General features: G+C 41.6%; 1 protein-coding gene and 2 non-coding genes across 3 annotated transcripts; 2 read left to right on the top strand and 1 right to left on the bottom strand.

Moving 5' to 3' along the window:
• The first annotated feature begins 57,377 nt into the window (after positions 1–57,377).
• Trnap-ugg lies at positions 57,378–57,449 on the top strand. The gene has a single exon. It is a non-coding gene; the product is annotated as a tRNA-Pro (tRNA).
• A 59,889-nt stretch (positions 57,450–117,338) lies between these two features.
• Positions 117,339–257,350, top strand: LOC124802605 (phosphoenolpyruvate carboxykinase [GTP]-like). Its single transcript, XM_047263486.1, has 12 exons — positions 117,339–117,441; positions 246,840–246,957; positions 248,702–248,847; positions 250,307–250,491; positions 250,975–251,233; positions 251,640–251,772; positions 251,860–252,073; positions 252,212–252,413; positions 254,191–254,389; positions 255,440–255,592; positions 256,157–256,357; positions 256,704–257,350. The coding sequence occupies exons 1-12, from the start codon at positions 117,413–117,415 to the stop codon at positions 256,806–256,808; spliced, it is 1,944 nt and encodes a 647-aa protein (XP_047119442.1). The 5' UTR covers positions 117,339–117,412; the 3' UTR covers positions 256,809–257,350.
• Trnas-cga lies at positions 211,463–211,537 on the bottom strand. Its single transcript has one exon. It is a non-coding gene; the product is annotated as a tRNA-Ser (tRNA).
• Positions 257,351–288,358: the final 31,008 nt, after the last annotated feature.

The raw sequence follows: 288,358 nt of genomic DNA, 5'->3' as shown, positions 1-288,358 counted from the left end.
TGATTTCAAAAATCTTTTCCTGATTTTATGGCAGATTCTCTTAGATGTTAATATGTTTTTCTTCTTGTTAAAAGCAGCCTTTGCTTGAGCTATTCTCCTTCTCACTTCTGCCTTGCTCCTTCCATCCCTGGTAATATTACTGCCCAGATAAGTAATTTATATTAATATAAGTAATAAGTAATAATAATAATTAATATAAGTAATTTATCAACTTGTTCAAGCAGTTCATTGCCTACATGAACTTGGACTTTCACTTGATCTTCTTTGTCGCATGCCATTACTTTTGTTTTTGCTTTATTAATTATCATATTATATTCTTGACCCATAACTTTATCCATTCTATTCAGTAGGACTACAAGATCTTCTTCACTTTCAGCCAGGACAGCTATATCATAGGCATATCTTATCATATCTATTCGTTGGTCATGAATTACTACACCTGTCTGTTAATTTTCCCTTACTTTTTTCAGCGCCTCTTCAATGTATATGTATGTATGTATATATGTATGTATGAACACGTGTAACTGGATGAAATAGGTTTAAATTACTGGAAACCTGTTAAAATTACGGAAATTGATCGAAAATACGTAAAACTGAGGCAAATACGACAAATTGTGGATGAATGAGGGTACTTACATGCCCACCTTGGTGTATGAAAATCATTCCATTCCTCCAACACTGTGACTGACAACCGATGGTCCATGCTATCTGCGCTCCATGGGTTTAAGTCCTACAGAATATCCCCTTGTTTCAAGTGCAGTTATGCATTATAAACCATAAAAGTGAAAGACACAGCGTAAAAAGGATAGGTGGTTATGATGAACACCACCTAGGACACCGAAACAGTGATCACATACCTAGGTGCGATATGCATCGTCAATATGAGGTCTCAATGCTTTTGGTCTCTTTGAAAATAGAATACCGAGACATCTGCTACCCCGTTATTGTGGAACATGAGTTTAAATCTAGATGCCATCGTCTTTGGAGAGCTGTTTGGAAGTTCTCGACGATGCTGCAAACTCTTCCAGTTCCCATATACTGAAATGTTTTCCACATTTTTGTCAATAAGAAACATTGCCTCTGTCTTTTATTTCAATCATCCTGTGTGTTGTGAGAGCAACTTAACTAACACTATGTGATGTCCTGATTTCTGTTAGAGCTGAGGGATCGAATAATGTTGGTGCAGGCTTAGCACGTGACACAGACTTGAAAGTCATTGTGGAAACACGGAATGTATGGCGATGTACGATGCTGTTGTCATACACTGCTTCGATGTGTCACAGCAGAAAAGCAATGTATCAGACTGCTTATCAACGAACAACACAAGAACCCCTCTTGTGATTGATAGTCTTTGGGATATGGTCCTCCTACATTACGGGCGCCAAAACTTTACCCAGGTCGGTGCAAGCGACTTCAATCACTGGTTACCTGCTCCAATGGGCCAATACATGTATATTTAAAAGGATCACTACATATTTTCGATGTCAACAGTCATATGGTATTTGTTTTCGATATATCGGAAGAGGGGGACGTGGTAATATCGAGTTCTCTACCGGGTAATGTTAGCAAATCTTTTATAATTCATAGTTTTACTCTTTGGATATTATAAAAATAACGCCAAGACAAAAAGAGAGATATGTGCGGGGGGATATCTATAGAGAATCATCCAGTTTGAATGAATTGTAGGTGTTAGACTTCTGAATTTCTTTTTGCAGTCTGCATGTATTTTGCATGCTTGTGTATGTCCTCCTGCACATTAATGTGCTATTTTTCTTATTGTGATATTCTCTAGCTAGTCATTGACAGATGGAGGACTAGACATCCATTAACTAATGGAACAGTGCTGTTGAAACGTGATATGATTTCAAGAGAATTAACACCGCTCTGTGACTTGGCGGGGGACATCTCTTAGTCGTGGAAATCAAGTGGATTCAAATCCTATGTATTGAAGATTGGAACATTCGTGAGGGTATGACAGGTATGCAATACTATGACCATTGGGGAGTTGAGAGGTGAGCTCTATATCGCTTCATCTAAGAATTGTGGACAAACAAATTACAACCTCTCACATAAGTCTCGCGAAGTGACTTCAGTGAGAAAATTAGGAGCTAATACGAAGATTTTTACAGAGGGACAATCAGCAGCCGAAGCCCCTTCTTTTGATTTCTCGATAAATAAGCGACAACATCGTTCCATGTGGTTTGTGTGCCTACAAACTGATGGAGTGACATCTTAATAGGCAGATTACATTTACATCTATATGCATAAGCCACCTTATGGTGTGATGTGGGGAGTACCCTGTACCACTACCAGTAATTCCCTTTCCTATTCCATTTGCAAACAGAGCGAAGGAAAGAGTGCTTACATGCCTCCTTATGAGTGCTAATTTCTCGTATCTTATCTTCGTGGTCCTTGTGAGAAATGTATGTTGGCGGTGGTAGAAACCTTCTGTGGTCAGCTTCAAATGGCGTTTCTCAGTAGTGTTCCCCGGAAAGAGCGTCGTCTTCCCATTTGAGCTGCCTGGGGAGGACAGTCCGACGACAGCTGGAAAAAAAATTACTCACTTTGGAAAGTGACTCTAATGATCAGTTAAGTAACTAGCCTATCATTTGATATCAATGACGTGCCGCGGGGCAGGTGAAAGCGAGGGCTAGAGTACCACTGATAGGATTCAGGAGTTGGAGTGGTAATCAGGCTCTTTGCCTTGTGACGAGATTTTTAACGAAATTTCAATCTCCCACCTACACAGGGAGAGATGACCATCGTAATAAATTCAGCTACATTACCGCATTTATAATGTGTGTATAGTATAAACATGATATTTATAACTTAACTGTGCTGCTACCCTAAAAGACTGCATTGTGACAAAGCATTTGGTTACTTTAAAATAGTTCGAGAGTGATGAAGCATCCTATGACAGAGGTAGAGCATGTTCTTAGCACTCTATCAGTCCTGTGGTGCAAGATATAACAGATATTAGGCTGATTAAAGAGATTTTTTTTACCTGGTGAGAGAAATATAGCCCAAGCCATACTGTTGCATAATTTTCACAGCAAGTAACCGTACTTTAACTATCTGAAAACGCGTGTATCCACCAGATTTTTCTACCTTCGATAATAACTCGAGTGAAAGTGAGTAATCTACATGTGCTGTGAGAAATTCGAGGTGTATGGTCAACAACATCCTTGTCTCGATTGAGTAAAGTGGATTGTTTAAGCTGGGCGATCTATGACAGAGTGGAATTGGTTAGAACTACTGTGTAGGGCCGGCCGCTGTGACTGAGCGGTTCTAGGCGCTTCAGTCCAGAACCGCGCGACTGATACGGTCGCAGATTCGAATCCTGCCTTGGGCATGGATGTGTGTGATTCCTTAGGTTAGTTAGGTTTAAGTAGTTCTAACTTCTCCGGGACTGATGACCTCAGATGTTAAGTCCCATAGTGCTCAGGGTCATTTGAACCATTTGTACTGTGTAGGTCCAGGCCGCTGCTGGTGAGCACGAGGTTTCGTTCCACTGGAAATCATGGATTAGCTTAGCCTCACACGACAACCAGATATAAAGAATGCTCCGACCTGCCGGTTCTTGCCTGCGGCCACAGGGACAACTCCCAGCAGCGGTCATCCGGCGCCATCTGGATCAGTGATAGCAAAGTAACCAGTATGCTGGGTGAACGGCGACAGAAGCGGACGTGTGTGTTGTGCGTGAAGATTCCATATGGCGGGTGTTTGCGCTGGACGATTATTCCCCCATGTAAATTGATCGGTTGACTGCTTGGAGACAGTCTCTCTGGTCTCTGAGCATGCTGTAGGAAAGATTCATTGCTGTCGCAATTTCTCATGTGTTCTATGATTCTCATGCTGAAGTTTCGTCCCGTTTGACTGATACAGAAATAAGCGTAATTCTGTATCTGTCAAACTGGAGGAGTTAAAGTTAAACTATACACAAAAATTTGCGACAGCAATCAATCAAGCTTTTATCTACACGTAGAAAACCAAAATCACAAAGCAGAGTCGGCCGGGGTGGCCGAGCGGTTCTAGGCGCTACAGTCTGGAACCGCGCGAGCGCTACGGTCGCAGGTTCGAATCCTGCCTCGGGCGTGGATGTGTGTGATGTCCTTAGGTTAGCTAGGTTTAAGTAGTTGTAAGTTCTAGGGGACTGATGACCTCAGCAATAAAGTCCCATAGTGCTCAGAGCCATATGTACACAAAGCAGAGCATATTGAAAATGCATTACTCATTCAACACAAAATAACAATAAGACATCCTATGAGAAATCTGGAAGAATTTGGAATATATACGCACACATAAATCATCCAAACGATATTCCCAATGAACAAATCGATCTTAAATACAAAAATTATACAGAAAATTTTACTGACGTTATGGAAATCGAGAATGGATAAAACACACAGTTAAAGAAAACATGAAAATGGAGGATTTCATTATACGAGGGCTATTTAGAAAGTAGGGAATGTTTCCGTCTGACGCCGCTAGGCGCGCCGATCGCGTATATTTTGGCACTGCGTGCTCGGCAGCTCAGTCGGCATCCATCCGTGACAGTGGGAACGTCTCTCCACGTCTGGTTTTTTCGATATTCGAATTTGAAATACGCTCTGCAATCGAAAATCCCGCCAGTTGTGAGGTGCGTTCTGTGATACGGTTTTTGTTGGCAAAAATCCTAAAACCCATAGAAATTTACCGTGAACTGTGCGAAGTGTACGGAAACAACGTAATGAGTCAATGTTCTGTCCGGAAATGGTGCATTCGGTTTAAAAATGGCCGAACCAACGTTAATGATGAATAGAAGAGTGGACGCCCGAGCATTGTGACTGACGATCTTGTCGCTAAAGTTGATGAAACGATTCGTGAAAACCGTCGCTTCACAATAATGGAGCTTTCGCTTTCTTTTCCACAAATTTCTCGGACTTTGTTGTGTGAAATTGTTACTCAAAAGCTAGGCGGGCGTGACTCACTGGCTGAAGTGTCAGGCGGCAGAATTTTACGACGAAGGTCTTTCAAAGCTTGTCCACCTCTGTGATAAGTGCCCCAATAATTTTGGTGACTATGTGGAAAAGTAGTATGTCAGTCGCTCTTTCAGATGTATATAATAAAACGTATCTCTTGTACTTCGTATTTTTTAATGCCAAAACGTTCCCTGCTTTCTGAATAGCCCTCGTAAAATATCATATTATGACGTATTCTATGCTGGGCGCCCGGCCCAAGATAGTATTACGTAATTGTTTTTTTGTGTATTGGCAGGTAATGGTAAACACTGAAATCCCCGCACCACATTACCGTTGGATGTAGCTAGGGGAGTCGAAACAAAATGGCGGATATCATTAATCATAAAGTGGAATATCCAGTGGTAATTCCTTTTCGGCTGCAACTAAAAAGTTGCAGCTGTTCCATGATAATCGAAATGGCTAAGGAAGTGATCTGGATGGTATGACACAGCTGCAACATTTCTGCTGCTGTCGAAAACGAATTACCGCACGATACACCACTTCATAATTAATGGTATCTGCCTTTTTATTTTGGCTCCGGCGCTATTGTGCGGGACTTTAATATCTACCAGAAACGCAAATGTGTAGTAGCAAACAAGTAATTTAATTTTTTCGAGTTATATGACAGGAGGTAGAACCAAAATACACTCAGATGACAAAAGATAGGTGATATATCTTAACATTGTGTCGGACCTCCTTTTGCCCAGTGTAGTGTAGCAACTCGATGTGACATGGACGCAATAAATCGTCGGAAGATCCCTGCAGAAATACTGAATCATGCTGCCTCTATAGCCGTCCTTAATTGAGAAGTGTTGCGATGCAGGATTTATGCACGAAATGATTTCTTGATTATGTCCCTTGATGTGTTTGATGAGATTCTTGTTGGGCGAGCTGGGTGGCCAAATAATTCCCTCAAATTTCCGGAATGTCTTCAAACAAATCGTGAATAGCTATATCTCCCGGTGACATGGCGCATTGTCATATACAAAAATTCCATCGTTGTTTGGAAACATGAAGTCTATGAACGGCTGCAAATGGTCTCCAAGTAGCCGAAGATAACCAGTTCCAGTTAATAACCGGTTCAGCTGGACCACAGGACCCAGTACATTCCATGTAAACGCAGCCCACACCATAATACAGCCATCACCAGCTTGCACAGTGCCTTGTTGACACCTTGGCTCCATGGATGCGTGGGATTTGCGCCACACTCTAACCCTACCATTATCACTTAACAACTGAAATTGGGACTCATCTGGCCAGACCTCGGTTTCTCAGTCGTCTTGGATCCAACCGATCTTGCCGCGAGCCCAGGAGACGCGCCGCAGGCGGTGCCGCACTGTTAGCGAAGGCACTCGCGTCGGTCGTCTCCTACCACAGCCCATAACACCAAATTTCGCAGTGCTATTCTATCACATTCGTTTGTCCTATATCTCACATTGGTTTCTGCACTCTTGCTTGTCTGTTAGCACTGACAATTCTATGCAAACGCCGCTGCTCTCGGTCGTTAAGTGAAGGCCATCGGCCACTACACGGCACGTGGTGTGAGGTAAGGCCTGAAATTTGGTATTCGCAGCACACTCTTGACACGGCAGATATCAACATAGTGAATTCCCTGGCGAATTCGGAAATGGAATGTTCCATTCACTAGCTCCTACTACCATTCCACAGTCAGAGTAAGTTAATTCCCGTCATGCGGGCATGATCACGTCGGAAACCTGTTAACGTGAGTCACCTGGGTACAGGTGAAGCTCCGTTAATGCACTGCCCTTTTATATCTTGTGTATACGACCCTACCGCCATCTGTATATGTGCATACCGCTGTTCTGTAACTTTTGTCATCTCAGTGCAATTCATCTAATTACTGTTTTCTCTTTACGATTGATTCAAGTTAGGGAAAAAAAAAACGGAATGGTCGTGTGGCCCTGATAGGCAGGAGGTCCCATTCGAGAAAGTTCGTCCGCCGGGTTGCAAGTCTTATTTCAGGTAAGGCTCTGAGCATTATGTGACTTAACTTCTGAGGTCATCAGTCCCCTAGAACTTAGAACTACTTAAACCTAACTAACCTAAGGACATCACACACATCCATGACCGAGGCAGGATTCGAACCTGCGATCGTAACTGTCGCGCGGTTCCAGACTGTAGCGTCTAAAACCACTCGGCCATCCCGGCCGGCCGTAAAACTAGAAACTAGCAATAGAGATACTAACAAGAGCAGCCATGAAAAAATGGCCTATGCTTTCTGAAGGACACATGTTTATCCAAGAGAAAAGCCATTTCAAGTCCAGCTAAAAGAGACACCACATCACCATGATTAAAACAGAGTGTCCTTTACTCTATTGAATCTTGCGACTACGAGAAGCCGAGAAAGTCGAAAGGAAGATGCTTCGAAAAATAATGGGTCCGTATATTTGGATGGACAGCATACAGGGTGAATCAGCTAAAACTTGCACAGCAAATATTGCGGAAAAGAAAAGTGCTATTGATGTGCGATTTTCACAGAATGAATTGGTAGTTAGGGGCTCGTATTGTTAGCCTATCAACAGATCGTAATAACACTTGGAAAGTGTATTTTTTTGCAAACGTACACTTATTTAAATTGAGCAATGCCTATTGACATTATCAAATTAAAATAGGGTTAATTAGATTGTCAGTGGTGTTCGTTGCAGGATTCTAGTGCGAATCGTTTATGAGATATTGTATTTTGAAAAGTTCCTTCATCAGCACTTGTACAATATGTGTGGTACCACACACTACAGAACACAGTAAGTGCATACGCTAGGTGTGTCGATTCTGACCAGTAACAAGACAACAGACGATCACAGGTTGTGTTCAAAATTACCACCGGCAGCGACAGTACACGCTTCCAGTCTGGTATAGAATGAACGACTGTTGCACACGTGCTAGCATTTCAGCTTAGATGTTCGAGTAGGCTGCAGTAAAAAGTCGTTGCTTATCATCGGGTGTAGTTGGTATGTTCTTGTAGACAGCATCTTCCAGCTTTCCCCACAGAAAAAGAATCTACAGGCATTAAATCTGGGGAACGGACCGCCAAAGTACAGGTCCTCTGCGTCCAATCCAAAGATTTGGAAACAATTCGTGAAGAGACGCTGCAGTACTTCGTGTACTGTGGACTGGACAGCCATCATGTTGGTACTACAGGTTCCTTCTTGGCTGCAGATGAACGTCTTCTAGCATCCGTGGAAGATGGTCTGTTAGGATTCTGCGATAGTTGTGCTCGTTCAGTGTTCCGTCTACGAAACGTGGGCCAGTGAGCTGATGGTTCACTACCTTACACCACACCTTTACACACTATGGACTCTGATGTTCGACGTGAAGAAGCGAACACGGATTGTCAACAGACCAATAGTGCATGTTTCGACGGTTTATCTGACCATAATCACTGAACAAGATACATGATACATCTAAAGTATTCTATCTTAACGCCCATGTAAAGAATTTAACATGTTTCTCATGATCGTTTCCATGCAGCTGTTTATGGAGAGAAATGTAATAGGGATGGAATCTATGTCGCTGGAGAATACCTAGGACGCTTGGCTGCCTAATGGCACTTCCACGCATGATTGTGTGGGAGCTATGCGCGGTTCAACTGCAACAGCAGCAAGAACATTAATCTCCCCTTCTTATGTCGTCACTTGTTTCCTTCGGATACATTGTCTGTATGTTACATTAGCACTTTCACATCAATGGCCGAAGAGGCTGATAAATAATTCTCGAAACCGTTGACGTCTATTGGGATATCTTGCCGTGTACACTGTACGAGAACGAACTTCATTCTTGCTACACTCTCCACGTACCATGAGCACGTCGGCTTTTTCTGCATTGGTAAATCCCATCCTCTAGTCACGAACTACTGCTTGGACTGCCACACATTGACTGACAAGCAAATCGCGGAGCATACGCGCACACTGTAAGTAAACATAACGACATCGTGCCTAGCAACTGTGCAGAATGAATGGCACAAACAAGTGTCGGTGTGAAAACTTTTCAAAATACGATACCTAGTAAACGACTCATACAAGAATGCTGAACACCACTGACATTCTAATTACCATAATTTTAGTTTCTTAATGTCAACAGACCTTTGCACAAAAATACCCTTTTTAAGTACTATTACGATCTGTTTATTGTCTAACAATACGAGCCCCTGACCACCAACCCATTCTGTGAAAACCGCACATCGATAGCACTTTTCATTTCCACAATATCTGCAGTGCAAGTATTACGTGTGTTACGAGGAAGGGAAGAACCGCATCAAGTAAATGAAAGAGTAACTAAGTCAGTCAGAAGAAAAAGCACTCCGTCTTCGGGCCACGAGTGGCCTACCGGGACCATCCGACTGCCGTGTCATCCTCAGTGGAGGATGCGGATAGGAGGGGCGTGGGGTCAGCATACCGCTCTCCCGGTCGTTATGATGGTATTCTTGACCAAAGCCGCTACTATTCGGTCGCGTAGCTCCTCAATTGGCATCCAAGTGCCGACCACGCCCTACAGCGCTTAACTTCGGTGATCTCACGGGAACCGGTGTATCCACTGCGGCAAGGCCGTTGCCTGGTCAGAAGAAAGGAGGTTAAAAATTTGAGGATATCCATTTATGAGGAGAATGGGTGATAAGGGGCTGACAAAACAAATCACCACTATACTTGACAGCAGACCTTAAGCTTCATGCAAACGGAGATGAGAAAAAACCTTGAACGGTCTCAAATAATCGTAGAAGGCATCTCAGACCGTACAAAGTATATATATATGTGATCGAAAGCTTGGATAATAAACAGAAACTGGACAGAAGGTGCACAGACGAAAGAAGGCAGGTTGCGAGAGAGAGAATGGAAAGATTTTGGGATGCAAAGGAGACAACGTGTAATTGATACTTAACACGGTCTTTAATGGATGTTATCAAATATGAAATACATATACATCATTTGGTTGTACTAAAAAAGTCGCCGGTGGAGTAAGTGTTTTCCACCAATAAGTTATTGACGTCCCTCGCAAAATGGACTTCATTAGCAGCTGGACTTTTTGTGGCTGCAGCCAACTTATTGAAAAAAATGTGTTCCTAAATAATGGGTACCTTTATGGACCAAGTAAGTGACCTTAAATCTTGATGTATATTATTCTTATTTCTAGTCTGAATCCCTGAACACAGCTATTGGTTTTGAATAGGGAGATATACTGCTTGTCACAAATTTCGTTAGGGAATAAACATATTGAGATGTAGGAGGTAGATCCGAAGTTATTTGTACAGACTATTGCAGGACGTTCTTGAGCTCATGCAACAAATAATTTGTGTTACACCCTTTTGGACACGGAAAACGCTACCTTGGTTTGGTGAGTTATCTCAAGATATGTTCACATATGTCATTATGGAACGAAAGTAAGCAAAGTATGTCACATTTTTTTATAATTTTTATATCACGTTTGCCGTACAACATCAGCACTGAAATAAAGATTTGCTTAGGAGCTTCAGCAGTATGTGCTATGCTCCTCCAGTTGAATTTAGTATCAAGCTGTAAACCCAAGAATTTAGCACAGTCAGACTCTTCCAATTGTCATCATATTTTAGATATACACTCCTTACAAATTCTGACCTGGGTATAGTGTGCCTTTTCGAAGTTTAGTAACAAAAATTTGGCTAGGAATCATTTATTAAAGACGGCGAAATGTCCATGAACCACTCCTTCTGAAGCAATATTTCTATCAACTGCAAAAGAAATTTGTTATTCCGTAACATCAGCGATGAAATTTCATTAGTATGAACAACAAAAAGTAAAGACCCTAAGATGAAACCTTGCGACACACCACATGTAATTAGTTCCCAGTTCACTAACTACAGAAAGCGGAATACGGTTTTTCTACTGTCAGAAAGGCTGACAGTGTTGTACGCAGTCATAACTCTTTGTTGTTGACAGATAATATACGAATAAAAACGAAAGAATATTGTGTAAACAGATGGATATGATTTTAATTGAATCAACTGTGGGTTCTTAGTGAAACATTGTAAATTAACTAAACAAATACTGTTTTTGCCTTGTTTCGCAAATTTTGTTATTGTTACTGCACGTCCTAGGTTTCAGTTTATAAGCCAATTTTCAAGTACATTGCTGATTCCCAAAGACGTAATGCAAAGATAAACATGATAATAAGGCAAAGATAGTCATCTCAACTTCTTAATGTATCGATCCATGGCTTAATGCAAGATTATTTCAGTGACCATTTTTAACTATTTACATATGGAATTACACAATTCCGCAATTACAGTAACATGAATAAACATACTTGGAAGAAATTTTGCATCAGCCAAGAACTTTTTGTCTCCTGAAGGATTGAGGCCCAAAGCTTTACTTCTATGCTGGAGTCGTGGCATCGTCTAAAAGAGGTGACTAATTGAGTTGGGTTCGGTCGTTTAGTAATAAGTGTGGGGATGTACACATCTGTTTTTTAATTTCTAAAATTTCTGTTTGGTTGAGTTTGGCCCCCTTTTCCTCTTACACACAAAGAAAAAGGGGGATAAACTCAACAAGGCAGGAATTTTAGAAATTAAAGAACAGATGTGTACATCCACTTAACGAGCAAACCCAAATCGATAATTCACCTCTTTTACATGATATCACATCTCCAGGATAGAAGTAAAAGCATAACTTTACTCCAAGGTATGTTTAGTTATTGCTGCATTTTGTAATTCCATATGTGATTTGTTAAAAAATGATCATTGAAATAATTTCACATTAAGCTATGGATCGATACATTAAGAAGTTGATATAACTATCTTCGCCATATCATCATGTTTATCGATGCATTATCATTTTTGTGAATCAGTGATGTAATTGAAAATGGGTTTATAGCCCGAAACCTAGATTGTGTATTAACAATAATAAAATTTGTGAAACAAGGCAGATGGACTTGTTTAAGCGTTTTGTTTCATATTGACATGCTGGAGACTCTATCCAGCAGACGTGCACTCAACACACTGTACACAGATCGGCCTTTCGCACACTGTGCGCGGGCTGCACTTGTCCAGGTCCATTGTCTGCCGCCTCCGCGGATGGAGCTGTGTAATCACGACTAGTGCTGATGCAGCACCGGCAGCGAGCTGCTATCGCAAGGCCGCCGTCCCTTTTGACCCGGTGTGACGCAGTCGATGTTTGTGACGCCAGAGCGGCACCCAGATAGTGGACCCCGCGCCGACACTGCCTTGCCGTTGACCATTCAGTCGACTGCATCACTTGTTGGGCGATCATACGACGCTATATGGACTGCTTTCGAGGGCACTCACTAACAGAAGTCGTTTCAGAAAACTACAGCGGCACGCAAAATACACTACTGGCCATTAAAATTAATACACCAAGAAGAAATACAGATGATAAACGGGTATTCATTGGACAAATATATTATACTAGAACTGACATGTGAATACATTTTCACGAAGTTTGGGTGCATAGATCCTGAGAAATCAGTACCCACAACAACCACCTCTGGTCGTAATAACGGCCTTGATACGCCTGGGCATTGGGTCAAACAGAGCTTGGATGGCGTGTGCAGGTACAGCTGCTCATACAGCTTCAACACGATACCACAGTTCATGAAGAGTAGTGACTGGCGTATTGTGACGAGCCAGTTGCTCGGCCATCATTAACCAGATGTTTTCAGTTGGTGAGAGATCTGGAGAATGTGCTGGCCAGGGCAGTAGTCGAACATTTTCTGTATCCAGAAAGACCCGTACAGCACCTGCAACATGCGGCCGTGCATTATCCTGCTGAAATGTAGGGTTTCGAAGGGATCGAATGAAGGGTAGAGCCACGGGCCGTAACATATCAGAAATGTAACGTCCGCTGTTCAAAGTGCTGTCAATGCGAACAAGAGGTGACCGAGACGTGTAACCAATTGCACCCCATACCGTCACGCCGGGTGATACGCCAGTATGGCGATGACGAATACACGCTTCCAATGTACGTTCACCGCGATGTCGCCAAACACGGATGCGACCGTCATGATGCTGTAAACAGAACCTAGATTCATCTGAAGAAAATGACGTTTTGCCATTCGTGCATCCAGGTTCGTCGTTGAGCACACCATCGCAGGCGCTCCTATCTGTGATGCAGCTTCAAGGGTAACCGCAGCCATGGTCACCGAGCTGATAGTCCATGCTGCTGCAAACGTCGTCGAACTGTTCGTGCAGATGGTTGTTGTCTTGCAAACATCCCCATCTGTTGACTCAGGGATCGAGACGTGACTGCACGATCCGTTACAGCCATGCGGATAACATGCCTGTCATTTAGACTGCTAGTGGTACGAGGCCGTTGGGATCCAGCACGGCGTTTCGTATTGCCCTCCTGAACCCACCGATTCCATATTCTGCTAACATTCAATGGATCTCGACCAACGCGAGCAGCAATGTCGCGATACGATAAACCGCAATCGCGATGGGCTACAATCCGACCTTTATAAAAGTCGTAAACGTGAAGGTACGCATTTCTCCTCCTTACACGAGGCATCACAACAACGCCGGTCAACTGCTGTTTGTGTATGAGAAATCGGTTGGAAACTTTCCTCATATCAGCTCGTTATAGGTGTCGCCACCGGCGCCAACCTTGTGTGAATGCTCTGAAAAGCTAATCATTTACGTAGCACAGCATCTTCTTCCTGTCGGTTAAATTTCGCGTCTGTAGCACGTCATCTTCGTGGTGTAGCAATTTTAATGGCCAGTAGTGTATATGGGATTCTGTAGATTCTACTAGCCAGTTTTGCAACTATAGATTCTAGAATCAAAGTAGCAACGAAGTAAGTCTTTTTTTTTTTTTTTTTATTCTCAGCAGATTTGCGCAAACAAAGGAAGTTTCTCGTAGAAGAATGTTACAATCATTTCCGTGTCGTTTTCAAAGCTTCCGTCGTCTCGTCGGAAGTCTCACTCGTGATAGTGACATTAATCGACGCACTTTGTACAACACATCGTGTTACGAATCCTCCCAAGAACGCCACACGCAAGACGGGCGTGTGGGCAGCCACGGAAGGCTGACGAACAAACCGCTGCTCAACCCATAATTTGCATAATCAAGAATTAAAGCGTCTAAATAATTACAGAAACGAAAGAAACCGTGTAATAACAATTCCCTACACACAGAGGAACCAAAATCTGTAAACAGATTTCGGCTGTTGTCATTTTGCGAGAAATTAATAAATTGTTCAATATGGCGGCGACTGTTGGAATGATTCATGTTCAAACCGAACATTTTCTTGGTCTTGAGATGTACATGAACACAGGGAGGCCCAATGTCCCAACGACGGAGGCTGAACCAGGTCAGGAAACCTCTGGTGCAAAGAGGAAGCAGCCAGGTCTATGGGCCAGCAGGAGACAGCTAACTGCTTGACCACTCAGCAAGTTGGCATCGGAACTACTTTTTTCAGCTGTAGGCACACCAGTGTGAGGTGCGGCCCAGTTAACAAAACCCTTGAGCATCGCTACTCCGGGGCATTCTGGAACATCTCCTTGTAAGGTCTGCCAGCTACCGCCTCGCTCGTGAGGGCCTATTCTTCACAATTACGCTCTGCCACGCGACAGTGAAGCTTCACAGTTCGTGACTTTGGGCATGATGCTCGGATTCGATCGCCCTTTCAGTCGACACATTCTGCCTCGACATTAGCAAGCCTCGTTTCACCAATTTAGGCTCTCAATCAGCCAGTGACAACCTTCATTATAATTTGATTTCCTGCCACTCTTTCTACAGATGAAACCGCTAGCCAAGCCCAAGAGTTCATACAAAATGTTCTTGAAGCTTCTCGAACAATTTAAAGCAATGTATACCCGAAGAGCTTAGCCAGTCACAAGGCTTCCTGGATACAATGGCGGCAAAGTGCTACGCATTCTTCGTGGGAAGAATTCTTAACCGTTGACTCCCGGTCGCCTGTGTAGCAACAGGAGATGCTTTCCAATGGAGCTGAAAAAACGGCACGTGATTCTTGTTAGATGGCTATATTTATTGCCTCCTTTCAGCTTTCGCCTGCAGACCTGAAAACGCGAGGTGACATTCGTTGGGCCACTTCACAGGACCGTTTTGTAGCAGACTGTAAGATTCTGCCCTTTAGCCCCTGAGAAAAAAAGTCCAAGCTCGCCCCCGACTAACCTGAAGTTCGTCGCTTCCTCAGTCCCTCTTGCTATCTTAGCCAGCGCAAAAATTACTTTTGTGAAGCATGCACTTCTAAAGTTGTTAGTATGAAGTTGTGCGGTAACAACCAGAATGATTAATAAACTGATAACCCCACTTAACCTCCGATCTCAAATGATATAAATGTGTTAATCTAATTGACCCAATTAATTAAGTTGATTAATCATGTAAAGAGGCAAAACACTACCACTTTATCATGTGACTGGACCATGTAGAATATATTGATTCAAGCACCTTAAAATCTATTCACACTAAAATTGACGTGGTTTGGAAGACACAAAGCTTCAGACACATATCATCACAAGAACAACATCTCGTAGCATAACAGCTATAAAATGGAATCAGTGGCTGTTACCATCAATGTCTCACAATTTATTCATTCAGACTTCTCACTATTGACATTAAAGTACAGAACATAAAAGAAATCCATAAATAAATTAATAAAATTTCATTAGGAGTTGAACAAATATTTGACTTTCCGTATTCTCTTCGTTGTATACCTCCATGTATATATATTGTACCGTGATTTGTGGCACGTTTGTGTTTCTCGCCATTGCCTGGGCGTATTTAGGTTGATTTGTCCGTGGGACATGCGATAGGTCACCAGAGGCGCGTGCAAGCTACCTCAACTGCCACTACAGGTCAGTGACAGGCAACGATTTAAGGTTACATCGGTTTTTTCAACGCCAGTTTAACGATACTGTTAAAACGTTTTCTATAATAAAAGTGGAAACAGAACAAAGATTGAAAAATTTAAAGTACCCCTCTTTCAAGGTACCTTGAATCAAAAAAAAAAAAAAAAAGGTTCAAATGGCTCTGAGCACTATGGGACTCAACTGCTGAGGTCATTAGTCCCCTAGAACTTAGAACTAGTTAAACCTAACTAACCTAAGGACATCACAAACATCCATGCCCGAGGCAGGATTCGAACCTGCGACCGTAGCGGTCTTGCGGTTCCAGACTGCAGCGCCTTTAACCTTGAATCAAAAGGTTAAACTAAACAGGCAAGTAAAAGAATAGTTAGTCCGTCCATTGTTTGCTGCTTTCCTCTAAAAGTCGTAAGTGGTTCATTAATACAAAAAATCACTAGCATTCTCCTATTGGATCTAATTTTTTGAAACTCTGCTCAAAAATCATGATGTTACCAGGGATAGTGCCACAATTTGGATATTGCGAGTACTCAGTGCTAAAGGGTGGAAACTGAGGTTGACAAACTGTATTTTTCGTGTTAATTTGACCGTTTTCAAGGGCTACAAACAGAGAAGAACATTTTATAGACACAGACAGCATATCTACTTTCTACTTTTATTGTAAACTATGAATTGACTGTTGAGTTTTAAGGTCTATCCATTTACACTGAAGCACGAAAAGAACTGGTATAGGCATGCATATTCAAATAAGACAACAAGTGTCTAGCTTAGTTGTTAGATCGGTTACTGCTGCTACAATGGCAGGTTATCAAAATTTAAGCGAGTCTGAAAGTGGTGTTACAGTCGGCGCACGAGCGATGGGACACAGTATCTCCGAGGTAGCAATGAAATGTGGATTTTTCCATACAACAATTTCACGAGTGTACCGTAAATAACAGAAAACTGATAAAACATCAAATCTCCAACATTGCTGCGGTTGAAAGGAAATACTGCAAGAACGGGACCAACAACGACTGAAGACAATCGTTCAGCATGATAGAGGTGCAACCCTTCCGCAAATTGCTGCAGATTTCAATGCTGGGTCATCAACATGTGTCAGCGTGTTAACCGTTCAACGAAACATCGTCGATAAAGGCTTTCAGAGCCGAAGGCTCACTTGTGTACCCTTGACGACTGCACAAACAAAGCTTTACGCCTCGCCCGGACCCGTCAACACCGACGTTGGACTGTTGAAGACTGGAAACATGTTGCCTGGTCCGACGGGTCTCGTTTCAAATTGTATCGTGCGGATGGAGTCTACAGGTATGGAGACAACCTCATGAATCCATGGACCCTGCATATCAGCAGGGGACTGTTCAAGCTCGTGGGGGCTCTGTAATGGTGTGGGGCGTGTGCAGTTGGAGTGATATGGGATCCCCGATATGTGTAGATACGACTTACAAGTGGCTAGCTCTATCTTCTTCCTAACTCGTGTTTTCTACTGAAAATCTCGTGCTTCTACTCTTGTTAACTTTACTATTACAGAGATCGCCAAAACTTATTTTTTTTATTGGTCCTGTGCGCAACAAATAACTTACTTGGTCTTTCTGCTGCCACTGCTTGATCTGCTGCATTCCATTATTTAACAAAAACATAATAAACCTATTATTCATGCTGAGTGCAATGCATGTTCTGTATGGCGGCTCCTGCTGTTGCTGCGGCTGCGGCTGCTGCTGCTTACTACAACTACATATAATTCAAGAGAAAGAGTTTAGTCAAATCTAAACTCGATAAATGATAACCCAATCAAAAAACTATATTCTGAAAGCGATTTCTCTCATTCTATTAACAAAACGCTAGAAGCTCTTTGAACAATCGCTTCGTATGTAAATCTGCCTCCAGTGGCATTAAAGCAATATTGCAAATTAATCAAGCTCTTGAGACAGACTGAAATACTTCTCAATTAAGTACATAGTGAAACAATTCCCTGACAATTACAAAAGAAATCAATGACAAAATTCAATACTTAATCTAACAATCGTTTCCCTTAAGAATTCAACTCCTATCATTATCAAAATTACCGTCTGCTGCTACGCACATACACAAACCCTTTTCTTTAAATTAATAAGCACGCTGCAAATTATAAAAAATATCAACTAAATACCAAATCCTGTGCCGCTGCTGGCGGACACGGCAGTACGGCAGCTCGGCGACGACCCCTCGCCCAACACACGTGCGCACCACAGCAGGCGGGCTCCCACACTGGCTTCAAAGCTGCCACAAGTTAATCCGTGCGCTGCGAAGCGCGACAACAATATCTTAGATTCCAGAGCTTGTGTATGCGCGCTGTAGCCAACCTTTACATCCTAAGAGAGTATTGCCAACTCTCAGATTCCTACAGGTGACACGTACGTAAGCATCCTGTCTAATCACCTCCATCCATTCACATCCAGTGGGCATTCCGACGGACTTGGGCAATTCCAGCAAGACAATGCGACACCTCACCCGTCTGGAATTGCTACAGAGTGGCACTCCCGAGACATTAAGATTATTGAGCATGTCTGGGATGCCATGCAACGTGCTGTTTACAAGAGATCTCCGCACTCGCGTACTATTAGGTATTTATGGCCAGCCCTACAGGATTCATGGTGTCAGTTCCTTCCAGCACTACTTCGGACATTATTCAAGTCCATGCCACGTCGTGTTGCGACACTTCTGCGTGCTGGCGGGGCCCTGCACGATATTAGGCATTGTATCGGTTTCTTTGGCTCTTCACTTTATTATACAGCAAGGCGGTTGTCGCTTCTCCCGTTTTTAATCTTTTGAAGTAAATGAAGCATTATACTTCGTTGATACAGCAGTTTACAAAATACTTTCAGACTAAAGATGGTGCCATTCTGTAATACAACTGATGTTGGACGACGATAGTGAGAAACTAGCATATAGACCATATGGGGAAAACCTTGTACACTGCATGTACATGCATGCCATCTAATAGACAACGCCCCATTGTAATGGGTGCATTGCATTATAGTCTCAGCAGTGATCTAGTGATTCTTATGCCATCTGTTTGTTACTCGTTTCTGTTTGCCCTGTTATTACAACAGCACTGATCTCTTTTTCCATTTTCTATAATAACGCAATATTTCAAAACTGTGGAAATTTTTCGAACAAAATTACTCGTTCTTTAAAATAGTTTCGTTTAGAAAAGAAAAATTTTAGCATTTTCGCTAAGTCTAATTGATATTTCGGTTTTTTACCCGGTTATTAGTAAAAAATAAAAACATCTCGTATGACTGAGCCCCAACAAATACCGAAAAATATTCGTTATTTAGACCTAAAATACCAGTATTGGTTCTAACCGCTCAGTTTTACCCATCCTTACCAGCAAGTGGGAGCACAGGTACAGCCACCTGGAGCCGAGGCTGATTGTGGCTCACTGGCAACACGGAGTACTGTTCTGGCTGGAGCAATGGATGGTACTCGGCCCCATGCTTCAATGGGCCATGGCGCAGCTGGGAGTGAGTAACTGCTTTCTGGTGAGAATTTTCTGTTGTGACAGAAGAGAGTGTGTTTCTGGTGACTATAAACTGCGGTTGGTGAAGTCAATAACTCGGCCGTGGCGTCCCTCCTGCCGGTTGCTGAGGCGAGAAGAAGTGACCCTCACACGTCTTCGGATTGGGCACTGTCCTCTCACACACAGCTTTCTATTACCGCTGGAGGATTCCCCATTTTGTGATGCTTGTGGTGTGCACTTCTCTGTCCGCCACAGACTGCATTTTATACCGTGATGCAAGGGCGGAAGCACAAGTTGATGGAGATCTGCCCTGTGCGTCAAGGGTTTTAAGGTTTTGTGATGTGTCTGTACTCTGGCCTAAACTTTTAGACTGGAGATTTTAGTGTACTGCAAAGTGGCTGGCTCCTCCCTCTTTTCCTTGCGGTCAGCCAGCCAACTTCCATCTGCTATATTGTTTTAGCTCCCTCTACCACTTTCTTCCTGTGTTGTCCATATTTTACTGCTGATGGCATGCTTCGTCCCACGCTTTGGTGTGGGTAGGCACATATTTTTCCAAGCTTGTTACCCGTGTTTTACGTTCTGTTTTACCTTACTGTTCTGAGTATTTTCTTGACACCCATCTCAGTTTGTTACTGAGTGGGCGCTCAAGACCTTGCCGTCGTGCGCCCATACAACCCTCTCCATCCATCCATCACTAGTGCTATATCGTCACTCACACGGTTCCATCAGTGCTGACCCACTTAAGTCACCAGGAGAGTAAGTTTGCTAAACACAACAAGGCCGTTGTTGGCCCTGGAATTTGTAGAGGAGAGCTCTATTTGATGAAACCATCCTTATGACGAAGTTTGTCTTACTAGCTACAGGGTGTAATAATGGTGACTGATAACTTACTGTGTTGTCCTTGGTTGAGTGGATTTTATAACTGGGTACCGGGCAAAAATCCTTCACTGGGTATCTGTGTACTCCTGTTGCTATATGCATTGTTATTTATCCATGGCCCTTTTGTAAATTTAAATAATTCCAGCGAAGCAAGTATTTCATAGTGTATTATTGTATTTGAGCTCTAGTGTCTTTTTATAACTGACTGTCGTTTCCTTGCTTATTCCTTCTCGTTTATGCACTCTGGGTTATTACAAGAGTTATTCGGAAAGCAAGGAACGATCGGTCGCAAAATGGAAAATACAGTGAAAATCTGATGAAGCTTTGCACAGATGCGTTGGGCATTGTGTTTTGTACACCTGTCGATCGCATCATGTCGCTCTTTTCAGTTCTGAGCTCACAATGAGAATGTAAAGATGGCTAGAAATTAGCGTCTCCCGCCAAGTATATTGGCCTGGCGAAAGATTTCGCCTGAAGCTATGCAATCCACATAACATAATTGTCATGCAGTTCGTTCTACATGACAATTGTCGGCCTCACTCTGCAGGGGCAATGAAGACGTTCCAGCAGCGTTTTCGATGGGAAGTGTTTGATCACCCATAATACAGCCTGTAATTGGCTACCCCTGAGGTTCATCTCTGCTCAAATGAACTGAAGAAAATATTTTGGTACAGACAACAAGCTGCAGTCCAGAGTACAAAATTGTCGAAAGCACTGGCGGCTGTCTTCTATAACGAGGGAATTGAAAAGTTGGTACAACACTACGACAGATGTCTAAGTCTCAGCGGCGACTGTGTAGAGCAGTACCTGGAAGGGGTAGCTAACCGTTGCAAATAAAACAGTTTTGTTTTTCACTGTGGTTTCCATTTCGTGACCTATCGTTCCTTACTTTCCGAATAGCCCTCGAATAATGTTTAATAAATTGGATTTACATTTTGTTTATGCCCACACAACCCCCACCTACGTTCCATGCCCACAGTTTGATGCGACACATCATGCATTTGTGTTGCATAAGTCCTTTTTACATTATTTTCTTCGTAGATGAATGTTGATTTCTCAGGATCCTACCCATGAGCCGAAGTCTTACTTCACTGCTGAACTTACGTCACCGTTTCGTCTCCTATCATCTGGCAATTATTTCCATGTAAGTGTTTTTGGGTGATGATTGAGCCCACTAGTGATGTGTTAATCCTGTTATCAACGAGAACTTGTTTTTCGTGGTGTGCAAAAACAGACGGTTTGGTTTAAATTGTCCACATCAATCCGCACTTTCGCCAAAGGTGTTCTTTTTCTTCTATATGATGATCAGTCACTGCTGTCCTCATCTTTGAAAAGCCACAGATAACAATATTGCTAAACAATCACTTTGTGGTCGAAGCTTTTTCCTTGTCCGAGTTTGCTTCCTAAAACGTAGTAAGGAAATGTGGTTCTACTTTGAGTAAACACAATTTCTCTGGCCTTAGAAAACTCCAATGAAACCCCTGTACAAGCACGAAAATAGATCTGCAAAAAGTAAGTACACACATTTACAAACATAGTCTACTCCCCATCTTCAATTAGTATTTCATGAAGCCTAATCACAGTCAACATATATTTTTTCGAGAAATAGTATTGTACCTAAAAAAACGCCCATCAAAGAGTAGAACAGCGAATTTTTATTTATAAAATAACATAATATAATGACAATAGTGCTATAGAAATAGAAAGGAAAAAGATTCGATAATACCATATAAAGTCTAAAAAATAAAAAGTTATTAATTGCAGATGACATATTGGAAGGCAATAATTATAGCTGTGCTGCAAATATCACACAGACTTGTGAACACCAATATATAATAAGAAGGTATATATTTATTAGTCATGGTAATATTTCAGTTAATACTCATAGTAACATAAATACCATAATCTCAAAAACTGGTAAGTTTCATAATGCACAAATTCTTTGTACATTGATCAATACATAATAAATAAAACACACTGAAGATGGAGAAACTTTTCTGAAGCATGTATGGGTAGTAAAGCAAGAAAACGTGTTTGCTCAAGACAGAACCACATTTACTTGTTATGTATTACTTAACACGTAACAATGTCACACTCTTCTCCATCTTGAGTCACAAAAGGTCGAACTCAAGACTGTTCATTCTAGATATCTACTGTGAAATTATTGTCCTTAATGTATTTCGATTATGTGCTGACAGAATTACTTTTCAGAGTTCAAGAAGCCCTGGATAATGGGGTTACCACTAATCACAGGCAGGACCGAACCATATGAGAGATGATTCATCTTAAATGTGTTCTTCACTGTTGAGACAAATACTATTTACAAAGAGCAGCTGTCTAGTTTCTATTCGGATGCCACTCACTTCACTGTTCAAATCGCTATCAGGGCTCAAGCAGTCACTACATCTCGTCTCTTGCAGGAAAATGCAACACAGAAGCAGCATAGCCACTAGTAATGAAAGAAAATGAACCTGTTCTATAGCGGATCAGGAGTGGTTTTATTTTTCAACGAATCTTATACTCAATTCCAAACGTTTCTGCAGTCTCTTATGGCATCACGATCACAAAATTAATGACGCCAGGCGATGATTTTTGTTGTACTGTCCTCTGATAATGTCGCCAAATGGTTTTCTACCAACCCGAATGAAAGCTGATTTCCAATAGTCCACCTCGAGTATCAGCCTGTAAACTGAAGAGATGTGGTCATAAAGTTTTAACTATCACTTCGAAAAAATAAAGTTACATAATTATTTTATAATGAATTATTCTAGGCAAGCTGCAGATAGTTGAGTTAGTAGTGCTCCTACGTTACTACAAGCTTGGCTTTAGCGCCATTCTCAAGTAAACCTGTAGATGTTATAGTTGGTGAGTCTACTTATATTTACAAAAATCGTACATAAAGATCAGTTTATATACATACCTACACATAGTTGGAACAGACGTTCATATTGCATCAGCGAGTAAACTGTTGGCTGTCTATTTGTTGCTGGACTATTATGAGTCATGTAATTTCTATTTGTGTAGATCTTTTTCGTGAACTGCTTTTGACAGCTAGATTGGCAGTTTATCCTCATTGATCTTTGTGTTTACAGTATAAGTAATAGGGTAGTGAGAACACCACCCCACACAGCATTGTTGCCAAATTTAAGATGGAATGGTGCCACTACCCCAGTTTGCGTTGTTGCCAAATTTATTCAACATGGAATGAGGGAATCACCCCACTCTGCATGGTTGCCAAATTCTAATCTTCACTTAAGTTATTGTTCTGTTCCATGTCACCCTCTCCCCCCTCCCCTTAAGCCATTGTTCAGCTCTCACTACATTCTGCTTTGTTACCAAATTTATAAACCTCCTTAACCTATTATTCTGTTCATTGGTTTTCCATGTCACCCCCTTATCCTGTGGGAAATCACCCAGCCCTCCCCTGCCCTCCCCCCACTTTCGCTCCCCATACCCAACTGGAAACCGGCAAGAAAGAGACTTGGTCTGCACTGGACTGGAATGACCCCTTGACAGGAAATTCAATTACCTAGTAAAGGACATACTGTTTATTTATAAAAATCAATTCGCAGGGGTTGGATCTCTCTTTTATTTGGTGCGAAAAACTCATCATTCTCTGCTGATTTGGAAGATGCAGGTCTCATAAAATATGTGAAAAAGAAGTAATTAAATTGGAAAACGCTCAATCTGTGCTGAGCTGTTGGACTGGAAGGTCCAAATATTATCTTGTCCAGCAACTACATATCCTAATTATGTAATTACACCTCAGCAGACTTAGAGCGTTGTCTTGTTGGAAGACCCACGTGTGTGTATGTGTCTGTGTAAGTGTGTGTGTGTGTGTGTGTGTGTGTGTGTGTGTGTGTGTGTGTGTACTCACCTTGACATGTAGGGATCGACTGAGTTAGTGCACAATGCCACCACCAGAGAACATCCCACATCTCACCCCTTGCTTCCTCCCTCCCCACATCTCCCAGAAAAAAATGGCGAGAAAAGGACTGAATCTGTGCTGGCGAAGAAGTATCTCATGACACAAAATTCAAATCAGTGTGAATAACATATTAATGCATAGTCTTTATTTAATCAGTTTGCGGGAGACACAGCCCCCCACTTGGGCAGAGCTCATGTCTGCACCCTCACTCTCACTTCCAATGACTTAATAAATCCAAACACTGACAAATAGAATGAAACGCAGTACAGTAGCCGCCGTTTGGGGTCTCCCAAAAGTGTGCCTGTCGTCCAGACGCCGCCTTTGGAGGTCAAAAACCGTGTATTATCCTAAGTACAGATTACGATACTAGATACTTCTGACAACAGACCGAATGTCAGCCTCCTATGATCTTACAGTCCCAAACAGAGCATCAAGTGGTAGCTTTCTGTTGATCAGGAAAATCCAGACTTACTTCCTGTCTCCGTCTCTCTCAAGAGGCTACTTCCTGTTTGTGTGTGTGAGACAACATCTGAAAACACGCAGAGAGAGGTTTTCATCCATCCTTAGAATACTGTGTTTCTCTTGGCTCATGCTGGGGATAAAGTGAGAGCTGACGCAATTTCGGTATCGAAAATAGAGGGAAATAGTCCATTTGCTCAAACCTATCCAATTAATTGTTTAACGATTTACAGGAGTCGAATAGATCGCTTAAAACACCCACAGCCACATTACAATGTTACCTCTACATAATAAAAACATTCTCATAGCATTAGATAATCACACACAAACATTTTGCAAATCAAGAATTAAATTTCTGCCACAAATAGCTCATAGTACTAAAAATATATATCTAAGGACTTTATGCACTAACATCTGACAGCAAAAGCACCTTCTCCACAATAACGTTTCCACTAAAAATATCTGGTGAAAAAATGTTACCGATTACACACACTCAAGACTGTGAAGAGTGCACCATCCGCCAACTGCTGCGAGCTGTGGACACGCCACCAGCTGGTACATCATCTCTCACTCAGGCACCAGTCAGTAAAGACCTGCACATGCATCAGCAACTGCACGTCCATCCCCTGGCATCCACACATCAGTCCTACCAAATGCTCAGAGGTTGGAGAGGCTGTCGCCAAGAAGTCAACCGATAATTTTTTATGGGGAGATAATCATCCAGCACAGACACCCCTCATATTGAATCTTCTCACACAGTACACATGTCTACTTCTGTCACACTCACCCAGCATACTGATCATTTTGCTAGTCAGTCATCCAGAGGGCACCACAAGGGCAGCTGCCAGGACTTGTATCTGCAGCTATGGGCAAGAACCAAGAGATCGGAGCATCCTTTGTAACTGCTGGTCGTATGAGGATAAGCTAATCCGTGACTTCTGGTCAACTGAAGCCTCGTTCCACTCATGCCACTGGCTGCAGACATTGCAAGACAAGTAGCAGCAGCTTGGACGTATACAGTAGCTCTAACCAATCCCACCCCAACATAGAAGGAGAAGAAACATATGATTATGCATAATAGAGCTCCAGATAGAAGGAATTTGAAATATTTTATGTACATCACTTGTGCTATCAATTCTGTAGAACTCGTAAGCATACTATAATGTTAAAGCACTGTGGTTTCTGATAGATTAGTCATGTGGAATGCAACGCTGTTAATACTCCAAAGCACAAAATATATTTCCAACAGATGACATACATTCACCCTGCAAGTTTTCTATCCCACCCACTATGATGAGAAACTTTAAGATCCAGAGTTCGAGTCTCGGTCGGGCACACAGTTTTAATCAGCCAGAAAGTTTCAAACTTTAAGATGATAAAACTACTATCTTCTACACTGAAGGAAAAAAAACATAGATTGTTTGTGGTCCATTCACTGTATAGGTTTCCGGAGGTATATAGCCCCTACTGTTTACATCCAATTATTGTTTGTAAATTATGCTATGCTCGCATCAGTCCTATAAAAGATTATCATCAATGGCAAATGCTTGAAACTACGAAATCTTATGAGGAAATAGACAAACACATAGCAGCGGTGACACTGCATGGTTGTGATTGATAGAGAGTACAGTGAAGCACATTGTAAATATTGTTTGTTAGCGTTTAAAACATGTAAACAGTCTTCCTCAGGATCAAACATGTGACCCATTCTGTAGCTGTATATTGCTGCCCTTCCCCCACCACCACCAAGCTGGTAATACAATGCTCTTTAGCTAAGGACACTTTATAAAAGTCTATGTGGTGGTTGCTGATAACTATGGTGTCACACCTGGGCTTGTGATCTGACACATATAAATTTTACTAATCTACACTTGGTGGTCATCAATGTGAAACAGTGTAGTCCAGGTGTCTTATCGCTGTTTCCCTGGTTCACTGTTCTTCCATGTAAACTTTTTCTCACATAACCCTTGATGTCAAATATTCGTTCCCATATAAAGGAATTTGCCAGAAGCAAGCAGACATATAAGTATTCCCTCATTCTTCCTCAATTTCTACACATTTTGGCATATTTTTCGTCAATTTATTAGTATTTTCCAACAATTTTCGTAATTGTATCGACTTTATGTAACATCACTTTTCGCCATGTATTCTAAAACTGCTTGTAAATGTAGTATGCTTGTCAACCACCTAATACAGCGGCGCTATTTTTCTGTTTGTGTGTGTGCCTGTATCAGATTCACGTGGAGTCCCCCATGGCGCAGGGTAGGTTTGGAATAGAATCAGGATAGAGCTCGTAGATGTATTCACCACATGTTACATCAAGGATAGGGGTCGAGTGTGGATACACCTCGCATTGTGGTCGAGATAGGGTCCAAAGGTGTATCCAGCATGCATGATGGCTGGGGATAGGGTCTGGAGATGGATCCACGATGTTTGACATCCGGGAGAGTGTTAGAAGTCGATCCACTACACTTTATGGCTGGCATAGGATTCAGAGATGGATCCACCACGCGTTACAACTACAGGATTCAAAGGTGAATCTGCTCAATATATATGTCTGGGATAGTGTCTGAAGGCGGATTCGCCAGTAATTTCGGAATGTGGTCTGGGGGCCCCTACGTGAAACATCTCAAACACTGCTGCTATGAATTTGTGTGTTTCCTCATTTTATATGATTGATGTGAGCATAGCCTCTGGAAAGCTACACTCCTGGAAATGGAAAAAAGAACCCATTGACACCGGTGTGTCAGACCCACCATACTTGCTCCGGACACTGCGAGAGGGCTGTACAAGCAATGATCACACGCACGGCACAGCGGACACACCAGGAACCGCGGTGTTGGCCGTCGAATGGCGCTAGCTGCGCAGCATTTGTGCACCGCCGCCGTCAGTGTCAGCCAGTTTGACGTGACATACGGAGCTCCATCGCAGTCTTTAACACTGGTAGCATGCCGCGACAGCGTGGACGTGAACCGTATGTGCAGTTGACGGACTATGAGCGAGGGCGTATAGTGGGCATGCGGGAGGCTGGGTGGACGTACCGCCGAATTGCTCAACACGTGGGGCGTGAGGTCTCCACAGTACATCGATGTTGTCGCCAGTGGTCGGCGGAAGGTGCACGTGCCCGTCGACCTGGGACCGGACCGCAGCGACGCACGGATGCACGCCAAGACCGTAGGATCCTACGCAGTGCCGTAGGGGACCGCACCGCCACTTCCCAGCAAATTAGGGACACTGTTGCTCCTGGGGTATCGGCGAGGACCATTCGCAACCGTCTCCATGAAGCTGGGCTACGGTCCCGCACACCGTTAGGCCGTCTTCCGCTCACGCCCCAACATCGTGCAGCCCGCCTCCAGTGGTGTCGCGACAGGCGTGAATGGAGGGACGAATGGAGACGTGTCGTCTTCAGCGATGAGAGTAGCTTCTGCCTTGGTGCCAATTATGGTCGTATGCGTGTTTGGCGCCGTGCAGGTGAGCGCCACAATCAGGACTGCATACGACCGAGGCACACAGGGCCAACACCCGGCATCATGGTGTGGGGAGCGATCTCCTACACTGGCCGTACACCACTGGTGATCGTCGAGGGGACACTGAATAGTGCACGGTACATCCAAACCGTCATCGAACCCATCGTTCTACCATTCCTAGACCGGCAAGGGAACTTGCTGTTCCAACAGGACAATACACGTCCGCATGTATCCCGTGCCACCCAACGTGCTCTAGAAGGTGTAAGTCAACTACCCTGGCCAGCAAGATCTCCGGATCTGTCCCCCATTGAGCATGTTTGGGACTGGATGAAGCGTCGTCTCACGCGGTCTGCACGTCCAGCACGAACGCTGGTCCAACTGAGGCGCCAGGTGGAAATGGCATGGCAAGCCGTTCCACAGGACTACATCCAGCATCTCTACGATCGTCTCCATGGGAGAATAGCAGCCTGCATTGCTGCGAAAGGTGGATATACACTGTACTAGTGCCGACATTGTGCATGCTCTGTTGCCTGTGTCTATGTGGCTGTGGTTCTGTCAGTGTGATCATGTGATGTATCTGACCCCAGGAATGTGTCAATAAAGTTTCCCCTTCCTGGGACAATGAATTCACGGTGTTCTTATTTCAATTTCCAGGAGTGTATATAGTGCATAGATCTATATGAATCTATGTTATACCCCTCTGGTGTAGAAGTTAGTAGCTTTGTCACTTAAAGTCTCTCAACATAGTGAGTTGGATAGAAAACTTGAAGGATGAACGTATGTTATGTGCTGGAAATATATTTCCTGCATTGGAGTATTAATAGCGTTTCATTCTGCATGACTAATATACCAGAAACCACGCTGTTTTTAACATTATAGCACGCATAAGTGCAGAACCATGTAGCCTTAGGAGCGTGTGTTTATGTTCTACAACCGTTTCTCTCTTCCCAGTACGTTCTTGGTATGGAATCCAAACACTACAACAATTCTACAGAATTGATAGCACAAGTGATTTATGTAAAATGTTTCAAGCTCCTTTTATCTGAAGCTCCATTATGCATAAATCGTATGTTCCTTCCTTTTCTTTATCGTCTGTTATACCACCACAATTCTCTTAAATGTATCTGCCTCGTATTAACTACACATCAATAAGGAGTGCCAAATTCCACAGCATGCAAGCATCTAGACAGAGAGCGTGTAATTGGATAGGTGATGTGAGAAAGACTGATACAGAACAGTCTCCACGGAATGGCAGTTACAGTAGTGGAATGAGAATACCAGTCTATATCACTAGTGTCAGTTAGTACAGATTTGTAACATGTGGTATACTCTTTGTGAAAGCAAAATATCGAAGTGTACTGATTACATGGCACTCAGCTCATTCTGTTCCTTCATAAGACGTCAAATGTAGCGGGTCTAGTACCCTTTTACTTCTGGCCAGTTCCAAATTAAATCAGACGCAATGTTGCAGGGAGGGTTGGTTAGAGACAGAGAAAAAATTATAAGATGCCTAGAGAGATGCCACCTAGAGTTTCGTTCAGGGTCGTTAGCTGATAGGTTCAATGAAGGGATAGCTCATTTCAAAATAGAGGACAAAGTGCTAGATCTTTGTATTTCCAACTTTATCCCACGAATGTGACAATGCTTTGTGACTCCCATCCACGCAGGCGCAGATGGCAAATCATAAATAAATCTTACCATATTTATAAAGTGTTTCAGCTAAGGAATGTAGTTTTTGCATCTCCTCTCTGCCTGATGGCTATTTCCTACACTAAGAATCAGGATTTGCGTCATGGGTTGTGTGCAGTGCAACAGGATTTGCGATGCGTCCACAAGTGTACAGCACTCGCAAAGTATGGTGGGGGTGGTTTAGCAATGATACCGAAATTGAGAATCATGCTGTAATGTCATTGGCTGATAGCATCACGAGATCTATGCGATGAGATGTTTTGTTGACGTGACAAGTCGTTGAGAGTGATGGTTTGGAACACGTGTTTCTTCTTCTTCTGTAGTGGTCAATCCAAGGATTGGTTTGCAACAGCTACAATGGCAGCTTGTCTCCATTCTGTGCGTCTTTCAGCTTTTCTCTTCATTTCTTTATAGGTGTTACATCCCACATCTTTCACGATTTGATCCATGTACCTCACTCGTGGTCTTCCTCTTGGTCTTTTTCCCTCGACATATCCCTCTATGATTGTGTTCAGGAGTCCTTTATGTCTTAATAGATGGCCTGTAAATTGCACTCTTCTTTTAACAATGAAACTCCAGAAGCTTCTCTTCTCACCTGCTCTTTCCAGAACCACTTCGTTTGTGACCTTGTCCATCCATTTTATTTTGAGCATGCGTCTATAGCACCACATTTCAAAAGAATTTAGCTTCTGGTCTTCCTCTGTCCCGAGAGTCCATGTTTCACACGCATAGCATGCCACACTCCACACATATGATTTCAAAAATCTTTTCCTGATTTTATGGCAGATTCTCTTAGATGTTAATATGTTTTTCTTCTTGTTAAAAGCAGCCTTTGCTTGAGCTATTCTCCTTCTCACTTCTGCCTTGCTCCTTCCATCCCTGGTAATATTACTGCCCAGATAAGTAATTTATATTAATATAAGTAATAAGTAATAATAATAATTAATATAAGTAATTTATCAACTTGTTCAAGCAGTTCATTGCCTACATGAACTTGGACTTTCACTTGATCTTCTTTGTCGCATGCCATTACTTTTGTTTTTGCTTTATTAATTATCATATTATATTCTTGACCCATAACTTTATCCATTCTATTCAGTAGGACTACAAGATCTTCTTCACTTTCAGCCAGGACAGCTATATCATAGGCATATCTTATCATATCTATTCGTTGGTCATGAATTACTACACCTGTCTGTTAATTTTCCCTTACTTTTTTCAGCGCCTCTTCAATGTATATGTATGTATGTATATATGTATGTATGAACACGTGTAACTGGATGAAATAGGTTTAAATTACTGGAAACCTGTTAAAATTACGGAAATTGATCGAAAATACGTAAAACTGAGGCAAATACGACAAATTGTGGATGAATGAGGGTACTTACATGCCCACCTTGGTGTATGAAAATCATTCCATTCCTCCAACACTGTGACTGACAACCGATGGTCCATGCTATCTGCGCTCCATGGGTTTAAGTCCTACAGAATATCCCCTTGTTTCAAGTGCAGTTATGCATTATAAACCATAAAAGTGAAAGACACAGCGTAAAAAGGATAGGTGGTTATGATGAACACCACCTAGGACACCGAAACAGTGATCACATACCTAGGTGCGATATGCATCGTCAATATGAGGTCTCAATGCTTTTGGTCTCTTTGAAAATAGAATACCGAGACATCTGCTACCCCGTTATTGTGGAACATGAGTTTAAATCTAGATGCCATCGTCTTTGGAGAGCTGTTTGGAAGTTCTCGACGATGCTGCAAACTCTTCCAGTTCCCATATACTGAAATGTTTTCCACATTTTTGTCAATAAGAAACATTGCCTCTGTCTTTTATTTCAATCATCCTGTGTGTTGTGAGAGCAACTTAACTAACACTATGTGATGTCCTGATTTCTGTTAGAGCTGAGGGATCGAATAATGTTGGTGCAGGCTTAGCACGTGACACAGACTTGAAAGTCATTGTGGAAACACGGAATGTATGGCGATGTACGATGCTGTTGTCATACACTGCTTCGATGTGTCACAGCAGAAAAGCAATGTATCAGACTGCTTATCAACGAACGACACAAGAACCCCTCTTGTGATTGATAGTCTTTGGGATATGGTCCTCCTACATTACGGGCGCCAAAACTTTACCCAGGTCGGTGCAAGCGACTTCAATCACTGGTTACCTGCTCCAATGGGCCAATACATGTATATTTAAAAGGATCACTACATATTTTCGATGTCAACAGTCATATGGTATTTGTTTTCGATATATCGGAAGAGGGGGACGTGGTAATATCGAGTTCTCTACCGGGTAATGTTAGCAAATCTTTTATAATTCATAGTTTTACTCTTTGGATATTATAAAAATAACGCCAAGACAAAAAGAGAGATATGTGCGGGGGGATATCTATAGAGAATCATCCAGTTTGAATGAATTGTAGGTGTTAGACTTCTGAATTTCTTTTTGCAGTCTGCATGTATTTTGCATGCTTGTGTATGTCCTCCTGCACATTAATGTGCTATTTTTCTTATTGTGATATTCTCTAGCTAGTCATTGACAGATGGAGGACTAGACATCCATTAACTAATGGAACAGTGCTGTTGAAACGTGATATGATTTCAAGAGAATTAACACCGCTCTGTGACTTGGCGGGGGACATCTCTTAGTCGTGGAAATCAAGTGGATTCAAATCCTATGTATTGAAGATTGGAACATTCGTGAGGGTATGACAGGTATGCAATACTATGACCATTGGGGAGTTGAGAGGTGAGCTCTATATCGCTTCATCTAAGAATTGTGGACAAACAAATTACAACCTCTCACATAAGTCTCGCGAAGTGACTTCAGTGAGAAAATTAGGAGCTAATACGAAGATTTTTACAGAGGGACAATCAGCAGCCGAAGCCCCTTCTTTTGATTTCTCGATAAATAAGCGACAACATCGTTCCATGTGGTTTGTGTGCCTACAAACTGATGGAGTGACATCTTAATAGGCAGATTACATTTACATCTATATGCATAAGCCACCTTATGGTGTGATGTGGGGAGTACCCTGTACCACTACCAGTAATTCCCTTTCCTATTCCATTTGCAAACAGAGCGAAGGAAAGAGTGCTTACATGCCTCCTTATGAGTGCTAATTTCTCGTATCTTATCTTCGTGGTCCTTGTGAGAAATGTATGTTGGCGGTGGTAGAAACCTTCTGTGGTCAGCTTCAAATGGCGTTTCTCAGTAGTGTTCCCCGGAAAGAGCGTCGTCTTCCCATTTGAGCTGCCTGGGGAGGACAGTCCGACGACAGCTGGAAAAAAAATTACTCACTTTGGAAAGTGACTCTAATGATCAGTTAAGTAACTAGCCTATCATTTGATATCAATGACGTGCCGCGGGGCAGGTGAAAGCGAGGGCTAGAGTACCACTGATAGGATTCAGGAGTTGGAGTGGTAATCAGGCTCTTTGCCTTGTGACGAGATTTTTAACGAAATTTCAATCTCCCACCTACACAGGGAGAGATGACCATCGTAATAAATTCAGCTACATTACCGCATTTATAATGTGTGTATAGTATAAACATGATATTTATAACTTAACTGTGCTGCTACCCTAAAAGACTGCATTGTGACAAAGCATTTGGTTACTTTAAAATAGTTCGAGAGTGATGAAGCATCCTATGACAGAGGTAGAGCATGTTCTTAGCACTCTATCAGTCCTGTGGTGCAAGATATAACAGATATTAGGCTGATTAAAGAGATTTTTTTTACCTGGTGAGAGAAATATAGCCCAAGCCATACTGTTGCATAATTTTCACAGCAAGTAACCGTACTTTAACTATCTGAAAACGCGTGTATCCACCAGATTTTTCTACCTTCGATAATAACTCGAGTGAAAGTGAGTAATCTACATGTGCTGTGAGAAATTCGAGGTGTATGGTCAACAACATCCTTGTCTCGATTGAGTAAAGTGGATTGTTTAAGCTGGGCGATCTATGACAGAGTGGAATTGGTTAGAACTACTGTGTAGGGCCGGCCGCTGTGACTGAGCGGTTCTAGGCGCTTCAGTCCAGAACCGCGCGACTGATACGGTCGCAGATTCGAATCCTGCCTTGGGCATGGATCTGTGTGATTCCTTAGGTTAGTTAGGTTTAAGTAGTTCTAACTTCTCCGGGACTGATGACCTCAGATGTTAAGTCCCATAGTGCTCAGGGTCATTTGAACCATTTGTACTGTGTAGGTCCAGGCCGCTGCTGGTGAGCACGAGGTTTCGTTCCACTGGAAATCATGGATTAGCTTAGCCTCACACGACAACCAGATATAAAGAATGCTCCGACCTGCCGGTTCTTGCCTGCGGCCACAGGGGCAACTCCCAGCAGCGGTCATCCGGCGCCATCTGGATCAGTGATAGCAAAGTAACCAGTATGCTGGGTGAACGGCGACAGAAGCGGACGTGTGTGTTGTGCGTGAAGATTCCATATGGCGGGTGTTTGCGCTGGACGATTATTCCCCCATGTAAATTGATCGGTTGACTGCTTGGAGACAGTCTCTCTGGTCTCTGAGCATGCTGTAGGAAAGATTCATTGCTGTCGCAATTTCTCATGTGTTCTATGATTCTCATGCTGAAGTTTCGTCCCGTTTGACTGATACAGAAATAAGCGTAATTCTGTATCTGTCAAACTGGAGGAGTTAAAGTTAAACTATACACAAAAATTTGCGACAGCAATCAATCAAGCTTTTATCTACACGTAGAAAACCAAAATCACAAAGCAGAGTCGGCCGGGGTGGCCGAGCGGTTCTAGGCGCTACAGTCTGGAACCGCGCGAGCGCTACGGTCGCAGGTTCGAATCCTGCCTCGGGCGTGGATGTGTGTGATGTCCTTAGGTTAGCTAGGTTTAAGTAGTTGTAAGTTCTAGGGGACTGATGACCTCAGCAATAAAGTCCCATAGTGCTCAGAGCCATATGTACACAAAGCAGAGCATATTGAAAATGCATTACTCATTCAACACAAAATAACAATAAGACATCCTATGAGAAATCTGGAAGAATTTGGAATATATACGCACACATAAATCATCTAAACGATATTCCCAATGAACAAATCGATCTTAAATACAAAAATTATACAGAAAATTTTACTGACGTTATGGAAATCGAGAATGGATAAAACACACAGTTAAAGAAAACATGAAAATGGAGGATTTCATTATACGAGGGCTATTTAGAAAGTAGGGAATGTTTCCGTCTGACGCCGCTAGGCGCGCCGATCGCGTATATTTTGGCACTGCGTGCTCGGCAGCTCAGTCGGCATCCATCCGTGACGGTGGGAACGTCTCTCCACGTCTGGTTTTTTCGATATTCGAATTTGAAATACGCTCTGCAATCGAAAATCCCGCCAGTTGTGAGGTGCGTTCTGTGATACGGTTTTTGTTGGCAAAAATCCTAAAACCCATAGAAATTTACCGTGAACTGTGCGAAGTGTACGGAAACAACGTAATGAGTCAATGTTCTGTCCGGAAATGGTGCATTCGGTTTAAAAATGGCCGAACCAACGTTAATGATGAATAGAAGAGTGGACGCCCGAGCATTGTGACTGACGATCTTGTCGCTAAAGTTGATGAAACGATTCGTGAAAACCGTCGCTTCACAATAATGGAGCTTTCGCTTTCTTTTCCACAAATTTCTCGGACTTTGTTGTGTGAAATTGTTACTCAAAAGCTAGGCGGGCGTGACTCACTGGCTGAAGTGTCAGGCGGCAGAATTTTACGACGAAGGTCTTTCAAAGCTTGTCCACCTCTGTGATAAGTGCCCCAATATTTTTGGTGACTATGTGGAAAAGTAGTATGTCAGTCGCTCTTTCAGATGTATATAATAAAACGTATCTCTTGTACTTCGTATTTTTTAATGCCAAAACGTTCCCTGCTTTCTGAATAGCCCTCGTAAAATATCATATTATGACGTATTCTATGCTGGGCGCCCGGCCCAAGATAGTATTACGTAATTGTTTTTTTGTGTATTGGCAGGTAATGGTAAACACTGAAATCCCCGCACCACATTACCGTTGGATGTAGCTAGGGGAGTCGAAACAAAATGGCGGATATCATTAATCATAAAGTGGAATATCCAGTGGTAATTCCTTTTCGGCTGCAACTAAAAAGTTGCAGCTGTTCCATGATAATCGAAATGGCTAAGGAAGTGATCTGGATGGTATGACACAGCTGCAACATTTCTGCTGCTGTCGAAAACGAATTACCGCACGATACACCACTTCATAATTAATGGTATCTGCCTTTTTATTTTGGCTCCGGCGCTATTGTGCGGGACTTTAATATCTACCAGAAACGCAAATGTGTAGTAGCAAACAAGTAATTTAATTTTTTCGAGTTATATGACAGGAGGTAGAACCAAAATACACTCAGATGACAAAAGATAGGTGATATATCTTAACATTGTGTCGGACCTCCTTTTGCCCAGTGTAGTGTAGCAACTCGATGTGACATGGACGCAATAAATCGTCGGAAGATCCCTGCAGAAATACTGAATCATGCTGCCTCTATAGCCGTCCTTAATTGAGAAGTGTTGCGATGCAGGATTTATGCACGAAATGATTTCTTGATTATGTCCCTTGATGTGTTTGATGAGATTCTTGTTGGGCGAGCTGGGTGGCCAAATAATTCCCTCAAATTTCCGGAATGTCTTCAAACAAATCGTGAATAGCTATATCTCCCGGTGACATGGCGCATTGTCATATACAAAAATTCCATCGTTGTTTGGAAACATGAAGTCTATGAACGGCTGCAAATGGTCTCCAAGTAGCCGAAGATAACCAGTTCCAGTTAATAACCGGTTCAGCTGGACCACAGGACCCAGTACATTCCATGTAAACGCAGCCCACACCATAATACAGCCATCACCAGCTTGCACAGTGCCTTGTTGACACCTTGGCTCCATGGATGCGTGGGATTTGCGCCACACTCTAACCCTCCCCCTTTCGTCGATGAGTCACATTTTCTTAGAATTCTTCCTATGAATCTCAACCTGGCGCCTGCTTTTCCCACTATTTGTTTTATATGATCATTCCACTTCAGATCGCTCCGGATAGTAACTCCTAAGTATTTTACGGTCGTTACCGCTTCCAATGATTTACCACCTATGGCATAATCGTACTGGAATGGATTTCTGCCCCTATGAATGCGCATTATATTACATTTATCTACGTTTAGGGAAAGCTGCCAGCTGTCGCACCATGCATTAATCCTCTGCAGGTCCTCCTGGAGTACGTACGAGTCTTCTCATGTTGCTACTTTCTTGTAGACAACCGTGTCATCTGCAAATAGCCTCACGGAGCTACCGATGTTGTCAACTAAGTCATTTATGTATATTGTAAACAATAAAGGTCCTATCACGCTTCCCTGCGGTACTCCCGAAATTACCTCTACATCTGCAGATTTTGAACCGTTAAGAATGACATGTTGTGTTAACTTCCATTTTTCCACATTTAGGGCTAGCTGCTATTCATCACACCAACTCAACTTCAACATCTTACCGTACACAGACTGTCGTCCACCCCGTCCGCCAAATCGTTTATGTATAGGAGAACAACAGCGGTCCTATCGTACTTTCCTGGGTCACTGTTGACGGCCCGCATCTCGTGATCGTGCGGTAGCGTTCTCGCTTCCCACGCCCGGGTTCCCGGGTTCGATTCCCGGCGGGGTCAGGGATTTTCTCTGCCTCGTGATGGCTGGGTGTTGTGTGATGTCCTTAGGTTAGTTAGGTTTAAGTAGTTCTAAGTTCTAGGGGACTGATGACCTAAGATGTTAAGTCCCATAGTGCTCAGAGCCATTTGAACCATTTTTGAACCACTGTTGACGATACCCTTATCTCTGATGAACATTCGCCGTAGGGGACAACATGCTGGGCTCTATTATTTAAGGAGTCTTCGAGCCACACACATAGCTGTGAACTTATTGCATATTCTCGTACCTTCGTCAACAGCCTGCAATGGGGCACCGTGTGAAATGCTTTTCGGAGATCTAGAAGTATGGAATCTGCCTCTTGCCCTTCATCCATAGTTCGCAGTATATCATGTGAGAAAAGGGCAAGCTGAGTTTCGCACTAGTGATGCTTTCTAAAGCCATGTCGATTCGTGGACATAAGCTTCTTAGCCTCAAGACTTCATCATATTCGAAATGAGAATGTTTTCAATGATTCTGCAGCAAGCAGGAGTTAGGGATACTGGTCAGTCAATTTTCGTGTCCGTTCTTTTACCTTTCTTATATACTGGAGTCACATGCGGTTTATTTCAGTCGCTTGGGACTTTGTGCTGGGCGAGAGATTCACGATAAATGCAAGCTAGGTAAGGAGCCAATGCTGTAGAGTCATCACCATCATCATGATTTAACAGTTACAGTTTCCCAGGTACTGGTAACGAGCCTCTTCCACTTCGTCCTGTCCAGGTACACCTGTTCACAGAGAACATCATCCACTGTACATCCTCTGGTCATCCTTAATTAAGTCCATCCATCGGGTTCGAGGTCTTCCTTGAGGTCTTTTCCCATCCACTTGTCTTTCCAAATTTATTTTGGCTGTCCTAGTCGGCTCCATTCTCATCAGATGCCCATACCATCGATGCGTCAGTTCGATATAATAGGGATGTCTTTACTCCGGCTTCTTTCCTCGTCTCCTCATTCCTTAACTTGTCAATCTTGGTCTTCTGGATGGTGAATCTAAGAAATTTCATCTCTGGTGCTTGCAGCCTTGATGATTCTCTTTTTGTGAGGGTACATGTTTCAATGTCATAGGTCAATATTGGTATGAAATAGCTATTAAACGTAATCAGTTTGGCCTGTTTTGGAATCAAGTCATTCCGCAAAAGCGATCTTAATTGTTGGTAGAATTCAGATCATTTTTGTACTCTGTTGATGATTTCATTTCTGACCAAAATATCACTGGAGATTACACTTCCAAGGTAAGGAAAACGGTCCACACACTCTATTTGGTGGTCTTCTAGTTTTACACTTGCTGATTATCCATCTCTGTTGACTGCCATCACCACTGTTTTGGTCTTGCTGATGTTGAGGTTATATTTCTGGAACTGAGATTTACATTCATCGTGTCTGATCTGTACTTCCTCTTCAGTTTCATACCATATTATGATGTCATCAGCAAAAGCAAATGAATTCAGTTCACCTGACTTCTCCTTGACGTTCTTCATTATAGTATCCACACCAGTAATGAATAGTACTGGGGACAGTGCACTTCCGTGCTGAACTCCACTCTTGGTTTCAAACCATGATGATCGTCCTTCCCCAATTTGTACACAGCTAATACAGTCGTTGTACAACATATGAATGTTTCTTATTAGTCCTTCAGGCACATTCTTTTTCCTCAGGCATCCCCAAATCTTATTTCTTATAACACTATCAAGGCTTTTTCTATATCCAGAAATGCAATGACCAGGTTCTTGCCTTTCTCCCAATATTTTTCCATCAACATCCTGGTGCTAAAAACTAGATCTGTTGTTGTTCTGTTTCTTCTGAAGCCATACCGTTCCTCCTCCGTCTGCGGTTCTGTGAAAGTTCTCAGTCTCTTTTCTATGATCTTTTAAAGTATTTTTAGCCCATAAGACAATAGGGTTATTCCTCTACACTTGGTGGTTTTTCGCCCGCTACCTCTCTTAAACAGGAGAATTATTACACCCTAGCTCCAATCCGCAGGTATTTTGTTATCTGCCCACATGGCATTCCGTACTCGGTGCAGCCATTGTATGTTTTGGATACCTGCTGCCTTTACCATGTCTGCGTTCACTTCATCTGCACCTGAAGATTTTCCTTTAGGCACAGATTTTAAGGCTGCCTCTGTTTCTGTCCAGGTGATGGGAGTTTCCTCATTGTAAGTGTAGATTTCCAGTTCTGCATTTGGTTCTTCAACCGATCTATTTAATAGGTGGTCAAAATGATTTTTCAGGACTTCTCTCATGTCACTTTCTGTCCTAACCAGATTTCCATTTTCATTTTCAGGTGCTTTTGTGGTATTCATTGGTTTCTTTTTATCTCTGATTACCCAGTACAACAGTTTCTTATTGCTTTCTATTGTATTCCTCCACTTTCTGAGTGAATATCTTCTATGCCTTGGTCTTTTCTTTCGCAACTGTTCTTTTAACTTCTAGTTTCTTGATTCGGTTCATTTGTCCGAGGTTCCTGATCTTTGCCTCATCTATGATAAGTTCCGGTTTATTTTTCTTCCCATCCTTCTCTTTACTGAAGAAATTTCTTTCCCTGATTATTGCTCTCACATTTTCATTCCACCAAGATGTTCCCTTCTCTCTTGTCATCATATTTGTATTTCCACAAACTTCGGTGGCTTCCTTTACCAATGTGTACCTTAGTATTCTTTGTAAAATGAAACTGGCTTCCATCCGGACCTGGTGATTATTTGTTTTCAAATCTTTAAGTTGCTTCTCTACGCCAGGTATGCGTACTTCTATGTCGCCCATACGGGAGGCTGTCCGATGGTCAAATGACGGTATGTTTGTACGGTTCTCCTGCGTGAACAATTCCTTGAACGTGAAATTTAAAAATTCGGCTTCAACTGTCACACCAGACTGGCCAGCAAAGGACTAATCTACTTCGTGATCACCGACTACGACGTTAAGTTCCTATCTGTTCTCATTTCTGCTACTTCTCATTACTTTCGTCTCTCTTCGATTTACTCTCAACACATATTCTGCACTCACTGGACTGTTCGTTCCGTTCAACAGGTCTTGTAATTGTTCTTCCATTTCACTGAGGACAGCAATGTCATCAGCGAATCTTAATGTTGGTATCCTTTCACCTTGAACTTTAATTCCACTCTTGAACCGTTATTTCAATTATTGCTCCCTCGGCTTATAGATTGAACACCAGGGGCGAAAGACTACATCAATGTCTTATACCATTTTTGTGAAACAATTTAAATTGAAATATTATGGTTAGAACACTACGAGATCTTCGCACGTGCAGAGACCTTCTGGTTGCTTTTTGCCTTAAATATACTATTTCATTTATCAGAGCTCACCTGCAAGACTTGCAAATTGCACTGCACTGTACGTCACCGAGCACTCCGTGGAAACGCTTAGATCTTCCTTGCGTACTGATACCAGTGTCTTCGGTCTGAACTTAATTCGGGGACATGTACTCAGTCACAGTCACTTCCAGGTTTTTTATTGAAGAACTTGATTCTGAATTCTGTGACTTGCCTTACTGTACAGCAATGAGGTGGCTCGGCTACGATAAGTCCTGTTTCTTTCTTACGCTGAAACACGACTGGAGGGAGAAAACATTTTTCATTTTCACTCTTTCAAAGAGTTTTGTACTACAACCCCCGAAGATTTCAACATTGGTTTTCTGTATAAAAGTTATTCTGGACGTGACGAAGCATTTTTGGAGGAAGTGACATTCTTCTGTTCTAGAATTCATTTGACTGTAATCTTGATGATGTGCTAGCTGATCTACAATTGGATCTCATTGACCTGTAAGCAAATGAGATGTTAATTTCGCCTTTAATAATTCTATCATATTGTATCCAATTGAGAACATTTATCTTCACTATTACCCTCTTAAAAAAATAGAAGAACAAAGAAGGGAAATTTGTCGATTTTTACTGCAGCTTGCTTGACGTTGAGTTTTCGAAACTGAAAAAAAAAGACTGTTGCCGGCATGGCATTAGTGTTTGGAATAACTTATGACTGTGAGCAAACCATTTCGTAATGAGGTTTGTTAAGTCAGCACATCGAATGAGATTGGCTGATGAGCTTTAGCAAGCACCTATTTCCGACGCTGGCGATCGAGCGCTGTTTGTACTCTCAGTTAGCTACGCATCACTTTTATGGCTTTCCAATCAGATGAGAGAAGCCGAAGGAAAGCTACCGCGCAGACTGGTGGACAGTGATCACAACAGCTGAAGGCCGAAACAGAAGGGACGACAGTCGTTTCCCCTACACATAAAGTGCCAGCGCTGGCGTGTCTTGTTTTTCTATTGTCGGCAACAAAGCTGACTACATCTACGACGAAGCATAATCTATATGCTGCCCGAAAAAGTTGTGTACCGTCCTCGTGGCACTTGTACCGCAGTCATAATAACAAACTGGTCGACAGTCAAGCATGGGAGGGGGACGATATTGTCGGTTCACGTGTTATGAGCACGCATCTGTCTGCAGCAGCAGCACGATGTTTCGGTACTGGATATATTCACAAGCTGCCCGATAATGTACGATATTTTGTTTCCTTAACACTGTGGTAACAGTCCTGTCACTCTTCTGCTCACTTTCGCAACTAATTAGAATATTCTATCGCTTAAGATAATCTCGCCGCACGGAGAAACAATTCAGGCGTAGCGCCTTGTGTCGTGCCAAAGCATGACAGATGCGCTCGGATCCAAATAGCTAGTATCAAGTGGTTACGACTGTGGCCACAAGATGTCAGCATCTTACGGACAATGAAATAATACATCGATAAAACATATTTAAGAAATAAAATCGTGTTTATTGCAATTGTTGTGACTTTCATTAGTTATTACTAACTTTCCTAATTATTAGTGTGAATGGTGGTGTGAATGCAAAGTATTAAACTAATGAATAATTATATAAATTAACTGTGTATCATTAGGGTGAGAACTGGGAACAGAGAGTGAATCATACTCACGGTATAACTTGTAAAGTGCAACTAGCCAGCTTGTGGGAATGGGGAAACAAGAAACTTTTACGATAATTTTGTAATTTAAAGAGGGAGTTATTTTGATATTTGTGGGTTTTGTGAATTTGTTCTTTTGATAAATTGTTCATAAAAGCCATTAAGATGTGATTGGTCAAAAATAACGGACGCGAGATTGCGCGGTTTAGCATTGGATTGTTTACAAAGTATATCAGCCAGACAGAAGACAGTAAGTTCGCGTGTATTTCGTGGACTAAGAGAATTGCTTAGTAAAGCCTAGGTAAGTGCAGTTCGAATCAGAGTCGTGGTCGTGGTCGTACATGGATGACGGAGCTCTGAATAGATGTAAAAAAATTTTACGGAGTAATGGTTAAGACTTGACAGTGGAGTGCTGCAAAGTGGTCGCGAACGTGTGAAAAATACGAACATGTGAAAATTAGATTTTAATTTGTAAACTGTGACTTTTGAATAACCTAAATCTACGTGGCATTTTACACAAGCTATGACAGCGAGCAGAACATTCGTGGTAGTCAAATTGTGTAATATTTGAGCGAGCATTCTGTCACAATCCGCTTGTTAATTCTCCTGGTAATGGGTTTGATTATTTACCATAAGCTGGCAATGAGGAGTGACTATGATTGAGTGTGAGTTTAAACGAATACTTAAGAACAGCACGGGCTTGCCAATGCTTTTTATCTAACAAGTGCCAATACATCGAAGTTTTCATTCACAATCGACCTTTCAATTGATCCCTCAGTTAACCTGATACTGAAAAAAACATTTGCTGCACCCGTTGGATTCGTATAATGCTACTGATTCTATTACATCTTTTCCAGGAGAGGAACGTTATTCATTTTTAAAAAGGAAGGCGTGTGGAACGGACTGCAGAAGAGGAAATCCCTCAAGGTGAGTGGAACTGTTTTCTGTTGGACAAAACACAAATAATCGCTCCGTTGCACAGTGCAAGTAACGGAAATGAATAATGAACTTACCGCTCGGAAGCGTCGTCTGCAACTGAATAGCATGTGGGGCAGCAGAGCAATATGATAACAGTGAACACAAGGGAGGGCGTGGTGACACTCATTCTATGTGTGGTTGTTGCCATTGTAATTGCCGTGTAAACAACTAGCCGTTAGTCAGTTCGTTACTATGTTTGAAGTACAGGGTGTCCATAATTATAGTTCCAGTTTCAAAACGCTGTAGAAAGAGAACCACTGCTCACAATGACGTCAGATTGAACAACATATTACTGAGGCGGGGAGAGTCCTCACTGAACAAAAAAAATTTAACGATATCATTGTTGTTGTTGTTGTTGTTGTTGTGGTCTTCAGTCCTGAGACTGGTTTGATGCAGCTCTCCATGCTACTCTATCCTGTGCAAGCTTCTTCATCTCCCAGTACCTACTGCAACCTACATCCTTCTGAATCTGCTTAGTGTATTGATCTCTTGGTCTCCCTCTACGATTTTTACCCTCCACGCTGCCCTCCAATGCTAAATTTGTGATCCCTTGATGCCTCAAAACATGTCCTACCAACCGATCCCTTCTTCTAGTCAAGTTGTGCCACAAACGTCTCTTCTCCCCAATCCTATTCAATACCTCCTCATTAGTTACGTGATCTACCCACCTTATCTTCAGCATTCTTCTGTAGCACCACATTTCGAAAGCTTCTATTCTCTTCTTGTCCAAACTGGTTATCGTCCATGTTTCACTTCCATACATGGCTACACTCCATACAAATACTTTCAGAAACGACTTCCTGACACTTAAATCTATACTCGATGTTAACAAATTTACCTTCTTCAGAAACGATTTCCTTGCCATTGCCTGTCTACATTTTATATCCTCTCTACTTCGACCATCATCAGTTATTTTACTCCCTAAATAGCAAAACTCCTTTACTACTTTAAGTGTCCCATTTCCTAATCTAATCCCCTCAGCATCACCCGATTTAATTTGACTACATTCCATTATCCTCGTTTTGCTTTTGTTGATGTTCATCTTATATCCTCCTTTCAACTGCTCTTCCAAGTCCTTTGCTGTCTCTGACAGAATTACAATGTCATCGGCGAACCTCAAAGTTTTTATTTCTTCTCCATGAATTTTAATACCTACTCCGAATTTTTCTTTTGTTTCCTTTACTGCTTGCTCAATATACAGATTGAATAACATCGGGGAGAGGCTACAACCCTGTCTCACTCCTTTCCCAACCACTGCTTCCCTTTCATGCCCCTCGACTCTTATAACTGCCATCTGGTTTCTGTACAAATTGTAAATAGCCTTTCGCTCCCTGTATTTTACCCCTGCCACCTTCAGAATTTGAAAGAGAGTATTCCAATTAACGTTGTCAACAGATTTCTCTAAGTCTACAAATGCTAGAAACGTAGGTTTGCCTTTGCTTAATCTTTCTTCTAAGATAAGTCGTAAGGTTAGTATTGCCTCACGTGTTCCAACATTTCTACGGAATCCAAACTGATCTTCCCCGAGGTCCGCTTCTACCAGTTTTTCCATTCGTCTGTAAAGAATTCGCGTTAGTATTTTGCAGCTGTGACTTATTAAACTGATAGTTCGGTAATTTTCACATCTGTCAACACCTGCTTTCTTTGGGGTTGGAATTATTATATTCTTCTTGAAGTCTGTGGGTATTTCGCCTGTCTCATACATCTTGCTCACCAGATGGTAGAGTTTTGTCATGACTGGCTCTCCCAAGGCCATCAGTAGTTCTAATGGAATGTTGTCTACTCCCGGGGCCTTGTTTCGACTCAGGTCTTTCAGTGCTCTGTCAAACTCTTCACGCAGTATCTTATCTCCCATTTCATCTTCATCTACATCCTCTTCCATTTCCATAATATTGTCCTCAAGTACATCGCCCTTGTATAAACCCTCCATATACTCCTTCCACCTTCCTGCCTTCCCTTCTTTGCTTAGAACTGGGTTGCCATCTGAGCTCTTGGTATTCGTACAAGTGGTTCTCTTCTCTCCAAAGGTCTCTTTAATTTTCCTGTAGGCAGTATCTATCTTACCCCTAGTGAGACAAGCCTCTACATCCTTACATTTGTCCTCTAGCCATCCCTGCTTAGCCATTTTGCACTTCCTGTCGATCTCATTTTTGAGACGTTTGTATTCCTTTTTGCCTGCTTCATTTACTGCATTTTTATATTTTCTCCTTTCATCAATTAAATTCAATATTTCTTCTGTTACCCAAGGATTTCTACTAGTACTCGTCTTTATACCTACTTGATCCTCTGCTGCCTTCACTACTTCATACCTCAGAGCTACCCATTCTTCTTCTACTGTATTTCTTTCCCCCATTCCTGTCAGTTGTTCCCTTATGCTCTCCCTGAAACTCTGTACAATCTCTGGTTCTTTCAGTTTATCCAGATCCCATCTCCTTAAATTCCTGCCTTTTTGCAGTTTCTTCAGTTTCAATCTGCAGTTCATAACCAATAGATTGTGGTCAGAATCCACATCTGCCCCTGGAAATGTCTTACAATGTAAAACCTGGTTCGTAAATCTCTGTCTTACCATTATGTAATCTATCTGATACCTTTTAATATCTCCAGGATTCTTTCAGGTATACAACCTTCTTTCATGATTCTTGAACCAAGTGTTAGCTATGATTAAGTTATGCTCTGTGCAAAATTCTACAAGGCGGCTTCCTCTTTCATTTCTTCCCCCCAATCCATATTCACCTACTATGTTTCCTTCTCTCCCTTTTCCTACTGACGAATTCCAGTCACCCATGACTATTAAATTTTCGTCTCCCTTCACTACCTGAATAATTTCTTTTATCTCGTCATACATTTCATCAATTTCTTCATCATCTGCAGAGCTAGTTGGCATATAAACTTGTACTACTGTAGTAGGCATGGGCTTTGTGTCTATCTTGGCCACAATAATGCGTTCACTATGCTGTTTGTAGTAGCTAACCCGCACTCCTATTTTTTATTCATTATTAAACCTACTCCTGCATTACCCCTATTTGATTTTGTATTTATAACCCTGTAATCACCTGACCAAAAGTCTTGTTCCTCCTGCCACCGAACTTCACTAATTCCCACTATATCTAACTTTAACCTATCCATTTCCCTTTTTAAATTTTCTAACCTACCTGCCCGATTAAGGGATCTGACATTCCACGCTCCGATCCGTAGAATGCCAGTTTTCTTTCTCCTGATAACGACGTCCTCTTGAGTAGTCCCCGCCCGGAGATCCGAATGGGGGACTATTTTACCTCCGGAATATTTTACCCAAGAGAACGCCATCATCATTTAATCATACAGTAAAGCTGCATGTCCTCGGGAGAAATTACGGCTGTAGTTTCCCCTTGCTTTCAGCCGTTCGCAGTACCAGCACAGCCAGGCCGTTTTGGTTAGTGTTACAAGGCCAGATCAGTCAATCATCCAGACAGTTGCCCCTGCAACTACTGAAAAGGCTGCTGCCCCTCTTCAGGAACCACATGTTTGTCTGGCCTCTCAACAGATACCCCTCCGTTGTGGTTGCACCTACGGTTCGGCCATCTGTATCGCTGAGGCACGCAAGCCTGCCCACCAACGGCAAGGTCCATGGTTCATGGGGGGGAACGATATCATTATCGAACAAAAAAAATTATCGAAAATTTTACCAATAGATGACGCTGTAATCGTCTACAAGTAAATAGAGCCAGCTACAAATGACAGATAAATCACAATATAGATGTTAAGGTTTGAGTTACAGCTTGTGGCAGTGTTAGCTAGGTAACCTATCCATTAGGCCAAGGTTGTGCCTCGTCGGATGGGATGAACAATAAAGAAGTAGGATGTTAATAACATTCGTTTTATTAAAAAAGCTTGAAGAGTTTTCACATAAAAAAGTTGAAGGCCTTACTTTTCAGCACGCCCACATACTATTGAGTAAGAAACGAAGTGCACAGGTTATAATGTCGAATCTGTGTAAGGAAAACCTGAATAAGCTAGAAAACGCTATGAGATTAATCGTCTGGCCTCTCATTTCTACTTCTCCAACACCTGTAGAGCTGAGAACGTTTTTCATGTCCGGACCTCTGCAAGAGGGATTTTAGGGAAATGCGGAGAAATAATTTATCTGATCAGTTATTTTATCCGGAATTTTGAATAATATGTGTAATAAACATGAGCGTATTGTTAAATACTTTCGAATGTGGATACATCGCGAGCACCAGTATGTGGATAAACCGAATGTTTGTTAATTTTAAGTAGCTCGGCTTTGTGCATGTCTAGACAGATCAGACACACACGTGGTTATTGTTTCGCTTTATCGTGAACAGTGCTTTAGGTGACAAAGACGAATTAGCTGACAAGCATCATTCTTTGAGGAGCGCCGTGTTCTCAGAATGACAAAGCGAAGAGTTAAAGTGATTTCTTTAAGTGATATAGTAAAAATTTTGAGTTTATTAGATGACGAGATGTTGCGAAGTGAGATTTTGGGTGATTCTGGCCTACTTCAGACCCCTTTTTAAAAGTTCATAATACACCAAGATACCATAATCTCTCAGTGCCCTGAGGGACATTGTATGAGAAACAGAGTTGTTAAATGTCCTAGCATTGAAATGTATCTCGTGGAATGGATGAAATAAATCCTTGATAAACATATTCCTGTATATGTGCAATTTTTGAAAGAAAAAGCTCGTGATTTGCCAAAAATTTAGGAATACCGAATTTTTGAGCTAGCAATGGCCAATCAGATGTTTTTTTAAAAAATCTGAATGACTTGGTTTTTAAGAAAGCGACGAGGGAAAACAAATCTGTGGATAGAATTGTGTATAAACAGTGGAGTGAATATTTGCTGGTACTTTACATGTCATCCGGACGACAAGGTGGGAAATGTCGTTGCAGTCAGAACTTGGGAATACTGAAATAACAAAGTTACGTATATGGAACGATGCTTCCCTCACGACGTTATGTACTTTCTGTACTGTATCGTTATGTTTTTAAACATTCTAAAACTGTACATAATACTAATATAATGATACTGTACTTCGAACACAACGTCTCTCCATCGCAGCAACATCTACACCAAGGCCAGCTTACTTAGCAGCGACCGCTAACACGTGCCTGTGTAGTCGTGCTCAACACGAGGATAGCCGGTTGTGAAGAAATATTGGCTACTAAATAGTGAAAAGCTGATGACTTGAAGTGCCTGAGTGACAGACTTGGTACCAATGTCCTGGTTTCAGATTCAAACCCCTCCACAGCGTCTCATGGAATGAGGGTATGTGGTGCTCTTGATAGTGTTTGACGAGGACGTTTTGTCCGATTCACCCAACACATTGGGTGACACTGAATGATTTACTCCAATTTTTTTTAAATATCGCACTCTCCTTGAAAACGGAGTTTCTCCATTTCTTCCCTGTAGGTAGACATTACAAGGAAAGCTTAGTAAAACACTGCCTGAAATGACGAAAAATAATGTCCTTTATTGAAATAAGAAGCTATACTTGCACCATATGAGTTATCAGCATTAAGTATTACAGGTTCTCACTCTATGAGACACTCTGAGTGGTTTGTGACATGACCAAGATACTGGAACAGAAATAATACGTCAGCACCTCTCCTCGCCTTGTCACCGGATACTAGACTTGGCCACTGTTTCTATGTTTCGATACAGTGTATCGATACGTGTAACTGTTTCAGTGTTTCCGAACGGCTACGGTTCACTGTTTCGAAACAGTGGTGTTTCATTCCGCTCCTGTCTCGGATAACTGGACCAGATTAGATTACGAGCCAGACACAGAAACTCTATCGTTGTTTCAAAATAAGGCTGTTTCAGTCCACCTGTGCTTGGAACGTTGTATCGAAACAGTATTGTTTCATTCCCCTCTGTGTCGGACGAGATTCGGGCTCGGAACAGGTACTGAAACACATTTAACATACCACTTCATGAAACACTTTCAAGAGTGTCGAAATCTTTTTGACAAGCAATAGCATGAAGCTTAAGATATCCGAAAATAAAGCTTCGTTTCTAGCTGACTGTCATATTCCGAAACGGCGTAACGTCTGCTTTATAAACACTAACCAAACAATAAAACAACGCATAGTATTCACATTCAAACTAACAAACATGTGAAAATCATTCAGTTAAATTACACTTTTTGATAACATACGCTTCTCTGTTCATGTACAGTAATCAAATTAAGAAACGTAAGTAAGCCTACAACATTTTGAATAAAAAAGGCGTAGAGTGACAGTTATTAGATATATACATAAATCTGACGTAGGTATAATTGCAAGCAATCTGTTTGACATGACTGATAGTGTAATGGTGAACGGGAAGGACTAGGAAGCATGGTGAATTTATAGTAACGGTTCGAAACACCTTGAAAGACAAAATTTTTTTCTGTTATATTTTGTTATTTATTCGAATTATTTGGCGTTATTTGTGAGTCTATAGTCACTGTGCCTATTATCCTTAATGATTCCCTTTGTGTGCATGGAAATTAGCAGGATGGGTATATTACCCATACTCACGGAATGTGGGAATCCCAGTAGCATATCCGTTGTTTCTGCAGTTTGCTCCCACCTCCAGTTCCGTTCGTGGTGGCTCTTCTGTCTTCAGCTATGGCTGTCCTCAGTCATTTAAGAAGTATGAAGATCACACGACACGAAAGCAGCGCATTTGCTGCAGGAAATACGAAACTGCCAAGACGTCTAAGTGATAATTTCATACTTTCTGCGATATGATTAGCGCTCTCGCACCTCATTTGTGTTTATGTGTACATACTTATACAGTAGACAGTCAAGATGATAAAATGTGTAGGTTTATTAGATTACAAAACACAAAGTGTTTCACTGTTTCGAAACAGCGTATCGAAACGTTACATTGTACTGTTTCATTTGTTTCGAAACAGTCACGTGTTTCAGTTTGCTCATCTCTACCGAATACAGGGGTGGAATTTTTCCAACCATTAGGTCGCGAACCGGCTTCCTCCGAATGAGCTGGTGCCGCACAAGAGTGCTTCAGAGACCTCGCTTACAGACGCAAGTTGCAGTCTAGTAAGCATCCGATAAACCTATACTATCGTTTTCGTAATAATCCCCTTACATTTCGTAATCATATCTATACTAAATATTCGACAAACCGTTGCATATCTACAACTACATATACATACATGTTCCACAAGCCACAGAGGATACCCTGTACTATTACAGGCCATTTCCTTTCCTGTTCCATTCGTAAGTACAGCGAGGTGAAAACGACTGTCTATATGTCTCTGTACGAGCCTTAATCTCTCTAATTTTCTCTTCATGGTACCTTCGCGAAATGTAGGTTCGGGGGAGTAGAATCGTTCTGGAGTCAGCGTCAAATGCCGGTTCTCTAAATTTTCTCAATAGTGCTCCTCGGAAAACAACGTCGCCTTCTCGTCAGTGATTCCCACTTGAGCTTCTGAAGCATCTCCGGTAACAAACATAGCAGCCCGCCTTGTCTAATCTGTCTTGGTGCGGATCCCAAACGCTCAACGATGGGCAGCACCCGTGTCCTATATGAGGTCTCTTCTACAGATAAACCACACTTTCCTAAAATCCTCCGAATAAACCGAGCTCGACCATTCGCCTTCCCCACTACAATTCTCACCTGCTCATTCCATTTCATACTGCTTTGCAACCTTACGCTTCGATATTTAATCAACGTAATTGTGTCAAACAACACACTACTAATGCTATACTCGAACACTATGGGTTTCTTTTTCCTAGCCATCTGCATTAACTTACATTTTTCTACATTTAGAGCTAGCTGCCATCCCTAATACTAGCTAGAAATTTTGTCTAAATCAACTTGTATCCTCCTATAGTCACTCAACTTTACCGTACACCACAGCATCATCAGCAAACAACCGCAAATTGACCTCCACCCGGTCCGCCAAATCATTCATGTATATGGAGAGTAATAGCGGTCTTATCACACCTCCCTGGGGTACTCAGGACTGTACTCTCGTCTCTGATGAACACTCGCCCTTGAGGACTACATTATGGGTTCTGTTGAGTCATCCGCGTACCTGGGAACCTATTCCATATGCTTGTACCTACGTTAACAGCCGGCGTAACTGATGCCAATTAATTATTTTCAAACATTTATTACGATTTTAAAAACATTAGTCATAAAAATAACAGATACTAGATACACAGTAAGATAGACTACCATCACGAAAGATAACGTCCTTGATGATGTTTACACTCATCAAAAAACAATCGGTATGTGTTGACAAGTTTCAGATACTACGATATGCTTATATGCAAGGTGTACTACTTTGCTTCCGCCGTTTTTTCCACAACATTTGAGGCTTTAATGAAACAAATTGGTTACACATGTATCAATCAAAGTACTTTCCATCTCTGGCCACTACTTTCTCCCATCTTTCGGGCAGTGTACGAATCCCTCGTCGGAAAATTGTTCATCTTTTGAAGCGATCCACGAATCGATCCATTTTGTGACTTCTCCATGAGATCGGAAGTGTTGGTCAGCCAGGCCATGCGCCATTGATCTTAACAGTTGATAGTTAGAGGGAGCAATGTCTGGAGAATACGGTGGGTGTGGTAGTACTTCCCATTTTAACATTTCCAATACGTTTTGACCTCTTTTGCATCGTGGGGTTGAGCGTTGTCGTGCTGCAAAATCACTTTATCGTCCTGTAATGTCGCCACAGAAAATACCCTCTTCCACGCACCAATTAATCATTTTCAATCAAACCATCCACGTTCATTCACTTTGGAAAAGTTATCTGATCTGATTTTCTCGTAATATATGCGGCGACAGCTCGACGACGCCAAAGTATTTTCTGTGCGTTTATTCTTTGAAATAACCGAGATTCTTGCATTCTCCATGGTTGTTAGAGTGGTAACTAGGACAGCTTCTGGAGTATCTGTTGAGGGATTGACGTGTTTCTGAAAGATACATATTCTGCTTTTCTTCTCGCTAAAGCGAGCCAATTAACATTTGTGCCGCTAGTGGTTTGTTTGAAGAGAAAGAGACTGTAAAAGGAAAATAATTAAGGCGTGGAATCACCGGAGATCTGGACATGTAATGGAGATGGTTTACTACACAATTTCCTTCATTAATAAGGTTTGTGACTCTTTTGTTCTGGAGTGAATGAACGAATGAGTTTTTTCTGGATCATTTGATGATCACGTTGGCCCTGTAATTAGTGGGGAAGATTCAGCTGTGACGAAGGGAGCCTGCAATCACTGAGTCTGTGTTAAATCGTCCAAAAAGGCTTCGTACACATCCGGAATTCGCAATCTTTCGTAAAAGGAACAAATTGTCCAAACGATTGATTCTCCCGACTGACTGCAGTGTTTAACAGTAATAATAAATGTAAAGATCTCTTACAGCAAGCCAGCCGCTGATTACCAAGACGAAGGACTCCACCAAAGATCCTATTTGGCTGATTTCACGTAATGAAATATTATATTAAAAACTGTACATAGATAAAGGAGAGAAAGAGAGGGAGCGAATGAAATAGAGATAATACTAATAATCCTCCATTAGTTAATTTTTCGCCTGTCTTATCACGGATCAGCCAAGAACTGGGAGGGCCTTATTTTACTGTATAGATTTATGTGTAAAGGTGAAGGGATCTTAAAGGCAACAGATACACATCTATACAGACAAGACATTACACAGAGATAGCGGCTAGCTGCATTCATCATCTATTCATAGAGGAAGAGACGGCAACTTATTATCCGAACATTAAAACGTTAAACTGCCTCTCTCTGTATTGTGGCCGTTTGTCTTTTAATGCTCTGCTCAAACGCATTAATTGCATTCGATAACGAGCACCTGTTATTGTTTCACTTGGTTTTAACACCTCATAGTACATGACGCCGAGCCGGTTCCACCAAATGCAGATCATAATCTTGGAGACGTGAATATTCGGTTTGGACGTCGACGTGGAAGCATGCCCGGGATATCCCCATGATTTTTTGCGTTTAGGGTTATCGTAATGAACCCATTTTCCGTCCCCGGTCACAATGCGATGCAGAAATCCCTTCCGTCTTTGCCTCTGAAGTAACTGTTCACAAACGCACAAACGCCGTTCAAACGGTTTCAGCTCACACGGGACCTAAGCTCCTTCTTTCTGAATCATGCCCATAACCTTGAGACGTTTTGAAATGGCTTGCTGTGTCTCTCCCACTAATCGTGCCAATTCTTCTTGAGTTTGACGCGAGTCTTTATTCAGCAATGCCTCCAATTCTGCATCTTCGAAAACATTCTCTCTTCCACCACTATGCCGGTCTACGACGTTAAAATCACCGTTCTTGAAGCACTGAAAGCACTCACGACACGTTCGTTCACCAACAGCGTCCTTACCGCCGCTGTTTTCTTCATACTGAAACAAAGCAGTAACACCTCCGGCAAATGACGAGAATTACGTTCGTAAACTGACATTTTCAATCAAGAACAACTTTATGATGCAGACACAAATCGACAAATGTTTGAATGAGGTACTTACCGTTATTGCCACCTATCGGCAAACTGCGGAAGCAAAGTTTTACATCTTATACCCATGTACTAGGAGGACTTAATTCCTATAAACCGTGATCTATTTCGAGCTTACTTTGAGTCCTTCCAAAACCACCAACACCGACATCCATACTCTGCAAACCACAGTGACTCACGTATGAAGCGCGGGAGGAATGACTGCTTAAATTTTCTGTCCACGCTGCATAGCGCCGACTCGAGAACTTTTCATCTGGCGCCCCCCCCCCCCCCCCCTCCCCTTCTTTTTTCCTTCGTGCACTTTCAGTTGTGTCAGTTTTCGCTGCTAATTCTGATATGCATTGCATAAAATCATGCACCTAGTCGCCCTTCCCAGCTTGGCGCTTTGGGCCTTAAATCGGCCCGGCGCTGTAATTTGTCTAATCTTGTCTTCGCGGTCCCTAAGGAGGCGTTGTAGTATAATCACATATCCCCTCACTTAATAATGATTCTTAAATTTTTGTAGCTAGGCTTTCATGGGATAGTTTGCTTAGATAACGCAACACCAAGTGTCGTCAAGGTTGCACAAATTAACCAAATGAAGCTATATCGTTCCAGAGGCCTCTTCAAGTGCCCAACATCTATGTTGTATATATACGCGGACTGATGCGACGAATGAAATTGCACCCGGGTCTCCTACCCACCAGGCAGATTCGTTAACCACCATACAACTCTTGCACACTGACTTTGCATAACTGCACGTACTACACAATCAAGCCTCCCTTCTCAATCCACATTCCCATTCACGCCTCAGTCCTCTTGGTATTCCCCCTAAACTCGAACAGCATTGCAGAGGCTCTCCAACATCTATGAGGTCTGAAACTTGAAAAGGTCTTTGCAACCACATAGTTTTTCATTTGGTTAAAAGCACCTACGCCTGGGTTTCAGGTACGATAGCCTGCTTCGTTTGATGCTCAGGTGCAATTCCAGCGCAGTTGGAGAGCCGCTGTTGTACTGTTCAAATTTAGGGGGAATACCAAGCAGACTGAGGCGTGAATGGGAGTTTAGATTGAGGGAGGGAAGCGTGCTAGAATAGTCTGTGTTGTTGTGCAAAGCTACTGAGCCAGAGTGGGGCAGTGGTTAGCGCATCTGCCCAGAGAAGAGGAGACCCGGGTTGGATTCCCCCCTTCATAGAAATTCTCATTCGTCGCTTTAGTCTGCATACGTAGTCTACACAAAAATTAAGTCAGCAGTAGCAGATCATGCAATGGGACCAGGGAACTAAATTCGATTTAGTTTTGTCAAGATGCAGTCGTCTCCATCTTGAAGAGGCTAACAGTTCAAATTTTTCAGCAGTTCCATGACACTCTCTCATGGGTCAAACAAATCTGTGACCATTTATTTATTTATTTGGTCCTGTTGATTACATATTACGCAACCAGTGTACAAGTAATATAGGACAAGTCAACTGATACAATTACAGTAGTTCATGAACATTTAAACATCACATTGCACAGACATTTGTTTATTTACCAAGAACAATTACATGCATGCAGAATTAAAGCCTGCATTATGCCAAAAACAGTTTAAGTGACTGTTTAAAATACTAGAATAAGTGATAGTGCATATTTTTATGCTACTGACACATATAAGCAGGTAAATTTGCTTCATGGTCATGGTTTGAATACAAATTTTAACTGCATTCCTTAAGAAGAGGTCTGTGTGAATGCTCAAGAGTGTGGGATACATGGGAGTTCACATTTTCTCGTAATGATATAGATAAATTTACATTTTATCACAACAATTTCAGTTAAATTAAAAGTAACAGCATCAAATTTATCTTTAAGGGATTTCTTTTCTTAGGCGGTTTCCCTCACTCTTATACCTTATAACCCTAAGTATTCATTCATTTCATAGAAAGTTTGTTCGATGAGGAATAATTTTAGTTACCTTTTGAAAACCTGTACATTATTTATTTGACTGGGTGTTGTGTGATCTCCTTAGGTTAGTTAGGTTTAAGTAGTTCTAAGTTCTAGGGGACTGATGACCATAGATGTTAAGTCCCATAGTGCTCAGAGCCATTATTTATTTCCTTTTTTATATTGATAGGGAGCTTATTGAAGACCTTTATACCTGATTCAGTAACTCCCTTTGCACTTCAGTGAGAGCTGCAGAGCCTTGGTGAAAATTTATCACCTGCCTTGTGTCATGGTTGTGGATGTCACAATTTTTCTGAAGCAATTCCCTGTTGTTTGCTACAAATAACATCAGTGAGTATATATACTGAACTGTGATGGTAAGTATCCTGAGAGATTTGAAGAGACCTCTGCAATATACCCCATTAGGGACCCCACATATTAGTCTCACTGCTCGTTTTTGTATTCTGAAGACTTTTTCAACACCTCTAGCATTTCCCCAGAAGATTATGCCATAGGAGAGAACAGAATGGAAATATGCAAAATATGACAACATTATTTCTCTGTCCACTAACTAATTTGTTCTTTTCATCTTAGGTGACTGTCTATCTGGATACCTAGGATTTTTTTGTGTGGTTTCATTAATTTTGTGACTGTTAGCATGTATTTCAGGAACTTTATTTTTTGTCAGATACTGTATCATATTGGTTTTTGAAAGATTTAGGGTTAGGTTATTTGCAGTGAACCATTTGTGTACTTGAGTAGGGACTGTCATGGCTGTATCCTGCATTGTGGAGTTGGGTCCTTTTACGAGAATACTTTTATCGTCAGCAAACATTACTATTTTTGCACTGTTATTAATTGTGATTGGTAGATCATTAATGTAGATTAGGAAAATTAGTGACCACGGAATTGAGCCCTGTGGGACTCCATACTTTATATTTACTCAGTCTGATTTTTTCGTGCTGCCCTTCTTTACGATTCTTCAACATCCCCTGTTAGTCCTATTTATTAGTCATATCTGATACAGAACGCACACACTTGAGCAACATTATAGCAAGCCTACACAAATGCTTTTCAAGCGTTCTCCTTTGTAGACAGATTGCATTTCCCCAATATCCTGCCAAGGAACCGAAGTCTGCTCCCTGCTTTACCCATGACTGTGCCGATCAATCCATTTGATAATCCCACAAATGGTTACAACCAGGTCCTTTTTTATGAATTGACTGATTCCAGTAGTGACTCATCAACATTATACCATTTGTTTGCATTTTGTGAAGTGCACACGTTTATACTGCTGAAGATTTAAAAGTACTGTAACTTGTCAATCTATGCACCAGTGAACCCAGTGGAACGTTTCTGTGGAAGGTCGCTCACAAATCGCCTGTAAACTGCTACAAGTTTATCGAAAGACCTTGTGACGATTAGCTAAAGGAAATATGAATTTGTTTCTTTCCTATGGTGAAGAGGAAAGTGTTCAAATGGGTACGCTAGCGAACTGGATTCCATTAAGAAACTCACGCTGTTTCGTGACTCAGAAATCGTCACGCGAGCGCTGGAATGTATCTGTTGGCTGTGAAGGTTACCGGGCCGTTACTGCACACGCTCCGGCCGGCTCAGTGGTCTAGGGGTATGATTCCTGCTTTGGGTGCAGGAGGTCCCGGGTTCAAATCCCGGCTGAGCCCTTATATTTTACATTAATGACTATTAAACACAGTAGGTACATAATACAGCTGAGTCATGCTTTCATCAGTCTTTTGTTATTGTGCTTAGTGGTTAAGTTCTGCTTTCACAATTCACTAAAAGGTATTTGGGACAAGGCAAAATGCGTGTACAGGTGATTGAGTTAGAAGCTCAATTTTTTCTAGGTATCTGAATTCACCCCTTCTGTTTCCATGACTTCCTTCTGTACCATCCTGGCATTGTTCAGTCGTTTGTATGCTGTCGTCTCTGAAAGACAAGCATTGTTTAATACGTTCTATGAAGAAAGATTCCTGCGTTGTTATGTAAGTGTAGTTATTTCTTAGAAACGTTGAAATTGAGCGAACTCTTTTTAGAAATCTGGCTTTAACATTCTCTACTTTGTTTTCGTTTTTCACCGTCAGATCGGCCCATAATAGCCGAATTGGGCTTGATCAGTATTACCACAGTTGGCAGGGGTGACCTTCTTACCTTGACTATGTCGTAAAGGGCTTTTTTGCGGCTGCCGCACGCTCTTGTATAGTGTCTAGAAAGAAAGTATTTCCAATTGTTTGCAGCGTCAATCCCAAGTATTTGAAATTGCATACGAATTCTAATGTTAATCCAGCACAGCTGAGACGGCCTCTCTTTGATATTCTACTCCCTCTTCTAAATTTTTTTGATTTCGTCTTTGCGCTCATTTTTTCCATCAAGTTTTCTAGTGCCTATTTTCTGATGATCTCCCTGCTTCGTTGTAGGTCTTGTACGCTCCTGGAGAAAGTGATCTATATAAGCAGTTTTACGTTTCTCGTGTCTGTAGCCTGCCCGATATCTGCTGTCATTACATAAAATAGTACCAGTCTGATCGGATCTCCTTGTAGAACACCGCTTGTTTGGATAATGTCCTTCGACATCGATATGCCATTGTCTTCATTAATGAGTATCGCTTCGAATTGTGCCCCGATGACCGTCGAAGACTGATCTGGAAACGCCCTGGACAGCGGTGGGGTACCAACCTCACTTTCGCCCGCCATACGGCCAGACAATCAGGAGTGAAGCTTTACTTTTCATAACAGGACTGTTTGGTTGTCACCAACGGCACCCTTGCACCACAACTGTACGTCGACGACATTCTACGCCCAGTTTTCTTGCCCTTCATAGGAAGTCATCCTGGTCTTATATCGGTATATGTACATCGCAGACACTGATTTCCGTCCCATTCGGAAATTCCTTCATAGTGCGTCGCTTTTTCTGTCTTAGAGCGTACAACAAGCAGAATTAGTTTTTTGCAGATGACGCTAGTACTGTAGTCAATTCTAGCATACATACAGCAACAGAAGAAATGGTAAATAATGTTCTTACGAGGGCAGTTCAATAAGTAATGCAACACATTTTTTTTCTGAAACAGGGGTTGTTTTATTCAGCATTGAAATACACCAGGTTATTCCCCAATCTTTTAGCTACACAACACTATTTTTCAACGTAATCTCCATTCAATGCTACGGCCTTCGCCACCTTGAAATGAGGGCCTGTATGCCTGCACGGTACCATTCCACTGGTCGATGTCGGAGCCAACGTCGTACTGCATCAATAACTTCTTCATCATCAGCGTAGTGCCTCCCACGGATTGCGTCCTTCATTGGGCCAAACATATGGAAATCCGACGGTGCGAGATCGGGGCTGTAGGGTGCATGAGAAAGAACATCCGTTACAGACGCCATTTTAACAGCTCTGTACAGCGCTGCCACCTGTCGGAAGTCAATGAAACTATACGAGACGAAGCGGGAATGTTTGAAAATATTCCACAAGAAATTTCCGGTTTTTTCAACCAAAACTGGCCGAGAAAAAAAATGTGTTGCATTACTTATTGAACTGCCCTCGTAAAAGTATTATTGAGCGGTTTCCTGCAAATGGTCTCACTCTCAAGTCCAAAAGTACACAGCATATTCAGTTCTATACATCTAATGTTTAGCAAAAGGTGAGGAAATAATAACTGGACTGGAAACTTCAAAACTTTTAGGTGTCCATACTGATGAGATTTATACTTAAAAAAACGCATAATGGTACTGCTAAAAAAATAAATAAAAAACTTTAGTTGAGCAAATTTGCACTTCGAATAATTGCAAATCTTGGGGCGGGGCAAATTAGAACGTGAATATATTTCGTGTGTTTTCATTCAATAATGGCATATGGAATAATGTTCTGGGGCACTTCATTTTTAAGAAAGAAAATCTTTCGCTTTTACTTCTGCTTCAAACATAATCCACCACAGTTCAAAAGAAGCAAAGATGTATATGAATGCAATCCCAAAAGAAAAAAATAACATTCATTATTCAGCAATAGGGCTGTCTTTAGCACAGAAAGGAATTCTGAGTGCTGCCACCAACACTTCTAATTTCCTACCCAATGCTGGGTAGGAATTACTAATTCAGATGTGTATTTTCAAAAAAAAAAAAAATGAAAAACACTTGTAAATTGCCAGCACGTACCCATATTTGCAAATGAATGTGTAATGTGAACATAAAATGATTCTTCCACATCATTGCGATTAGTCATACAAATGATCCCTGTAACATGAAAATAATTAACTAACCAAAGCTAACAAAGTATCCATCCATTTTTATCTTCATACACGCAATGCAATAGGTAAGGCCATGGAGACCAAGCGATCATGGTCTCATGGATGTTCTTTTCGGTATTAGAGATCTGGGTCGAAAAACTGGGAAATGGCACCGTCTGTAATATTTCCTCAACATTTTAAACGACCATCACCCAGCTATATTCTTCACAGAATACTCATTGCTCTCGTGAACTAGCTCATTGACGGCGATACTTCAGGTAGCAACATAGGCAATCTTAACGTTAATGAGATCTTTTGAAGGATGACGTGGAGGACACATAATGTGTGTTTCATTAAAGCAAGCCAGACATAATATTCGGGCGAATGTAACAAAAGTATAACCATACCTGCGCTGTCCTGCGTGCTATGATAATAACAGTGTAATGAACAAAAATGGCAGCACCAACAATCAAGCTGTCACGTTTGTACTGTGGAAACTAGGGATGAAGAAATCGTAATAGCAATATCTGTAAAGGTAGCATCAAACCCCTCGTCTCGCCCCCCCCCCCCTACCTTACAGCTAAAGTCCGAGGTAATGTATTATTTCGATCTGCCATGAAGCTGATGATAAGTGGAAACAAGAGAGTATTCCCCGAGTGTCATTGTAATTTTTAATTTCTGTGACACCAAAACCCAATCTTATTGTGACCAATAGAGACTAGTGACATAATCAACATATGTTATAAAAGTAAACGAGTCCCCGAACGATCAAGAGAGTTACATGTGTTGTGGCACTCTATCCCCCATCCATGAGGAAGGTGTCCGTTTTCACCTGAAGGGCGTGCTTTTGAAGATATAGTGGCTGAGAAATTTTGCTCTCTAGAAATTTCGAGAACATTCCAGAACATTCTAGAATATTCGAGAACGTTCCAGAACATTCCAGAATGTTCCGGTATGTTCCACAATGATCTGGGATGTTCTAGAAAGTTCGAAGATAGTCTGGAATGTTCGGGAAGATTGCAGAATGTTCGGGAACATCCTAGATCATTTTGGAACATTCCAGAATATTTTCGAATGTCTTGCAATGTTCTGCAACATTGTGGACCATTCGAAGCCTTACGTTGGTTTCTTATCAGTGACGAAGAAAGGAACCGAAAAAGTAGTGCAGTGAGTGAATAAAAACAAACTGTGAAGTGTGAGCAGCCCGAGTGATACAGTGACTGGATATAAATTGAAAATAAAGTGTGAAAAGTGTGCCATACGTAAAAGAGGAGATCTTGCCAGTTCTGAAGCAAAACGGCGAAAACAAAAAGAACAAAGAAAAAACGAAACAGACGACGAGCGCGAAGCACGCTTAAGTTCCCAGCGAACGACAATGAGCACCGTGAGAAGCAGAGAAACCGCAGAACGATTACATGAACGGAAGACTGTAGGCTCAAGCCAAACATGAAAATGCGAAAAGCTCGCACGCGGACAAGTAAACATTACGATCTAACAAATGAAGCATTCCACAATGACCAGACGAAAGAATGCCTGCTGACAAATGATTTCTTTCGGTGTCACTTCGATCAACACTAACAGAGACGAAATTGATTATGCTTTTTCCATCCAAGGACGAATCTGTCACAACTCGGAATTGTTATTACCACTACCCAACGAAGACCATAAACTTCTGCAAGTACATTTCATAGGAAATGAAGAAACAGAAATTGATCAACGATGCACAAATCTCAGTGGACTGAGACGAGAAGTGGTCCAAGATGTACAAAGGATCTTACAATATCGACTGATTCACATATTCATAACAGCACCAAACCGAACGATTTCTGATGACTATAAAGTTATAATTCGAGCCGACTAAAGACCACCTGGAGAACGCGAACGTCGATTTAATGCACCTCAGATAGACGAAGTCTCCATCATAATTGTGGTCAATGAAAACACAAGGCGTGACGTAATTGTACAACGAAGATGAGAAGGAGTACAACGCATTGCGGAGACAAAGCGTTCATGTGATGCCCTCCAATATCCATCAAGGTTTCCGCACGGAGAGGGAGGATATCATTTTAATGTGAAACAAATCCAACCTTAAACAGATCTAGCTACAAACTAAAACGTCACTTCCAAGGAGTTCTATGCTTACCGCTTAGTGATCAAAGACAATGAAACATACAATCACATTCTCAACACTCGCCCTTTATTCCAACAATTCCTGGTAAATATGTACGCAAAAGTGGAAACGGAACTCATGTTTTACATAAGACTATGCACAGAAGAATACATTCATCATAGAGACGCAGTCATAAATGACGGAAACAGTGATGACATTGGAACAATGGTAATCTTACCCTCATCATGTATGGGGAGTCCGATTCATATGTACATATACACGCAACATGCCATGACCTATATAAGAAAATATGGACGACCTGACCTATTCATAACATTCACATTCAACTCGTCGTGGCTAGAAATCAAAGAACAACGACGATACGGAGAAGCCCCCATGAATAGACACAACAGCCCAAGTTTTCCGGCAAAAACAAATGAGATTTATTGAACTCATCACAGAATACCACATCTTTGGGACCGTTAGATGCTGGATGTACATAATCGAATGCTAAAAACGAGGACTGCCTCACCACGCAACCTCATATGGCTATACGACAGAATTCATCCCACAGATATCGACAAAATCATCCAAGCTGAATTTCCCAGTCAACAAGAAGATCCGGAACTGTACGACATAGTAATGAGAAACATGATTCACGAACCATGCGGACCATTAAATCCCAATTCGCCATGTACGAGTTATGGAAAACCCACAAAAAATACCCATAACCATACTTGGAGTTGATGGCTATCCCATATGTTGAAGACGATCACAGCAAAAATACGAATACGAGGCAGCGATGAACTGGAAATAAATAATCAATGGGTAGCACCGTATAACACACTACTTTTCAAAATGTCCCAAGCGCACATAAACATAGAACACTGCTATTCAGTAAAATCCATCAAGTATGTCTGTAAGTATGTGACCAAAGGCAGTGTCATGACAGTATTTCAAACAGCCAAAGACAGAGAATACCAAAATAGAAACGACGAGATCCTCATGTATCAAATGGGAAAATACATCAACAGTAACGAAGCAGAGTGTTGCATTTTCAGTTTTCTCATACACGAACGCGAACCAACTGTACGTTTTGAGAATGGACAGACAGTTTCCTCCACAAAAGATACCGCGAGAAAAATTGCAAGTGAACCACCCCAGAACACATTAACAGTTTCTTACCAACTGTGCCAAACGGACTGATTCTCGAAAATATTACTATATGTCGACGTCCCTACCTATCACACGCGGACACAACAAGAAAAATCTTTCAACGACTAAAACAAGGAATTCCAGTGGAATATCATCCAGGAATCATTAAGACTGGCGCACTAGACCGAGTATACACCGAACAACGCCGAATGTTTTGTATCTCCGGATGCTGCTACACGAAGCACGGGGACTAACAAGTCTCTCAGATCTCAAAACGTACGGAGAAGCATGCCGACGCTGAGGACTACTGGAAAACGAGGACCACTGGGAATCAAAACTACACGAAGCCTCATTCACAGCCTCAGCTGAACAAGTGAGATACTTCTTCGCCTAATTCTAACATGTAACCCATCGAATCAAAAACAGCTATGGGACTCCTTCAAAGAGAGTATGAGTGATGACATACTGTACAAATCCGATAAGCTCATCATGAACTGACCATCGAATTCAACGACGACATATTCAATGAAACACTCATTCGCCTAGAAGATAACTTTTTAGCAATAAACAACCAGACCTTAGTACAACTTTGGATGCAAGCGCCATGAAAAAATGCTATCAGTGTGCTAAACTACGAAATTACAAAGGAAAACAGCTACGACATCGACGAAGTAACTTCAATAGATTGCTCACAAGAAACCACTCCTCAGTGACAATCAAAAGGAAATTTTCAACTATACCATGGACTGCATCGGCAACAAGACTGGCGAAATTATTTACTTGGACGCACCAGGCGCCACCGGGAAAACTTTTCTAATAAATCTGTTCAAATGGTTCAAATGCCTCTGAGCACTATGGGACTCAACTGCTGCGGTCATTAGTCCCCTAGAACTTAGAACTAGTTAAACCTAACTAACCTAAGGACATCACAAACATCCATGCCCGAGGCAGGATTCGAACCTGCGACCGTAGCGGTCTTGCGGTTCCAGACTGCAGCGCCTTTAACCGCACGGCCACTTCGGCCGGCAATAAATCTGTTGCTGGCGGAAATATGTGCTAAACAACACATCGCACACGCACTTAGATCATCCGGCACTGCAGCCACATTTGGGAAAGGAGTACGAACTGCCCATTCCGCCCTACAGCTACTGTTGAATATAGCCGAAGAACAATTTCTGACAAGTAAAATCTCAAGAGCATGTGGACGGGGTGAACTTCTGAAGTAACCTAAAATTATCTTCTGGGACGAATGCACAGTGGTACATAAAAGGTCATTCGAAGTCATGGACAGAACATTACAAGAGTTGCGAGGAGTGTCCCAAGTGATTGGAGGAGCTTTACTCATAATCTTTTCGACTAACACATCCAGTTATTCCCAAGTCAATACCAGCAGACGAGATCGATACATGCTTATAAAAGTCACATCTCTGGCTGCACATAAGATACTGCGACTAACAGAAAAAATGAGAGCTGAACTACCGAAAGACGAAACAACAGCACACTTTGCTCAACAACTTTTAGAAACAGGCGAAGGCACATATTCTACTGACCAGACGGCCGACCTCGTTAAATTCAATAGTGGTTTCTGCAACATAGCCACTGCTGAAAACGAACCTATCTACCAAATTTATCCAAACATTGTTCACAAATATACCAATTGGGATTGGCTATATAAAAAGACGATTTTGGCAATTAAAAATAATATTGTCGACTATATCAGCTTTAACATTTAAAAAAAATACCGGTGAAGAGAGAGCATACAAATTGATCGACACGATAGTAAACGTTGAAGAAAGTGTGAAATCTTTGCAAGTACCAGGAACACCATTACACTGCCTTCGACTTAAAATTTGATATCTGATCATACTACTTAGAAATCTTAATTCACCAAAAGTGTGTAATGGAACAAGGGCGATCGTCAAAGAGCTATCGAATAACATTATCGAAGCCGAACTTATGACTCGAAAGTAGAAAGGACACTCACTACTTATTCCCAGGATACCACTGATCTTTACTGAAGTGCCATTCCAATTTGAAAGACTGCAATTTCCAATGAGATTAGTCTACAGTTTTACAATTAACAAAGCGCAAGGACAAACTTTAAAATATTGCGGCATCAACCTCAAAGACTCCTGCTTGTCTTACGGTCAACTATACGTATCTTGCTCTCGAGTAGGAAATTCGAAAAATTTGTACATATGCACCCCGTATAACAAAATGAACAACGTTGTTTATTGTGGTGTCGGTACTCACGACTCCAGAGAGTATCGAACCATAGTCGATAAACCGCGCTCGAAACACTTGCAGTGCAACAGCTGTATGGGTTGGCAGTACGAACTATACCGAGGTCTGCTAGGAGGCGCAGCTGCCAATCCATGGGCATAACATCTGTGGATAGCGATTGGTCGATGCGTCGTTAAGTCCTGCGTGTACATTGTCCAGCTACCGCTGAGTCTACAAGGCGCAGTGCTCGTCCGTTGTCTCCCAGACTTAGGCTCCGTAGGGCTCGTAGGCCAGTTGTAGACTCCACATCGACATCCCTAAGAGGCACAGTGACAGTATTTTAATATTTTATAGGACATAATTTCTTCATATTTATTGCTATCATTTTATTAGAAATTATTGGGAACCTTTCTGACTGGATATAACCTACACTGTCCTCCTGCGTTCCCAACACTTATAAACAAGTATTGTAAACAGTTAGAATACATTTTCAATAATTTTTTTTATCTTTTATTTCTTAATAAGTATTGTAAATAGAATATGTTTTCAATAAATATTTTTTGCCTGTTATATTTAAAGTTTATCCTTTTATTCCAACTACCACACAATATCATGTCAACTCCTTGAGCGAAGCCGGGTACCTCAGCTAGTCAAAAACAATTTTTGTGCAACGCCGTCTTGACGTTGTCCTTATGGACAAACGTAATAAATTATGACGTTTACGAAAGCAGAGTAAATATATAATCACCATCTAATACTGCAGGACATGAAATTCATAGCTCGTGAATATCATAACTATATTTGTAAAGCTCCAAGGAAGGAAGAAAAGATAGATCTTGTTCCTCGATATCGAAGTTATAGGACACTGATCACAAGCGCAGAAACAGAGGACAGAGAAAGAATTTGACATTGGTCTTGCTTATAAGTAACCGCTCCAGCATTCGTCGCAATTGACTTAGGGAACATATAGGAAACAAAAATCTATATGGCTGTGTCTGAACCGCTTGCCTCCCGAAAACGTGTGAGTGTCTTTGCACTGCCTCCCAATTTCGAAGCTCAAGGGTTTGTTCTGAAAGGATAGTGATTGAGACAGAACTACGTTATTGACTCTTCTCTTCACTGACAAATCTTTTCTGTTGACATAAATACTATCTTACAGCATTTTGCATTTGTATTAGTCTAAATCTTTTCATGATTACCAATATAAGAAGTGCGATAGGTCTGTGGAAGGGAGCTTAGGATTACTGAGTGACAACCTATCTCCATTAGCTGGAAGAAGAAGTTTGAATTTTCGTATGATAAATTAGCCAAAGACAGGCAGGAAAATGTTGTAACGCGCTTATGGGAAATGTCATCCATTGTCAAAGCCGAATTTACTTCAGAAAATTTACCCTCAATTAAACTTGGAGATTTTTTTATTTTTATTTGTTAGCTTTTAAAGTACATAACACGTAGTCAATACCTTATTGCATAAGTGGTATGTCTGATAGTTAAAAAACTTGCGTATGGCTCTGTAAAGCACACAATGTCTGACAGGGTTATCACAGTAACATAGGAGACTAGGCATACTCCATTGAGAAAATACTGTGGCGATCTAGTAAAAAATTATTATATATTCCCCCTTCAGGTTGCTGTAATGATATCATGATGAACAAATTCTACTATGCGTCTCCAATACAGTATGCCTGATACGTGTAACAACGAATAATCTTATAGGTCGGGCAACCAAGGCTAGAAAACTTGTACAAAATGTGAAGTCCAATCAAACCATTTGATATCTCTATTAAAACTTAGTGACAGTCCAATCCGCAGTAGCTGTTTATTGTCTTTTCACTGTATGACGACCGGTTTCATACGCTGGAGGTGTATCTTCAGGTCACATCTGCATATAGAATAAAACTACATAAGTGAAAGCACTAGTAGGCAACATAACCTACCGAACAAAATCGGCAGTAAAGCGATGTACACACAAAACTAATACTTTATGTGTCACAAATTCCAAGATAAAAGTCCGAGTAAAAACATGTCACTCCTCGGTAAAACCTTGGACTGATCGGCAGACGGGCATCTGATCCGAACCATGTATGATCACTAATGCATCTCCCAGACACAGTCAAAATACGAGCTCGGACAGCACATGACAATCCACGTACGCTAGGATAAAACCTATGAGCACAAAACATTGCAGAATGAATGTAATGTAAGTTAAAACACAGCTCGCGGTGTCAGTAGAGTATAAAAGAGAAGAAACCTACAATCGTCAAAATCCGCAGAAGAAATAAAGAATTAAAAGACACACGATCTTTGGGAGTCATCAAATACTAAAATATTGTGTATTGGCATTCGTCAAATAGAGCGAAATGTCACAGTTATAACCACACACTGAATACTATGAAGCCAAGATGTACCTCCAGGGTATGAAAACCGGTCGTCACAGATTGAAAACACAATAAACAGGTATTGCGGATTTGGACTTTCACTCAATTTTAATATAGGCTATTTTATCATCTCTGATTTTAAATTGTTTGATTGTCCTTCACATTATGATATGTATCGGATTGTGCCTCAGATACTGTATATATTGCCCTGAGAAACTCAAACTGATGAAAGTCATCTGCTGATGAGTTGGTAATAAGTCCAAACCGATAATGATACCATTTGAGTGACTTAAAGGGACTGACTTGATGCAACTCTCCACGTTTGTCTATGCCTGTAAGCCTTTTCATCTCCGATTAATTACTGCAGCCTACTCTCCTTTGAACCTGCTTACTGCATTCATCCATTGGTCGCTCTCTACAGGTTTTACACCCCACACTTCCTTTAGTTACTATACTGACGATTCCTTCAAGGCTCAGGATGTATCCTAACAACCGATCACTTCTTTTGGTAAGGTTGTGTCAAATTTCTTTATTCCTTACCCCACTCTCCATAAGTTTGGAAACACCTTGCTGCGTATAACAACGGAGCAAAGCGGGAGTGACCTACGTGAGTTATTGATAAGAATGCTGAATAGTATGCTCAAATAACCTTTAATAATGACATAGTATTGTACAGATAATTATTGTACATATATATACATATTGATACATATTGTTATTACACAGTTTTATGTTAACTGATTTTACCTGTGCAAGCAGTTCTACTAAACACGTCATGTTGTGCCAATAGACGGCAGCACTGTGTACAGGTATGTCGTTTACAGTTCCGTTCAGTTATAGTTTTATATGTATGAAGGTGTGCCATGCCGCGAAAGAAAGTAATATGCGCAGCGAAAGTAATTGAAAATGGTCCCAAAGTGCCAGATTGCCCCAAAGTGCCAGATTCCTTGTGGTTCAAGGGTAAAGACCATCACTTTGCTCCAAAAAGGCAACAGTGTTCGACAAATATCAAAGAAACTGAAGATTTCCATTAGCTGAGTTGTCAAGACCATACACCAGCATGGAGATACAGGCTCCCATGATGATTCTCCTCGCTCAGGAGCGCCCAGGAAAATATTAGAAAGCAAGGAAAAGTATTTGGTAGTAACCAGTAAATGTAATAGATTCAAAACTGTCCGTGAATTGACTGCTGAACTAAACACAGCGAGGGATACACCAGTGGGTGAGTCAACAGTGGGACGACGCCTGGCAGAAAACAACATCCAGGATTATGTAGCAGCAAGGAAGCTCTGTTAACAAGAAGAAAAGCTTTCAGTGGGCTTCGACACCAAGAAGCATGGGTGGGGCTATGTGATAGTATGAGGATCTTTTGGATGGAACAAAGTCGGAGATTTGGTGAAAGCAGATGGAAAAATGAAGGAAAAGGATTATCATGCCAATCTCCAGGGACATGCCAAGTCATTTGGTTATGCTTCTGTTTGGAAAGGGTTTGTCTTGCAGCTACACAACGACCCAAAACACACATCTCGCTTGTGCCAGAACTATGTGAAGTCTCTAGAGGTTCAGAAAATTATGAAAAAAGTGGAATGGTCTCTCCAGTCCCCTGGTTGTAACGTAATCGAGCTCCTACGGCATGGGTTGGACAGGAGTAACCGAAAACGTGCAATTATGGGTGGGGACACACTTGTGGTAAGTCCTGCAGCAAGAATGAAGATTAATTCCTACTGAAGTCCTCTCAGAAGTGACCAGTCACACGCAAGGCAGCGATTAAAGCAAAGAGTGGCTATTTTGAGGTATCTAGAATTTAACAGATGCATTTTCCTATGTATAGTTTGAGCTCAATGAACATATAGACAACAATAAAACGCAATTTTATAGTATACTTCCTTCCCTGTTTCCATATTCACTTGGTGTTTCCAAACTTATGGGATTGGGGGGGTACTTCTATTAAATACCTCATCATTAGTTAATCTATCCGTTTTCTTCCGTATTCTTTTGATTGCAACACATTTCAAGAGGCTCTTTTCTCTTCTTGTGTGAACTGCTTATTGTTCACGTTTCATTTCCGTATAAGGTGTTAAAGGGAAAAGGTTATAACGCGGCTTGGAGCCAGAGGTGGAACACCAGGCTGGTAATAAATAAATGTCGTGTGACTAGGCCTCCCGTCGGGTAGACCGTTCGCCAGGTGAAAGTCTTTCGATTTGACGCCATTTCGGCGACCTGCGCGTCGATGGGGATGAAATGATGATGATTAGGACAACACAATACCCAGTCCCTAAACGGAGGAAATCTCCGACCCAGCCGGGAATCGAACCCGGGTCCTCAGGATTGACCTTCTGTCGCGCTGACTACTCAGCTACCGGGGGCGGACACCAGGATGGTAATCAGAGCATACTGGGGTCAGCCAAATGCCACTTCCGTGATCCACGTACTGAATATACAACATTTCTTCCTCGTCACGGCCTACCACATTACGAAACCAGGTCAATCACCAGGAAGTACTACAGCCCGACGCGCTGCCGGTTACGACAGCTGATCATTGCCTCTATTCCAGATAATTTGCCGTGACACACAAAAACCCACTGTCGCAGAGTCAGTGGGGAGAAGCAGCATTTAAGACCTCCTGAACCAGCCCTCAAGCATCAGTAGAGCAGTTACGTGTCATCGAACGTGTGCTGTCCTGCCGATGACGTAGAGGTATCTACCACTGTCGGGACACGAACCACTGGCTGCCGCCTAAGCATCTGGGCGCCAGTGCAGTCCCACACTTATCCGCCATCCTAAGAGTACGAGATGAAGGTCCAGCCGTACCTGATCTCGTCGGGGTATCAACAGAACACTTCTACGCTCTGGGCACTGGAGCGTAACGCAGCAAATGTTCTCGCAACAACCACCATAGGTCACACCTTATCCGACGGGGGAATCCGTGAATCCGGCGACGCAGTGGCGACAGCAGGGCGCACGGTCGGCAGCCGGGGACTGACACACTGGGAAACTCCATGATAATCACCTGGACCGCCATCGTTACTTGCAGTTCCAAGACAATTATTGTGAACAAGCTGCAAAAAAGAAGTTACTATAATTTTTACCTGACCTTCTTCGGCTGTACATCTCAGCCTTCTTCAACAGAGCATCTCATCCAGCAACTCGCCAATCCCATTGTAATCAACGGTGGAGGAGCCAACCACTCTTGACACGACTATAAAGGCTACACACCAAACAAATGCCTTCGAAAATACCTTCCCAACACTTTAAAGTATATAAAATGTTAACGAATTTCTCTTTATCAGAAATGTGTTTTGTGCTATAGCCAGTTTGCATATTACATCCTCTTTATATCGGCCAACATGAGCTATTTTAACACCCAAATAGCAAAACTTATCTATTTTTAGCGTCTCATTTCCTAATCTAATTCCTTTAGCTTTGCCTGCTTTAATTCGAGTACATTCCATGACCTATGAGGCATTATCCAACCCATTCAAATGCTCTTGCAAGTATGATGTCTCTAACAGAACGATGATACCGTTGGCTAATCTCAAAGTTCCATTTCTCCTGCCTGAACTTTCCCTCCTTGGTTTCTCTTACTGCTCGCTCAATGTACAGAATGAAAAACATTGGGGACAGAAAAAAACACCGTCGGGACAGGCCTTGAAGGCCCAACGGCACTGACCGGCCGCCGTGTCATCCTCACCCCTTAGGTATCACCAGATGTGGATACGGAGGGGCATGTGGTCAGCACACTGTTCTCCCGGTCGTTGTCAGTTTTCATGACTGGTGACGCTACTTCTCAATCAAGCAGCTCCCCAATCGGCCTCACAAGGGCTAAGTGCACCACAATTGCTAACAGCACTCTACAGACCAGGCCAGCGAACCACCCAAGTGATAGCCAAGATCCACAGCGCTTCACTTCGATGATCTGACGGGAGCCGGTGTTAACACTATGGCAAGGCCGTTTACAACATTGGGGACAGGTTACAACCAAATCTCACTCCCTTCTGAACCACTGCTTCCCTCTCATGTCCTCTGACTCTTACAACTGCAGCCAGGTTTCTCTACAACAGTGGTTCCCACCCTGTCTGTCGCTCAGAACAATCATCTGTTATCCATCCCTCACCTCGGCTTACTCCGCCATCACTGATGTTTTCTCTTCACACCTTTATTTTCTGAAAGATAAATAGGATTTAATTTTTGTGGGTATTTTATTAAACCACGAATTAATGAGTCAATGAGACAACTGGTACTGCAGCTCCTCAGAAAAGAAAGCTAACTATCTACATTGAAGGTAGACCTTATTACAAACATGCTTTTCTGCACCACTACCCACCCTAGCGACACTTGCTTCAGCCACAATCTGCAGCATACTTAAAATCAACTAAATTAAAATGCATGCAGTGCAGATATCTGTAAATAAGTTGATTGGTGGACGCCTTACTTATGAACTGGCTGAAATTGAAAGACTTCAGTCTGCCAATGTGTCTGATCACTACCACTAACAATAACTATGGTAATAATAACAAATAATAAAAGGACAGTGTGTATCCTTCAGCAGTAAAGCAGCTATTATGTAGTTACTGTTGTGTTATGCTGTCAATTAGTTCCTGTATTTTTGCGAAGAGAATGATGAAGCAATTCTGGTCTACCACAAGAACTACTTACAGATTGGGGAAGACATTTTCATGAAATATTTAAGCATGTCTAATGTATATGTTTTGATTTTACTGTCACAGATGTATGATGCAAAGTATGTGTACAGTTGGTGAGCTGTGTGAGGAAGATATTGGTTATACATTCGTTTCACAAGCTATAACCGGCGCCTTATGAATTTGGAAAGATGTAGTTATTTGTAAGTAGCCTGTTTAGGTTTTAATGTTGGTAACGCCACGTAGCGCTCTGTGTGAAAATCACTGACTGTGCTGTGTGCAGTCTGTGGCTAGTTGGCATTGCTGGAGCATTTGCCATTGTAGTGTTGGGCAGTTGGCTGTTAACAGCGCGTAACGCTGCGCAGTTGGAGGTTAGCCGCCAGCAGTGGTGGATGTGGGGAGAGAAATGGCAGAACTTTGAGAGCGGACGATCTGGACGTGTGTCCATCAGAAAGAGTAAATTTGTAATATTGTATATCATGAACTGTTACATATATGATGACTTGGGAACATTATTAAGGTGAATATATTGTTTGTTCTCTATCAAAATCTTTCATTTGCTGACTATGCCTATCAGTAGTTAGTGCCTTCAGTAGTTAGAATCTTTTATTTAGCTGGCAGTACTGGCGCTCGCTGTATTGCAGTAGTTCGAGTAACGAAGATTTTTGTGAGGTAAGTGATTCATGAAAAGTATAGGTTATTGTTAGTCAGGGCCATTCTTCTGTAGAGATTTTTGAAATTCAGATTGCGTTGCGCTAAAAATATTGTGTGTCAGTTTAGTGTTGATCAGAATAGGTAAAGAGCGAAATGTCTGAGTACGTTCAGTTCTGCTCAGCTGTTTGAAAATCAAATAAAGTAAGAGGTTTATCAGCGCAGTCATTCATAAATTTTTCTAAGGGGACGTTTCATATTGAATTATTGGTAACTTACGTAATCAGTATTATAGTCATATAAAATAATGACAATAGTAATGATCTTCTAAAAATAATTTAATATCGTGACTGAAAAACAATTAATTCTTTTTGTTTTAACCCCTTAAGAAAATTACATTTTACCCTTCAAGATGAGGCGGGCGAGAGGAGTAATGAAGCCCAGGTTGGCAACCACTGCTCTACAAGTTGTAAACTACCATTCACTCCCTGTAGTTTATACATAATTAACTCAGAATTTCAAATAAGACGTTTCCCAATTCTTCCGTAAATAATTAGTGTAAGTATTTTGCAAGCATTACTTATAAAACTTGAAATGGGTCCATCTGAAACGTTCCCTATGGAAATGGCACTCGCTGTGAGCATTATCTGAAGCTCACGCTAAAAATTATCTAGGCGCTTTTATTCCCATATATTATGCAGATAATTTTATGCCTGTGCCCCTCATGTGAATGAAAGCAGGTAAGTGTAACCTGTAGATTAATGTGGTAGTTCTGATAACTTGAGATGGCCATTAAAGTAAGCAGAGGGGTTTATGTACATCCATCGGTCACGCCAATAGAGTTTTCGTGTTCGGTCTGTTCTATTTGTAGAGGTTTCTAGGTACCACTTTGTGTGTCCTCACCACCTTTCTTTCCTGGCATGGTCGTGTGTGGCACACTACAGTCTTTCTCAATATTGGTATTCCGCGAGTGTAGTTAATGGGATCTTCATGAGCACATTTTGTTCTCATCCTAACTGCCGCCACGAAAACTAGTAGAACAGTGTGGTGATGTTTGTTTAAGATCTATCTGCAGGCTAAATTCCTTCTATCATTAGTTGGTACAGTATCGGTTCCCTTTAACTCGGCATAATTTGATTCTAACTGTGTCATGTTAAAAACTTGTTTCTTTGTTCAACCACCTCCCACATGGTGTTGAACAGGATATATGCCAGCCGCTTGTCCAGTAAATTTCAAATGCATGTGCCTTCAGCACTTATCCAGCAATGGGTCTGCTTACTTTTTTCAATCACGTCTTGTGAATCTTTATGAATGATAAATTTTTTCCTTCCTTATGTTCAACACTTGTGATCATGAGTCCATCAGACTCGCTTCTTCCCTAAAGCTGAATTATTAAATGTCTCCCGTTGTAACGGGACATCCTCCTCTAGCATTACTTTTCCTCAACAGTAGTTATCAGCACCAGCATTATTTTTAGAATTTTGGAAGGATCAGTATTATCTCAGTTGTTTTCCTGGAACCTTTCATATAATTTTATACGCAGTATGTTATACTTCAAGCTTAAATTTATGAAAATGAGCTGCTTAATGAAATGTTTTAGTGCCGATATTATAATCGATAAGTACTAGTTCTGAATCTACAGTTAAAATTATTTTTGTAGAAACATTTGAAATTACGAATTATTGGCACAGTTAAAATTCTATTATTAATTACGCAATACTGTACTGGTTACTATGTTTATTTCTGGATTCATTTATGAAATAATAATCGAGAGTAATAACGTAACAGAAACTAGTAGAAATTCATTTACTAAGAAAAGTTGAAAACCCTTTGGAATATGGTTATTGTCGCAGAGTGTGAGAGTCGTAAGCATGCCTCTGATGTGGTCGGACATATCCTTGTGCGAACAATGCAATTTTGACTTTGTTAATGTGAAAACTCAAAAGAGTGTATGATATACTAAAATGTGAGAAAATATATTAACGTAAAAACAAAAATTCTGCAACAACAATCTTCAAATTTATTTAGTTCAATCCAACCGAGAGGACCTAAAATGTGACATTTTCAGCTTCAAGAATCAGACCCCTCGACAAGAAGAGCTAGAGCCAACTCTACATGAAAAGCTAAGTAAAGTAGAAAGTTTATTGTAATCTTTGTTCTCCTCAAATCTTCATAAAAGATTAATGTGGGCAGTATATGGAATTAGGACAGAGGGGGGAGGTTACACCATCCTCTCTCATACCAAGTGAAAGCAAATCAAACTAAACTCTACTTTGAATTTTGGTACTGCAACTACCCCCCTTTATGTATGGAAAGAGGGTCATGTGCTTCCATTTTGCCAATGAACACCTAAACCTGTTTATTCAGCTTATAATACACGGCTTCCATGCTGAACGAGTACCCATAGACCCATATAATTTTCTCTCATTTGCCCAAAATCTGACAAATGAGTTGATGTGTTCCTGTAAACTTGTGGCCACCCATGGAATGAGGACACACACTCCATCTTGGAGGCTTACTATAGATGTGTGGTTACTATTCTTGGTGAAGAATGATGCTTTTACTCTTATTGCCCATGTGAACTGGTGGGTGAAAGATTTTTTCGTTTGTCCTTCACTGAACCAGCTTTCCTACACTACTTGATGCCGTCCTAAATCATGAGCACTTGGGTTTCTTTCTTGCATCGATGGGCCATGTACATTAACAATTATCATGAGTAAAGGCCATCTAGTTTGTTATATTTTGCACCACAATTACAATTGATCTCTGCAGGAGGAGTGTTCCTTTATACAGTTAATCTGTTGCACATTTCGTTCAAATTAGCCATCATATGCATAATCGATGTAAATTGTTATTCACTGTTAACAACCAATTCAAATTACAATTTCATATGAGATTCTATACTACTCTGGGGGATTTATGCAAGCCTATTAATAATACCTGCACAGGGAGACATATTTGTTTGTAAAAGATGTCACTGCAGTAAAAGTCACATGCTTAAGCCATATGTCCCTGTCTGTAATACGATGTTTCATCATTAATGTTTACCTCTCTGTGTTATCCATTGTACACAGCCTGGTAGCACAAACGCCTGTTACGGGCCTAATATATACAAATCTGATCATAACTTAACTCCATCAGTGACAATAAACATTGGAGGTTAATTAGAAACTGGCAATGAGTGTGTTCAACCATTGGAAGTGGCTTTCATAGAACAAGGCAGACAGCAAGCACAGACAAGCAGTTACCTTTCATCTGGCGATCCCTCCCTACCATTTGTGTGCAGAGAAGCAGATAACTTCCTTGTCGCTGCCCTGTCAGAAATTTCTCAAAAAGAAAGCAGGTAACTTTCCTCTGGCGACGCTTGTCAGAATTTTCAAAGAAGCATGGTGAATTTCATACTGATTCTTCAGTAATATTCACACTTGTCAGCACTTCCTTCTCTTCTCTTTTTTTTTTTTTTTTTTTTGAAGGATATTTTGCCTGTCTTGTATGTCTTGCACACCCGGTGGAATAGTTATGCCATGAATGGCTCTCCAACAGATATCAATAACTTTGACGGAATGTCTTCTACCTTAGGCGCCTTGTTTCGACTTCGTACTTTCACTGCTCTGTCGAATACTCACAATATCATATCTCCCACCTTCACCTACTTCCTCTTCCCCTTCTATAATATTGCTGATTCATGGCAATACATACCCAAACTGTCACAGACCATATTTTATATTGTAATATGCACAGCCCCATAATCAATCTACTTGACCTTTTAACACTGCAGTGTAACTGGAGACTATACTCAATACTACCAGTGATTGCTCAAGTAATTACTTCTTCTGCCTCTTTATTTTATGACAGTGAAGGGACCTGTTATTTTCTGCAGCCCTGAGAGATGCTTCCCAACTGGCCCATGTAACATAGAAGTTTTTTTTAAAAAAGGACCTGGAGGTGTCATAAATGTGTTCTGAGTTGAACGCTGTGCTCCAGAGCAGGTAGCAGACAGGGAATTCACTATGTCCCATCTTAGCACAGCACTCAGAGGTCCAGCTTACCTGCCATAAAACTGTATTTTGTGTGAGATACCAGAAGGAATCGTTTTGAAAGGATAATATGTGAACCCAGGTGCAGCCACCAGAATGGCAGGTCTCTGTGGTCACACCACGAAAGTATACTCATTTAGAATCCTAGTAATAAGTACTGTGATTGATTCACAATAACTATTTCTATAGGTATGGTTTCTCGTGAATGTATTCGTGTAAGCCCTTCAATTAGCTGAGATTATAAATCTATCATGGAGTGGGAGAGATTTTCTACCTTCCTCCCTGTGCCAAATCATCAATGGTTAACCATGAAAGAAATCTGTGAGAATAGGAGTTCAATAAACTTATTTAGAAAATTATTATGGTCAGATATTGCGAGGTCTGCTGTAATTGGCCGGTGAGATTTCTACACTGGCAGAAACAGCTTGTTTTGAAGAGTTGAGTCAGACAACGCCTGCTCCCAGGTGTCGAGAGAGAGTATAGCTGCTGTTGGGAGTTCGATGAGATACGCTTGCTGCCGAGACATCACACAGAAGGATATCTCCATATTAAAACCGAGTACAGAGAGCAAGCTCGACTCAGAATTTCCAGCCGTTACTCACGCCGTTTTCCATTTTCACACCCTTAGGAGTGATAAAAGTGAGCCAGCAACATAGTCACCAAACTGAGGGGGACACAAGGCTAGTTGACTTACATCGAAGTTTAAATGCACAGTTTTAACGTTTGCACACAGCTATTGTTTCCATCACGCACTTTGACGATTGAATTAGTATTCGTATTTATTTTTCCTGATTCTTTCCGTAAACCACTAACCATTGTCAAGTCATTGGCAGTATCTGTGATACAGTTGCACGTTATGCTATCATATGTCCACCCACCAGTCTCAAGGCTGCATTTCGCAATACAATCATTTTTCCACTTTTTAAATTTTTACGTATTTACCTCAGTGGGTAATTCATTTGTTCGTTGCTTTACGGTAAAAAATCAAATTGTTATAGCAATGGCTACTTTCTTTTGTAGTTTGCATTATTCCCCTCATTAATATGTCCATGTGTAGTGTGGTACACTTAATTCCATGCTTGATTGGACCACTCCGGGTGGTTTTTCTTTAATAAGGTGTTTCCGTTGTCTGACGTTGTTTTTTCTAAATTTGCATGACCGTACAGGGAGCTTCCCTGCCCTGCAAGTCACCAGAGCTAGGATTTATAGCACCTTAGCTGTAAGATAGACACTTCAACTGACACCTCATATTACCTTCAAGTCCATAGTGATAACAGATAATATAACTATCGTAGGCAATTGCAGAATAAAAAGCAAATGATAGTACAAATACATAACTTCATCCTGAAATTAAATTTCTACGTACATCTTCTAGTCATGGCTTCTATAAGCTATAGATAAACAATGTGTGTATATGGCATTTCTGATTGGAAGTCCATAGAAGTATACAGTTACGTGTTTAGCATTTTTTTTTTCAGTAACCATTCTTCTGACGGGTTTGATGTGGCCCACCACAAATTCCTCTCCTGTGCCAACACTTCATCTCAGAGTAGTACTTGCACCTACATCCTCAAATATTTGCAGGCTGTATTTCCATCTCTGTCTTCCTCCACAGGTTTTACCCACTACAGCTCCCTCTAGTACCATGGAAGTTATTCTCTAATATCTTAATAGATGTCCTGTCATCCTTCTTCTTGTCAGCGTTGTCCATATTCCTTTCCTCGCCGACTCTGCGAAAAATCTACTCATTCCTTACCTTATCAGTCCACCTAATTTTCAACGTTCTTTTGTAGCACCACATCTCAAGTGTTTCGATTCTCTTCTGCTCCGGTTTTCCCACAGTCCCCGACAGAGAATACTGTATTCCAAACGTACATTCTGAGAAATTTCTTCCTGAAATTAAGGTCTGTGTTTGATACTAGCAGACTTCTCTTGGCCAGGAATGCCCTTTTTGCCAGTGTTAGTCTGCTTTTTATTCCTCGTTGCTCCGTCTGTCATGGGTTATATTGCTGCCTATGTAGCAGTATACCTTGACTTTATCTACGACATGATCTCCAGTCCTGATGTTAAGTTTCTCGCTGTTCTCATTTCAGCTACTTCTCATTACCATCGTCTTTCTTTGGTTTACTCTCAACTCATATTCTGTACTCATTAGACTGTTCATTCCATTCAGCAGATCGTGTAATTCTTCTTCACTTTCAATGAAGATAGCAATGTCATCAGCGAATCTTATCATTGGTATCCTTTACCTTGAATTTTAGTTCCACTCTTGAACGTTTCGAAAGACTACATCCCTATCTTACACTCTTGTTAATCCGAGCCCTTCGTTCTTGATCTCCCATTCTTATTGTTTAGAATACAGTCTCTTAAATTGTGAATGACGTTTTTGTAAGAAGTTATATAGGGTGCTTCAGAAGTAATGGTCAATACTCAGGGTATGACAGGAATGATCATTCGAAACAAAGTCAAGTAAACATCGGCTCTAAAAGGCATACCTTAAGAGCTAAGAGCAATTCTTGAGCTTCAGAACTGTGAAACAAATCTCTTCTTCTGCTAGCTCTTTGATTCCCACATTTTGGAAAGTAGTAGTATGAACCAAAACAAGTAAAAAAGTCCAGCAAACATTTGGTCTAAAATGCATACCTTAAGAGCTATGAGCACTTGTTCATTTTCGATATTTTGAAACAAAACTCTTCTAATGAACAAGTGCTCTTAACTTTTGAGGTATGCATTTTACAACACATGTTAACTGGACATTTTTTCAGTTATGGTTCCTACTACCACTTCCTAAAATATGGAAAGCAAAGAGCTTGCAGTAGAAGAGATTTTTTTCACAGTATCGAAGATCAAGAATTGCTCATAGCTCTTAAGGTATGCGTTTTAGAGCCGGTGTTTACTTGACTTTTTTGTTTCGAATGATCATTCTTGTCATATCCCTGAATATTGACCATCACTTCTGAAACACCCTGTATATTCCGTTGCGAGGGCAGCGTTAATAATTTAGTGAAACTGGTGTTTCCGTTTGGTTAGACTCCTGCATAAAGTGAATGTCTAGTTGCGATGCCGCCGACAGAAGAACTTCATCTAAATAACTTTCCAATGTTAAGTCACACAGGCAAATTGAGAAGACATTAATATCTACTCTGTATAGGAACAGTTTCCATTGGGGAAGCGCATACTTTTTATGGAACTAGGTGCTGGGTACAGCAGTCCGTAAACCACAATCTTCTGGTGGGAGTAGGTTGCAGGGTTTAGTACAGGCAGCCTCTCTGCAATGTTGTTCCTTCTTTCTCTTCTCTCTTCGTAGTAGATGCCCTACGTAACGCTTAGGGATATGTTTGAATGCATGGAAATCTGCGTTCAAGAAGTGTCTGTTGAGTGTTGTGCCCTTGTAGACGAGGTCCACATACTCATTTTGTTGAGTGCTTTGATGTCCCACTGTCAAGTTCAACGAAGTTCCATTATCGCTACACTTCAGACACCTTCTGCACTATGTCGGAAAGATAAATGTTGTTGTCTTGAATGGTAGCAGTAATCTTAAAGAATAAGATATGGTCACACTCTCAGCTCTAGATGTCTGATGAACTGGGCAGCTTAAATAATGGTCAATTTCTCCGCCATAAACATTGATCTGTACTGAGGGAGGCAGTATGACCGTTTTGCAAGAAGGCACTTCCCACATTATACGATAATGCAGTGCCTGTTCAGGAGTACAATGCAAAGTTCGTCTGAAAATGCATTAAAACGTCTCCCCCGTACGTGAATATACATAAAGGATGTACGACTGCAGTTTGTAGGCAAATTGTTGACGACATGTGGAAACTGGGGCCTGACCGTGAGTCGTGGTCTGGTAGCCTAAGGGTAAGGCCAACACTCGCGGTAAGCGTGAAATCCGGGTTCGAGTCTCGGTCCGCACAAATTTTCATTGTCGACATTCTGTTGTACAGTTGATGGTTGTCCATATTCGCAATTGCGAATGCATTTTGTGTACCTCCCACACAAAATCGGTCAGATATGAATATTTTCATCGCATCTGGCCATTGGATTTGCTCAGTTGTCCTGAATACGTTGTTTATTTTTTATGTATCACATATGGGGAAGGGGGGGGGGGGGAGAGGGTAGACGGTTTTTGCAGGAAGGAGGAATTCCAAGGAAAGGAGTTTCGAAGCACTGATTCAACTTGTGAACTGGATAGGAAGGAAGCGGTCTGGTTATGCAGCAATTAGTATACAGCTGCTCACTTTTTGTTCCCACAGAGAACTGGCCATTAATCCGTTGAAGCTCCAATAGGTTTGCTAATTTTTAAATACGTGGGAGCTCCAGATTTTGGGTCCTCCACCACATAAATTTCTCCTCCACGAACTTAAGCCGAATATGGAGAAACGTTTCCACTACTTCCCAGAGCAGAGTTGATGTTGATACAGATTCTAACGCAGCTGTACTGCGTTTTGTCTAATTATGTGTGTGCTAACTTGATGCTATGGTAGTAAAAGACTGGGTTAGAATGTAATTAAGGTACATTGACCACGTATGAGCATGTCTATGGAGAAAATTTATCGCTTGTCCTAGCCTCGCAAGAGGCATACCAAGCCGTGAGGCAGAGATTAGTCCAGGAATGTACCGCCAATGTTACTGTATTCTTCATGTGCGGAGCTAGGTGATGCATACGATTTGATTAAACTCCTTTACTTTGAATTCACGACTTGATATTGCTAATCTATTTTTTATTCTAGTATATGGCACACATATCCTGCAGTGACGTGTCCGTTAAGTAGAGCCATACTATACATCGTCTTTATATTATATCAGTTTAACAGTGGTGGTAGAGAAGATTCGATACTGCATTATATACGCTGCACATTCTTCTGAGGACCTCCCTTTAAGGGAATGGGGGAAGAGGGCTTCCTAGTAGACCCATCTCATTGCTCAAACAGATGTATGCCCATTCAGCAGTCTATGGGTACCTGTGATGAATGTATCTGAAATTCTAAGAGTGTAAAAGTTCTGTATTGGTGTTGGAATTTGTTCTTTATCATGCTCAGCTGAGATAGAGCCGAGGCGTGTTTCTAGAAGCTTGAAGAGTGATGCGCTAATCTGTTGACAATAAGATAGCAAGCTCCTTGCAGGTGAAGCTGATTACCGTAATAACACACGTGATTATCACGCAGGCAGCTGCAAACACCGTTACTAGGCGGCTGACGAGAGATATGTGACACTGGTGATCAGCAGGAGAATTAACGCCATTCCACATTCTGGTGCTGTGTATTTGAGTGATATTGTAACATTACACACAACAGTCCTGGGTTGACCAGGCTGATGCTTGACATTAGCAGTCATTCTTCGGTCCCACCAGTCTTCCCTGACACTTCCTTGTCAGGGTATGAGGTATGACCTTTGGTGCCTCCAATGACCTTCATTGTGTCCAATGAAAATACAGAAGAAAGCTAAAAACCAACTTCACTGTAGTGCGTCGTACGGCCCGGCAGTCAGTCGGAAGTGCCATTTCTTTTGATAGCAGAAACCCTTTGGTTGTCATCCGCGGCACCCACACAGCACAGCGCTACCTCCACGATATTTTATGCCTCGTTTTGTTGCCCTTCATGGCGAGCCATCCTGGGCTTACATTTCAGCAAGATAATGCTCGCCCAGACACGGTTAGAGTTTCTGCTGCCTGTCTTCGTGCTTGTCAAAACCTACATTGGCCTGCAAGGTCACTGTACTTTATCCCAACTAAGAGCGTTTGGAGCATTTAGAAAACAGCCCTCCAATCGGCTCGGGGTTTTGACGATCTAATGTGCCAGTTTGACTCAATTGCCGGCCGCGGTGGCCGTGCGGTTCTAGGCGCTCCAGTCCGGAGCCGCGCTGCTGCTACGGTCACAGCTTCGAATCCTGCCTCGGGCATGGGTATGTGTGATGTCCTTAGGTTAGTTAGGTTTAAGTAGTTCTAAGTTCTAGGGGACTGATGACCACAGCAGTTGAGTCCCATAGTGCTCAGAGCCTTTTGAACCATTTTTTTTACTCAATTTGACACGCTATCCCCCAAGAGGACAACGAAGAATTCTGTCAGTCAATGACAAGCCGAACAACTACTTGCACAAGGACCACAGGTGGACAAACGCATTATTGATTTCCTCAATTTATGAAGCTCTTTCTCTCGAAAAAATCATAAAATTCTTCTGAAATTACAATAATTTGTTCGTCTGTAGATATACGTCACATCTACAGATTTCTGTCTCATTCGGGTAATTACTTAGTGGTACGTCTTTTTTCCTTAGAGTGTATTTACAAATTACTTGTACGCATAGTATCGCGCAGTGGCCGGCGACGCTACAGTGGTGTCATGAGCATAGTATCGCGCAGTGGCCGGCGACAGCACTTTAGTATCTTTTTAATTCTGTTGGTGTTTTGTTTAGGTAACAATAAATTACACACATCAACAAGTTTTTTTGTTTTTATAAGTACTTGTGTACTTTCATCATGGCAGACGAAAGAGACGATGAATGCGCGGACGTCTTGTCTGGCGTTCCGGACGACTTGGCCGATTGGGAAGAAGACACTGGATACAAAAAAAAAAAAAAAATGAAAGTCAAGCAGAATCGTCGGAAGATAGTGAAATGCGTCCAAGAAGAATTCGGCGGACGCTACGGTTGCCAACTGTTTCGGATGAATCAGACGAAGAAGAAAGAATTTGATTTACTGAGGACCAATAATAAATTTGAAGGATCTCCAGGTCCACACATATTTCCCAAAGATACACCGAGCGTCGTCGATATCGTAGAATTATATATTGGGAACGATCTATTTGAATATATTAGCAACGAAACCAACAAGTATTACAGTCAAAATTGCCATAGAAGGAAACTGGATAAAAAAATGCCAAATTTGTCGCCGTTGCGGGACCCGAACTTAGAAAATGGTTTGAGCTTGCTGTCCTTATGGGAAATGTAAAAAAAGTAAGGATCGATGATTATTGGTCAACGAATCCATTGATAGACACATCGATATTTCGCAAAACGATGTCCCCCAACCGATTCAGACAAATATTGTAATTTTTACATTTTTCCGACAATAATAATAAACCGGTTAATGCCGACCGGCGTTTCGAAGTGCAATTCGTAACTGATTATTTTTCCAAAAAGTTTAAAGAAACGTTTAATCTCAGTCAAAACATCTCAGTTCATGGAGGAATGATACCATGGCGTGGACAGTTAAATTTAAAAGTTTATAGTTCGTCGAAAATTACGAAATATGGTATACTCATTCGGATGCTGTGTGATTCAAATACGGAAACATTTCCTCATCCATGATATATTCCGAAGCTGGACAACCTTTAACAAAAACAGTGATGGAACTACTGACACCTAATGGAAAGTGGCATCACCTCTACATGGGTGATTATTATAACAGAGTAGAACTTGTAGAGAAATTACTTAAAAAGAAAATTCGACTTTGTGGAACAATACGGCAAAACAGAGGATTTCCGGAAAAATTAAAGCGCGCAAAAGTCAATGTGTTTGAAGCTTGTCATCAACGGAAAGGTGACAAGCGGCCGGTGACGAGCCAAGTAATCCAAGTTAGTGCTGCCGGCGCCAAGTGAATAAATTTGTATGAGACGTGCGGACGGCAAAGTGTTCATGAGTTTTATTACTATAAATAAAGATATAATACTTAACTTTGCAACTACACAGATGTGTCGCAAGCAAACTTCTTCAGTATAAACAATCACAGTTCTGTGCTACATAGACAGTACAAATGAAGTAACTAGCATTCACACAGCTATACAAGTGCCTAGTTTTGAAGCTGCTATTGAACTGGGCCGTCACCAGTCTGTCGCGGCGCGTATGTCCTCTTCACATAAGGGCCGCTGCTGTAGCGTTGTCGTCCTGGAGAGGGGTCGGCCAGCGTGAAATTGCCTGACGTCATCTCACAGCCATCTCTTCTCTATCGTTTCCGACTGACGTGACGGCGCATGACTTTACGCCGTAACAGTTGTTCTTCAGACTTTTGACAGGTGGTAACATAAATGTGACTGGACAGTATATATTGTATACGCTTCGTTTTCTTCTTGTTTGGAATAGATACTTAAATCCCGCTTGGCATGCCATCCCTCCTACAACCAGCGCACGAACGACTTACGCGTCTTTAACATTTCACTTGCAGGTTCTACCACCTATTCCTTTAGTACTGTCATTTCTTCCTTCTTCTCATCAACAATAAATTTAATGACACTGACAGAAAGCGATCACTGCCGCTACACGGCATTGTTCGTGATCTCTTTCCGTTCTTGTATACACAGGTAACATCGCGCGCTACTTTGAATTGGAAGGCGGCTGCACCTAGTTATGCAACCGGGTTAGACCCCACCATGGCAGGGTCTCCGGTTTGCCTTGTTGAGTAATTCATTACCCTACACAGTTTACCTAATAGCTGGCAATCTGTTTGACTGTCTTATTTCTTCAACTTACTGATCCATAACATTTTTAAACGTACATCTTTTAATTAACTTGTAGTTCATTATGTTTTCAAGTATAACAGCTGCCGTCCACAGCAACATCTTCTAAAAGCACAGTGCTGAATGAAATAAACAATTCTACTGTTATACGTGACGAACAGTCTCCATTAAAATAGACAAAATAAATATTTGCCCTGCTAGAATTCAAAAAATCTACAGGCAGTGCATTGCTGTCTTGTAAACTTTTTTTAAATTGCGGCAGACTCCATGACTGTATTGCAAATTACGTAAAACTGCAATTATTGTAAGCATTCGTTGTTTTTCAGGCAGGTAGCGAAATTACTGTGGTCGGGAAATTCGGTGCCAACTAAAGATGAGAAAACTAGACGAAACCGGTAATGGCACAACATATTTCTTCATATGAAACTGATTGCCGATAGTAAACAGCGATTGGTGGCAGCAGATGGAACATTATTTACTGATAGCTTTCATGCGAATTTTACAAATAATGTTCCGTAATACTGATTATTTACTGTACATTACGGACAAACAAACTCCTTAAGAACGAAATTAACTGTCATGATAAGGATGCTATCTTTGGAACTGTGGTTCACGTCCTACTCAAGTGTCAGCATCAGAATTTGAGAAATAGTCCTGTCACCTTGTCTATTTGAAGACGATTTTCGGCAGCCGTTGAGAAGAGCTCTCTGTCGCTTTCAGGTCAGTACCGATGACAAGAGGACAGTGAGAACTAGTGTGGTAGGGGGAAGGATTGCAGTTACAATTGCTTCAATGCTAGGTGTTAGGTCACGGCAAAATACCGTCATGACCATCGATTTTGACGAAACTTGTCACATCGAAAGGGATAATCCAAGGTTGAAAAACAGCCACGCCCTAATACGTTGCGACAAACAGTATCTTAGTGATGATAACTGCCTCGTACCTTCTCGTAGCATCCATGAAGCTTCCAATGTACGCTCCTACGTCTGTGTTCTTCGGTGGTTACAGAATATGGAAGGACGGAAGAGGCTGAAATCTGGCTGAAACATCTAGCGTTCTCCACTTGAAACGGCCTGACCCTAAGAATCCCCATCAGTGGTATCATAATCTACCGGGTGATCAAAAAGTCAGTATAAATTTGAAAACTTAATAAACCACGGAATAATGCAGATAGAGAGGTAAAAATTGACACACATGCTTGCAATGACATGGGGATTTATTAGAACCAAAAATAAAACAAAGTTCACAAAATGTCCGATAGATGGCGCTGGACAGAAAAACGTCAGTGACTGCGCATGGCAATCGTGTATAAAAGGAGCTGTAATGAGAGAGAGAATCAGATGCGCCATCAGTCGGAGTTTGTTGACGTTACCTGAAAAGGCGCTTTTAGTGAAGCTGTATTATCAGAATGGGGAATGTGCTAGTTCAGCGTTACGATCCTATCGCCATAGGAAGGGGATTCGAACGGGTAAAGGCCCGTTGACAAACGCAGCTGTGGCGAGAATGATTTCGAAGTTCGAAGCCACGGGTTGTTTAGACGATAGACCCCGTAGTGGCCGACCGAGCACAAGGCGTAATGCTGCTGAGACAGTTCAGGAAGAAATGGAAACTGTAGTGGGTTCGTCTACGCACGGGGAAGTCAGCGCTCGTGCAGTCGCACATCGCACCGGCATTCCATACACTACTGTTTGGTTGGCACTGAGGTGTACCCTCCGGTGCTACCCGTACAAAATCCATCGGCATCATGAACTGTTACCTGGCGATTTAGTGAAGCGGAGGGCATTTGCGGTGGGGGCGTTTCAAAAGATGGCGGAAGATGACGATTGGTTGAGTAACGTGTTGTGGGCCGACGAAGCTCATTTCACGCACCGAGGGTCTGTCAACGCCCACAACTGCAGAATTTGGGCTACCGAAAATCCTAGAATTGTCGTGGAAACTCCATTGCACGGCGAGAAAGTCACGGTATGGGTTGGGTTTACCACATCTACCGTTATCGGACCTTTTCTCTTCGAGGAAATGTGTGATTCTGGTTTTGTAACTGCTACCGTGACGGGTGAGAGGTACGCCGATATGTTACAGAATCGCATCATCCTCAGCCTGGCTGATGAACACCTGCTGGAGCGTACGATGTTTATGCAGGATGGCGCTCCACCCCATATTGCAAGACGCGTGAAAGATCTCTTGCGCGCGTCGTTTGGTGATGATCGTGTGCTCAGCCGCCACTTTCGTCATGTTTGGCCTTCCAGGTCCCCAGACCTCAGTCCGTGCGATTATTGGCTTTGAGGTTACCTGAAGTCGCAAGTGTATCGTGATCAACCGACATCTCTAGGGATGCTGAAAGACAACATCCGACTTCAATGCCTCACCATAACTCCGCACATACTTTACAGTGCTGTTCACAACGTTATTCCTCGACTACAGCTATTGTTGAGGAATGATGGTGGACATATTAAGCATTTCCTGTAAAGAACATCATCTTTGCTTTGTCTTACTTTGTTTTGATAATTATTGCTATTCTGATCAGATGAAGCACCATCTGTCATTCCAAGCATGTCTGTCAATTTGTACCTCTCTATCTACATTATTCCATGATTTATTCAGTTTTCAAATTTATACTGACTTTTCATCACCCGGTACCTTCTACGTTCCCTCACTACACGAGACACTCGATACAATACTGTAATTAGCGCAGTACACTGGCGCATAGCATGACGATCAAGTATACACAATCGCATCTCTTTCTATGATCGACCATATACCTGTGATGAAAATTTCAACTACCAATTAAATTCGAACCCAATACTTCTTGTTCATAAGAGATATTACAATGAACCTGAATCCGCCCGAAGACGGAGCTAATTCTCCGAAACGGGCCGTGACAAGTAAATGTAAATTTTACTGATTATTTCCGGATTTTTTTTTCTAAGTGGACCAAGGTTACTTACATAACCATGTGACTACAGAAGAATGCAGAACTAGTTTCCAATAACGCTATCTCCAGGAGTTTTGCGCGAACTGGAAACTATTGAAGTAGCGAACGCCACTCGTAGTTGGTCACTGTATGGCGCGTGTGAACATGCAAATAAGTATGCAGGCTCTTCTATGGGTGCACAGTTATTGGCGAGTTCGCACGCCACATATAGCTAGAGAGGTATGACGAATGGTCGTGTATAAAAGGAGCTGTAATGAGAGAGAGAATCAGATGCGCCATCAGTCGGAGTATGTTGACGTTACCTGAAAAGGCGCTTTTAGTGAAGCTGTATTATCAGAATGGGGAATGTGCTAGTTCAGCGCTACGATCCTATCGCCATAGGAAGGGGATTCGAACGGGTAAAGGCTCGTTGACAAACGCAGCTGTGGCGAGAATGATTTCGAAGTTCGAAGCCGCGGGTTCAATTCAAACTGCGTCGTTCCGTAACGTACTAGTGCGTGTTTGTCGACTAAACAGCAGTAGTGTACCAAACTTTTTACCTTGAAAATAGTAGGCGAAGGCAAAAAAGTAGATTGTTACTTTCAACCAATAAGTGAGATACCATCATAATATTGTCGGAAATATGTGATTGGCTCAACAAACAGGAACACAGCTCGCTCTGTTCGTCCACGAGACCCAGAAAGCAGTAGATACAGGCCCCCAGACAGACGTTGTGTTCTTTTACTTTCAAAAGCCATTCGTCGAGTGAACAAATTACGATCGTATGCAAAGTCAGACCAACTGTGTGACTGGATTGAAGAGTTTCTAGCAAACAGAACACAGCGTGCCATTCTGAACTGAGAGAAGTTTTCAGACGTAAAAGTAACTTCGGGCGTGCGTCAAGGGATTGTTATAGGCCTATTACTTGTCACAATATACATAAATGACCTAGTAGAGCCGGCCGGTGTGGCCGTGCAGTTCTAGGCGCTTCGGTCTGGAACCGCGTGACCGCTACGGTCGCAGGTTCGAATCCTGCCTCGTGCATGGATGTGTGTGATGTCCTTAGGTTAGTTAGGTTTAATTAGTTCTAAGTTCTAGGCGACTGATGACGTCAGAAGTTAAGTCGCATAATGCTCAGAGCCATTTGAACCATTTTTTGACCTAGTAGAAAGTGTCGGAAGTTACATGAGGCATTTCACAGATGATGCTGTCGTACAGAGAGAAGTTGCGACGCTAGAAAATTGTAGCAAAATGCATGACCGAAAGAGGTGGTGCAGTGGTTAGTACAATAGCTCTCTTTCGGGAGGGCGACGGTTAAAACCCGCGTCCGGCCATCCTGCTTTAGGTTTTCCACGATTTTTCTAAATCGCTTCAGGCAAATAGCGGAATGCTCAGTATTTACAGCCGAGCTCTTCGCCCTGTATCAGGCCACGGAGTACATCCGGCTGCACAGCCTTTTCAGTTGTGTCCTCTGCTCAAACTCACTCAACACCCTTCAAAGTCTACGTGCGCTGTACACCACCCATCCCTTAGTGCAGCGGGTCCAGGAAAACTGTCACTTGCTCGTTCTTGGTGGAGCCAGTGTGATGTTTCTGTGGGTTCCTGGTCATCTCGGTCTGCCAGGAAACGAGGCTGCTGACGCTGCTGCCAAGGCTGCAGTCCTCGTACCTCACCCCTCTAGTTCTTATATTCCCTCCGATGATCTCGGTGTTGCTGTCAGTCAGGAGGTGGTGTCCCTTTGACATTACCAATGGTCCTCCCTTCACGGGAATAAGCTCCGGCTTAACTAGGCTGCGTATTGGGCACTGTCTTTTTAGCCATCGTCATTTGCTAAGTAGCGCTACCCCACCACTTTGCACACATTGCGCCCAAGTTTTAACTGTCCGCCATTTCCTAACGGAATGCTCATTTTTTTAACCTGAATGCCAATTTTTTTAACCGTTTACGTTCCCGCTTGGGTTTGCCGTCTGAATTATCGGCCATTTTAGCAAATGACGCGCGGACTGTCGACCGCGTTTTACATTTCATCCGCCAAAGCAATATGGCGAAGGTCATCTAATTTTTAGTTTTGGACCTCCGTTTCTGTATGGCGTCTTTCTTAACCCTTTCTCCACGTGCCTGTTTTTAGCTGTCTTCTCTTATGTCAACTGGGACTGGCGTATGGTCGTTTTTTTTAACTCCTCTCTGGCTTCGTGTTCTTTAGTTTTGTCTTGGACGCGTATGACCCAAGTTCTTTTTTGCGCCCTGAAGCAAAACAAAACCAAATCTTTGAAAGGGCACAGCCGACTTCCTTCCCCATCCCTCCCTAATCCGATGGGATCGATGACCTAGCTGTTTGGTCCCCTCCCCCAAATGAAGCAACCAACCGAGATGCAAGAGCACCTGCAGAGGACCAACGGTCGGTGTAGGGAGTGCCAACTGACGCTCAACATAGACAAATGTAATGTATTGCGAAGACATATATAGAAAGACCCATTATTGTATGCTTACAAAATTGTAGAACAATGACTGTAAGCAGTTACTTTTATAAAATATTTAGAGTATGAATACGGAGCGATCTGAAGAGGGACGACCACAAAAAATTAGTCGCGAATAAGGCAGATGCGAGACAGATTCACTGGAAGAATCCTAGGGAAATGTAGACTGAGACTAGAATGGTCAAGGGAAGCCAGGATTCGGTTACGATTGTGGAGGGGGCCGTAATCAGTTACTATTGGTTGCCTTTTACAGTTACACACATTTATTTTTAACTAGTAATTCCAGACTCAATGATAAATAAAAAATACCACACGTTATTAATGAAGGAATAATAACTGTGTAAATAATAGTGTTTTCAGTGTGCTACAACTTAACAAATCACCATAAAATACAGATACAGATAATGTTAAAAAGAAAAGAAAAAGAGAGAAAGAACAAGCCACTGTGACCACGGCTGAGGGCCTTACACGCCAAGAATGGCAGTAAATTAAGCATGTTTAAGTACTCGCTGCAATTACAACTTACAGGTATTGAAATATTAAAACGTAAGTGGCCACAAACATAAAAAATGGTTCAAATGGCTCTGAGTACTATGGGACTCAACTGCTGTGGTCATCAGTCCACTAGAACTTAGAACTACTTAAACCTAACACACATCCATGCCCCAGGCAGGATTCGAACCTGCGACCGTAGCGGTCGCGCGGTTCCAGACTGCAGCGCCTAGAACCGCTTGGCGCGACAAACATAGCAGAAGGTATCAGACGCCAGGAATGGCTGTAAATAAGGTTTTAAGCTTATTCCAAAAATTCAAATATCGACCTTTTTTTTTAAGCAAATGACCACAACCACGGCTGAAGGACTTACACGCCAGGAACGGCAACTATATAAAAAATTTAGAAACGTGCTGTAAAACATCAAATACAAGCAAAGGATAATTAAAAGAAACAAGCACCTGACCACCAAACAGGTGAAATAAGATGATGGTAACCTAGTAACACAACCCTTACACTGCTAGATTTATTCCAGAAGGCGACCAGAACTATTAACTACACATATATAACTTTTAATGTAGGCATTGCAAGGTATGGTAATAAATAATACAATAATAAAACGAAGGATTAGTCACATACAGTGCTCCAGGAGTCGATCTCTGAGAAGGTCCAGCAACAAACATTTTCACGAGCGATGAGATAGGCAGCCGAGAGTTGCATTCACTTCAGAAGATGGTAACTCAGACTAGTGACAGTCTAACGAATGACTAATGATAATCTTGCTGAAGCAAGAATGGAACAACACGCCAAAGCCGGAACTGGTGGACTGCACTACGCCCCCAGAATACACTGCTTAGAGTGCCTGGAACGAGAAAGGAATCACTACCACCAGAGTAGAAGATTCACAGACGGCCTACAATCAAGAAAGCTGTCAAAACTATACACCTTACCAGACAGCAGCGGCAAGGCGAGGAAATGTACACTGCCATTACATACACTAACCCCCAGGGAAGGTAACTGGGGCATTAGCAGCCACCAGGCAGGAAAAATACAGCTGGTTCAAATTAACAAATTGTAACAAGCTGAACGCAGTAAATAGTAATTAGAAGTCGAGGAAAGCTAATCAGATCCGCTTTCCCCAAGCACTCCACTCGCTGCTCTTCGCCTCGGCGACACTACGAGCAGCAACACGAACCCAAGTCACTGCAGAATCGCGAGATGTCACAACGGTGGAGGTTTCTATACTTGAATTGAAATGCACTCATCTGAAAGCCTGCAGTACACCCTCATGACCACAGCCCTTCCAAGCGGCAGTCCATGCGCATCACCAGTGGTCCCGGCGTGTTATCGCATTGCACTGACCTGGCTCCTCCTGAGTCCCCAACCAATCTGCCACACTCACACGACACAGGAAAACAACGACGTTGCCCCAAAGATAGGGCAACAGTTACTACATATCGATAACCGCTGCTGCTGACACTAGTGGACAGTCAACGCTTGCGAAACCGAGTGGCGCCAGTCAACATGAGAAGAAGACAAACAACCGCAACCATGCCAACTAAACGATACCGTCTGGCCTGCAACAGAGGGCGGAAACTTACAAACAGCACCAACACGAGCCGCAGCACGGTTCGCAGACCATCAACGAAGGAAGTAGCTCAAAAAGCACTCGTCGGCCACTACTTGAATATTGCCCGACAGTATGGGATCTGTACCAGATTGGATTGATAGAGTAAATAGAGAAGAACCAAAGAAGAGCAGCACGTTTCGTTACAGGTTCACTTAGTGAGCGCGAAAGCGTCACGGATATCCTCAGCCAATACCAGTGGCAGACTCTGCAAGAGAGGCGTTCAGCATCACATTATGGTCTACCTTGAAGTTCCGAGAGCGTACATTACTAGAAGAGTCAATCAATGTGTTGCTTCCTCCTACGCCTATCTCCCGAAAAGACCATGAAGATAAAATTAGAGAGAAGCGAGCCCACACGGAGGCTTACCAGCAATCGTTCTTCTCGCAAACCAAACGCGACTAGAACAGGAAAAGGATAAAGGAAAAGGATAAAGTACACTCCGCCACACACCGTAAAGTGGCTTGCAGAATATATATGTAGAATCTTGTACTGGAAGGCGAATGTGTGAAAGTGAAAGCGAATGTCCTTCATAGGACGGTTAATGTTATCAAAGTAAATCCTAAATGGTCTTCACCACTGACTGTTCGCGAACGATGCTGCTGTCTCAGGGAAGAATCGTCGCTGGAGGATTGCAAAAAATAAAAAAAAAACCAGAGCACACTAGTCCACTTTACAGGATGCAGCTCTCTCTAAATATCTTCGCAGAACCAACCAAATAGGATTTCAACTTTTTTTTTTTAATGAGGAGACCGCCATTTGACTGTGTATTATTATATTTATCTTTTTTACTATCCAGATTTCGGCTTTTATGCCGTTATCAAGTACAATGCTAAAGGTTTTTAGACCATTATTAAGTGTGTTAGCCATGTTTATCTCCTTTGGACTGCCTTAACAAATATGACTTAGTAATACTCTAACAACCTGTAGCATTGTACTTGATAACGGCATAAGAGCCGAAATCTGTATTGGACAAAAGATAAATACAATAATACGCAATCAAATGGCGCTCTGCTCTTTTAAAAAGTATTGCACGAATGTGGCTCAACACCACCGAAAAGTATTTTTTAATCGTATAGTTGGTAAATTTCCACTCGCCTGTTTTTTGTTTATTTTTTAGGGTCGTAGTGTTTGGGTGAGGGTGGGAGGGGAGTGATAGGCGGGGGGGGGGGGGGGGGGGAGGGGGGAAGGTCATCAGCAGCTGACTGGTTTGATGTGGCCCACCACGACTTCCTCCCCTGTTCATCTGAGGACATACTCAATTATTTGTTGGATATATTCCTGTATAAATTCCTCCCTCTAGTACTTTGGAAGTTATTCCATGTTGTTTTAACTCGTGTCCTGTCATTCTGTCCCTTCTTCTTGTCAATGTTTTCTACATATTACCCTCCCAGTCGATTGTGCGCCTAATTTTCAGAGCCCTTCTGTAACACCGCATCTGAACAGCTTTCATTTTCCTCTTTCCCGGACTTCCCACTGCGCGTGATTCGCTTCCATAGAATGCTGTCCTCCAAACGCACATTCTCAAAAACTTCTTTTTCAAACTAAAGCCTACGTTTGATAGTAGTAAAATTGTTTTAATGCAGAGGGCTTTGTTTGTCTATGGTAATCTGTTTCTTATTCTTTGTCCACTATGGGCTATTTTGTTTACAAAGTAGTAGAATTCCTTCTCGTTATTTACTACGTGGCGCGCTGTTACGATCTTCAGTTCACCGCCAATCTCATTTCTGCTACTTCCCATTACTTTCGTCTTTCTATGGTTTACTCTCAGTCCATATTGTGTGATCAGTGGACTGTTCATTTCATTTAACTCCACCTGTAATTCTTCCTCGGTTTCACTGAAGGTAGTGATGTCATCATCGAATCTTACCACTGACATCCTTTCATCCTTTCATCTTTTATTTTCATCCCCCTCCTGACTATTTTGCTTCCATCAGTGTACCTCCGACGTGCATAATGGACAGCAGGAAGAAAGATTGCATTCTTGCTTTGACATTTTTAATTTAGGACATTCGTATTACTTCTTCAGATGTCCCTATAGCTGTTCTGATTGCTCGAAATCCGCATACGTCTTCCAAACGAAAACCTCATTCAAGAATTTCGTTTCTTTCAATCAGGCAGTCAGCAGAGCTGTAGAGACCAGGTCACAGTTCTTAATAGCGGGCGTATCAGTCGCATGCGGTACCATTCGAGGCACGCTATATTTGACATTAGTGAATGATATTTACTTTTAGATGACGTCTGTAGACTTAATTGGGACAACGGTACAGACATCTGAAGAAGAGACTGTTTACTTCCGAAATGTATAATGCAGTATGGTTATTTTAAGCAAAGGTAAACTCTTGGTGTACGCCACGTTTAAATATTTAGGGGTAATACAACAAGGCGATACGAACTCGAACAAACACTTAGAACAAGCGGCAGGGAAGGCAAATGGAATTGTAGTTCCCCGGTTACGGAGATTGCATCTAAGACTCCAGTGTAGCTTATTCTCGAGTACTGCTTCAGTGGAGTCAATACGCCTGGCGCATGATGTCGAAGGATTTCAAGGCCGCGCTGCTAGGATCGAATCAAGGCGCTATAGTCAATTGGAAAGTTTAACAGAAGTTCTCTAATGGACATCGTTAGAAGAACGACACGCTACTCCCGCGGAACCCTACTGGGATAACTTGGAGACCATTCTTTCGAGGTAGACTGTGCGACTATTCAGCAGCCTACATCGCATGTTTCAACTATGGATCATTAAATTAGGGGATTCATACATACAGTCATTTTTCGATGTCTCCAAAGAAGAATAGCTGTCATGGCTGTAGAAGTTTGTTAATATAAGAGGTCAAACTTTTATTGTAATAGGTTGTAACGCCGGAAATGCATATCCTCCTATTTCCATCTATTGTACTGTTATTTTTTTTCCTTGTTTTGTTACCTCAAGATATGACATTTCTGTCTCTTTACATATTGTAATTGTTTTACTGTTTGTATATATATATTTATGCACTTATGTCGATGTATAATTGGTTTGTTTCGTAAATACACTCCTGGAAATTGAAATAAGAACACCGTGAATTCATTGTCCCAGGAAGGGGAAACTTTATTGACACATTCCTGGGGTCAGATACATCACATGATCACACTGACAGAACCACAGGCACATAGACACAGGCAACAGAGCATGCACAATGTCGGCACTAGTACAGTGTATATCCACCTTTGGCAGCAATGCAGGCTGCTATTCTCCAATGGAGACGATCGTAGAGATGCTGGATGTAGTCCTGTGGAACGGCTTGCCATGCCATTTCCACCTGGCGCCTCAGGTGGACCAGCGTTCGTGCTGGACGTGCAGACCACGTGAGACGACGCTTCATCCAGTCCCAAACATGCTCAATGGGGGACAGATCCGGAGATCTTGCTGGCCAGGGTAGTTGACTTACACCTTATAGAGCACGTTGGGTGGCACGGGATACATGCGGACGTGCATTGTCCTGTTGGAACAGCAAGTTCCCTTGCCGGTCTAGGAATGGTAGAACGATGGGTTCGATGACGGTTTGGATGTACCGTGCACTATTCAGTGTCCCCTCGACGATCACCAGTGGTGTACGGCCAGTGTAGGAGATCGCTCCCCACACCATGATGCCGGGTGTTGGCCCTGTGTGCCTCGGTCGTATGCAGTCCTGATTGTGGCGCTCACCTGCACGGCGCCAAACACGCATACGACCATCATTGGCACCAAGGCAGAAGCGACTCTCATCGCTGAAGACGACACGTCTCCATTCGTCCCTCCATTCACGCCTGTCGCGACACCACTGGAGGCGGGCTGCACGATGTTGGGGCGTGAGCGGAAGACGGCCTAACGGTGTGCGGGACCGTATCCCAGCTTCATGGAGACGGTTGCGAATGGTCCTCGCCGATACCCCAGGAGCAACAGTGTCCGTAATTTGCTGGGAAGTGGTGGTGCGGTCCCCTACGGCACTGCGTAGGATCCTACGGTCTTGGCGTGCATCTGTGCGTCGCTGCGGTCCGGTCCCAGGTCGACGGGCACGTGCACCTTCCGCCGACCACTGGCGACAACATCGATGTACTGTGGAGACCTCACGCCCCACGTGTTGAGCAATTCGGCGGTACGTCCTCCCAGCCTCCCGCATGCCCACTATACGCCCTCGCTCAAAGTCCGTCAACTGCACATACGGTTCACGTCCACGCTGTCGCGCCATGCTACCAGTGTTAAAGACTGCGATGGAGCTCCGTATGCCACGGCAAACTGGCTGACACTGACGGCGGCGGTGCACAAATGCTGCGCAGCTAGCGCCATTCGACGGCCAACACCGCGGTTCCTGGTGTGTCCGCTGTGCCGTGCGTGTGATCATTGCTTGTACAGCCCTCTAGCAGTGTCCGGAGCAAGTATGGTGGGTCTGACACGCCGGTGTCAATGCGTTCTTTTTTCCATTTCCAGGAGTGTATTATTTGTATTTTTACGCTGGGTCTTGCCTAGGGAAAACTGCTATCGAACGATTACATCGATAGGTCCTGTGAAGATTCAAAGTGTTTAGGATCTTTGGTAGTGTTAACTCTGTGGCGTGGAGCGAGAGCAAGAGGGAGTCTGGCTGGAGTAGCGAGTGGAGCAGGTGTGTGGTGTGAAGCTCCCGCGAGTTGCCGCGCTTTCGGGGTTTGGCAGCATGTAATTGCGCTCGACTTGCGACGATAGTTTCTGACATGGTGTCGCGGACGGGAAGCATTAGCTGGCGCACATCAAGAGCCCGTTTCGTCTGGTGACCGTGTCGAGAAGAAGGCGCGCCAACATCCAGCTTCTGCAACAGCGACGGCCGACAATGAGTGACTGTCGCCGCCTCCTCGATCGACGGGTTCAAACCTTCAATCAACCAACATGGAAGACTGGAAGCACGTAAAGTTTTAGAACTGTATGGCAGACCTCAGCTTTTCAAATTGTACCATTTGCCTCGCAAAATTACAGCAACTTAGCATGAACCTTTGTTGCTCATTGTCCCAATTGCATTACCAAGCAGGGTCCCTTCCTTTTCCGAAATCAACCCGAGTGTCGTTGAAATTCAGATGCCAGCATTACAGTACAATCATTCCATTTCACTGCTTTAATTTCAAAGTTCAGTTTAAGCATTCATAGCTGGCTACAATATTTAGATTACGCAAGCACAAATTAAGAGTGCGAGTTTAGTTACCGTATGTTAGCTTACCTGTGACTGCAGCTCAGCTTGGTAAGTATTAAATCTTACTATTGTTAATTGTTCAGAATCATTTAATTCAAGTTCAAAGCTAAATCTCTTATTTCTAAATTGCGTAGATTCAAGTAGCTTTTGAAATGATTGTTGAGGTAGTCCAAGACTAACCGTATTTTTCTGAATTTCGATGTGCTTAAGAAAGAAAGCTTCTTATTAATTTCAGTCACTAAATTAACTTTCAGTTTTCCGGTTTTATTAATTCTTTTGCTAAATTAAGTCAGAGTGCAGCGAAAGTTGTTACTTCTGACAAACTTTCAGTTTTCACACTACAGGTGTCAACCTTCAGTTGCCACGCTTCTAGTGCTAATTATATGTGTGTTAATTTCAAAGTTCAGTTTAAGCATTCATAGCTGGCTACAATATTTAGATTACGCAAGCACAAATTAAGAGTGCGAGTTTAGTTACCGTATGTTAGCTTACCTGTGACTGCAGCTCAGCTTGGTAAGTATTAAATCTTACTATTGTTAATTGTTCAGAATCATTTAATTCAAGTTCAAAGCTAAATCTCTTATTTCTAAATTGCGTAGATTCAAGTAGCTTTTGAAATGATTGTTGAGGTAGTCCAAGACTAACCGTATTTTTCTGAATTTCGATGTGCTTAAGAAAGAAAGCTTCTTATTAATTTCAGTCACTAAATTAACTTTCAGTTTTCCGGTTTTATTAATTCTTTTGCTAAATTAAGTCAGAGTGCAGCGAAAGTTATTACTTCTGACAAACTTTCAGTTTTCACACTACAGGTGTCAACCTTCAGTTGCCACGCTTCTAGTGCTAATTATATGTGTGTTAATTTCAAAGTTCAGTTTAAGCATTCATAGCTGGCTACAATATTTAGATTACGCAAGCACAAATTAAGAGTGCGAGTTTAGTTACCGTATGTTAGCTTACCTGTGACTGCAGCTCAGCTTGGTAAGTATTAAATCTTACTATTGTTAATTGTTCAGAATCATTTAATTCAAGTTCAAAGCTAAATCTCTTATTTCTAAATTGCGTAGATTCAAGTAGCTTTTGAAATGATTGTTGAGGTAGTCCAAGACTAACCGTATTTTTCTGAATTTCGATGTGCTTAAGAAAGAAAGCTTCTTATTAATTTCAGTCACTAAATTAACTTTCAGTTTTCCGGTTTTATTAATTCTTTTGCTAAATTAAGTCAGAGTGCAGCGAAAGTTATTACTTCTGACAAACTTTCAGTTTTCACACTACAGGTGTCAACCTTCAGTTGCCACGCTTCTAGTGCTAATTATATGTGTGTTAATTTCAAAGTTCAGTTTAAGCATTCATAGCTGGCTACAATATTTAGATTACGCAAGCACAAATTAAGAGTGCGAGTTTAGTTACCGTATGTTAGCTTACCTGTGACTGCAGCTCAGCTTGGTAAGTATTAAATCTTACTATTGTTAATTGTTCAGAATCATTTAATTCAAGTTCAAAGCTAAATCTCTTATTTCTAAATTGCGTAGATTCAAGTAGCTTTTGAAATGATTGTTGAGGTAGTCCAAGACTAACCGTATTTTTCTGAATTTCGATGTGCTTAAGAAAGAAAGCTTCTTATTAATTTCAGTCACTAAATTAACTTTCAGTTTTCCGGTTTTATTAATTCTTTTGCTAAATTAAGTCAGAGTGCAGCGAAAGTTATTACTTCTGACAAACTTTCAGTTTTCACACTACAGGTGTCAACCTTCAGTTGCCACGCTTCTAGTGCTAATTATATGTGTGTTAATTTCAAAGTTCAGTTTAAGCATTCATAGCTGGCTACAATATTTAGATTACGCAAGCACAAATTAAGAGTGCGAGTTTAGTTACCGTATGTTAGCTTACCTGTGACTGCAGCTCAGCTTGGTAAGTATTAAATCTTACTATTGTTAATTGTTCAGAATCATTTAATTCAAGTTCAAAGCTAAATCTCTTATTTCTAAATTGCGTAGATTCAAGTAGCTTTTGAAATGATTGTTGAGGTAGTCCAAGACTAACCGTATTTTTCTGAATTTCGATGTGCTTAAGAAAGAAAGCTTCTTATTAATTTCAGTCACTAAATTAACTTTCAGTTTTCCGGTTTTATTAATTCTTTTGCTAAATTAAGTCAGAGTGCAGCGAAAGTTATTACTTCTGACAAACTTTCAGTTTTCACACTACAGGTGTCAACCTTCAGTTGCCACGCTTCTAGTGCTAATTATATGTGTAATTACCTTTCTTTTTCAGTTACTATAGTAATTGTCCTTAGGACTGGCGACCGTAATTTCCCCCAAATCTCAAATATCTAATTACCGCTAGTTAATTGTTAACGTAATGGCCGCACATTTACTTTCTTCATTAACTTTACCCCTTTTCAAAATTAATTTCCACCAGTTTCATTTGCATTTTTCCTTTCATTTAGATGTAACCCTTTCCTCCCTCTTTACCGACAGATTAACTTCGGTGACGATTGCTTTTTCCCAAATTTCCATTAGGTACACGCGGTTTAATTTTTCACTGTCATTAAGGTCGATAAGTGAGGGGGAGGTTACACGTGGCGACCGTGACAAGACAATCTTCAGTTTTGAGGTTGTTCTGGACACGAATTTTGTATGGTGCAAATCTCGTAACAAAGTACTGGTTACGTACAGGTCGTTACGTCAGCGAGAATAAGTAGTGGGAGTAATCCTAATTATATTTGAGATTTGCCATTTATATTGAAAATTATTAAAATGAGTGAAGGCAACAATTGCCAAAATTTGGTAGACTTGGATACGGAACAATCGGTCGAACAGTGGGAAACGCGCACCGCGGTACCCATTGTTCAGGGGCAGGCGGCTAGCATGAAAGACGCGACCGCCGAAACGCAACAAAGAGCAGAAATGGAATTCCAAACTTTAGAAAATGTTTCGGAATCGGAAGTGAAAATCAAATCTGAATCCCTTGATGACGAATACGGGGGTCAATTAAAGAGGAAGCCGCTACGGAAGTAAAACCGGTAGTTTCCGGGAATTTAACTGATTTATTGAATATTTTGATCAACGAAATCAAGAGTCAATCGGCCAGGCAAGAAGCTCAGGCTGCCAAACAAGAAGCTCAGGCTGCCAAGCAAGAAGCTCGGGATGCCAAGCAAGAAGCTCAGTCTGAAAAATTTGAACGGATGCTAGACAATCAGAACAAAGCTATTAACGTTGTTATCAACAATGTTGGAGTTGTTAACACAAAAGTTAATAAAATCAAAGAAGATATTGTTGTAATTAATACCGAAATCGGTTATCTTAAACAGGAAATGATAGCCGTTCAGGCGGAAATTGCGAGCATAAATACTCGTTCTAATTCCGAAATCAGCAGAATCGAGAAAAGTGTAGGAGAATCAGTTGCTCCGATCATCGAGAATAAGGTGACAGAACAAATTCAATTAGTGAGAAAAGAGGATCAAAAGAAGGTGGAAACTTTAAAGGCTTTAGTATCCGAAGTAGATACCAAAGTGACGAAGCAGGCTAATACCTGCGAAGAGAAAAAAAGGGAAGTAGAAACGCTTGCGACAACCACTTGCCAAGTAATTACGAGAGTGCCGGAATTAGAAAAGAAACTTGACGAAAAACAGAGCTATGTGCCAATCTATGCACATAGTTCGGAATTGTTGACGAAAAGAGGAGCGGTTCGACCCCTTGAAAAAAGGCGGCATAGACGCGACGGATTTCATTAAGAATTGTGAAAGGGTTTTACCCAGTTCATGGACTAATGAGAGAAAAATTAATGCGATTATTGATGTGTTGGCTGGTGATGCCAAGCGTTGGGGCTTAAACCTCAAGATTACGAACCTGACTTTTGACGAATTTAAAAATTTGTTTCTGGCTGAATACTGGTCAGAGCAAAAACAGCAAAGTGTCTGGCGCGAATTTGTCGTATCGAGGCCTTTCGATGCGAATTCACGCGGTTCGATGAAGGAGTTTTGTGAGGGCTGGATCCGCAAGTTGGAATATTTGCGTGATCGCCGCACGGAATCCGAAATAGTCTGGGAACTCTACAGAAAGCTTCCAGATGATACAAAACGCTACATAGGAAGCAATTACAGGGCAATAAATGATTTCCTGGAAAGAGTGGAGGACGAGGACAATTGGCGCAATAATCGCGACAGTGGTAGAGGCCGTGGTAACAACAACGGGTACCACAGCAACCACAACAACGATAACAATGGGAATAATGCATACCGCAACCATGGCAGCAATACCAATAATGGTTCAGACCGTAATAACAATCGGTACAATGCAAATAATAACAGGAATGACGGAAACCAGTATCATACTAACGTGATACGGGCTTCACAGAATAGTAATAACGCCAGAGGGTGTGATCAGCCGCCTCAGCAGCATCCGGGGAGCGTATCTGCTGGGACGAGACAGGGAAACCATTAGCCGCGCCGGTGAGGGGCCGACCGGGCGTGGAGAAATTTTGGCGGCCCAATAACAGTAGAAAACCGAGGTGTCGTCGTTATGAAAATTCCGTATGGAATAATCAACGGCGGGAGAGTGTGCCTGTATTAGGAGAAAGGAGTGCGCCCACAAGTAGTAGATCAGCTGTATACACGGCAGTAGAAAATACATTCACTGTCAGTGAGAACAATTTAAGTAGTGTTCCGGAAATCGATTATAAAGTGGCAGCTGTAACACCCACAGCGAAACTGGAGATTGAGTTTAAGAATGATTCGCAGTTGTCGAGAGAAGATCAGATGTCGGATAAAACGTCCGTCATCGAGCGAGGGGATGCAGAGAGGGATGAGGTCTGGTTAAGGCAGTTCGGTCGCTTGTACGACGAACTAAGAGATTACAGGGGTCTGTATGGGAGAAGTGTTTATGGGGAGCGCGTGCAGGATTTGCCGCGTCTCGTCCCGCGGGAAGATAGTGTTTGTGAAATGATAGAAAGTTCTGGCCCTAACCGGCAGACTTTACCGGAAACAGTTGATGTTAATGGGGAGCACGAGCAAGATTCGTCGTGTTTCCTCCCGCAGGAGTTGGATGTTGAAGTAATAACGGAAAGTTCTGGCCCTGACCGGCAGACTTTACCGAAAGTTATAGTGGTAGAAGTAGCCGACCCATCCGACGCAAACCTCCAGTTTAAACATTGCGAGAGTATTAAGGAGAAAGATTACGAAAGTTTTAGTGATAGCCGGACACGATTGGTAGAAAAGCACATAGATTACAGCGTGTATGAGGTTGGAGCTGACATTATACGGTCAGACGACAACAGTGTGGGTTGCGCAGATCTAGAGGAAGTAATTGCAGATACTACTGGGCACATTTCTCCAGGTAGATTGGCAGATGAGATCAATCTGACCAAAGAGGAATCTACGAAGGTGACAATTAGTGAATTGATAGCAAAGCAACACTCACTAGTTGACGAGTTACAGGAAAAGGTTTCGGTATTTGAGGCGAAGCTACAGACTAAGCCTCAGGAGAAACGTGTTGAAATTAAAACTGTATGTGAACAGAGGCTGAAAAAGCCGCCAGATAAGCCAGATTTAGGATCAAAGCCGGATGGCTTTTTCTGGAATGACCTGGATATAGACGAGAATTTACTGTGGGAAAATAAAGAAACAGTCGAGGACAAGTGTAGACAGATAGTAGTGTCTGTTAATATGCACGACCTACAACTAAACGTGTGATTGACACCGGTGCAGAATTGAGTGCTGTATCTGGGAAAATAATTGAGTTACTGAAAGACAGACCTGGCATCGTAGTTATGCCAGTAACAGGAGTGAAAATTATCGGTGCTACTGGGAAGGCCAGTAAACCGGTCACAAAACAGATTTTTGTCAACTTCGAGATATGTGGGGCACGATTTGAACAAGAGTTTGTCGTCGTGCCAGACTTAACTACGGAAGTAATTATCGGGTTAGATTGGCTATTAAAGTACCGTGCAGTGATTAACTGCGAAAGCAAAACTTTGACATGTATGTCACTAGATAAAACAATGGTAGTTGGTTTTGACGAGGCAGGAGACGGTGTGCATAGGCAATACCAGCCTATACACATTGTTAACTGGCCGGATGACATTGACATAGGAATGAGTTTGAACTGCCGTAACATGAGGAATTTCGGCATTGACGAAAGTGTAGAAAGTGAATTCGAAGAGATAATCAAATTCCCTCCACGGATTAACATTAGTATTGGTGTGAAAAAAGATCGTTTGCGAGAAGTAATGAAGCTAAAAGCCGATGCTCGCATACGTCGTCATGACGCTAAAGCGCGTTTTGCTAAGTTTGCAATCGGAGACGTAGTACTTGTAAAAGCTCATGAGAAATCGAGCGAGATAGACCATGAAATCTCTAAATTTAAGTTTGTTTATAATGGACCATATAAAAATGGTTCAAATGGCTCTGAGCACTATGGGACTCAACTGCTGAGGTCATTAGTCCCCTAGAACTTAGAACTACTTAAACCTAACTAACCTAAGGACATCACAAACATCCATGTCCGAGGCAGGATTCGAACCTGCGACCGTAGCGGTCTTGCGGTTCCAGACTGCAGCGCCTTTAACCGCACGGCCACTTCGGCCGGCCTGGACCTTATAAAGTCATTGGTATGCCTCACACAAATGCTTATTGCTTAGAGTATCCAAGCTCTGGAAAACTATTAGGTATACGGCACATTGTAGACTTGAAATTGTACCGACCTAGGATCGATTAATACCACACAATGGGTAATTTATACAGTATGTAAAATAGAGTGTAAGATTTAACGATTTGCTAGATTGCCATGCTTTTGACTGATCAAGGTCATTAAAGAAGTTGTAATTAATAAGTAATTAATTTTGATTAATCAATTTAATTTTAATCAATTTAATCATGATCTAATCAACTGAAAAATCCATGCTGCTAGTTTAAGTTTTCACAGTAGATTAAGGAATGTAAATATGATTTTGTAAATAGCTGTAAGATTTCATAAATATGTGATTTGCTAGTCATTGCCGATGTACTTAGACGCTGTTTTAAGTTTCAGGCTAGTACATGCGTGTGATGATGGACAGTGTTGAGTTATCCACTGTGATAGTGTTTTGGACTCCTTGAGATTACTCGGGAGTGAGTTTTTCCGAAAGAATTCAGTGAAACGGACGTTCTGGAAACGCCGTCACAAGGGCGAGTGAGATCAAGCGTGCCGCACACGCGGGCGCAACAATACTGGAGAGGCGAGCCGCTGTCGGCTCTTGTGCCGCTGTCGGCTCTTGTGCCGCTGTCGGCATTCTTTGTATTTACGAGTACGGAAGGCGGAATTGTTTTTCTTCCTGGACAGCTGAAAGAATTCTGCTGTTAATATTTATGTTTTTGTCGATCTGCTGTACATTATTTTCTTGTTTAGCGTTAAATAGATTCTCGTGACGAGAATATTAATTATGAAAAGGTTATATAAAATGTGTAGTCTATTTAATTATTTATTTGCATATTTTGATCTACCTGTTTTTATGACCATGCACTCTAATTAATTTTGCAAATAGTATTCCATTTCTCATAGTGTTACGAATTTTAATGATTTTGGAATAGCTAAACCATTTTCTATACTTTCTATGAATTTTAATATGTTGTCAACCTGTTTTATTTTGTGCAAGATGACAGAGTGGAATAAGATTAGGAGTGTCTCCACTTAATTATTATGGTCTAAAAATTGATTTATGGTTAATTAGACGAATGCTAAATTTTGTTGATGTTTTGAGCATATGCATTTCCGCTGTTTCTTCTTTGGGACATTTTCTGAGTCTGTTTACGTTGCACGAACATCCTCAGACAATGTGGGGCACGTGTAGCGCCGGAAATGCATATCCTCGTATTTCCATCTATTGTACTATTATTTTTTTTCCTTGTTTTGTTACCTCAAGATATGACATTTCTGTCTCTTTATATATTGTAATTGTTTTACTGTTTGTATATATATATATATATATATATATTTATGCACTTATGTCGATGTATAATTGGTTTGTTTCGTAAATATTATTTGTATTTTTACGCTGGGTCTTGCCTAGGGAAAACTGCTATCGAACGATTACATCGATAGGTCCTGTGAAGATTCAAAGTGTTTAGGATCTTTGGTAGTGTTAACTCTGTGGCGTGGAGCGAGAGCAAGAGGGAGTCTGGCTGGAGTAGCGAGTGGAGCAGGTGTGTGGTGTGAAGCTCCCGCGAGTTGCCGCGCTTTCGGGGTTTGGCAGCATGTAATTGCGCTCGACTTGCGACGATAGTTTCTGACATGGTGTCGCGGACGGGAAGCATTAGCTGGCGCACATCAAGAGCCCGTTTCGTCTGGTGACCGTGTCGAGAAGAAGGCGCGCCAACATCCAGCTTCTGCAACAGCGACGGCCGACAATGAGTGACTGTCGCCGCCTCCTCGATCGACGGGTTCAAACCTTCAATCAACCAACATGGAAGACTGGAAGCACGTAAAGTTTTAGAACTGTATGGCAGACCTCAGCTTTTCAAATTGTACCATTTGCCTCGCAAAATTACAGCAACTTAGCATGAACCTTTGTTGCTCATTGTCCCAATTGCATTACCAAGCAGGGTCCCTTCCTTTTCCGAAATCAACCCGAGTGTCGTTGAAATTCAGATGCCAGCATTACAGTACAATCATTCCATTTCACTGCTTTAATTTCAAAGTTCAGTTTAAGCATTCATAGCTGGCTACAATATTTAGATTACGCAAGCACAAATTAAGAGTGCGAGTTTAGTTACCGTATGTTAGCTTACCTGTGACTGCAGCTCAGCTTGGTAAGTATTAAATCTTACTATTGTTAATTGTTCAGAATCATTTAATTCAAGTTCAAAGCTAAATCTCTTATTTCTAAATTGCGTAGATTCAAGTAGCTTTTGAAATGATTGTTGAGGTAGTCCAAGACTAACCGTATTTTTCTGAATTTCGATGTGCTTAAGAAAGAAAGCTTCTTATTAATTTCAGTCACTAAATTAACTTTCAGTTTTCCGGTTTTATTAATTCTTTTGCTAAATTAAGTCAGAGTGCAGCGAAAGTTATTACTTCTGACAAACTTTCAGTTTTCACACTACAGGTGTCAACCTTCAGTTGCCACGCTTCTAGTGCTAATTATATGTGTAATTACCTTTCTTTTTCAGTTATTATAGTAATTGTCCTTAGGACTGGCGACCGTAATTTCCCCCAAATCTCAAATATCTAATTACCGCTAGTTAATTGTTAACGTAACGGCCGCACATTTACTTTCTTCATTAACTTTACCCCTTTTCAAAACTAATTTCCACCAGTTTCATTTGCATTTTTCCTTTCATTTAGATGTAACCCTTTCCTCCCTCTTTACCGACAGATTAACTTCGGTGACGATTGCTTTTCCCAAATTTCCATTAGGTACACGCGGTTTAATATTTTCACTGTCATGAAGGTCGATAAGTGAGGGGGAGGTTACAAGGTGTCATGGTTGTCAAATTTTATTATGTAAGAGGTGGCTTAGTAGGACGTGAAATAGCTAATGCTGAAATAGCGAAACTGTTGGACAGTTACTCAGACAGTTCACACTTGTAAACTGCTGACCGGAAAAACATACATAGGAATAGAGAGAAAAATTGTAGGAAGACTAGATGAGGATCAGTTTCGTTCCATGAATGGTAAACGTATCATAAATGTAGTACTGATATCGCGCTTAATAATGTAAGGCAAATTGAGGAAATATTAGGATACCTATCTCGCATTTGTAGACCTGGAGAAAGTCTACGACAATGTAAGATGAAATAATTTGTTCCTACTCTTTAAAACATCAAAACTGAAGTACAGATACAGATGAATAAACTAAAACATTTACAAAACCAAAGACGGAGTAATAAAACTGAAACGTCAAAAAAGATATGTGCTTGTAAAGAACGGTTTAATGTAGGATCATTCAAAGAGTTATTTAACTCGTACGTCACAGAAGTGAAATCAAATTTCTGAAGAGGAATCTAAGTTCAAGAGGAAAAGATATCAATGATAAGTATCGCCAATAACATATCACTTCTCGCTGGATGAAAGGAAGACTCAAGAGGTCTCTTGAAAAGAATGGAGAGTATATGTAGCAAGGTATCTTAAAGGTAAACAAAGCAACGACAAATGTGAAAGAAGGTAGCAGAAAGTAGAATAACGACTTGATCAGCATCAAAATTGGAAACGGCACAACAATGAAAAATTTGTCCTACCTCGTAAGATTAAACAGGATGAACGAAGCAACGAAGTAACAGTAACAGATTTTCACAGACGAGAAAAGCTTTCTTCAGTAAAAGGTCATTACTGGTATCAGCTACTGGTGAAAGAAGTAATGGAAGCGTAAGTGTGAAGCGCAACATTGTATGAAAGGGAAACGTGGACCATCTATAACCTGGGAGAACACTCTCGAAGCATTTCAAATGTGAAGCAATCGAAGAATGTAAAAAAGTAAACAGATAATGGACTAAATGAACAAGTAAGCAGAGAACACGTGAGAAAATTAGCCTATGGAAGACTGCTACCAAAAGAAGGAACAGGTTAATGGGACCTCAAATACGGCATCCAGAAATAGTTAACATGGGACTGGAAGTATCAGCAGAGGGGAAAATAACAGGAACAGACAAAGACAACAATGTGCAAAGCGGTTTGTAGATGATGTTGGATGTAGTTACATAGACATCAACACGGAAGTACAACAGTGTTTAGAGGATTAATGTATTGCGTTATGTATTCGAATTACAAGGCCATCATTAGACTTTAACTGACTATCGGCGTCTAAGATGTTACATTGTTTGCAAACAACACTAGAAAAGACGTTACACGTTTAGATCGAGGCACGAAGACACGGTAAATGACATCTTTGATAGTGTGGTGGTAAAGCGTTTAAAAGGAATTAGGCTGGCTGACACGAAAGCTGGTAGTGGTTGCAGAATTGTGATTCCACATCTGCCAAGCGCGCACAGAGTGAGGGCCACAGCTGCCAACCAGTCCCAAGGCCTTCACTCAACAAACAAAGGCCGAGCGCTGTCTGCTGGAAGCCCTGTAAATCAACAGGCATCTCGCCCACAGCAGTCCTGATCTAACCTTAAATGACCAAACACACCTTAATCCTTCTCCTCTTCTAAACTTGACATAATCCTCTGTTTCCCATTACTTCGCACGCTTCATATCCCTCTAGTTTCCTGTATATATTCATTTCTGTTTATCTTATTGAGGTTTGTTGTGTACTCCATATATTCTGTTGTTACAATTTATTAATTTATTAAATAAAATCTTTTAGGGTAAAAATCTTTTAATGCCTAGACCGCAATTTTCCTATTATGGTTAAAATACGATAACTAGTTTCGGTTGCTACCTGCAACCATCTTCAGATCGTTGAAAATGTGAAAGGGCGGTGAATAAGCACTGGAAAGCTACATTAGCTGTAGTCATGCGATAACATACATTCATAGGTACCAAAACAATAACAGTATGTAGTCTAAAAACATCACCGTGCGCTGACCGAGTTGTAGACAGTGATCTCGCAGGATGACGGTAACGTAGGAAAATGTCCAATTGCATAAGTAAAAGTTGGAGCAAAAGCTGATTACTTGCAATAGTATAGCAAGGAATGAGCTTTTGATCCAACTTTTACTCATGCAATTGGACATGTTCCTATATTACCGACATCCTGCGAAATTATGTTCTACAACCTGCCTGGCTCACGGTGATGTTTTTAAACTACATTCTGTTATTGTTTTGGTACTTACGAACGCATATTATTGCATGACGATAGCTAATTATGCTTTCCAGTGCTTATTCACCGCCTTTTCACATATTTAACGATCTGAAGATGGTTGCAGATAGCAACCGAAACTATTTGTCACACTTTAATTGTGATAGGAAAATTGCGGTCTAGGGATTAAAAGTTTTTACTTTATTTAATACGCTACAATAAGACCGCCGTCTCCTCCCTGACAATGTCAGGCTTCTCTAACAGTTGTTTCCGCCCCCGTGGACTCAACAAGCAACTTGCACTGATGGCTTGTGACGCCCACCCAGACCAAACGCAACGAACATTACCGAAAAAAAAGTCATTAGCGCGAAAGAATGTCAATCCTAAGGGCCCGGTTTCGATTTCCGGCTGGGCCGGAGATTTTCTCTGCTCAGGGACTGGGTGTTGTGTTGTCCTAATCATCATCATTTCATCCCCATCGACGCGCAAGTCGCCGAAGTGGCGTCAAATCGAAAGACTTGCACCCAGCGAATGGTCACCGGACGGGGGGGCCTAGTCACGCGACATTTACTAACAGTTATTAATTCTTTCTTTTAATTGGTTTTTGTATCACTGTCCATGTTTAATACCTCTTCAATCAGCCTTTTCGATCACTGATTTTAGTTTACTGTGTTTGTTAAATGTAAACTGTTATGTAGGCACGGTTTTCCAGTTTAGTATTAATGTTTTTCCTGTTTGCTCCATTTATATTTTTTATTGTTCAACTACTTATCTTTTAAACTGCATTGCCACCACTCTGCCAAAGATGTCATTTTCTGTGTCTTTGTGCCTCACTCCAGATGTGCAACATCTAACTTATTTGCCAACGATATTCAGTTAAAGTCTGACGAAGGCTTTGCAAGCCGAAAACCGGTTAAAGCAACACATTAATCCTCAGGACGTAAGCAGTATAGTGCTTTTCATTCATTATAATGATGTTTTACCAAGAACCGATGAAGGAATCAGCATTAGTAAAAGGTAGAGAAAGATGGAAGGCAGCATGAAATCAGTCGATAGGCGGACGCCTAAAGGAAAAGTGTAAATTCTCTGAGAATCATCGTGGCTGTTGGTCAGTTCACAGACCGAACGTATAGTCTGATTAAAATTGCTTGATAGTTGACACTTCACGCGTTGGAACTGGTTTCCTCCAACATCACTCTCGAACCGTTCAGCGTTGCCAAACCGTCACAACAATTGGTCAATTCGGTTCCAATTCCTAGCCCGGCATTCTTTCTTAATGTTTATCGGGCACATTTATTTCGTACTTCATCATACAAGATAACCACACCACAAACAACACACACACATAACGATGCTAATGAAATACACACGTTTCATAGACAGTGCTAACTAAATACTACTGTATACCTCCGCACAAGACGCGAGTCAGCGTCACATATGCGGTTATCATAATCACAGAGCTTGACTTACATTCGATAAGCATCGTATGACATTACGTGAAACTGAGTTTTTGAAGGCTGCAATTCATCATTGCGACTGGGCGATCGTAGTAAGGAAAAAAAACTTAGCTTTGTTCTTTAGCGCAATGGTTAACGTAAAAACCTGCGATGTTGTTGATGGTCACATGTCGTGAATTGAATGAAAACAGTTTGAGCATCATTTTTGTCCCATTTATTGGATTAAATTTTTTTTCCAACTCTTTGCCGCTTCATTTTCACTATCAAATGCCTTTTTTATTTTCTCTTGTTTTTCTATCATTCTCTTCTCCCCCGGAATCCGCCTGTCTGGTCTACAATCTGCACCCAAGGGCCAACGAAGACTGCTCATTGATCGGTAACTAGGCAGCTCATGTAACCTATGACAGCTTTTAGCGCTCAAACTTAACTTTTAAATAAAGCGATAGTAATTTTGGTTCTGCCGCAACTATTGACCACCCCTTTCTCGGATACTCGCACTTCAGTAGGTTGTAGTTAGCTTACGACATGAATTTAAATTCAGAGCTACGGCGCTGCAGTCATGGACTGTGCGGCTGGTCCCGGTGGAGTTTCGAGTCCTGTCTCGGGCGTGGGTGTGTGTGTTTGTCTTTAGGATAATTTAGGTTAAGTAGTTTGTAAGCTTAGGGACTGATGACCTCAGCAGTGAAGTTCCATAAGATTTTACACACATTTGAACATTTTTTTTAAGTTCAGGGCTATAAAATGCGTCTCCTGGCGCAGTTCAGTCATTGGTCACTTAAAACTGGCTGTCGACAGAGTATCTCGCATTTCCGACATACCCGATAAGCCAAAACATTGTGAACACTGCCCACCGCAAAGTTGAATGCGTTCTGGTGGTGTTGCGGGCACCAAACGCAGTAAGGAAAGAATGCTAACGGAAGAGATACGAATGAGCAGTCATTACAGCGAAGATACGGGACGCAAATGCGGAAATCCACTGACATAAGTGGTTTTGACAAATGACACATTGTTGTGGCGCCGCGGCAGGAAACGTGAATCTCTCAAAACGGCGAAGCTGGTCGCCTGTGAACGTATTACTGTCGTGAGCACATTTGAAAAGTGGTTGAAGGATGGTGAAACAACCAGCAAGCCTATGCTATTGGACGGCCACGTGTCATCACAAAACGCAGAGGTCCCACTGTGTAATCCAGGATAGGCAGCGATCTGTGGCAGATCTGACGACAGGGTATAATGCTGATGCAGGCACAAGTGTTTCGGAGCACTCCGTTCAAAGGCCATTGTTGAACATGAAGCTCCACATCAAACGACCCCTACATATTCCTCTGTTGACCCAACGACATCGTCTACAGTGGGCACAGCAATTTTCGCCGTGGATCAATAGAAACATGTTTCTTGTCGAATGAATCGCATTCCTTGTTACACGAGGCCGATGGTTGGGTCCTTGCACCCCGTCATCCAGGTGAATGGCTACACGAAACATGCACCGCACCATAGAAGTAGGCCGGTGAGGGCAGAATTATACTCTGAGTTGGGCTTCCGTGGGATCTGTGGAGGTAATTGAAAGCATCATGATAGCAGTGAACTACGAGAACATTATTGCAGACCACCTGCATTGCTTCGTGCTTGAAGTCTTCCCCTACGGCGATGACATCTTCCAGGACAACTGTCCTTGTTGTAATGTCAGAATCGTACTACAGTGGCTTGAGCGAAAACACATTGATGTCTTGACCAACGAATGAGCCTGATCTGTAGCCATTGGAACACCTTTCGGTCGCCAGCTGCGTGCCTGTAACCCACCAACTCGTAATCTGCGTTAACGGGGTAAGACGTCAAACGGGCCGACTTGGAGCAGGAGAGGCACCACAGGACATTTCAATTTCCACTGTCTATACTTTTACAAATAAATTTATAAAACTTTGTCAGCATGACCAGGAAGGATTCAGAATTCACACTCTTAGCAGTGGAAGTTGTAAAACATAACGAAATAATTTATTTACATGTGAAATTTCATCATTTTTTTCACTTACTAATGGCAGCATTTGTTGCTATATGTACACTTTCCTTCATAAATAAGAGAGATTCTTCGATGAATTTTGCACAGCATACAAACCATACTTAAAGGCGTATGAAACTCTAGAATTTTCCAAATCTATTAAAAACTATGGTAAAAAATTGAGGTAATTAATTACAAAATTTGTATTTTTCCTAAACATGAAGTTTAAAATACAACAGCTCATTCGTTTTTTCATAAATTAAATAAATTCTAGAGTTTCATTCACCTGTAAGAACGGTATACATGCTGTGCAAAATTCATCGAAGAATCTCTCTAACTTGTGAAGAAAAGTGTACCTATAGCAACAAATGCAGCCATTAGTAAGTGAAAAAATGATGAATTTTCACACGCAAAAAATTATTTTGTTATGTTTTCGAACTTCCACTGCAATGAGTGTGAATCCTGAATCCTTCCTGGAGATGCTGACAAAGTTTTATGAAATTATTTGTAAAAGTATAGACACTGGAAATTAAAATGTCCTGTGATGCCTCTCCCGCTCCAAGTTGGCCCGTTTGACGTCCTATCCCCCTAAATTGCTTGACCTGTGCGTAGACATCGTATGCCACATACTTCTGGAATCCAGTCAAGGACTTACAGAATCCATGCCAAGCAGAATCTCTGTTGTATTGTGTTTGAAAAGTGGAACAAGACGCTATTAAGCAGTTGGTCATAATGGGTTGTTTTTGGGGGAAGAGACCAAACTACGAGGTCATCGGTCTCATCGGATTAGGGAAGGACGTGGAAGGAATTCGGCCGTGCCCTTTCAAAGGAACCATCCCAGCATTTGCCTGGAGCGATTTAGGGAAATCACGGAAAACATAAATCAGGATGGCCGGGCGCGGGATTGAACCGTCGTCCTCCCGAATGCGAGTCCAGTGTGCTAACCACTGCGCCACCTCGCTCGGTGGTCAAAATGTTTTGGCTCATCAGTGTACCTGACGGCGGCCACTTCCAACAGTGCTTCGCGTTACACATAACATCACTTGTGAGGTGACTTGTGTTTGTGTACGTATTCCCTGTAACCGAGAGGTAGCCGGCTGCCGATGTGACAGAACTCAACCATCAAGTTATTTTAAACCAAGTATACTGCTTGAAAGAGGAAGCCGCCTGATAGAGTTTTGCACAGAGCATAACTTAATCATAGCCAACAACTGTTCAAGAATCATGAAAGAGGGTTGTATACATGGAAGAATCCTGGAGATGCTAGAAGGTATCAGATAGATTATATAATGGTAAGACAGAGATTTAGGAACCAGGCTTTAAATTGTAAGACTTTTACAGGGGCAGATGTGGACTCTGACCACAATCTGTTGGTTATGAACTGTAGATTAAAACTGAAGAAACTGCAGAAAGGTGGGAATTTAAGGAGATGGGACCTGGATAAACTGACTAAACCAGAGATTGTACAGAGTTTCAGGGAGGGCATAAGGGAACAATTGACAGGAATAGGGGAAAGAAGTACAGCAGAAGAAAAACGGGTAGATCTGAGGGATGAAGTAGTGAAGGCAGCAGAGGATCAAGTAGGTAAAAAGACGAGTACTAGTAGAAACTATTGGGTAACAGAAGAAATATTGAATTTAATTGATGAAAGGAGAAAATATAAAAATGCAGTAAATGAAACAGGCGAAAAGGAATACAAACGTGTCAAAAATGAGATCGACAGAGAGTCCAAAATGGCTAAGCAGGGATGGCTAGAGGACAAATGTAAGGATGTAGAGGCTTATCTCACTAGGGGTAAGATAGATACTGCCTACAGGAAAATTAAAGAGACCTTTGGAGAAAAGAGAACTACGCATGAATATCAAGAGCTCAGATGGACACCCAGTTCTAAGCAAAGAAGGGAAAGCAGAAAGGTGGAAGGAGTATATAGAGGGTCTATACAAGGGCGATGTACTTGAGGACAATATTATGGAAATGGAAGAGGATATAGATGAACATGAAATGGGAGATTCGATACTGTGTGAAGAGTTTGACAGAGCACTGAAAGACCTGAGTCGAAACTAGGCCCCGGGAATAGACAACATTCCATTAGAACTACTGACGGCCTTGGGAGAGCCAGTCCTGACAAAACTCTACCATCTGGTGAGCAAGATGTATGAGACAGGCGAAATACCCTCAGACTTCAAGAAGAATATAATAATTCCAATTCCAAAGAAAGCAGGTGTTGACAGATGTGAAAATTACCGAACTATCAGTTCAATAAGTCACAGCTGCAAAATACTAACACGAATTCTTTACAGACGAATGGAAAAACTGGTAGAAACCGACCTCGGGGAAGATCAGTTTGGATTCCGTAGAAATATTGGAACATGTGAGGCAATACTGACCTTACGAAATATCTTAGAAGCTAGATTAAGCAAAGGTAAACCTACGTTTCTAGTATTTGTAGACTTAGAGAAAGCTTTTGACAATGTTGACTGGAATACTCTCTTTCAAATTCTAAAGGTGGCAGGGGTGAAATACAGGGAGCGAAAGGCTATTTACAATTTGTACAGAAACCAGATGGCAGTAATAAGAGTCGAGGGACATGAAAGGGAGGCAGTGGTTGGGAAGGGAGTGAGACAGGGTTGTAGCCTGTCCCCGATGTTATTCAATCTATCGATTGAGCAAGCAGTAAAGGAAACAAAGGAAAAGTTCGGAGTAGGTATTGAAATCCATGGAGAAGAAATAAAAACTTTGAGGTTCGCCGATGACATTGTAATTCTGTCAGAGACAGCAAAGTACTTGGAAGAGCAGTTGAACGGAATGGACAGTGTCTTGAAAGGAGGATATAAGATGAAGATCATCAAAAGCAAAACGAGGATAATGGAATTTAGTCTAATTAAGTTGGGTGGTGCTGAGGGAATTAGATTATGAAATGAGATACTTAAAGTAGTAAAGGAGTTTTCCTATTTGGGAGGCAAAATAACTGATGATGGTCGAAGTAGAGAGGATATAAAATGTAGACTGGCAATTGGAAGGAAAGCGTTTCTGAAGAAGAGAAATTTATTAACATCGACTATAGATTTAAGTGTCAGGAAGTCGTTTTTGAAAGTATTTGTATGGAGTGTAGCCATGTATGGAAGTGAAACATGGACGATAAATAGTTTAAACAAGAAGAGAATAGAAGCTTTCGAAATGTGGTGCTACGGAAGAATGATGAAGATTAGATGGGTAGATCACATAACTAATGATGAAGTATTGAATAGAATTGGGGAGGAGTTTGTGGCACAACTCGACAAAAAGGAGGGACCGGTTAGTAGGACATGTTATGAGGCATCAAGGGATCACAAATTTAGCATTGGAGGGCAGCATGGAGGGTAAAAATCGTAGAGGGAGACCAAGAGATGACTACACTAAGCAGATTCAGAAGGATGGAGGTTGCAGTAAGTACTGGGAGATGAAGAAGCTTGCACAGGATAGGGTAGCATGGAGAGCTGCATCAAACCAGTCTCAGGATTGAAGACGACAACAACAACAGTGCTCACTGCGAATTAGTCGACTGGCTCCAAGTTCATGTGTCGTGTTGTGAATTTACACAGGCAGGTGATACAGTGCAAAGACCACACTGACGCGTGCCGTGTTGTTTTCGCGTGACGATCAGATTGGGCACCTGCGGTCACGTGCTAGGACGTCGCGAGAAACGTGACGCAGGGATCCGCCGCCCTGGACGCTCCTTATCGCGCACCAGCTGTTTGCGCCCGTGGAGCCGGACGCGGACGCCAGCTCGAGTCGCGTGACGTCACGAGGCCGAGGCTGGTAGCAGGCGCTGGCCGCCGCCAACAGCTGACACTCGCCCGGCGCTCGCCGACCAGACCGCACAGCCAGGGGGACCACTCCAGCAGACAAAGCCCGCCACACCAGCAGCTCCGCCGCCATGACCAAGTTGCTCCACCTCGCCTCTAGGTAAGCACTGCTTCGCCTACGCTCTGTGACCAGCTGTCACCGCGTGGAAATCTGCGCCGCGCTTGCTTCGCTGTTTGATACTTTGTTACCTCATTACCAGCTAGTTCAGCGACTGAATGGATACGCGGTGAAGCTACTTTGTGCGCTCACAACTGTTAATACCAACGATGCACACAACTGGTTATGTTCTGTATCATCGACCTGCTGTCGGTTTATTTCCCAGCGTCTGCAAACATGCGGTTCCATGTAAACAAAGTCGTCACCAACAGTCGTAACCTATACATTTCAGTCTCAGGGTGGAGAACATTGCTCCTTTGTAAATGATTTGCCATCACAGTGTCTACTACCTTGTTCCCATTAACACTTCGAATTTCTTGCACGGAAAACTTGAAGGTTTTACGGCCTAGCCGAATCTCCAACTTCCTTTTTTCTTGGTGTTTTTTTTACACTATGGGAAAACATAAGCAGCATTTATCATAAATTGTTTGGACGAATAATGCCAATGCTGGGGCTCGAAATGACGTTAGTTACTAAGCTGGACGTAAATATAATAGGAGGGGGAAACTCGTAAATATAACATTGCTTTGTGCGTAACATTCCAAAAAACGTCGTGTTGTGTAATATTGCCCTTAAAAAGAGTGTCGTAATTATTGAAAGCTACACAGTAATGTCCCAGCTACAGTGTTTTACTTCGTATACAAAACATGCTACAGAAAACTTGGAAGCTTGTGTGTAACGAGTAAATGTAACGTTTCTATTTACCGGCAGGATTTCCGAAAACTTGCAGGTAATGTGGGCTTATTCAGTGTGCAATAGTGCACGATGTGGCTTGTAATGGTCAAACTACGATAATTATCAAACCGCTATGCCTTCGTGGTCTGGGAATTTCGACGAACAGTAGAAACAGTGCAATCGAACAAATGTTTATGAAACCCGTAGAGTATAGCATGAATAAACAGTTCGTTCAGTCGTAATTAGTTTCAGGTCTAATGACAGACGTAGCCAGTGGCAGATATTTCCTTTACAAATTACATATTGAAGGGCATTTACTTTTGTTTTGCATATAACTTCTTCACGCTAATCAATGTGTTACTCGCCCTTGAAATGCTTACCACCGCCTGAAGACATGTGCAGGCTCGAAACCAGTTAGCATAAATAGCATAATATTTAGAGAACATTGCGTGTGTTTAGTGCTTTTCTTCCATAATTATTAATGAAATTTTGTAGCCAAACCCGAAAAAAATAGATTTTGCAGTATACCTTCGTGCTTTCATTAAATGTCTTCATAATTCCTTTTATGTTAATCTAATTTTTCGAACAGATTCATTTATGGACATGGTTGAAACGCTATCCCAAACAAGCTACACCCTATCATGGCGGTGGTTAATTCAGTCGACACAATCATAAGAGAAGTTACGGAACTAAGCTGGTATTGTTATATTGACGCGTTCACATCAAGTTTCGGTACTAACGTCCAGATTCTTGAGTCTCTCTTGTCTATTGGCACCCGCGTCTTGCCAGTGACTAAAACCGGAGCGAAGCGAAAGCGCACAGCCAGCCTTCGAACGAAACACCTGGCAGTTGGTACTGCGGCTCCGGTTAAATATACGCTGCACACGGCTGCAATCGGTATGTGGGGGTATTACGTCTACATACTGATTGCGAAAGATAACGCCTGTCCCCTTCTGGGAACGTCACGCAGTGTCTGGCGCGCGCTTCGCGCCCCCGTTCCCGCGGAACGTTTTGAGTGAGGACGGGCGACGACGCGCTGCGCTGCCATTGGTCGGCACTGGGCACTGACCTGCGCAACGTGGCCAATGGCGGGGCGCGCTCTGGCACCCCGCAACAGTGGCGCCAGATTACGAAACCTCCCACGGGGCTAGGGGTCCCCCGGCAACCCCGCAAGTTCACCGCATTCGCCTTTTACGTAAGCTTCCCCTTCCTATCGATTTGCCGAAGTCGGATTGCGGAATGTTGTACGGCTTGTGATGGAAATAATCTTAGTTACGCGACACTAGGTGGTGTATTCAGCTGTCTCGAGCTATTTTCTTCCTGATCTCCAACATTTTGCTTTGGCAATAGTTAAAGCCTGTGCACGGATTCTTTTAGACTACCACACACTTACCAAAGAAGTACATAAACGCAAATGTCCATGGTCTCTTTAAGTGTCCCAAGGAGCATCGATGACGGCCCCACATCCTTACCGTCCGTTCTAGCAGCCTGGAGCATTTTACAAGTTGCACCTCTGGCTGGTCTAAAATTCTTCTCTCAAAGAACCACGGGTTCGCGAAAGAACCTTCGTGGGCACAGATCTCTGTGTATGCGCTATCTTACACGTGAAAGGGTCAACAGAAAAGTCAGACACAGTCACAATAGATCTTTTAAAGGCATTCGTCTGCACGAATCGAAACATTTTATACTTGCAGAATTTCGCACTTTGTGAAAGATATTTTTTAACGACTAGCGCCATGTAAATCGCTTAATATAGTTTCATTTATAACGCCGTATCGGCTATGCTACATCCGATGTAAAGAGAACTTGAAAACAGAAGTTCAGTGTCAGTTGTAATAATACCAATGCATAAGGGAGTCTTAGATTTTAGTGTTAACATCTACGTCTACTTCGATATTCGGCAAACCGTTGTGAACTGCACTACAAACAGTACTGTAAGAGACATCAGGGCTACTTCTCGTTTCATTCACATATGCAGCGCGGAAGCTGGCTGCTTAAACGCCTGTTTGCGATCTGTAATTAGTCTACTCCTATGGGGGCGATGGGTATGGGGTTCTAATATATGCCTAGAGTCATTATTTAAAGCTGGTCCTTGAAACTTTGTAAGCAAGCTTACTCGAGTTATTTTGCGTCTATCTTAAAGTGTCTGCCTGTTCAGTTGCATATTCATCTCTGTGACACACTACCACGTGCGAAACAAACCTGTAGTCATCCATACTGTTCTTCTCTGTATACGCTCAGTATTCTGCGTTAGTCCTATTTTGTATGGGTCCCATACACTTGAGCAATATTCTAGGATGGGTCGCACGCGAAACTTGTAAGCAAACTCCTTTGTAAACTAACTCAATTTCCTTGGTATTCTATCGCTGAACCGTAATCTGCCATCTGCTTTACTATAAATGGAGGCTTTGTGATCGTTCCATTTCATATCCCTGTAAAGTGCTACACCCTGGTAATTGTACGAGTTAACCAGTTCAAACTGTGACTCGTTGATATTGTAATCATGAGATAGTATGTTTTTCGTTTGTGAAGTGCAAAATTTTACATTTCTGGACGTTTAAAGCAAGTTTTCAGTCTTTGCACCACTTTGACACCTCCTCAAGGTCTAACTGAATACATGTGCAGCCTTTTTCAGACAGTATTTCATTACAAATAACTGCATCGTCTGCACAGTTCGAGCTTGCTATTAATATTGACTGCAAAAGTCATTAATATAACATGAGCAGCAAGACTCCCAATACATTTTTCTGTGACACGCCTGAAGTATGTCTGTTGATGACTCTCCATCCAAGACAAAGTGCTGCGTCCTTCCTGTTGCACAGACTGATCCAGGCTACTTTAAGTTAATTTTAAATAACTTTGCTTAGATACAGCCTACCTGAAGAAATAATAAAGTTTGCGGTACTGAAACACATTAAACATTGGATAACTCGAGGAACATACACAGAGATCTTACGTATGTGCCTCAGTGAAGGGTACAATCAGAAGTTTAGCTTTTCTCCAAATGAAACCAACATGATTTCGAGCGAACGATGTGGTATTTCTGTTTAGAAGCGCAGATAATTCACAGAACAATAATTTATACTCCCATAATTCCGTTTGCGAGATAATTCTTTGGTGGTCATAGACACGTACTGAAAATACATTGGTCTGTATTATTGTACCCTCTGTTTCTTTCTGAAGACGATGGCAGAGTGACTTGTCCAAAGTTCGAATATTCTAATTTGAAATGGCCGAGTAATTGTTACTATGTCTGAAAATATTGTCTTAAATCGTTCAGTTCCATAAGTATTAAGTTACAACACACTGTGGCATTTTGGACATATCACCTTTCACACTAATTTCGTTATAGCCACATAAGTCGATGTGAGTGACATATTTTGAGCACAAGAAATTAGCGTAAAGTTTTGTCAAATGGTGAACAAGTACGTCTTCGTAACGATACAAAAACAAAGAACATGAGAAACAGTAGCAGCAGCGTTTTTTAATTTTTATTTATTTACGTTTTTTGTAGTTTATAATTTCTTACGAAAGAACATAGTAAAATGAAATTATAGAAGTATTAGAGCTTACTAAAAGTGAGAAATAGATCAGTGCAGTAATTAATGTTTCTGATGTGTCAGTCTATTAAAAGCACTCCTGCCTGAAATGATTTTCTGTCTGTTCTTAAAATTTTATTCGTATATTCTGTGTCTTAGGAGTATTCTTGAAGATCCCATAAAAGAGTGCGACTGTTTGTCTGCAGGAGCGAAAAAAGAGGCGAAAAACTTCGGAAGCTACGCTATTATTACTAAAGAAACTCCTCGCTGTATTCTGCTGCCATCTTACAAGTGTTATCAGACCTAACTGTACCCCACTGACACGAAATAAAGAGCTGTCGTCTTGTGGGCCGTTTGTATTGAGTGTAATTTCGTACCATTAGGCAAAGCAGGTGACACCGCAGCGACTCTCAAATAAGCTGAGCGTGAGTTCCTCTGTGCCTCTGTTTCTCCCAGAACCTCGTAACGAATAAAATTTAATCTGCCGTTTTTTTTTTTAACCGATAAATAATTCTAACACCTTGGTTAAAAATATTGCGAAGTTCTTCCAAACACTTCGTTCATATTTGTCAAATAAAGGCGAACCCCTCTCCCTTTTCTCGATGGCTCTGACAGGGGAACCTCCCCATCGCACCCTCCTCAGATTTAGTTATAAGTTGGCACAGTGGATAGGTCTTGAAAGACCGAACACAGATAAATCGAGAAAACAGGAAGAAGTTGTGTGGAACTGTGAAAAAAATAAGCAAAATATACAAACTGAGTAGTCCATGCGCAAGATATGCAACATCAAGGATAATATGAGATCAAGAGCGCCGTGGTCCCGTGGTTAGCGTGAGCAGCTGCGGAATGAGAGTTCCTTGGTTCTAGTCTTCCCTCGAGTGAAAAGTTTACTTTCTTTATTTTCGCAAAGTTATGATCTGTCCGTTCGTTCATTAAGGTCTCTGTTCACTGTAATAAGTTTAGTGTCTGTGTTTTGCGACCGCACCGCAAAACCGTGCGATTAGTAGACGAAAGGACGTGCCTCTCCAATGGGAACCAAAAACATTTGGTCGCAGGATCATAGGTCAACCGATTCCTCCTCAGGAAAACACGTCTGATATATTCTATACGACACTGGTGACGGCATGTGCGTCACATGACAGGAATATGTTGTCGACCCACAAAACTTGTACACTTGGCGAATGGGTAAAAAGATTCTTCTACCTTGCCCGATTTAGGTTTTCTTGTGGATGTAATAGTCACTCCCAAAAAAGTGATGAAAACATAAGAGTTTGTCACATAAACTGCAACAAATGAATGCAACAGTTTCACAGTCGCACTGTTTTCCCTGTGCTCTGTCAAAACATATGTTTTTAATGTTTTCAAATTCTTCCGTTTGTAGACCGTCAAATCCTGCATATGTCCAATCAAATCTGAACATGTCCTGGAATTTTGGAGAGCGAAGCTGATTAATTGTGAGTGCCTGAACTTTGATAATTGTCTGAAAATAAAAAATTAAACTTTTCACTCGCGGGAAGATTTGAACCAAGGCCAAGGACCTCTCTACCGTAGCTGCTCAAGCTAACCACGGGACCACGGCGCTCCTGGGCTTATTTTATCCTTGATGTTGCGTATCTTGCGCATAGACTACTCAGTGTGTATATTTTGCTTATTTTTTTCATAGTTCCACACAACTTCTTCCTGTTTTCTCGATTGATCTGTGTTCGGTTTTTTCAAGGCCTATCCACTGTGCCAACTTATAACTAAATCTGAGGGGGGGTGCGATGGGGAGGTTCCCTTGTGAGTAACTTCTGCTGCTCAGTGTTTCGTTAAACTCAACGAATGTATCATTTATTTGCTAAAATAAATAAGATATTTCGTATTCTGGTCCCATCACCGGACAACTTCAAAGGGTGAATTTAATTTTCTTTATGAATTACAAAGAAAACACGCGACACTTGTGTAATATTCTATTGTAGGATATTACACCACTGTCGGGTGTTTTTTCATTCACAAAGATTAAAATATTCTACCAAGAAAAGACGGAACAGGCAGTTAATGCTACCAGTTTGCAAAAGTAACACTTGTTAGTACAGAAAATCAGCATTAACTGTACTAAGGAGAGTTTGTGCAATTTGGTTAGCATCTAAGACTGATAATTTTCTTGTATAAATATTCACTACTCACATACAAGAATACTGTCATGTTTTGGACACTGCAGAATGCCATTAACGGCCGGCCGGAGTGGCCGAGCGGTTCTAGGCGCTACAGTCTGTAACCGCGCGACCGCTACGGTCGCAGGTACGAATCCTGCCTCGGGCATGGATGTGTGTGATGTCCTTAGGTTAGTTAGGTTTAAGTAGTTCTGAGTTCTAGGGGACTGATGACCTCAGCTGTTAAGTCTCATAGTGCTCAGAAGCATTTGAACCATTTTTTTGCCTTTAACGATGGAGAGAAATAATAATGCATGAATACAAAATAAATTTGTTGACCTACGACAGATGTGATAGCAAAAAAAAGATCTATTTTTACTGTTCTTGAACAATGCTTTCTCAACAGCAGGCAGGCAGCGATTCTTTACTTTCTCGCGAAATGAAACGTACGAAAATCAACTTCTTCCAGGGGCAAATGTAGTTCGGTGTGACCAGTCTTTTAGAGAGTATTTGCTTCTTTCGTCTAGCGATAAACGTCCAAGATGTTGTACTGAGGCAGAGTAGCCAACTAATTTTTAATAGAGGTTCCGTGGAACGTGCTGGACATAATCTGGTTTGATAACAAATTTATCAGTTCTGAACTTGTCTGAGAGAAGACGTTGAATACGTATATTACAATAAAATACAGGAAGTTAGCTACATTTATGAAAGAGAAAGTAATCATCCACCATACAGTTAAATGCAGACATTTCCCTCTAGAAGGTTAAACAACGTAGCTTGTCGATGTGCTGGTGAAATCACGCGTCATGTCGACTGAAGAATACTGTCGAACAGTGAGCTACATTGTGAAGATATCGTTGATTTCAGCTGTATTTGGTGTGACTCGCACACACACAAAGATGACATTTCCCACGCATCGGAGGTCTGTGGACACAGGATAACGAACTTGTATTGTACAAAATCGTTTATCTGTGTTCAGTTACGTAGTTCCAATCTTAAATGTTTCCAGAAGCATGACCTCTGTCATTGAACTGAATACCTGTAGCAACTAACATCTGTTAAACGATAGCATAGCACATGGAAGACATTCTGAATTTGGAATTGTAGCTTTCACACCGAAAAAAATTGATAAGCCTTATGAAGTTGTTTAGTAATATGACAGTACAAATTATTCAGTGTGATTTATTGTAGAGGCTCAGTGACGTTACTTTCATGTGCCAGCTGACTTATTGCTTCTTGTTCTTATAGCCCATGTTCCGATGATAAACAGCAAGTTGTTACGACAGCAATACTCTCAAAAACTTATACTTGAGGGTCAGATAATGCAGATACAAGATAACGTCAATATTTTTGATTCAGATCATAATAATTATCATAATGTCAGTTTGTTCATCATTATCTTAAATGGAACTTCTTGAGTACAAGGATCACAGGTCACCTCAACAGTTCGGTACAGAAGTACACCAAGAAAAAGGGGCAAAATACAGGGCAACATGTGTGTGAGGCATTGTTAACATGTCGTGAATGAACGCTTTTCAGTAGTACCAGTACCAGATTCCCAAAGAATTCTCGGCGCGTTGATTTACTTTTGATTATATTGCAACCCTACGTGAGCACTGGTTGAGTTTTGACAAAACAGATGGGTACGAATGGGACCTTCTCGGAGAGAGCGAAGCACCGTATTCAGCTAGAGGCAAAACCTGACGCAAATCGTTGTACAGGAACTGGAACTAGGATCGTCTAAGTTTCTGGAAGGAGGGTGGGAAAAAGGAGGCAATAAACGTAATTATCATACGAGTGCAGGGTGTAGACTTGGTTGACTTAGAAAGTGTGCGTGTGCCCGTGAGGCGTGCTTGGATAGCGTAATGGATAGGAGACCGCCTGCGATAAGTGGCAATTCTGGGTTCGAGTCTCGGTCTCGTACACATTTCCACTGTCGTCATTCTATTATATAGCTGATGGTTGTCCCTATTCACAACTGCAAATACCTTTCATGTAGTTTACACATCAGTCTTTATTATTCTAGTGTACAAGAGGGCCAGTCGATTAAAAACGGGACAGAAGGAGAAAATGTAAGTAAACTATTTTTTCTTTCAAAAGTATTCGCATTAAATGTATATATATATAATCTCCCTCTGTTAGACGAGGCGGTTAATACCTCCATGGAAAAATGTTTGCGGTTACGTACAGAAATGGTTCAAATGGCTCTGAGCACTATGAGACTTAACATCTGAGGCCATCAGTCCCCTAGAACTTAGAACTACTTAAACCTGACTAACCTAAGGATATCACACACATCCATGCCCGAGACAGGATTCGAACCTGCGACCGTAGCAGTCGCGCGGTTACGGACTGAAGCTCATAGAACCGCTCGGCCACAGCGGCCGGCACGTACAGAACCTTGCTTGTACCCAGACATGCATATCTTCGTCCGAAGTAAATCGGTATCCACCAAGCTCTTTCTTCAGGGCTCCAAAAATATCAGGACTGCATTGAGGATGTGTAAGGGCTTCCCAGCAGAATTTCTGCATGTTGCCAAGGTTGTTTAGCATACGCTACTGAAGTCTCGCAGGAACGCCCTTACGCATCGTGCATGCAGTCCCGATCCCTCCTGATGCGATTTTAATCATTTTGGAGCCCTGAAGGAGGACGTTAGTGGCCGTAGATTTACTTCGGACGAAGAGGTACACCGATCGAGGTGGCGCAGTGGTTAGCACACTGGACTCGCATTCGGGAGGTCGACGGTTCAAACCAGCGTCCGGCCATTCTGATTTAGGTTTTCCGTGATTTCCCTAAATCGCTTCAGGCAAGTGCCGGGATGGTTCCTTTGAAAGGGTACAGCCGACTTCCCCAACTTTCCGTAATCCGATTGGACCGATGACCTCGCTGTTTGTTCCCCTCCTCCGAATCAATCAATCAACCAACCAACGAAGAGGTGCACTCCTGGGTACAACCAAAGTTCCTTAGGCAGCCGCCAACTTTTTCCGTGGAGGCATTGACCGTCTTTTCATGCATTGGGCTACATGTATTAACGGTTATGACGATTACTTTTAAATAATAAACAGTCTACTTATTTTGTTTCGTCATTTGACTGACCCTTATATTTATGTGTCCCGAAGTTTGCAGTCATTATGTAAGCGTTCGAATCTTGCAAACACGCTTCAAATAACAGAACATGACGGGCTGTCACTCTATATTATCTACCAAGACGTCGATGAGACACTTCAAGAAATGAAATGAGACCCACAGTAAAATGGGTGTTGAAACAAGTCTCCGTAAAAGAAAATTCACTTCGTTTTCAGGAAACATTGTTAAGTAAAAAAAGTAACGCCACAACATTATCATTGAAAGAAACTAATACATATATATTTTAAATAATGCCTGCTGAGGTTTATAGGTTAAATGCAGTCACAAATAAAATTTAGCGATCTAGCAGCAAAACGTGACGAATCCCGATTGCTGAAAAGGACATTACTGTTTAGCGAAGCACCTATGTCCGAAAATCAGAAATTGAGGCTACAGACAGCAGCGAGATACTTTCAAGCCAGCAGTTCACACCAGCCGGAGGCCGTCCGTCCATCTACAGCAAAATCTATACTCTGGAGACCAGTACGAAGTGCATGGCAAAGGATAATACTCACTGTAACGACGTGTATTGTCGCGAATGACTGATAATGCCTACGTGCGCAGTGTAATCACTCTAGTCGTGTCTTTGCGGACACTATGGGAGTGATATTCGCTGGTTGTAGTATATTCTTAGATTCCACACTTAATACTGCTGCGTGAAATTCTGTGAGTAGTCTTTCGCTGAACAGTTGGCTCCTGTGTTCGAACGTCTGCCAACTCTGGTTTTTTCAGTACCTCCGTTACGCTCTCCCATGCGTCGAACACCCGATCATGCGTGCTGTCCCTCTTTACACACATGCAGTATCCCCTGTTAATCCTATCTGGTACGGGTCCCACGCACTTGAGCAATATTCTAGGATGGATAGCACGAGTGATTTGTAAACAATTTTCTTTGTAAACTGATTGCATTTTCCGCAGTATCCTGCCACCTACTTTAACTACGACAGAAGCTGTCGTCTTTCCATGTCATATTCCTAAAAATCGTTACACCCAAGTGTTTGAGCACATAACAGATAAATGCTTCGTCTGCGAAAAAGTATGAGCTTGCTGTTAACGCCGGGTGTTTGAATATCGCGGTTGTAAGGCTTTGTAGCATTTATTACATTCATCTTAAATTTTTATAAAAAATATATCAAATGAAAGAACAACTCAATCTTTCTTACAAGTGTTCAGTGTGAACACTATTCGTCACACGGCACACATCAAGTCGATAGGCGAGTTCTTCCCAAACCTTGATCAGTGTGTCTGGAATAACTGTTAAAACCGCTCCAGTCCTGTTTCTTAAATCGGTTAGATCAGCTAGTAGCGGACGCACATACACATGCTTTATGAACCCCCAAAGGTAAAAATCGTATGGCGTCAGATAGGGTGAACGTGGAGGCCACCCAACCCCATGCAGCCAAACCAGTGGTCGGGTATAACGCCATTTAACCAGTCGCGTACTGAGTTAAGCCGAAAGAGGCGCAGCACCGTCTAGGTGCTAAATGAAGTTCTGTGGTTCAAACCCTTTCAATTCAGGAAACAGCCATCGTGCTAGCGCATTAAGACAAGAAACACCAATTACACTTGCTTCACCGGAAAAGAATGGCTCATAAACGTTCCGCCGAGATATGACACGAAAAACATTCAATTTAGCGGGAAATTGTTGCAGCTGTCCCAAATCGTGGGGATTTGCTGATCCTCCACATTCGCGCATTATGTGTGTTCACATTTCTACTGGGGCGAAATGTCGATCCATCACCAGAGACGACACAGTCCAGAAAATCTTAGTCATGAAGCAATATTTCATTTGCAAAGTTGGCACGTAAACCATAGCCTGTAGTAGGCTTTAGAGCTCGTGACAGGTTTGCTAACAAAACTCTTGGATTTGCTCTTTCATTTGATGTATTATTTATGATTAGGAAATGAGACACATGAAGAAGTAGATGAGTTTTGCTATTTGAGCAGTAAAAGAACTGATGACGGCCGAAGTAGAATGATATAAATGTAGACTGGCAATGGCAAGAAAAGCATTTCTAAAGAAGAGAAACTTGTTAACATCGAATGTAGTTTTAAGTGTTAGGAAGTCTTTCCTCAAGGTATTTGTCTGGAGTGTGGCCATGTATGGAAGTGAAACATGGACGATAAACAGTTAAATCAAAAAGAGAATAGATGCTTTCGAAATGCGGTGCTACAGAATGATGCTCAAGATTAAATGGGTCTATCAAGTAACTCATGAGGAGGTACGAACAGAATTTGGGAGACACTCGATCAAAAGAAGGGATCGGATGATAGGACATATTCTGAAACATCAAGGGGTCACCAATTTAGTATTGGAGGGAAGTGTGTTTTGTGAATGTGTGTGTGTTGAATGCAGAAAACTGAGAATGTTGGTAACACTTAGAAAAACAAATGAAACTCTGTATTAAAAAGATGGCAGTTACAGTGATGTGTAACGTAAACAGCGAAAAGAATGTGAACTGTAAGATGTCCACCTGGTTGCCAGATGAGAAAAGACAGTTTGCTTAGATGCAGTGAATTAGAAGTTACCTGTAAGTATCTTTCCACTAAAAAAAAGGTAAGGAACTGTTTTTAAATCTATAACCTAAATATGAAATCATAACGTATGTGTAAAAATGGACAAATCATGTAATATTTCAGGACACCCACTGAAGATGCCGTGTAAAAAAAGGCGGAGCGCGTCTGGGTGCATAAATAAAAATAATTTCGTTGTGCAGTATGCAAAAAAGCATTTTCTTTGAAACAACTGCAATTCCTATGAAATGATATTTCAAGTCAAAGATTTCAGAATGAAGTATTTATTCAAAAACACAGTAGAATTTCGTGTGATTTTCACACATATATTCCTTTCACCTTTCAATATATACACCATATTCATCCTTGCTGTCCTTTACAATCATCTAACAGACACAATCACAAGTAAACACAACCACACTGAACACGTCCATCACTTTGCACACTTCAACTAAGAATATATCAGACGGCGTAGAGGCAGAGACTGTGCCACAACAAGATCAAAGATTGTTTGACAGTAACATAACTTGCTTTCTCTCTGACGTGCGCATCGATGATATGCAATACAAAGACTTAAAACCCTGATATTCATTTTTAAACACCCAGCGTTATCTGCCAAATCATTAATATAACATGAGCAGCAAGTAACACACTTGCAAAAGGTACGCCTAAAGTTACTTCTACATGTGTCGATGACTCTCCACCCAAAAAACATGCTGTGTCTTGCTTAGCGACCTAGTGGTACGACAGTGGGTACCAATTTCTTTGCACTGGTGGAACAGTCCCGTCGCTTGACCAACGCCTTACGTCGCCGGAGAGAAATCTGGCAGTGGACAACTTGTGTATGATCGCGGTTCAAGGTCGCCTAACGGGACTGGCGTAGCAACAACAGTGAACAGTCCGGTCCAGGCGTGGCAGCGATTCGCCACTCAGCTGTGGGCCGCCGATTATCCACTCAGAGCAGTTTTCCCAGTGGTACCTGGAGCAGCTTCAGAAGAATCCTGCACTTCCGTCCTCTATGCTGTTTACAGATGAAGCAACGTTCGGGTGTAATGGGGTCTTCAACAATTCGCATGTTTTGACCGAGATTAATCAACATGCTACATTTAGTCGCGCTCAAAAGTGTGGTTCTAAGTGAGCTCGTGGACATGTGTTATTGGTGACGGTCAAATTGGGCCGTAACTCCTACATAGGCCATTAAATGGCATGCATTATTGCTATTTCCTCGCTTGAGCATTGCCATTCGCTACAAGAGTGCGCTTGTGGATACAGCAAGACGAAACACCGGTACATTTCACTCGTCCTGTGCATCGATTCTTCATCCGAGAGTTTCCACAATAGTGAATTGGGAGTGGTGGTCCTGTACCACGGCCTACTCGATCCCTTGGTTTGACTCCTCTGCATTTTTTGTAAAATGAGAGAGATACAACCTTGTTTACAAAACCCCTGTTGAATCAGAACAGCATCTGATTGCCCGAACAGCAGCAGTAGCAGAGAGAAAAAACGGATCAGAAAACGTGTTCTCATCGTATCACGCAATCTCCCACAGTTTGTTAGCTTAATTAAATGTCATCCAGAGATAAATCTCTCTACCGGTTTAAAAAAATCCTCACTGGAAAATGCGACATTAGCGAAAAATATTTATTTCGGTGTCCCGTGCAACCTCCTACAGTTTGTCGGCTTAAATAATTTTCACCTTCTATATTTGCTCACTCCATTAAGATATGTGCTCGATCGGCATTGCCAGCTTTCCCTCCATACTTTCTTATTAGACAGCAGTCGAGTTCACCATCTCGTCTGCTTTTGTATACGAAAGCAGATGTGACACGTCGAATTGAACGGCACACCAAATAAAATTCAGCACAGGGACGACAACACAGAATGGCGAAAACATTGCGGTCTACACTGCGTTCTATGCTCGGCCAAGGTTGGTAGTGGCCTGAACAATTGAATATCGGTCCAAAATGGTACACTGTCTTTAAGTGGGGGGGGGGGGGAGGAGGTTAGGATTCAACTTCCCGCTGACAATGAGATCATTAGAGACGACCAACAAGGTCGGATTAGGGAAGGATGACGCAGGAAATCGGCCGCTCTGTTGTCGAAGGAACAATCCCGACAGTTGCCTGGAATGATGTACGAATATCACGGAAGAACTTAACCTGGATGGCGGGATGGGGATTTGAACAGTCGTCCTTCCGAAACCGAGTCCATTGTTGTTAACCGCTGCACCACTTCGCTCGGACACTGTCTCGAGACTTTTGCCGATTCTGCTACTCTGCGATGGTCACGTTTCTCTCTCACTGCTTCCGGTATATACAATTAGGTAGCATTGCAAGGTGAAATAACCACCTATCTGCTAAAACAATAGTTGGATCTGCATCCAAGAAAACATTGTCTTCTCTACCGACCTAGTGGTTTGCCAATATGTACTACATTTCTTCGCGTAGGTAGAACAGTCCCGCCGCTTGACCAACGCCTTGTCGCTGGTGGAAAGAGAACTGCCACACACGTACAATGTGACATACCTAAAAGTCATTTTATGTGCTCGGGCGGGCCCAAATTTATTCATTTAGGAGACCTGTTGATACTGAGTTGAAGACGAGGAGAAATTCCAAAAGCAGATTAAAGCAAACGCGATTCCCATTTGGCTATGTATTTAAAGTTGACAGTAAACGAAGCAGTTTGTTGTTAAGCAGTGTACATGTTCGATGACCGCCACAATTATGAAAAATCAGTCGCGTTATTCAATGTTAGGGAAACAATTTAGATTAATTTGTTTCATTTCAAAGGAATTAATGCGATTTCTTTCTTCTGCTTTGACATTCATCGTTCAAGCTAGTATCAACTGAATTCTGAAAAACCTGTTTCAGCAGACTGAGTCTGCGTGTCTCATTGCAGCTTCAATAACGCGTTGTACTAGGGAAATCCAGGTACAGTTTTCCTGTACTTCTATTACGAATCACTAAAACATAAAAATCCGAATCACTAAAACATAAAAATCTTGATGGGTACCTAGCCAAAGGCAACAAAAATATATAGTTAAGAGCTACACATTTAATCATGCTTATGTAAAAACTGTCTTATCGACGTTACATTGCATTTAATTGTTTTGATGTGAGACATGCAATGGTGAGGCGAAACGTACCATATTTCCATTCACAATTAATATATGAAGTAATCGGTACGTGAAGCACTGTAACAATCTAAAACGTTAGCGCTAGCATGACATCAACTGACAGAAACACACGACAGGTAGAAACATCGCATCCGGAGCTCTCAGCCGATCAGGGGCGATATCACCGCTGACCACACTGTCTGTATAGGCTGTCTAACACACGCTAATGCCGCTGGGAAAGCACAATGTGCTATCGTTTGTCTGCTGCTGTCTTTTCCTAGCGGACTGTCTGCATCCCTTCACGCCTGATGTCTTCCACGACATCGTTGCTTCTGTCATCAGTGCAATTTGCCTCGTGATAATCCTGCCAAATGTATATTATCGGAATGAATGTCATGGATACTAGGAAGCAGACCGATGTAAGTACCTTAAGACATAACTATCCGCTATTTCCGACACGACCAAGGCCCTAGCGTCTAGGGGCAAATTGTCTAGAAAATAACTTGACAAGCCAGCAGTAGCTAGGAAACTAGTTAATGGTACAATAATACTCATGGTACGGAAAAATAGTGTTTGCATGTTATCCGTACATAAACCGCCAAGATACATTTAGCTCTTTGAAACAAACTGCCATGCGCTTATCGTGTGACGTATCTAAAGGTAATTTAGTTTTCTAGAACAAATATGCTCGGGCTGACCCGATTTTCTTGGTTTAGAAGACGTGTAGGCACAGGTTTGAAGACAAGGAGCCAATGAAAGTTTCACATAAGTTTCCGGAAATGCCGAAGAATCGTATTTTGCAGAAGTTGATTGCATCATGCATGGTAGTAGGACCACAGTAATGAATACAGGAAAATCGTTTGTAGGGAGAAATTACCAACCTCCTGTTGTGTACTCTCTCCATAACGGAGCATATTAAATTGAATGTTCATATAGTCGTGTTATTATCTAATGGTGATAATTCATTTCAAAGTATTGTTGTGCATTTATGTGCACTTGAAGATTTCTCTGATCTTTTGTTGTATATTTGTGTTGCCCTACAGGGGAACTCCACATTATGAAGCTATTTGCAATGTAACTACTCCATAAGAACTTTATCGCGGTCGTTCTGACAGTGATATTGTAACTTTCCCTTTCCGAAGCCTCCATGCAAACATGTAACATAGAGTATGACGCTGATGATTTCCGGCGTGCTTTCCGCTTTCAGCAACACATTCACACAATTTTGCTTCTAAAGTATTGTATGTGATCGAATTTGTGGGATTATTCACTCGCAATCTTATCGCTTAAATACTGACGCAAGACCTTTGGAATTCCTTCGAATAGCAACAATTTCGCCACTGCTTTTGTTTTTGTTGTCAGCGTACCACTTGGCCTGATGCAATGTTCTGTTAGACAACTCCGAAGATACCTTGCAAGCTTTTTTTCCCGACATTTTATTTCTGTACTACAATCTTTACTTACAACATTTGTTAACACCGCCTATCCATCCACAACGCTAAGAGCTTAAACAAGTTTACAGTAGTAATCAACCCAACTAGTCCAATTTGACAATGATTTGGGCACCAATCTGACGGAATCATCCTACTCTCGTAATATTAGTAAAGTTTTACGGGCGTTTCTGTTCGCTGAAATCTTGCCAAGTTGTTAGGATTTAAGGTCTTGTCGGTATATGAAGTCTTTGGATGTTTTTGTCCGCCTCTTAATCTCCAAAGAATCATAGCCAGAGGCCGCAGCTGTCGTTCAGGCTGCCCTTGTTTACGTGGCCTTGTGAGCCATTATGGTCGGTCAAAGAACCCTGCTGTTGTTACCGTCGACATTCTCACACTTCTCCTTAACTCTGCGTCAACCACTAATCTCTACCAGTAGCAAGGTGCGAGACCTCTGGGGGTGCACAGCCCCCGAATTGAATTTTTCTGACATTGAAGTAGTTGACACTATTCATTAGCATGATGCCTGTGACGTGTGATGTGCCTAAGCTACTGATGATGAAAACTATTGAGAGGGTAGATAAAAGCGGCCGGTCCATGGGCTGCCCTGGAAATCCCCTAACATGGCCTCCCAAACTCATCGCTGCAATGTATTACTCGTCATCAACAACAGTGTCGTCCTTACTACCCACATTGCATTGTTGGGGAGGGGGGATTTAGATATCGAGAAATGGATTTAGACGTCGATAAATGCTCGCTGTCCCCCCTCCTTCACATGTGCTGGGAAATTCAGGTGATTCCCTGACTGCGATTCCAAATGAATCCAAAGTCCATAGCTTGACACGGCTCAGGTTGGTTGGTTAATGTGGGGAAAGGGACCAAACAGCGAGGAGGAGGAAAGAACGGGGAAGGAAATCGGCCGTACCCTTTCAAAGGAACCATCCCGGCATTTGCCTGAAGTGATTTAGGGAAATCACGGAAAACCTAAATCAGGATGGCCGCACGCGGGTTTAAACCGTCGCCCTCCCCAATGCCACGTCTGAGGGACCTCTCATATGACGACTAGGTATTTATACCGTAGAGGAAAACTGAGACATGGGATTCGTTTCTGATGTTACTGTCTTTACCTCTCAGCTCCTTGGCTGAGACTAAGATATTGCCACAGAACATGAGTACATCGGATATAATGTGCTTTTTTGTGATTGGTGAGTTACAAATTTCGGAAGAACTGACAATGGGGGGGGGGGGGGGGTTAAGTGGGAAGGGGAAATCAATTTCCAGTATTTGGTTCTACACACTGAGGGGATTGTAGCTTTGTGGTGCGCACAATATACGCCACACACAGATATGGAGGCCTAGTTCGTGTATCTGTTACAGCATTAGGTCGAGGACTTGTTCGACATTTATAGTAGTGTACCTCGCATTGTTATAAGAACATAGAGGTATGTAGTTTGTTTGCTGTAATGAGAACGGAAGTCCGTCAGTTACGTGAGGTATTTTTATATATTTATTGTCTTAATTGGACCCCCCCCTGACAATGTGGAGAGATGTGGGAGGAGACCCACCCTCCTAATCACGCGAAGTTTACCCTATAATTTTTAAATATTTAAATTTATTAGATATGTTCATGTTTTTGCTTCATATTATGTGCTGTGAAACAATTTTGTAAAGCAAAATGTTATCCATTATAATAATATTCTCTGAACATTCTCTGCCATTTGGAAGCTTTTAAGAGAATTAATTCAATTGAAACTCGTTAAAGTGCTTCTTAAATGTAGTTATCGTATTCACCTCTAATTTCACAGAAGAAACGTAGAACCTAGATTCAGAAAATATACTGAACGGTGTAGTCGGAGAGACAGACTAAATGGCTTCGTGAAAATACTATTGACCGTTTTCACGAAAAAAAAAAACGGACCATTTGTTCATACTTTATGTACATCAAATGTCACTGAACCTTTACTTTGCAACCTTCCTTTGAACCTTACGATTACTGAGCTTTTCAGTCTCTTGATTTATATGATCATTAAGAAAATTCTACTCAGCTAACTTCAGCTTCCTTCCACAAACGATTAACTTCTTGGCGGCGCATTAGTTCTGATTCGTCGCCATGCCTCTTAACATACACATTGTAATACTTTTGATGCAAATTCGTTTTGAACACAATAACATCGGCTTTATATCCTTTGCAGAATATCACGACTCACTCACTCACTCACTGACACAGTGATTCCGACTGATGCGGCAGAAAATTACTCGACTGAAATCTGATAGATCTACGTCTTGCGCGACACTTGTTTCAAATCGGGGAATCCTGGGAACGCACACATGTAAAGCATTCAGTTTAGAGAGGCCACAAAGACTGGTGGGCACTTTAAGACTTTCTGTGCTCGGGATTAATGCTATAAAACAAAATATTATCCGTTATAATTACGTGTGTTCACTGAATTAAAAGCTGACGTGAAATTTTCACCGCCCACGCTTTCCCCCTTCCCCACCCCCCTCTTCCAGTTTCCCCTTAAATGAGAATTCGTGAGATTTTGCCAGACCCCTTCACCTAAATTTTGGTGTCATGTAATTAAAGGACACCACCTAAGCAGTTATAGTGCTGGAAGCGGAACAGCGAATTCTCCAGCAGAAAATCACGCGCACATGAAAATGTAAAATAAACACAAACTACCACAGAAAATGCTTCAAATAAACTGAGGCCATATTCTATTAATCTGTCCCTGCTGGTACGAATTTTGCAGACTAATATGCTCTTTACCATAAAAGTCGTTCTAGACTGGTAGTTAAATGAAGTTATTTATAATCTCCATGTCGGTATTTAATACTAGTGACAGTTCTTTTGTTGAAAGATCGTTCGCTGCCACTGTCGATGCTGCCTGTTTGACGAAGTATACTCCCCCCCCCCCCCCCCCCCCCACACACACACTATAGTGATGAAAAATTGGTAGACACCAAGCTATATCCATCTACGAGTGATAAATAGCGTGTACATTACTTGCAGCTATCTTCGCGTGCTCTGCAGTTGTTGAGTTCACCGTTTTCGCTGGCTCATTACCTCTGTACTGATGTAATAGCATTTCTTTCTTACGATATTGCGCAACTATCCGCAAACAGCGCAGTTGCCGGAGGCGCTGACATCCCGTCTGAGTTTTTGTTTACGGAAGCGTTCCAGTAAACGTCTGGAGTGACGCGGCAGACCGGCTCATTCCCATTGTCAGCGGCAGCGGCACCTTGAACTCTTACACACTGTTTGCCACACAACTAGACGAGGGCGACGTAGCCTGCGGAAGATAATTTCCGTGTCGCGTGTCAGAACTTTCTTGACAATCTGCTTCGGTGCACCTGCCGCTGTAGAGTGAGACATTTCGTTCTGAATCCACACTTTCACTATAACTATGCCGCCCGGCCGTGGTGGCAGAGCAGTTCTAGGCGCTTCAGTCTGGAACAGCGCGACCGCTACGGTCGCAGGTTCGAATCCTGCCTCGGGCATGGATGTGTGTGGTGTCCTTAGTTTAGTTAGGTTTAGCTACACTACTGGCCATTAAAATTGCTACACCAAGAAGAAATGCAGATGATTAACGGGTATTCATTGGACAAATATATTATACTATAACTGACATGTGATTACATTTTCACGCAATTTGGGTGCATAGACCCTGAAATCAGTACCCATAACAACCACCTCTGGCCGTAATAACGGCCTTGATACGCCTGGGCATCAGTTAAACAGAGCTTGGATGGCGTGTACAGGTACAGCTGCCCATGCAGCTTCAACACGATACCACAGTTCATCAAGAGTAGTGACTGGCGTATTGTGACGAGCCAGTTGCTCGGCCACCATTGACCAGACGTTTTCAGTTGGTGAGAGATCTGGAGAATGTGCTGGCCAGGGCAGCAGTCGAACATTTTCTGTATCCAGAAAGGCCCGTACAGGACCTGCAACATGCGGTCGTGCATTATCCTGCTGAAATGTAAGGTTTCGCAGGGATCGAATGAAGGGTAGAGCCACGGGTCGTAACACATCTGAAATGTAACGTCTACTGTTCAAAGCGCCGTCAATGCGAACAAGAGGTGACCGAGACATGTAACCAATGGCATCTCGTACCATCACGCTGGGTGATACGCCAGTATGGCGATGACGAATAATCGCTTCCAATTTGCGATCACCGCGATGTCGCCAAACACGGTTGCGACCATCATGATGCTGTAAGCAGAACCTGGATTCATCCGAAAAAATGACGTTTTGCCATTCGTGCACCCAGGTTTGTCGTTGAGGACACCATCGCAGGTGCTCCTGTCTGTGATGCAGCATCAAGGGTAACCGCAGCCACGGTCTCCAAGCAGATACTCCATGCTGCTGCAAAGGTAGTCGAACTATTCGTGCAGAAGGTTGTTGTCTTGCAATCGTCCCCATCTGTTGACTCAGGGATCTAGACGTGGCTGCACGATCCGTTTCAGCCATGCGGATAAGATGCCTGTCATCTCGACTGCTAGTGGTACGAGGCCGTTGGGATCCAGCACGGCGTTCCGTATTACCCTCCTGAACCCACCGATTCCATATTCTGCTAACAGTCATTGGATCTCGACGAACGCGAGCAGCAATGTTGCGATACGATAAACCGTAATCGCGATAGGCTACAAGCCGACCTTTATCAAAGTCGGAAACGTGATGGTACGCATTTCTCCTCCTTAAACGAGGCATCACAACAACGTTTCATCAGTCAACGCCGGTCAACTGCTGTTTGTGTATGAGAAATCGGTGGGAATCTTTCCTCATGTCAGCACGTTGTAGGTGTCGCCACCGGCGCCAGCCTTGTGTGAATGCTCCGAAAAGCTAATCATTTGCATATCACAGCATCTTCTTCCTGTCGGTTAAATATCGCGTATGTAGCACGTCATCTTCGTGGTGTAGCAATTTTAATGGCCAGTAGTGTATGACCAGTGATGGCCAGTACTTTGAATCGTGTATGTCTGTCAGATTTTCACAATAAAGCGTCGAACTTTGAGAGACAAACGGCGGAAACCAAGTTGTAGACCTAATAAGAAAAGCAAGTCATACATCGCTGTACACAGCTATAATGTAACAACTGGAGTCAGGTGACGTAAAATCAAAAGCAATAAACTAGTATCGGGTAAAAAATACCCACCGTGCAGCCTTTGACAAGGTGCTGGTGATACCACGTTCCTTTCTACAGCACAGATTTTAAAAACTTGTGTTCTTGCAAGACACCTCGGAAGTGCACTTCACAGCCATCTAGAAGTTCGCGAGAGAATCCGTTGTGGAAGAGCCAGAGTTACAGAAACGTTTTTCCTTCCAGCTCTTCCATGTTGGCCAAAGGTACGGAGACGGCTCAATATTACGGAAAGATTTCATTCGTTTTTTTTCTTCAGATGTATAATCGAAAGCGTGTAAAACTAAGACCAATAAAAACAGCTAAAGGGGAAAAAAATTTGCTTTAGTCACAGTACAAACGGATGGTTTGATTTCTGTGTATGCGGAGAAAGCATTTTATACGTGGCGGTCTACTCTCGATGGCCTGTCAGCCCAGGGAACGCCCAACATGCTTAACGGCGAAGATAGTCCTCTCAAGGTCAACAAGCACGTCACGTGACGTGGAGGCTGCTGCGGCCGCTGGAGCCAGGCACGCACACGCACGAAAGCAGAATCAGGATCACGACAGCACTGGGTTTCATTTTACCACATACCAGTAACGCAGTACTCACTGTCTCTGCTACGGATGAATTACGCAGGATTTTCCACAATTTCTGATGCAGGCTTCCAGGGGCTGTAGATCGGAATTAGTAGATTAAGTTTTGATAAGCAATCCGTGTCCGAAAACGTTCTGTTTGGTTGTAAAATAAGTTGGACGATCAGATCTGCTTTCAAATCTCCCGCTTCAGGGCACGCACACAGCGGAGACAAGAAAGAGCTCTGACTTGTGTGGTGTACAGGAGCCGATGGCATGGGCAGTGTTTCGAGTATTCGTCGGCCGGGTTCGCTTCTACGCGACGAAGGACTTTTTCTGCAGAATCTGCGGAGCACCACAGTCAAGCCGCCTGGTCGCGAACGTACCAGTTTCTGGCAGCAGTTGCTGCATTCGGACGAAAATTGTATTTGATGTCGTCAATACAACAGGGACTAACGACAGCGGCCTCTTCTCGGTTTGTGTGTTTACCGTGAAGCGGGAGACTTGAAAGTGGTCCGATCTTCGAACTTCTTTTATATCCAAACGGCATATTTCCGGATATGGGTTCCTTATCAAAAATTTATCTACTAATTCCTCTCTACAGCCCTCAGAAGCCTGTAACAGAAATTGTGAAACTCCCTGTATATCTAGCCGGTTTTGAACCTTGTCGAAGACTTCATGATAGACAATGCGGTATCCAGACACAATATCCAAAGAGTCGGACGCTGATATGAAACATCCTGGCAGATTAAAACTGTGTGCCGGACGTAGACTCGAACTCGGGAACTTTGCTTTTCGCTGGTAAGTGCTCTACCTACTGTCGAAATTAGGGCTGTGAGGACGGGTCGTGAGTTGTGCTTGGGTAGTTCTGATGGTAGAGTACTTGCCTGCGAAAGGCAAAGGTCCCTAGTTCGAGTTTCAATCCGGCGCGCAGTTTTAATCTGCCAGGAAGTTTCGAAGAGTCAGGTGTTACTAGAACTAGACTTACGAAAAACTACTAGTGCGCAATCACAACGTCCGCTAAGGAATGATAGCTTACGAAGGATCCACATTTCTTTGATCGATCATGAAACATAGAATCCGTATACAGAAGGACAAAGTGAATGATAACACACTGATTTGTCTAACGCCAGCGCGTCACAGAAATCGTGGGTGGTCTGAATTGTTATACATGCGAAAGAAGACATTTAGTATTCGCGGAAACGTTTTGAAAATCCATAGAATGGATGTTCAGGACGGAATCTTTAAACATCTAGTCTTCCAGTGGTGGATACAAAGAAATAATTAGTGTAATCAGAGATTTGACCTTTCAATAAGCTGGCGAGCATATTTAAACGGCTAGGGAAACAAAACTTAATGATACGATGCGAAATAACACCGGTGTCTGATCTTCTGGTGTAGATCTTTCCCATTTGCCTTCACAAATTACCGAATGACATTCCACAGCTCAAGATCTTTTCCAGTAATGAGGTATCTGTCATTCCGTCACTGTAGCCTTTTCTTTGCGCTCGCGCCTTTATTCTTCGCAGACATCGTTTCTGTGATGTGTCTTGTACTTTTTTTCCACCGGTACTTTTCAGCCGCCCAGGGTGGCCGAGCGGTTCTAGGCGCTAGTCTGGAACCGCGCCACCGCTACGGTCGCAGGTTCGAATCCTGCCTCGGGCATGGATGTGTGTGATGTCCTTAGGTTAGTTAGGTTTAAGTAGTTCTAAGTCTAGGCGACTGATGACCTCAGAAGTTAAGTCCCATAGTGCTCAGAGATGTAGATGAATCATTTTTTGTACTTTTCAGAAGAATGTCCAAAGGCAAATAGAATATCGATTTACGCCCCACAGTACGGTACTCGTCTCTTATGATAAAGTACTTCACCTTGCTTTGCTCTGATAACCGGGCCACCCCATCGGTTAGTCGTTATGCAGAATCCTGCACATTGTGTGATAAAAATTTTTTACATATTCGAAGTATAGCCCGAGAGTAATTTGAGAAAGACTCGGAAGTTAGAAGAATCTGTTTAGCAGCGCTTAGCAACACTCTCTGCCTCATGGCGTGCCATAGACTCCATGAGACATCCTGATCAATGAAAGTTCAGCCCCTCACACCTCCTAAAAATGACTGAAACTGGTTGAATTAGGATCAGAGGCGCTCACATTAATCTCTATGATATTACAAATGTGTTCAGCACCAACATTTGCACAACTAATTGTATTGTACACGAGACTATGTGAATAATTTCGCAAAGGTGCGTTCCTTCTTCTAGCAACGACATGGCACGCTCAGAGAATACAAAATATTTGTTACGGAAAAAAAGACTTTAGATGTACAGGGTGATTCCAAAACATTAACACACTGACACCTGACGTCGTGGTTACCAACAACACCACTAAACACATAGGAATTGGGGGTGGAGGGGGGGGGGTCACATACGCCACGAGAGGGCGCTACGCTCACTAGAGGGCGTTGCATTTAATTGGTCCGTTCATTCTCCCGGACCGACTTAGTTCTGCGAGAGGTTCAGCCGGACATGATGAATGACTTTCCGATGCCTGTTCATCGTCGCTTTCTATTACAGCGCGACAGAGCCCTCCCCCGCGCACTTGAGCAGACAATTGAGGGCACATGGCAGGCAACCTTTCCCGGCCGTTGGATTGGTCATGGTGGACCAGTCATACGGACACCATGAACAACCGGTCTGTCTCAAACTGATTTTTTCCTATGGGGGTATCTGAAGGGCGTTGTGTTGTAACCTCTCCACAAAATTGTATAAGTATTCTTATTCAAATGCTAATGGACATAGAGCTAGGTGTAACCTCCCAGCAATAGAATTTAATGACAATGACAATAAATGAAAAATAGCAATCTGAGCCATGTGTAAGCTCCCCACAAAAAATGAAAGTCAATTCAATAAAAAATGAAATCTCAGTGACAATGAAAACGCAAATAGACCGAAATGTCGATCTTAGGCCCTGTTCTTACCTCAGTAAAATTGCATCTGCTCTTATTTTTCGCCATAGCTTGGAGGAAATGCATCGCAAAAATTCTTTGAACTTAAGTAAATTTTTTCTTTAAGCAAACGCATGGGAAACTTTTTCAATAAAATGTTTGTTTTGTTAAAATGCTTGGTTTGAAAACAAAATTATTATTGGGGCAATTCTTGAACAAATTAGTTACAGTTAATTTACATTACATTATCAAATGTGCGCAATGCTGCTTCATTACCTTATTTAAAAAATATACCTCGTCCTGAACCTTGACCAGAGGCCCATGTCGACGCCCGCCGACTCCTCACTCACAACTCCGACTGTCTCACACGCGCTGCTAGCACGAACGAGCTACATGCTCTCGCGACTCGCTACGTACAACTTTCTCGCAACTGAATCATCTCGCACGCGCTACTACTCTCCAACTGAACACTCGCGCGGTCAAGCGCAGACTAGCAACGATAAATAACTCTCTGGTCAAAGATTCTGTCATGCCTCGCCATCGCTGCTACATAACATACGTGTTTCAGTGTATGAAACACCAGTTACATCGCTGGAGGACCTATGTATGAAACACCAGTTACATTGCTGGAGGACCTAGTGTGTAGGAGTGTTACGGTTAGCAGGACGTCTTAGAGATACACCAGATATCTTTGAGAAGGTGCGTCTCCATTGCTGCTTTTGTTCATGTTAGATGCACTGCGCGCGCGCGCGCGCGTGTGTGTGTGTATGTGTGTGTGTGTGTGTGTGTGTGTGTGTGTGTGTGTCGTCCTTAGCGTAAGTTAGTTTGTTAGGTTAAGTAGTGTGTAAGCTCAGGGACCGATGACCTCAGCAATTTGGTGCCATAGGACCTTACCAGCAAAAGAAAAAAAAATAAAAGTTTGGCATGTATGTTCTATATTTAACGTAAACCCAACACCGTACTTACCTCCCATCGTCGGGAACACAGTCCTGCTCCCGTTTCTCTGCCAACACTAAATCATATTATCCGTTCCCACCGTAATGTTAACTACCTCTCCCTCCCAGACTATGACACACCTACCAGCTAAACCCCCTCTTCCAATCAAAGAAGAAGGCACCATTCCAGCATTTTCCCGCTCAGTATCTAGCTTCCATCCATTAGGAGTTCCCCATGTATGTATCTAAGATATTTTTTAAAACATTGTCAGCTCTCACAACTCGCACCTTGTACTACCACGAGATCATGCAATTATCATCCCTATAGAACAGAGACAACTGAAATCACTACCATCACACGTCATGATATGAAGACCATTTCGGTCCGTTAAAACTGATATTAAAGTTACGTCTACTTCTGTTCAGCAAAAGCTGAGAAGCAGTAACCTAACCGCTGCCAACCTGCTCCGTATAGGCGAAATGTAAATGATGAGTAGATAACAATAAGAATGGAAATCTTTACGCGAAAAGTTCGTCAAACATCTCGTTGTTTCATTAAGTAGGATCGCTTCGGAGACTAGAACTTTTCCTTCTTCCGAATTCACAAATCAGCTCAGTCAGCCAGTAGCGATGGCTGTGCAGTTTAACGAGGAATCTGCGTTGGGCGCGAAGTTGGGACACAAATATTACCAGATTAAATATAGTCCGTAACAGAACCAGGAATTTTACGCGATTGCTACATGCATGATGTAACAGAACGTCGAAGATTTAGCATAACAGCAAAAGAAACGACCTTTTAATGGCACGCAGCGCAAAACGTGAGCTTATTAAGACCAGAGTCGTGCCCTCCGTGCGTCTACATGCGGCGGCATTATCTCCGATAGCAACAAGAAGGCCTGTACACCAACGTATTGGGGCGTGGTGGCACGTAGCCAACGCTTGCGAAACATATCGCACATTCGCTGATTGTCAGTGCGCTGTAAACACCGTGACGTCATGGTACCGGTTGCCCGCGTCGGAAAACATCTCCCACGTCGTTGCATTTTCGCAATCACTATCGTCAAGGAACACACACACACACACACACACACACACACACACACACGCGGCCATGCACAAGAAGTACGTCTGCCTGGCAACAGCAAACGGTCATCAGTCATGCCGATCAAATCAAATTTTTTTGTTAGTTTTATTTTCAGTGCTCCTAAGAGACAATCTGAGCTAAATTTCATTTATCATACCAAGTAAATATCACTGCTGCGGAGGTTATCAGATGGACGACAATTAACACTGATGTTCAACGAATTAGGTGGATTTTTAGAAGAGGGAATGTTGGGAGGAAACTGGAATATTCAAGTTTGTGGCACAACTTGACCAGAAGAAGGGATCGGTTGGTAGGACATGTTCTGAGGCATCAAGGGATCACCAATTTAGTATTGGAGGGCAGCGTGGAGGGTAAAAATCGTAGAGGGAGACCAAGAGATGAATACACTAAGCAGATTCAGAAGGATGTAGGTTGCAGTAGGTACTGGGAGATGAAAAAGCTTGCACAGGATAGAGTAGCATGGAGAGCTGCATCAAACCAGTCTCAGGATTGAAGACCACAACAACAACAAGCCTAATCTGAGACTGTGCATTTTTCTCATCAGAAACATTAGTGTGGAATAAAACTGCCGTCATCCATACTCTTTTGGAAAGATTAATGTTTATTTTTCCGTAACTAGTTCCGGTCCTAGGCCGATCATCAGCCACCAGCGAGGATATGTCCTGCAAATAACACATTCTGTCCTATACATCTGTCCGCCATATTGTCTTCAGTTTAGATTATGTTTCAGCACACCAACGAAGCAGACGTCTAGGTCGTAATTCTCACAGAAAATTTTGGTCGGTTTATTTGGGGCACGGGACCAAACTGCGAGGTCATCGGTCCCATTGGATTAGGGAAGGATGTGGAAGGAAGTCGGCCGTGCCTCTTCAGAGGAACAATCCTGACATTTCCTGAAGCAATTTAGGGAATTTAGGCAAAACCTAAATCAGGATGGCCGGAAGCGGGTTTTGAACCCTCGTCCTCCCAAATGTGCTAACGACTGCGCCACCTTGCTCGGTAGAAAATGTTGTCTCAAGTAAGGGGGCCGTAAAGACTAGCATACTGTGAAAAGCATCTTTAAGCCACAAAACCAATCACACTCTTTCATATTACAGTTCAAAAAGCGAAATTTATACAATAAATCCTAGCTGCCGTCGCATTATGGGGTTAATCCTGAAACTAGTTACGGAGAAATGACTTATTCATTCATTGTGGCTGGTAACAGTTTTATTCCTCACTTAAATTTCTTAAGAGAGAGATGGACCAGCTGAAATTACACTTAGCAAAGATTACTGAATTGAAATGGAAGAGGACAAGGCAGACTAATAACAGCATCGGCTGATGGAGTAAAGTTACAAAGAGCCACACAACGTCCAAATTAGTAATCTGAAGATTGAAATTAAAGGAACTCTGACTATTGAACGGATTTACATGGACCAAGCTGCTGATCTAATAGAAAGAGAAAAAACGGCAGAGAGAACTCCGGAAATAATTCGGTTATTGACGAAAGAAGATGATATAGGAATGCAAAAGATGAGACTTAGTTTGCTTAGATGTGAAACTAGCAGGAATTACAAAGAAGAAAAATCTGAATTAACAAGACACACACTCAAAAAAATGAAGGAAGAGACGGTACCAGAAAAATTGAGTTTTGGTATTCTTGTAGTAAAAGTATTTTCGGCAAAGTAAAAAGTAATATTGTTAATCTGAGTCAAGCAAGTTAGAACTTCGAAAGACCCGAAGGAAACGCATATACACTCCCGATATACATCGAAGATCTGTTCAACAGAAATAAGCTGCAGCAGAGTGGGATAGGGAAGAAGGTCGAAATAAAGGTTTTAGGAGCTGATTTTTTATGCTCAGCATTCGACATGATATTGAACGATAAAATAACTCAACGGTAAGGACCTGAGAGCCGCGATATATTGACCGGTTGCCGTGTCATCATCGACCTTTCTACGGATTAGGATGCGGTTTGTGGTCAGCTCACCGCTACCCATGCCATTGTTAGTGTTCCAAACATTTGAGCCGTTACTTCTTATTCAAGTAACTCCTCAATTGCTTCAAGAGGTTCTGTGAACATCGTTTCTGTCCTCTCTCGAAGAAAAAATCCCTGGCAGTATCCGGAATCGAACCCAGATCCTCCTTATGGCAGTCAGACACGATGACAGCTCAGTTACCGAGGTGAGGTGACATTGAATTACATGCGCTCAAATACGCTAATCGATGAAGTCCTCTTCGGATGTAGTAAAATTAGGACGGTATAGTCACTAGACTGCTCTGTGGTATAAAAAATCTGAAACAGCAGAAAAGCCATCAGCAAAGTGCTATCGTTGTACTAGCGAAGAAGCCCGAGCAGGTAAACATGAAAAATAACGGGCGGCTTGTCTAGCAGCTTTCGCTTATTTATGGCTCAAAAGAATGATACACGTAGGAATAAAATAATTTGTGATGTGCAAGAAGTGGTTCGTGCCATAGAAACATTTTGAATTTGTGGTTAGACGTGAAAGAGAGAATGAAGAACATGATTTAGTTATCTATTTATTTAATCTGATCTGATTTGGGCTACCAGACCACCAGCGTTCCACACATACAGTACCTTTTTTACATCATGGTTGCCTAAGAAATAAGTTTTAATATGACAAATAGTTCAAATGGTTCTGAGCACTATGGGATTTAACATCTGAGGTCATCAGTCCCCTAGAACTTAGAACTACTTGAACTTAACTAACCTAAGGACATCACACACATCCACGCCCGAGGCAGGATTCGAACCTGCGACCGTAGCCGTCGCACGGTTTCAGACTGACAGACTGAAGCGCCTAGAACCGCTCGGCCACATCGGCCGGCTGGCAAATAGTATTACAATGATTTGAGTGTGTATAGAAACGCTGTGACTGAATAATACTAACTAGGAACTGATAAAGCTAATACTGGCACAGTACTTCTACTACTACTGCTGCCAATAATAATAATAATAATAATAATAATAATAAGAGCAGAAATGAACATCACAGATATAACGAACACAGGCGTTCATAAACAGTATCTGACGCAGTGAGCTTTCCTGAGAAAGACCTTGCAGGATAACACCGCTGTAATATGTAACTGGAAGTAAACATGTTTATACAAGTTTCTTCGTTAGGTCAATAAGGAAGAGATTTTTAATTTTTGTAGTGCACGGAGAGGTGCTGATGTGTTCTTGCACACTGCAGTTACGTGCTCAGCCCAATGAAGATTTTAATCTGTTATTACTTCTACACATCTTGCTGTTGGACATCTGTTCCATTTAGGATTAAAGTTGATAGGGATTTCAGATGTTTCGAACTAATGAGCCTAGTAGGGCCAACCAGTAGTACCGCTTGGGTTTTGGATGGGTTGAGCTTTAACCCTGTATTGTGTGTGCGCACAGGTCATTATTGGGATTCTCGACAGCTGCCCTCAGGTTTCTTCCTTTTGCACTAAGACACAACTGGAGGTCATGTCGTTTGTGGACCTACAGGAAGACTTTCAAAATGTAGGATGCTCGAAATTCTGTAAAAGCTTAAAATCAAACAGATGAAGGACAAATAATGAAATTAGACGATTAAGAAAAACAAAGGAGTATCTACACTGAGGAGCCAAAGAAACTGGTACACCTGCCTAATATCGTGTAGGGCCCCCGCGAGCACACAGAAGTGCCGCAACACGACGTGGAAGGGACTAATGTCTGAAGTAGTGCTGGAGGGAAATTGACTCCATGAAATCTGCAGGCTGTCCATAAATCCGTAGGAGTACGACGGGGTGGAGATCTCTTCTGAACAGCACGTTGCAAGGCATCCCAGATAACCTCAATAATGTTCATGTCTGGGGAGTTTGGTGGCCAGCGGAAGTGTTTAAGCTCAGACGAGTGTTCCTGGAGCCACTCTGTAGCAATTCCAGACCTGTGGGGTGTCGCATTGTCCTGTAGGAACTGCACAAGTCCGTCGCAGTGCAAAATGGGCATGAATGGATGCAGGTGATCAGACAGGATGCTTACGTACGTGTCAGCTGTCAGAGTCGTATCTAGACGTATCAGTGATCCCATATCACTCCAATTGCGCACGCCCCCACACCATTACAGAGCCTCCACCAGCCTGAACAGTCCTCTGCTGACATGGAGGGTCCGCGGATTCATAAGATTGTCTCCATACCCGTACATGTCCATCCGCTCGATACATTTTCAAACGAGACTCGCCCGACGAGGCAGCATGTTTCCAGTTATCAACAGTCCAATGTCGGTGTTGACAGGCTCAGGCGAGGCGTAAAGCTTTGTGTCGTGCAGTTGGTTGGTTGGTTGGGGAAGGAGACCAGACAGCGAGGTCATCGGTCGCATCGGTTTAGGGAAGGACGGGGGAGGAAGTCGGCCGTGCCCTTTGAAAGGAACCATCCCGGCATTTGCCTGGAGCGATTTAGGGAAATCACGGAAAACCTAAATCGGGATGGCCGGACGCGGGATGGAACCGTCGTCCTTCCGAATGCGAGTCCAGTGTCTAACCACTGCGCCACCTCGCTCGGTGTCGTGCAGTCATCAAGGGTACACAAGTGGGCCGTCGGCTCCGAAAGCCCATATCGATGATGTTTCGTTGAATGGTTCGCATGTTGATACTTGTTGATGACCCAGCATTGAAATCTGTAGCAATTTGTGGAAGGGCTGCACCTCTGTCACGTTGAACGATTCTCTTTAGTCGTTGTTGGTCCCGTTCGTGCAGGATCTTTTTCCGGCCGCAGCGATGTCGGAGATTTGATGTTTTACCGGATTCCTGATATTCGCGGTACACTCGTGAAATGGTGGTATGGGAAAATACCCACTTCATCTCTACCTCGGAGATGCTGTGCCCCATCGCTCGTGCGCCGACTATAATATCACATTCAAACTCGCTTCAATCTTGATAACGTGCCAGTGTAGCAGCAGTACCCGACCTAACAACTGCGTCAGGCACCTATTGTCTTATATAGACAGTGCCGACCGCAGCACCGTATTCTACCTGTTTGCATACCTCTGTATTTGAATACGCATGCCTAAACCAGTTTCTTTGGCGCTCCAGTGTATAATGGCTGATACCGTCCTCCTACGATGTGCTGCTCAAAGGCACTTTGGTACTTTGTAATCTCAATGCTATGAATTCGTTACAAGGTAGCTGTATCAGCCGGCCGGCTGTACGAACCAGAACGGGAGTCTTCCCAGACTCTGAGGTGAAGGGCGTTCCTCACGGGCTTACGTTTCGAGCTGGCGAGTTACGTCAGGCGTCGGGCAGCGAGAGGCTCTCCGCAGCGATTTCTCCGGTTTCAGGGCATCCGGGTCAGGGCAGCTGGTTCGGCGCTGGAGATAACGCCGGCGACCCGACCCGCTGTCTGGGGGCACATCCCCGCTCCAAACAACAGGAGAATTTCCCGAGAAACCGCTGCCGATATCTTCGCGAAATTATCTGCCTCTCTAGATTAGCTGTTTACGTCCGTTTCTCTAACGATTTCTCGCTGAGTAATTACCGTGCTCACCTCTGGGTGATGCGAATTAAAAGCAGCGCGACTTGTGATATTCTAAAATCTTCTACTGAAGTAACTGTTCTTGTGTTTAGATGTTTTAAATTCCAATCAATGAAATCTATTGAAAAGTTAACGCAAGATGATACAATTAAGTATCACACCTGTTGCACATTATTACGAATACCTCTACACAAACGCGGATAGGTCTTAGAGATACAAAATCCAAAACATTTACAATGTTTAATTTTTGCACATACCTACAACATACGCTAGCACAGACGTGGGCTTCCGTGATAGAGAATGGGTGAATGAAGACGTGTTTCCGCTGCGACTGTAATTTTACGTACGAGGGCCGTTCAGAAAGTAACCTCCAGTTGATTTAAAAAAATACACCAAGTTAAATAAAAATATTTTAATATATACATCTTACAACTACATCTTTGTACTATTTTTCTACATAGTCTCCATAGCGATTGAGGCACTTATCGTATCTCTTCACAAGCCTTGAAATTCCTTCTGCATAAAAATCACCCGCTTGTGCCTGGAGCCAGCCTGTGACCGCATCTTCGAGCTCTTCGTCGTCATCAAACCGCTGTGACCCGAGCCATTTCTTCAAATGCATGAAGAGGTGATAATCACTTGGCGCCAGGTCTGGGCTGTAAGGTGGATGGTTGATAACGTCCCACTTGAAGGACTCGAGAAGGGCCGTTGTTCTGCGAGTAGAGTGAGGACGGGCGTTATCGTGCAAAAAAACGATACCGGAAGTCAGCATACCTCGGCGTTTGTTCTGTATAGCCCGTCGTAACTTTTTTATTGTTTCACAGTACACGTCTTGATTAATGGTCGTACCACGTTCCATGAATTCAACCAACAACACCCGTTTGGCATCCCAAAACACCGTTGCCATCAGTTTTCTGGCAGAAAAATCTTGCGAGGCTTTTCTTGGTTTGGTAGGCGAATTTGAATGTGCCCACATCTTTGATTGTTCTTTTGTCTCAGGGTTCACGTACTTAATCCAGGTTTCGTCACCGGTCACGATTCTGTTTAACAATGGTTCTACTTCGTCCTCATAACGTGACAGAAAGTCTAATGCAGAGGCCATTCTTTGAATTTTGTGGTGGTCGGTAAGAATTTTGGGCACCCATCGTGCACAGAACTTACGGTAACCCAATCTTGCTGTCACTATCTCGTACAAGAGAGTCTTAGAAATCTGTGGAAAACCAGTAGACAACTCCGACATTGAGAAACGTCGGTTTTCACGAACTTTTGCATCAACTGTCTGAACGAGTTCGTCAGTCACCAATGATGGTCTACCACTCCTCTCTTCATCATGAACGTTTTCTCGTCCACTTTTAAATAAACGTACCCATTCACGGACAACTCCTTCACTCATAACTCTTGGTCCGTACACGGCACAAAGCTCACGATGAATAGCTGCTGCAGAATATCCTTTGGCTGTAAAAAACCTTATGACAGCACGCACTTCACATTTGGCGGGGTTTTCTATTGCAGCACACATTTCAAACTGCCACAAAAACTAAACTAGCGCAGGTACGACGTTCACTCGACCACGGCTTGATGCTGACTGACCTGTTGAGTGCGTGAACGCACAGATGGCGTCGCTACTCCCCCCACAACCCGCACTGTGACCAATCGGAGGTTACTTTCTGAACCGCCCTCGTAGTATTTTTATTTGCCGTTGGGGAATCTCAACGTAATGCTCATTATGAAGTATTTATCTATTAACACAAAAAGAACAAACACGAACCGAAAATGAAATTTAAAAAGATAAATCCTAGTTGTTAAGTCTCACGTAATACATTAATAATAACACTAGAAACGTGACCATACTTCTACTGTCTGTAGACCATACGTAACTCAGAAAAATAAAATACTGGAAAGAAAGTCCAGGTATGTTCCAGCCAACATTGTCGAACCTGTTCACAACGCAGTCATGGTCAATGTTTTGACGATTATGAATTACATGGACGTTCAGTTGTAGTACTGCAGTTATAAATCGCATACCATGGCACATCGAAAGGTATTATTGAACATTTGTGCACCTAAGTGCAATAAGCCTGATAACAGCGTATCGCTGTTAGTTCGCGCGCGGGAAGTGATCAAAACGTTGCCCCTAAGGGCTATTCCATTTCAAATCGGAATTTCAAATAGTAATAAATAACGCCGTTACAGGTTTCGAACCGACAGGTTCAACTTCAGATGGCTGTCGACATTTACAGCACAATGTAATTTCAAACATGAAAGACCATCTGAAGATGAACCTATCGGTTCGAAACCGGTAATGGCGCCACCTGCTAATAAAAAATAGCTTTATCAACAGTGGTTGCTTGCTGATTTTACGTTATTTTAAGAATCAATCCGCAATCAAAAAACGTCCGTCGATGAATTTTAGGGATCGGATGTTCGCAGAGTATTTTACTTAAGATAGATCCCAAATTGAAAGGAGGATATAAGATGAGCATTAACAAAAGCAAAACAAGGATAATGGAATGCAGTCAAATCAAATCAGCCGGCCGGAGTGGCCGAGCGGTTCTAGGCGCTTCAGTCTGGAACCGCGCGACCGCTAATATCGCGGGTTCGAATCCTGCCTCGGGCATGGATGTGTGTGATGTTCTTAAGTTAGTTAGGTTTAAGTACTTCTAAGTTCTAGGGGACTGATGACCTCAGACGTTAAGTCACATAGTGCTCTGAGCCATTTGAACCATTTTTTGAAATTAAATCAGGGGATGCTGAGGGAATTAGATCAGGAAATGAGTCACTTAAAATAGTAAATGACTTTTGCTGTTAGAGAGGATATAAAATGTAGACTGGCTGTGGCAAGGAAAGCGTTTCTGAAGAAGAGAAGTTTGTTAACATAGAGTGCAGATTTAAGTGTCAGGAAGTCTCTTCTGAAAGTATTTGTATGGAGCATAGCCATGTATGGAAGTGAAACATGGACGATAAACAGTTTGGACAAGAAGAGAATAGAAGCTTTCGAAATGTGGTGCTACAGAAGAATGCTGAAGATTAGATGGGTAGATCACGCAACTGATGAGGAGGTACTGAAAAGAATTGGGGAGAAGAGGAATTTGTGGCACAACTTGACTAGAAGAAGGGATCGGTAGGTAGGACACGTTCTGAGGCATCAAGGGATCATCAATGTAGTATTGGAGGGAAGGGTGGAGGGTAAAAATTGTAGAGGGAGACCAAGAGATGAATACACTAAGCAGACTCAGAAGGATATAAGTTGCAGTAGTTATTCGGAGATGAAGAGGCTCTGGACTGAAAACCACAACCACAACAACAGCAGATCCCAAATGGCTGTTTTCGTGAAAAATTTTGCGATTTGAATTCAATGATTCAAGTCGTATTTGAAGTTTCTCGTTGAGAGTTGATATAAAATAAAGAGCACACATTTTAAGCATTTTTTTAATCACATGTATACAAATAATTGTAAGAAAACTATACGACTATAACTTACGCAATTAAGATGAAAATTGCAACATGGACTGCATTTTTAATGGAAGGAGGAAGTTCGCCATACTCGTAAGCAACAGGTCTGACTTGCTCCTGTAGCGGAGCTGCACAGACGCCTCATTGCTATCGGCTGCAGGTTACCTTTGTTTTGACTACTGCTATTTCTGTACCTTTTTTAGTATTGCCACTTGTCTAAGTTGCCTTTCATACTTCGGAAAGTGAAAGTCGTTCATAAAAAGTCTTATTACCGAAAAGAATCTCTAATTCTGGAATTTTATTTCGAGACATTTAATAGCCCTGCAGTAAAAAGTACAGATCATGTAAAGAGCTGATAATTGCTATTTGATGTAGGTGGAAGCAGAATAATGGATTGGCCACTGGGTCAAGAGAATTTCAGGAAAAAAGAGCTGGCGGTCAAAGTGAATTTCACTGCAGTAGCGTTTCAGAACATAGTCGATGATTCACGGTAGAAATGCAGATATCCTTACGCATTTCTCTTAGTGTTATGTCTGTAACAGTTTCGTCTTCTTATTCGTAATTTTTGAATGATCACTTCCAAGAGTTTAGGCATACACATTAAAGTACTAATCCTTACATCTAACTCGAACCATCAAAATTATTAACAGACAGTTAAGCTCATTCAAATTGACAGTGAGTGAGTGATCGGTTTACGCGGTTTCTCGCGCCTTACGCTTACAGTTGTTGCATTAGGTCAATGTGTATTGCCGAGGCCACGTTTTTACCGTATCTTTGCAATCTAGCATTCCTTATGTCACAGGGTATCGCGTGGGCACGAGCACCAACTACCTGATATTACACAAGTCGTCTGTGTTACGCGAAAGGCTGTTGACCCAGTCTTTAAATGCGCTTTATTCATTCATAGCGATACGGCGTACCGTCGCCTTTCACTGTCGTGAAAACTTTGTTCAGCCGGTTCAGGTTGCTTTAAGGAAGTGGTTTTTAGATGAAATAAAGAGATTCGGCGCATACAACTGAGCGATATACTGATCGATTTTCTTGTAAGACGAAAAATGGAATAAGATCTTTCCATTTTCATCTGTTTTCATTAGTCATCTTCTTGCGTTCGTCTTCTAAGGACCACGGTCCAATTGCAGATCTTAATTCTTCGTTTTCTTTCTCCTCCTCCCAGTTTTCCTTCATTGTCTCGCTAAGTTTCTTTTCCCTATCTTCACACCAGTTTGTGCCAGATCTTTTTTCCTACTTGCTTTGGAGTCCTTACTGTTTTAAATCTTTTTCCCTAAAAATCTGTTTCCAGTACTTCTCTTATGTTATTCCTTTCCAAGCCTTTCCTAACCTCTTGAATCCAGGTGGTTTTTCTTTTCCTAAGATATCTGAAGATCTGCATGGTGGATCTATTGTCGCACATTCTGTAAATATGTCCAAAAACTTTAATCTCCTCATTATTATTGTTTCTGATACGTTTTCTATGCTCTGACTAATTTCATCGTTACTTTTTAATTTCCAAAATGCTTCATTTTGCTCAGGAACTAAAACTTTCCGTATAATTCTTCTTTCTAATACTTCTAATTGATCAAGTTTATAATTTAGTACTAGACATCCGCCAGCATAGAGGCATTCTGGTTTCACTACTGTGTCGCTGTGCTTCAAGTTTTTTAGGTTCCTTTCGTCTAAACAGATTACAAAAATCTATTGTCTCAAATATTTGAATATTTCTTTACCTTCCCAACTCGCCCAGTATATGTTGTTAAATACTTTTTATATTTGCCGTTACAAAGTTTTTTTTTCTGCAAAAATTCTTAAGCGTGTCATGTTGGCTGTGTCTACCAGAAGACCGAGTTTCGTCTCGCATTTGTCAGGCTTTTAGTTATTATGAAAACGATGGTTAGGAACGAAATGATACACGGTCATAACATCCGTTGTGCGCATTATTTACCAATTGGTAAGAACATAACCAGCGAATAAGCAATGTCCTGCTGTCTGACTATAATACCTCGCGTAATGCACGCAAAGAGTGAGACATAAAATGACGTGAATGATTTTTCACGAGCGCTTATTCTTACATGAGAGTGCGTGACAGATACGAAGTGTAGGTTCAAATGGCTCTGAGCACTGTGGGACTTAACTTCTGAGGTCATCAGTCCCCTAGAACTTAGAACTACTTAAACCTAACTAACCTAAGGACATCACACACATCCATACCCGAGGCAGGATTCTAACCTGCGACCGTAGCGGTCGCGCGGTTCCAGACTGTAGCGCCTAGAACCGCTCGGCACCCCGGCCGGCGATACGAACTGTATTTCGTGTTACACTGAACAGCAGCTTCCCGCGTTATGCATGGATGAAGAAAGGCATAGATCAAAGTTAGATTTCCAGGTCGAGCACACTTGTTTTTATCAATTTAGAGGTTTTGTTTTCATTGTTTATAAAAAATATAGTCAGAAACTAACAAATGCAATTAATTGCAAAAAAATGAAGGTGACGTCTGTTTATGGATGAAACTTTAAGCTTTCTTACAAGTAAAAAAATTGTTCATTTAGACTCGTTTTATTGTAATTGACACTAAAAGGAGGATATTGTTCTCCCCAGGCATGGATAATAACATGTTACTTGCTAGTTGCCATTCTCAGTACCTTTGCAAGGAAAGCCTGCATACGTAGAATTTCTTCCTTTCTTTGGGCCTTATCCCGCGGCAACGCGGGGTCGGCCATGTTATTACGGATTTGTCAGAGTTAGCTGTAGCGGGCGGCCGGATGCCCTTCCTACCGCCACCCCGAACCCCCCAGGACGGAAGTAGTGTACCCCAGCTGTCTGCGTGTAGCGTAAGCCATGAAATATTGCGAACATCTGCAGATGTGTGTGAGCTGTGTAACTGAGGCAGAATGTGGGGACTAGCCCGGTATTCACATAGCGGGATGTGGAAAACCTCCTAAAAGTCACATCCAGATTGGATGGCGGACTGGCCCTCGTCGTTAACTCGCTGGGCGGATTCGATCCGGAGCCGGCGCGCCTAGTCGAGTCCAGGAAGCAGCATTAGCGCCCTCGGCTACCCTGGCGGGTAGCCTGCACACGTAGAATAAAGGCAGTGTAATTTGACCTGAAAACATGGACTAAATTGCTGTAATATCTTTATTTTGGCATTAACAACTGTATTCATTTAATTTTCGGTTTTCTCGCTGATCGCATGTAATTTCTGTTCATTGTCTGTGCTCAAGACATATCGATTCATGAAGTTCCGTCTTCATATTGGACTAAAGGGTTCTAAGCATTTTGTTAGAGAGTATTTCCTTAGCTTGTACTAGGCCGCTTTCTGCCTTCACTGCTTTGGACGTCTTCCGTACTTCTGAATATTGTTGACTAGTATTTCTTCCTTCGTTCCTTGTGTCCTTTTCAGTTCTGACATTTAGCAGATTTTCTTTAATTCATTTGTTGAAATCCGTGTTGAGGAGCCTCTCGTGTGATTCCAACATTTGACGACAACAGCTCGTGGCGTACAGTAATTTGGGCATATACAAGTTTCGTAAAAATAATTTTCAAAATTCAATTTTTAACCCAAGCACTCCGAACGATTCTTTCTCAATGAGTGCGAATTATCAAAACAATGTGAAGATATGTGCACATCATTGGTAGCACAAGGTTGACATTTATTCTGGTTAGTCGGAAGTCTTACAAATCTGTACGGGTTTTGGACCCCCTCTTGTATATCAAGAGATACAAACTGCAACTCTGAAAGGGCTGGTCTATTGAATTTATGTAAATTGATAATAAATAATTTCTCCAAATCCACACTCTTAATATTTTTATTTTTACATGGCCGACTTCGAGATCTCTCTCAAATGTCCTATGGCATATTACCGCGGGTGGCCAAAAATTAGCTGCTGAACGCATTTTCTGTGTTCTGTCGTCAACCAGACTCAATATTTTAATACTAACTGCTTCCCATCGATAAATGTGTCTGTAAAACACACTAAACTGTATAACAATTTGTTTCCTATGCACGCTTCGCGAAAGATAACGCAGAACGAGAACGTCGTAGTGATTCAGACACTGAACCCGTTTTCGTGTGGACTGTGATTAAAATCCTCCAAAGCCCATTTACATTTACGTATTCTGTTGCCCTTGTCTGCTTCCATAGCTGAGTGGTTAGGATATCGGACTACCAAGCAGAGGACCCAGGTTCGACTCGCGGTAGTGGGAGGGATTTTTCGTTGGCGGGATGTCTTAACAGTGAACACACAGCCTCGTGAGGACAACTGAGGAGCTGCTTTGACAAAGAAAGTCGATAGCGATGACGTCATTCGCATAGGATGACACGGTGGGCGGGCGGAAGGAGGCGTTCTGAGTTGCCTTGTTACAAACTTTTTCATTGTTGTGAAGTTATTTCTCAATAAATAAAAGTAACGGGATACCAACTGGATAAATCATACTTCAATCACTACTCTGTAACGAGCCACCGAAGAGCACTTTAGCTGCCAACATGAGTAACGTAGAAGTAAATATCCTCGGAGTAGTGAAGCAATTTAAATCACTTAATAAAATCAAGTCTTCTGGCCCAGACTGTAAACCAATTAGGTTCCTTTCGGAGTAGGCAGATGCATTAGCTCCATACTTAACAATCATATACAACCGTTCGCTCGACGAAAGATCCGTACCCAAAGACTGAAAATGTGCACAGGTCACACCAATATTCAAGAAAGATAGGAGTAATCCCCTAAATTGCAGGCCCATATCGTTAACGTCGATATACAGCAGGATTTTGGAACATATATTGTTAGAACATTATGAATTACCTCGAAGAAAATTGTCTATTGACACACAGTCAACATGGGTTTAGGAAACATCGTTCATGTGAAACACAACTAACTCTTTATTCAAATCAAGTGTTGAGTGCTATTGACAAGGGATTTCAGATCGATTCCGTTATTCCAGATTTCCGGAAGGCTTTTGACACTGTACCACACAAGCGGCTCGTAGTGAAATTGCGTGCTTATGGATTATCGTCTCAGTTATTGTGATTTCCTATCAGAGGGGTCACAGTTCGTAGTGATTGACGGAAAGTCATCGAGTAAAACAGAAGTGATTTCTGGCGTTCCCCAAGGTAGTGTTATAGGCCCTTTGCTGTTCCTTATCTATATAAACGATTTGGGAGACAATCTGAGCAGCCGTCTTCGGTTGTTTGCAGATGACGCTGTCGTTTATCGACTAATAAAGTCATCAGAAGATCAGAACAAACTGCAAAACGATTTAGAATAGACATCTGAAAGGTGCGATAAGTAGCAGTTGACCTTAAATAACGAAAAGTGTGAGGTCATCCACATGAGTGCTAAAAGGAACTCGTTAAACTTCGGTTACATGATAAATCAGTCCAATCTAAAAGCCGTAAATTCGACTAAATACCTAGGTATTACAATTACGAACAACTTAAATCGGAAGGAACACATAGAAAATGTTGTTGGGAAGGCTAACCAAAGACTGCGTTTTATTGGCAGGACACTTAGAAAATGTAACAGACCTGCTAAGGAGACTGCCTACACTACGCTTGTCCGTCCTCCTTTAGAAAACTGCTGCGCGGTGTGGGACCAGATAGGACTGACGGAGTACATCGAAAAAGTTCAAAGAAAGGCAGCACGTTTTGTATTATCGCGAAGTATGTAAGAGAGTGTCACAGAAATGATACAGGATTTGGGCTGGACATCATTAAAAGAAAGGCGATTTTCGTTGCGACGGAATCTTCTCACGAAATTTCAATCACCAACTTTCTCCTCGGAATGCGAAAATATTTTGTTGACACCGACCTACATAAGGAGGAACGATCATCACAGTAAAATAAGGGAAATCAGAGCTCGTACGGAAAGATACAGGTGTTCTTTCTTTCCGCGCGCTATACGAGATTTGGAATAATAGAGAATTGTGAAGGTGGTTCGATGAACCCTCTGCCAGGCACTTAAATGTGATTTGCAGAGTATCCATGTAGCTGCAGATGTAGTTGAATTTATGGCCTTTAGATCTGACTGATATATCGTATAACCGAAATTTAACAGATTCCTTTCACCACTCATGTGGATTATCTTAAAATTTTCATTATTTAGGGCCAATTGCCTATTTTCGCTTCATACAGGTATCTTATCTAAATCCTATTGCAATTGGCTTTGATCTTCTGATGACTTTACTAGACTATAAGCGATAGCATCATCTGCAAACAACATAAGACTGCTGCTCAGATTGTCTCCTAAATCGTTTATAAAAATAAGGAACTGCTGAGGGTCTTCCTTGGGAACCCTAGAAATTACTTGTTTTACCCGATGATTTTGTCAATTACTACGAACTGTGACCTCTCTGGCAGGAAATTACGAATCCAGTCGCATAACTGAGACGACAGTATCAAATTGTACACAACAGAAACTTCTGCCTATTTTGTGACTAGTAGAAAAAGTAAAGAGTTAATTTTCGTTGCCTAATCCCGGATGTCTGTCTGTCTGCCTGTCATGGCAGCAGATTTTTGGGAATTTGTCCAATTTTTTTGTTAGGACTGCGTTAATCTGTTGATGTAATCCTATAAGCGTTGACAGAACTCATGCAATCAAAAAGGAAAGGAAGACCTCCACGTCCCATTACTGTTTCCGTCATTTGCGACAAAGCTCAGGGTCACCTTCGCTGAAGGGTTCGTGGGTATTTTCCGTGGCTGACCGTTAAATGTCAAAGACCCACACATCGAGCCAATAAAAAGCAGCGCATTATTCTTGGCCGAATTGCTCAACACAGGGTCTCCGCGGAGGCCGCAGGAATGTTGTTATCGATAACCCGGGACCTCCCACGGCTGGTGTGCCGTCGCGTCGCCGCGTCAGCCGCTGATGCAAGAGCCGGGAGGTCGCCGGCGTGACGTCACGTGCGCGGCGAGCCCCCACTGGCCGCTTATTCCCGACGAACTTGGCCGCCGCGCCGCGCCGGGCCGCGACCCGCACACGTCACAGCTGCGCTCCGTGGGGTTCATTTGTCACGCCAAAGAAAGCCTGAAGGTCAGCGCAGTATCGTGTCTGGCACTGTGGCGTGACAGGTGCTCCTGACACTGGTCTCGATTACGAGGCACCACCTGACCGGAAAGAAATTATTACGGACAAGTATAGACTCTGCTGAATTTGAAAGCGTGCGAAAAGATTAGGCTTGTCCGTGACCGCTATAAATATCAATTAAAATAACAAAAGGAGGTTCAGCATTGGTCGTTGAAGTAGAAATCTTTATTCCTGTTGCAATTCGATTTCATTCACTGCTTGACCATCATCAGTGCTGTAGATAAAACAAGAATAAAATAATCAGAATGCACTATAACATACAGTATCTGCCCAATTATGCAAGTAAGAACATGTAGAAGAGGTCGTTTGCATCAAAATACCTGGCATTAAAGTCCTTTAGGCTCTTGATTACGAGCCGTTAAACTATAATATTTTCACATATCAATGAAGAGTACTTGTTACTACGTGGCCGAGCGGTTCTAGGCGCCACAGTCTGGAACAGCGCGACCGCTACGGTCGCAGGTTCGAATCCTGCCTCGGGCATGGATGTATGTGATGTCCTTTGGTTAGTTTGGTTTAAGTAGTTCTAAGTTCTAGGGGACTGATGACCTCAGAAAGTTAAGTCCCATTGTGCTCAGAGCCATCTGAACCAGTACTTGTTATACCGAAGGTACAAAAGCAACTGGGCTAGTTGCATACATGGACCTACGTAGGTATGCTCATTGCCAATGTCGGACGAAACAGCGCCCTCTTTAATTATCATTATTACAAAATTTTGTATTGATGAAAATAGAACACAAACGAAATATAGTCTCTAGTCCATGCAAATCCCGCATCTCGTGGTCGTGCGGTAGCGTTCTCGCTTCCCACGCCCGGATTCCCGGATTCGATTCCCGGCGGGGTCAGGGATTTTCTCTGCCTCGTGATGGCTGGGTGTTGTGTGCTGTCCTTAGGTTAGTTAGGTTTAAGTAGTTCTAAGTTCTAGGGGACTTATGACCACAGCAGTTGAGTCCCATAGTGCTCAGAGCCATTTGAACCATTTCCATGCAAATATCGGGAAACGTAAACGTAAAAAATCTGTAAAATTAATAGTAAAATCATGAAACTGACGGTGTTCGCGCCTTCTGGTGTGTGTTGCAGCAGCCATGTCTCTACAGACATGATGTAGCATGAACCACACTAGAAGATAGTTTTGCATCCATTATATCAATGTAACGCTGAAATAATTCCAGCGAAACCAAAAGAAGGGGCTCTGAGCACTATGGGACTTAACTACTGTGGTCATCAGTCCCCTAGAACTTAGAACTACTTAAACCTAACTAACCTAAGGACATCACACACATCCATGCCCGAGGCAGGATTCGAACCTGCGACCGTAGCGGTCACGCGGTTCCAGACTGTAGCGCCTAGAAGCGCACGGCCACTCCTGCCGGCGCGAAGCCAAAAGAATTGGACTACGGTATTATGTCCTTTGACCTTAATTTTTATCATCATACATTCTTGAACGGCGTATAAAGTTCATGTAATTATGAAACGTCCCCTTTTGAACAATTATACAAGACTGTGCTTAAACTGACACACAATATTTTTAGCGCAACTTTCAATAATCCCTACAAAGGAATGGCCCTGACTAAGATTAACCTATACCTTTCACAAATCACTTACCTCACAAAAATCTTCGTTACTCGAACTACTGCAGTACAGCGAGCGCCACTACTGCCAGCTAAATAAAAGATTCAAACTACGGAAGGCACTAACTACTGATAGGCATAGTTAGCAAATGAAAGATTTTAATGGAGAACAAACAATGTATTTACCTTGATAGTCATAATTGACATCCAGTCTTACAAATTTCAAAACTCCGCCATCTCTCTCCCCACATCCACCACTGCTGGCGGCTCACCTCCAACTGCGCAACGCTACGCGCTGTTAACATCCAGCTGCCCAACACTACAATGGGAGATATTCCAACAACAATGCAAACCAGCCACAGACTGCACGCAGCACATACAGAGCGCTACGTGGCGTTACCAATATAAAAACTTAAACAACCTACTTACAATTATAAACATGCACACAACACCACCTCAAGCCTTTTAAAAAAACGTTTTAAAACCAGCACAGAAAATTCTGTCATATTTAGATATAAGTATTGTTACAGCACGCTGTTGGCGTTTCAGTCTGAAAAATCATTTCTCCTATTTACTGGAACTGAGATTCGATCATCAACATAACATTACAGTTTGCTATTATGACTTGTTCCTGGTTGGCGTTTCAGTCTGAAAAATCATTTCTCCTATTTACTGGAACTGAGATTCGATCATCAACATAACATTACAGTTTGCTATTATGACTTGTTTCTGATCTAAACATAAAACGAAACAAAATAATTGTGTACAGTCATTCCAAATAGATTTTGTTTTCGCACGGTGTTCTGCTACAATGGCACGATATAAGGGATACAATGGAAACTTTATTGTCTGTGTGCTGGACCAATCGGTCTTATTTTTCGTAGCCAGCATCGTGTTTGTGATCGACGCCTGCTCGTTTTGCAGCGTACATCTGGCCGCACTCTGGCTAATAAATATATCCGTCCCCTCCCGCTGGAGGCCCCGTGTGGAGATTATCCCTCCATCATCAGGCAAATATATGACAATTAGCACCTTTTTTCTACAAAGTGCCACAGGTTTCCCAAAGGCACTATACACAAATCCTTCATATCTTATTGATTGACCGAGGAAGATGGCGCAGTGGTTAGCACACTGCACTCGCATTCTGAAGGACTAAGGTTCAAAACCCCGCCTGGCCATCCGGATTTACATTTTCCGTAGTTACCCGAAATTGCTTAAGATAAATGCCCTGATGGTTCCATTGAAAACATCACCGCCGATTTCCTTAAGATATCCGAGCCTGAGCTCCCCCTCTAATGATGATAAATTCTAATCTTCCTTGCTTTATACAGGGTACAGCAATCTCTTATTTCCCCTTCTTCTCCCTCTTCATTCTCCTTTAGCCTAGCATGGTTTTGGAGAGAAAGGTGATGCAAGTGAAATGAATGCGAGAGAGAAAGAAGCATCGTGTTTTGGATGTAGTTCCTTCTGTACCGTTGTTCATTATCTTAAAATTATATCTCTGCCAAACACCACGCATCAACAAACTGACAGAAACAGGGTAAAAATCTATATTTATAACACAAGAACTGTGATTAACAAACTCAACGATTTTAGTGGCACACCATCTGATCAAAAGTATCCGGACATCAATTACAGGACATTAATATGGGGTGCGTCCACTCTTCAGTTTCACAACGCGTTGAACTATGCTGTGGATAATTTAAATGACGTGTCTGAATGTCTGTGGAAGAATGGCAGCCTATTCTTCCTGAAGAGCCGAAACCAAAGAAGAAAGTGACGTTGGACGCTCGGTTCTGGAACGAACACGGCCTTGTAAATCGTCAAAAAGGTGTTCCATTAGGTTCAGGCCGGGACTCTGTGCAAGTCAGTCCATTTCAGGAATGTTACTGTCCACAAACCATTCCCTCAGAATGCTGGTTGATGACAGGATGCATTGTCATGCTGATTCAATCATTCATCATTCCCGAACTATTTATATACTGTGCGCGGTACGTAATGCTGTAAAATGTCTTCATCTCCTTCCGCATTTAGCATTTTCTTAAGCGCAATAAGGGTACAAGACCTAAGCACGAAACCACCACCATATATTAACACCATCTCATCTGTACTTCAGCGCTGGCACTACACCTGATGGTGGGCAGTCGCCAAAGCCAAACCCTTCCATCGGACTGCGTGACTGATCACACCCGATCACTTGTTTCCAGACATCCACTTCAAACGGCGTCGCTTTTCAAACCATCGTAGCTTAGCACTGACTGCAGATACGAGGTGTGGCTAGAAATAAACCGGACTAATACTGGTGAAACAATAAAACGAATGCAATAAGGCTGAAAGTCGCGTGGCCTGTCACGTGACTCTCGCTGCGCCTACTGCTCGAGTTTCATCTGCCTCCTGCACTCAGTCTGCCCGTGGCGTCTGTTTTAAGTAGTTGACGTTTTGTCTGTGCGTCGGAAAATGTTGAGTGTACAGAAAGAACAGCGTGTTAACATCAAATTTTGTTTCAAACTAGGAAAATCTGCAAGTGAAACGTTTGTAATGTTACAACAAGTGTACGGCGATGATTGTTTATCGCGAACACAAGTGTTTGAGTGGTTTAGACGATTTAAAGATGGCCTCGAAGACACCAGTGATGACACTCGCACTGGCAGACCATTGTCAGCAAAAACTGATGCAAACATTGAAAAAATCGGTAAACTTGTTCGACAAGATCGCCGTTTAACAATCAGAGCAGTGTCTGAGTTAACAGGAGTTGACAAGGAAAGTGTTAGGCAGATTCTTCATGAAAGTTTCAATATGAACAAAGTGTGTTCAAAAATGGTTCCAAAGCGTCTCACAATTAAACAGAAGGAACGCCGAAGAATGATTTGTTCTGACATCCTGGAAAACATTGAAAGTGATCCCACCTTCTTACAAAATCGATGCATTGGAAAACTCCTGGTTCTCCACGACAAAAAAAAGCACGAATGTCAAAATCGAAATTCAAGGCAATGATGATTGCTTTTTTTGACATCAAAGGGATTGTGCTCATTGATTGGGTACCAGAGGGACAAACAGTGAATCAGCATTACTACATTAGCGTCCTGGCTACCCTACGTGAGCGAGTACGGAGAAAACGGAACGATTTGTGGAGAAAAAAGTCATGGATCCTTCACCAAGACAATGCCCCAGCTGACAGTGCGATGGTAGTGAAGACGTTTTTGGCAAAACACAACATTCCCATCTTAGATCATCCACCCTACTCACCTGATTTGGCCCCCTGTGACTTTTTTCTTTTCCCTAAAGTCAAGTCAGCTTTGAAAGGAACTAGATTTGAGACTGTTGAAGCAGTAAAAGAAAAAGCGACGGAAGTAATGTATGGACTTACCGAAAATGATCTGCAGCATTGCTATGAACAGTGGAAAATTCGTGTGGAGCGGTGTAGAGACCGTGGGGGAGAGTACATTGAAGGAGATAACATGAAATTGTAAATAATTGTAAATAAATGTTTTTTCCAGCATCAGTCCGGTTTTTTTCTAGCCGCACCTCGTATGCATGGCTTAGGAAGAGCTGTTCGAACATTGTGCCGCGCTGGATTAGCCGAGCGGTCTCAGTCGCTGCAGTCATGGACTGTGCGGTTGGGCCCGGCGGAGGTTCGAATCCTCCCTCGGGCATGGGTGTGTGTGTTTGTCCTTACGATAATTTAGGTTAAGTTGTGTGTTAGCTTAGGGACTGATGACCTTAGCAGTTAAATCCCATAAGATTTCACACACATTCGAACATTTTTCGAACACTGTACTCCGATCTTTTTAACTCCCTACGCACAGTCATTGCGCTAGCTAGACCGCTGGTAACATTCTGGAAGTGACGAATGATTCCTAACATGTTGTGAGTCATGTTTGGTGTCGGACGGCAAAGTACTCCACAAATTGTTGAAGAAGTTACTATTGCCATGGCTAAGAATTCTGGAGGCAACGTGCGCTCTTCAAACAGTGCACGCGCTGTGTCACGACAACTGAACATTCAGTGATCCATCGTTGTTTCGGGCAGCAGAAGAATAGTCTCTAGTGCGGTCCCAGGCTGTAGTAGATGCAGACTGTAGCCACTCTGGGCCACGTTTGTAGCCTGGAACGTAAGCATGGATCGCAACGGTACACAAAAATGTTACCCTCTTACTTGGTAATTAAAGTGTTTCTTTCAGTGGTTTGTCATTTCTTTCCCGCGTGTCCTTATAAATTTTTCCATAAAGTTCCAGTACCTTACGATCACTCGTTTGTCATGGGAGCTCTCAAGTAGCGAAAGTTCAATTATAACCACACTGCACGTTACTAAACGACTATGCGGGAGACACTGTGCCCTAAGCACTGTTGAAGGTTGCCTATCTAACGGCTTCCAGCGGCGAAATACACGATTTATAGCATTTCATATAATTATTCACCGAATTTTAAAAAATCTGTCGTAATGTAATGATTAAGAAGTACAATCTTATGCCAAAAGTTTAACATAGTAAGAAAAATATTACAGTTAGGCTGTGTACATATTTTGGGGCAGCGAATTACCCTGAATATAGTAGAGTATTTGAAAACGAGAGCAGTTAATGACCCCCAACAGACTTGCACATAATTTCAAACCTTTTCTAAACTCATCCTCGATGACAGCCGGTACAAAATAACTGTAAAAAAGTTTGTCGCTTACGACATTTCGCTGTTCATTCAGCAGTGCTTAAGCATCAGGCTTGACATTTTAATTCATTGCTTCTCCTCTACTAGCTCTATCCGTCACCGATTTTACAGACAGTATCCACATGTACCACTGAATGTACCTACACAATTATATCATTGTACGACACACAGTTCAGGACATATGACGTCATTAACAGTGAGGTGCTGAAAAACCAGCTTATGCTTAAAACGAAGCGTAAAGTACCCACAGTGTGCTCGTTCAGTGTTTCAGAATGAGAGCACATATCGACTTGCAACAAATTTTGATTTAATTTCGAACCTTTTGTACAGTTTTTTTCCGCTTCATGCTTAATGTCAAGTATTTCACACATGAACTCATTTGTAAGGCAATCAGAACTTTGAAATTTGCATTTATGGGCTACAAGAGAGTTAGATTGTTTAAAGAATCGGTGGTTTACTAGCGTAATAGAATGCAGGAAACTTAGATATGGGTATTGATGTGAGACGTTGATGTTGAGAAGAACTGACCGAAGGCAGTAAATGCTTGTTACTGGGAATACATAGTTCGGAAGTTTTGTGTTTTTCAGTGCACCCTTGTGTATGCAATTTCCGCCTTTATACGCACTAGAATTCGAGCACGGGTCGTTCCGAAACCGTGTTCCGCTTTGTGCATGCGACAGTAAGTACGTACATGGGCTCCCTAGAGTTGCCTTGGTCGATAGGAGCCTCGTTTGAACACGGGCGGAGCTGTTTACCCATTCGCTTCCCGGGCAAGTAAACAGGTGACGAAGTGGTGTTGACGCCACGCGCGAGCGCTCGCTAGTGTGTGTATATGTATTTAAGGACACCTAGAGGAGACGCGGCAGTACACGTTGCTGGGTGGTCATGCTAGAGAGGATCCAGGCTGATCCACTTCGCGATTGTTGTTTGTTTTTCCTTGGGGCTGGAAGTGAGCTGTTCATTACGTGTTTTCTGTTGTACTGTTTGTTGCCACAGACCCGCCAAGTTTGTATACTACGCAACTGTCATTATACTGTTGCCGTTGTCCACTGCGCTACGGAAAGTGCTTGGAACCATATTCGTCCCACTTGTATATTGAATTCCAGGATAATGCGTTGCTCATGTCTTCCGCTGTCGTCCAATTTCTGATACTGTGTCCTTGAGCAAGGCATTTGAGAGGGCCGAAAATGATTTCATTATGATGGTTGAATCTTAAAATTGGAGGACAGTGATTCACTGTAAAGACATCAGCGTTCGTTACAAGTTTAGTTTAAAATTTTTTTCATTGTGATTGACGTTTTCCGATTCACTAATCTCAACATTGACGAATTTAGTGGGGAGTCTCTCGGCCTCTTCCACCCGTAGGAAACGCGGTTGTTTAGCAAATATAAGAGAACCGATAGCACTATAGATTTGTTTTCATTATTACTGGGAATTTTCATAATTTTTCGAAACAAGTACAGTGTCCGTGTAGTGTCGTCTGTAAGGTTATTGTGGACTAAATGATGATGTAACGACAATAATACGTTCCAGTCTAGTCAAAAAATGTAAGTAACCACTTTTCATCTCCCTGCCAGGTCCGTAAAGCTGGTAAATACACGTAGTTTGAGGGAATGTGTCCAGTTACCATCGCCTAAATCAGCCAACATTTCGACGGGTAACCTTCCCATCATTCTATAGGCAGAAAGTTCAGTGTCATTTGTCAGGACTCTGCAATTTCAGTCCACGGTGGGCGGTTGTGCCGGCACACAGAAAAGGAGAGCATGCAGGAGGACAGATTACACAGTGTGGACTCTAGCGTCACCTGCCAACCATAAATAATCTCAGATAACCTAAATCTGGATGACCGGGCGGGAATTTGAACTGCCTTCGGCTCGATTACGAGTCCAATGGTTTGTCACTCATGCACTTGGCTACGTAGTAAGGAGTGGCGCTTCTTGATCCCTCTGTTGACAAACAGGTGTGTGTGTAGGGTGGGGGTGGGGGGGGGGGGGGAGAGGGAGAGAGGGGAGGAAGCGCGTTCCCTCGCCGATTTCAAACAATATTATCCACATCTGTTTATAAAGCCTCGAGGTAGTGTTCAACAGTTAGGAATGGAGAACAAAGTCTTTCTATTACCGTACTCCTGGGTGTTGCCAGACAATACAGTTTTTGGCAGTAGATTTGCTTAGCGGTTATAAGCGAGAGTTAGCTTACGATCAGTATACGTTCCTTGCACACCTGTATATACCACGCCACCACTCCAACGGACACTGTACACAGCTCGCTTGTGTAGACCTAAGTTGACTTCCACGGACTATAAAAGTCTTCTTGTTTTCGATGTAGGTTGGTATCAGGGCCGTCCGAGGTTGTCCCGAGATAGACCCAACCAGGAGCGTAGGCCCAGGGAGGGTGGCGGGGGAGAGGATACTAAAACTAAGCACCAAAAACCGGAAATACCGTTTAAACCTCGCAGTATCGACGCGTTTTGCATAACGCACATTACCAGGTGGGAGATGGGGGGGGGGGGGGGTGGTCACTTCTACAGCATCATTTCGTCCATATAAAATCATAAACAAATGACTACTACCAAAAAGATGCCTGTCGCTAACATGATTAATGTGACCACACTGTGCTTCGTTCACACAACTGCCACCTACTCAGTTCTCTCCTATTTAACAACGGAGTTCTTGGTATTGCTTCGCTACAGTGTTGTTGCTTCTCAAAGATCGGCGAGCCATTTGACCGACGGTTTCCCGTATCTACTGATTTCTATCGAGTGATAACTGGAGCGAGACGCAACGGTGCAGGAAGAAATCAAGAGGTGGTGGGGAATCTATTTTACTTGCCTCTCCAGCCAGCACTATTGCTTCCCCCTCATTTTCATTGGCACGATCTGCAGTGTAAATAAAAGATAATTCAAGAATAAGCCTTCTGTGGATGATAAATAATATTGCAATAGTTGTTAGTCGTCGTTGTTATAGACGGCTAAGCTATGTTCACCTATGTTGATTCCTCGTGGAAAGCAACGGATGCTCTGCCGTTAGTTAACGACTGCATTATTCAAGCATCTGGCGTCGTAAGACCTCTGAATTATCCAGAAAAATCTTGCAGCAAAATAGTTTGAGGGAGGGGACGCAGCTTTGACAATTCTGCCAGTGGCCGGGAACGCCTCGGAAAGGCCCTGCTCGGAATACATATGTCGCTTTATATATCCTGCCAGACGCTATAGTGGTAAATCGCGTGCCTGGAAACTGGAAGGTCGCTGGATAGGCTCCCAGTCTGTCTTCGGACCTTCGTAGTTTACCTTTAATCCAGCGTTCATCTCTCAACGATATGAAGATCCGCTAGGAAGGGCACGTGGTTCGGATGCCACGTTAAATTGTAGGTTCCTTTTCTCCTAGCGGATTATTGGAGTAGGTTGTGGACAAGCAAGGTGGCGAAGCGGCGTCCAATTGAAAGACCTATTATGTGGATTGAAGATGGAGGGCTTGAGAGAGAGAGAGAGAGAGAGAGAGAGAGAGAGAGAGAGAGAGAGAGAGAGAGAGAGGGGGGGGGAGGGGGTAGAAGGGAAGGGAATGTTGATTTCAGGTGCATCGGGACTTTATGTGGAATCAGCGGCGACGAGTGAAAATGCGTGCCGGGTACTTTGATACCCGCAGGAGGTCTGACATAATTGCGCATCCGCGCTGAAAGTAGTGGATTCATTGCCCATCGAGGCGAATCAGTTATATATGAATGTGTGACGTCTGTTCTTTCAGACACAAGAGAAGTAAGACACCACGCATTCATACGAAAGATCTGTTTTAGACTGTTGATATATTATTATATTTCATCGATAGACGTTTGCCCCATCAAGAAAGCGCTTCCTCAGTAGGGTAGAAAACTACCACGGAGTCGTCCCCCTCCTTGTGTTTCCCGGAAAACTCGAAGAAAAAGAGGGATGTAAATTAGAGAGCGCCTCATAGTACCGTTTCGGTGTGACCCTATGTAATTACTGTTTACAGCCATGTAATAAGCGGCCGCAAGAAACTTTCACGTATTCTGGCATGAACGTCACGGAATGGGATCCCAGATGGTGTTTCGGTCAAAAGCGTGGGAGCGCCGTCGCCGTATAACGAGGAATCCGATGCCGCATCGCCACGCTTAGCTCTCCTGTCGTCGGCTACACGGGTGCTGAGGGCCAGCAGAGAGGGAAGTGGGGTGAACGACTGGCTGGCTGCAATTACCGCGCCCACAGCGAGCTGTGCACAGCCGTGGAACAAAGGCAGGCGGCAGTCCTGCTCGGCGGTGCTCTGTCAGCATTGTCTCGCGCTGATTGAGTCATCGCTGCTATCACGCGGCGGTTCTGTACCAGCGAACACAGAGCAACGACGACTAAAATAGTGTATTCCTTTCATTCATTTACTTTTTATTTGGTATGACCCTTTGTCTGTGACACACTGTCGTAGAACAAATCATAACATCCTCAGCACTTATAAAAATAAATTAGAATAATAAAACGTCAAAGAAGTTCATCTCTAAAAAATACGGAATTAATCCGCTATACTATAGTGGTAAAGCCGAAATATTTACATGGAATGCGGGAGCTTGACACTGAACTGCAAGCCGGATGAGCAAGGAATACTTGTATGGCAGATGGTTCAAATGGCTCTGAGCACTATGGGACGTAACTGCTCAGGTCATCAGTCCCCTATAACTTAGAACTACTTAAACCTAACTAACCTAAGGACATCACACACATCCATGCCCCAGGCAGGATTCGAACCTGCGACCGTAGCGGTCGCGCGGTTCCAGACTGTAGCGCCTGGAACCGCTCGGCCACTCCGGCCGGCCACTTGTATGACAGATTACTAGAAATGTGTGGGTGGAATATATACAAAATGGGGCTCGAATGTGAGGACAATGAAGAATTCCTCCGAAATTATCGTAAAACATGAGAGGTAATGGCAAAGCGAACATCACTTTTTAAACAGTTGTAAAACAACTATTTCTGTGAGAAGTTAACGATAAAAAGTTTTCGGTAGTGTTGAGCCACAGTCAAGTAATACTTTTTGAAAGAGTAAGTCGCCATTTGACAGTGTATTACTATATTTATCTTCTATAGTATCTAGTTAACGGTGGCCTGGATCACATAAAATACGGAAAGAGCTACCAAGAAACGCCATCAAAGAAACAGAAAAAACTTTAACTCCTTTAGAGTTACGGTCGTCAATTCATGAGACCGACAAGCAGGAAAAATGCAAAAAGTACGGACAATATGTACGGAAGAAAGAAAAAGGCAACAAAGAACAGCATGGGCGACTATTGAAGAAAAAAAAAAGGTAGCAAAAATGAAGTTGTTACTTGGTATCATCTGAACAACGTGAAGGTGAAAAAGAAAATTAAACTACGTAAAACGACTCCCACAAAAAGAAAGGAATTATATATTAGTGCGCGAATCTTTTACGACGTCACCAACGTGGTCTTGCGCCTCGTCGGAATTCAAAATCTGTCTTACATAAATGACAGGCACAATGTTCGGAGCAATGGAAGGACAGATTGCAGACGTGTGAGGGTGCAAATGGATGTTACTACGAAGATGACTATTGCTTGAACACGTAGTCTGCATGATTACTCTAGTTGGAACTGGAGGAAGAAACATTTTCTTTTATTTTAGGTTAAGGTTGTATTTGTTAGTAATACATCGCTTTCGGGTACAACATTTTATTTCTCTGTTAAAGTCCATTTCATTTCGTCTCTACGCTGAACATGCAGTAAAGGAAACGGAAGACGAATCTGAAAAAGAACTATAAAGTTTAAAAAAATGTTCAAATGTGTGTGAAATCTTATGGGACTTAACTGATAAGGTCATCAGTCCCTAAGCTTACACACTGCTTAACCTAAATTATCCTAAGGACAAACACACGCACCCATGCCCGAGGAAGGACTCGAGCCGCACAGTCCACGACTGCAGCGCCCCAGACCGCTCGGCTCATCCCGCGCGGCTATAAAGTTCAAGAAGAAGAAATAAAACAGGATTTCGATGACATTAATCCTGTTACAGATAATAAAGGACTTGGCATTTCGGATGAACTGTATGGATAATGAGAGCAGAGCATGTGCAGTGTGCTACAGTATAGATTATATGCAGAGAAATATTCAAATGTGACTTATCATCTGGAAGAAATCTATACTAAATGAATGTAGTATATACAGAACAGCAACTGGAAGTATGACTAGGACATAAAATGTATGTAAGTCTAAAAAAGACAACCATATAGTTGTAAATAAAAATAGATTTAAGTAAGCTGCAAAGAAACACTACAGATTTCACACCAAAATATGTATCTTCAAATTAATTTATTTTTATTACAGGCTGCTGAAGATGCCTAACATGAATATTCGAAACATGTTTGGCAAACACAAACCGATGCTCTTACAAAAGACAGAACTTTTTCTTATGTACGTGATAAAGCATAATTCAAGTAATGACTGAGGAGAAACGGTATTCTTGAATTATTTAAATAAAAAACTGTTTAATGTAATACAATTTTAAAACTGACTAAAAGTATAAAATAATTTCTCCTGGTCCCATACAGATTCCTGACCCCATACCGATAGTTCTGAAAATCTGTGCCTGTGACTTATTAATAGCCATGAAAACACTATGAACGGGAATACTGTAAATCCCCACATGTCCAAAAACCACTTTTCAGGTGACATAAAAAACATTCCAAGTCTTACAATTATGCTGAAATTCTGGTTTCATTCGCATTTTTCGCTAAAATGTAGAGAGAAGGAATCCAATGCGCTGTAGATAATTGTGATACTTTTTGCTTTACGTTCAAACTTATTTAGTAAACATGTGGGATTTCACAAATTTTGTAAAAGAAAACCGACATGTGGGGTTTCTCAACATTTCCATTCACTTGTAAACGTTAAATCGATAAACGTAGGGCACATGTAGTACAAGTAGATAAATGTGTGAATAGTTCCCTGAAATCACTAACAATTTTCCTGCACTGCAAATGATATAAACTTGTGATTTTTTCTCAACGTTAGATACTCTCTGCACTCTTCGTTGTTATCTATTGCATGCGCCCTTTGCTTACGGTTTTGAATTGTACAACTATTGTCATAGCTATTAAAAATTCAAAAGCAAAAATTTTCGGTACTAACTGCATGGGTTTGGCGATTTGTCTAGGGCGAGGAGAAACTTTTTATACTTTTTAGTCTGTGCTAAAAACTTTTTATATTGAAAAGCTTTTTATTAAATGATTATTTTCTGCTTTTTAGTCTTGCGTGTGTGAAATTTTTCAAATATTTTGATGAGATTATGACAGACACGTGGTAAATTTCAGGTTTCAGTTTTTATTCATCTCAGTCAAATATATTGCTTTCTCTTACGTGTATCTCGCGAAGAGACCGTGAAGACGAAAACCATAGAATCGAGCTCACACGGACGCTTACCAGCAATCGTTCTTACAGCAAAACTTTTGCGACTGGAACAGGAAAAGGGAGAAACAGCAGTGGTGTACAAAGTACCCTTCGCCATACACCAGACAAGAAGACGGGTTAACGTAAGACTGTATACAGTTCAGGGCTGTGGTGAAAGTTTAAAGTCTCTAGCTCATCGGGAAATAAGTTTGAAATCAGTCGTAAATTTGTACCGAACGAACAGACTAGAAAGCGACCTAATAAAACGTGTTAAAATTGGCTGTAAGATGGTCGTCAACAAGCGAGGGAATTAGATCGATAGTAGACGAGCTCTGCTATTTAGGCAGCAAAATAACTGACGATATCTTGCATTTTTAATGCAGACTGGAAACAAAACAAAATGGTTCAAATGGCACTATAGGACTCAAAATCTGAAGTCATCGGTCACCTAGAACTCAGAACTACTTAAACCTAACTAACCTAAGGACATCACACAATCCATGCCTGAGGCAGGATTCGAACCTGCGATCGTAGCGGTCGCGCGGTTTCAGACTGAAGTGCCTAGAACCCCCATTCCGGCCGGCCAACAAAACAAAGGAATATTTAACATCTAATATCAATTTAAATGTCAGGAATGTTCTGAATATATTTAGAGTGTAGCCCCATACGGAAATGTAATGTGGACGCAAATAGTACAGGCGGGAAGGAAGCAGAAACTTCTGGAGTGTGGTACTACTGAAGGAAACTAAAGATTAGGTGGATAGATCGTGTAACTAATGTATAGGTACTCAACAGAATCGGGCAGAAGAGAGATTTAAGGCACAATTTGCTTATCAGAAGGGATCGGATGAGTGGACACATACCATGGCATCAACCTGGTAGCGGAGGAATGTGCGGGAGGTAATTGCAGAGGGACAGCAAGGATTGACTACAGTAAGCAGCTTGTGGACAACATGGTTGTGGAGATGAAGCAGCGATTAGTATGATTAATCAATTATTCAAAGCCGTGTGGGATTAGCCGAAAGGTCTAGGGCGCTGCAGTCATGGACTGTGCGGCTGGTCCCGGCGGAGGTTCGAGTCCTCCCTCGGGCATGGGTGTGTGTGTTTGTCCTTAGAATAATTTGGGTTAAGTAGTACGTAAGCTTAAGGACTGATGACCTTAGCAGTTAAGTCCCATAAGATTATTCAAAAACAGTCTTAATCACATTTATTATTATTATACCGCCAACCGGTTTCAACCCGTCGCAGGGGTCATCTTCTGGGCGTTTACACCATTGGTCGACTGCTGGTGGTGTCACTCCTTTCTATATAACATAGTTTCCTGCCGTTATGTAGACAGTAGTGACACCACCAGCAGTCGACCAATGGTGTAAACGCCCAGAAGATGACCCCTGCGACGGGTTGAAACCGGTTGGCGATATAATAATAAATGCGATTAAGACTGTTTTTGAATAATTGATGAAGCGGGTTGAGGGTTGCGGTAGTTCTGCAGATGCGAAAAGGCGAACAGGATAGACTGGCACGTAGAGTTGCATTAAACCAGTGTTAGAGACTAAAGACGACTTCGACATCGACATCGAGACAAACATTAACCGAATTAAAATCTCGATCGGATGATTCACTACTCTGAAAACACGCTTCCTCAAGATTCTGAAACCTTACGTTACTGAAGGAAGAGCACACTCTGTCAGAGTTTGTATTGCAGATACACTGCGGAAGTCTACTGAGAGAAAAGAGTGGCCCTTTGATCGCTTAGATTCCCGGCATACGCACTCTCGTTTTCCGCATCGCTTTGCGCGCGTTTCTCGCGGTACCTTTCCTTTCCTTTTTTGGCCGTGACGCGACGGCTGCGGGGCCTGCAGACAACATCGCATCGATCTCTGCGTCTGCAGGGCCCCGCCTAGCAACAGCCGCGGCACCCACCCATAGCTCGCTGCCCACTGCGCTAATTGCTCGACTGCCGACCCTGTCGGTTGCCTAGAGACGGCGACCACTCGGTTTGAGGATCATGCTAATGTAAGGAAACAGATGATTGTTGTTGATGTTGTTGTTGTTGTTGTGGTCTTCAGTCCTGAGACTGGTTTGATGCAGCTCTGCATACTACTCTATCCTGTGCAAGCTTCTTCATCTCCCAGTACCTACTGCAACCTACATCCTTCTGAATCTGTTTAGTGTATTCATCTCTTGGTCTCCGTCTACAATATTTACCCTCCACGTTGCCCTCCAATGCGAAATTGGTGATCCCTTGATGCCTCAGAAAATGCCCCACCAATCGATCCCTTCTCCAACTCAAGTTGTGCCACAAATTTCTCTTCTCTCCAATTCTATTCAATACCTTCTCATTAGTTATGTGATCTACCCATCTAATCTTCAGCATTCTTGTGCAGCACCACATTTCGAAAGCTTCTATGCTCTTTTTGTCTAAACTATTTATCGTCCACGTTTCACTTCCATACATGTCTACACTCCTTACAAATACTTTCAGAAACGACTTCCTGACACTTAAATCTATACTCGATGTTAACAAATTTCTCTTCTTAAGAAACGCTTTCCTTGCCATTGCCAGTCTACATTTTATATCTTCTCTACTTCGACCATCGTCAGTTATTTTGCTCCCCAAATAGCAAAACTCATTTACTGCTTTAAGCCTCTCATTTCCTAATCTAATTCCCGCAGCATCGCCCGATTTAACTCGACTACATTCCATTATTCTCGTTTTGCTTCTGTTGATGTTCATCTTATATCCTCCTTTCAAGACACTGCCCATTCCATTCAACTGGTCTTCCAAGTCCTTTGCTGTCTCTAACAGAATTACAATGTCATTGGCGAACCTCCAAGTTTTTATTTCCTCTCCATGGATTTCAATACGTGCTCCGAATTTTTCTTTCGTTTCCTTTACTGCTTGCTCAACATACAGATTGAATAGCATCGGGGAGAGGCTACAACCCTGTCTCATTCCCTTCCCAACCACTACTTCCCTTTCATGTCCCTCGACTCTTATAACTACCATCTGGTTTCTGTACAGATTGTAAATAGCCTTTCACTCCCTGTATTTTACCCCCGCCACCTTCAGAATTTGAAAGAGAGTATCCCAGTCAGATGATTGTATGGTGCTGATAAAAACCTCGCTCCTGGGATAGTAAGAGATTGTTAGTTAACGTCCAGCCGACGACGAAATCACGATCGAGCACAAACTCGACTTGGGGGAAGAATGAAGAGGCTCTCAAAGATCATCCTGCCATTTTCCTCAGGTGATTTAGGGAAACGTTGGAAACCTAAATTTGGGTGGCCAGATTGGGATTTGAACTGCTTCCCATCCAAATACTAGTTCAGCGGGCCAACCACTGTGTCACGGTTCACCCTCCAGATCCCCGTGCTTGGTATGGTGGCTCCGGTACCTTACTACGGATGCTGAGGTCTCAGATTCGACTCCTGGTGGATACCTTCTGTTTTGACCAGGCGAAACTACTTTCGTCCGGCCACAGCTGTGGGATCTTTCATTGCTCGGTGAGGCGCCACATCAAACTAGAACACACGAAACATTAGTTAACAAATGAATAAAAGATTTGATTAAGTTTGACACACTTCTTTGCCACAGGAGTGCTGAATAATTTAAATCTGCCATGAACTAGCAATGCAATCCGTGGTCCACTAATTAACAATCTGTTCTCTTGAGGTACAGTGTTCAGCACTAAAAGTTCGTCTGAAACTTTAGCTATCATTGTCCTACTCGATGATGCTGACTGTTGTATCTGGGGTCTCGAACTGGGTTGAGCTCTTGTATGCTCAAAACTATATTGACCTCAGTGTGTGGTCGCTGTTGTTGCTCAGAGGGTGGCGTGGTCTTCTGGAGCGCCTCCTACACATCGTTGCGGATTGCAGCAAGCCCTAGCTAATGCCTGCGGTATCGATTCAAGTTGCCGACTTTGCTGTGACACCGCGATTTCTGGATAATACCACACTTCGGAATGTTGAGGGTCGAGAAGGCCTGGAATAGCGTCTATACAGCCTCATTATACTTTATTAAACTACTTGTCTACAAACGGAAGGTGAATGTTAATATACAAGTTGTTAGATTGAGTAAGAATGGTTCAAATGGCTCTGAGCACTATGGGACTTAACGTCTGAGGTCATGAGTCCCTAGAACTTAGAACTACTTAAACCTAACTAACATAAGGACATCACACACATCCATGTCCGAGGCAGGATTCGAACCTGCGACCGTAGCAGACGCGCGGTTCGGGGCTGAAGCGCCTAGAACCGCTCGGCCACAGAGGCCGGCTAAATTGAGTACATCAAGGAGTTGTGTTTTCCTCCTTGGTGTATAAGGAATTGTTTTGAAGTGCCATTCTTTTAACTTCGAGAATTGTATAATGTAGGCACGATACTTGCGACGATGAAATATATGTGGAAGGCAATAAAAACCCCGTAACTCCATCTGTCTGTGAAAACTCTTAATTCCAGTAAACAGTCAAAGACAGATTTTAAAGTGCATGGATTTCTTTAATCTGTCAATAACCAGGCTTCTGCTATATAGTTACACGTCTAGCAACTTCGTTTCTCACTTAAAATTATTTTTTAGGTAGCGGTTTCCGCTTCACTCGCAAAATTTAACAGAATGGAGTTACGAGGATTTCGTTGCCTACTATCGATAAAAAGTGTAATGATCTAGCATAACAGAATCATGCTACAGTGGCTCGGAAGTTACTTGAAGGAAGAATAAAACTGTTCTAAAAAAGGTATTATAAAGCGATTGATCGTTGTATCAATACAAAAAAAATTCAATATTTTAACTTTAATCGCAGGTTCAACGTCCGTAATGCATAATCCTACAGAAAATGAGGAACACTGTATGCAGTGTGCAACAGGAAATGAATGTAATGAATTGTGACATAATGTTAGATGGAAATGGTAAACATGTACAGTGAGTATCTAGTGATTACATAACATCATACAGAAAAAAATGGAAAAATTACTCAGTGATAAATCAGCCATATGTATCTTAAACAGTTGGATAATTTAAATAGGCCGCTAAGAAAGTCTACAGATTTCCTAACAAAATACGCATAACTAAATAATTTTTATTATATTATAGACCACGGATGATTGCTGGTATGAACCAGTAAATCCCGGTTCTTTAAAAAATGGAACATCCACGTATATAACAGCTTCAAACTTGTGAGTTAATGTGTTACATATTTGACGTTAAGAACGTAAATGAAAAAAAAGTTTTAAAATGTCTGAAATTTTATTTAAAGTTTTTTTGGAAGTCGTTAGTGCTCTCCTTTTCTGGGTTAACGTAGTCTTTGGATTAATACAATTTGAGTTTGCACTGCTTCAAGTAAAATATACATAAATATATATAGATAAATATACATAAATATTGTATTATGTTCATAAAGGAGAAATTCTGATCTCTACTGCATTTGAGCAATGAAAGAATTCATTGGCGACAAATGAAAATGTACACCAACGACAGGATTCGAACTCGCGTCTCCTGCATACTAGGCAGTTGAGTCAGCAATTTAAGCCACATTCGCGCAGTGATTAGGCACAGCTGTACGGACTACCCATGCACGTTTACCCCCTCAATCCCATTTGCCACACACCACCAGAGTTGCATCCCCTAGCCCTTTATCTTCTGTTTACTCGTTGCATCTCACGAAGTGCCACGCGAGATGGGGTGGAAAGTGCTCTGCAGTGAACGATCATATTAGCCTTCACGGCGCATATATGTCTATATGAGTGGTGTCTGTACTTGGCCAAAAGAACAATTACAATTTATTTCTGTAATAGTTGCCTTACTATGTTAAATATTTGACGCCAGATTATACCTCTTCATGAGTAGATTGACACCATTTTACATTTTTAAATTTAGTTGATAACTGTATGAAATGCTGAAAATCAAATTTTTGTTGTCCCAGGAAGTAGTTAGATAGGCAACTTACAACTGGACGGGGGTACCGTGCAACAGGTTAGCCGTTTAGTAATATTGATAGGTGAAACATGTTTGTTTAGAACAAAGTTAGCTTTCAGTTACAAAAGACGGAGTTTTCGTTATCTGCATCATGAACACAATTGAAGCATCGTAGGACATCGTAGAATATTCCCGGTTCAGTCCCTAAAGTTACATGAAGTTCCGATAGGTGGTAGCGCTGTACGGTCTTCAAAATGACGTCAATAACAGTGGTGCGTTCGAAGCAGAGAGCTGTCATTGAGTTTGTTTTGGCGAAAAACCAGAGCACTGCAGAATTCATAGGCGCCGCTTGCCGAAGGTCTGCTAAGACCTGGCAGTCAACAAAAGCACGGCGATTCGATGGGCGAGGCATCCTTCATCATCGCGACAGAATCGCCCACACCTGTCCGATCTCCCGCGTGCCGGGCGACCGCATTTAGTTGTGACTGCTGCAGTGTTATAGCGTGCAGACACTCTCAATCGAGGTGACCGACGGATCATGAGCACCTCGCTGCTCAACTGGACCTATGTGTTGATGGTGCTGACACACCAGCTGGGGTACTCAAAGGTACGTGTCAGCTGGGTTCCTCGCCGCATAAAAGCAGACTAAAATGAGCAGCGAGGGGCCATCTGTACGGAATTGCTTGCGCGTTACGAGGCTGATGGTGACAATCTTTTGTAGAACATCGTCACAGGCGATAAAACATGGGTTCATGACTTCGAACTGGAAACAAAACGGCACTCCATGGAATGGCGTACCACCACCTCTCTTCCCAAGAAAGAGAAGCTGATAAAGTAATGGCGACGGTCTTCTTGGGGCTCTGAAGGGGTTATTTTGTTGCCATCCTCGCTACCAACATCAAACTGAAGAAACGTCTTCAGCGTGTTCGTCAGCACAAAAATGAAAACGAAATTCTCGTTCTCCGTGACAACGCAGTGCCTCTCACGAGTCAGCGCACGAGAGAGGAGCTCACAAAACTTCATCGGATCGTCCTTCCTCTTCCACCCTACAGCCCTGAGCTCGCACCTTGCAGTTTCCATCTGCTTGGCCTAATGAAGGGTGCACTCCGCGGGAATCAGTACGTGGATGATGGGGGAGGTTATTGATGCAGCAATTCGTTGGCTCCAACGTCGACCAGTAGAGTGGTACCACGCGGTCATAAAGGCCCTCCCAGTAAGGTGGCTTAAGGCCGTAGCATTGAACTGAGAGTATGTTGGAAAGTATGGTTTTGTAGCCAAAAGATTGGGGAATAATATGGTGTATTGGAATGCTGAAAAGAACCAAACCGCTTTCAGATAAAAAATATTGCATTTCTTACTCAGCGCCCCTCGTACATGAATTTTTATCTGTTTTAACTGCTGATCACTGTTTATAAGAAGACCTGCGAATGTATCTTTGGAGGGGAAAAGATCAGGACACGTAAAAATTACGCCTCTACCTCGACTTCGTATGAAGTTAATGCACTGACTTTCAGTCAAGTTAATAAATCTGACGGCACCTATTTGTGTTACAGGAAAGTGCGCAAGTCGAGGCGTGAAGGCCAACAGCTGGGCGAAGGCAAATCCAGTGACACTGAGCGCCGGCATTTGGCAGCTTAAGCCACGGTCAGGAGTCGAAGTATCAGGAAAACTTACTAATGTCCTTGCTTTGATCTCTTGTCCCTGACTTCTGTTCGCCTGCGGGTATGCCCTCCGACTGGCATTTCCGCGTCCATAGAGGCCACGCCTTTGTGAATTTCAGATGCTACTAGATTCATTCGAGACTTTCAAAGAAATGTGGCATTGATAACTGCTCACAGTGCAGTTTACTCCATGCAGATGCGGACGCTGAGACCGAAATATTTCCAAAACGAGGAATCCATCCACGTCCAACGGAAAATTATAACTGTTGATTGCCTAATAGCTCACGAAAGCGAATCCGATTGGGTTGTGTTACAATGATTTCAACTTCACCCATTATCAATTATTTATGAAAAAGCGATTAGAACCAAGCCATCTAGATCCAGATGATGATCGGCTACTTTTTTAATGACCAAAATATAAAAAACAGTTGCGTCTATGGACTCATCCTACAAATGGCATTTGTCGTAGCATCAGCAACGCGGAAGGGCTATCCTGTACGAACCTATTAACCCTGCCCGAATAGCAGCATATACACGCATCAAAAAAAGTTTTGCGTCACCTCGGTTCCGAGAGTTCCGCAACCTGTACAGAAAATTGGAATAGAGGTCAACATAAACATCATTTCCGCCCTTTTTATTGCTCATGGAAACCACACATTGCATGTTGCACCACGATACAGCGAGACCTACAGAGATGGTGGTCAAGATTGCTGTACACACCGGTACGTCTAATACCCAGTAGCACGTCCTGTTGCATTGATACATGCCTGTATTCGTCGTGACATACTATCCACAAGTTCATCAAGGCATTTTTGGTCCAGATTGTCCCACTCCTCAACGGCGATTCGGCGTAGATCCCTCAGTGGTTGGTGGATCACGTCGTCCATAAACAGCCCTTTTTATCTATCCTAGGCATGTTCGATAAGATTCATGTCTGGAAAACATGCTGGTCACTCTAGTCGAGCGATTTCGTTATCCTGAAGGAAGTCATTCACAAGACGAGCACGATTGGGGCGCGAATTGTCGTCCATGAAAACGAATGCCTCGCCAATATGCTGCCGATATTGTTGCACTATAGGTCGGAGGATGTCATTCACGTATCGTACAGCCGTTGCAACGCCTTCCATGACCACCAGCGGCGTACGTCGGCCCCACATAACGCCACCCCGAAACAGCAGGGAACCTCTATCTTGCTGCACTCGCTGGACACTGTGTCTAAGGCGTTCAGCATGACTGGGTTGTCTCCAAACACTTCTCCGACGATTGTCTAGTTGAAGGCATATGCGACACTCATCGATGAAGAGGACGTGATGCCAATCCTGAGCAGTCCATTCAGCATGTTGTTGGGCCCATCTGTACCGCACTGCATGATGTCGTGGTTGCAAAGATGGACCTCGCCATGGACGTCGGAAGTGAAGTTGCGCATCATGCAGCCTATTGCGTCGTCCTGTGGCTGCACGAAAAGCATTATTCAACATGGCAGCTTTGCTGTCAGGGTTCCTCCGAGCCATAACCCGTAGGTTGGGCGGCCTGAGCGAGGTTCCTGTCTCTCTGTATTTCCTCCATGTCTGAACATCACTTTGGTTCACTCAGAGACGCCTGGACACTTCCCTTGTTGAGAGCCCTTCCTGGCAGAAAGTAAAAATGTGGACGCGATCGAACCGCGGTATTGACCGTCTAGGCACGGTTGAACTGCAGACAACACGAGCCGTGTACCTCCTCCCTGGTGTATGACTGGAACTGATCGGCTCTCGGACCCCCTCCGTCTAATAGGCGCTACTCATGCATGGTTGTTTATATCTTTGGGCGGGTTTAGTGACATCTCTGAACAGTCAAAGGGACTGTGTTTGTCATAAAATATCCACAGACAACGTCTAGCTTCCCGAGTTCTGGGAACCGGGGTGATGCAAAACGTTTTTTGAAGTGTGTATAAAGTGATGCCAACAATATGGGAGGTGTACGAAACATTGCTCACTCCATCAATATTCAATTCTGCACTGTTCATTCACTACTATGTTTCCTCAATCTTCTTTTGGTGATCGTACATCATCAGAAAACCGCCTAAAGCTTTCACAATAAGGTGGTGTCTTCAGAATGTTAAGTCGTATTGTGATGACGTTATTTATAACCGAGAGAAGAAAAATAGTACTAGTATTAATGCTCCCACCTTTAACAAACTGGGACATAATCACGAATAAAGACTGTGGTCAAGAAAGTACAGAACTTCTTTCTCTAGTTCCAGTCAATGATCACAACCAAATAATCATAACTCTATCGATGTCGGTGCATAGTAACCATCGCCAAATCTCTCAGAAGAAGGAAAGCATATACAACTGCTGGGCAGTCTATACCTTGTAAACAGTAAATTGAAGTACTAATTACATATATGTATAAAACAGGAGCTTAAAATGTGATTAAACATACCTGATTAACACAGAATTAGTCTTATATTATTCAAATATATTTAAGCCAAAGTCGATATAAACAAAATCAGCTTGGCATCGTAGAATATGTACAATAATGAAGTGCAAACCAAGCCACACTGCTGGAAGAATTATAATGCGAACGCCGTTGCTGCTCCTACTAATTGGATGCAATTGAGACTCGAAAACATATGTACGACAAGTCTGTATGCACAATTATGTAAAAAGAGTACACTTAGGTACTTAAAGTACAAGAGTACTTTATGTAAAAAGAGTACACTAGTAAAACTATAGCGTAACTAAAATGTGGTTATAGTAAAATACATAAAAGTAGGTAAATAAATTATTTGTTAGGTTATTGAAAAGGAAATTGGTGAGTGACAATATGTGATGCCGAACTATGGTGGTAGCTGTAGATGACGATGATAATAATATACTCATGTGTCAAGTAGCTTACTTCTTCTGTTGTGTGTTTTAAGCTCCTGTTTCCCACATGTATGAAATTAGTACTTTTCATTATTTAATAGTTTATTGTTTACAATACGTCCACTGTACAGCAGTGGTATTTGGTTTCGCTTTTCCTCGCAGATCTGATGATGGTCATTGTGGACCGAAAGCACTGGTCTGACGACAGTGGTTGTGATCGTTTACCGAAATTAAAGAAATAAATAATGCTCTTACCATCGTGTGGTTAGAGCTGTTATCCATATTTATTTGAAGTTAAACAGAAACTCCTACGTGGAGCTATTTCAAAATACGGTGAGCGAAACAGGCTTAAAGTTATACTTCCAACTAGCAAGAAGAATTTGTTGAATGAAATGTGGAGCTTGCACGTCTTATTCTCATTTATTTTTTCTCGTGTATTTAAAATCATGTAAACTTCGCTTTTCTAGCGCAAGTACAGAATAGTACCACAGTTGAGTCCTGCTCTGCGACAAAAATAAACAGCGTAATATCAGGACAGAAGAATGTTACATCGTGATGAGACTGATGGCCATATGTAGACCACGCTGCCGGAAAGTACTTTCTCTTGTTTTGACACCTGCCAGCTGCGTGATAAGCCAATATAAACATGGCAGGTACAGTTAGCGCACAGAAGTTCATTTGCGAAACACTCGAGTGAGTGGGCGATATTGGCACTTCAACGGTCCTATCGCGATAAGCAAGCTGTGTGAACCTGATACCGAAACATCAGCTACAGTCCTAAGACTTTCCTGTTTGTGCTGTTGCATCTCTGGTGAATGAGTCGAACGTGGATGAGTACAGTGAGAACAGTCCTTTATGCTCTTGGGACTGCCGTTACCTTACAGTCCTCCTAGAAATCATCACCAGTCACAGTCTCTGTTTTTCATAAGAACTGCTTCTCGCATCCTCAGACAGACAAGACAGACATGGTTTCTATGTAACGTCTCCATCGTTTATGTGATAGCCACCTTGGTTGCCAGCGTTTGTATTATTTACAAATACAATATATGTGATATGGAATTGTAGGTTACAACTTTTTGCACTTACATGACTAGATTTCAGTATCGACGTTACCGATCAAATGCGTGTATTCGTAGCATGCAAGCTAACTTCTGCATAATCGAAACTAGCGAGAATGGAAAGATTCACCAACCACCATTAGAAGGAATTGGACGCGACCAAGTGGTTAGGTTTAAAATGTTTTTTGGAATTAAAGTAAAGGTAATGAGACTTTTCCTAGTGAGAATCTGTGAAAACACTGTCGAGGCTGTCTTTATTCTGACATGGCAGCTCGTGGGTCTCGAGTCACGTAGGGACATTATCGTATATTCTGCACAGTCTGAAGAGTGTCTCTTTATCATCATATGCGGGAGATAGCTGAGTGCGTGCCGATTCTTCTGCTTACGACATTCATGTAGTACCTGCATGAACATCTTAGGTCAGAATATCACAGGTAATATCCGCCCTGCTAACCGCTGGCGTTAGCACGTCGTTTCCGGGATTCGGGACGGCGTGCCGGCACCGGGCGAAACGGCACCGTGGATTAAAGACGAAGGCCGGTGTGTCGACCAGCCCAGATGTGAATTTTGGGCGGTCTCCGACATCCGATTAGGTGAATACTAGGCTGGTATCTATGCCCCACCTCAGTTACACTATTTGCAAATAATTCGAAAATGTTCCCACACTAGTTGTTGCTGTTGTGATCTTAAGACCGGAGACTGGTTTTATGCAGCTCTCCATACTACTGTCTGTGCAAGCCTCTTCATCTGCCACTCCTCAGAATCTGCTTAGTGTATTCATCTCTTGGTCTCCCTCTACGATTTTTACCCTCCACGCTTCCCTCCAGTATTAAATTGGTGATACATTGGTGCCTCAGAACGTGTCCTACCTACCGATCCCTTCTTCTAGTCACGATGTGCCGAAACTCCTCTTCTCCCCAATTCCATTCAATACCTCCTCATTAGTTATGTGATCTACCCATCTACTCTTCAGCATTCTTCTGTGGCACCGCACTTCGAAAGTATCTGTTCTCGTCTTGTCTAAACTAGTTATCGTTCATGTTTCACTTCCATACATGGTTACACTTCATAAAAATCCTTTTGAAAGGACTCCCTCACACTTAAATCTATACTCGATGTTAACACATTTCTCTTCTTCAGAAACCTTTTTCTTGCCATAGCCAGTCTACATTTTATCTCCTCTCTACTTCGACCATCATCAGTTATTTTGCTCCCCAAATAGCAAAACTGATCTACTTTGTTTCATTTCCTAATTTAATTCCCCCAGCATCATCTGATTTAATTAGACTACATTCCATTATTCTCGTTTTGTTTTTGTTGGTGTTCATCTTATATCCTCCTTTCAAGACACTATCCATTCCGTTCAACTGCTCTGACAAGTCTTTTGCTGTCTCTGACAGAATTATAATGTCATCGGCGAACCTCAGTTTTTGTTTCTTCTCCGTGGATTTTAATACCTACTCCAAAATTTTCTTTTGTTCCCCTTACTGCTTGGTCAATATATAGATTGAATAACATCGGGGATAGGCTACAACCCTGTCTCACTCGCTTCTCAATCACTGCTTTGCTTTCGTGCCCATCGACTCTTATAACTTCCATCTGGTTTCTCTACAAATTGTAAATAGCCTTTCGCTCCCTGTATTTTACCGTTGCCACCTTCAAAATTTGAAAGACAGAATTCCAGTCAAAATTGTCAAAAGCTTTCTCTAAGTCTACAAATGCTAGAAACGTAGGTTTGCCTTCAGTTAAACTATGTTCTAAGATAAGTAGTAGGGTCAGTATTGCCTCGCGTGTTCCAACATTTCTGCGGAATCCAAACTAATCCGGCTCCTACCAGTTCTTCCATTCGTCTGCAAAGCATTCGTGTTAGTACTTTGCAACCGTGACTTATTAAACTCATAGTTCGGTAATTTTCAAACCTGTCAACACTTGCATTCTTTGGGATTGTTATTATTATATTATTTTTGAAGTCTGAGGATATTTTGTCTGTCTTAAACATCTAGCTCACCAGATGGAAGTTTTGTCATGACTGGCTGTCTCAAGGCTATCAGTAGTTCTAATGAAATGTTGTCTTCTCCCGGGACCTTGTTTCGACTTACGTCTTTCAGTGCACTGTCAGTATCGATCTCCACACTTACACATGCGATAACACTAAACGCAGACGGATTAAGTACACAAATACTATTTCAGTGACGGGGAGGGATGTAAGGGGGAGGAAGAGGGGAAGGGGGAAGTGATGGCGACAGGAGGGACGTTCGGCCATGCTGCACCGCTGACATTGCCAAATCCAGAAAAATATCTCAGTACCGTGAAGACCTGGGGTCAATCAAGGAAAAAGAAGAAGAAAAATACGAATGGTATTCTCAAGGTTTCATTCCTTCGCAGACAACCTCTTAGAAGCTCAGAATTGAAACTGATTTATTACGCAATGGTAACGTCGTGGTGAGTGATAACGACTTCTCTCACATTATCGGCCGATTCAATATTCATATAACAAGGCACTGCCTTTCGTCACTTAAAAATCATGACAGTTTTGCTCTTTTGGGTAAGCATTAGGAATGATGCTGAAATTTTGCAGAAACAGAATGACATTGTCGGCTGTTGGGTATTCTTCTCGTGGCATCCAACGGATTCCATATTCAGTCACTAAAATCATAGCGTGAAAACTTTGGAATAACGAATGCTTCCAAACGGTCAGGCTGTCACTGCCTGTGAAAGACTTCACGAGATTGCACAAGGAAGTTGAATTTCTTGGGAAATAACTTTTGAAGCGATTCGTTGTGATAATGGCTCCTACTGGTTCGAGCGTAGAGAGTGGTTCAGAACTGGAGTTCCATTTAAGATAGGAAACAAGAGATAGCAAGTGCAAGCTCTGCGTTTTTCTACGAAGTTTGCCGGTATATTTGAAATGGAGGAGCAAGAGCCACGACACTGAGAGGTCAGGGTTCGTACGAAGATTCAACTGCAACGACTCTCTCGCGTGTGATCCACGCCATTTGAGCCCGCTGCCGGATTAAAGACTGCTGTCACATTTCTACTATGTGAAGTTTATGCTGTACGACAATGGTACAGAATCGAGTTTAATTACTCTCTAGGGAATAAAAGTTATTTATTGACAAACCAAAAGGGCTTCGTAAATTATTTTTTAAAGTAATCTTCATCATCATAATTACGGTAGCCTCTAATATTAGTAGATAATTAATCAGTAACTAATTTAGTTTCCCCGCGCGACCGCTACGGTCGCAGGTTCGAATCCTGTCTCGAACATGGATGTGTGTGATGCCCTTAGGTTAGTTAGGTTTAAGTAGTTCTAAGTCTACGGGACTGAAGACCTTAGAAGTTAAGTCCCATAGTGCTCAGAGCCATTTTGAATTTAGTTTCCATAGTGGAGCATCGGAAAAAATCTTTTTTTTAGAAATTTATTCCAAACATGGTCACACTCAGCCAATCTCCAGTACAACATGATATGTTACAAATTAAGACATATTTTCTCTCTCTCTCTCTCTCACTCACTCACTCACTCACACTCACACACACACACACACACACACACACACACACACACAGAGAGAGAGAGAGAGAGAGAGAGAGAGAGAGAGAGAGAGAGAGAGACTGATTGATTTAATTCGCCACAATTTATAGTTGTGAAATGAATTTTCGACTATAGTGGCAAGTAAAACAAAAGCGTGCAATAGAATGAATTTGGAATTTATTTGCTGGCCGAGGCCCAAACCGAATATGGAAAATATTGTTAAAAATAAGCAGCACTACCCGTCTCATGGCTCACTATTTCTTGTTTTCGTAAAACGCTCGCAAAAACAGTTTTTTCTTTGTCTGGACGTTAACTACGTAATATTTACAAGAGAAGAGTTGTGTATTCCAGAGAGATTTACTGTTAAAATCCTGAGAGCGTATGTTCCACCTTAGTTAATGGAACAGTCAAGAAAGGGCCGGGGGACGGTAGGGGAGGGGCGGAGGGGGGGGGAGATGAAACGGTACCAGAAGTACCCTCCCCCTCGTTTCATAAGGTGACTTGCAGAGTGCAACTGTATATTCATTTTCCACCTTTTTAGGAATAGTAATATTAATAATTTTCCAGTACACAGGTAATGTTTCAGCTATGTTAGGAACCCTTGCTGTGTGAAGACGACAAATCTTTTGCAGGTTCTACTGTTGCGTGTGCGGAATATGAGACGGGCCGCACTGGCAGCTGGCAGCGCACTGCTTTGCCACACGTTTCACTGTGCCCGTGAAACATTTGCACGCAATCTGCCACATAGACACGCCTTTCAAAGAAACATGTGTGTCTATATTAGTCACTTTATCGTGGACGGTTCTCGTTTACAGCACGCAGTTACACCATTCGTTTCTCAGCCACACAGCTGTGTACAGAGGATATCGGGAATGCAGTAAGAGACATTTGAATTCTTCAACTTACAGCCTCTTTATAAAAGGAAGTATTTCCAATGGGGCTGATTTATTCACCTTTGAACATTATCGGTGTAACTGGTGTCAGTCTCAATGCAGCTGCAATTACAGTAATACAGCACCTTTATGCCGTTACTGTGATCATGTTTGAAATAACTTAGTAACTCACTAGTTTAAATACAACTGAAAACACTATGACTATGTATTCAAAAACCTATGAACTGAGTGACAGTTTTAATGCAATACATTGCGTCATTTATGTCGCTCAATAGTACACACTGCGAAATTAAACTTAGTGCACATTACATATTGATTAGTTTCATATTATACGTTTATGTACTGTACCTATTGACACGTATCGCATTTGCTTTAAATAGATCAACATCTTAAAAGTAGGCCCTTTTGTCTTGAAATTCTTGCCCTGTGTAGTATATCATTCACTTTCAGTCCACTTTCCTGTATTGTTTCTGAATGTTTTCAGCAGACATTGTAGAGGCATTCTGTTGGAGTTCATTAAAAGCACGACGGAAAGATGTTATGGTGGATCATCCCTAATCTGATGTATGGCATGTACATATGCATTTCTTGTATTATGATAATATACCGACTTTTTTTAAGGTTAAAGTGTTTCCGATTTTCCTCAGCAGAGACCACGCACCTAGAAATATAAACGATATACTGTCACAATATAGAGTTCCTTAAAGTAACTCCTGCAAGTTTCCTGTGGTGCAAGTCCTGACACATACCAATCGCCTTGATGCAATTTAAATATTGTTTTTGCACCACTGAAATTTTCCCATCCCGTAGGCCAGATGAGAATGGAAAAAAGCCAAGTATGCTTTTGCTGATCTGACCTCTCAGTTCGAGTAAAAGATATTTTACCTGACAGAGTGTTGGATAGTTTGTGTCAATATCTACTGTAAGTCTTTGATCAGTAGTGGACCCCAGGAATATAGACTTACTGGACTGTGTCGGTGGGAGGAGATTAACTTAAACTGAGCATATCGTCAGTTTCTGTATCACCGTCGTGCGTCTACTGCTGTTCCTACAATAAGCTGTAATTATTCTAGGCTGGTATCTTGTGCAATTAATGCACTGTCATCTGCATAGAGGACTGTTTCACAAAGCAACACTTTTTTTATAGGTTTTCCCTTTAGCAAAAATAATTCTTTATTTCTTTTCTATCTAGACATGTTTCGATGAAGTTACATAGTCATCAGGTGGATTTCTTTGTATTAATAAACAGGAAAAATTGGTTGACCCTATCTGTGCATACATAATTTTAAAGTATATTATTCACGAAACTGAAAACAGATAATTTTATGATACATGTTATGATTCCTATGTCTGTCTCAATGTAGCGTTACAGCTGTTTCTTACAAAGTTGGTCATCTCCAGCCATAGAGTGCGTAATATAGGAAAGTTTACTGGTTGGCTGATTTTGGGGAGGGGACTAAACAGCGAGGTCATCGCTCCCATCGGATTAGGGAAGGAAGTTGGCCGTGTCCTTTCAATGGATCCATCCTGGCATTTGCCTGAAGCTATTGCCTGCTGAAAACCTAAATCAGGCTGGCCGGACGCTGGTTTGAACCGTCGTCCTCCCGAATGCGAGAAGCTTTATTACCTCAAAAATTTACCACTAGTGAGCTTCAACCGCACGATAGGTGTGTCATTCGTATGTACAGTAGATTTACTTTGAGCATTTCAAATCGGCTTGAGATTGCTGTTATAGCGCAGATTGCTTTGGCTGCAGCAGTACGGCCGATTGCGGAAGAATACGTGAGGCAGGGTATACGCAGAGTGTGCCGACAACCTGTGCGGCGTTGCGGCGGCGTCTCGTAGACACAGGATGATGAAGGGGAACAAAGCGACCCTTAAGGGACTGCGAGGGAGCTCGCCCGGCACTTATGCCGCAGGGTTGCCACAACACGGACCGCCTTGCCCTCCACAGGCGCCGCTCTTCCCTCCTACCTAGAGGTTGCCCGCGACGCTGGCGGACATCAGATAACCCAATATATAGTCCTGCAATGGTCCGTACACAGTTTGATAAAAATTTTGTTTGCCTTGATCGCACGATACAGTTTTGATTACCAGTTGGGTTAGTTGATCACCTTCAGATCATAAAAGCAACAGTGACATAATAAACAAAGCGAAAAAAAATTACACTGTCCCCCAGGAGAAAGCACGGAAATACCGTGTAGCAGCGCCAGTAGCCTTGATAAAGCCCTTAATTTCGCAGGGAAGAGAGTGCACCAGTCTTTTCAAGTATGGCATACCTAGCCGAAGACACTCATTGACGATTAAATCCCTTAGAGCAACGAAATACGGTGGTGGTGATTGCTACGTACCACCCAGCTATGCCAAACAGTTCCAGATATTTTCTGTGATAGTAAGGTCGGGTGATTGGCATGTTAGTCGAGTAGCGATAGGGCGTCCGAGTGTTCCCAAACCAGGGAAGTTCGCTTCCAGCATAGTGAACACGTCTGTTCTCTCTGGAAAACGGTAGTGTGCACAGCATACTACTCATGAACGTGCAGAAGGAATTTGGAATGCTTGGTCACTGAGAATAGTGAAGTAATCATCCTGCTTCATGTTAACGGTAAACTGAACAGGTGGTCGCAAGTCGTGGTACGAAAATCAACCCTAAACGTCACAGAATCGCCTTGGCCTGAACTGCACTCTCAACGCCCTCCGGTTTAAAGGACTCATTCGGTCGCCGGCGTATTCAACGCCTTGTATCAGTCTGTTTTTGTGGTCTTCAGTCCTGAGACTGGTTTGATGCAGCTTTCCATGCTACTCTATCCTGTGCAAGCTTCATCTCCCAGTACCTATTGCAGCCTACATCCTTCTGAATCTGCTTAGTGTATTCATCTCTTGGTCTCCCTCTACGATTTTTACCCTCCACGCAGCCCTCCAATACTAAATTGGTGATTCCTCGATGTCTAAGAACATGTCCTACCAACCGATCCCTTCTTCTAGTCAAGTTGTGCCACAAGCTCCTCTTCTCCCCAATTCTATTCAATACCTCCTCATTAGTTATGTGATCTACCCATCTAATCTTCAGCATTCTTCTGTAGCACCACATTTCGAAAGCTTCTATTCTCTTCTTGTCTAAAGTATTTATCGTCCACGTTTCACTTCCATACATGGCTACACTCCATACAAATACTTTCAGAAACGACTTCCTGACATTTAAATCTATACACGATGTTAACAAATTTCTCTTCTTCAGAAACGCTTTCCTTGCCATTGCCAGTCTACATTTTATATCCTCTCTACTTCGACCATCGTCAGTTATTTTGGTCCCCAAATAGCAAAACTCCTTTACTACTTTAAGTGCCTCATTTCCTAATCTAATTCCCTCAGCATCATCCGACTTAATACGACTACATTCCGTTATCCTCGTTTTGCTTTTGTTGATGTTCATCTTATACCCTCCTTCCAAGACACTGTCCATTCCGTTCAACTGCTCTTCCAAGTCCTTTGCTGTCTCTGACAGAATTACAATGTCATCGGCGAACCTCAAAGTTTTTATTTCTTCTCCATGGATTTTAATACCTACTCCGAACTTTTCTTTTGTTTCCTTTATTGCTTGCTCAATATACAGATTGAATAACATTGGGGATAGGCTACAACCCTGTCTCACTCCCTTCCCAACCACTGCTTCCCTTTCATACCCCTCGACTCTTATAACTGCCATCTGGTTTCTGTACAAATTGTAAATATCCTTTCGATCCCTGTATTTTACCCCTGCCACCTTCAGAATTTGAAAGAGAGTATTCCAATCAACATTGTCAAAAGCTTTCTCTAAGTCTACAAATGGTAGAAACGTAGGTTTGCCTTTCCTTAATCTTTCTTCTAAGATAAGTCGTATGTTCAGTATTGGCTCACGTGTTCCAACATTTCTTCGGAATCCAAACTGATCTTCCCCGAGGTCGGCTTCTATCAGTTTTTCCATTCGTCTGTAAAGAATTCGCGTTAGTATTTTGCAGCTATGAATTATTAAACTGATAGTTCGGTAATTTTCACACCTGTCAACACCTGCTTTCTTTGGGATTGGAATTATTATATTCTTCTTGAAGTCTGAGGGTATTTGGCCTGTCTCATACATCTTGCTCACCAGATGGTAGAGTTTTGTCAGGACTGGCTCTCCCAAGGCTGTCAGTAGTTCTAATGGAATGTTGTCTACTCCGGGGGCCTTGTTTCGACTCAGGTCTTTCAGCGCTCTGTCAAACTCTTTACGCAGTGTCATATCTCCCATTTCATCTTCATCTACATCCTCTTCCATTTCCATAATATTGTCCTCAAGTGCATTGCCCTTGTATAGACCCTCTATATACTCCTTCCATCTTTCTGCTTTCCCTTCTTTGCTTAGAACTGGGTTTCCATCTGAGCTCTTGATATTCATGCAAGTGGTTCTCCTTTCTCCAAAGGTCACTTTAATTTTCCTGTAGGCAGTATCTATTTTACCCCTAGTGAGATAAGCCTCTACATCCTTACATTTGTTCTCTAGCCATGCCTGCTTAGCCGTTTTGCACTTCCTGTCGATCTCATTTTTGAGACGTTTGTATTCCTTTTTGCCCGCTTCATTTACTGCATTTTTGTATTTTCTCCTTTCATCAATTAAATTCAATATTTCTTCTGTTACCCAAGGGTTTCTACTAGCCCTCGTCTTTCAACCTATTTGATCCTCTGCTGCCTTCACTATTTCATCCCTCAATGCTACACATTCTTTTTCTACTGTATTTCTTTCCCCCATTCCTGTCAATTGTTCCCTTATGCCCTCCCCGAAACTCTGTACAATCTCTGGTTCTTTCAGTTTATCCAGGTCCCATCTCCTTAAATTCCCACCTTTTTGCAGTTTCTTCAGTTTTAATCTACAGTTCATAACCAATAGATTGTGGTCAGAGTCCACATCTGCCCCTAGAAATGTCTTACAATTTAAAACCTGGTTCCTAAATCTGTGTCTTACCATTATATAATCTATCTGATACCTTTTAGTATCTCCAGGATTCTTCCAGGTATACAACCTTCTTTCATGATTCTTGTACCAAGTATTAGCTATGATTAAGTTATGCTCTGTGCAAAATTCTACCAGACGGCTTCCTCTTTCATTTCTTAGCCCCAATCCATATTCACCCACTATGTTTCCTTCTGTCCCTTTTCCTACTGACGAATTCCAGTCTCCCTTCACTACCTGAATAATTTCTTGTATCAGTCTAAAGGAGGCGAAATCGCGACTCTGTGAGCCACGCTACAAGTCTCCCGTCAGCTCCTGTCCAGTTTGCGTGTTATTTGGCTCACCGAAGATATAGAATATTATCTGGCGCTGCGAGCATTGGTCTTTTGCGCGATACCCGACAACTGCATATAGTTTCCTTCGCAATGTCCGTTCGGAAACTGGTTGAGATGGACCTGCAATCATTGAAAGCAGCAATTCGTTTCGGTTTTGAAATCTACTGTCAATGACATGGCGTGATCCTCTTATCCAGTCTGTTGGTCGGGATCTTTTTACGGTCATTATTCGTATGCCATGTCATACGACTGAGTGATACACTATTCCTCGGAGACACGTTGGACAGTCTGCATTAATAGGGCTTCACAAACAAAACGTGCGAATTCATCCACAGCGTGGTCAAAACACAATAGCTTCTTTCTGACACTTCTCCATGTCGATCCGTCTTACCGCGCTGATTTCATAAGTAACTGGGACGCGCGCTGAAACATGTTCTGAGGAAAAACCAAGCAATATATTTCTTCTTTCTATATAAATTTTACGAAGTGCCCATGTCGGTAAAATCAGAGAAATTCGTACTCATACGGAGGCTTTCACGTGGTTGTTTCGTCCGTGCACCATTCGCGAGTGTAACAGGAAAGCGGCGAAGTGATGGTGGTACCCGAAATTCCCTGTACTATGAGATGGCTTGGGAAGTATGGATTTCTTGTGAACCCACATCTATTCTGATGGTAATTTTGTACGTACTCAATTTTGTTAAAAGGGCACTTGACAGTCTATGGTAGGATGCATGTAGCAGCCTTAGAATCTAGAACGTTTGGAGATGGATATGCAGAGCCCGAAATGACAAGGTGTTTGATTTAAAACAGTTATTTGTTTCTGACAGGAGGAATTTGCATGCGCAGGCGCCTGAATTGCTACATTCGTGGCTGTTTCGAACAAAATGAGTAAAATATTTAGCATAGTTTTTTTGTATCTGTTTCTTTTAGTAATTATATGGCCCTCATTCTTAGAAAAGCATAATACCTCGAATGAGAGATTATGACTGTCACACACATATGTCTGGACAAATCACTAAATAGTGCAACTGGTGATATTTTTTCTTTTAAAATCGTTATTTTTTGCGTGTGTCCGTAATAAATTGTCAAATTTGTCCAAGTTTCTTCGTGAAAAAAAAGTTGACGTTGTTGCGGAGTATATTTATGACGTCTTTTATTAGAGAGTGGTTTCAGCTTTCTTAAAAGATCTATCAAAGATCTTAGTGAATGTTCGAAGACAGGAACACGTTGCTGTGTATGTTGGCATGCTGTTATTGGGAGCGTTTCACGAGTTTTGATAATAGGTGTAGCAACAGTGTCTGAAATGGCGGCCGTTGATGGATTCTAGGCATAATGGAAAATGGGTGCCTCAAAAAAAAAAAAAAAAACTATTGAAACTATTGGCGTGGACGCAAATGAAGAGTCGGGGCGGAGGCAGCATTCGAGTGGCATGTATTTCGTCGTGGTCGTCTGTGTCTGACATGCGTGCTCCGGCCTTGGCATCTGCTCAGCAATCGAGCAGTAAATCCCGTTCGATCCGGTTCTGTGACGGCGGCTGTTGACAGAGCCCGTCCGGGCGGGGCAAAGACGTTCGCCAATTACCAGACAACTTGAGTTTCTTGCAGGGTCGCACGTCATCTTCTGTCCACGTATTTCTTCTGCGAGCCACAATACTTCTGTCTTTATTCTTCTACAGTAGTAGTTCCTAACCCCTTGTCACGTTCTTTTCAATTCTGTACGTGAGAGACAAACTGCTCGTTCATATGGCAATTAGAAATATTCGTCGAACTTTATTTAGCATTGACACGGTTTTTATACGTTATTGCACTGTAATGTTCCTTAAAATATATCCTACCTTATTTCATTCCATTACTCATTGCATTCGGAAAGCCTGTCTCTGTGACCTCATTGAAAACTGAATGATGGCGTTCATTTGAACTCCGTTTCGGATTGGTAGAGCACTGCTACGGATCCGAGGCCACGGTGGCGGTTTTTGAGACCTCTTTCCCTTTATTCGGTTTGTTCTTACCCTGGTACCGTCCCCTCCGTTCACGGCACGTCGTACCGTTCTGCCCTGGCCGCCAGTTAGGTGGCCAGTATGTTCTCATTTGGTTGTCTACGAGAAAATTGGAGCTACCGCTGTCAAGAAGACGAGTTTGTCCTCATCGCGCAATCCGTTGATGATGGAATGCTGGGAAAAGAAAGCAAACTGTACCTAAACGTTTCGTAAATGTCGAGGTCATTAGGGATAGTACCCTTCACACGCAACATGTGGTTAATTGCGAAGTACCGATGTACACTGATGAAAAGTACCAAGGCACCTCTATGTATTATGGAACTGACCACTAGGAGGCTGACTCTGCCGTGTAAAAGGAGGGGGAGAGCGTTGTGTTGTTAGTAGAATTTAACGATTCTGGAATACTTGATACTCAATGTCGTGTATTATACTGTGAACACCAACTAAATTTATTTGTATGTGTAATTGAACTATATTGACTGTAATTGAGTTGATATGTTTAGATAGTTTCCTACGCACATGAGGTAACTTTCAGAACGCAAGTATTCCTAGAATGAAGACATCACAATTTTACTCTGTTAAAAGTTATTAGTTCAGTGGAAAGAATTTAATAAACGAATATTTAAAATAGGTTAGAACCTTTCGATCGGGAGTAATTTTTTAGTTATTTGTTGACTAATTAAAAAGGCATTGTCAATGAACTAAAGTTTATGTAATTTTACGTGTTTTATTTGCGTAATGAACACAACCAATCGAAGAAATTATTTTCTCATTCTCCAATTTTAAATATGTATAACTTGTATAAATTCAGTTCTATTTTTACGATAACGCTTAAGTAACAATACGGAATTATGAATGTGATAGTTAAATTGTTAGACAAGCGACGCTGCAGAAGCCACATTATCTGTCTTATTTCAGTTCTTGTAAGTCAGTCTTGTAACAGTTTTGTAGTTCATTATTGTTCCAATTTAATTCATGAATATACTGGATGATTACGATCAAAAATGTGTTGCTGTTTATTACACAATTAGTTATCATACAAAGAAAAAGGGTCCAAGATGGTGGGATGAAGAATCACATGCAACAAATTTTATTAAACAATTAGCGAATCAAGCAATGCTTCGCAATTGCCGAATATGTATGGGAACTGTGTATGCGTTATAACTCTTCTCTCCCCCCCCCCCCCCCTCCCTTCGTCTCTCTCTCTCTCTCTCTTTCTCTCTCTCTCTCTCTCTCTCTCTCTCTCCCCTCTGTATGTCAGTTTCTTCTAACTCCCCTTGTACCCTTCTTCTGACCGTAAGTCTTGCCTATTGTTATTGAAAACGAAACCTTGATTGGACTTGAGTTACGGCAGCAATTCCAGTGGGAGGATTCCACATATCTTTAATCTGCGAATGGGCAGGACTGCGAAGTTTTGGAGGATTCAGATTCGATAGTAACATCATAATCACAAGCCAAAAATACAGCAGTTATTTAAAAAAATATATAGCCTGTCTTATGATGGTGTAATGGGTACCAGTGCAAATATTTTTGTGTGTGTACCTTAATATACTTACGCTAGTGTGTTTGTTGGTTTTTCTCTTCATCGAACAGCCTTCCCACAAACGCGTCACAAACATCATGAGCTGATGTTGAAACTGAAATTGAAATTTGTGGTAAGTTCCTGTGGGATCAAACTGCTGAGGTCATCGGTCTGTAGGACTATCACACTACTTAATCTGACGTAAACTAACTTACACTAAGGACAAAACACACGCACACACACACGCACACACACACGCACACGCACACACACACACACGCGCGCACACACACACACACACACACACACACACACACACACACACACACACACACATGCTCGAGGGAGGACTCGAATCTCCGACGGAGGGAGCCGCACCAACAGTGACAAGCCCCCCCCCCCCCCCCCCTTAAACAGCGCGGCGCATGATTTCTGCACGGTTGTACTGCACCATAAAGTGGACTGCGCCTGTCAGTATAGATTTCCCGTTTTGCGTCCATACTTCTGACCTGCTGCCCAGGCGAAAATAAAATTTAATGTCTTGTTCTGCCGCGCGGGATTAGCCGAGCGGTTTGTGGCGCTGCAGTCATGGACTGTGCGGCTGGTCCCGGCGGAGGTTCGAGTCCTCCCTAGGGCATGGGTGTGTGTGTGTTTGTCCTTAGGATAATTTAGGTTAAGCAGTGTGTAAGCTTAGGGACTGATGACCTTAGCAGTTAAGTCCCATAAGATTTCACACACATTTGAACATTCGTCTTCTTCTTGCGACTTGCTTACCTGTACTTGAAGATACTAACCAACTTAAAAACATACGACTTTTAATGACTATAATTAATTAGTCCGCCGAGTGTAAATACTGATATAATCTTGTTCAGTGCACCATCCCTCTGTCACCAATAGAAATATCTGCACTTATATCCATTATATCCTGTATGTTAAAGATTTATAGCCTGTGTATGTCTGAATGTTTATTAAAATATCGTGTAAAAATTTGAAGTTAATCGGTCAAGAACTTTTCGAGATTTTTGGTAACTAATTTAAAAGAAAACTTGTCTCTGTATAGCAGTATAGACTTACGCATTTCGGAAAAACTGATGTACAACAGCTATTGAAGTGCAAAGTTGAGTAAATATGGCACTGTGTGCGTATCAACTGGACCAGGGTGACAGACCCTATACTAATGTCCACTAATGTGGATCAGTTAGTGTAGGTTCAAATGGCTCTGAGCGCTATGGGACTTAACATCTGTGGTCATCAGTTCCCTAGAACTTAGAACTACTTAAACCTAAATAACCTAATGACATCACATACATCCATGCCCGAGAAGTTAGTGTAGGTGTAGTGGCTCGGATTGGACAGGTAAGTGGGGAATAAACCGACTGTGGCTACTTCAGTGTATTCGCAGGAGCGTGGTTGGATTACGAAACGGCAAGGGTACGGGCGTGTCCGGATAAGAGTGGCCGCTGGCCCCGGCTCTCAGATAGCGGTAACTGCGCGGCCAGCCAAACCCCCGCAGCGGCGGCGCACGTGAGCCGGCGCACGTGTCCTGCCGCCGTCTGGAGAGGCAGGTCGCTACCTCACAGGGCCTGGCCAGCTTTCCTTAAGAGACAGTAGCTGAGTCCAGGACTTCCTTACAGTACAGCACCACACCACACACAATCCTTAAGTAAAGCTGTCACCAACCCGATGTTGCTTCCAACATCTTTAGTGCTTCACTAGGCATGGTCCTATTGGAGGTCGTATGCTGTTGCCTTCGTCCGACTGATTAGCCCAGCCAGTTATAGGGTGACTTATACTTTTACGTGGACTCTGAACTACCATTTAATTCAGGATTGGTCACTATAGCAAATATTGCCAGAGGCATAAGACAGATAAAAATCATAGGGCTGACTGGTGATCGAATTCGTGACCTTTGGACCCGTAGTATAGCATTTTAACACTGACATGGGGAAGGCCTCAGATACAGCCAACCGACTACGCTCAGATTTTGCAGGTCGCTGACGTACAACCGAAAATGAAAGACTAGAAGATATTTTGACTACCCCTCCCCCCCCCCTCCCCTCCGTTTTTGAGAAAATCACCTCTAAATTTCGCCGGCCGAAGTGGCCGAGCGGTTCTAGGCGCTACAGTCTGGAACCGCGCGACCTCTACGGTCACAGGTTCGAATCCTGTCTCGGGCATGGATGTCGTGATGTCCTTAGGTTAGTTAGGTTTAACTAGTTCTAAGTTCTAGGGGACTGATGACCTCAGAAGTTAAGTCCCATAGTGTTCAGAGCCATTTGAACCACCTCTAAATTTCGTGATGTGTAATTGACTCAAAACTGACGGAATCGATAGATAATTGGAAACTGAGCATTTTCTATTATCGTATGTCGAGGCCACAAACAAGTATTTTCTTCGAAGTCGAGGAAAGGAACCGTTAGGATTGCCGCTTATACAGGGTGAGTCGCTTAAGACGTAACACTCCTATTATTCCGTTGGCGATTGCACGTATCGACAAGCGGTGTTCGGCGAATCATGGCCGACTATGGGGCACATACTTCGGTACATGCTCAATGATCACAACGTTTATATTGACCGAGATAATGAGGCAAGTACATGTTTTTTAAATGGGACGCTATACTTTTTTTACCATGATTCGAACGCTCTGGAAAAGACGCGTATAGTGATGTAACGCATGTTGCTATTGTGATTCAAACTTCGCTTAAAAGACGCTGGGAAATATTGTACGATTGAAGGTCAAGGCGGTCGTAAGCGGCTGCAGACCGTAAACACGCCTCGCGCGATCCGCAGGCCGAGTTGCCGTGCTCTATGCAGTATGCACTGCGTACGCTACGTAAGTAAATCTTCATCCGCCCTCTTTTAAGCAAAGTTTGAATCACAATAGCAACATGCGGTACATCACTATACGCGTCTTTTCCAGAGCGTTCGAATGATGGTAAAAAAAGTATAGCGTCCCATTTACAAAACCTGTACTTGCCTCATTATCTTGGTCAATATAAACATTGTGATTATTGTGCATGTACTAACGTATGTGCCCCATAGTCCGCTATGATTCGCCGAAAATAACATGCCGATACGTGCAATCGCCCCCGGAATAAAGGGGCTGTTAAGTCTTACGTGACTCACCCTGTATATCTGTAAGGTAAACCACTTTCAACGAAACTGTCGCTGGTATAGCGACACGGCATTTGGCTGGGGAGCAGACAACCTGTCTTCGAGCCTCAAATGCATTCTGCAATTGTTTTTATTTCTATTTTTTCTCGTATCAAATTTGGAGGGTTAATAAGGTTATCAATAAGGGTTATAACGAGGGTAGGCAAATAAATTTCTCAAACGACGTATATTAGTAGAGAATTAAAATTTTAAGCCCCGTTGTATGAAAAAAATTCTGAGTGATACTGCTGCGAATTCGTTACGAGGGACGACAGACAGCCGCTAAATTTGAGCTGAATCGGTTGGCCGTGTTGACGCCCTCCTTGTGAATCAGTGAGAACAAAACAAACTCGACTAATGTAAAGGTAATTACTAGGGCGCCTCAAGAGAGTGTTTCAGGGCCTGTTCACAATATACAGAGCGAATCAGCACAAACTTGCATCCCTTTTATTTCGTGAATCGTTCGAGAGACCCAGACGAGCGTTTCGGCATATGGTAGATAGTACGCAGAGCGAGGCACAATTTTGTTGCGTATTTAATCTATTTAACAATTATATCAATCGAGTAATTGAAGCAAATACGTATTTTTTTAATAGCACGTTGTACTTTTTTTTTTTGAAAGGCATTCGAAAGCACTGAAAAGACAAACTCATACAGTGCTTGTTAATGATGACTTCGAAACTTTTTGGCAGAAGTACCCGAGAAATGAAAAAAATCGAAAGTAAAGGCGGGCAGAATCTGCCATCGCGACGGAAACACCGCCACGTGCGGTCTCGTGCCAAGCTCCGTCGTCATACGAGATGTGACAAAGAAGATAAGCCTACGCTACTGAGAGTAAAGGTAATTTCTCTTTGCCCTACTTTGTACAACAAAGATACAAGCAAGGTCAGCTACGATTGTTGTAACCGGTGAAGTATGTGCTGACTTCCACCATATAAGAAGGGGATTTGGAAAACTATATCTGATGTATGTACTTAGCTTGTGTGGAAACAAGTAAAAAAATCTAAAGGCTTGATACAACTATGCGACCTAATAATCTTTCATGTGGTGGTAGTCTGTACGCACCACACTGAAGGTGAAACCAGGTTTACTCTCTTTCAAATACTTTCACCTTTTTCCAGCGTTTCGATTTCTCACACGTCTAGGAGAATCCATTTTTTCTGCTACTCCCACGAAACGTCGGAGCAACTCGATTTCAGTTGCGTCTGAACACGTCTAAACACATTTAAGCAATATGCGCTTTTGGTCCATGGGTAACAGACGCAGCACTCAGCTGGGTCACAGCCTATCGAGATCTCTGCAACTCCAGTAAGCTACCGTATCTTTTACAATCTGCGATCGTCGAGTCTTTCGGAATAGTGTCTCAATGACAATGCCACAATCTCGTCGGTAAGCTGTATTTTGGATGCTGTGAACGCTCGTAATCTTCTGTGGATACACGATCAAACTTGACAAGCGCTCTTATAGTCGCCAACGATGCTGGGATGCAGCTCTCGTGAGAGGCTCGCTAAGGTGTTCAGATATGGTGTCCCCTGTCTGGGGCTAGACATCCAATAACTCTAACCCAGGATCAGGAAAGTCGTCGCATTTAACTTTACGCAATAAATATACAAGGTGAACGAGAGCTCCACCGATGATTTATTCAGGTTGTTACCCCTCTCACATTTGTTCTGTGAAAATGCCTTTATATAAATGGAAATGATGTAATATGCCATCATTCTAACACGGAAAGAACCAGTTTCTCGAGGGCCCCGATGTACAGATGCAGAAGTACTGCGATAAAGTTGCTCTCTCTGCAGGAACAGCTCAGCCCACGCGCTCTCCGCTCATACACTGCATTCAGTGAATCGACAAAGGAGACCTACGCTTCATCAATACATCTGCCCCTACCGCTCTGTATCAGTGTTAACATGCAACTAACACTATCGGAAAAACAAACCCGAGACTTAACGGAGCAGTGCTAAAAGCAAGCTTGAGGGCGTAGACAGAAGTTGACATTACTGTTGTCGGCAGCAAGAGCCACGCGTGAGTGGAAAAAGTTTGCTTCAAAGCAAGATGCGCAACGCATACCGTCAACATTTGCACTGTTGTGCGTCATTTTCATATGTTAAAAAGTAAGTGGACTGGTTGCATCTCAAACGCTTCGATTCTCTTCTTTTACGGTTTCCCGTAGTCAGTTCCTTTCCGTACAACACTGAGCTCCAGGTCTACCGTTCCAGAAATTTCTTCCCCGAATTGTGGTCCATATTTAATACCAGCAGACTTCCTCTGACGAGGAATTCCCTATTTGCTTGTGCTGATCTGCTGCTTATATTTTCCTTTGTTTCGTCCGCCGGGCTTTATTTTGCTTCCAAAGTAGCATAATTCTTTCACTTCATCCCCAATTTCTATGAGTTTATCGCTAAACTCATGTCCTCTACTCCTTATGACTTTCGCCTTTCTTTGACTTACTCTCAATCAATATGTCGGGCACGTTAGACTGTACTTCCTCCTCACTTTGACTATATCAATGTTATAAGCAAATCTTATCATTAACAGTAAACCTAGCAGTGGGAGCAGCAATGTGATGTGCTGTGCTCAGAAGTAAACGTCTATTTGGGGCAAATGAAAAACGGTATACTAACAGTCATCAATTATACCTCGTTTTGCTCTCACGAGGAGGTATACAAACGGACATGAAATTAATATAGTCTGAATATGATAACTCACGTCGTTCCAAGATTCACCTTTATTCTTCCCAGCATACATTTCCGCCGACAGTGCTACAGCGTTGGTGTTTTATATAAATTATGAAGCTATCGTTACGAAAGAGTGGGCTGTATCTATTACATTCAGCTATCATTCCTTACTCATATCATTCATTGCGAAAATCTGTGGCTTGTTAGATGATGTAAATTCACATATCCAACGCAGTAACTTCCAAGAAATTTGGGTCATAAATCTTTTCTTTCCTTATTTTCTGTTTACACATTACCAGCAATATTACCACTTAACTGATTCTGCATATACGTCTACTAATGTCTTCTGTTTCTTCATAACTGTTTTTTATCGATGAGATATATATCAAGGAGCCAACACCCACTGCGCGTCATTGAATACGATAGAGGAAAATATAATACGATACCGCATAGTAAACAACTGCTATCTGCTTCTGTTCTGATTTTCTATCAGAGCAGGATTACTTAGTACAAGGACAATGGCGTAAGAAACAGACTGTGTCATCCTATAATCAGTGTACAAACGAGGAACGCAGAAGAGAATTCCCTTTCTTTGGAAAGAAGGGCGGTAGCCATGTGTCTCGGATACGCACTATTTAGGAGGAGTTGCCCAGCGATCACCCTTGCAAAATCGTCGTTTATTAGGACGCTTGTTTTCGTACACAGTTTCACTTGTTCGGAACATTTTGGCACTTTCTAGGTGTCTTAAAGACATCTGGGGATAGAGAAAAAGATGCAGCAGGATTATTTGAATATAGAGGATGTGAAACAGTCAACGCAGTATGACGAGATACTTTGTTGTGGAAGAGAACTTTTTTCCCCTCTCCAAAATTTAGGCCTCCATCCACACTAAGGGGGCTTCTGGAGCCACAGTTTCTAGGTCATACCGGTGATGATTTTTTGACAGAAACTTGATGTTAGCACGTTGTTTTTATTGTGCAACTGCAAAAGTCCGAAAAATTTACTCGGCAAAATTAACTAAAAAGAGACTACTGTTTTAGCAGCTCAAATCTTGGTTTCTTCGCCGTGACGCCACTCCTACCCGTACAGCCTTGTCTATTCATGAGATCTGTGCCACACTCACATGAGATACTTTTCCTTGTTCCCAAATTCAATCATTGCTTTAGGCTCACCGTTTTGATATCACTGTTGACATAAAGGGTCAGATGGTTGTTGCAAAAGAAGCTTTCCAGGGCTGCATGTCACGGTGGCAACAACGATGATTCTGAAGGAGACAAGGACTAAACATATGTATCTTGAGTAAAAATATTATTATAAAAGGAATTTTTATGAACTAGAGGACAGTGCATAGCGAGACCTGGGTTTGTGTGTGTACCTTGGTTATAGGAGACATTAGGTACATGTCCGCACTGCTGCCGAGTGAACAAAATATGAGCTTACGGAATACAGAACCAGCTTTATGGCTGTATTAAGGACTTTCTAAAAGATAAAATTCAATGAAAATGGGACGAAATAGTAGGAGGTAAAGTAATTTTGGAAATACTCCAAGGAGGCGTTATAGAGTTGTTACTGTCCAAAGTATACATAAATGATCTTGTAGATAACGTCGGTAGCTTTGTGAGAATGTTCGTCGATGACGTCATTGTAAGTAAGTAAATTGCAACGCCAGAACACCAGCGAAATGCTGGAAGAGGCTGGGTGTGTGTGTGTGGGGGGGGAGGGAGTGAGTTTAGTAGGGCAGAAACTGACTGATCCTTATCTTAAATACTCGTATATTGTACATAGGCGGAAGGACTCACTACTATTCGATTACCAAATTTTCGATAAGCCACTACAAACAGTAACAATCACAAATTACCTGTAACCGTCTTGAATTACCTTTTGTGCAACGATAGCGAAAAACTGGTTGCAGAGAAACTGAGACTAACTAGAAGAATTTTAAGGAAATAAGTCATGCACGAAAGATGTACCTTACTAACTCTTGTTAGAACGATTATTGAGAACTGCACGTTAGTCTGAGACCCTTACAAGGTCACGGCAACAGAATAGATAGACAACGTCCAAAGAAGAGCGGTGCGTTTCGCCACACGTTCGTATACTAAGAGCGAGACGGGTTTGGAAATGCTCACCAAACTGTAGTGGCAGATATTACAAGTAAAGCGTTGTGCATCAAGGAGAAATTCACTGTCATAACTGCGAGGAACGTATGTTCCTTCATCCCATGTACGTATCGCGAAGTGAAGAGCAGAGAAAACCGGAGAAATAAGAGCTGAGATCTTAAAGCACCCGACAGACAGCTGTTCGTCCCACAACATTCGCAAAGCGAACAGCAAAAAGGGTCACGAAAATAATAGTTATGCCAAAAGTACCTTCCACCACACATCCTGAAAAGTGGTTTTCGGAGTAAAGATGAAGGTGCAAATAAACAACAAACAGTTGAGGACGTTCGGTGTAAGTGCTACTCGAATATAAAGAGGCTGTCACAGGAGTGGAATTCGTGGTGTTGCGCATCACACTAGTCAGAAGACTGATGAAGACAAAAAAGAAATCAACTGATATGTGCAGGGGGTATGTTGACCAGAGAAGACAAGGCAGTTTCTGACCACTGGTGCAGTCTGTGGGTAGAGAAACGCTACGCGTGCTGGCGGACACGTCTCCGTCGTCCTGGAACACACCTACCCTTCTCCTTGTGACGTCACGAGCGATACAGCAGGACCGGTTCCGGCACCGCCTAGTAACGACGGCCGTTGGTTACGTCAGCCGAGTCTCAGCTGGTGAGCACGCGATTCGCGGAAGGCGCTTTTCAACCGCTACCTGCTTATACTGTTTTGACGGGACCCCACAATATAATTCACATTTGCTAGTCCTCCGGTCTTTTTTCTTCATCGTTGTTTCACAGATCGTATACGTAACTTACTTGAAATACAGGCAACTATAAATGATTCATTCGTCTTAAAATCTCTATATTTTCCAAAACATTGCATGTACAAATATGATTTATGGGTGAACAGAACCGTAAACTCAGTAAGTTTTCATTTTACACTCTACAAATCTTCTATGAGTGCACCTCTGGTCACAAGACATACGTCCAGGAGTATAAGACCAAAAAGTTAGCGTCAAGAGCATCACTTCTTTTATACTCAGCTTCGTGTCGCAAATTTTGTGTTACATACAGCGATTTTGTAGTTTAACGGCTTAGCTGAATACTACATATTACCAAATGCCATTAACATTGCCAATTTTAATATATTAGCAATCTTCAAATCAGTGGACACTGCACAGCAGAGTGAAAATCTATTGTGGCAAAGTGGCTGTTCTTGGCAAACTTTGATAGAGAAATAAATGGAAATTTAACGAAATGTTTGTGTCTTTTCATCATCAGGTTTTAATTTATTCTGTAAGGTCCTTCATTAATACGTCAACAGGCCAGAAACGCGTGTATTTTGTTTGTTTATTTTATGTGTGGTACCACAGTGAAGGCCTCGGACAAGGGGATGCTCTTACATGTGTTCTGTTCGATGTTAGCTTGCTGGCCGGAGTGGCCGATCGGTTCTAGGCGCTACAGCCTGGAACCGCTACGGTCGCAGGTTCGAGTCGTGCCTCGGGCATGGATGTGTGTGATGTCTTCAGGTTAGTTAGGTTTAAGTAGTTCTAAGTTCTAGGGGACTGATGACCTCAGAAGTTAAGTCCCATAGTGCTCAGAGCCATTTGAACCAATGTCAGCTTAAAGAAAGTAAGAAGGAAGTATAGGCAACAGGAATTGGCTGGAGTACTCGTACAGATGGATGATAATTTCAGTTCTCTCGCATATGCAGATGGTATAGTTTGCCAAAGCGTTGAAAGAAATGTACCAGAAAATGGAAAACTACGCACAGAAAGTAGGGCTAAAGGTGAATCAAGATAAAAAGGAGTTCTTGCAATTAGGAAGAAGACAGGAGCAGCAAAAATTTCTTGACAGATGGCATGAGGTTCAAAGAAGATCACCAGTTCAAATATTTGGGATCTTGGTTTACCAGCAATAATAACATAAAAATGGACCTCAGGGAAAGAACAGCAGTGGGAATGAAATGCATGTATTCCTCAGGGAAACGCTCAGCTCAAAATCTCTATCAGCGAATACTAAGATGAGAATCTATAAACACAGTGATATGGAGAAGGTGAAGCACTGAGGAAATCTACCTCTTGATGCAACAAGCAACTGCAGAAGCTGAAGAGGAAAAAAAAATCCAGTGGGAAGACCATGCAACCCGACGCCAGAAGAAAGACAGGCGAAGAAAGCATTTGAGGAGAAACTAAACACCAGATGCCCCATAGAACGACCAAGGCAGCGCTGAATGGACGACGTGGCGGAGGATCTCGCAACCCTGGAGACTGCAGACATCTGGAGGAGCCGAGAACAAAATGCAGAGGAATGGAGGCGCTTTCTGGGAGCAGCGTGTGGTGTGTTGGCGTACCTTTTTTCAACACCCTATATATATATATATATATATATATATATATATATATAGGGTGTTAAAAAAAGGTACGGCCAAACTTTTAGGAAACATTCCTCACACACAAATAAAGAAAAGATGTTATGTGGACATGTGTCCGGAAACGCTTAATTTCCATGTTAGAGCTCATTTTAGTTTCGTCAGTATGTACTGTACTTCCTCGATTCACCGCCAGGTGGTCCAATTGAAGGAAGGTAATGTTTGGGGGCATTTGAAAGCTCTTGTCTACGCATCCCCGGTACCAAATGTAGAGACTCTTCGTGCTCGTATTATGGACGCCATTCTCCAGGGCTGCATCAGCGCATCAGCGATTCCATGCGACGGAGGGTGGATGCATGTATCCTCGCTAACGGAGGACATTTTGAACATTTCCTGTAACAAAGTGTTTGAAGTCACGCTGGTACGTTCTGTTGCTGTGTGTTTCCATTCCATGAGTAATGTGATTTGAAGAGAAGTAATAAAATGAGCTCTAACATGGAAAGTAAGCGTTTCCGGACACATGTCTACATAACATATTTTCTTTCTTTGTGTGTGAGGAATGTTTCCTGAAAGTTTGGCCATACCTTTTTGTAACACCCTGTATACATCACAATGAAGCAGCTGTCACATGCTCAACATACACACTTGTCATCTTTAAAATCTGTGTATACTGAACAAGTGGGAGTTGTTTCGTTGTGATGGCAAATACTGAAGAAATCAGAGAAACTCGCAGCTACGCTTTCCTGGCTCGTTGACATCGCAAGTGAAGGCTTTTACATAGTAATTGAAGCCGTAATAATGAAGCTGTGCCGTTGAAATGTACATTAGGGTGATAAAACACTACGAAAAATTACAAGACGGATTTTATGGTTCAAATGGTTCTGAGCACTATGGGACTCAACTGCTGAGGTCATTAGTCCCCTAGAACTTAGAACTAGTTAAACCTAACTAACCTAAGGACATCACAAACATCCATGCCCGAGGCAGGATTCGAACCTGCGACCGTAGCGGTCTTGCGGTTCCAGACTGCAGCGCCTTTAACCGCACGGCCACTTCGGCCGGCGGATTTTATTATTGAGTCTTCCAATTATTATTGCATTTTTTAATTTTCAAAAAGTGTTCAAGCAGTTGTCGATAAGGGCTGTTCTGTCATAATTCGCTGGCTATTAATTGAGTATGCGGGAAAGCTTCTGGTGACGGTGTGTTTACTTTGCACTGCGTAAATTGCCAACAGAGAAAGCTCAGGACAATGTGGCCCTGTTCCATCGAATTTCGCAACACTCCTGCGGCGCACAGCCGCCTGCCAGGTGGCTAGTTGCCGTCGTGAAAGGGCAAAACTGTCCACAGGGTAACTGCCTCTTGCTGGCTTGCATAGCTTGCTCCACACAGCGCCTTTATGGCCACGTGTATGTCCTATTGTCTCCTAGGCCACATCTTGTTAAGCGCGCAGTAACAAAGATGACAATCGTTCCTTTCTCCCCTTCTCCTACCTGCAGAGGAGTTAAGATGAGCAGGGAAATGCCATTTTACCTCTAGACATCACGGGATGAGAAGTACCAGCACTCAGCTGGTCGACCACTCTGAGTAAGTAACGCTCACTTATCCAACTCCCGGGTGTAAGTTGATCAATTATTTGTTACATCATTTTACGTAGCTTTGTGTCTTCATTTTATATCACTCGCGAAAAAAGTTCTAAGGCAGTAGGGTAATGCTTCATTTGACTGCTATAATGGTGTTCATTCTTTTAACACAAGTCCACGTAGCCAATACGGTTACTCAGAAAATAACAATACCAGTTAATACCCAAAGTACCTTTTTTAAAAGTTTTATAACTGAGTGTAGCATAGCCGTACTTCCCTTTCGTTTCGTCCTTTGCTTACATACCTATGATGTCCTCCAGACACTGAGGTTATGTTGAATTTGTTGTTGTTCGATTGTTACTTCTCCATTATTTTAATGTGCCGTGGTACAGACCCTGCCCTTGAATCTAAATGTTTCTCCATCCAATTAACGAAAAGTCTCTTCTTTTGTTAATAGGTACTTTATTAACTCCAAGATCGAAACTTCCTGGCAGATTAAAACTGTTTACCGGACCGAGACTCGAACTCGGGACCTTTGCCTTTCGCGGGCAAGTGCTCTACCAACTGAGCTACCCAAGCACGACTCACGCCCCGTCCTCACAGCTTTAATTCCGCCAGTACCTCGTCTCCTACCTTCCAAACTTCACAGAAGGTAGGAGACGAGGTACTGGCGGAATTAAAGCTGTGAGGACGGGGCGTGAGTCGTGCTTGGGTAGTTCAGTTGGTAGAGCACTGGCCCGCGAAAGGCAAAGGTCCCGAGTTCGAGTCTCGGTCCGGCACACAGTTTTAATCTGCCAGGAAGTTTCATATAGCGCACACTCCGCTGTAGAGTGAAAATTTCATTCTAGAAACTCCAAGACCGGTTGCGACCTTTACAATCAATCCAATTTCAAGCAGATCTGAAACTGCCATTGTTCATCCGTAGTACGATGGATATGTAAATAGTTTCGTAACAGGGGATGGAAAAAAGAAGCTTTCATATTTATTGTACAAGTACAGAATCAGTGTATAACTTACATTACGCTGTTGACAAGTAACGTGAAACGATAAAAAAGTAAAGAGTTGATGGATTTAAAAAGCTATATTCCCAATGATACCGTGAGAGAAATGGGCTAGTGTGAGTAAAAAAACGGAGCATTTCGAAACATTAAAAGCAAAAAAGCGAAGGAACTTCTTTCCTCACAATGTCATTGGGTAAATAACTTTTAAACTTTTTAGTTTTTTATCGTTTTATGTTGCTTATTAAAAGCTCAACGTAAGTTATACATTCTTCCCGCACTTACACTATGGATACGTAAGCTTCGTTTCTCATCTCCTGTTATGTAAAACATTTAGATATGCATCGTATTATGCTCTAATAAGAGCGGTTTCACGTCCACTTGAAAATGGCCTGACTGTAAAGGCCGAAACTGGCCGTGAACTTAATAAGGAACCCATTAACAGATCAAGAGCCGGCCGCTGTGGTTGAGTAGTTCTAGGCGCTTCAGTCCGGAACGGCGCTACTGCTACGGTCGCAGGTTCGAATCCTGCCTCGGGCATAGATGTGTGTGATGTCGTTAGGTTTAAGTAGTTCTAAGTCTAGGGGACTGATGACCTCGGATATTAAGTCCCATAGTGCTTAGTCATTTGAACCAACCAAGCAAGAGGCCTTTCATTAGTTGAATACAGTTGCGGAATAACAGCATCTTGTGAATTAGGTATGGCAGTTACCGCTGAAACAACCGGTTTTAGGTAATTCCGTTTTTATCCTCTCCAGTTTTACTGTCGAAACCACATAAAATAATCCGTTTCTGAAATAATCGATGCTTAGTTTTTTATTGCAGTTATTTTAAGCAATAAACGAAGACACCAAATAAAGATTGAAAAATTCTAAGACTGTCTGACACTTTTGCATTATACGTTTCAAGATACGAAGAATCAAAATATCAAATAAAATAAGTAAATAAAAGGAAACTTAGTCCTTCCACCCTTTGCTGCTTTTCGCGGAAAGTAATGGGGGATTGAATACCATAAAAAACTGTCAGTATTCTCCTGCTTTTTGAATCTCTGCTCAAAATTCACTATTTGCACTCAATGCACTATCAGGGCATTCCGAATATCCGGTGTTAAAGCGTGACACTAAGGTTACATAAATCTATTTTTCATATCATGTTGTCCGTTTCCGAAGGCTAGAAGCCCCGTCTGATAGGCCACCCTACACTGTAACAGGTACAATAACACTGTCTCAGAAATGCTATACGGTACTTGATCTTATATCATGTTGTTCGTTTCTAACTATCGCCGGCCGTGGTGGCCGAGCGGTTCTAGGCGCTTCAGTCTGGAACCGCGCGACTGCTACGGTCGCAGATTCGAATCCTGTCTCGGGCATGGATGTGTGTGGTGTCCTTAGGTTAGTTAGGTTTAAGCAGTTCTAAGTTCTAGGTGACTGATGATCTCAGATGTTAAGTCCCATGGTGCTCAGAGCCATTTGAACCATTTTTTCTAACTATCGGCGTTATCATTATTAACGTCGCAGTGATCGCTTTTCTCATTCTCGATAATAATCCAATATTTCAAAGCAGTGGAAATAATAGGAATAAACATTACTCGTTTTTAAAAAAAGTGTCATGCAAAAACTAAAAATTTTAGTACCGCTGCAATATCAAACTGATGTCCGGTTTTGTACTCTGTTGTTATTTTAAAAAAATAAAACTGTTGCAACCACTACCATACAAATATAAAAAAAATACAGGTTATTTGTAACTAAAATACCTGTATAGAGTTTCACCGTCGGTTTTCCCCCATTCCTACTCTGAACAAAGAGAAACTGTCTTTTCTGTTCGTCGTAGTGCGACACTAATTTAGGTGAGATACTGTTAAATCAAAATAGATATTTGCCTGCAGTCACGAACTGACGCAGGAAACTGATATGAGGAAAGAGTAACGTTGATGGTACTTTCATCCCAACGAACTAGGTGACGCCCGGGCATACAGATATAGTTTTTTCGTGGTTGCCCTAAGCACACTAAAACAAAAGACGGATTGGTTCCTTTTCAAAAGGACACTGCCAATTTATTTTCTTCCAAACCAATCTTAGGCTCCGTTTCTTTCTTAGTCTCTTACTACTGAAACTTGTTGTTTGATAGCTTTTAAAGATTGAATGAAGAGTATCTAACGTTCATTGACAGTAAGTCTGCAGTTTCCACAAGAAATTTACGCCTTTTCAGTCTAATGCTCTAAACGTCAGGAATTTTATTATTTTATTATCATATCTTCCTCTCCCTCTCCCCCTCCCTCTCCCCCTCCGTCTCCCCCTCCCTCTCCCCCTCCGTCTCCCCCTCCCTCTCCCCCTCCGTCTCCCCCTCCCTCTCCCCCTCCGTCTCCCCCTCCGTCTCCCCCTCCCTCTCCCCCTCCCTCCCTCCCTCTCCCCCTCCCTCTCCCCCTCCCTCTCCCCCTCCCTCTCCCCCTCCCTCCCTCCCTCCCTCCCTCCCTCCCCTCCTTCCCTCCCTCCCTCGTGTTCCCCTCCCTCCCTTTTCTTCCACGTAGAGGAAGTTATCGTAATGATAAGGTATTTTCTCAGTTGCCATTGTAGCTTAGCTTTTGGGAAGTAATTAATTATTGTGAGTGGAGGAAAGTAAAGTACAACACATGAAACATCTGACTTGGCGAGCCGACACTGTAATTGGCATCAGATATTTTTGTTATGTATTTAGGGCTGTTAAACCAGAACACGAAGAATGTGCCATCAAACAAAACAATAAAATCTTACGAATTTTGCGACGATCGTCTATGGATATAGAGCAGTTTAAGGTGTCGTCAACGTCGCAGATGGCATAGACACGTAATTGAAAGAGATTTTGGATGAGTTACACTCCAATTCTTCTCTCTGGAGTGACAGCGAAAACCTAAAGCATGATAACCTGCCGGCAATTCGATACCAGTTGTATCCTAAAAGAACCAATGCCATATCTGATGCAGCGTGTTGCTTGGTTAGATATTTTGAAAGCTTGAGAGTTCGAAATTCAGATGTGTGTTACAAAATCTAATGCTCTTATGTGACACCAATTTCTACAGATGCTGTTTGTCTGTTAAGAAACAAACTATTCCCAAACCAGGAAATATTACTTGCGTTTATTATTTTAGGGTAATGCATTTTATGTTAAGATGGTAAGATGCAGCTGAGATGGTTAATATTTTTCGTTACATAGATGTTTTGACCAACAGCATGTCGTCTAAAAATGGACGTGCTGGCCCGAAACAGGTTATGGCACTAAAATAAAACGTTTAAGAAGTTTTTGTGGTTGGTTGCGTCATTCACCAACTATCATTAACGGCAGCGGAGTTCACAAGATCCAGAATGAGTAAAAAAACATAAAATACTGTTGTGCTTCAAAGACCTTCAAAAATTATTAGACAGTTGACCATGAGCATCTGCTCGAGCGGGCAAACTGTAGTGTGTTGCCTACGAAGCCTTAAATAAACGTGTACACGTGCTGTTGCAGGTTGAAGCAAGGACAGGGGCAAGATTCCGAAAAGATCACCAGCAAAACGCGAGTCTCTGGTAACAACAAAGGAAACATTCACCATTTACATGCAGACGGATTTCTTAATTTTCACTTTTCCATTAACAGATTGCAAAAGTGCTTTGAAAGTTTCGGGTAAAAACATGTCAACACCACTCTTTCACATCGCAGCTGATGCCGCTGTTTCACTTGATATACCGAAAAGCAACTATCTTTAACTGTGGATAAATGCAAAATAGTATCCATATACAAGAAGAAAAAACTTGACAGTATCCAACTAAATTTTCTCATTTTGAGAAGACCGAAGGATCGATCTGTTTTACTTGCAAAAAACATTAAACAGCCGAGATCGCATAAATATTTCTTTAGTTAAAACAATCAGTTTCGACAGACTTTGCTGTTATCTTAAGATCTTGACCAGTCAGTTGTACCTTATACGCCGTTCAAAGTGCATTTTTAATTATTAGAACAAGTCTAGCTTATTTAAACACATGTGCTACTGTGTGTTGTGATGTAACAAGCATGTGTGTGTGTGTGTGTGTGTGTGTGTGTGTGTGTGTGTGTGTGTGTGTGTGGACATTTGCGCCAGGTGCTTTATGTTTTTATACGTTTTAGTTACGACAAATTTTTCATAATGTGTCGATTTTTATCCAGGTGACAACTTGGCGTGAGGTCCAAAGTAAAATGAACACGTTTCAAAACAAAACGATTAAGACTTGAAGATGTCAGCAAAGTCTGTCGGAACAGATTTCTTGAAATAAATGAATATTTATGCGACCTTGGCTGTTGGACGTTTGTAGTTTGATAATATCAGGTTACAACAATCGTGGTCAACTTATAGTGTCTATCATATTGTCTAATATCCACTGTATCACACTATGGAGCGACATGAAGGGTAACGAACACGTCCGTAGCAGGAGAGATGGCGACTGGAATATTTGTCTTTTCCGAGCGAATTCAAATAAAGTGTACAGGAAACTACATGTTCTAAGAGTACGTTCCACTGTTCCATCGTTTGGAGTCAGTAAGCAGCAAAATACAACAGGATCGTATAAGCTTGACATGGTCCACATGCAAGCGTAACATGTACTCCAGGACGCTAAATAGGAATCTTTTTTTTTTTAAAAAAAAAAAAAAGGCGTTTGCTCTTCAAAAATTATGTTTGTAAATTTAAAGAACTGTAACTGAAGGTAGACACATCAACAACTCTACAACATCAGTGTAAATTTCGCGTAGGGGAAACGACAATAATGTGGAGATTAACGTTCGTGGGGAGGCTTTTACAGCTGCTTTTCCATCGTTCTCCGCGCGAGTGGAGCATCGCAGGGAGTGTGAGAACATTGGTGTAAGGCACTCTCCGCCAAGCACTTTATTCTGGGATGAGTGGAGTATTCTTGGAACCATGGATTATTAAATGAAGTTGAATGCAGGTCCCCCAGGGAGGTGAGCTTCCCAGCTGGCACCTAGGAAAAGCCGTCCGCAGTGAATCAGTCGGCGCCGTGACGTCGTAGCTGCCTGAGTGGCGCCGCCGTGTCTGCCGGCGGCTAGCCGATGACGTCACACGACGACCGCGTTTCACGTCACACGAAGCAAGCCTGACGAACGGGCTGCATAGCTACAGGCGGACAGCACAGAGGTAGCGCCGCTTCTCACTACCCGTCTCTAGGTCTTCGATAATGCGAATAAATGTACAAAACATGTTTTGTAGCACGTGCTCTACAGTTCTCATATATTTACAGAAATTGACATTACCATCATAAGCTTCTTTTATTGAATAAACCGATGTAAAAATACGTTACTAACACCTTGGCTGGGTAAGTTAACACGTAAAATGTCATATCCAAGTTAGTAGTTGCCTTCGTCAATAAAATTAACATCAAAACCTGAGAGTAAATACTATTCATTCTAAAGATGTAAACTATAAGTCGAAGCAATCAATCGACTTCTAATTCACATTTCAAGAACGAACAGCACTCGGTTTTAAGTTTTGTTGTAAATCTTCCTGACAAAGACAAGAACTAACTTGAATATACACTTTATGTACTAATCTAGCCTACCAAGATATTATTATTTTCATTATTCGTCGATTTGAAAATGGTATTTTTTACCGAAGCCAATCGACCATAAGAGACTTACGGTGGTAATATGGATTTCTTAGAATGCTTGTTACTTTCTCTTGGCGAAATGTAAAGTGGCACGACAAATGTCTCAATACCAGTGATAACTATCCGCATGTGTAGCTCAAACACTACTGTTTCCATTCCAATAAATGTTTCATGGAAACTACGCTCTCTTTCTCGTTAGAGTTATTGGTACGTTTCCTGCTCACTACATCGTCACATATCTGTACCACATAATGAACGTTATGGTAAAATTAGAGAAAAACCAGGCCTCAAGGACGCTTACGTAAAGTTGCCCTTCCCAAACGTCATTCACGTATGGAGCGGGAAGAGTGCAAAATGACACTTTTTAAAAATGCGGTGGCTTGCGAAATACTGATGTAGACCATGTCATAAACTCAGTGTAGCTAGTATGTCATCATGCGCCATTGCGTCAAAGACCGTTGTTTACAGAAAACAAGCGAAGTATTTTCACACACGAATGTGAAGCAACGGGTCAGGTTCGTAGCATATGACGCGCGAGATAAAGCGAATGGAAAGAAGTGCCATCTGCTCTTGCACAAACTCTTGCGGTGTACTTTAGATAAGTATTCTTTCGATCGACATTGTCAGATTATCGAAATAGTGTTTACGCTTGTCTCTGTAAACACGTCTTTCGATTACACACGACCTCTCACTGGTTGGTAACGGGAGAATTTAAGTGGGGCCAATAGGATTTAATTCGTTTTACTCCAAATTTAGCAGTCTTGGGGGTAGTAGAAGTTTAAAAATAACTTCATGTTTTCTGAAACTTCGAGAACGAGCTATAATTCTGTCCTAATCTGTGACGAACAGGAGAACTTCGATGACGTGTGAAAATGTAGGGATATAGACTGAAACTGCACATCTTTATGAGACACGCTAGTATAGATCGCGCAGCAATAATGGTGACTATATGGTTTGGCCAGGATGATCATGTTGAATCATACTTCGCTTGGTTGTACATACTGATGAAAACTTGAACTGGAATAAGCAGGTCACTAAGCTTCCCAAACAATTAAGTGCAGCTACTGTTGCTCTTCGCACTATTGATAATTTGGGAAGAAAGTATCAATCTACTGACATGTTTCGCATGTTTCCACTCACTGTCGTACGAAATAATTTTCTGGAGAAACGTACCACTTAGAAACGAAGTGTTGACTGCACAAAAGCGGGCAGTAAGAATAATATGTGGTGGTTACCCACGGACGTCATGACGGGATACCTCTTCCAGAGCTATGCATTTTAACTGCGCCATCACAATACATATATGCGTTAATGAAATTCGTCATAATCAATCACAATTTGAAAAGAACATTGCTGTACATACCTACAGCACTAGAGGGGAAAAGGATCGTTACTACCCATTGTTAAAGCTGTCAGTGGCTCAGAAAGGAGTTGCATACGCAGCAACAAAAAATTTTGATAATTTTTCCAATAACAAAGCTGCCTGACAGGTAGTGAAGTAAGTTTTGAATCTAATTTAAAATCGTCTCCTGTTCCATTGATGAATTTCTACTTGAAAGCTAGTAGCCATTAAAAAAATTTAAGTGTATTTGCATGAATAGAACTAATAATGTGTTCATTAATGTAAATACTAATCTTGTTTATATATCCTGTAAACTGACACGTTGCACATCATTTCGCTAATAGAATCGTTCAAATACTATCGGAACATGTTACTATCTAAGAGATTTGATTAAAAATTGTCATATGTTGTATTTGGATTATTACCTAACACAGAAGACGAAGAAGTGATGCTGGTAGCTAACATTGTTCTCTCGCCTTTTGTTTGCTCTCGTCGTAAAAAATTTCCACTCGTCTTACGTGAAAACAGCTGCAATGATAGATACACCTCAGGGCAATGGCAACTAAGCGCGTCCCCTCGTTCTGGGTACAGAGCCTGTCATCTCTGATTGTACGATGCTACTCCATTCGGCGGGAATATTGAATATGGGACGCGGTTGCATGTTGGTCTTTCCACGGTGCAGAGTCAATCATGATATGCCGGCAAATGGGAGCATGTAACATAATGTTCGTGTTTTGTTGCTTGATAAAGTCCCATGGGGGAGAAATTAGTAATCGCTAATGAAATAAAGTTTGTTCCAAATAATAAAAATGAAAAAGGTCTATTGTAGGAAAAAGACTTTCTTCAGGCAAGACGTAGGCGTTAGCTAGGGTAGGGCTCTGACTTTCAGATTTTTTGGACTGTTTCATATTGACTCGTTCCAGCCTGTACGACATTTTATGAAACCAGTTGCTCGCTGGAAGTCTCAGTCTCTTGGTAGACCTTGTATCACGCTGGTGAAGCTATACGAGAAAGCCCCTTCAGTTGTAAAGTGCAGTCGGGACTACCTAGCTCAAGGGTTATTTCCTGAGACCGAAAACTCGGGGTGGGAAAAACCGACCAGTTAAAAGCGATACCGGTATTTTAGGGCTGATAATCGGTATTTTTGGATATTTGTTTGTTCTCGGTTGTAACAGGTTGCTTTTATTTTCTGTTAATAACTACGTTAAAACATCAGCAAATCAGTTTGCCATAGCAATAGTGTTTAAATTTTTTGTTTTCAAATAAAACTTTTTTGAAATGTAATGTTTATTCGTAAACTTTCCATTGCTTTGAATTATTGGATTATTATAGAAATTGGCAAAAGTGATTAGCACTATTTCGATAACAGCTCGTACAGTTAGAGACCAGTAACAAACAAATGACATAACAATTGGTACAGCGCTGCAAAGACATTGTACCAATTGCAGTGTTGCCTATTAGACGGTACGCGTGCATGTGCGGTGTGCAAGAGCCTATACGGTGGTTTCTTGCTGTCGTCCTTGGACATCAGTTGTGTTGCAAAATGTTACCACCCCAAGTTTGGAAATATTTTATGAAGTGCGGTAGCAATGAAGTAGAATGCTTCATTTGCTTTGAAAGATTAAAAACTGGAGGGGACACAACAAACTTCAGACATCAGATAAAACAGATATCCACACCGTTCCTTGCCAGAGAAGGTAAATTTGGTTGATGTACCTATAATTTTACTGACTTGCTATAAACTTGGAATAACAACTCAACCTATAATTTTGTCGTTGCTTCAGGGTTAAAAACTGATACCATCCGAAAGTAACGATGCAGGGACGTCATCGTCTTGTGACCTTTCGCTCTGGCTGTCGCCGCGTCCGTTTCCTTAACCTTCGCAGTCTTTGCTGGAGACAGTGAGACCAATTTCTGCCGCAGCCTCAACCACGTATCGACCGTGATCTCCGACTCCATCACCTTAATTAGAAATTATCAATCTTTGCTCGAGGTGTACGATTATTAGTAGAAGTAACAGCAATCAGAAACCGAAAATAGATTATTTCAGAAACCGGTTGTTTTTAGCAGTTTCAACGGCAAAGTTAAACTGGAGGCGAAAAGAACCGGTGTAACTGAAAACGGTTTCTTTCAGCGATAACCACCATCCTTACCGTTAACCTTTGCGCCGTTCAAGCACGAGAGGAAGTGTAATAACGCGTTTTGGCTATTGATATTATTGCAGTTACAAGATCAGTTTTTTCTACAAATACTTTTGATTTCACGATCCAACCCTCGATGTTCGCATGTGATCTGTTAGAGCTTCAGTGTCACTTGTTTTGAAATCTGTTGATGTTTTCCGTTCACTGTTTTAATGTAAAATTCAATTCATTATCAATATATTACGAATCTAGACTTTTTACTCTCTTTTGAACACAATAATGCATAACCAGCCACTGCAAATATGAAATATTTGACTGCATCTTGGTCCAGAATAAAAAAGACAATAGGAACTGAAGTTATTTCTCCGTTTATTTACATATTTTATTATTATTTACTATTTATTACTAATCACTGTGCGGGTACAATGTCCTCTTGCGAGACGCGCACATTTTAGATGTGTGAATTATTTTTTCATACTTATGAGAATCTTACTTAAAAATGTATGTATCGGCCTTCAGAAAAGAATCTGAAATGCTCGCCTCCTCTTAAAATGCACTGACGCACTGTCATAAGAACACAATGTACATTTGTAACAGATTTCTTACTACGAGTCTTAGGGAACGCAAGCCATACTTTCTCCTTGGGATACAAAATATCACAAAATTCAGAGTTCAGATCATTTGCATTCACTACCGATCCGATAGCAGCTAGCCAGAAAAAATATTAAAAGTACATAACCACTGGGAAAACATAATTGTATCAGTTCATCAAACAATTCCATGTTTTGCGCATGATTGAGAAGTTAGGTTGATTCTCACGACTAAAGTAATTTCACAAAGGCCAGTCCCATGAGCTTGCATGTTCCTAAAACAGATGAAGTACCAAAAATGCGAATGTTTACTTCTGAAAGAGAGAAGGTGAATCATTCCCATTTACTTTTGCCTCAGCATTACCTTATGTAATAGGCGTTTCTAGTGTTAATATGGTATACGAGGGTTGACTGAAAAGCAATGCCTCCACCTTCGTAACTCTTCAACAGTTGGCAGCATTGGCATGAGGCAAGTACTGGCTTGTTCCGTAGCCTCTTCTCTACAGCTCCAGTTGGCGGGAAGCCTTAGCATTGAAGGGTTGCGGCTGGTACTGGCGGAGGTTCGAGCCCTCCCTCGGGCATGGGTGTGTGTGTTTGTCCTTAGGATAATTTAGGTCAATTAGTGTGTAAGCTTAGGGACTGATGACCTTAGCAGTTAAGTCCCATAAGATTTCACACACATTTGAAGGGTTGTGTTGTTACAGTGTAAAGTATGGAACCCTGCACAGACGGTCGGTCAGTGCGATTTAAGCAACGTGCAGTCATTGAATTCTTGAGACCAGAAGGTGCCACTCCAAAGGAGATTGATCAGAGAATGAAAGCAGCGTATGGTGATTGTGTTGATGTGAGTACTGTGCGTCTTCATTCTCGTAACGCGAGAGGAGTTCATGGCAAATTTAAAGTCTGTGCGCTTTCATTTCAAGAGTCAACATCCGGGGTACCCACCGTGCCCGGACCTTCAGATAGCTAAGCAAATCAATAATGTGACCCACACGTTCTTGTGAAATGCCGATTTTGTTTGCAATTTCTGAGTGATACGACGATCGTCCTGAATCAATCTGTCAACATTTTGCTTGTGAAACTCGGTGGTTGCTGTCACAGAACGTCCGACTCGTTCGTCACGCAGGTCAGATGTTGCCGCCTCAACATCTTTAAACTTACTCGCCCAACGACGCACAATACTCACATCATCACTGTCACTATAAACTGCTTTCATTCTCTGATGAATCTCCTTTGGGGTGACACCTCCTATCAAGAATTCAATGACTGCACGTTTCTTAAATCGCATTGACCGACCGTCTGCGCAGGGTTCCATGCTTTACACTGTAACAACACAACCGTTCAGTAATAGGCTTCCCGCCAACTGGAGCTGTAGGGAAGAGGATACAGAACAAGCCAGTACCTGCCGCATACCAATGCTGCCAACTGTTGAAGAATAACAAAGGTGGACGCATTACTTTACAGTCAACCCTCGTGTATTTTCCGCAAGCTCCTTACGGTCTATATAGTAATGCGTCTAACTCAGACTAAGTTGCAATGCATTGATCTATTTTTCTACTATTTATGAAAGTACACTCCGACGCCGAACAGATTAACGTGGGAATTCGAACCCCGATACCTGCTTGTTTCAAACTTCGAGATGGCCCACGAAGCATGTAGATTGTTGTGAACTATCCGTGAAAAGCAGACAAGATAGCGCATATGTAGAATCTACGTACAACTGCAATGGTATTCCCATATTCCGGATTATAAAACTGACAGTCAATGTACAAGTTTATTCGAGTGTCTGCTTTCCTGAAGCCACTGGGTACTCTCATCTGAGGCAAAACGTCATTTCATTCACTTCGTTCACGAGCACAGATTAGATAGGTGGTCACTGAGGCGGTGGATGATTCCACGTGTTTCACTTTCCTGGCAACAGAAAACACATCTCTTATCTGGCGATATCAGTCTACAAACATATAAAAAGCTGCTGGCGCCTGGTATACCTACCAAACACGTGCCCGTGACGTGATAAAATCCATCAGCCGATTTCGGAAAGACGTACTACCGACGTAACGGCGATACAGAAAAGTATTGGCGTATTTACCTACAGGAGTGCGTCGCAGTTCAATAGGTGAAGCTATGACCAAGTTAGACGACTCTATGGTTAATACTTTCGAATAGTTAGGAGAAGCAGGGCCCTGTTTTAGGCTTCCTGTGGTTTCTGTAAATCGTTGAGGGCCAATGTCGAAGTTGTTCCTCTGAATAGTAAACTGTCGGTTTTGTTCTCCTTTTGCGATCAGGTCGAGATTAGATTGTCTCTCTGTAATCATCCCATCGTCGTGTAAGTATATTTCTTTTTTCAATGGCTCCCTTATGGAAAAATCATCGTTACATTAATAAATCGGTAACCAGTGAAGCTACAAGCAATATAGATAAAAGTAATCGCCTTTTATGTACGTTATGAACTGCCTGAAAGCTTTCCGGTATTACTTTCTTCGTGCTGAGGGTGCAGATAACGTGGCAGCAACGTACAGCTTGAACTACACGAATGTTAGCAGTACACCACCTCGGCCGCAAATGAAATGTCTTGAATAACGTCACTGGTTTCGGAATAACGTCACTGGTTTCGGAATGTGTTCATCCTTTCTTCGCAAAATACAATCTGCATACGATTAAGGGAGCGCTCGCAACTCTCACATCATACTCATATTTTAGCAGACAGGCTTGCCAGCTCGTAAGAGGAACGTCATTGGCGTCCACAATTCCTACATCTAACACTAGTGCCTCTAGCAGTTTTCGTAACGTACTCAAAAGTTTGAGTTTTTCAAAGGCAATTGAGAACACAAAAACGAAGCAAAAATCTAATGTTTCCTGCTTGGACTCTTCCTTGCCATTCCCTTTTGTTTCGTTGTTAATTGCCATTAAAATATTTTTTAAGGCCATCGTTTTGTAAAATTTCATTAAGGCTGATGATGTTTCGAGTGACAGTGACCTATCTAATGCTGAAAGGGCCAATGCAGTAAGAGCTCGAAGAAAGCGTCTGAGATTTCTTAGCTCTTTTGCCAGCAAGTTAGTCCACAAAGGTGATAGCCACCTAGCCTCTGAGATGGCAAATTCTCGTTTTCTAACACCTAAAAACCAGATCGTTTCAGATAAGAGGAATGAAAAACAAAAGCTAAACTCCGCCCGAAGGCGTCACTGGATGCGGATATGGAAGGGCATGTAGTCAGCACACCGCTCTCCCGGCCGTATGTCAGTTTACGAGACCGGAGCCGCTACTTCTCAATCAAGTAGCTCCTCGGTTTGTCTCACAAGGGGTAAGTGCTCCCTGACAAACTCGGGAAGACCAAAGACGGGAATTCGAACAGTTCAGTAAGCTATCCTTTCTTATGAGTGGATAAAAAATTACGCTTCTCACAAGCTTCGAAAGAACACAGTACTCAATTCTGTAATGTAGTTCGGCTAAGCAAAGTGTGTGGCCGATAGTGAAGATGGTTCTAACAAGCGATGCGATGCCACGCGAGAGTTGGGTACTCATCACGCAAGGAAAATGTAACGGTCGATATTATTCTCCTCTGTCACGTAGGAATGCAAACGTATAAGGAGCGAAGGCATTTTCGGATAACTTGGCACAAAGAAGAAAATATTGACAATAAATCACACACACACACACACACACACACACACACACACACACAAAATCTTTTAGTAAATAGAAATCAAGCATCATCGTCATGATCTTGATGTTAGTCGGCAGCATGTGCAGTAACTGGAGACGATGGATCCTCTAATTTCCACCCTCTCATCCTCATTTAATTTTCCATGTTTCCCCTACATGTCTTCAAGGTAGTACCTACCATGAGGCCAAAGACTTCATGGAAGTTCCTGCCATAGGGCCAACGCCTACTACATCACATTCCCATACTTGTCAAACTAGACCTATAACTATACAAATGCCTCTGTGGATCAATTATATTTTTTGTTCTTAAACTGAAATACCTCAATATGTGCAATATCCTTGCAAATACAAACCACAGATGAATAAAATAACCCTGCTAAATAGTAAATACGGGGCGGTACACCGAACAGCAGAGTCACAAGCTGTAGATAGAAACTCTGATCTTCCCTTGATAGCCCCTGTTAGTTCCCATCACTAATACTGGTATCTAAAATGGCGTTAAAAGATTTCAAAAACGTAAGGCGGCGTGCAGGTCTTTCGTCGTAGCGCCCGGGACCTACGCAGGCAAGTCCAGCAACGTCAGTAACTGCTGCTGTTGGATAATTTTGTTGTTGACGAGCAGCGAAGGCATGTCTTGAAACATGGTGTGACTGTGTCGTCACGAAATCACATGCCTCGAACTGTGTGTGTATCGGCCCTTGCCCCCAGCAACAGGTCCATCCTTAGCATGACGCGGATAACTTCCAACTGTCTCACGCAACAAGCACGAGGCTGTTGCTTGCCAACTCTGGTGAAAACACTTGAGACCACGCGACGTCACCTGTAATGGCCCCTGTCACGTCAATCAATATTCATTGCTGACTAATTAGAATCGTTTCCATGGGCAAGCCATGCATTGTGTGCGTGCCTGTTGGACACACACGGAGATAAGCGAGCACCTGTGCTGCTACCGTAATATGGAATCGTCCCCAATCGGCTGTTTGTCAGCTGTTAACGTGAAGCCTTCTGGGAAGGTTATTAGCCGAGAACAGAGCATCCTCTCCCAATACGACAGGTCTGCTAGAATCGCCACCGAGAATTAAGCAGAAATCCTCTGTTTATAAGAGGAAAACACACAGTTTTGATTACTCTTTCAAACTGGAAGTGTTACTAACGTGACACAGAATACAAATCATACGAAATGGAAAGTAGTATACAAGAAAATTCTGTAATTAGATGGCCGGGCAGTGTGGCCGAGCGGTTCTAGGCGCTTCAGTCTGGAACCGCGCGACCGCTATGGTCGCAGGTTCGAATCCTGCCTCGGGGATGGATGTGTGTGATGTCCTTAGGTTAGTTAGGTTTAAGTAGTTCTCAGTTCTAGGGGACTGATGACCTCAGATGTTAAGTCACAGAGTGCTCAGAGCCATTTGAACCCTGATTTTGTAGCTGAATGCCCTTTCTGCGCCACTATGATTTTTGGTGCGAAGGTAGAATACGCTCTCTCAGCGAGCTACTTGAACTAAGATATATGTGTGCTAGTATTTTAACTGTTAGTGCGTTTTGTTTCTGGGGCGTAGAGGTGTAAGTGAGGAGGACAACTCGATAGTCGCCTAAAACTAAACCACGCTAGCAGATTTACCACAAAACTAAAACCACGCTAGCAGATTTACCACACCAACAGTCGTCAGTTCGATGTGTAGATAAGATTCGGATCTCGATAATCTCTCTTGTCTCTAAATCTAAGACTCTCCAAAAGGAACAGCTGACGTCACATTATTTACTAAAGAGTGAAGGTTGAGTCATAGATTAAAAAAAAAAAAATCAATGTTAGAATTGAGTTAGAAACAGTATGGATATCGTCACAACAAGATGGGATAGGGTGCTGACCTAATGAAACATACAGTTTTCTTTAATTATATGAATTCATGGTGTCTGTTCTTTCGGGCATTCATATAACTCGAGTGGTCTAGCTAGGCAATGGAACCATCTTCTTCAGTGCGGATGCACAAATACGTCCGACCTACTGTGGGAATCTGAGAGCGAATATGGAGGAAATGGGCAGGGATTGCGGATAGATGGCGCTCGATGGGAATGTGGATCGGCAGTGAGGTATGCCGAGATAGTCCGCGCAGTTACGATAACGCTGGGTCCAAATGGTTCAAATGGCTCTGAGCACTATGGGACTTAACTGCTGAGGTCATCAGTCCCCTAGAACTTAGAACTACTTAAACCTAACCAACCTAAGGACATCACACACATCCATGACCGAGGCAGGATTCGAACCTGCGACCGTAGCGATCGCGCGGTTCCAGACTGCAGCGCCTAGAACCGCGAAGCCACTTCGGCCAGCGTTCTGGGTTCGAGTACCTGTCCAACACAAAGCTTTACCTCACGGCATTTCAAGTAAGTTACTCGTGAAGAAGCAATATTTAACATCTCTCGTAGTTCGTTAACAGGGACAATAGATGCTGGGTAGGAATTCACGTCCGTTAAAAATGTTTACGTTGTGTAATTTAAAGCTGATATTTGCTATAAGTAGGACATTTGCTTGTTGGTCATCTGTTTCAACTATAGGCAGATGCCATAAGGTGAAATTCCATGTTATGGCCCTAGATGGGCCAAACCTGGTCGACCGACCGCCGTTTCATACTCTGCTAATGGCGTCATAGGATGCGGTATGCTGTCAGAACAGCCCACTACCGATCGTTGTCGAGTTTCTTGACTTCGCTACTTATCGATCGTATAGTTTCTCAGTTGGCCTCACAAGACTGGGTGCACCCCGTTCCAGTCCTCCCAGCAAGGAGAAATCCCTTTCAGTACCGGGAATCGAACCAGGGTCCTCTGTATGGCAGTCATGCGCGCTGACCACTCATCTACGGAAGAGGGCAGAGGTAGTAAATCTTTGCTAAGTATTCGCAGTCATTAACGCATACAGAACCCTATGTTTCAATGATCTGTATTGCATGCGACTGTACGAGAATTGTTGAGCGTTGCTACCCGCCGCTAATATTCGCAGAATTGTGGTATTTTAACAATCCCATAGTCATTGATCTGTGCGAGATGCGTAGTGCTCTGCACACTGAAACCGCTTTCGAGAAAAGTGGCGTTGAAATCTCCATTTAACCATCAATTTTTTTTCCTGCGGTTACCCAAAAGCACTTTACGCAAATGCCGAGATGATTCCCTTGAAGAACTCGCTGCTGTATTTCCTGTTTCCCCCTTGTCCAGTTATTATTATCTGGCAGTTAAAAAACATTTAAAGAGTTTAATAAGACTGCGTATAGAGATTTTTAGAGTGTTAAGCGGGGATAGAAAGAAACACTTTTTCCGTGACCATCTTTCTGCCAGGGTGCCCATGAAGATTTTGACACTTGTCATGGAGACGGTGTTGAGACTGCCGTGTGATGAAAATTGTTTTAAGGATGTTGCTCAAAATGTTGTCCTTTTACACTGATGCACAAATGGCATCTACATATTAATGATTGTCCGACACGTTCAAAACAACCAGGTGTTTTACGATTAATAGCTACAGCTTCAGCCTAACGGGAAAAAGTCTCCTCTAGAGCGTCAATCAGTGTTTCGTACACCAAACTCTTCATCTCGACAACAAAAAAGACACTCATATGAGGTCAGCAACATCTCTAAAACAATATTCATCTCACGGTTGTTTGAACACCGTCCCTGACTGTCACTATCTTCTAATCCTTCTTGGACCAAAATGTTTCTTCCATCTCTTCTGAACACAAATTTATATATATAGTTTTTTTTCACACCCAACATAAACGAATGACGCCAAAATTTACAGATAATTTATTTGGCAGACAAAAAACATTGTGGGTTGAAAACAATGGAAAAAGCTCGTTTTTCGAAGGACAGTCATATTTACGAAGAATAAAGGAAGTCGCAGAGTTTATCGGTGACCTAAATAGAAATCTGATGTAATACGGCTCGGCGATCAAGGAGGCAGGCTGTCCACTGATAGCAGGTCAGAAGAACGTCCGACGACCGCTCCTCCGTACATCAAATTTGAAAATATGTGCAGTTGCTAAAACTCTCCAGTGTTGGAGAGTAACGCCATGGACTACTGACGCAACCTTTCCATACTCGCCTCACGCTGTTTAGGGAAATGACACAAACCGATAACAAGACGTATTTTACGTAGAATATAGTCCAAGGGGCTATTTTCAAGTCAATTGCAACGTAAAGTGTCAACTTCAGACAATGCATTTTATTACTAAAGTCACTTCCAACGTATTAATCGTCCATATAGCTACCGTCCGTTGCAAGAAAGGAAAAATAGTATGGGATGGTGTATCCGTCTACTTGGAGTGGTTTTCTTCCTCCGTGCACGATGGCACGTTTCTTTCACGAAGTGTGATTTGTCTCTTAGATATATCAGTTGTTTGTCGGCAACTGTAGTGAGTGCGTGCAGTAATTACTGGTGCGCTTGTGTCTCAAAGATAGTTATAGAGAGGAGTGAGTGAGTAAGTAAACCTCTGGCACCGGACATAGCCTCCACCTCTTGAATAGCGCCAAGAAGGTCAACAAGCCTTGTTACCATCCGACGGACGAATCACTTCCAACATTGTTCCACGCTTTCACGCTAAAGGGATGATTGCAGTTTCATCCAGGAAGTCAGGTGATGAAAAGCTACATACCACCGTCTCTTCTCCCTTGTCGGACAAATACTAGCGATAAAAATTCCTCCCATGATCAGGAATAGAACTGACTACCTCCGAGTCGTGGGCCGCCGTAAATGTGTGCATTAGCGATCTCAGCTACGGAGGCGGGCATGATATGTTAAGATTGCGTCATTAAAATGAAGCATCCGTTCAGATACTATTTTCACGCGACCAGGAAGAACTGTGTCCTTTTCATACTGGGACAGTTAGGTGAAGATGACATAATTTTTAACGCGAAACGCCGGGCGCTGTGGCCGAGCGGTTCTAGGCGCTTCAGTCCGGAACCGTGCTGCTGCTACGGTCGCAGGTTCGAATCCTGCCTCGGGCATGGCTGTATGTGATGTTTTTAGGTTAGTTAGGTTTAAGTAGTTCTAAGTCTAGGGGACTGATGACCTAAGATATTAAGTCCCTTAGTGCTTAGAGCCATTTGAACCATTTTTAGAGCAGCATCAAACCAGTCTCCGGGCTGAAGATCACAACAACAAAATTCCCTTAAAAAGCAAATGCAGCACCAAAGTTTCTTTCCCAGGTCTGCAACAGTGTCCAAGGAAGGTGGCTGGGAGGCAGTGATCAAGCACGCGGGGTGTTAACCTCCAGAGCCCTCTCGCTGTGTGGTTTATCAGCGCAGAGCGACTTGCTGCTGCTAAGTTTGGACTTTATTTGCGTTGAGCAAATAACTGCGCTTCACTACTTAGCCACTAGCGTGCTTTAGTTAATAAATGTTATGGGCCTATTTCACTACTTTTTCGTCTTTGTCTATGAAAAACAATTACACATACTAAAACGTATCGGCTTAGGCCACTAACAGAATCGCAATAAAATATTTGCACTCTGCGTCACGTCAAAGTACAACTGTTACACGATCATTAGAGTTTTAACAGTCGTTTGAAAACTAATGAATCTATTGGAAAGAAATTGTTGAGCCCGATCTTATTAGTTTAAATCAGTATATGGTTTCGAGTACACGTTTAACCAGCAACCAGTAAACCACCAGCGTGACTCATTAACTTCTTCTGGAATGACGATCTAGAAGAAGTCACCTCATTCCGTGTCTCTCCCCCGCACGAAACGCGCAAGATTTACCTCAAAATTTCGGGTTAGCACATTTTAAATAAATTTCCAGTGGCTAATTTGCTGGATAGATGTTACGTTTAAAATTATTAATTCGAGGTGACTGGTCGCGAACCCTCAAACCGTCATCTGTCTTGTCTATTGCGCAATCTAGCCCAGCGTAAAAATCGGATTTAAGTTTATACTGGCTAGGGGTGATTGGGTTCCTCAAAGTAAAGGGCAGTAATTCCATCTACTGCGCGGCCAAGTGCATATCCGCAGATAAACAGAGGATAAAATGACCAAACGTGACGTAATATTAATGTTTCTAAGAATAAAATTGTAAAATTGTATCGGTTGTACAGCAGTTTTTAGGAGTTAATGAATGTTATTACCGATAGTAGATCCCTGCTTCCAAAGTCCTTTATCCCCAATGAAAAGTATGTAATATACGACGAGAATTTCGTCAATGTTTCCTCACTGTAGTCATCTGAGAGTCATTGATTATGTTATAGGACGTTTCGGACTTTCGTCTTTGCCAAGGTGAATTAAAAATATTGCCTTGTTAGAAAAAATTAAGGCAGCCCGCCCAAAAACTAGGCCGGAAACAACCGTCGTGTGTGAGCTATTGAATGTTATTGCGTAGACAGGCGATCGGTCTGCACCGTCCGTGACCGACGGAACTATTCGCTGGCTCGCCACGATCGGAAATCGAAGTCCGAGTGATATGCAATCACTGCGCCAGTGAGGCGAGGACGGAATGCGAGTGGGTGAAGGCCGGCTCTCTGGCCGCTTATCTTCCTGGACCGGATTTCCCTGTGTTCCTCGCAGCAGGTGAAGATCACACGCCACCTTCGTGCGCGTAAACAAGTTGTCTCCGTCCTTTGCACTCTCGAGTATTACCTAAAGGGAAAGCAAAGAGATTGAAGGATTCTCATCTGACGCTATTCGTGTTGGCTACAGTCGCTTTAAGGCCCTAGGCTTCGTTTTCAACAAAGAACATTTGCTCTCACGAGCTGAGAGCAGAGTCGCAACGTCATGTCTATTGCTTGAATATTCAACTGCCAGTTGGAAGACTGTTCCGTATCAAAAGTTACTGTGAAGCCTGGGGCCTTGTTTTCTTTCACTGACCCTCCTGCCCCTCACACCTTTTACAGTAATGGCAAATGGTTCCAGCTTTCAAGGATGGTGATAGAAGTTAATATTAGCGTGTCATTCAAGAAGGAATAGATATACTGCGTCATCGATACGGATCCATAAACCGTTACCAGGTTGCAATAAAAACAAATGGACAATGCTTCGTTACACAATGATGAGAAACCATGGCACACAAACGAGGGTTGCTCAGGAAATAATGCACCGCATTTTTTTCTTCGACAATTCTTTATTAAACATAATGAGTTTACACACACGAAAGAATGGTGTTTTATCTACACGCCCTATTTCTCCACGTAATCTCCATCCCGTTCTATGGCCCTCCTCCAGAACGAAACAAGGGCGTCTACGCCCTGACATTACCAATCATTGTCCTGGTGGCGGAGCCAGTGCTTCACTATGTGAACCACCTCCTCATCGTCCTTAAAATTTCTCCCACGAACGGCATCCTTTAATGGCGAATGACAACGTCAGCTCGCTGCAACATGTCAGGTGTGGCAGCCGTAGATGGTATCCCCGACCGCTGCAAATCGTGGAGCTTCGCCAAAACGCCTTCTGATGACCTCACCCTCCGTGCCCCAGGACTAACTGTACTTCTGTCGACAGCAGATGCTCCATAGACTTTGCACAAGCGTTTGTGAATATTCCCCAGATTCTTTCTCTGCAGTGAGAAATCCAATGACGGCACGTTTCGTGTAACGTACGGAGGATGCTAAGTTCACCCAACCTGGATATGATGTGACGTCATTATGACGTATATACGCTTTAGTCGATTAACACACCTATCGACTTCTACGAACGTTCGAGATTCTAAACTGTCGTCAGCTAGTGGTTTCTATTGACACGTGCGAGTGTGATAACAGCTCAGTGTGGCAGCGTATATGTATTTCGCCAAAATAAAAGAGCTGGATATTAATAGAAATATTCCTGAGCGTGGCCTTGAAAACACCACAGACAATACGTTTCGTAAAAAAGTGAAGTCTTCTTATGTCCCGACCAGATCTGATTGTGTGATTGTTGTGTTGAACGCTTACACCGAAAGTAATATTTATTTATTATCAATATTTTAGTATGGTTTCATACAATTGGTCTTGTCAGTACATATTACATTGTAGCAGCATACTCTTGGTGACTTTTTTTCTTAATTTATATAGCTGAAAGAGAACTCGTGCAAGTTCGTTAGCTAAGTAATTTATATGTCCATCCCAAGATAGTCTCTTATCAACCATAATTCCAAGTAATTTTACACTCGGACCGCAGAGACAGGTACCTTAGCGTCCAGTAATGACTGGTGTGAAGAATGATTGAATTTCGAACTTAAAAAGAAAAATATGAGGCATTGTTGAAGAAAAATCGTCGACCGGAGATGAAATATGAGGGGAAGTGGATTTCTCAATGTAATCTTAACCAAAGGTTAGTGTCTTGACGCATCTAAAGATTTTGGCTGCTGAGTGCTTCTTCGCACTGAGTACGAATAACCGACGCACTTCAGCTGGGTCAGAAGTACATCAATTTCTGCTTGAGATTCACAATAACCACGCAATTGCCCGTCGTCATCGATGCTGAACTCTTTCAGATTTTCTCTCATTAGTCTCTCGAATGCTGAACACATAATTAGAGACGAGCAAACGAAAAACAACGCACAGGACACAAACACAGTACAATACACGGTTTAAACGCAAGGAGCGCAAAGCACATTTAAACGAATGGCGCAGAGCACAGCGCTACCCTGTCACTACCTCTCGAAAGTTCACAAAAGTCGAATAGTCGATATACGGTTTCTATCGTTTTCGATTTAGCGTGTATACGTCATAATGACGTCACATCGTATCCAAGTCCGGTGAACTTAGCATCCTCCGTAACGTACATCTACAAACGCCATTTTGGAACTGTTCTGGTGCTGCTATCTGTCGAAAGTGACGGAAACTTGGCGCGCTCACCCAGGAAACTTCAAAGAATACATAGGTAACGTTTCACATTCGTAGCATTGTTTTCGGTTGAGAATACAAAATGCGGTGCATTACTTTCTGGGCAACACTCTTAGAAAATTAATAAACTAAAATTTCTGTAGAATCTGGATTTCTTGTTGTTTAATCTGGACGACTGTTGTTCTATTAAACAAGAACGTTGATTAGTAGTCGTGTACTCTTTTGCAGCGACTTTCTGCAGGGCGCGTTCCAAATAAGATACTCTTAAATGTACAAACTGCGTATCATATAGCGATCTGATATGAATGCATTTGTGGTTCAGACTGAAGTATTTGTTTCCTCACTTCTCAATGGAAGTCATAACTCATAATTTCTATATTCCTTTACTACAATACATCTCTCCTATTTTCTTGAATTATGTTGACAGTTCTTGTACACTGAAGCATGTAATCTGGACACTCAGAATCATTAAACTACTGGAAGTTAATGTCGTGCAGATACATACCTTGCCGAATTCACTGATACTCAAATGAAGTAATTTGACGCAGTGACAGCATTAAGAACAAACGGCGAGACCGCAAGCTTGATGGACGCAGAGTGTGGGTACTACGATGAGTGCGAACTGTCAGGAACAAACCTAGTTTGATACAACGTATCATGAAAGCGGATGTGTGCTGACGTTCTTTACCCGTATTCTTTGTCCGACTTGGTGACTGACTTATGGACTCTGGTAACGAAGAAGGCGGACCGTATCGCTCCACGGACTGAACTATGTACGACCCTCAGACGTAAGTTTCCGCGGACCGAAAACTTCTGGCGATATTACTCGAAACGGAGGGATGAACTTCGGGCGATGAAACAGACTTTCCTATCTAATGCAAGTCTTCACCGTCGCTGTTTACTTGCTTGATAACACATACTAAAAAATGGTTCAAATGGCTCTGAGCACTATGGAACTCAACTGCTGTGGTCATAAGTCCCCTAGAACTTAGAACTACTTAAACCTAACTAACCTAAGGACATCACACACATCCATGCCCGAGGCAGGATTCGAACCTGCGACCGTAGCGGTCGTGCGGTTCCAGACTGTAGCGCCTTTAACCGCTCGGCCACTCCGTCTGGCGATAACACATACTTCTGAATTCTTATGCTGTAGCGTTATACATAATCTGCATAACGTTTCGTCTCTCGTTGTGACAGGCCCTACCAGTGACTGTGGGTATGGGTACTTAAATTCTTCTGCTTTGATTTTCGTAACAGTTTACGTGGGGGAACTTACATATTTATCTCCCCAACCACTGCAGTAGAAGGCAAAATAGGCACAAATTGATTCCAGAGACTACAGCGTAAGACCTAAAAGGAGGGCATCTGTAATCCATTGTTTGTCTGTTTTACATTTTCGTAAGCTCTGCATCATGCATTTCACTGTCTGATAAAGAAACATACGTATTCCAGAAACAGCTTACACCATGTTGCTATGCTGTTTAGTCACGTTTTGCGTACTTCTTTGACTTCACTGGAATCTTGGAAATTTGCTTTATCGATATGACGCACGTAACAGAAGCAAAAGCTAACGAGTTTTCCTTCTTCGCACATCAGTGATTGAGTGCGTTAGTCACAGGTTTGGGCCAACCGTTACAGAACTTAAATTATTGGTAGGCTAGGTCAGTCTGTCCTGTATGCAGCTCCACTGATAAAGTAGTTCTATGACACACGAGGCTAGTGATTGTGTACATGATTGGAAATTTATTAGCTTCGTGAATCCCATTTTCATAAAAGAAAAAGCGCTGTTTCAGTTCAAGATCGCCGTTAAGATGCATTTTCCAAGTTCCAGACGTAATGCAAGTAGTACTTTTTGACAGCGACACTGCGTCCGACATTTGTGTTAGTGTCTCTGATTGATTCGAGAAGTTCCGAATGCATAATGCGAATATACCGATCCAGGTAGCGAACAGGTTGGTACTGGAGCCGTATTGGATAATAGTGGTCTTCACATCCTCATACGACCATCCTGACATACCAAATCAGTTGTTCTCCAATCAATTCCTTCCAGTACCTTCACGGACGTTTCATTCCGTACGCTTGTCGCGGTTGTGTTCTCGATGGCATGTTGACGTCGTACTCCCGTTTTTGGCTCCTCAGATTCGTGTTTTACGAAGTAAGAGGTTTGAAGAACGAACTCGTATAATTTGCGGTTGTATTCCGTACTTATTTAGGCGAATACTAGAGGATGGTGTTAAGTTCTAATGCTCCGATCAACAGAACACGGATCTGGTTTCAGGAAGGCGGAAGCAGCACTGCTCTTTGGCGCACATGCATTCAAAAAAAGAAACAGTTTCGTGTAAATTACTGTTCTTGAGATAGCCGTATATGTCTCTCTTTGCCGCGTTATGTGCAATAACAAGCTCCGACATCTATGCTTGGTGCAAAATAATAGTTCTCGTTGATAACAAATATTATGTCGAAAAAAAAAAATGTTCAAATGTGTGAATCTTATGGGACTTAACTGCTAAGGTCATCAGTCCCTAAGCTTACACACTACTTAACCCAAATTATCCTAAAGACAAACGCACACACCCCCATGCCCGAAGGAGGACTCGAACCTCCGCCGGGACCAGCCGCACAGTCCATGACTGCAGTGCCTAAGACCGCTTAGCTAATCCCGCGCGGCTCTGTCGGAAACGAAAGACAGTGGCAAACTTCGGCAATGAATGTGACCTTTGAAGTGGGTTTCTGATCAAACGCCTCAACTTAAATTGGCTAGCCTGTTCACTGTAAATACGTTGTAAAATTCACGCATAAGTTAAATTTGCTTTTGTGTTCAGTGTAAACGCGCTGTTACGCTCGCACTTAAGTAGCTTAGTTACTCTGTTCATAATCAACATACGTAGAGCTCGGTGTTATGACAGTATGAGTTCATGAAAAAAGTGCCATTGTTTTCTTGTGTTTTCGTCAACATGCCTGTTAATTGCTTCATGATAGTCACATACCACCACAACTTAAATAAAATCAAACTTCAACACGCTTGCAGCATGTTTCACTCACAGAAAAGTTTAAAGAGAGATCCAGAGGCGTTGTACACAATATGTATATAACAGAAAATGTTCTCCTGACCGTAAGGAGTTCGAAATGCATGGGACCTGTTTTTTATACTTTTTTGCCTTCTTCAAATTTTCAGTTTCTTGCATACAAGTAGTGTATTTGTCACTGGTAGAACACTGGCGAGAAAGGAGGAAAAGATCAGCTGTCGTTCCATGAAGTGCTCAGGAGCATAAGGTAGAAATTTAAATCCAGATCTGGCCGTCTATGACTCCAGCTACAAATGGACGAGCATACTGAATTTGGGGTCATTATGTGATCTATCTCATGATGTAAAACTGAATATGTGAAAAAAGTGGTTAGCAAACAATATGCTTTTGTGTTTAATACCTCGAAGGACATTATCAACGGGTGATACGAATTTGAAAACGGAATACCTGACTTTATATGTAGCAGACCAAACTCTTCCAAAACGGGCTTTGAAGAAAAATAAGACACTGATTACGAAATGGCTTCGAGGTAAACCGGAAATAACGTAACTTCCTTGCCGTGGAATACTGAGACGCCTTTCGTCGCTGTCAGTGACGTCACGTAACCGAAGAGTTAACAGCGTACGAGGAAGGCCACGTGAGAGCAAAGTCTCCAATCGATACACGGGAAAAATGGACAACCAGTAAATGCTGGCAGTAGTCAGTTTACAGGTCCTCCGTTGAGCCTCTGGCCTATCTCAACGCGGACGTCATCTACCGCTCCGCCCCCCCCCCCTCTCCTCCTCCACCCAAACCTCCATCCATGCCCTCCCCCCCCCCCCTCTCTTTCCCCTCAGTACCACACCGGCCGCGTATAAAACTGCAACGTCGTCAAGCGGTTACAGTCAGGAGCAACTCGAGGGACATCCCTGCCTCTTCTCCAGGACACAGGACCACAGTCCACCGTCGGCAGCCACCATGCCAGACTTCATCGCGGACAAGGCCCCTCGCGATCAGTGAGTAGTGTATACGGTATTTTCTTCTGTGTTTAACACAGTGTCCAGTTAATTATAGGCAGCAAGTTGCTGGAAAATGGTTGAAATGAACTGACGATCATGGCAAGACTCACGTCGTAGTCATTCACTTTACAACGTACTGGCAGGTTTCCCCATTGTCAGTGGTGACAAAAGACTGGCCCATTTGAATAAGGTTCGGCAATGAGATCTAGGATGATCTTGTAAAGGAACTATCCCGATATTCACTTGAAGTGATTTTCCTAAATCGCGGGAACCCGAAATTGTACAGCAGTACACATTTGGATCCAGTTATTTCGGAATAAGATGAACGTATCTTCAGCAGTGTACCAGCTTCTGGGTAGCGACGTAGGACGTCGGAAATCGATTGTGTTGGTGCTATCCTCTGGATCTTGATCTTGGACTTGGTCAACGCGAACCGGTCTACGTCTACAACCTCGCCACTCTGCCTAGCCTCAGTTACGTTTCTGTGATTCTCTTAAGAGACTCGAACGAACACCCTTTTAAACATGATGTAGCTGCACGAACATTGCTGCTAAAAGTGTAAAAGAAGCAAGTAGCCAGACTTCCCGCAACAGCGAGAGTGGCTTCCAACAGTACCAACTCTAAGGTGCTGGCTTATCTCTCTAGAATACGTTACTCTTCCTTTTTTCTTTCCGCGAATGACACGTATACGAGGAACCTACTCGGAGATATTTACTTCCAGAAAGACGTACAAATCCTGGCTTCAGTCTTTCTTACCAACGAGTCGATATTCTCTTCCTCTCTTGGACTGCTGTCTTTGTCTTAGTCTTGGGAAAATTGGTGCAATTCCGAAACTCTTTTCTGTCTGCTGTCGGCCTTGTACGTACATCAGAACAGCGTGAAAGTGAATTCATATTAGTTACTTGTCAAAATGCGGTTAATGACGATATCACTAGACGTTATGGATCCATGCTGACGTGATAGTGGCTGCGGCTTGTCATCCACGGTCTGCATAAATTTACCACGGGCAGCCAGTTGATTGGGAGTATGGAAAACGTTGACATCTTCTTGTATCTGGCCTGTCTGAGAAAAACTGGGAGCGCTTATAAACTGTGTTGCCATCATAATTTTGATATTTAGGAACGTGGAGTATGACGGGAAGAAAGGTGTCTTCTGAATGACGGTTTCCATTGTCCGAAAACTGTTATCAATGTGTGAAAGTTCGATACGAGTTCAGACGTAACGAAGGAGCAATGTAAACACCGAAGAAAAAAAATGTTCAAATGGCTCTGAGCACTATGGGACTTAACATCTATGGTCATCAGTCCCCTAGAACTTAGAACTACTTAAACCTAACTAACCTAAGGACATCACACACATCCATGCCCGAGGCAGGATTCGAACCTGCGACGGTAGCGGTCACGCGGTTCCAGACTGAAGCGCCTAGAACCGCACGGCCACACCGGCCGGCTAAACACCGAAGAGAGGCAGTACATGACGAACGGTACTTTATATGTGTTAGCCACTCAGTTTGCAAGCTACGGAGAAATGGATGCCTGTATGCTTCCGTTCCAAATCTCTTTCATTCCCATGATCCGTACACGAGGTTCAAGGTGGAGGCAATACAATCGTTACACGATCTACTTCGCACCCCGGTCCTCGTAAACTTACAAATGCTTCCCGACCGGTCACCCCTCTTCCAGAGGGTTTCATTTAAATTATCTGAGTATCTACGTTACACTTTTATGTTGGCTGTAGCGACCTCGCACGCGCTGCAGCGTCATCTGAATTCCTTTTTATGATGTCAAGTCTATGTCAAGAGGACTCCAATTACTAAAGCAGTATTCCAGAATGGGTCTTACTAGCGCCTTATATGACGATTCCTGGCCGTATGAACTGCCCTTTCCAGAAAGGCTAGAAGAGTGAATTGTGTCTGTATTGAGACTTACGAGGAATGATTACGAATGGGAAGAAGTTCATTTTTCGATCATCCACGTGCCACTGAAAATATAACACAAGCTCGGTGGAGAGAGACGAAGGAAGGACTCACCCGTGACTTTAAGGAATCACCCCAAAATTGCCCTGAAGCTTTTTAGAGGAGCCACGGAAACAGGAGATGAGAATCGGCCAGACGAAAGATCTGCAGCATTCGCTTCCTGCACGAAAGCCCGGTGACACAATCACTCTGACATTGCTTGGTAGACGGTTTTTCAGTGGAAACAACAGGAGAGTAAATAATTCTACGAGCTGCCAGAGAAATAGCCCCGAGTAAATTATTGCAAAACCATTGTCCAAGATTCACTGAAGCATTAACTGTTCAGACAAACTGTTGTAAATGTCACGCACTAGCATATATCTTTCATCTACGTATGTTTCTGTAAAATTCCTCGTACAAAAAAAAAAAAGTTTGTAGAAGGGCTCTTTTGATATCTAACTGAAATGTTAACCATTGCGAGAATTGTAAAGTACAGGGCGCAGAACCAGATGACAATCGATGAATTCCCATCAATCTTCACCTACCTGTCTTACTATTGACAGAACTGCATATAATCCACAGCCATTATCAGAATATCTGTATCTAGCCAGTAACCCTTTCGCGTGGATGTTCGATATATTGATAATGTGGCTGATGTAACGAACTGCTCAGTGAAGCAAGTGACTTTATTTACGTGGCTGTTCGATGTTTGTGTTTCGCTGCCTCACATTATCATTTCGCGAGAACCAGGTAACCTGCTGCATAATTAGGAAGAATTACACAGGAAAAGAAATCTGCGCGTTATTCTTTTTCGCGCTCACTTGGAGGTAAAACCATCCAGAATTACCACAAGCGATTGTTTGTGGAATTCGAAATATAAGAATTCTCATTACCGCCTTTTAAGCTTTTTAGTTCCGCGGCATTTAGCAAGTATTTCGAACTGTCTTGAAAGGTTCCAAATGTTGATAATTTTTGCGTCAACTCAATATAGTTGTTTATGGATGTATAAAAATAGTCATTACTGCCTGAAAATATTCAAATGAACGTTTAGAAATGTACAAATTGGAAATTTGTGATAACGTCTTATGGGACCAAACTGCTGAGGTCATCTGTCCCTAGCTTACGCACTACCTAATCTAACTTAAACTAACTTATGCTAAGGACGACACACACACACACACACACACACACACACACACACACACACACACACATGCCCGAGGGAGGACTCGAACCTCCGATGGCGGAAACCGCGCGGACCGTGACAAGACGCCCTAGACCGCTCGGCTACCCCGCGCGGCCCTCTGCAAAATCTCACACAACATAAGACAAAAAGAAAACTACGAAATTTTATATCGTGTTCAGTATGGTACATTACATGTATATCCTTGTCTCACGCATTCCTTGGGCTGCCAAGCAGAATGTGAAACCCATCTTCAGTTATATCTCGGGTATCTTTTACGAACCGTCGTGAACACATCGGTGCACTATAAGTAGGAGAGTTAACAATGAAGCTATTCCATTCCTACTCGCTAGTCGTCCAGTTTATCTAGGCCCTCTCTGAAGCTACGCATATTTATAAATGCTCAGAAAAGCTTAATTTATTTTATCCTGGCCAACGCCCCCCTCCCCTTTTCCTTCATTCCCATCTTATTTACGGGGATTACTCTGAATGATATGAAGAAAAATGTAAACTCTCGTCTTTTCATGTAATTTACCTTCACATTTTCTCAAATGAGGTAATGAAGGCACCACAATATTGCATCTTATAAAAATGATTTCATTTTCGTTCGGGATCGGAATGTAATCAATAGGGCCGTGTGTAAGATGTCTACACTCGAAGTTCCACAAGAAATGCTTGTGTTATTGGTCGAACTATAAGCAGGCGTGTTATTGTGATGAAACAAGGTCTCAAACGGCTCCACTTGGATTTTTTGGGAAGCTCGGGAATCAACAGTTAATGTCTCGCCTTCTTCAGGCATGTGGAGTGAAGAAAGTGCAGACAGTTTCTTTGTGCACATCTGCTCACAATACGACCAACAATACAAGTATTTCTTGTGGAACGTTTAGTATAAGCACTTGCGCATCCACCTTACACTAGGCCCTAATACATTACATTTTCATCCTAAGCGCAACTACAATTATACTCGTACTTATAATATCACATTACATTAAATTTGATTCTTTTCGTTGAACATCCAAAGATGTAAAACGTTCAAACCAGACAGCAGATGCACACTTCCATTTCCCGTATTAACAACTCGAAGGTGGCTGAAAGGATCAACATTAGGTTGCGATAGTTCCATCCCAAGGTATTATATTCTGCCACCTTATTCTTCACCTATGATGGGCGAACATAATTATGGAAGATGCTGACGCATCACAGCGCAGTCTCATATTTGAATCAAATACATTAATACACACACTCCATCATCACTTACGAGGCTGAGAACAGATTTTGATGTAATGTTCCCATGTTAGTGTGGTATGCATACACTCAGGGCCGGTTTAAAAGCCCAGGCGACACAACCCTTCACTCGTACAACTGTAAGATTTCTATACAGTTCGTATCACAATTAGTGGCGAAAACTGACACTAGTGAAAGTGTAAGAGGAGTAAAGGCGGGACAGGTGGGCGGCTGGGGGAGGGGTAGGGAGGGTCCGGCCCTGCACGTACTACATCCCTTCCCAGAAAGAAGCAGTTTGCGTAGAATATCAGAAATAGTGTGCTGCTGATAAAGCGAGGGTATTTTTATATCTCCGAATACTTATTCAGTAATATCTATCACTGGTGCCCAGACTGACTTTGCCTAAAAAACAACTTCTTTCATTTCTGAATTAGTTCCACCAGTGAACAAGACACCACAAAAAATCACCAGATTCGATCATTCAAGACACTGGGTTGCACTCAAATCTTCCCTCAAATTGCAAGAAGACATTCCAACTACTGCTATGTTGTTGCAAAAACACCGTGTAATGGTTTAGCACTCCAGATTCATATTCTGGAGGAGTGATGCTCAAATCTCTGTCAAGTCATCCATATCTTTTCTGCTATTTTTCACAGACTCGTTTCAGCGAATGCTAGGGCGACTCGTTCGAAAAAGATATCGTAGGTTTCCTGCACTATATTTGCTTAATCAGAACTGTAAGCCCTCTCTTGACAATTCGCCCAAACGGCCATGAACCCTAAACTTCTTTTCTGTTTCTGACAGTGTGCGGGGCATGACGAGAGAAGGTCCTCCAGTATTTGAAACTTACGCATTGACTATATTACACAGACATTCAGGCACTGTACTGGAAACCAGTCGCTCTCATAATGTTCAGTTATCTGTGTAACCTCTGTCTTAAAGCTGATGCCTCTTCGTAGAAGGATCATCAATCAGGTGAATGACCACTCACGTCCTCCTCAAGATCTTAATTTAGAACGCAGTGTATTTAACAATGGAGACGAAGGCGCAAGGAAAACTGCTTAGTGTGTCACGGAAGTGCTAATTACCGTACTAACAGCAGTTTTAACATAACGACACGCGCATGAGAATTCAAGAAGCCCACATTTGTGTCCAGAGGAAGTGTATGTAGAGCAGTAGCCAAACAGCATTTTGTTTTAGCTTATCAGCAGATAGCTAAAGTATAATTCATACTGCATCTTTTTAAGAGGAGATGTATCAGGATTCGCCGAGCAGCCTAGTGCCAAGCAAACGTATATAAAAAATCTAACCATTTCTTAGGATGGTCTCAAATGCCACACCTCTAAATTGAAATATCATTTGCCCCAATTACAACAAGAAAGGATCTAGTTAAAGATGTATACATCATTCTATTCTAGCTACGTAGAGTACCAGCCATTTTCACAAAGACGAGTGTCGAAAACTCGTCCTTGGAATTACATTCAAATTGCCTACTACGTGCTCAGATGATAACCCTCCCTTTGTCAACTCTTTTGTTTCGGTTTCAGCTCGCAGGATAAAGTGCTGTTAAACAGTCTTCCCAACGACTTTTTGTAAGGAAAGAAATGTGAAAATCAGCGGCAATATTCACTGTATCAAGCAAGTCATGGACGTTACTGTTATTTCATACAAAACACACTAGACGAATCATTTGTATTTTATGACTGATGCTTTCCTCTGCTCAAAAATCATTGCAATCGGTGATCGTATCAAAATTTAGACATTACGATTAGACAGTCCTAAAGGCTGAAAATAGGCTGAAGAACTCTGTTTTTCGTGTTAATTTCTCCTTATTTGAGGGCTACAAGCAGATGAAAGCATACCATGTAGACACAGGTAGCAGATCAGCTACTTTCTATTTTTATTGTATACTGTCAATGAACTGTAAAATTTGCTACTGTTGCCAAATTTCCTTCCTTTATTATTTTGTAGAAATGACAGACAAATCTCCAGTCTTTTAAAGCAAATGAAGCATTGTAGTCTGCCACGTCATTCCGTAAAAACATTTCCAGACTAAGATTGCTGCGTTTCTGCAAAACAACGGATGTCCGGCGCAGACACGGAGAAACTACTCTTGACACCAAGTGGGCACAGGTCGTGTACACGGCACGTACAAGCGTGCCTTAAGCGACGACACACGGCAAAATGGACAGTATTGTCTCAGCAGTGTTCTACCAATTCTTATGTCGTTTTTTTGTGCTCGTCTCTGTCGGCATTGTTATTGTAATAGCACTGATCGCTTTTCCCATTTTCTATAATAACACAGTATTTCAAGTCAATGCAAATTTTACGAATATAAATTACTTTTTTTTAAATGTCAAGTTTAAAAAATAAAAATGTTAGCACTGCTACTATGGCTAATTGATATTTTGTTTTTTTTACTCGGTTATTAGTGAAAATAAGAAAATATCTGTTGTAACCGACACCAAACAAATACCGAAAAATATCGGCTTAAAACATCATTATGGGTTTTAACGGGGCTTTCCTGTACCTACAGTCGAGTCTGCATCTCTATGGCAACGCCACAGTGTTGTCGCAGGAATATAGACAGCTACTGTATTGCAACCATTATCGCTATGCAGGTAATGGCAACAGCGTTGTTATCAGTTAGGGATCTACTTGTACCGGCTCGATTATAGAGTACAAAGCCTCAAAGGAAAGAAATTCCTTCTTCAGCACGGCAGTAATGGCGACAGTGGAGTTAGTCAAGCTACTTCGTTATTCTTGTGCTGGCTGCAGATTCCAACTGAAACTTGCTTATGCGTAATAACGGTAAATGGTAAAGAACTGACAAGAGGACTGAATTATTTCCAGACAAACAAAAATAGCCTTGCACCATAGTCTCTGTTTAAATCAGTATACTCAGTCGATTGTTTCTATTGAGCCTTTGAGTGCGCGCGCGCACGCACACACACACACACACACACACGTAACAATTGTTTTCTAAATGATAGATAATGGTCAAATCAAGGAACTAGTGCAATGTTTCTGGAACGAAATATTACTTAGCAGCAGAATGAAAACAGATGTAAAAGTTCCTGGAAGATAAAGATTGCGCACTGGACCATGACTCAGTCCCAAACTCTGCCATTCACACACTACGCTGAGGAGTGAAAGATTCATTCTGGAAGCAATCCCTGGGCTGTGGTTATTTCAACATAATTTCTTTCTTCCAGCAGTGCTGGTCGTACAAGGCACACAAGGAGAACTTCTGTGAAGTTTGGAAGATAGCATAGAGATACTGGCAGAAGTAAATCTGTGGGGGCAGGTCACATGTGAGACCTGAGTAGCTCAGTTAGTAGAGCGGATGACTGTGAAAGGCAGAAGTTTTGGGATCAGATTTGTGTTCCAGTCTGGCACAAACTTTCAAATTATTGCGATGTTTGACATCTTGAGATGTCAGGTGTTTTGCCAGACATAAGTGTCATCCATGCACAATATTTAGACAACATGGCTCGTCTTCATTGGGTATTACCTGCAGCTCAGCGCATGATGAAAACCAGTCATATTGTCAAAATATTGTACCCGGACAACACTGATATCCAGTAGAACACCTGTCACATCAAGATGTCAACAAAATGCAGGGAAAGCCAGAAGAATTACATTTATAGCAATGTTGTTGAAAGACTGAAATGTTTACTGCCCATGCATTTTATATTTACCAGTTCCAAACTGGGTTAGTGTGGAGTGGAGAGAGTAAGCTGCAGCCAGCAGTAGTGTGTCATGGGAAGTGTGATGCTAGGTGGTAAAGTCTGTCTTCCTCACTAAGTGTTGCCAAACACAGCCTGTGCTTTTGGACTTACCTGTAGCACCTATTACAGAGAGATTCATGCAGACGTAGAAAGTAGATAAACACACAAGTTTTTTGTGTAAATGAAATAAATCAGTTAAATAAATAAAAAGTTCAGAAGTTCAACAATGCTACTGTGTTTGTTATTGCCCTAACATACTGTTTAACTATGGAGGTTAGCGTTTGTAATTTCTTCTTAATGTTCTTGTCCAGGTGTCATATTAGTACACAGGACACAGCGAATTACTTCTATATCTGGGCAGTTGTCTGGTACTGATGTTTTGCCAAAAGCAATAAGAAATTGAATAAAATCAGTTTTTAGCTGAATATTCGAGGGAATAAAGTTGAAAAATTCCAGAATTTCTTCTGTATCAGCTGTGAGTGAGTTTAGAACTCAGTTTGATCCATTGACAAGAAGGACTTCATGTAAAATGCTCTGCACACAATTTAATGAAGCATCACTGAATTATAATATGCACAAAAAATTGCATTATTTTTTGGTTCATTTCTTCCATACTCTGTTCCAGATGTACTGCCCTTGTGTCACGATATGCGAAGACACTATCACAACCAAATGTTGGTCTCTTCAACCACCTGAGAGGTGTTAATGTGACAAATGGAGATGTGCATCTGCTGTCACCGAAGGTAAGAAATGTACTCAAATTCACTTTGAATGGTTTTATTTTTGACTAAAAGTCCATTGCAAGAGATGATATAAATATAAAGATGAATTGTACTGTGTGCCACTAGACAATCAAATGAATTTTAAATGGTACGCAGTGCCAGAAGAGAGATACAAGAGTTTCAAACTATCTATTAAAGTAACAGTGACAGTAGCAGGCACGTAAAACTGTCAAAGAGATACATGGACATCATCATGTTCACCTGTCCGTTGTCCATGATAAGATAACTAACTACCTGTGGACACAAGCTTTAATTCCATCCATTTTTTTTCATAACACTACTACAAAAGAGAAAATAAACATTTTCACATAAAGTAAAACAGCTGTTGAAATATTGAATTTGTTTGAATACTACTTTCTAATAATAACTTAAATTGATACATTTACATTTTAAATCTATGTATAAATAGCATGAATTCTGATGTCCCCAGATACTTCTTTTAATTTGCAAGGTAACTTGCCAAAGGTACAAAGTATCTTCATTAAAATACTTCATCACTGTAAGGCTTGTAGGGACAGGGGTCATGGTGTTATTTTCAAAAGCAATAAGTAAGAATGTGGATAAGATGTTTGTACCTCTTTGACTTTGCACATTATTACTACTTTGGAAGTGAATAGACATAATTATAAAAAAGGGATGTGCCCACTTGCAGTAAAAAAATTGTGAAACAAAGTTATACGGTTTTAAATTTTTGATAAGTGTAGCAAAACATACAACTATAAAATGGAAGAAACCAAACAAGAATGGCCCCACGCATGCCTTGCCGTGTGTGCATCAACCGGCTATGGTGTTCTGCACAGACTCTAAATTATATTTTTCGCTATACGTATCTGAAAGTGACTGTACAGAGCTAAAAGAAACAACTGTAGTGGAATTTTTGCAATCATTGATAGAAATTAATTATTTTTAAATTAATGACCTTATATTGCTTTCATATGTGAGCATTAAATTATATAAGCTATCTTCTATAAAACAATTGTCAACAAAATAAAAGGTTATGAGTTTGTGCATATAGTCTGCTACCCAGTGTCGAGTCAAAGTATGCAGTATGCAAGATGATCACTGCCCCAGTATTTCCAAAGTCATGCACATCGGCACAGTATTAGCAAAGTGAACATCTAAGTGCAATGTGTTATAGAGAATTTTTTCCGCCTTCACACAGCAACTGCTATAAAGTGCCTTACCCCTTTGCAAGCTGCAGTACTGCTTTCAGGTCCATACTATTATTGCTAATTGTTGTCCGTATTATGACAGCAGCAGACAAAAATAGTATGGTTTGGAAGGGGACAGTGCTTTCAGATCCAAACTAGGCACCACAGACAGTAGGACAGCATAAACACTGTGCTAGATAGCACACTGACATTTAGTGTAGTGACTCTTCACACAAACGGAGGCCATTCTGCACATGCTTGCAACTACATTAATTGTATGCTGATGTTTAGTTGTAACTGACTGCAATATCAAATCTTCCCCATGTTTACTATTGTAGCATTGATGATTCTAATGGAAAAAAATATTAAATAATATTTATGTTTCTATTTAAAACCTAGAATATGACACATTGGTTGCTGTCAGAATTTGGCTGCATGTATAAATGCACAAATTGCCCACCTGCTAGTATCAAGCCTGTACAAGCAAACTGCATTTCTGTGACTTATTGAATGTATCAGGTAACATAAGGTAAAAAAAAACGTTAACTTTAAAGGTGCGTGCCTACTTGGAAGAGACGGTGTCCCTGTGTCAACCAGAGAACATTCACATCTGTGATGGCTCTGAAAGGGAGAATGTGCAACTCCTCAACCTAATGCAGAGGCAGGGAACGATACAAAAGCTCCCTAAATATGAGAACTGGTAAGTTTTAATTTGGCTTGTGTTAATAATCTGTATTTGCAGATCTCAGTAACAATGCTGTCACATCATAAACTTCCTGCAAAGGGAATTAAATTAAACTTTCATTTTAGTGACTATGAAATTTCTTGAATTCTTTGATGGAATGCGCATACATTGAATATTTCATTAACTTTAATTCCCCTCGCGATTTGCATTGTCCAGAAAGTAATCTAAAACTTTTCTAAATTTATGTTAAATTATGTCTGACATTGTGTTATTTTTTGCTTTACACGAAGTTTTCAATCAAATTAATAATATTTTATCATTTTATTTTGCATTGATTACTTACAAAGATCTGAATACAACATTGTTCTTAATTAAAAAACTGAGTCACTTCAGGAATGATTCTCAGACATTTTTTTTTTTTAAATTTTGGAGTGTACTCTGTAGATGATGTGCATTTTTCTTTAGATCTTTTTAATTTTTCACATTCTAATGTGAATCATCTACATCACTGTGTTCACTCTGCTATACACAATAAAGTGCCTGGCAGAGGGTTCAATGAACCACCTTCAAGCTGCCTCTCTACCATACCACTCTCAAACAGCCCACGGGAAAAACGAGCACTTAAATTTTTCTGTGAGAGCCCTGATTTCTCTTATTTTATCATGATGATCATTTCTCCCTATGTAGGTGGATGCCAATAGAATGTTTTTGCGATCGTAGGAGAAAACTGGTGATTGAAATTTCATGAGAAGATCTCATAGCAACGAAAAACGCCTTTGTTTTAATGTTTGCCACCCAATTCACGTATCATGTCTGTGGCACTATCTCCCCTATTTCGCGATAATACAAAATGAGCTGCCCTTCTTTGAACTTTTTCGATGTCGTCCGTTAGTCCCACCTGATGTGGATCCCACATCTGTACCCACAACATTATCTATGTGATCATTCCAATTTAGGCTACTTGTAATTGTAATCCCTAAGTATTTAGTTGAATTTACAGCATTTAGGTTAGTGTGACTTATTGAATGATGGAAATTAGGCAGATTTCTCTTAGTACTCGTGTGAATAACTTCATACGTTTCTTTGTTCAGGGTCAGTTTCCACTTTTTGCACCATACAGATATCTTATCTAAATCACCTGTTATGTTCTATTTTCAATTCATGTTTCAACCACAAGTTTCATTACTTTATAGTCATATCTACAGATAAATTTTCTTCACATAGAAACTAAATGTGGAGGAAAAGTCACAAAACTTTGCATGATTAACAAAAGAACATTTACTATTTCTTCCTTTGCTAACATCATTGTCCATCAATGAGTGGAACTAGTAAAAGCTTTCAGTAAAAGGAATGCACTTGGGATTAAAGTTTCCTTACGTTATAAATTATTTCACAATGACTTTTTGAGGGTCACTATTGTATTTACAGAACCAAAAATGTAAATTTTTACTTTAAAAAATGTTTGTTTGTCCAGTTGGCTGGCCAGGACGAACCCGGCTGATGTTGCCAGGGTAGAAAGTCGCACTTTTGTCTGCACAACCAACCGATCTGAAACAATTCCTGATGTAGCTCCAGGTGTAAAAGGAGTTTTGGGCAACTGGATGTCACCAGGCCAGATGGAGGAAGCCATTGGTGAAAGATTTCCAGGCTGTATGCGAGGTATGTGCAGCACAGTTGTACCATTTTTAAGTATTACTAATGGAACTGTGATTAAATTTGGTAAAACCAGTTTTCTTTTATGCCACATAATATTTATCTATCTATAGAACAGGGAGGTTCTTCGCTACTTTTCTTCATATTTATTATGTGAACAATAAAGATAAGATTGTCTTCAGCAAATATAACTTAAATATGACACTTTTGTGTGCATATCTTTTTTATTGTACTTTCTGCAATTCCTTGTCTGCTATGAGATAACTTTCTTTGTAACATATGCACTGTACATTATTAGACTGAACTTTCTCATACAATCATGGTAGATATAACAAATGTGTCATATTGGTCTTGAGATCAAATAAACAAGAGCTCACCTATAAAACCAATCATTATTCCCATTCCTAATATTTCTGCTGCATCTTTAAAAAGCTGATAGTTCTAACAAATCTGCTTTCATGCTAAAACCTAATGCTTCTCATTTTGCAGGTCGGACTATGTATGTCATTCCTTTCAGTATGGGTCCTATTGGTTCCCCTCTGTCAAAGATTGGTATCGAAGTTACTGACTCGCCCTATGTTGTGTCCTCAATGAGAATAATGACGCGAATGGGAACCCCTGTGTTGGATCTCTTGGCAGAAGGAGCAGATTTTGTAAAATGCTTGCATTCTGTTGGCAGCCCAGCAAAACCAACAAATGAGTATGCTAGCTGGCCATGTGATCCAGAAAGAACAATCATTCTCCAGAGGTATGATTAACTTCTTTTCTTGTTGCTTATTTAAAAATTTACTGTTTGAATATTACAGTATCACTAGATAGAAAAATATAACAAGAAAAGGGAAGAAAATAAAAAGTTTAAACAAAATGAGATGGAGTTATAGAAACACAATGACTAATTTTTTGTCTGAATTATAGGCACTTATAAATTTATGAGGGTCATCACTGGGATAGTTATTTGATATATTCATTATGTTTACTGCATGTGTAATAAATTTATGTAGTGAAAATGGAGACCAATAAGCCGTTCTCAGAAATAGTAATTGCTATATTTACTATTTAAACATGAGAATGGTAATAAAATATTTTATTTATTTACTTATAAGCATAAATAGGGTTTACAGAAATCAAATGTTCAGTTTATTTGTTTGTCATAGGCCTGACAACAATGAGATAGTGTCTTATGGCAGTGGTTATGGTGGAAATTCTCTTTTGGGCAAGAAGTGCTTCGCCTTGCGTATTGGATCAACCATTGCAAAACGAGAGGGTTGGCTTGCAGAGCATATGCTGGTAAGTGTCAACAATACTTTCCAGGTGTAAAGACTCTGGCAAATGATGGGATAAAGCTTCTCCCTTAACTCTACTATCTCATTTCAGATACTGGGTATCACAAATCCAGCAGGGAAAAAGCGTTACATAGCAGCAGCTTTCCCCAGTGCATGTGGGAAAACAAACCTTGCTATGATGAATCCAACATTACCAGGATACAAAGTAGAATGTGTAGGTGATGACATTGCATGGATGAAATTTGATGAAAATGGGCAGCTTCGTGCCATAAATCCAGAAAATGGTTTCTTTGGGGTTGCTCCAGGTACATTTTATTTCTCATTTGTTATACATAGCAGAGGGGCAAAAATATATTTATGTGGCACAGAAAACAATTATTATTGCTTATTCTTGCCAAGTGAACACATTTTTATTACTACCAATGCTTCTTTTTTGATAACAGGAACATCAAGTCAGACCAACCCAAATGCAATGAAGACCATATTCAGAAACACCATTTTCACCAATGTTGCTGCCACTAATGATGGAGGAGTATTCTGGGAAGGACTTGAGAAAGAAACAGACCTAACCATGCAGATCACTGACTGGTTGGGCAAACCATGGGACAAAAACAGTGGAAAGCCTGCTGCGCATCCTAATTCAAGGTATAAACTTTACTAAGCGTGGAGGAATGACTGTAGGTGTTTACAGTCTTATGCATGAAATGCTGGGTATCCCCTACAGATTCTTGAACTATGCAATCAGTCATAATGAATTGGTATGGTGGCATTTATATTGAGAGCAATTTCAATGACTACTAATTGTAGTAACTGAAAATTTTTTTGAAGTCTTTTCTCTTATAATTTCTGGAGATATTTTTTTTTGCACCAGTTACAGAAAAAAGTGTAGCTTACCTCAGTGAAACATAAAATTATCCATCATAATTTCAGTAGTCCTATGTTGTGAGCTCTTAATATATGAATGACATTGGGTGAAACAGAGAAGCAAAGATGACATACGTTCTACAGTAAGTACTAGTGCACATTATTGTGTAAAGTGTTGAATGAAAGGGAATCGGTACATGGTTGCTTATTCTGAGACATTTCTGGGATAAAATTAATAATATGGCAAAGAAAAGGACATCTAGAATGAATCTGATGTCGAGTTATGGAAGAAAAACGTCTATTTACTTCATGATAGCTAAAATAAATGTGCATGACAAATGGCAAACAACTACAGGGTCTTCCATTCTGCAGAATATGGAAACTGACTGAGGAAATAATCACTCAGGGCCCCAAGTCGATAGAAACATAACAAAACAGAACAATACATATCATTATATTTAGTTGTGCTTGTAAAGCTTCAATTCCTCTTTCCAAATGAAAGAACTTCCACTTCCAAAATTTAGCAATCTGTGTATGTTCACTCTTAAGTAATCACTGATCCATACACATGAATATCTGTCACACATTTTCTTGCCTTTTTATTTTCGTGAAAAGTAAGATCACTACAGATGGCAGGAGTTCTAGTGTGTGGCATATATCTGTCTGGATTATACAGCTTTTTGTATATTGTAAACAGCAGCTGCTGCCTACCACTATATGTATTACCACAACTTCAAATTCATCTACTGGTAACACATTTCTTACTGGACAACTGCTTGTGTCTTTCTTGATGCAAGGTTATTTAATTTTTTTGCTTTTCTTGTTGCTGTCCCCTGGCCCCTGTGGCTCTTTCTTGCCCAGATAAATTCCTGATGAAATAAATGTTTATTCCAAAAGACAAAATTGGTAATTTAGTTCATTTTGGCATCAGAGTAAGATAGTGAAGGATGACTGACAGAAAAATACATCAGTAATGAATCTTAAACTTCAGTAATCCGTTTTTCATTTACAAATGCTAAAAGAAAAAGAAATGAGAGAGCTGTAGACACATTGCAAAGATGGTAGTTATAAGGTGTGGACCAGATAAGACACACAAAGAGTGAAGTGGTGCAGTGGTCAGGATACTGGACTTACATTTGGGAGGACAATCGTTTAAACCTGTGTCCAACCATCCTGATTCAGGTTTTCTGTGATTTCCCAAAATCACTTCAGGCAAATTCCGGGATGGTTCCTTTGGAAGGGCACGGCTGATTTCCTTCCCTAACCCCATGGGGCCAATGACTCACTGTTTGGTCCCCTCCCCCAAATCAACCAACCAAGAGAGACACATTTTAGAAAATGAGTTAAAACAAATCTCCTTGCGATCTACAGTAGTCATTTACATTTAAAGCATCTGGATGTTCAAAGATATGTAATTATAGTCAGATGGGCAGAAAGGTCAAATGAATACAATGACTTAAATGAGAACTCTATGGAATTTGCGGAGAATAATTATATTTTAATGGCTGTCGCCTAGTCATCAGAAAGTTAATGAAATTTTTTTTAACAATTGTTGCAGATTTTGCTCACCAGCAGACCAGTGTCCCATCATTGATCCTGCTTGGGAAGATCCAGCTGGAGTGCCCATTGATGCCATATTGTTTGGAGGGCGCAGGCCTCAGGGTGTCCCTCTTGTGTATGAAGCATTTAACTGGAAACATGGTGTATTTGTTGGTGCTTCTATGAGATCAGAATCTACAGCAGCAGCTGAACATAAAGTAAGCCCTTGTTATGTATGTTCAGCAGCCATTTTATGCAATAGAGTACTAAATTCTTATATGCCATCTCAATATGACAATAATCTCGGTACATATGTAATGCTTTTGTTCTGATTTACAATTTGAATTATATCTTGGGGAATATTGGAAAAACTTGACAATAAAGTTTCATTATCTAATGTGATTCACAAAATGCATTTTAAAAATCTTCTTCACTGAAAGTACCACAGCTACTTCTTATTTATTGGAGATATAATTCAGTCTCACATTTTGGACTTTTTTTTTCTTTTTTTGCACCAAATCTTCATTCTTCTTTTAGTGGTAAGAAAGAATAACTTTTTCACACTAAACGGTTGTCTGTGATTGAAAATAATAATTACTGCCACTTAACAATAAAATCTGCAAATTACATAAAAGCAAAAAGTCATTGAATGAAAATCCACTAATTTTTAATCATGTTCTCAAGATGTCACTTAATCTTCACCACAGAGCAATAAATTCTTTTAAGTTGCATATTGTTTTAGATTCATATGCAGTGATTCATTTACAATACCCACGTAATCAAAATAGACGTGAAACAGCCAAATATTTGTAATGAAAGATATGGTTGAGTACCATCCTATGTTGCGTTAGGAAGTATCCTTTATTTATTCATGGTGACTAATGAAGAGAGCTCTTCACATTGTTCATTGTAACTTGTCTCCTACATGATAAAGTATCTGTATTGCCATTTTGATTATTTACTATGCTTGTTCCACACATGCATACATAACTGTACTCAGTCACTTAAGAAGACGGATGGCATGTGAATGGACGCAAGTCCAAAACTAGTCACCATCAATATATAAGGGACATCCTAACGCTACTTGCAACAGAGCTCCAACATTTCTTTCATTAAAGCTGTGGTCCCATGTCACCTTCAGTGTGCTGGAGATCTCCACATATTTGCAATGGTAAAATGTTCAGTTTGTGGCAATTTATGCCATGTGAGTGAAGTTAACTACACACAACAGTTAAAGAGGAAATGACACTGTCAATCATTTCTTGCAGGGGAAAGTTGTGATGCATGATCCCTTCGCGATGAGACCATTCTTTGGCTACAACTTTGGGCACTACCTCTCACACTGGCTGAGCATGGAGGCACGTAAAGGTGCTAAGTTACCAAAAATATTTCATGTCAACTGGTTTAGGAAAAGCAGTGAGGTGAGTATCATTTCTTCAGTTTATATTGTATTAATCAATGATATTACTCTTGAATAATTCTCTTGATTATTTGCACTTACTGTTAATGCATTGTTCATTGTTCATTTTCAAATTTCACTGTGATAAATTATGGAGACCTGTTGGACAGAATGGTTCATAAGTTAATTTTATGAAACAGTTTTAAATTATTTTTTGGCAAGGTCCTGCCTTTTTTTTTTTTTTTTACTGTGGTTGGTTCACTAAGAATAAGTTAAAAGAAAGAACATGGTGTTTTTTGCTAATGTATCTTGTTCCATAGTCAACAAACTACACAACTTTACAAGAAATAAAATATAATGTATGTCAGAAATGATGACAAGTTCTGTTTGTAGTTAAAGATATTTAGGATTTGTAAACATTTTATTTACCAGTTTTAATACTGAAACACACTTATTTTTTGCAGACATGGGGCACACAATTCTTTTATAAATTTTAAAAAATTTGTTCAATATTATACTCATATGTTTGAATTAAGATTGTGATGTAATATCACTTATAAAAATAAATATTTCTGGATTTTTGTAGGGCAAATTTCTATGGCCTGGGTTTGGGGAAAATTCTCGTGTACTTGACTGGATTCTGCGTCGCATTGAGAATGAAGATATTGCTGAGCAAACAGCTATTGGCTACATTCCAAAGAGTGGAACACTCAGATTGGATGGACTTCCAGAAAAAGTCAATCTGGAAGAACTGTTTAGGATTCCAAAGGACTTTTGGCTTCAAGAGGTAATGATACTCAACTGCAATAACATTTTTTCATACAAATACACATTAAAATAAGCAGAATACTGTGATTGAAAAGCAATGTTTTTCTCCTCTTGTTGTATGTTCATAACCGTATCTCCCAAGTATTTCTCCATTTACCCCTGTTTAGTCTATTTTCCATAAACTTTTACCCCTCTTTAGCCAAATTAAAGGATCTGTGCTTCCAAATGACTGTGAGTGTTCGTCACTGTCCCCAATTTATAAGTAAAATATAATTGTCCACATCTACTTCATTGAATTCACATTCTTTTTATAAATATTGGTATAAGTAATGTTAAGATTTTATGTAGCATGAATGATGTTTCAGGTTCATGATGTTGAAAAATACTTCAGAGAACAAGTTGGAAAAGACCTACCCTCAGCAATTGCTGAAGAACTTAACCGATTGAGGGAAAGAGTACAAACAATGTGATGAAGACTAGGATTTAAAATAAATGCTACATGCTGCCCTATGGAGTGCCAAGTGCCCAAAAGCCTCAGGAGAAATGTTTCCCACTAAACATCTCATCAACTATATTTTTTTATGATGATTGTGTTATGTGTTTTTATACTGCTACAATGTCCTTTGTAAAATGAAAAAAGGTTTGTGTGTGTGTGTGTGTGTGTGTGTGTGTGTGTGTGTGTGTGTGTGTGTGTGTGTGTGAAAGAAAATTCTGTGGTAATACTAAACCCCGTAAGCAAGACTGAGTGTTAGCATGCAAGTGGAAAAACAAGAAGGCATATGAAATAATGTGTGTGCCGAATGACTCTTGTTATTGTTAATGAAAGTATTTCACTTTGTGAAAAAGATATTTACAGTATTCAGTTACAGTTCGTTTTGTAATAAGAGTTTGAACAATTGTGTTTTGTGTTACATGTGAAACGATCTGAATTTGTCCTTTTATTTGTACCTTGGTTGAGAAAAGTGTGTAAATTGTACCAAATGTATAATAAATGTGTTAAAGTCTGGTAAAAGGAATGAGTTTCAGTATTTCTACATTATGTTCCATAGAAGATAAGAATTACAAGCAAATGCACATGACATGACAAAAGGAAGAACATATTAAATGTAGTCCATAAACCTGCATACAGCTCTGTTCAAATTTGAAAATTCCAGACATAAACTGTAGATACTAAGTTTCTCATTGATAGGTTTATAGAGGTTGAAGTACTACTGCTAGTAATTTACAGGCAATGTATATAAGCAAATCTTAAGCAAATAGTAATCTATTTCCCTTGCAATAGGCTGTAGGTTGAGTTAAGAACACTGTGGCTCTCGCTATTGGATTGGAACTGCAACACTTGTGCTTCACAAAAGCTTAAAAATGTCATATTTCCTTCTCAGGTCCTTAGGAGTGTAATCCACAGTGATAATGGACAGTGCATCAGTTGAAAGGCAGCTGCATGAACCAGTAATGGAGTAAACTGACAAGTGTCACGCGTGAAATCATTAATGATCAAGAATTCAGAGAAGGGCAGTTACATTAGATATGTGTATGAGTGAGGGGCTTTTCTCACTGAATTGTGTCTCCCTTACAAAGTAATAAAAATTGTACATTTTAATAAACGTAAATTTACTTTATTTAACTAGCTGCTGCAAGTAGTGTCAAGAGTGGCTTTCTGCAGAGGAAGCATGTGGCTCACAAGAGGTCTGGCTGTGTGATGCTACTTTGACTGCTGGGGGCATGGTAAGATGGAAAGCCTTACCCTTTCCCAGGCATCGTTGACATCTCAACATGTATCCGCCTGCCTTTCTCATAATGCTGTGGCTGTGTTTTCTTACACTACGTGCTCATACTCGGTGTGCTATGAATGCATTCAGGCACAGTACCACACAGATACGTGTGTACCGAGAATTTCTTAAGACACACAGCTATATTTTTGCCCAGTTCACCTAGCATCTCAGATTCAGTTGCTTAGTTTTTGAGAGTACTGTTTGGGTCTCCTGTTGATGTTTTTGACTTCTCTGTTCTTCAGTTTTGGCATTAAAGTACAGCTCTCTTTGTTATTGTGTTACATACAGGTGGAAAACAATTTAATTTTGCAATAAGAATGCAAGAGGAAGAAATCATAGAGATTGTGGCTAATAGAGAGGTATTCAATTTTCAGTATCAAAATCCATAACACTTCTTCTACAGAAGATCAAAGTAACAGGCCTGAATTGTGTATTTAGCAGATACAGAACACCAAATTATTTGACCTTCAAAGATGTAATTTATCGTCCAGAATCCAAAGACTCTGAAATAAGTGAGATGGCTCATATCAAAAGAAACATGCTTTAGCATCACCTTTGATTGAGATAAAAAGCAATTTCCATCCTTTTAAACAAGAAATTTCGTGATTGGACTTACACACACAAGTGTCAGCTAGGTAACAGGGTCATCTTCAAAGATATAACGTCTTGTGACAGCCAGAGCGAGAGCACCAGCAGCAGCGAGTACTGTTTGTATAAAGCGTTTATTTTGCATTTTGTTTACGACCTTCCACTAAGGAAGGGATTCTATTTGTGTTTATCTGCTCTGCATAGTAACTAACAGTTCTTGATAAAACTTTACGTAGTTTTCGTGTTAGATTTCTTAGTGTTTTCTTGATCGTTCAGAACAGAAAGCGCCCTAAAACCGTCTTTTGTTTGTTTCGCGGCCGTTAGCCACTAGTCACTTGAATCAGCAGTTGTCTTGTGACAGCCAGAGTGGAGGGTCTAAACCAGAGGCTCAGACGACTCTGCGACTATAATGGTTGCAAATTCATCGACCTCCGTTATTGGGTGGAGAACTGTAGGGCCCCCCTAGACAGGTCAGGCGTGCACTACACACCGGAAGCAGCTACTAGGGTAGCAGAGTACGTGTGGCGTGCACACGGGGGGGTTTTTTAGGTTAGAGGGACCCCCCCTTGGGCGAAACGATAAAATACCTGACGGCTTACCAGAGAGGACATTATCATCGTTGATAAAGAACGTCCGTCCTCAGAGACCAAAAACAGGAAAAGTTAACGTAATATTGGTAAACTGCAGGAGTATCCAGGGCAAGGTTCCTGAATTAGTATCTCTTATTGAAGGAAATAGTGCGCATATAGTATTAGGAACGGAAAGTTGGTTAAAACCGGAAGTGAACAGTAACGAAATCCTAGACACAGAATGGAATATATACGGCAAGGATAGGATAAACGCCAATGGTGGAGGAGTATTTATAGCAGTAAAGAATTCAATAATATCCAGTGAAGTTATTAGCGAATGCGAATGTGAAATAATCTGGGTTAAGTTAAGTATCAAAGGTGGGTCAGATATGATAGTCGGATGCTTCTATAGACCACCTGCATCAGCAACCGTAGTAGTTGAGCGCCTCAGAGAGAACCTGCAGAACGTCGTGAAGAAGTTTCGTGATCATACTATTGTAATAGGGGGAGACTTCAATCTACCAGGTATAGAATGGGATAGTCACACAATCAGAACTGGAGCCAGGGACAGAGACTCTTGTGACATTATCCTGACTGCCTTGTCCGAGAATTACTTCGAGCAGATAGTTAGAGAACCAACTCGTGAAGCTAACGTTTTAGACCTCATAGCAACAAATAGACCGGAACTTTTCGACTCCGTGAATGTAGAAGAGGGTATCAGTGATCATAAGTCAGTGGTTGCATCAATGACTACAAGTGTAATAAGAAATGCCAAGAAAGGAAGGAAAATATATTTGCTTAACAAGAGTGATAGGGCACAAATCGCAGAATATCTGAGTGACCACCATCAAATGTTCATTTCTGAGGAAGAGGATGTGGAACAAAAATGGAAAAAATTCAGAAACATCGTCCAGTACACCTTAGATAAGTTCGTACTGACTAAGGTCCAAAGCGAGGGGAAAGATCCACCGTGGTATAACAATCATGTACGAAAGGTACTACGGAAACAAAGAAAGCTTCATCATAGGTTTAAGAGTAGTCGAATCATAGCTGATAAGGAAAAGCTGAACGAAGCGAAAAAGAGCGTAAAGAGAGCAATGAGAGAAGCATTCAACGAATTCGAACATAAAACATTGGCAAACAATCTAAACAAGAACCCTAAAAAGTTTTGGTCATATGTAAAATCGGTAAGCGGATCTAAATCCCCTATTCAGTCACTCGTTGACCACGATGGCACCGAAACAGAGGACGACCGAAGAAAGGCAGAAATACTGAATTCAGTGTTTCGAAACTGTTTCACTGCGGAAAATCGTAACACGGTCCCTGACTTCAGCCGTCGCACGGACGCCAAAATGGAAAATATTGAAATAAACGATATCGGAATTGAAAAACAACTGCTATCACTTAGTAGCGGAAAAGCATCCGGACCAGACGAGATACCCTTAAGATTCTACAGTGATTATGCTAAAGAACTTGCCCCCTTTCTATCAGCAATTTACCGTAGATTGCTGGAAGAACGTAAAGTACCTAGCGACTGGAAGAAAGCGCAGGTCGTTCCCATTTTCAAGAAGGGTCATAAATCAGATGCGAATAATTATAGGCCTATTTCGCTTACGTCAATCTGTTGTAGAATAATGGAACATGTTTTGTGTTCTCGTATTATGACGTTCTTAGATAATACAAATCTCCTTCATCATAACCAACATGGATTCCGCAAACAGAGATCATGTGAAACTCAGCTCGCCCTATTTGCCCAAGAAATTCACAGTGCCGTAGACACTGGCGAGCAGATTGATGCCGTATTCCTGGACTTCAGGAAGGCATTTGATACGGTTCCGCACTTACGTTTAGTGAAAAAAATATGAGCTTACGGAATATCGGACCAGGTTTGTGATTGGATTCAGGATTTCCTAGAAGAAAGAACACAACATGTCATTCTTAACGGTTCAAAATCTGCAGATGTAGAGGTAATTTCGGGAGTACCGCAGGGAAGCGTGATACGACCTTTATTGTTTACAATATACATAAATGACTTAGTTGACAACATCGGTAGCTCCGTGAGGCTATTTGCAGATGACACGGTTGTCTACAAGAAAGTAGCAACATCAGAAGACTCGTACGTACTCCAGGAGGACCTGCAGAGGATTAATGCATGGTGCGACAGCTGGCAGCTTTCCCTAAACGTAGATAAATGTAATATAATGCGCATACATAGGGGCAGAAATCCATTCCAGTACGATTATGCCATAGGTGGTAAATCATTGGAAGCGGTAACGACCGTAAAATACTTAGGAGTTACTATCCAGAGCAATCTGAAGTGGAATGATCACATAAAACAAACAGTGGGAAAAGCAGGCGCCAGGTTGAGATTCATAGGAAGAATTCTAAGAAAATGTGACTCATCGACGAAAGAAGTAGCTTACAAAACGCTTGTTCGTCCGATTCTTGAGTATTGCTCATCAGTATGGGACCCTTACCAGGTTGGATTAATAGAAGAGATAGACATGATCCAGCGAAAAGCAGCGCGATTCGTCATGGGGACATTTAGTCAGCGCGAGAGCGTTACGGAGATGCTGAACAAGCTCCAGTGGCGGACACTTCAAGAAAGGCGTTACGCAATACGGAGAGGTTTATTATCGAAATTACGAGAGAGCACATTCCGGGAAGAGATGGGCAACATATTACTACCGCCCACATATATCTCGCGTAATGATCATAACGAAAAGATCCGAGAAATTAGAGCAAATACGGAGACTTACAAGCAGTCGTTCTTCCCACGCACAATTCGTGAATGGAACAGGGAAGGGGGATCAGATAGTGGTACAATAAGTACCCTCCGTCACACACCGTAAGGTGGCTCGCGGAGTATAGATGTAGATGCAGATGTAGATGTAGATACAGTACCTAAAACCAATAAATTTCATTCATAAACCCTATATACAAGAATAAGTTAGTTCTCGACTTGCAAAGTAGAAAAATGTGAAATCTAACACTGATTCATTACTGTTTGTCTCTCTATGGCTCAGGCAAAATATTAGTGATGATTTTTGGTTCAGAGACCTATTTTTAATACACCAGTTTTCAATGAAATTATGGCCTAACAGTATTCTCTGTTCGGTTTTCAGAAGGCTTCACTTCAGTGACAACTCTGTTAGTACTGGAAAAGAATGTTTATTCAAAATAGGAACATAAAGTTATTGGGGTACCTGTCTGAGTTTTGTCAATATTTTCATGTTATAACCACACTAAAGACCAAATCCAAAAGCAGGGTTATCAATGAAGTACAACACTTAGCACTGAAAGTGCATTTTTAGTGGGACTGAAAGATCCTCACATTCTGGTCACATTGTTATATCCTCTTCAACATGAGCAGCAAGAAGGTAGCCCCTCCTACTGAAGCTTTACATTTGACAAATGTGTCTTTAAGTTTCCTTGTACCTCCCATTTTTTATCTTCGCCTCTGGATTGCAGCAGTGCTTCATACGAAGGACATGGATGATGTTTGTGCTCTTTTTTCTTCTTAATGAAGGGTCATAATTCTCAACTTCATATGCGACATTCAAAAAGTGACAGATATGATACGGCCCAAATTAGCTCTTTAGTAACTTTTCTGATACCCACTTTTTGTACAGGCATAAAAATTCATACTAAGTTTTCTAGCCTGTATGTCACTGGCTGGTTCTTGGTATTATAATGCTCTCATCTTTCTCCTGGGTGTCCAGGATCCGTATGCGAGCCATTTGCCTTACTTCTTTGGTCCTGGTGATTAGGTATTTCACATAGATATCCTATCATCTGGTTGAAACAACAATAATGTATCCATTGTCATTTCATTCTCATGACCAAAGAGCAGAAAGAATAGTTGAAGCCTAAGTGTCTTGCTTCACCATGTAGTCTGTAGAACTGGTTGAGGGTCCATACAATCTTGAGGTACTCTCTCACAATTGCAGAGCAGTTCATCACAGACTTGAAGACTACTCAGAAAGCATAAGCTATCATCTTCTCAGCACCTTCCTGAATTTGTATCAGAACTGCATCCACTCATAACTCCTAGCATTGGTGTGAAGTTCTGTCGCAGCTTTCTCATTAAGCAATGCCAGTACTTGAGTTGCACCTCATTTCAGGAAAATTTGGTGTCTACCTGCAGTAATTCTTGCAAGGGATTTGCCTAGTTGCAGAAGTGTACAACTATAACTACACAGGTACTCTGCAAGTCACCATATGTTGCATGGTGCAGGGTACTCTGTACCACTACTAGTCATTTCCTTTCCTGTTCCAGTCACAGATAGAGCAAGGGAACCTAGAATTCTAAAACAAATTGATGTCAAGTATATATGATTGTAGTTTTGTGGATCACTTCTATTACCCTTCTTGTAGATGGGTGTGACCTGAGCTTTTTTCCAAGAACTGGGCACATTTTTTTGTTCAAGGGATCTACAATAGATTATAGTTAGAACAACGGCTAACTCGGCCACAAATTCAGTATACAATCTGACAGGGATTCCATCAAGTTCTGGAGCTTTGTTCAGTTTTAATTATCTCAGCTGTTTCTCAACCCCCACTGACACTAATGCTTATTTCATTCATCTTTTTAGTTATATGAGGATCAAATTGGGGCAATTTTCTTGGGTTTTCCATTGTAAAGGGACATCTGAAAATGGAGTTAAGCATTTCAGTTTTTTCTTTGCTGCCCTCAATTCAGTTCCTGTCTCGTTTTCCAAGGACTGGACACTAATTTTGGTGCACTGACAGCCTTTATGTATGACCAGAATGTCTTTGAGTTCTGCAAAAGATCATTGGCAATATTCTGTTATTGTAGTCACTGAAGGCATCACGCATTACTCTTGATAGCCAAATGCATTTCATTCAGTATCTCTCTATCTGTAGCCCTATGCTTTCTTTTACACCTATTGTGCTATAAAATCTGTATCTTTAGAAGTTTCTTTGCAGTGACTGTATACCATGGAGGTTCCCTCCCATTGTGGACTGCTCTACCAGTAGACTATCCAGTGTGTGGTCAACTATTCTTTTAAACTTGAGCCTTAGTTCCTCTACAGGCCCCTGTGCTGTACTGAAAGTTTCAAGTTTCTCTTCGAGATATGACACTATTGATCTTTTTATCTAGTTTATTGAGCATATATATCTTTCTACTTGGTTTAGTTGTCCTTTGTACTTTGGTAATCATTGTTGCCACAACTGCATCATTGTCACTGACACCTGAAACAATGTGGACATCATCAAAGAGGTCAAGTCTATCTGTTACTATTAGATCCACTATGTTTCCATCATGAGTGGGGTACCTAACTATCTGTTCAATGTAGTTTTCAGAGAAGGCATTTAGTACGGTTTCACAGGATGCCTTATCACGGCCACCACTATCAAAACTGCAATTTTACCAATTAACTGTTGGATGATTAAAGCCTCCACCAATGATTACAGTATCATTGTGGAACTGACATACATGTGAACTGAGATTTTCTCTAAAGCTTTCTGTTACATCAGTAGATGAATCTTGTTGGAGATAGAAGGATCCAATTACAATCTGATGCCCAGCCCTTATACTGAGTCTTGCTTAATCAGTCTCACATGCAGCTTCAGTTTCTATCTTGCCTGAATTTGAGTTCCTTGCTACTGTGACAAATAAAAGACCTCTGTTTGTCATTTTCCTATCCTTTCAATGTACACTTAAATTGTCCCCAGAAATCTCACTGCTGTCAGTTTCAGGTTTCAACCAGCTTTCTACATCCAGTATCATGTGAGTTTCATTGGTTGTCAGGAGCACCTTTGACATCTGATTCAGTCCTTCCACTCAACTCGGAAACAAAGATTCACAGTCAATTCTGGGAAAAATGCTGCAAATTGTGGGCTCTGATGAAATTCCATGCCAAGGCTGGTCTTCTCAATCTTCTTTGTCAGTCACTGGAACAATCCAAGTATGACCTCAGAGCCAAGATGAGACCCATAAGGGTACTAACAATCAAAATCTTGAATGTAAAATCAGTAAATTGGAAAATAAAACTGAAAATTAATTATTCATGATTAGCAATAAAGTACCTAGTTAAGGTAGAAAAAGCTACAACTAGCAATGTGGATGTATGAAGTAATGTATGCAATGTTTGTAACAGATCAGCTGAAATGGAAGAAAGGTTTGGCACAAACACTTTCAAAAGTAACGGAAATGAAATGTCAGCCAATGTACCTACCACAAATTTTCCAAGAGGCATATAAACTGCACTCAGTTGATTTTCTACAACACTGTCATGATAATTTCATAGTGGTATAAATGATATGCCTAAAATTAAGTTTGTAAAACAGGTTTTGGATGGTGACACACTCTTATGCTCTTAAGACTTAACAGTGATTTTGAGAAATGGTTCCTGAATAAATTTTGGTTAGAAACGAAACAAGCTAGAATTAAAATGGTTTTATTAATGGAACACACTATAGAGAGGTTAGAATTAAAAGGGCTTTATTAATGGAGTACATTATAAAGAAGAAAATGGCAGTATGAAAGGTTTCTGTGAAATGCAACTAAGAAAATTAATTTAGGCAAATTGTTTAATAAGCTTACACAGATAGATCCATTAAAGAGGAATTTACCAGGAAAAGTGCAGTGAGGTTTGGTATATGGACCAGATGACTGTACAGAACAATTCTTAAAATATGTAGACAAACTAGACAGGCATCAGAAAGAAATTGGAGATATAAATTCAATCAAAATAGATTTAGTGGCATTCAGAATGGGGTTGAAATCAAAGTTATTTTCACACTGGCAATTATGGGAGGGTAGAGGGGGAGGAAATTTCAGAAACAGTAATTTCCATGGAAGAATGGAGAGAAGAGAACCACAATGGAATGATAGAAATAAAAATCATAATAGGCAACATGACAGTAGAAACAGACCTTTGAAAGGGATAACAGACCATTTAAACTCAACAGATATGCAAACAGGGGTAATAACCTAGTAAACTAAACACCATCCCATTGGGAGCCTGTCAGTCTGGGGTGAAGAGAAACAGATGAAATCAGGCTAACTATCTTAACAGTAATATGGATAGGAATTTGGGAAGGAGAGATAATTTTACCATGTTGGCACCAAAGCAAATATATGAATAAATATAGAATGAATAGACTACCTTATGACTGGGAGGTTATAAATATAGATATGTGTGAAGAAAATCAGAAAAAGGTTACTCATAGTATGGAAATAGAACCAGATGCAGGATCTGTAGCAAATCTTTAGAGTATATGAACTGATGAAATTCTAGAGGGAAAGAAGATATTAGTAGTAAGGAGAATGAGGAATATGTCATACAGGATTGTGGTTAGGTTAGTGGTGAAGATACAACTGTTACTAGAAACACTGCTTAGTTCATTTTTATTTCCATGGATAATTTTGTTTGATAAATCATAATGGCGCCGAATGAATCATTTTTACATTCACACCCCAAACTGTAATTCGTAAAAATGGCTACACGCTGAAAATTTATAAGGTTTCCTTTATTTTTCGTGAAAAAAAAAATAATTTCAGCTTTCTGTTATTAATTACTACCCACCACCTTTTACTCATTACAATAACAGAAATTTATTTCTACAGAACAGAAGGAGCTGTGGAGAGAAACTTTCTCAGTTTGTTTTCAAATTTTACTTTTCTGTCTGTCAGACATTTTATATCCCTAGGTAAGTGATCAAAATTTTTAGTTGCAGCATTGTGCACCCATTTTTCTGCCAAAGACAACCTTCCTGTGGAGTGATGAATGTCATTTTTTTCCTCTGGTGTTGTAATTATGTACACTGTCATTCCTTTTGAACTGCAGTGGTTTATTTACAACAAACTTCATGAGTTTATAAAAAAAATCATGAAGCAGTAGTCAGAATGCCCAACTCCTTAAACAGATGTCTACACAATAATCGTGGTGAGCATGTTTTTGAGCAATGAAGATTTTCTCTCTTAAAGACGTGTTACCCCACAACGTTATTCTATATGACATTACTGAATGAAAATATACATGATATGTCAACTTACTGATTTATACATCCCCAAGATTTACAGTGATTCTAAGTGCAAACATGGTTGAACTAAGCTTGTTTTAGCAGTTCCAAAATGTGCTTTTTCCAGTTTAAATTCTCACCAGTATGGGAAGTTATGAATTTTGAAGTTACCACACTATTTGGTGTTTCCTCAACATGTATTACATTAATCACCCCTAGATGTGCAGAACTGAATATGTTTTTTTTTAAAATTGAGGGTGAGAATATTCATAGAAAACCAGTCAATGATACTTTTAAGAACAATGCTCCCATCTCTTCTGTTTCTGTATGTATGCTTGGACAGATTAAAGTACTAGTGTTGTCTGCGAAAAGAAGTAATTCTGCTTGTTGTATATTAGACGGAGGATAATTTACATATATGAGGAACAATAGTCATCTGAAGACAGACTTAGAGAACCTCTACATGACTTCTCCCCTGTCAGAATAATGTCCTCAGACTACATATAGCTGAATACAGCATTCTTCTGCTTAGATACCACATTATCCACTGGTTAATTATACCACCAGTCCCATTAAACTTCAACTTATCTAGGACAATACTGTTGTCACACAGTCAATTTCTTAAGAGGTTGCAGAAAATACCAAACACCACTATATTATTTTTTTAATACTTATAAAATTTAGAGAGTAAACATGTAAATGGCTTTCTCAGTAGAGCAGCTCTTCTGAAATCCAAATTGTGATTTGCTGAGGATATTATTGTTGCTTAGATGAGATACGATTCTAGAATACACCATTTTCTCAAAAATTTTGGAAAATGATGTCAGCAGTTAAATAAGTTGATAGTTATTGAGATCTTTCCTACAATCTTTCTTAAATAGACATTTGGAAATGAAATATTTCAGTTTTTGTGAAAAAAAGCTTTGGGATAGTGATGCATTACATAGTTCAGACAAGACTGCATTTATTGCATCAGAACAAATATTTATTATGCTACTGGAAACACCAACAAAGCCAGATGAACTTTTATTCTTTAGAGGATATATAATATTCTTAATTTCAGAAGAACTGAATTTTGTGTGAGTTACCTTTTCAATGTACTGCTGTAATTTTTCTCTTGAACTGTTTATTCCTATACTTTCTACTATATTTAAGAAAGGATTATTAAATATAATTGCCACTTGTGACTCATCATTTATAACCCTTTCACTCAGTTCAATAGTGATGTTATCCTATTCTGTGGCTGCTTGTCCTGTGTCTCATTTCACTACATTCCATATAGCCATATGCCTGTTGCAAGAATTACTGATTTCTGACATTATGTGAATGTTCTTTGAACTTTCAATAACCTTCCTTAGTAATTTTGTGTCATTTTTGTAGTGTGCAACTACTGCAGGATTTCTACTCATTTCTGCCAACAGATATCTTTTCCTTTTCTTTTCATAAGGTACTAGTGATCCATGGCTTTTTACATGGCTGTTTAACGTCCTTTCTGATTAACTTATGTGAATCTATTTGCAAACAATGACATTAATTTATCATGTAACAGATTAAATTTTGTGTTAGTGTTTGGTTCATCATAAATTTCATTCCGGGTTATCTCTTGAAAACTATTCTTACAAACATTTGCCCTAGAGTACTGGCATGACATGAATGTTATTCACCATTGGAAAGCTGAGAAATCAATCTATTTAGCAGTGTTCAACATACTCGATTTCTTTCAATATTTTGTCAGTTGTAAGCAATCACTTTCAGGTTTTGTTAGGTTTATCATCCCCAGTGCTGCCAAGGAAACACCCTCCAGAAACTGTATAGCATGCAAAGCAAGGAAGAAGAAAAGCGGTACATGGTATGAGTGTGAGAAATGTCTAGTGGCGCTGCACATGCCTGTATTTTTTTGGATATTTCATTACAACAAAAACTTCTAAAACAGTATTATCTTCACTCCTCAGCACTTCAATAAATAGTAAGGATAGATTTATAAAGAACTCCTATCAAAAATTATATGATTTTTAGAAAAATGTGTAAGACAAAATACACTGAGTTTCGAAAATTTAAATAGTAAACATAGATTCTACTATGGATAAAAATATTTGTACATCAACGGGTTAATGTCGAAGTACCTCATTTAATAATTCACAGTGCTCACTCCAAGTGGATGTGGCAATCAGTAAGTCACCAATACATACAGTATTTTTTGGACTCAGCTCTAGTGCCAGTATTTGGTCTAAGGTTCTGACAAAAAACACACACTATCACTCAGCCCAAATGACAATACTTTGAAATAATTATGATTGTGTTGAGCACCACAGCTGAAAAATTTTAATGATTAATGAAAACCGCTTCACCTGTATAATTACACATTTATTGTGCTATAACATTTTCACGGTGTCAAGTTATGCTAAAGTCAAGATATAAGTAGTCTGGCTGCTGTATGTAATTTTAAACACCACATGCAGAAACAATGATTACAAACATTCTGTCGAACACCTGGTGGAAGTATAGTGAGCAAACACAGTATGCTACCTACAGTAAACTTATAAATTTCATGGTACATAGTTTACTGTATGCAGTTTACTGTATGCAGCGTGCCATGACTGCTTGCCATACATCTGCCCGGCAGTTGGCAGAATGTTTGTGATCACTGTTTCTGGTAACACAATGAACATGAAACTATGCAGCTGATGTGGTTTGCATTAATCACTACAACATCTTGAATTGGTAGGTCTTGTTCCCCTCTCCCCCTGAAAAAAAATGCAGTATACTTTCAGCATGCTTCTCCTAATTGTATTTGCCAATAACTTGCAGTAAATCTAGGCTTGTTAAATATTTACAATATAAGGGAAAAGAAAGATTGCTACTCACCTTAAAGATGGCATGTAGAGATACAGACAGGTACAACAAAAAGACTGTTACACACTTAGCTTCTGGCCAAAGTCGTCATCAGAAAAGGAACACACACACTTCCATTCACACAAGCAAGTACCCTTCATCCACACAACTTCCACCCCCACCAGCTTGAACTGCAATGCATCTGTCATATGGAATGAAAGCAGGAGTTTGAAAGAGGCAGGGAAAGGGAAGGGATAGCAGGGTATGGGTGTGGGAGAGAAGAACGCTGCCTGATGGAGTGTGCAGGGACTAGATAGAGGCATGACAAGACGGCCATTAGATGAAAGCTTGGGAAACTGTGGGAGTCAAGGTAGCAGAATAGGGTAGGAGAAGGGAAGGGGAAAGATGGTCAAGGAAGTTGGCAGAGGGTAGCACGCAATAATGGTGGTAAGACATGAATTGGGAGGAGGTGAGAGGACAGAGGGGGGGCAGAAACTGTTGGTTGGAGGTGTGGGTACAGTAGGTTACTGTAGGGAGAGGAAGGGATAATTTCAGGAATGAAGGACATGTTATAAGGGCAACCTCCACTGGCAGAGTTCAGAGAAGCTGGAGGTGGAGGGGAGGAACCAAATGGCTTGGGCTGTGAAGCAGCCATTGAAACCAAGCATGGTATGTTCAAATGCATGTTGTGCCGCAGGTGGTCTTCTTTGCTCTTAGCCACAGTTTAGTGATGGTCATTCATCCTGGAGGGGGAGGGGGGGGGGCAGATGGGTAATAATTAAATGAATATAACAAGCTGTGCAATGACTGCAGCAGAAATGGTATTTGGCATGGCTGTTTCCACAGGTTGTCCAGCCTCTGATGGAGTACGATAAGCCTGTAACAGGACTGGAATAAGAAGTGCTGGATGGCAGTATCAGGCAGGTTTTTCACATGGACCTTCCACAGGAATATGATTCCTGTGGTGAGGGGTTGGCACTGGGAGTGACATAGGGATGGACTAGTGGTTGACAAAAATGGTTGTCAAATGAAGTATTCATATGGCTAGTGGCTATCAATCATTTATTATAGCAACATGGATCTAGCAACTCACTGCTGAATCCAAAAATGTCAGCTAATGGTAGGAGCGTCTTAAGAGTGTAGTTTTCTCACTCAGTAACAAAAAAAAATTGATGAAACAGTAATATTTTGGCATGTGCTTCATTTCAATTAACGTTGGTGGATCCCACTGTGAGCTAGGTAATGCTGGCCACTTCCCTCACAGGCAGGGGTAAAGTAGCACGGCCACTGCAGAGTTAGTGGATGTAAGAGGGGAAATGTTTTATTGTGTCTTCCAGTACTGACAACTCATGGGAATGCCCAACTCAAGCCAATCAGCTGCTATGCTGTAAATTTCAAATGGAAGTAACGTGGATGTATGAGTCTGCATTGTAGAGACGGTGATCTTCAAATGTGGTACATATCTGTAACACAAAATTATGGTTGCTGGAGTACAATGCAATGAGTAGAAGAAACATGATGCTCAAAACATTTAATAAACATTTGTGACATTGTCTCATATTGTGTGGTGCATTTAAATATAAGTACAATTACTACCATTAATCAATTAATTAGCTGTTCATATGGACAAAACAACAGTGCTTCATCAGGCAATCACAGAGTCACAACTCTCGGGTCAATGACGGTGGCAGGAACATGATACAGACAACAGTCAATACAAAGTGTTCTGAATGAAGCCAGTTTTTAGTGATGAGTACCTGGAGGGCAGCCGCTAACTTATCATTCCCTTACTATAGTCTACTGGGCACTCATAGCATACTAATTTATGTGGGCTACCAATTAATAATCAGACCAAGGTGCCCCCCTCCCCCTCCCACAGTCTCAGTATTGGCTCTTTAGAAAAAAATCTTTGATGACCACCGTTCTATAGAATACGTATTTTTTGTGACATTCAGTTCCCTTTCACACAATCCACTTACACCTTCATCTCCTTACTCAAATAAATGAAACTCAGACTCATCGCCATCAGATTCACTCCTCTGCACCTTCTGAAATTATTTCACTGATTTCATTTTTAAAGCCTACTACTTTCTCTTTAAATCATCTCAGTGTTTCTTCTTTTTTACCATCAACCACCTTCTTTATCTTAAATTTAAACATTTTCCATGACTTTTTGGTCTCTATCAATTGCTCACTCAATTCTTTAATAGATCCCTTGGGCCTTTGTTCCAGATTTCACAGATGAATTTTAGTCAACACCACTGACTTTAGAATCAACCACCTTTCACTGCAGGTGTAATCTCATGAATTACCTGTAATAATGTATTTAGCATATCATCCATACCATTTTTCTCACCATACTTTGCACTGGTATTTCATTTCTATTCAATTACTGATAATTTGCTTGTTGTCACCTGCTGCTTTATTTCCTATACTTTTTGAAAATTAGGTCTCCTTTCTTATTCACTAATATTCACTTTGAACAATCAGTGTCAAACCTAACAAGTGTCGCTATAATCCACTCAACAGTACCTGAATGCTCCCCTTGAACTACAAGTTCAAGACTCTTGAACATAATCTCAAGTCCTGTCACACACAGTGCCACGTACAACACAATGGGTTGGTCGACTTAGTTTTGAACAGTGTAAATCAAGTGGTGACCTACACTGAATGCACATAAGTGTCTTAATTAACATTGACTAAGGTGTGGCATCCTGTAATACCAGCAAATGTATAAAGTGTACCTGTTAAGTGATTACTGGACAGTGGTAGAGATTTAAATTGCATTTCACAAGCATTTTTTGAGTCTATTAAAAATACAAAGGGTATAGTAGTGATGCATGTCTCAGTAATAAGGATCATAGATGCTACTGGTAAGTTGTCAGAAAGTATTAAACAAGAAGTACTGTTGAGTGTTGAATTAGCAAAACAACAGTTGGAGTGCAGTTTCTTGGTGATACAAAATCTCAGCTTCGATATCACATTTAGGACTACTTTCTTATGTAAATAATGTGTAAATATTGACTTTAAAAAAAGAATGGAATGTATTTTTAATCAAGAATGACACATAGAAAGTAGGAGGTTCAGTGCTCTGTATTGAATTCATTATGTGGTGATAATGCATCCCCAAACTGGCTGTCAAAATCCTTTTTGTTTCCTGAGACACTCAACCTCTTCTACTATCTTGTCTGTAACTTGTAAGTGGATCAGTAATTTTCTTCAAGTTTTGTGTGATTCTTTGTGCAGTAACACATTTCAGTTTTTTTTTTATTTTTTTTTTTCCTGTTATAAAATTGTGTTGGATTAGTGATTTTAAGTAATGGTCCTGTAAGAGGATTGAAGCAAGGACGATATGCAAGATGTCTATGGTATGTGGTAAAACTGATGGCCTGCTGTATTTATTCTGCTTTTAAAAGTGATCATGAGAATTATTTCGTTCCATTATTAGTAGATCTGTCAGGCAAACGATAAGATGAATGGAAACTGAAAAGTGTGTCAGGATATGTGAAAAATGTGCAAGTATCTAAAAGTCATATTTAAGATCTACAGTAATCAGCTCTTGTGCAGAATGATTAAGAACTGAATCAGCTCATGTGTGGAATGATTAGGAATTGGTGCAGTGGCAGAAGCAACATAGAGAGAACATCTGGAATACATCATTTGGTATTATCTGTGGTAACATAAAAGAGTTTGGGCTCAGGGCAATTAGTATTCGTGATAACCATTCTTATGAATCTACAAACATAGTGAATATTTTCTTTTACACTAGATATCATTATGCATCCATGTTCATAGGTCTTGTCCTCTATACTGAAAGTTAACAGTATTTGACATTTTAAACACTTGCTTTGCTTACCAATGGCTCCTCTTATCTTTACACATGCAATGGACATTTCCATAAAATTCTTACTATACTGTATCTTGTCTCTAAATTGTTCAGATATACCACAAATTGCACTATCAGTATTAATCAAACAGTTCCCTTCCCACTGATCAATCTTAATCTTAGTGTAAGGACATCCAAAATCTGAATCATCATCTCTGTTATCTAAACAAAACAGAATTCAACACAATCAAGCTCACCATTTTAGATCATGGGGGACTATGGCTCAGACAATCTCTTAACAGTACAGCAACTGAAACTTCCACAGCCTGTAGAAAAATTATAAGAAAAATTAACGAATCAAAGCTACACAAGTTGATAAGTAAATTCAATTTAATAAAATGGGATAAAATAATAACCAGTGCAGGTACAAATGAATCTACCAACGAATTTCTAGAACTGTTAACTGAAAATTTTGAAGCATGTTGTCCTAAACGCTGCTTAAAAATATCAAAGCAAAATTTTTACACCAAACCACAAAATCTAAAAAGCTGGTACACCCAACACCTAAGAAGAATAAGAATCATAATGCTGCTTTATCCTGATGGGTCCAAGCACAGTAATGCTGACAAGGAAATGTATATGAAAGTGAAAAAGATTTACAGGTCTGAAATCAAGGCAGCTAAGTGTGAAGCAAATGATACATATATACTGAACTCAGTAAATAAATGCAAAGCTGCATGGGAAATTATTAAAACAGAAACTAACTGTGATGATAAAGTATACTAGACACCAATTCCACCTGATATTATAAATGTGCATTTTGTCAGTCCTCAATCAGATAACAGCATAATGGAGAACGTGAGCAAGGCAGAGGCACTGCTGCCAGAAATGAACAGTAAGCAGACAGACAGCTTTCACTGGACTTGCGTAACTGAGTAAATGGTCAATGAATCAATGGCTAAGCTCAGTATTTTTAGAGCAGAGGATTAGTATGGTCTCTCAAATTATGTTACTGGTATTAAATACATCAGAAATCAAATTGTATCTCCACTGACTACAATAATCAACAAAATTTTAAATGAAGGTAATTATCAAGAATGTTTGAAAGTATCTGTAGTTAACCCAGTACATAAGAAAAGAGATATAGCATCACCTGATAACTATCGCCCAATATCACTAATACCCATAATATCAAAAGTAATAGAATACTGCTTGCATAAACAGATGAGTCAATATTTTGAACATAATGTATGGTTTCAGTTCCAGCCTTCTACAGTCAAAGCAGTTGAGAATATGGTAGCAAAAATATACAATTATTTTGAAAATAAAGATATTATCTGTGCAACACTGTGTGATCTCAGGAAAGCTTTTGATATGGTCTCCCACAATATTCTCATAAAAAAAACTCTACCACTATGCAGTGAGAGAGAATGCTCTATGCCTAATGCAGTCACACTTGGACAATAGAAAGCAGTTCGTTAAGGTAAATAATCAAATACCAGAACGTCTCCCAGTTGTAACGGGCGAACCTCAAGGATCTGTTCTTGAACGTTTCCTTTTCATTACTTATATAAATGATTTACCCGCAGTTTTATAATGTGATGCAATGCTATATGCTGATGAAACTACATTCATCACATGTGATACCAATCTTGAAAATGTGCAACACAGCATGGCAGTGGCAATGGTGAAGTGCACTACCTGGTTTGAAGCAAATGTACTGCAGAAGAATGACAGTAAAACTGAAGCTATTATATTCAATCTCAATGTTCCCAGTTATGATAACAAAACAGTAAAATTATTACAAATACAAAATACAAATTCAAATGTTTATTCCACTGTTGAGCATATATATACATGCAATTGGTTTCTTCAGTGTTAATGTCATAACAATGACAATAACAATAACAATAATAATAATAATAATATAAACTTCAACATTACAAATGTTATTAACTACAATAAAATAATCCAAGATGAATACAATACATATTTGGGCAAATGTCAATAACAACAAGAAGTTTCCTAGTAGATCAATTACAAGATAAAAGAACTACATAGTTCAGTGAATGGCAAATAAATAATCAAACAGATAATTAACAATAAGTACATGAAACAGTAATAAAATAGTTGCATATTGTGATATAAGTATAGTTTGCAGATAATTTATAGTTCATTCTCATAAGGATTTCATATAGATCAAAAGCTCAGCTGGGATACCCACACAGGGAAGATATGTGGCAAATTGTCAAGTGCCATATATATGCTTTACAAGCTGAGGAGCAGTTTCAGTAAAGAACTTCTGTTATATGCATATTTTACATTCTTCCATTTGCACCTGAATTAGGGAATACTATTATGGGGCAATTCTACAGGCCCAAAATTAGTGTTTAAATGGCATAAGAAAGCCATAAGGTGCATAGCAGAACTTAGCCCATATGAATCATGTCGAGATTATTTTAAGAAACTAAATATAATGACAATGCCTGGCCTGTATATTTACAATGGCCTTGTCTTCATTAAATAGAAAATTTGACTTAAGGAGAACAGTTCATGAACATAACATAAGAATTGGTCATACAATTAATATGCCATATGCTAGGTTTGCAAAGACACATAACAGCTACAAATATCTTGGTCCTGTCTACTTTGACAAATTACCTGGAAATGCCTACACAGTGCCAGTAAATAATTTAAAACTAGTCTTTCAAGGTGGATCAAAAGTAAAGTAATTTACCCTGCTCAAGATTTCCTTGACCCACTTTCCTTATGAGATTGAACTATAAATGAACTGCAAACTATACATATGCCACACTGTGCAACTATTTTATTACTGTTTCATGTACTTATTGGTTGATTATCTGTTTGATTATTTATTTGTCATTCACTGAACTATGCAGTTCATTTATCTTGTAATTGATCTATTAGTAAACTTCTTGTTGTTATTGACATTTGCACAAATATGTATTGTATTCATCTTGGATTATTTTATTGTAGTTAATAACATTTGTCATGTTGAAGTTTATATAATTACTATTGTTATTATTATTATGTAACACTGACGACACCAATTGCATGTAAATATGTTCAATAGTGGAATAAAACACTTGTATTTGTTATTAGATACTTCATGTAAAACATCACTTTCAGTTTCATCAAATACTACATCCACATTACTCTTACAAAGTTTTATGAGGGTCTGTGGATAAACTGTTAGTAGGGCAAGTTTGGTACTTTTATGGCTTTAAGTTGGCATCACTTTGTTTATAACCTCAAAAATACATTTCAAGATGGAAAGTCCACTTGAAACATCCATATTAGTTGAACAATATTCTGTTATTTATTTTTTACTTGCTGAGGGTGAGGAACCAGTGAATATATACTGTAGAATGTCTGAAGTTTGTTATCATTGTCTGACCTTATTTAAGTTACCTGCTCATTCACTGCATTAAATTTGGTATTGTTATCTGTTTTTATTTCCGTTAACTGATCATTAACTGCACAAAATTTGCTATTGTTATCTGACTTTATTTCTGATAACTAATCATTAACTGCACTCAATTTTGCCAAAATCAACTGCCTAACATCAGTTTGAACTATTTCTTTGCTGACCACACATTCACTTGGTTCAAACATGTCTAGGCTGGGTCCTACAGCTTTCACATCTACATCACTACCCTCATCTCTATTAATATTGCTAGCAATCACATGATCACATGAGACCAAAAAAATTTGGTTCAAATGGCTCTGAGCACTGTGGGACTTAACAGCTGAGGTCATCAGTCTCCTAGAACTTAAAACTACTTGAACCTCAGTAATCTAAGGACATCACATACATCCATGCCCGATTTGAACTTGCGACCGTAGTGGTCACGCGTATCCAGACTGAGGTGCATAGAACCACTCAGCCTCCCCAGCCGGCTCCAACAAAAAATAATAATTTCACAGATAGTTTGTACTTATCTTTTCTGATGTCCTTTGTCACATTTGTAAAGTCCTCTTTCAATTCATCCGGTCCTGTCCAAAATTATTGATATTATCTCATCACTGTTGATACAACTTTGTTGGGCAGCTTTCGGGTCTTCTTTCTTCGAGTGACTCTAATTTCATTTATATATAAACTGTAAATGACATGAATCTTCTTCTGTAACAGACAACATTTTGTTATCAGTCACAGATCCCATCTGATGCCCACACTTGTAATCTTACCCTTCCACATATCATTATTAAAATTTTCTGTCTCTGTACAAGTTTTGAAGGCTTCATGGGGCATAAGATGTACAAAAGAAAAACTTTCTATTCTTGATGTTGGCTGCAGTTATTGCATCTGGGCATTCACTCTTGAGGCTGAAATTTTGATTTTATAGGTCCTTGTTGAACTGAATACTGATTGAATTCTTTCTGTTGTTATGAATATCTTTTTATTTAATCCCATTCTTCTATACCACACTCACTTCACAGTCTCCATTTTCATGAAATTGTCAATTACATTGTTGTAGACAAAATTAAAAAAAAAATTAAAAAAAGAGTGAGCTTCCATCAGAGGCATTCCCACTACTCCTTACTTCTGCGGTACTCACAATACTCCAAAGAGTTTACAAAGCAGCAGAGTTTACATACTTTCTTGACAAAAGAAGAATCTTTACTAAGCCACATCATTATTCTATAAATGAATCCAGAAATAAATTTAATAATTAATTTCAGATTGTGCAATTAATAATATGAATTTTAAATATGCCAGATGTTTTTTAATTTCAAATATTTTTAAAAGAAGGGTAATTTTAACTGTACATTCAAAGTACTAACAAATTAATTTCTTTTTATACTTATTTGCCTGAAACATAAGACATCATAAACAAAATCATATGAAGTTCATTAAGTTAATCAGCTGATATAATGTTCACCTGTTCAAGAGTCAATAGTATACATGGTATCGGTTATTTCTAAAAAGAAAGGTGGTGCTAGAAGAGGGTGTCCCATTACACCATCCATCTGTGTGGTAATGTCATGATATAGCCTTTCTCGGATTTAGTACTATGGAATAAAGTTAAGATACTGTTGCCTACAGTAATGTGTGGAATGAACAAGGAAGGTTTATATGTTCTGGACAGATTATCAAGTAACACAGGGTGTTTCAAAATGAATATATGGGTTTTAAAGCTTTGCAGCACATATTGCATTCGCCTTACAATTATAAATAAAACAGCAAATGAAAGAGAAACACAAACAGTTTTTTTTACAATTATTCTGTGTGAAAATCAATCACACATCGAGTCGATAAGTGCTTTTTTCCGAAACCTTGATCAATGTGTCAAGAGTAACTGTTGCAATAACTCTGTTTCTAAAGTCAAACAATGGAAAATCGAGGGTAGAATGTAACAATACCAGAGCAGGAAAGTTGCTACTCACCATATAGTGGAGATGCTGAGTCGCGATAGGCACAACAAAAAGATTCAAACAATTATAGCTTTCAGCCATTAAGGCCTTTGTCAGCAGTGTGTGTGTGTCTATATATATATATATATATATATATATATATATATACATATGGAATGTTTCCCTCTATTATATATGTATATAATAGAGGGATTAATATATATATATATATATATATATATATATATATATATATATATATATATATATATATAATGGAAGGAAACATTCCACGTGGGAAAAATTATATATAAAAACAAAGATGAGGTGACTTACCGAACAAAAGCGCTGGCAGGTCGATAGACACACAAACAAACACAAACATACACACAAAATTCAAGCTTTCGCAACAAACTGTTGCCTCATCAGGAAAGAGGGAAGGAGAGGGGAAGACGAAAGGAAGTGGGTTTTAAGGGAGAGGGTAAGGAGTCATTCCAATCCCGGGAGCGGAAAGACTTACCTTAGGGGGAAAAAAGGACAGGTATACACTCGCACACACGCACATATCCATCCACACATACAGACACAAGCAGACATATGTCATAAAAGGACAGGTATACACTCGCACACACGCACATATCCATCCACACATACAGACACAAGCAGACATATGTCTGCTTGTGTCTGTATGTGTGGATGGATATGTGCGTGTGTGCGAGTGTATACCTGTCCTTTTTTCCCCCTAAGGTAAGTCTTTCCGCTCCCGGGATTGGAATGACTCCTTACCCTCTCCCTTAAAACCCACTTCCTTTCGTCTTCCCCTCTCCTTCCCTCTTTCCTGATGAGGCAACAGTTTGTTGCGAAAGCTTGAATTTTGTGTGTATGTTTGTGGTTATTTGTGTGTCTGTCGACCTGCCAGCACTTTCATTTGGTAAGTCCTTTTTTCCCCATAAGGTAAGTCTTTCCACTCCCGGGATTGGAATGACTCCTTACCCTCTCCCTTAAAACCCACATCCTATACACTCGCACACACACACACACATATCCATCCGCACATACACAGACACAAGCAGACATTTGTAAAGGCTTGTGTCTGTGTATGTGCGGATGGATATGTGTGTGTGTGTGTGTGAGTGTTACCTATGGGACCGTAAGGTGATAATTCATACGGACCATAAGGCGCTCACTTATCTGAAGGATTGTAAACTACTTCACGAAAGACTGACTAGGTGGTTGATGTATTTACAGCAATTTAACTATGACATCTGTTACACCTTCCTGCACACGATCAAAGGCAGAGCCACGTGTGAAAGCACCCACGTGATTTACCAACTGACCTGCCTACACTGTGACGCATTTTATGTGGGAATGACCAGCAACAAACTGTCCATTCCCATGAATGGACACAGGCAGACAGTGTTTGTTGGTAATGAGGATCACCCTGTGGCTAAACATGCCTTGGTGCACGGCCAGCACATCTTGGCACAGTGTTACACCGTCCGGGTTATCTGGACACTTCCCACTAACACCAACCTATCCAAACCCCCGAGATGGGAACTTCCTCTTCAATATATCCTCTCTTCCCGTTATCCACCAGGCCTCAATCTCCGCTAATTTCAAGTTGCCGCCACTCATACCTCACCTGTCATTCAACATCATCTTTGCCTCTGCACTTCCGTCTCGACTGACATCTCTACCCAAACTCTTTGCCTTTAAAAATGTCTGCTTGTGTCTGTGTATGTGCGGATGGATATGTGTGTGTGTGTGTGTGAGTGTATACCTGTCCTTTTTTCCCCCTAAGGTAAGTCTTTCCGCTCCCGGGATTGGAATGACTCCTTACCCTCTCCCTTAAAACCCACATCCTTTCGTCTTTCCCTCTCCTTCCCTCTTTCTTGATGAAGCAACCGTTGTTTGCGAAAGCTCGAATTTCATTTGGTAAGTCACATCATCTTTCTTTTTAGATATATATTATATATCACATGTCTGCAGTCTCAGAGAGCTGAAACCACACTGCGAGCAGTAGCACCAGTGCATGATGGGAGTGGCGACTGGGTCAGAGTAAAGAGGAGCTTGCAGTGGGGAGGAGGAGGGATAGTTGGTAGGAGTGGCGGACAGTGAAGTGTTGCAGTTTAGATGGAGGGAAGGAGAGAGGGTGCAGAGGGTGAAGGCGGTAAGTAGCGAAAAGGAGAGAAATAAAAAGAAATTAAAATATTAGGTGTGGCGGTGAAATGACGGCTGTGTTGTGCTGGAATGGGAACAGGGAGGGCGCTGGATGAGTGGGGACAGTGACTAATGAAGGTTAAGGCCAGGAGGGTTACAGGAACGTAGGATGTATTGCAAGGAAAGTTCCCACCTGCGCAGTTCAGAATAGCTGGTGTTGGTGGGAAGGACCCCAATGGCACAGGCTATGAAGTAGTCATTGAGGTGAGGGATATGTTTGACAGCATGTTCAGCAAAAAGGTGGTCCACTTGTTTTTTGGCCACAGTTTGTTGGTGGCCATTCATGCAGACAGACAGCCTGTTGGCTGTCATGCCTACATAGAATGCAGCACTGTGGCTGCAGCTTAGCTTGTAAATCACATGACTGGTTTCACAGGTAGCCCTGCCTTTGATGGGATAGGTGATGTTAGTGACCGGACTGGAGTAGGTGGTGGTAGGAGGATGAATGGGACAGGTCTTGCATCTAGGTCTATTACAGGGATATGGGCTATGAGGTAAGGTATTGGGAGCAGGGGATGTGTAAAGATGGATGAATATATTGTGTAGGTTCAGTGGACAACGGAATACCACAGTAGGAGGGGTGGGAAGGATAGTGGGCAGGACATATCTCATTTCAGGGCATGACGAAAGGTAATCAAAACCCTGGTGAAGAATGTAATTCAATTGCTCCAGTCCCAGATGGTACTGAGTTACGAGGGGAATGCTCCTCTGTGGCCGGACTGTGGGACTTTGGGAGGTAGTGGGAGACTGGAAAGATAAGGCACGGGAAATTTGTTTTTGTACAAGGATGTGAGAATAATTAGTCAGTGAAGGCTTCAGTGAGACCCTCAGTATATTCTGAGAGGGGCTGCTCGTCACTGCAGATGCAACGACCACTGGAGGCTTGGCTGTACAGAACGGACTTCTTGGTATGGAATGGGTGGCAGCTGTCGATGTGGAGGTACTGCTGGTGGTTAGTAGGTTTGATATGGACAGAGGTACTGATGATGCCATCTCTGAGGTGAAGGTCAACATCCAGGAAGATGGCTTGTTGGGTTGAGTAGGACCAGGTGAAGCAAATGGGGGAGAAGGTGTTGAGGTTCTGTAGGAAAGTGAATAAGGTGTCCTCACCTTCAATCCAGATAGCAAAGACATACAGTGATGAGCAGTCCCTCTCAAAATATGCCGAGTGTTTCACTGAAGCCTTCACTGAGCGTAATTATCCTCCCATCTTTGTACAAAAACAAATCTCCCATGCCTTATCTTTCCAGTCTCCCACTACCTCCCAAAGTCCCACAGTCCGGCCACAGAGGAGCATTCTCCTAGTAACTCAGTACCATCTGGGACTGGAGCAACTGAATTACATTCTCCGCCAGGGTTTCGATTACCTCTCGTTGTGCCCTGAAATGAGAAATGTCCTGTCCACTATCCTTCCCACCCCTCCTACTGTGGTATTCCACCGTCCACCGAACCTACACAATATACTCGTCCATCCTTACACAACCCCTCCTCCCAATACCTTACCTCATGGCCCATACCCCTGTAATAGACCTAGATGCAAGACCTGTCCCATACATCCTCCTACCACCACCTACTCCAGTCCGGTCACTAACATCACCTATCCCATCAAAGGCAGGGCTACCTGTGAAACCAGTCATGTTGTAGGGAAGCAGCCTACTCACGCCTCATAAAATTCACATCAGTCTTTCCATTGTGTGCCAGCCAGTCCGCTGTAACTAGCTCTGATGTCATAAATGTTGCGCAATACTTTAAAAATCAAGTAAATAATCTGAAACGTTTCTAGCATGTCAGGAGTAATACAAAATCAATATGTGTTGGGTATCAGTTCAATAACTTTAACCATTTTTGAAATTTGGACGTTTTTCTTTAAAAATCATTGGCACAGCAGAAGAGAGCTAGAAACTTAAAAATTTATATTTAGAATCCTTTTGCATAATATTTTAGTAGAAACAGTATTCTGGATCTCACAAATTAAAATTTTAGTTGAAATTCATGATTTTCTAGTTTTTGTCTTAGATTAAGTAAGCGAATATATAAAGCTAGGATGTTTAAATTTAAGTAGAAGGGAGATCCGCTATAATCATAAAAATGTGAGAAGTTTCAACAGAATAACTATAAAACTATAGCTACAGCGTATCTCCAAAGAGCAAGTTCAGAGCTAGTCTACTCCGTGTAGTGTAATTAAATTAATTCTCTCGCCCAAAATATTTGACTTAGCCACGTCAGACTTTTATTATGATTTCTTACTTGTGTGCTGATTGCACAATTAAATTGAATGCTTCATCGGCCATTAGCAAAGGAAGCAATGATTTATTCGATAACTTAAAGTGGTGCATTACTAGCCCAGCGGCTAGTCGGGAGAGCAGATTTGATCAGGCATTCCCTTAGCCGTCCGCACTGCGGCTTTATATGTAAGAAAGCTGCGCGAGAAAAAAAGGCCCCAGTTCTCTCCAGATGCTGATTAGTGCACCACCTGTGCTGGGAGTCGCATCACATCAGTATCGTTGATATAAACAGCCTCGGATGCAGTAATAAGTTGCTTGGGATACGCGTAACCATGAAATCGTTTTCGAGTGAAGTGTTAATTTTGGGATGACGTTAATGATCTATCTTTAGTTTGCATTTGTCGTATTTTCATGTGCCACTGCAGGACAGACATTCTACCATTATTTAGCGTGGCGTTTGATGAACATTATCATCAAATTATGGCGAGCATTCACTTAAACATTTAATTTGAACAGTTATAGTTGCATCAGCACATTAGACTCTGAACTGCTCTGGTAGTTGGATTGTGTGGATTCTTTTTGGTCAGTGACTTTCAGAATATAGTGAACATTTTATAGAGAATGGTTTTTTTGATTATGAATCCCAGACAATCTCCTAATTCCTCAGAGCTATAAGCTGGAGCTATAAATGTATTTCTCAGATGAAGTGGGCACTAGGAATTCTAATTACAGGCTTCACATTTTGCTAATCACTTTCTGGTTGCCAGTATTGTAGTTAGAGAGCCAGTGTTGAGAACGGCATTAAATAAATAATAGGAACATTTAACAATTACTCCACCCGCGCCCCACATGTGGTGCATCGGCCGGGAAAGAAACTGAGTAAAAGTGAAAGTGATTTTTAAATATTTGGAGTGGGGAGTGAAATGCGACACGCAACTGAGTAATAGAACAGTGATAGTGTTACGTGTGCATGTGGACGACGCAATTGGATTAACAACGCATCTGGATTGATGGAGCTGGCACTGATTCTAGCGGTGCTGCCAGCATTGCGAGAAGCCAATTTCACCTCACTGCAGTCGTCCGCTGGAGCAACCGGAGTCACACCTGCAGTTGCGGGCCACGCAAACACGCAGCAGCTGTCGAAGTGCCGTCTGCAGTTCAACGCGCCTCGTCGCATCAGTAATCCTGGTACGCCATGCCGGCAACGCCATACGTCATGCAGAAGGGACTAAGTTAAGTGAAAAGCTGTTACAATTTTTTACTAACCTGCACTAAAAGACTGTCTGCGATGGAACTGCCAGAAGAAACTGAGGTTAAACTTAAATCAGAACCTATGTCTGTTGACGGAACTGTAAATCCAGACAACGGTTCAAGTGTAAATATGCATGAAAATCGTAATGTTAAAGTGAAATATGAAGTATTGTCTCCTGACAGTAGTGTGAAAAGGGGCAATGATTCAATAATAGAAACCCCTGTAGTAAAGCAGTAATCAGAAATTGTTAATTTATTGGATGATAGTTTATCTGATGAGTTAAAAACAAAACAGTCATCAGAGGTGGTAGAGTTTAAAAAGGATAAGTTAGATATGACTGATCAATCAGATGTTTCATTTTGTTTCGATGATTCTGGTATTGGAGCTAGTTTTTTGTCACCTGAGTGTGATAAAAAACCAGCTAGTGAGCAACCCAAAGATACTGGGGCTATTGATTTAAATGTTACATTACAAGCAATAGCTACCAGTAATGCTAAAATGATAGCTGAATTAAAGTATGAGATTGTGGCCAGCCAAACTAATTTTAATAAACGATTGGAGGTAATGGACAGTACCTTCAAGGCTGGTTGCAATAAGTTGAAAGAGGATCTGGACAGTGTGAATTATAAAATTGATTACAGTCATGAGGATATTAAGAAAAAAGTTGCTCAACAATTTTCTGAAACGTATAAAACAGTAAAATCCGAAGTTCAGATAGGTTTATCGATGTTAATATAAAAGTAAACATATGTCAAGCAGAAGTAGATGCAATCAAAACTGATACTACTCATATTGTGCAAAGAGTAGATAATGTTGAAATGAGAGTAGACAGTATTAGTACTAACATTGCTAACATTGAGAGTAAAGTAGCTTCAATAACTTCTGGTAATGGTAGTATACAACAAGTTGTAGCTGCAAACGCCGCATTTATCGGATGTCGGCATTTCTTGCGGTTCAATCCAGATAAAAATATCCACCCGCTAGATTTCTGGAACGATTTTGAAGATGTGATTCTACCAACTTGGTCTGAACGAGAGAAAATCTCATTTATTAGAAGCCATTTAGCAGGTGACGCCATGTGTTGGTCAGCTGATGTTATGTTGAAGTGTAAAACTATTAGCGGAATTTAAAACAGCTTTCATTAATGAGTATTGGTCTAGCAATAAGCAAAATGAAGTGTACAGTGAATTTTGGAGTGGAAAATGCTTCAATGCAGGCAAGGAATCTATTAAAGAGTTTGCTAGGTCATGGATTTCACGTTTGTCACATTTGGCGGAAAAGCTGAAACCTGAAATGATAATATTAGGTCTTGAAGCCAAACTGCCATGGTATTGGCAAACTAGAATTATACCTGGCCCTAGAGACAATCTTGATCGTTTCATTGAGTATTTGGAATGTGTAGAGCGTGTTGCTGCCAATGAGGAGCAAGCACGTAATAACAGAAAAGGTAATAACACTAGTAGTAATTTTGAGAACGAGCAGAATGGCAATTTAAACATCAGAACAGTAGGTGTTCACCATCCTAAGAGAGGTAGGAATTGGAGAAATAATTATCAGAACCAACAATGCCATCCAAATGATAGTAATTTTGTTCCGAACAAAATTATGCAGGTAAACAACAGTGCGGAAAGCAATACTGTGCCAGTTAACAATAATGGAAATAAAGAAACAGTAGTAGGCTGAGGCAGGAAAACTAGTTCCCGTCTATGAGGACACTGGCGCTCACCAGGCGGTTATTTTTCCTAAGCCAGTAGTTACAGGAATTGGTAAGACAGATCAGAATACTCAGACTGAACATGTGGATGAGGGATCTGTAGCGTCTAAGGATACAGCAGAAATATTAGATCACTCACAGTATTTAATAGATGCCATGTTAGAGACGCTTTCTAAGTGGGAAGAGAGAGAGAAGGCGCAGCAGTGTATGGGCAGGGAAGAGCTACAAAATACTGAATTGTCAGGTGAAGAAGCAGAAGAAATTCATGCTTATATTTACAATGAGGATGATGTGCTCTTATCTAAAGTGCCTGTGCAGGATGTTGATACTGTACTAATATATTTAGGACAGGAGGTGAGTGAGAATGTAGAGGATAGCCTGTTGGGGGTCAATGAACAGAGTAGCTGTGACCAGTTGTCACTGGAGAAGGAACCCGACGATAATAGTGAAAGTGGTTTACCTGTAACTAGTGTTATGCCCGGTCTGGAGGCGAAGAATCGCTCAGACTACAGTAATTTGGGTCATATTCAGCAAACTAAATGTAATGAAGTCGTGTGGTGTTTCGATTTAAAATTAATAGACCGACTGGAAAAGGCAGCTGAAAATGTAATTCAGGAAACCCCTACACACTTTGACCTAAATGTAATGAAGACAGATGTTGATCACTTTAGTTGGAGACAAATCCAAAAGGAACTATTGGATGAGTTTGAGGAACCACCTGTACAACCTAGAATAAGCCACCCTATAATAATAGTGAATATGTTGGGTATCAACGTACGTTGTCTCTTAGACAGTGGAAGTGAGGTGAGTGTGATATCTCAGTCCTTCTTTGATGCATTACCTGGTAAAGACAACCTTACAGTAATGAGGGTATCAGGACTAAGAATAATTGGTGCTACTGGCAAGGTGTCAAAAACAGTAAAGCAAGAAGCTTTACTGCCCTTTGATATTAATGGTAATTTAATTGATCATCCATGCTTAATTGTAAACAATCTCAGTATTGAGGTTTTAATTGGCATAGATTTCTTGTCGAAATATCAGAGTGTTGTTGACTTTGAAAGAAGCCAATTAAAATTGGTCTTGCCGATAACCGGAGTAATTATGGTACCTTTTATTGATAAACATGTAGTAACTAATGATGAAACTTGGGAGCTGCCTATACGAGTTCTGAAAAATAGGAGATATTGGGACGAAGGTGTTAATCTTAGTAAAAGTAAGTGAATATCCACAGATGAGAAGAAGTTAAAGGCTAAGGAAAATATAAAGAAACGAACATTAGAAAGAAAGAACATTAGAAAGAAAGAAGCGTCATGACGCAAAAGCTGTACCCACCAGTTTTGAAATAGGTCAGTTAGTCCTTGTCAAAACCAAGGAAAAATCAAAGAAAATAAATGCAGAAACAAAGAAATTCATGTTCATATACCAAGGACTTTTCAGGATCATAGGAAAACCACATGCCAGTGCATATAGGCTAGAGTACCCTAAGAGTAAAAAGCTATTCGGTCTCAGGAACGTGATCGACCTAAAGAAGTTCATAGGTAGTGAATGATTTCTGTAGGGAGGAGGTTGTTCTGTAACCTCTACACAGTGTGGCAGCTGTGCAGTCCCAGCTGTGTGAGATCTTGTTCCCATTTCAGATTTCACTCTCTCTTCA

Source organism: Schistocerca piceifrons, chromosome 6, assembly GCF_021461385.2.
Source record: "Schistocerca piceifrons isolate TAMUIC-IGC-003096 chromosome 6, iqSchPice1.1, whole genome shotgun sequence".
Taxonomy (NCBI): Eukaryota; Metazoa; Arthropoda; class Insecta; order Orthoptera; family Acrididae; genus Schistocerca; species Schistocerca piceifrons.
This window is presented reverse-complemented; position numbering and strand designations above follow the sequence as displayed.

Bases quoted from the DNA above. Each gene is read 5' to 3' on its own strand.
- LOC124802605 (XM_047263486.1), top strand. From the start codon at position 117,413: ATGACCAAGTTGCTCCACCTCGCCTCTAG. The intron at 117,442-246,839 runs GTAAGCACTGCT...ACTCTGTTCCAG, and splicing joins TTGCTCCACCTCGCCTCTAG to ATGTACTGCCCTTGTGTCAC. The intron at 251,773-251,859 runs GTAAGTGTCAAC...ATCTCATTTCAG, and splicing joins GGCTTGCAGAGCATATGCTG to ATACTGGGTATCACAAATCC.